The 288,358-nt window shown below is 42.1% G+C and overlaps 3 protein-coding genes and 2 pseudogenes across 13 annotated transcripts; 4 read left to right on the top strand and 1 right to left on the bottom strand.

The window, feature by feature from the left end:
• Positions 1–37,470: 37,470 nt before the first annotated feature.
• Positions 37,471–38,047, top strand: LOC114692568 (annotated as a pseudogene).
• Positions 38,048–62,284: 24,237 nt separating this feature from the next.
• Positions 62,285–196,225, top strand: Fam184a (family with sequence similarity 184 member A). Of its 10 annotated transcripts, XR_005090249.1 has the most exons (20): positions 62,285–62,754; positions 130,619–131,473; positions 132,944–133,079; positions 135,316–135,497; positions 138,055–138,252; positions 143,794–143,916; positions 149,797–149,958; positions 152,546–152,667; positions 153,102–153,252; positions 160,541–160,582; positions 168,489–168,701; positions 173,632–173,785; positions 179,512–179,639; positions 181,194–181,378; positions 181,810–181,956; positions 188,294–188,411; positions 191,013–191,117; positions 194,225–194,427; positions 195,188–195,281; positions 195,875–195,962. XR_005090249.1 is itself a non-coding variant. In XM_028868372.2 (19 exons), exons 1-19 carry the CDS (start codon positions 62,587–62,589, stop codon positions 195,954–195,956), a joined length of 3,306 nt encoding a protein of 1,101 aa, XP_028724205.1. In that variant the 5' UTR covers positions 62,285–62,586; the 3' UTR covers positions 195,957–196,225. The 10 variants fall into 10 exon arrangements, 9 of the variants coding, with proteins under 9 accessions (XP_028724205.1, XP_028724201.1, XP_028724202.1 ...); XM_028868372.2 differs by lacking the exon at positions 195,188–195,281 and having other exon boundaries at positions 194,225–194,259; positions 195,875–196,225; XM_028868368.2 differs by lacking the exon at positions 195,188–195,281 and having other exon boundaries at positions 195,875–196,225.
• Positions 196,226–203,487: 7,262 nt separating this feature from the next.
• Positions 203,488–275,767, top strand: Mcm9 (minichromosome maintenance 9 homologous recombination repair factor). Its single transcript, XM_028868378.2, is given in 14 exon segments — positions 203,488–203,756; positions 207,147–207,457; positions 208,904–209,220; positions 211,816–211,897; positions 214,249–214,449; positions 217,891–218,016; positions 219,431–219,550; positions 248,623–248,797; positions 261,725–261,927; positions 262,708–262,911; positions 269,523–269,605; positions 270,067–270,212; positions 273,316–274,562; positions 274,565–275,767. Coding segments are annotated over 13 exon segments (3,405 nt in total). The 5' UTR covers positions 203,488–203,756; positions 207,147–207,153; the 3' UTR covers positions 274,762–275,767.
• On the bottom strand, positions 221,945–235,158 carry Asf1a (anti-silencing function 1A histone chaperone). Of its 2 annotated transcripts, XM_037200473.1 has the most exons (5): positions 234,617–234,676; positions 229,376–229,445; positions 229,152–229,267; positions 224,743–224,919; positions 221,945–223,326 (listed from the first exon to the last, which is right to left on the bottom strand). In XM_037200473.1, exons 2-5 carry the CDS (start codon positions 229,383–229,385, stop codon positions 223,111–223,113), a joined length of 519 nt encoding a protein of 172 aa, XP_037056368.1. In that variant the 5' UTR covers positions 229,386–229,445; positions 234,617–234,676; the 3' UTR covers positions 221,945–223,110. The 2 variants fall into 2 exon arrangements, with proteins under 2 accessions (XP_037056368.1, XP_028724212.1); XM_028868379.2 differs by lacking the exon at positions 229,376–229,445 and having other exon boundaries at positions 234,617–235,158.
• Positions 275,768–284,888: 9,121 nt separating the features above from the next.
• On the top strand, positions 284,889–285,472 carry LOC114692571 (annotated as a pseudogene).
• Positions 285,473–288,358: the final 2,886 nt, after the last annotated feature.

Genomic DNA, 288,358 nt, shown 5'->3' with positions numbered 1-288,358 from the left:
ACTATCTTAATAGATACAGAAAAGGGCATTGTCAAAATCCAGCATCCCTTCCTGTTAACATTCCTTGAGACTGGGGACTGGAGAGATGGCTCAGTGGTTAAGAGCTGCTCTTCCAGAGGACTCGGGTTCAATTCCCAGCACCTTTGTGGCAGTTCACAACTGTCTGTAATTCCAGTTACAGGGATGCCTTCACACAGACAAAACACCAATGCACATAAAAATAAATATCTTTTTATTTTTTAAAAAAAGAAAGGCATTCCTTGAGCCTGGGAATACAAGTGGCATGCTTCAACATGACAAAGATGATTTACAGCAAGCCCACAGCCAGCATCAATCTAAGTGGAAAGGAACAAGCATTTCTACTAAAATCAGAAACAAGAAAGGATGTCTATTCTCTCCATAACTATTCAAAACTGTACTTTAAATCTTAGCTAGAGCAATAAAACCACTGAAGGAGGTCAAAGGGATACGAATTGGAAAGGAAAACGTCAAAAGTATCTTCATTTTCAGATAATATGCTAGTATAAATAAGTGACCCTAAAAATTCCACCACGGAACTCCTACAGCTGATAAACATGTCAGCAAAGTAGCTGGATATAAAATTGACTCACAAAAATCAATAGCCATCCTATATACAAATGACAAATAGGCTGAGAAAAAAATCAGGGTAATGAGACCTTTCATAATAGCCTGAAATAATATAAAATATCTTGGAGTAACTCTAACCAAAAAAGTGAAAGACTTGTACAATAAAAACTTTAAGACACTGAAGAAAGAAATTGAAAACTATATCAGAATATGGAAAGATCTCACGTGCTCATGGATCAATATGGTTAATATAGTAAAAGTGGCCCTCCTACCAAAAACAATCTACAGATTCAATGCAATCCCCATCAAAATTCCAACACAATTCTTCACAGAACTTGAAAGGACAATTCTCAGATTCATATGGAAACACACACACATCACACAAGGATAACTTAAAGAGTCATCAATAATAAAAAAAAAACCTACTAGATGTATCACCCTCCCCAATTTCAAGTTATATTACACAGCTATCTGTAATAATAATAACAGCATGTTATGGGGGGGGGTGCGCGCACACACACACAAACAGACAAATTGATCAATGGGATCAAATTGATGACTCAGACATAGATAACATAAATCACCATACCTATGGACACATGATTTTTTTTTTATAAAGAAGCCAGAAATATGCACTGGAATAAAGACATCATCTTTAACAAATGGTGCTGGTCAAACTGGGTGGCTACAAGTAGAAGAATACAAATCGATCCATACTTATCACCCTGCACAAAACTCAGCTTCAGATCAATCAAAGATGTCAACATAAAGCAAGATACCCTGACTCTGAGTGAAGAAAAAGTGGGGGATGGTCTTGAACTCATTGGCACAGGAAAGGACTTTCTGAATAGGTCACCAATAGCACAGGCTCTAAGACCAATAATTAATAAATGGGACTTCATGAAACTGAAAGGCTTCCACGTAGCAAAGGACACCATCATCTAGACAAAGAGGCAGGTTACAGAATGGGAAAAGACTTTTTACCAATTACACATCTGATAGAGTGTCAATATCTAAAGTAGATTTTTAAAAACTACAAAAAAAAAAAAAACCAGATATCAAGAGAACAAATAACCAAATTTAAAATGGGGTACAGAATTAAACAGAATTCTCAAAAGATGAAACACAATGGCTGTGAAACACAGTTTCAACATCCTTAGTCATCAGGGAAATGCAATTCAAAAATACTTTGTGATTTCATCTTACACCAGTCAGAATGACAGATCGTGCTGGTGAGGATGTGGGGTAAGGGGAACATTCATCTCTTGTTTATGGGAGTGTAAACTTGTACAGTGACTATGGAAATCAGTGTTCCTCAGGAAGCTAGGAATAGATCTACCGAAAGAACCAGCTATATCACTTTTGGGCATATACCCAAAGGACTCTACATTGTACTTCAGAGATAATTGCTCAACCAGGTTCATTGCTGCTCTATTCATAACAGCCAGAAAGTGGAAATGGCCTAGATGTTCAACAGATTAATGGATAATGAAAATGTGTTACATTTACACAGTGGAATATTATTCAACTGTAACAAAAAAAAATGAAATTCCTCGGTAAATGGATAGCTAGAAAAAAATCATCCTGAGTGATGTAACATAGACATGAAAAAGACAAACATGGTATGTATTTTCTTGTATGTGGATGCTAGCTTGTAAGCCTTCAATAGGCATGCCATAATCTATATATATAACCACAAAGTTTAGGTATAGAATAAGGGACTTGGGGTAGGAAAGGATTTCTCAAGGGTATATAAGACATATAGTTATGGATAGTGATGGGAAGAGACTGGAGTGGGAGGATCAAGCAGAGAGGGAGAGGAAAGGGTGAGTAAGGGAAGGAATGTAGGGAGGGACAGCTAACACTAAGGGTCATCTGAGGGGTCTAGGGAAACCCACTACAGTCAAAACTCCTTAAAATATATACATGCATGAAAGAAATCTAAACGGAATCATCAGCTAATAGGTGAGATGAAGTCCAAACTAGACTTTTCTTACCATCAAGAGAAACCTCCAGTACCAGGATTGAGTAACTTCTTATTGAGTTGTTGGCCAAAGGGGCCCCGTGGAAACCCCCAAACAATTTAGGCTATTGCCAAGGATATTGGTTGCTCTCCACAAAATTATGGTAAGGCTGTATTTCTGAATACAACACCTACATATCTCATTGAACAAAAAAAGTCCAGCTGCGGCCAAAGTAGAGCCTTCACCTCAACTGACTACTGTTCATGACACTCGAGGGTACTCTGCACACTACTGGAGGAGAAAGGTAAACCCCAACCCAGCTACAAACCCTTCAGTCTACAGAGGTGACCTGCCTGCATGATGTGCTGGTGCATTAGGAACACAGAAGTGGTGAAGGCAGCCAACACTATCTGACTGGATTTAAATCCCACTCCACAAGATGGAACCCATGCCTGGCCAAGAATGGACCTAGAGGAAATCCAAACACAATTGTTATGGTAAAGCAACATAGCACTTAAGTGACTCCTAAGGACATTCTGCTAGATCCTTAGGATCTGTAGACCATTCCCATAGATCAGGATCTCACTCAACCATCATCAGAGAAGCTTCCTCCTGCAGTAGATGGAAACCAATACAGAGTCCCACAACTGGACAGTGTACAGAGAATGAGAGAATTTGGAACACCCAGTTTTAAACAGTGGATCTGTGTCAAACCCCTCCCCTCAGGGCTCAGGAATCTAGGTAGGAAAGGAGGTAGAAAGATTATAAGAGCCAGAGGGGATGTATGGCACCAAGAGAACAGTGTCTTTCAGACACAACAAGATTGATACACATATGAACTCACAGAGACTGTGGCAGCATGCACATGACCCTGTACAGGTCCAAGCCAAACTGGGTTCTACTGCTGAGATAGGGAATTAGTCCTAAGTTTCCATCCCCAACCAAAAGGCTATCTTCGGTGATAACTACTCACAAAGGAATACTTAGTTTCTCCAAGGAACTCACACTGGGTATACGAATCACACTTAAGGGCAGGCTGCTGTGGGATGTTCTGTATGTCCTGTGGGAGCCGGTTCTCGGGTTCCTCCTAGCTTTACCCAGCAGGTCCGCATAGAGGATGATTAGGACCCCAGGCCTGAGTGCAGGTGTCTGAGATGGTCTGCACTTGGCTGTGCTGGGGGATGGTCTGTATGTCAAGTTGCTCTGATTGGTCAATAAATAAAACCTGATTGGCGTGGCTAGGCAGGAAGTATAGGCGGGACTAACAGAGAAGAGAAATAAAAGAACAGGAAGGCAGAAGGAGACTGCCTGGAGCCACCGCCAAAACAAGGAAGATGTAAAGTACCAGTAAGCCACGAGCCACATGGCAGGGTATAGATTTATAGAAATGGATTAGTTTAAGATATAAGAACAGTTAGCAAGAAGCCTGCCACGGCCATACAGTTTGTAAGCAAAATAAATCTCTGTGTTTACTTGGTTGGGTCTGAGCAGCTGTGGGACTGGCCGGTGATAAAGATTTGTCCTGACTGTGGGCAAAGCAGGAAACCTCTAACTACAGCAGGTCCCACATCCACAGTAGATGACCAACACAAAACAAAGTCAAATGTATTTTTAGAGAGTTTTTTTGTCTCATAATTTTGGGTCATTTTTTTATATTACTTTTTTTGCTCAAATATTATGGCTTCTAAATTTTTTTTGTGTGGGTCTTGTTTGTGTCTCTGCATGTGTGTGCATTTCTTGTGCTTCCTTTCCTTCTTTTGTTTGTTTGTTTGAATGTTCCTTTTGTTTTAGTCTTTTTTATCTTTTTTATTTGTCTATTTGTTTTCTTCAGTGAGAGAGGAAGAAGGCTGAATTTGGAAGGGTGGGAGGTGGACAGGATCTGGGTGGAGATAAGGGAGGGGAAATTGTGATTAGAATATATTGAAAATATATATTTTCAACTTTAAAAAATGTGTAGAATATATATATATATGGCAGCCTCGTGGATGCCATCAGGAAGAGGCTGACAGGGATCAATCATGAATTACAAGCAAACTTCTAGCAGGAAGTCAAGGACCACTACACCCCGGCAGTAAACTAGGCATCAATACAGTCATTATCTCGAAGGGCAAGCCTTTGTGAGCCGCTCCAGCACCTGCCGGGAGCATGTAGCAGTGGAAGACTCGATCCTGCCTGTTGTTGGCTGCCCCTTTCCTGTCCGACTGAGGGCCTGAGGAGATCCCAGCACGGAGAGAGCAATCCTTTCACCCCAGCTGCCAATCTGCCCCACCCCCTGGGCCATCCTCCTGCCTCCATCCCTGATGGTTCGTTCGGGCCTTTCCAAACTGCTTTCCATCCTCTGATTCCTCTTGGCTTGAAGCTGACCAAGTCCCTCCCCAGGCATGCAGTTTGGGGAGGAGCCTGAATTTTATTATCATGCCCCCTCCTCCCCATCCCAATGTCTAACAACTTCTAACTGCGATGTCCACTCAGTGCTTGTCTGTTCAGTTGTGTGTGTGTAAAAGGAAGGTTGTGGAAATGACCCTCCCTGGGCCAGCTTCTCATCACTCCCCGTTTTCCCTTGATCTTGGCCAATCAGGAAAGCGAGAATAGTAAGAGATCATCAAATTTAAAAATAAAAGTTCGTGGAATCTGTGTGGCTTACCTTCTCCACCCCCTTAGCTTTCTCTCCTAAATGAGTGAGGCTTGTTTGGGTTTTTCCATTCCATTTCCTTGTCTATTTTTGCCGCACTATTTCTAGCCTTTTAATGGCAACCCAAGCTTTTTAACACACTTCTTTTAAAAACTCCTGTTAATCAATGTTGGTTCCTTCCTGCCCTAAATAAAAGCATTAGATAATATTAACTCTTCACCTCCACATACTATACAAGCTGTGTAGTATTTGATTTTACCTTACTTTTCATCCACAAATAAAATAGTTGTGTTTTAGCCAGTATATGTCTATACATGGCCCCATATTTAGCAATATTCTGCTTCCTATGCCTTGTATCATGGGCCTTCCAATTGAGGTCATTTTACCTTGCCTCGTTGTAAGTAGAAACTTCAAAGTTCCTCTTTATGAAGATCATTTAAGGAAAACTCTCCATTTTTATTGGTTTGAAGCCACTGGTATGCCCGTCACCCAGGGGTACCACCAACCTGGAAACACTTTAAATCATGCTTTACACACACACACACACACACACACACACACACACACACACACACAAGGTGATTTAGGCCACATGGGCATCTTGAGTTCAGAATATCATCCACAGGAAAAGTATCAGGCTGTGAAATCTCCAGAGAGTTCTTAGCTGGCCACTGGGTTCTTTGCAAGCATTGTCCCCTGAGACTCAGAGTCCAGCCCTTTGCACTCTTGCTTAGTGGAAATGCCTCGATAGATTCATATTCTAGTTCCTGCTTTTGGTTCATTTTGTGGAGCTTACCATCTCCTGTCTGAGAACCAATGCACTAGAAGAGAAATGTTTTAAGCCACTTATACAATGCCTCAGTGTGGCAAATAGGAAAGCTGTTGGGGGTGACTTACCTACATTGTTACCAGGAGCAGAAATGTACATCTTCCATTTTTAAAATCAATTAAGATCATCACAAACTAGTAAAACAACCTAGAAGAAATAAAACTTACTTGAAAAGGGCTGTGTGGAAATTGGACTGTGGGAGGCAATTGGCAACTCCCAATTAACAAAGGTTATTTGTGTGCCAAGTGCTTTACCAAGATTTTCCTTATAAAGGCATGCCTCCTCCAGGGAATTTACTAATTCTCAAACCTCTAATGAGACTATCGCTCACTGGCCACACGAAACACCCTCAATTGAGAACCAACGAGAAGGATCAAAGGAAATTTACTGTTCCCCGGTTTCTCAAATCAACAAGAAGTCCCAGGCCAGCCATGTTTATGAGTGACTTCTATTTTGACTGTGTTCAAGTTGGTTGGTTGTGCTGAGATATTTTCAACTCGAAGCATTGACTGAAACGGAAGCAGCATTCTAGGAACATGTGCGTCCCAGGGCAACCCACTCTTTAAATTCCTCTTCACCTAGGGAAAGGTTCATTGAAATCTAAGGCTCCCCAAAGACATAACTTAAATCAAGGTTAATAAAGAGATTTTGCCTCTAGTGCTAACTTCCAATGAAGTTACTTCAAACACTTAGGTCCATGTATTGGAAGGATGATGGTCCGGTGCCCCCATTTATCTCTAGCCATTAAAGGTTTCCCTCATGGGTAGTATAGGCAAAGCAAAGGCAGGAAGTGGCTAATGATGTAAGTAAACAGGAGGTTGAGTAGATAAGAGAAGAAAACAGAAGGAAATGAAAGTGATATAATTTTACCTTTCTCTTTAAAATCGGAAGTTTAGTGTGCAGGAATTATTGAGAGGGGGATCCGGGCATCTGCCACAGCACCAGAGGACAGCTGTAATAGTCTCATGGAGTTGGAGCCATATCCCAACCTTTAACAAAAGCACTTGCCCACTGGCCAAGTCCACTGAGCAGGGATTACCCCCATTTCCTGCAAATAGCATCTTCAACTGTATTACATCTGCAGCCACCAGCTAATAGGGGAGAAATGCCCAGAATTCTGGAGGGATGGGGGACCGAGTTATTTTACAATTTTTAGGACCTGTCTAACGATGTAGATTCATTCTTTATTATGAAAGCAATGACGTGTTCTGGTAATCAGCATCATTGAAGCCTATGTAGAATTTAGCATTTTTATTTCAAAGCAGAAATAAATGGCTAAAATGTTTGTGGGGACCAAATGCTAATTATTTTCATATCGATGATGATGTGTGATTATGTAAGAAAGGAAGCATCATCAAGTTAGCCAGAATTGTATTCATCTGCAGAGTTTACTTGGAAGATTTAAATATAGAAATATATATTGCTGCTCTCCATAATATAGCCTGTCTTCTAAATGCTGTCTCAATGGACTTTAAGGAACATCTTTATCCATTTAACTGTCTGTCCTAATTTGGTTTCTGACACTGTGATAAAATTGGACCAAAACCAAGCTGGGCACGAAGGGGTTTACTTCGCTTTCTGGTTACAGTGCAACGTGCCAAGCCAAAGCAGGAACCTGGGGGCAGGAACTGGGGCAGAGACTACAGAGGAACACAACTTCCTGGCTTGCTCCCCATGTCTTGCTCAGTTCGCTTTCTTATACAACCAATGACCATCTGTCAGGGGTGGCACCACCCACAGTGGGCTGCGCCCTCCATGAATCAATCACTCATCAATGAAACGTCCCACTGAATTGCCTGCAGGCCACTCTGATGGAGGAAATTCCTCAGTTTCCTCTTCCCAGATGGCTCTAGTTCGTGTCAAGTTAACAAAAACTGTCCAGCACACTGCCCTTGCCTTATCTTCTGACCCTCTACTGTTTTACCGAGTAAGATGTGTTCTAGCACAAAGCACAATTCAGAATTGCATGCTATGGCCCAGTGGATTTGCCTATCAAAGAGCTCTTCCCACATTGCAATCAAAGCTTTGGAGAAACAGTAAAGAAGGATGCTGATTTCTGTAAGTCTGCGAGCATTCCTTATGCAAAAGCCTGAAGGGGTAGCCTGGTACCCTCACTTAGCAGGGTCTGTTGAGACTTCTGAGCCTTACCACATTTTTTTAATCATTGTTTAATGTAATTAATTCAGAGTAATCTGTTGTTATAAATTCTTTAAGTCTGACTAGATCTGAATCTTTATGTCAGTCTTTAGTGAGTGAAGTAAATGCACTAGGCATTCCCTTCCATCTTTGATTTCTAAAATACAGTGGTATCAAGAAATATCATTCTGAGCATGAGATTTTCCAAATATGCAGTTGAGGTGGACATGGACTCTGGAGAGAGTGAAGAGCATTGTTTTGAGTTTTGTTTATTTATTGTTTCTTTAAGAACTCAGAAGAATATCTATTACCTGCTGCAAGTAGATAAAGGACAGGAGTGATTTCCAATGCCATCCTCAAACAAGGGAAGAATGGTGGTTTAATCTGGGGAACCTGTAAATACTCATATAGTAAAGCACTTTGGGGGAAAGCACACTCCTGAGCATGCTCAGTCAGGAAATATATTCTTAAGCATGCTCAGTTTAAGAGGGAAAGAAGACACCTGGACTTTGGGGCATGTTAGCCCAAGTCTATGGAGCACGTGAAAGACTATACCATGAACAAGAACCCATTTGGATATGTCCAGAGCTCATCAGAATGAAGACTAATTAGAGTGCTTTGAGGATACCCAGTTTGTATTATAAAAACAGTAGGCAGGAACACCTCTAGGTGTTCTAGGCATGGTTAGCTTTCTCTAAGAAATTTATGTTGGATAAAGGAAAGGACATTTGGAGGCTGCATCTGCTTAGGAGTCTGCTCACAAAGGTGCCTGTGTAGCTTAACAGCTAACGGATCCTGTTCATTTTCCACCTTCTGGAGGGAGGCAACTGCCATTAGCACCCCACAGCTTGTGGCTGTGCCAATCCAACCTCTGTGGCTATCTTCACACAGCCTTATCAATCCATCCATCCACATTCAAGCCATGGGTTCTGTTGAGACCTCTTACAAAGACTGGCTCATAGCATAGATTGTGGTGATATTTTGTGTGTGATCTAGCAAATAAAGTTTGCTTGAAGATCAGAGGGCAAAGCCAGCCACTAGTTAGCCATAGAAGCCAGGCAGTGGTGGTACATATCTTTAATTCCAGCCCTAGGGAGGCTGAGACAGGAAGTGATATGGCTGGGCAGAGAGAGGAATTTAAGGCGGGAGGAGACAGGAGCTCAGAGCCCCCTTGGCTGAGGATTTCTTAGAGGTAAGAACTAGTGGCTGGCTGCTCTGCTTCTCTAATCTTTCAGCTTTCACTCTGATATATGACTCCGGGTTTTTATTAGTAAGACTAATTAGAATTCGTGCTACAATAGATTTTGATTATTTGGTGTTTCTTTAAACAAATAAGTTCATAAGTTTCTACAGTGCTATGTTGGAAGACATTGCTGGCTAGTAGAGGTTGCAGTCTACCATAGCCTGGCAGCTTTCTCTAAGCTTGGCAATATGAAATCTGTCTCCTTCCCCAGCAAAGCTTCCTGATCTCTACCTGCCCTTATCTGGAAGATGCCTCTAGACTCAGGATGCCTGGCTTATCTCAAGGGTGACCCTTGACACAGTTACCTGCAAATGCTCTTCCCCTGATGACCCATAATTAGGCAAGTGTTTTAGCCATTTTGTTAGGACCTTACTGCCACAGACAAAGCCTTGAAATAGGAGCATGCCACTTAATGGAAATTAGGGTGTGTTCCCAGGCTCCTCAATTCTAGATATTCCTTATACTCTAGAATAAAGTTGAACTGATTCATTGAAGTCTGTCTCTGCTAATGCTCATGGGCTGAGTACAAAGCTCTCTGTCACTGCTACTGCCTCTTGCCCTGGTAGCCAGAAGGCGGAGAGGGAAAGAGGACGCCCCCACACACAGTGTTACATGTTTTATACATGGAGTTAGTCCGTTGTTTCTTAAATTAGATTAAGAACTAGTTTCTTCCTAACTAGATAGTATATATACACAAATAGTTACTTATTACACATTATATATAACACATAAATGCTCTCATTAAATTTTTATTATCAAACAAACTTTCCTACAAATCAGTATCTCCATTTTTTTCTGCCTTTTACAGGAGTTGGATGTGTTAAGTCTTACCATGTGACAATCCTGTGGCCTTTTTTCATCATGTAATTCCAGTGCTTGTCTCTGGGCCAGTTTGCCAGATGTATCTGACATGAAGGAAACATCTGTGTCCCATGGCAGCTGGATTGGGGGCATTTATTTCCATTCCCTGCATATGAAACTACAGAACTCACTGGACCTTTTGTGAAATGCTCATTTCAGAAATAACACCCTGTTTTCTGAGTTAGGGCTCCCTAAACTTTCATTTGTGGAGTCAGAACAGTTCCTCAAGAGATAGTTTTGGATTTTCCTCTGTCTGAGTAAATCACATGGATTCTATTTTATAGTTGGGGTTGCTCAATGGGAAAAACACATGACTCATATTCCAGATACTGACAGTCTCCAGGTGTTCCTGGTTACACTGAACCAGCGCGCATTTGTTCTCACATCCTGCTCCATGAAGTTAAAAGGCGCAGTTGATTCAATCCTTGTTGGGCTTCCCACTTACCTGGTAGGGTGGGTTTTTAGCAAGAGCAAAGAGCCAATGTTTACAATAGGGAGTGCCCCCCCCACACCGCTCACCCCCAAAGCTGTAGGTGTTACAGACCAAGATCACCTAGAAATCCATGTATTTTCACAACCCTTTCTGTTTAATTTTGTCTATAAACACAAAATGTCCCTAAAAATAGTTAACTTTTAATGAGAATATGTTATAAAACACAAAGTACTCCCCCAGTGTTTCTGGAGGTCAGCCCACTTTAAGAACCCCCTGGGAACTTCTCTGACAAACAAATCTTGCTGGCTACACTGTCTAGTCCCTCTGGCTCCCTCTAGTGGAGTAGAAAAAAAGGCACTTTCTATACTTTGAACCCTTCTGTGAGAAATCAGATTAAAACACAAAAACCAGGAGGCATTCCAAAAACAACATTGCGCCTTCCAGAAAAATCACTCTAGACCCGGAAATGGTGGGACAGCCTCACCTGTCTGCTTTCGAGGTAGGCACTAAGAATGTGAGCCAGAGACAGAACTGTCCTGACTGTCACAGCTCTGCAGATTGCTGTCTGCCCGGCCTCAGGTTCACACCAGTAATTGTACTTTCTGACCATGGTGCAAACAAGGTCTTAGAACACAGTGCATTTTATGTTAGACTCATATCATTGTCTGTACTCATTTCATCTTACACAGAGAGGAGAAATGGAAAAGAAATTGAATCTGGTTGCCTATTTCCTGTGTTCAGGTCAGATAACCTTATGTTGTGAAAATTCTAGCAATACCATGGTAGAGAGCTGAATTTATGGGAATTGTGGGAGCCCACAAAGGTTTTCTAGTGAGATCTGAGCTTGCTTTACACAGCAGGGCTGCCTTAGGGGATGGCTTGACCACGTGTGTGGTTACCGAGTGCTTGGTAGAGGTCTTTTGCTCCACCCCCTTGGCATTTCTTTAAAAGCCCTTTAGAAGCCGGGCGGTGGTGGCGCACGCCTTTAATCCCGGCACTCGGGAGGCAGAGCCAGGCGGATCTCTGTGAGTTCGAGGCCAGCCTGGGCTACCAAGTGAGTCCCAGGAAAGGCGCAAAGGTACACAGAGAAACCCTGTCTCGAAATCCCCCCCCCCAAAAAAAAAGCCCTTTAGTAGAGACAGAAGGGGCTGGTGGGTTTTGACCCAGGCCCTCCCGAGGATATCCTGTGTTTCTGTCTCTCTCCTCTATATTTCTATTTAACTCTCTTATCCCTCACTCCTCAAGAATCCATAGGATAAATAAATGTGGGGAACTGGTCTCCCACGGGGAATGACTGCCCATGTTTCTTGCCTGCCTTACACCTGGGCCTGAAATTGTTCAGCAATCTTCTGTCAGGGGAACCTTGGTCAGAACATGGAGTAAACTCAGGAGTCAGTGCCAACCCTTCTATCACAGAGGTTGGCAGCTCAGGGCTGCCTGAGGAGGAAGCATCAGCCTACTGCCCCGGAGTGATTTCCATGGGCTGTGGAAGGTCAGCCATGAGGGTTCCAGTTCAAGTCCTTCATTAGCAGAGAAGGAAACCAGACACTGGAATCCAGATCTGTTTTGTTTGAGGAGTTTATTCCCAGTGGGCCAATCCATCCCAGAGGAGTGAGTTTTCTAGTGTGATACAGTTGACAGACCCTGAGGATGGAGAAGCAGCGAACAGCACCAAGGGACAGCTGTGTATTCAAGCCGCGGCCACATTCAGTACTGCGCACCTGTAACGGGAGAGGTGTGTGTTGCCACCGGTGCCCACCGTCGATTCTAGTCTCAGCGTCTCTTTCTGGTCTGCCTGCCTTCTCTCTGTGACCACAGGCAACACTCTGGCTCTGGCCTTTGGACAGTTCCTTCGCCGCTAAAGCAAGCGCCTTCCTCACTATGGTTCCCAAACTACAGTGAGGGTAACAGTTCTAATCCCCGCAAGTCACTCAAACTTGAGATTTTTCAGGAGCCAGAGGGATGGCTCAGTTGGTAAAGTGCCACCCACACAAGTACAGGGACCTAAGTTTGGATCCCCAACACTCCAGTAAATACCAATAACGCCAGTACTGAGGGAGAAGGGCAGAGGCAGACAATTCCCTCAGGCTCATTGACCAGCCACTCTAGTCAATCCATGAGCTCCACAGTCAGTAAGAAACTCTGTCTCAATATCAAGATAGAGAACACTTGTGGAAGATACCTGACATCACCTTCCAGCCTACATACACATACATACATACACATGCACATACACACACATACATACACATATGCAAAAATACAGACACGCACACATATATGCATACACGTACACACATGCACATATATACATATACACACACACAAACATACACACATGCACACAAACACACACACGTGCACATACATACACACTCATACATACACACACACACACACACACACACACACACACACACACAAAGAAACCTCGAATATCTCCTGCCAGTTATGGGTACAAAATCATAGATCCATAGTTTATATGCATAGTGAAATACACACTATAGATTATATGTAAGATGAAAGTGAATGATTTCACTGGTATACCCTTCTGTACTTATAGCTTGATCTTCAATGAATGTAAGTAAATAAAGTCTAAAGGAAATGGTAATGTTTATATATTAATAACAATATAATAATAAATTATAATATTGTATGTCATTGTACTTGCTTTAAAAGCAGTAATTATTGCCAGGCGGTAGTGGCACACACCTTTAATCTTAGCACTTGAGTTGGAGGTGGGGGGCAGGTGAATCTCTGAGTTCAAGGCCAAACTGGTCAATAGAATGAATTCCAAGATGGCCAGGGCTACCCAGAGAAACCCTGTCTGGGAACAAACAAAAACAGTAATAATGCCTGTGTTGGTGACTGATTAGTGAACCCAGCTCATCATAGACTAGATTTGTAAGCAAATTTTCTGAAGACATAGCATAAGCAAGCTATTCATGTAGATGCAACTGCTTGGCATGAATTAAAATGTCTGAATGTCAAGATCCAGGAACATTTATGAATATAATTTATGGGGACAGAATGTAACAGTTGGTAGAGTGCCTGCTCAGAGTTTGTGAAGCCCTAGGTTTGACCCCCAGCACTTCTTAAACTACCAACGGTGCACACCCCTGCACTCCTAGCCCTTGGAAAATGGAGACAGGAAGATCAGAAGTCCAAGGTCACCTTCAGCTACATAGCAAGTTCAAGGGCACACTGGGATACATGAGACCTTACAAAATAAAATATAAATTATAAAAAGAATGGTTTACAAATTTTTTTTTTTTTTTTTTTTTTTGGTTTTTCGAGACAGGGTTTCTCTGTGTAGCTTTGCGCCTTTCCTGGAACTCACTTGATAGCCCAGGCTGGCCTCGAACTCACAGAGATCCGCCTGGCTCTGCCTCCCGAGTGCTGGGATTAAAGGCATGCGCCACCACCGCCCGGCGGTTTACAGATATTTTTAAAGAATAGGAAAATCTGCTTAATTACAATGAGTGTTTGTATTGTTTTGTTTTGTAATTAAACGGGATTTCTAAAGAGGTATGCACCACTGGAACTTTACGTAGCATTAGATAGGTACTCACATATGCCTCTTCCTGGAGCCACAGGCTTATCATTTTCATCAGATTCATAAACATAGAAAGCTAAATCCAATTGTTATGCTGTGAAGTTTCTCTGGCTGTAACCATTTGGAATATACATATTAAAAATTGGTCACCAAAATTACTTTTAAGACATAAAATAAAATGAACCATTAGGGGCACGGTTTACTTTAAGGTCTTAGTTGGGCTATTAGTTTGTTCATGACGTAACATCTCTTCAAATATTATTAGACTTGCCAGATGGGAAAAAAGCCCTCTGCCATGAATGTAACTTCTTTCTTATATCCATCATTGTTTAGATGAACCCTTGTAAGCAATGATTTCAGCATGGCTCATTTTACTTGCCCATAAAACCATCATCATTTTAGTAGAGTAGGAGAAGGCTTTCATACCCCCAGGTAAAAGTTTACAAATAAATGTAAGTTTTTAAATTATAGCCAGGTAGTGGTGGCACGTGCCTTTAATCCTAGCACTCAGGAAGCAGAGGCAGGTGGATCTTTGTGAGTTTGAGGCCAGCCTGGGCTACAGGGTGAGATCCAGAAAAGGCACAAAGCTACACAGAGAAACCCTGTCTTGAAAAAACCAATATATACATACATATATATATATATATATTTACACTGAGTGGCACAACATTAAAGCCAATGGGTTAGTTAGTTAGTTACAATCATTAGTAGGTTGATTTAAGTATTTCAAAGATGCCACCACAAGTTTTGACATAGCCTGATTTCTAAAAACTGCCTAAAATATTGCCAGTTGGTAGAAGCTGTTGAGTGTACGAGACAAACTTTGATGCTGTAAAGGTCTCTGCATAGTTCACATATGGAAGACATCTTTAACATGGCTGCTAATCACAGGAATGAGCTTGGTACTGCTGGGATTTAAGTGGTCCTGGGTCAGCAAATTAATCCAAATGAAGTGGGGGAGATAAAAAATCCTTTCAACTAAACAATTTCTTTGGCTATCAACTTCATTTTTATAAATTCCTATTAACAAACAGAGGGGTGATATTTCCCAGTTAAAAAGAGTTCATCATGAAAACCATCATTTCCAAGGCCAATGTCATGGCTAGAAATATGAGGTCGTATAACAGTGCCTAGGTAGGCAGTAGATACAAACTGTATTTTGAGGCCTCTATAGATCAGATCCTGGTGATTCCCCCAAGGCCACTGTGCTGGAGACCTGGCCCCTACTGTGGCTCTATGGGGAGGCACTGGAGTTTTTAAGAAGTAAGGGTGTAGGGAAGGCCTTAGGGAGGTTGGCAGCATAACTCTGTTCTACCTTGTGTTCCCAGAATGTGCTGCCATATGTCCAAGGTAACAGGGCCAACCTATTTCAGACATGATCTCAAAAACCATGGCCCAAGATAAACTTTCCACTACCTACACTCATTTTCTCAAGTATTGCCACAGAAACAGCAACACACACAGAGCTGTACTTTGTAAATGCTGGTTTCTGGAGATTGAGACGAATCTACATGTTACTGTGATGTGATTCCCCTGCAAGCACAAGCATGTAGATAATGAGATGGCATCAAAAATGGAGAGTTAGGTTACACCTGGAGCATAGAGCGTTTACCCGGCATTCACAGAGCACTAGCTCCATCCTAGAACATCAGTGAAAAGCATCTCTATTGTAGACGAATTTCTAAACGTCTTATTAAGTAAGAAACACAGAGCCAAATACAGAGGTAATGGCCGAAGAGAGCAATAGCCATGACTAGCCTTAGCTTACCACCATGCAGTAGCTTCCACAGAGAGAACTTCTTCCCGTCTAACCTGTGTTTTTATTGCCTTCCTGTTCTGCCTTCTCATTGGCTCTAAGCCCAGCCACATCACTTCCTCATCACTGCCTGTCTATACAGACCTCCAGGTCTCTATAGTTGGTACTGGGATTAAAGGCTCCTTGACCACACAAAGACTCTGCCTGCCATGTGATCAGATTAAGAGTGTGTGTTACTACCACCTGACTTCTGTTCCTGGCTCACTATGACCTCTGATCTCCAGGCAAACTTTATTTATTAACATACAAATAAAATCACATTTCAGCACAATTAAAATATCACCACACTCTACGGTTTAAACAGTGTGCATAGCAATCAAGCTGTTGGCATTAACAGCAGAATTCTGAAAGGTGAGCTCCCTCACACTGGCCATACAATAATTGAATTCCCAGCAACCCTTTTATGCAAGTCAGGCCCTTTGGAGTCTTTTTCAGGTTTCTGTGTGGCCAAGAAGACAGCAAGTCCAGGACCCTGGGGGATTGCGGCTCTGGTGGGTCTAGAAAGATGGCGAGACCAGACAGAAACAACAATAGACCCCTGGAATATGGTGTATTGCAGGGAACCATGGAGTTGGCTTGTCCTAGCTGCCTTGAGAGGCATGCACCATAGGTTTTTTCAAGTTAGAATGCACAGCTTCTGGGGCATAATGTGCCTTCCAGTTCCTGAGAGACTGATGCACTCCCTCAGGCATCGAAGCATTCAGGCCACTTTGTGTTTCTCTGTAAGTTCCCTTAATAGTCAAGGAAGCATGAAGGTTTGACAGGACAATTGGCCTTAGACATTAATCTTGTGTGCCCTGTGTGACTTGCAAGCTTCACTGTATCCTGGCAACTATGACTGTATTGATGCTGGCAATTGCCATTATAGTCTGTTTCTGAAACAGGTATAAAAAGTCGGATTGCTCTCAACAACATTGTCACAGCCTCGGTTGTGCTGTGGCCCCTCCAGCCTCGTCTGATTTCATTACTCTTGGCCGTATCAGGTGACCTTGGCTCAGTAAGTAAGTGCAGCGAGCTTATAGTATATAAGTTCATAACCAGAAAATAGCTACACTAAAATAGGCAAGTAGTCTACTTAGAAAGTATTGGAAATACAACGAGGCTTGTTGAATGCTACTTCACCGTTGTGAGCAAGGCAGGGTCCAGCACTCCATGCGGCAGCTGAGGTCTTCATGCCTTTTTGAGAAATCATTTTGCCTTAGTCTCAATCCACTTAGCCTTCCAATCCTTTAAGTGACACAGTGGATGGTTAATTTACACTTAAATACTGAAGAATCGCTTGACTGAAGGCCAATATCTCACAGGCCTGCACAAGAATGTTGGCACCACTAAAACAGTTACAAACTTCTACGTGCCACTCCAGATCGTCCCACATCACAGGGTTTTCTTAGTTTCCAGATCATGCACTTCCTAGGACTATTTCAAATGATTAGAGATGGCATTTGGACTGAAAATCACGTGCTAGTTGTATGTTTAAAACTATTTTTAAAGCCGGGCGGGGGTGGTGCATGCCTTTAATCCCAGCACTCGGGAGACAGAGGCAGGCGGATCTCTGTGAGTTCGAGGCCAGCCTGGGCTACCAAGTGAGTTCCAGGAAAGGCGCAAAGCTACACAGAGAAACCCTGTCTCAAAAAAACAAAAAACAAAAACAAAAAAAAAAAAAAACTATTTTTAAAAAATATTTTTCCATTAAAACTGCAGCATTTGGGGGCTGGAGAGATGATTCCACAGCTAAGAACATATATGGCCTCTCCAGACAACCCAAGTTTGGTTCCCAGCACTCACATCAAGTGGTTCACAACTGCCTGGAATTCCAGCTCCAGAGGATATGGTACCCTCTTTTGGTCTCACCAGGTACATGCGCATGGGTGCACACATCACACACACATACAATTAAAAATAAAATAAATTTAATGTAACACTTTCTCCACCCAAATAGCAACCACTCTGCAATAAGATACCACTTCACATACTAGGGTGGAAAAGATAGATAGAAAGGAAGATAGATAGATGATTGATGATAGATAGACAGACAGATAGATAGATAGATAGATAGATAGATAGATAGATAGATAGATAGATTGATAGATTGATAAAGATGATAGATAGATGATAAATAGATAGAGATACAGATATACATCTTGTGTGTGTGCACATGTACATGTGTGTTTGCCAGTATGATGGCTCATACCTATAATCTACAGTACTAAACAGGCTCAGGCAAGAAGATTGCCATGAATTTGAAGCCAGCCTGGGTTATATAGTGAGTGAGTTCTTGGAGAGAGAGAGAAAAGAAAAGAAGGAAGAGGAAGAAGAGGAGGAGGAGGAGGAAGAGAACAAGGAGGATGGGAGGAGGAGGAGGAGGAGGAGGAGGAGGAGGAGGAGGAGGAGGAAATCCAGATCCAGAGAACTTTGCATCCCCAGACGTTATCGGTGAGATTACAAATACTTCACCCACTTTGGAAAAGAGTTTGGAAACTCTTCAAAATGTTCCTACAGAGTTGCCATGTGACACACTGTTCTAGTCTCTGTCTGTTCTCAAGAGACTATCAAACATGCGTCCATTTGAAGATAGTATTGATAATAGCAATGTAATAGCCCCAAAGTAGAAACAACCCAAATGGAAATCAAACTGATGAACGAGTAAGCAAAGCACAGTATACCGACACAATAGAATGTTGTTTGACCAGGAAAAGAAATGAAGTATTGGCACATGATAAATCATGGATGAATCTTCCACAAATGTTACCTGAAGACATGACATACAAAAGACATATTATACAATCCTATTTCTATCAATTGTTTAGAATAGACAAATCCATAGAGAAAGAAATTAATGGCTGAAAGAGTACAGAGTGTCTTTCTGTGGTGCTGGTAGGAACTGGTAATGCTTACACAGCACTATGATTATACAAAAAAAAAGAAAGAAAGAAACACTAATTAATGAATTAAATTTTAGTATACATAATTACATTTACATGGTGGTTTATTCTTTTGTATTTGTACATAGCGTCTCCCCTAGATGGCCTGTAACTCCCTATGTAGACCAAGCTACCCTGGAACTCAGTGATCCACAAGCCTCTATCTCCTGAGTGCTGGGATTAAAGGTGTACACCACCATGCCTGACCTCACAAACTTATAGCATGTTGGAGAAATGCTGTAGTCTTTTTCAGTATCTTTTATAGCTGAGGTTATATTATGTTTATATATTTAAAGTTTTAAGATTGCGTAATCTTATTACAAATACCAAAACATAAACTAAAGGGCTGTGCAAATACTCTCTTAAGATCATTTATCACAATAAATTTTTCTACTGAGAACTCAATACGTGATGTGCATCGCTTTAAGCCCCTTATGTATATCATCAAATTTAATCTAACAACTTTATAAAGTAGATGATTTTAATTTCATCTTTCACCTATGTTAAATTAATTATCAAGGTTAAATTAATCTTATGGTTCTTGAGTAATGAAGTCAGTTTCCAGTTTGTTACTACTACAGAACGGATTGTCTTTGATTGATTGAAGACCACACTTTCTTTGCTTCTACAAAAGGTCTGGGCTTAATTAAGACCTTCAAGCTGTACCACCTGTGCTCCCAAAGATTGTCTGAAATGTGCAGAGAGCACAGTCTGCTGCAGGATCTGAGTCACCTTTGGTGCCACCTAATGTGCTCTGTGTGACCAACAATGTAGACACTGCCTGTCAACATGTTACACGCCATTTACTAACAGCAGAAGTTCCTGGGTTTCTAGAGATCCGGGTTAAATATTCCAAGATTCTTGCTCTCCTTTTCCCTTTTATACCAACTGATCCACAGCTGAATCTATCCCTCCCACCTCCTGGCCTTGGTTATGGTCTTTCGAGTCTCCTATCCAGACAATACCCACAGTAGTCTCCCATCTGATCATACTGGGTGATTCTACCTTGATGCCTTGCCCAATTTTCCTGCAGTCTATAAGAGCTGCCTGACACTTCTAATATGCAAATGTAATCGTATCTATGAGAATTTTCCTCTTTCCAAGGGATAAGTTGTAAATGTTTAGAATGGAATCTGGAACACTTCCGACCTCATGTAACTTTAGCTAGCCACCTGAAAACCCCATCTCCAAGTCCCATCACACCATGAGCAAGGCTTCAACATAGGAATTTGTCATTTTGAAGACACAGGAAGTTCACTTTCTCCTACCAAGCAACTCATTTCTGCTCTGGGCTGTGAGAGGCGTCAGTCAAGCACACCCCCACAGGAGGCTGTGAAAAGCAACAGCTGGTTAAGAAGCTCAGGGAGGGTAGAGGATACACACTGCCCTGTTTATGTTTTCTAGACCTGCGGGGTTTGATTGAAAAAGAGAAAAATGAATGCATAAACCATCTCCAAATGAAACAGCTTTACTAGCATCCAGAGAATGGAAGATTTCCCACAGTATCACTGGCCTCAGAATCTCTCTCTGTGTTCACATATTCCTCATCCCCAGTCTGAAGATAAAGATTGCTTTCTTCCTTTTGCTAGAACATCTTTCCCAGTGCTTCTGCTCACCAGTGTTTACACATAGACCAAGCACTTACGTGATGATTCCCATCACCGCCCTCCAAAAAAATGTGTTTATGTAAATGAAGGTAGCCATGCAGGCAGATGTTCAGGGAAGTTCTCAGCTAGTCCAGTTAGGAATTTGGCCACACAAGGAGTCTCCATGGGCAAAATGAACACAAAGGGCACAAACAGTGTTTGGTTTCTTAGTCTCGTATATACGGGCTCTTACGCAGCACATACAGAGGCCTTCTTCAGTTTTCAACCTATGATGGTATAAACTAACAGAAGGAAAACAGTCTTCTACCAGTCACACCAATGTACCTGTTTTCACCTTGCATGTCACTTTATTAGTCTTCAATCTTTATACATTTGAATTAAAATGATTACATCACTTCCCTCTTTCCTTTACTCCCTCCAATCCCTCTGGAGTCCCTTCCCTCCAGCTCCTTCCAAGCCTCCCTTCATTAATAGCCTCTTCTTCCCAGATTATTATTATTACGTATATACGCAAAAATATATAAATACAACTTGCTGAGCCCATTTCTGTTGTTTGTGTGTGTATGATTTCAGGGCTGAGCTCTTTGTACTGGATAACCAGTTAGGGAGCTCATCCCCAGGAGGGGTTGATCCCCCTACACTCAACAGTCCTCAGCTGCTGAAATCCCTTGTCTGAAGGACACTCCCCCTTCCCCATTAGCATGTCTGTTGATGGTGCCATTAAAAGACCCCCACCAAAGGCCCAGACACAGTTCCCCCAGAAACACAAAAGAGCTGAGGGAAGATATATCTTAAAGATAAACAAGACTGAGTCAGTTCCCCCTACCTGGAGATGGTGAAGTCAGGAGTTTTCACAAGAACAAAGTCAGGATGTCTGGTGGTGACCGATTAACCACAAGATGCCCCTCTCTGGAGATAACATGACCAGTCCCCGGAGATGGGTTGTAAAACTCCTGACAGGGCAAACAGATAAGATGAAATAAGACAAAGTCCAGGCCCGGGAAAAACTGGACCAATCAAGGATGGACCCTTAATGACCCCCTCCCCTCTAAGGAATTTTGTGGTTTTTTCCTATAAAAACTAACTTCCCCATCGTGGGGGACAAGGGTTCCTTGCTAGCTTGAACTACGCACACACGTGCACTGAGTCAAATAAAACTTGCTATTGCATTCTGGACATCTTCGGTCTCCAGTGGTCTCTTTGGGGATCCTAATCTGGGCAGAACAGCCATTATTCAGACCTTGTTTATACAGCTCTTTCATACTGCTTGGTATCCAGGCTCTTACAGTCTTCTACCCCCACTTCTACAGTCATGTTCCCTGAGCCATAGATGCGGTATCTGTGATGTGACTGTAACCATTGAAGCTGGGCTCCCTAGAATTTTGTTAATTTTTGCATTGTGTCCAGTTGTGTTTTTCTGTTATGGTCTCAATTTGCTATAAAGAGAAGCAACTTTGATTGTGGTGGTGGGGGGGGGTAATAGCTACACTTATCTGTAGGAATAAGGATAAGACTGAGCATGTGAGGAATTATTATAGTATAGCCCAGAGTCAGTGCTATGGGATGTTCTGTATGGCAAATGTGTTGCTCTGACTGGTTAGTAAATAAAACACTGATTGTCTAGTAGTCAGGCAGGAGGAAGTATAGGCGGGACAAGGAGGAGAAGAATTCTGGGAAGTGGAAGGCAGAGTCAGAGACACTGACAGTCGCCACCCTGACAAGCAGCATGAAAAGATGCCGGTAAGCCACAAGCCACGTGGCAAGGTATAGATTTGTGGAAATGGATTAATTTAAGATATAAGAACAGTTAGCAAGAAGCCTGCCACGGCCATACAGTTTGTATGCAATATAAGTCTCTGTGTTTACTTGGTTGGGTCTGAGTGGCTGTGGGACTGGCAGGTGACAGAGATTTGTCCTGACTGTGGGCAAGGCAGGAAAACTCTAGCTACAAGTCAGGGCAATAAACTCTCTTCTAAGGTCCATGACCTCATAGTCCCGGGAAGTACAAGGCATGATTTACCTCCTGCTGAGCAGGCCTTCTGTTCAATTAGACACCAATGAGTGAGAGCCAGTGACTGCTCCTTTATGTTTATCTTGTCCTGCTGTTCATTGCTGTGGTACATGGGTGTCACAGCTGGGTAGAACCATTAATTACCATCACCGCCCCTTTTGTAGCCTGAGTAGTATTTTCTGGTACCATGGAAGCTAAACCGTGGGAAGGAGGCATTTAAGTTAGATTCAGCTCGAATCATCCTAGTCCTGTGTGCTAAGCATGCTGTGTCTTCAACAAGAGCCACTTACCTTCAGTCTCTGAGAGACAACTAAAGACAGTAACCATTGTGTTTAGTTGTTGTTTCGAGAATCACTTGGACTATCCTGATCAACCATTCTAGAAGAGATTTCTCATGTCTAGTGCTGGGGGTCCTGTTAGTCTATGGATCCCAAAAGCCCCTTGGAGGGCGTGCCCTCTGGTATGCTGAGGTCAAGATGGGCAAGCAATTGCTTTATTGACTGTGGTAACTTCCCTGGCCCTATCTGGGTTTCGTTTATTCAATCATTGTTTACTAAGTACTTACACCAGATACTATCCGAGTCAGTAGAGATAAAAGAAGGAACAATATACACAGTGTGATGGTTAATCACAGCTGTCAACTTGATGGGTTTCAGAGCCACCTAGGAGACCGCCTCTGGGAATGTCTGTAGGGGAGTATCTATATTAAGTCAGCCTCTAGGCACGGCTGAGAGGGATATCTTCATTAGGTTAGTAGAGGTGAGAAGACTTGCCTTAACCATGGGCAGCATCATCCGTGGGCTGGAGTTCCTCCACCGAATAAAAGGGGGAAAGTGAGTTAGGCACAAAGATCAATACTCTGCCTCCTGACGGGGTGTGCCATGTGACCAGTAGCCTCCATGTTCCTACCACGACGCCTTGCCCTCCACTGTGGGCTTTCTCTCAAACTGCGAGCCAAAATCAGCCCTCCCTTCCATAAATTGCTCTCGTCAGGTGTTTCACGACTGCAATGAGACAGATAACTAATACTCATAGTGATTGTTCTTATGGATGTTTAATTTAAATAAACATCGAGACAAAATATAGAAAGCTTTATGAAGGCAATTCAAGGTGCTGTGGTGGATGATGGGGGGGGTGTATCTTTGGCTTCACTGAGAAAGTTATATTTCAGACAAGAGCTGAATAGAGGGAGCCAGCCATGCAGAGACCTAGAGAAAGGATGTGTCAGTCAGAGAAGACTGTCAGGGCAGAGGCAAGGGGGCTGCACAAGGAATTCTTGGCAGCAAGGGGGTTACAGCACAAGGCCAATCAGGAATCTAGGCTAAGGCAGAAGACGTAGTGGGGCCACACCGTCATCATCGGGGGTGATGGCAGACCTACAGAGCCAAGGTTCCGCTTCCTTGACCCTCGTTGCTCAGCATTCACGGTCTTGACACCTCTCAGCTTAAACACCCCATCCCGGCCCTTTCCTTTGTTTAGATCTGTCTATTCCCTCCACATTCAAACCACGCAAGGCTCCATGGGTCCCCTCCGCCAACCCTGTCATCCCTGCCCACTTCCTGCAATCTTACTTTTGTATTTCCTGCCATTCATGGTCCTTCATTAGTCAAATCTTCTAAATAGTCAATCAGTCTGGGATGTTTCTCCTTGTTTTCTCCCACTGATTGGAATTGGACCATCTCCCAAGCACACTGCTTTCTCTGCAACCCTTTAATTGGACCATTTTCTTCACACACTCCACAGACTGCAGGGCCTGGAGCAGAGGCAGGGGCTCTTTCTGGTTTTCAGGTTGCTTCTTTTTCTTCACCCACACACACCCATACTTCAAGCCGCTTATCATCAGCTCATACCATCCACGACCTGTCGTTATAACTGCATCTTTACCAATTCCAGCTCATCTGCCTGACTTCCCAGTGGGTTATAGATCCTTACCTTCTTCCCCATGCCCGCTACACCAGCCTTGTCCATCTCAGCCAATGATAACTCTTTCTGGATTCTCCAGGGAAAACCCTTGATGCTGTCCTTAATGTCCACTTCCGTATGCCTCATCCAGTCTATTGCTATGGCCATCACCCTCAGACGCATCCCCCAGAGTGTGCGCCTCTCTTCACTCCACAGTTGATTTCCTCTCTCCCTAAATTACCACAGCAGCCTCAGAACAGATTTTCCTACTTAGGTATTTGCTTCCTGGAACAGGGACCCTTAAAAACCACATTACATTATAACTAACTCATGGGCTGAAATCCTAGCACGGACTTTATTTCTGTTTTACTGAGCGGAAAAAGCTGAAGTCCCAGGGCTGGCCTACTTAACTTGAGACTTCCTGGCCCTGGGCTATTCACGGCAGCGTTCATTAGGCTCCCTCCACTACAGAGTCGCTTCTTGATTCTCCGAAACCAGATACGTCCCTGCCTCAGAGCATCCGAGCTGCCTGGAGGCTCTCCTCACAGATCTTCCCACAGCAAATCCTCTCTTCTTTAATGCACTAATCCAGCGTCAGCTCCTTCCAAACAGAAGCCCAAAACTGAAATGTAACCGCCCCCGCCCCCCCCCCCCCGCCCCTCGCCAGCATCGCCCGGCTGCTCCTACGCTGCTCCGCTTTTCATCATCTCTTCCACACGCCACTTCTGATGTCGTCGTTACTTTTACCGTTCATTACCTTCTGATATGCTTCAGGTCTGGAGCGTCCCCCAAAGACCCACATGTTAAATGCTTGGTCCCAGGGTGATATTCCTAAAAGATGATAGAACCTTCATTAGGTGGGGAATGGAAGAAGGAAGTTAGGCCATTGGGGTTTACCCTTGAGGGGGATGAGGGGACCCCAGTCCCTCCCTCCTTCTCTGATCCCCAGTTGCTGTGAGGTGAGTGGTCTTCCTCTGCCACATGTTTCTGTCATGAAGCGCCGTGGCTTCACGGGTCCAAAGCAGCAGGGCAAAGTGACCCTGGATGGACTCCTCTAAGACTCAGACTAAGGCAAACATCTCCTCCGTTGAAGTTGTTTCTCTCGGGTGTTTTGTTACCGGAACAAAAGGATGACTACACTATTGCCTTCCGTCAGCAGACTGTAAATCCCACAGGCAAAGATTATTTTTTGTTCTGTTTGCTTCTGTTGGCCTCTTCCCCCGTGAAGATCCATGTCTTTGGAATCACAGCTCAAGATGAAGCATTGGGGTTACGCATAGAGAAATTAAAGCCACCTAGAGTTTTAAGTAGGTACCTGATGAGATCCAATTAACTCTTTGAAAGGTGGCTTTGGTTGTGCTGTGGTTACAGGGTCAGCTCCAAGGGTCGTGGAAAATAGACTCAACGTGTAAGGTTTGGAGATACCGCTGACAGAACAGTACTAAATGAGCCATCTGAAAGGATGGAGACACTCAAGGGGACTCAAGGCCTGGTGTCTTCAGAGACAGTGTTTGAATGACTTGGAGACCGCCTGAGAAAAGGGGCAATTGGGATCATGCAGGGGGCCTTCATGCTGCCTCGCCTCGTAGGCTGCTGATACCCTTTCCTGACTCAGCCACCATTCTCTGCCACTGAGATGGCCAAGGAGCCACACGACCAAGGATTCTGGCTCCTCCTGTGATTTAGATGATGGGAAAAGGGAGCTGGGAGGGCCTGGGTAGACTATGTATCTTCCCAGTCTTCCACAGAATAACTTCTCCTTGCCATGATTTCCCCGTGCCCAGAGCTCCCCATGTTCCGGGCTCTCTTGATCGATTTTGGAAGTGTGTCTGCAAGGAGGCAGAAGGTCAGAGAAGATGGCAGGGCAAACAGTGGCCCAGGACAGAGTTGGGTTTCCCTTCGAAGCGATGCAGAGCAAAGATACTGAGCATCCGAAGTCTTGGGGGGTGGGGGGGAGCAAGCTTGGGCGTTGTGGGAGAGAATGGTGGTTAGAATTTTAACACCTCTGTGAAGGCATTTTAAAGGGAGGATCCAGGGCTGGGAAGGTGGCTCATTCGGTAAGGTAAGGTGCTCGCTATGCACGCCTGGGGGCCTGTTTTCAGATCCCTAGCATGCAGGCACCATGGCTGAGATTCCAGCACTGAGGGTGGGTTGTAGAGACAGGCAGAGCAATGGAGCTTGCTGTCCAGGCAGTCTAGTCAAAACGGGGAGCTCCAGGTTGAGTAAGAGACCCTTTCTCAAAGCCTAAAGTAGAGAGTGTTGGAGAAAGACTTGTACATGGACACATATGCACGTGTATCTCCACATAAACACGTACATACAAACACATACACCCCCCCCACCCCCCACCCCCCACCCCACACCCCACACACACACCCCCACCCCTCACCCCGCATGCGCACGCACACAAAGGAAGGAAAAGTCAAATACGATGATACTGGACATCTTATAGGAATTACCCATGACAACAGTGCCCATGCCACCAGAATGGCGGGACACTACACCCTTGCCATGCTGCCATTGGTGACGCAGCCCTCAGGCATTGTGGGTCCAGAGAGGTCACATTTGGCCGTCAACTTGACTTCCCTCAGTGGTAAGAAGCAAGAAATATCACTTCCTCCTCTTCTCTCTCACAGGGCTCCATGTAGCATCAGGCAGGAGACTAACTGATGGCGACTGCCCTTTGATGGAAGCTGGTACACACCTTTTGCTACTGTTCTTTGCAGAAACATCCTTTAGCTCACACAGCCAAGTCTTTTGTGGATGCCTTGGAGTCCATTTTCCACCTTTTGGGTTATTTTTCTCACTTTATTTTCCATCCTTCCCTTGTTTCTTTTCCCCACCAACTGTTATGAGAAATGATTGCAGTTAGTTTCCTAAATGCTAAAGCTCAGTTTCCCCTTAGAGTGACACCTGTCATCTGGATCCCTCTGCAGGGCAGAGACAGGCTGCAGCTGCCAACACCCACCTACCCCACCCCATCACAGTGCCGGAGTGAAATCCAATTAAATTTTAAACTGAACCGGTGAAAAAGAGAAAGAGAATGCTTTACTTGAAAACCCATTAAATTCTCAATGGCCAGAAAACTAAAAATATCACCTCAGGATTGCTCCTAAGAGGATTTAAACATATCTGGATAGAAGTCATTACACACAAGGTGTTCAACGTGAAGGAAGATCATTCAGCAGCCCTGTGTGATCGACCGTTTCATGGACACAGGAAGTCTCTGTCTGCCTTCTTTCCAAAATAAATAAAATGCATAGATCATAAAATCTTAGTTAAAATAACATATCCATATAAATGACCTTGTTATTGTACTCTGTTCTAAAACTACTAAGGGACCGTGGAAATTATTTCTTAAAGAATTTCTCTAGGGCTGTTAAACAATCCAAAAAAATATTTCTTTCGATGAAAATACTCATCTCCATCTACCAAGAAATTGCTTTTATAGAGAGAAATGTGAGTTTCCCAAATTGCCCATATTTGCCTCTTTCCTGCAGCTGAAAATGCTATGTGCTTTTGGGTAGCATATTGAATTCTTGTATCCTTTTAATACTGCCAAAAAAATTGCCATAGCAATTTAAACATGACAATCAGTTCACCCAAGGCATGGAATCCACTCTTTAGGGAGTTGGGAATCCCAAAAGAATTGGCAACAATTTATTGGTGCACAGTAATCTAAGAGTATATCCAGCTTCCACGGTCCACAGAATCAGCTTATTTCCCTGGAAATTCAATATCAAAAGCACTTTCATCGAGGTAAACATACATGCCACAAAATTTACCACCTTGACCATTGTTAACTGCCTGGTTCTATGACCCTGAGTACAGTCATATTTTATTATCATCAACCTTCTCCAGATTTTCATCATCTTCCCCAACAGAAACTCTGCAGCATTCTGCAGCATGCTAATTCTCCATCCCTTCCCATCGCCCTCCGATATCCCCTGACAATCACCATTGCACTTCCTGCCCCTGTGAATATGAATGTTGCAGGAACTCACAGAGGAGGAATCCTGCAGTCTCTGTCCTTTTACGACTGGTGTATTGGACGTAGCATGGTGTCTTCCTGATTCATCTGTCAGTAGTGTATGTCAAAACATGGTCTTTCAAGGTATAATAATACCCTAGTGCATGTCTACAGTATAGTTTATATATTCATGTACCTATCAGTGGATACTTCAGTAGCTTTCACATTTGGATGGTTGAGAATGATGCTGCTGTGAATGAGGATTCACAAGCAGAGAATTCAATTCTAGAAACTAAGAGGGGGAGGCTAAAGAGATGAATCCTCTCTCTGTGCAATCATGGGGGCTAGAGTTCAGATCCCAGTACCCATGTAACAAACTAGACAACACACGCACACACGCACACATGCACGCACGCACGCACGCACACGCATGCTTAGAATCTCCACTCTGAGGGAGGTGGAGGGGGACCAGAGACAGGATTGTCCGGGATTGCTGGCATGCAGTTTAGTTAAAAGAATACATACTCTGGATTGAGGGAGAGACCTTGCCACAAAGGCATAGGAGAAGAGCAATAGGGGAGAATAACAAACACCTCCTGACCTCTATGCAGGCCCAGGCACATGTACCCTCTCCCACACACATACACAGACAAATGTGCATATACTGCATGAATATACATACATACATACATACATACATATACATGCATATACATACATATACATACGTGTGTGTGTGTATGTGTGTGTGTGTGTGTGTGTGTGTATGTGTGTGTGTGTGTATGAGTACGTTCCTTATAAAGGTCATGAAAGGTAACAGTTATAAACACTCAACGCATTCTTCCATTTCCCTTCCTAGGTCATTTTGCTTAACTGCCAATGAGAGTAATACCACATTTAAGCTGCAGGTGGCAGCAAATATCCAATAAGCTAAATAAACTATTGGGCAACGGAATTGCAATTTTGTTTCTGTGCTCAGTTCTTTTCAATTGTGCTCAGTTCTGCCTCTTCGGGGTGGAGTTGGCATTCTTCTCCAGCTTCTGCTGTGATTTGATGGTTTATACGTTCCTCCCAAATGTTCATAGTTAAAATGTATCCTTATTGTGAGGTGTTAAAAGGGATGGGGACTTAACCCAGTGTCAGGTTAGAGGTGGGTGTTTGGAGGTGATTAGCACAAGGTACAGTCATTGGTGTAAATCCCGTGACCCAGTACTCTGACTATGAAAAGGAGGGGAGCCTCCAGGATGAACGTATTCCTAGTCTTTGTCATGTGTTGATCTACATTTGCTCTTGGCCTCTGCCAGCATTAGGATATCATTAGATAATGGTCATTTGGTTTTAGGCATCCAGACCAAGAGCCAATTTTTTGTTGTTGATTCTTTTGTTAGTTAGTTCCTGTTTGTTTGTTGTGAGACAGGATTTTACATCCACAATGTCGTGCAGGCTAGCCTTGAGCTCAGGATTCTTCTGACTTGTTTTTCTGGCTTGGGAGTTATAGGCATGTGCCAGCATGCCTTGCTTGAAAACTTTGCTTCATTAAAGTGTATCCAGTCTGTGGTTTGTTATTAGCCAGGAAAATTACTCATATCTCCCATGTTCAATGCAAGGAACACCTGAAATGAATGATAAGCGGCACTGTTGGCAGCGTGGAAAGGTCACGGTCACGACAGAACCCAGTAATAGTTTTAGAGCTTTATTAGGAGGAAGAGGGGTGGGGGAGGGACCAGGCCTGGAAAGAGCAGGGGGCAGAGAGAAAGATGGTGGGGAGGGGGGAGAGCAGAGCAAAGAGAGAGAGAGCGAGGTCTGTGTCCAGCTTTTTAAGGGCTCCCGGTGAAGCGGACTTACAGAGCTACACCACGCATGTACTGGTTGCATGACCACACCGCACACATAGCGCACACTGATGATGTAAGATGCAAGACCCTTTGCTTAACTCCTGAACTGTGCATGTGCGGTCATGTAGCTAGAGCAAGGGCAGAATTCTAACAGCACCTACACGTGAAGTCGGTTTTTTTCTTATTATTATTATGCTTCTTTCATATAATACATCCCAACCACAGCCTCCCTCCCCTCCACTCCTCCAAGCCCCCTGCTGCTTCCCCTCTCCCCAAAATCCACACTACTCCTCTGTTTCCCTTCAGAAAAAAGCAGGCTTCCCAGGGATATCAACCAAACACAACATAACAAGATGCAGTAAGACTAGACACACACCCTCATATCAAGGCTGGACGAGGCAACCCAATAGAAGGAAAAGGGTCCCAAGAGCAGGCAAAAGAGTCAGAGACACCCCAACCCTCACTGTTAGGAGTGCCACAAAATCCCAAGCTAAACAACCACAACATATACGCAAAGGACCCAGTGCAGACAAACCATGCAGGCTCCGTGATTGACACTGCAGTCTCTGTGAGTCCCTTTGAGCCCTGCTTAGTTGATTTTGTGAGGTGTGTTTTCCTGGTATCTTCGACTCCTTTGGCTCCTACAATCCTTCCTCCCTCTCTTCCACAGGGTTCTCTGAGCTCCGCTTAATGTTTGGCTGTGGGTCTCTGCATCTGCCCCCATCAGCTGCCATTGGAAGCTTCTCTGATAATGATTGGGCTAGACACCAATCTATGAATATAGCAGAATATAATTAGGAATCATTTCATTGACTTTTTTTTTAACCAGTTGTGTTTGGTTCTACCTTAGATCTCTAGGCCATCCAGCTTCCAATTTCTGGCCTTCCAGGCAGTGTCAGGCATGGGCTCCCTCTCATGGCTTAGGCCTCAAGTTAGACCAGTCATTGGTTGGCCACTCCCAAAAGCTCTGAGCCACCATTGCCCCAGCACATCTTGCTGGCAGGACAGGTTGTGGATGAAAGGCTTTGTGACTGAGTTGGTGCCCCACTCCCACCACTGGAAGCGTTGCCTGGTTACAGAAGGTGGCCAGTTCATGCTCCATATCCCACATTACTAGGAGTCCTCACTAGGGTCATCCTCATAGATTCCAGGAAGTTTCTAGTGCACTAGGTTTCAACATCACTCCCAAATGCCCCTAAAGCATTATTCGGGCTAAACTATTTGAATTTTAAAGGGCAGTAAATCCAAGAATTAGTGTCTGAGTGCTCGGAATTCTACTAAGACCTTTTCCAATCCCACTAAAATGTCTCAGGCAGCTGCAGGGTTTTACTCTTGCCACATCTTAAAGCTCTGAAAGTAAGTGTCTGTGACTCACAAGGCATTGCTTCTAGCATTTCTATGTGACAGACACTACTAGTTGCCTAGCCAATATTGTTCTCACCTCCTTCTCTCCTAAAAAAAAAAAAAAGCCCAATTTTTAATGAAGCTACAGTACACCCAACTAAAATTAACTGCATTTCTTCAGCTGCCTTGCAGCCAGCTATGACCACACAACACAGTCTCTTCTTGCAGTGAAAGCTCAATCGTGTAGGAAATGGAAATGTACTTGCGGAGTGGGCTCCAACCCACCTTGTTTCATGACGGTTTCTTTCGTTAGCTTTCTACCTAAAACTTGGGTGACCAAAAGGAGGGGCATCTATATTGAAACAGGGAGGAAACCAGGAGTATTAAAACCACTTATCAAGCGTTGTGAAGTAGAAAAGGGAGCATGGAGCAATGATGAGTAGATGAGGCACACCTCCATCCCTGAATCCCACTTTTAGCTGGGATCTTACTTCCGAGTACAACTTTCTACTTCCTGTTACATGAGAAAATTATACTATGTAGATTTACATTAGATGAATCAGAACCAAACTCTTTTTGGTTTTTTGAGACAGGGTTTCTTTGTGTAGCCCTGGCTGTCCTCAAACTCACTCTGTAGACCAGGCTGGCCTTGAACTCATGGAGGTCCACCTGCCTCTGGCTCCCAAGTGCCAGGACTAAAGATGTGCATCACTGCTGCCCAGCCAGAACCCAACTCTTAAGTGAGAAAAATGGATACTCTCTGAGATGGGTAGCCAAATTAAAATTGTGTTTAGAGAAAGAACCAATAAATATACTAGGATTTCTTTTAACTGAGGAAGGTATATAAAACACTATAAAACCATGGTTTTTAAAATCAGACATGAGTCTATAAATACAAAAACAGTGTATATACAATACTTAAAGTAATAAGTTAGGAGACTTTTAGATAATGGGAAAATAACATTTAGAAGTGGGATTAAACAGAATAGGATATAATTTTGCTTTATTTGTTACTTATATATTATTTAGTGTATCTATGTGAACGTACATGATCTTATGTGCACCATGTGAGGATGATTTTTTTTAAGATTTATTTGTTTATTATGTATACAGAAGAGAGTGCCAGATCTCATTACAGATGGTTGTGAGCCACCATGTGGTTGCTGGGAATTGAACTCGGAACCTCTGGAAAAACAGTCGGTGCTCTTAACCTCTGAGCCATCTCTCCAGCCCCCGAGGATGATTTTCTTTTTTTAAGTAACAAAGTGGATCTACAGTTCCTAAGATGTCTTGTAAAATCCTTATGAACAAAGGAGACATTATTCAGTAACAGGTCAGGGTTTACCATGATGCTACAATAACTCATCTCTGAAATGCCACAGTCAAAATAATCCATATCCTATTATATTTCATAAGAATTTTTGAAGGTCTATGAACACAATCAAAGTACTCATCTAGTGAAATGAACATGTGTCAACATCTGAGAGAGAGGATGGGGAGGAAGAAGGGAGAGAGAGGGGAGAGAGGGAAGGATTCATGGGAAAGAAGGGAGAGAGCTGGAGAAATTATTCAAGGATCCGAGCACCCAATTGAGCTAGGCAGGAGGAAAGTGAGGATGAGGGACGCTGAGGCTCATGTGCTCCAGCCAGTCTAAGCTTCTAGCCCTAATTTCTCTTCTATACTTAGAGCAGGTCTCTTATCACTTGTGAAGTGAGAGATGTGGAATGTCTCATGATGCTTATAATTTAGCAGCAGAATAGAAAACCAAGACACACTGGCACAAAGAAAATAGTGTGCTGCAGTATATAATTAATGGCTAAATTATACGGTTGGATTTTGAGAACCGCTACAGAAGCTGAGAGCACAGAGAGAGCTGTAAGACCAGGGAGAGCTGGGGAGAGCTTCGTGAAGGAGCTGGGAACAGGGAAAATTCACACAGAGAAAAGTGAGACAGAACTTTCTAAGTAGGAAGGAATGAGTCAAGAATGACTGCAGATTATTAGCTTGTTGGTGGGCAAGAAGGAAGGCTCACTTTGGGAAATAGTGGGAACAGATTTATATATGTAGTATTGGGCTAACACATAGATGCTCTCAAAACCTTGGAAGAAGCAGTTGGGAACAATGAGAAGTAAATTCTATTTCTTAGAGAATAGAGATAATTCACTATGACATTCCCAACTGCACTCAAATCCTCACTGATCAGACAACCCAGCTGCATCCCAAGGACCCAATTTGTACTAAGTATTGGCCCATGGGCCAGCATCTCTCTTCATTGTCCATCACACTCCATTATAAGGGAGGGAACTCAACTTCCAGAGGGAACTGGCACTTCTAAACCTTGGAGAGGAAGAAACTGTTTCTTGCAATGTGAGAAATACTACACAGTGTCAAAAGAAAGATAGTGGATCTTTTTAAAGGTTAAAAAAATGTTGTCTAGAGTAGGAGGCTGAGCTGAAGATGTATCATAGGTGCTGGAGTGTTTTCCTAACACACACAAGCCTTGGTTTCCACCCCCAGCACCACATAAATCAGCCATGGTAGCACACACCTCAGAAAGTACAAGAAGATTAGAAGTTCATCTTTGGCTACATAGTGAGTTTCAGCCCAACCTGTGATACACAAGATGGGAGGAATAAGGAAGAGGGAGAAGAGGGAGAGATGGAAGAGGGAGAGGAGGAATAGGAGAAAAAGGTGAGAGGGGGAAGGAGAGAGAAGGACAGAAGAGAGGAGGGGAGGGGAGAGGGGAGGAGAGAAAAGGGGAGGGGAGGGGAGGGGAGGGGAGGGGAGGGGAGGGGAGGGGAGGGGAACTTAGAATGCCAAAGAACTTTGGCAAAGGCAAATATAGCCACCAGGGTTTCCTGCTTCCTAGAGCTGCTAACCTGAAGGATGCAAACTCATCCTCAGGAGCCTGGTGCAGCTTGGATGGGTGGAGTGTGTTAAACGGTGATTCAGAGGACAGATGAGCTCTAATTCCTGCTCAACCTCCACTCTGCCCTGGGAAAACTCTCAGCATCCTCTTATTTCCATGACCCCATTTAACGCAAATGTAACTGTGAGTGAGGATGCTACAAGGAATTCGCTCAACCTAAATAAGGGCCCCAGAAGGTCTGGATCAATCACAAACAAGAAGAAAAGGAATTGAGTGGCAACCATGCAAGAACCCTACATACACAGCCTCAAAAATCCAACCATGAGACTGCTATATGTAATTATAACCAGTTCTCCTCAAAGCACAGGTTCTGACCCTCATCCCGAGAAATCCTGATTCTGTTCTCTAAAGAACCTGGTTAACCTTTTATTCCAATTCAGTGGGTATTTGTAAAGAATGTTGCTATGTAAGGAATATGTCTTTAGAAAATCAATGCCTATCAAAATAGACTGAACAGATTTTGAAGATTCTTTATTTCATAATCTTTCAATATATGACAGGTTTTTAAAATCTAATTTTAATTTTTTATTTCATACATGACTGCTGTATTTACATTATTTTCACACCTCCCTCTCTCCCTCTAATTCTGCCTCCTACTCCTTCTCAAATTCATGACCTCCTCTTTAATTATAATTGTTGTACACACACACACACACACAGATGCACACACAGACACACACACAGAGACACATAGAGACACACACACAGATGCACAGACAGACAGACAGACAGACACACACACACACACACTCCTAAGTCCATTTGGTGTTGCTTTTGTTTATTTGTGTTTAAGGCTGACCACTCAGAACGTGTAACCTATCAGAGTCTCATCCCTGGAGAAAACTGACTCTCCGTCTCTCAGCAGCCATTGATAGCCTACAGCTCTTCATCTAAGAGTGGGACCTTGTGAAACGTCCCCTGTCCACACTGGTGTATATAGCGTGGCTTTTAAAAATCTGTTTTAGGACAGATATAGTGGAGAACACATTTAATTTTGGAACTTAGGAGGCAGAAGCAAGTAGATCTCTATGAATTCAATGCCAGCTGGGTGTACATAGCAAATTCCCGGACACCCAGGGGTACATGAGACACCATCAAAAAAAATTATATTTATTCTCATAAACTGAAGGGATGGAGTGGCTACTGCTTTGTATTTCAGACCAGCGCATTCGAAGTAGTTTCAATAACTGTAAATGGCTTCTCCTCAGAAAGTATTTCTTTACATTTCAAAGTAAGAATCCAGGATCTTCTCCAGGGAACAAAGGTTCCTGTGCCCATCTCTCAGAAAAGAGGAAACACTGTCTTTCTTATGAGAAAACCCAGATGTGAATTCTCAAGGCTCTTTACTTAATTTGAACCAACCCAACTCATGGTTAAGTGCTGGAGTAAAGTGGAAATGAGGAAGTTACTTGCTGCTGCTCTGTTTCCAAAACTGTTCTCCCTCAGGGTAACTCTAGCTGAATGAAACATTAGAGACAATTCCATGTCAGCTTAGGAAGGGAGTGTCGATGGATCTATGTATACGTGAGAGAAGTTACTCCTTTTGGCAGGCTAAGAGCATGTAGAAATTATATCCAAATGCAGTTTATGCACTTAATGTTGACTACATGTTAAGTGGTATTTTCTACAGTTAACAACTACTAAAGCTTCAGAATAATAACATACAACTCCCAATTTGATATTTCCACAAAGGCAAGGAAAACCACTATCACCTACAGAAATATTTCAAAGAATAATTAACTCTGATAAATAAGTATGACAAAAAAATTGAAGGTTCTATCTCATTTTTCTCAATTCCCAATATCTCTTCCTACAGAATTTTTCCCATCTACTACAACTTCTCAGCATCTCTGTCTGGGAGGAGGGTGTATGTGTTTGTGTGAGTACAGACGTGTGTGCCTGTGTGCAAAGGCCAGAGGTTGGCGGTGGGGGTCTTCCTCATTGCTCTCTACCTTATTTATTTATCTGTTTATATTTCTATTTATTTATTATTGTTTTATTTATTTATTTATTCAGTGAGGCTTTCCAGCTAGCACACCGCAAGGATCTACTCTTTCCACTCCCTTCCTCAGTACTGAGGTCACAAGTATTTGGCATTTTTGTGGGTGTTGGTGATCAAAATGTATATCATCATGTGTATGTGGCAAGTTTTCCCCAACAGAGCCATACCCCCCAGCCTCAGATGGATTTGGTTTTTGATTTTTTTCAGCCAATGACGGTATTTTTCTTTAACACTCTGAAACATGCCTTACCTCCCCAAACACCTTTCATGTCTCCCATGGCCTAAGTATGATTTGTCCTCTCTAAAACTTGTGTCAAGATTTAATAGTGTTGGGTGGGGCTTCAAGAGGTCTCTCTAGGCCAGTGACGACTCTCAGCCTTCCTAACTTTGGTACAGTTCTGCGTGTTGTGGTGACCCCAACCATAAAACTGTTCAGTTGCTACTCCATAGCTGTAATTTTACTACCGTGATGAATCATAATGTAAATATCTGATATTCAGGAGAGATGATATGTGACCCCCCCAAGGGGGTCACAACCCACAGGTTGAGAACTGCCTCTCCAGAGGGAGGCCGAGGAAGAAGAAGGATAACTATAGGTGAGGGGTTCGGCATAAAGCGAAGCTGTCCCTCACTACCTCTCACTTTGCGCCTTCATCTTTTCCATCATCTTAGGATGGAACACGAGGTCCTGGGCACATGCACCCGCCAAACTTTGGACTCCCAGCCTCTGAAACCAGATTGTTTCCTTTATAAATGACCTAGTCTCAAGTGTTGTGGGGTAACCGTAGATAAGAGACAAGACAGGAGCCAGCCACAGCTGTTCCGAAGGATGGTGGCCGTGTTCCTGTGAGCGGGTCTGGGGTCCAGCCAGAGGCCAGAAGGTGAGGCGCCATGAAGCTGTACAGACTCAGTGTCCTTGACAAAAGCCAGCCCAAAGTGGTGCTGCTCAAAGTCCCATACGATGTGTCTTCCTTCAGTTTCTTCCAGAGGTCCAGTGTTCAGGAATTCATGACCTTTACAATTCAATTGTGGAACACTCTGTCAAGGACAGCAGAGTCTCTGTCAAGGAACAGGAGTGTCTTCGTCATGTCTACATCTGGAGTGACAGTCTTGCAGGTGTGGTCATTGCTGACAGCGAATACCCTGCCAGAGTGCTAGAGAAAGGTACTAGATGAATTCTCCAAGCAGATAGGACAGGCTGGCCAGTAGGATCTCCTGCTACAATCCAACACACAGCCCTGGATGGTCACCTTAGTAGATATCAGAACCCCCGAGAAGCTGATTCCATAAGTAAAGCAAGCTGAACTAGAGGAGACCAAAATCATTCTGCATAGCACCATGGAGTCTTTGTTTAGAGTGGGGTGAGAAGCCTGATGACTTGGTATCCAAATCAGAAGTGCTGGGAATACAGTCGAACGCCTTCTATAAAACTACCTGGAAACAATACTCATGCTGTGTAATCATGTGACGTAGCCCACAGAGGCAGGCACCGGACCACCATGTCACATCAGAACTACAGCCCCTGAAGATGAAGGGCTACCCTAGAAGAAGACCTGGAGTCAGGCTGACTGGCTGTTCTTATTTTGAAGTTCTCAGGAGAGGTGAAGGAATGACTTCAGGGTGGGAACACTGATGTTCATATGTGTGGTTATGACTTTGGGAAAGAATCTCAGGTCCTCAAATATGTAATGTTGGGGAAAGGAAACCATAAACTCTAAGTGGCTCTTGAGAGAGAGAGAGAGAGAGAGAGAGAGAGAGAGAGAGAGAGAGAGAGAGAGAGAGAGAGAGAGAGAGAGAGAACATAGTATTGTCCCACTTGCCATCATCATAACTTTATGCTTTTTGAAATACCAAAAGATACTGAGATGCCCGAGTCCATGCAGTTAATTACTTTCAATACTGAACTGAGAACAAAGCAATTAGGCAGGTACATTGAGGTTATTGTCAATAATTCATGTAACCTCTACTTTCATAAGTTAAATTAGTATCCTAAGAGAACAGCCAGTACTTATTTTATTTTTCAAAGCCATAAGACTTGAAAGCAGATAGAGGACCTGTAAGAGCTAAGGTCCTGATCTCAGTAATAGCTCTATAAATTATCATTTAATGTGTTCTCTTTTAAGAAATATCTGTTTGATTTTGTTATTGGTACTTCCCTCTTCATTAGTATCCAAAATTAAAGGCAAGATGTGGCCTTAGGTAATGGTATAATTTACTTAAATATAGAATTGGTAACGAATGTACTGACATTCAGGCATTTGTGACTAATGTCTTTTGTTATCCATAGCTAAATTACTTCATTAAAGTCAGTGTTGACGAACAAACTCATTGCATCTTTGCAATATATGTGTCTAATATGGGTGTCAAAGCACAGATTATAATTTATTTCTGTAACAAGAATATGCTTTTAGATATTTTTACTACTGAGGAAGCACGCCAAATTCATATTAGTTGGTGTGGTGATTTGAATAGGTATGGCGGCCATAGCCTCATGTGTTTGAATACTTTACCCATAAGGAGTGGCACTATTAGGAGGTGTGGCCTTGTTGGAGTAAGTGTGTCCTTGTTGAAGGAAGTGTGTCACTGTGAGGGTGGGCTTTGAGGTCTCATATATGCTCAAGCTATGCCCAGTACACAGTCTTTCCTTCTGCTGCCTGGGAACCAAGATGTAGGACTCTCAGCTCCTTCTCCAGCACCATGTCTGCCTGCAAGCCACCATGTCCTGTCATGATGATAATGGACTAAATCTCTGAAACTGTAAGCCACCCAATTAAATGTTTTCCTTTCTAAGAGTTACCATGATCATGATGTCTCTTCACAGTAAACCTTTTAATGCATCTGTTTTTAGTATCTGTATTTTTTAAATCACTCTATTTCAAGGGAATCAATCTCAGTTATATTGAAAAAATTATGAAGTTAATATAGAGGGTCTCTTTGGATCTCACACCTGGTTTCCAGTGTTATTAACTAGTATGATATACTATTATTTGCTAAAAGCCCATGTTTTCATTCAGTTTTGTTTTCCTCAGTTCTTATCTAATGTTCTTTTTCTGGTGCTGGACTCCACCTGAGATACCACGCCCACTCAGTTGTTGTAATCTCCTTGCTGTGTTTCTTAGGCTGTCTCTGTTTTGATGGCCTTGGTGGTTTCAAGTACTGGCCAGTATTTTGTAGAATATCTCTCTACTGAGATTTATCTTAACTTTTTCTCATCATTAGAGTGTGTTATGGGCACCTGTGACAGGTGAGGATCCCAGAGGCAAAGTGCCATTTTAATGCAATATCTCACAGGTAACTGGTATCAAAATGGCTTCTCGCTGTTGAAGTCAACCTTAATCACCTGACTGAGTTAGTGTTGGACAGTTTCATACTATAAAGCTACTATTTTTCTCTATTTCTACAGTAGTCTTTGGCCTCCAAAAAGGTCACTATTTTGGTTCTTGTGTAAGAAGAGAAGAGTTATTTACTTTTTAAAATGCAAACAAACTGTAACTTGGAGTTTTGAAAGCATGCACAATTAAATAAAATAAGGCCGGGTAAGTTGAGGCGTCATTAAGCAGTACAGTTGGGATACTGTTCTGAAAATCTTTGTAGAGAAATTCTCTGTATGATACATTTGGAATGCATCCCCATGCTTCAGATTTGGCAAGCCTTTATTCACCTGGCACTATACTGGATCCTGGTAACACACATGTTGAAATTCACTTTTGTCCCAAGAGGTTAAAATTACCACATAAAACTCATCCTCATTTCTCTTGCCATGGTATATGGAATATCTGCAGATTCAGACAAATCTTTTAGAACTATACTCATTATCAAATATGTGGAACAATACATGATTATTGAGGAAAGGAACGAACATTCTTTTAAAAATCACGCTTTTTGTTTCAGGAAAATATGGAGGTGGTTCCTTAGAGGCAGAATTTCCTTGGATCTTTTCTAGGAAGTAAAACAGACATGGGATATTATAAATGTCACCTGCTGGTTTTATCCTGACCTTCTTTTACTACTGAAAGGACCACAAATGCATGCAAGGATGGGAGGTCTAGCACTACCCTAACCCTTATACTGGCTAAAGCATCCTTGTCTGAAAGTGTTCAGAATCCTTTAGCCAAATGAACTTAAATAATACAAACTTATTAGCTCATCCATCAGAAAACCCTGATGTATTTAGTAATGGTGGTGTGTGGGTGCAGTTCTTTACCAATGTCACGTTTGCCACTCAGTCATCGTCAGTACCCCAAGATTTATGTTCAGACTTATAACATGTTAATAGCCATTCCAGGCACTGGGTACAGACACGGCCAAGTTCAGAGGCAGATGGGGGATGGGTTTGAACTCTAACAGCTTTTCCAAACCACCCCTTCTTCCCTTCATGGGTAATAACTAGGTTCCTAGACCTCATAATCAATTTCATAGATGGTAAAACTGTAATATCACAAATGACTCAGGCCAATTGTGGGGATTAGCTAGACTGCAGAGAAGATGAGAGGTATCTCAACAGAATGCGGTTCTTGATGAAGGAGAATAGATCTAACAGAGTGCTAGAAAAGTGAAAAGTATGTGTCCATGTGGTCTTATCCATGTGAGCCCTGGATCTCAAAACACCAGTGGTACCCTTTCTTCCATGCTATTATTTTCAGTTGATTCTACCAGACTAAGCCTTTCTTAGGGGAACACTTTAAAAAAAATCTTTCACTTCTAAGTTACTCCAACTATGTATGAATTTGTCATTATGTAGGCTATATTCATCCTATTTTTCACATGAAATAAAGCCAATACATTTTCACCACCTTGATAGAGCTGGCCTATGTAGCCAAGGATAACCTTGACCTCTTAATTCTCCTGCCTTAGCCTTCCAAGCGTTGGGATTACAAGCATGTGCCATCATGCCTGCCTGAAAATCCCACTATATTCACAGTGTTGATCAAGTATACCTTCCAATTAGATGGTCAGCTTGTTTCTAAGCACAGCTAAAAAAAAAACTGATTCTAAATGAGTTGACTTATTACTACTAGACTTTGAATGCTAAATTTTGTTTTAAATTCATAATCTTGTGCAAAGCAGAATTTTCTATCTTTATTGTAAACACTCATGATATGTCTGACCCAGGGGAGGGGAGGGGGGCGTGGCGGCAGGGGTCTCTAGAACTAAGGAAATGAAAACATGTAAGGTTTGAGCTGGAGAGATGGTTCAGCAGTTAAGAGCTTTTGCTGCTCTTCCAGAGGACCTGGGTTCAGTTCTCAGCACCCACATGGGTGGCTCACAACAGCTTCTAACTCAAGCTCCACAAGTTCTGATGTCCCCATCTGGTCTTGTTGAGCACTTTTATCTACATGGTGCACACACCTACCTATACTCAGGTAGATACAGATTCATGGTAAAATAAAATAAAATAAAATAATTAATTAAAATTTTAAATTAAATTTTAAAATTAAATAAATAAACTCATGGCATTTTTTACAAATGTAGGGTTTTTTTTATTTTATTCAAGACTTAGTGGAGTTAGGGGTGGAATTCAAGAACTCCTCAACTCTGATTTTTTTTTTTTTGACAGAAAAACATTGATAGTTTTGAAATGACTGGCCATTCCCCTTGACATCTTCCAAAGTAAACAGAAAACACAGCTGAAGAGAACCAGCATCCTCTGTCCCCTTGTTTTAAACTGTGTCTCCTGGTAAGCCACCAAGCTGGTCAACACTTAGCACCAGCCAGTAGCTTGGATACCCTGAGCAGGCAATGGCGGATGCAGGATTGCTGTGAAGGAAACACCAATGGCAATGCGGTAGGAGAGCCAGAGGTAATGAACCAGAACAGGGACAGACTTTTAGTAACTCTAGAGAGTTCCTGTGGGGCTGTTGATGAGAGGCAGAGAAAGTAAGTAAAGAGCAAATCTGTGGAGGAAACCAGGGCTTGCTTACAGTGTTCCTGGAAGACTGCTGGTTTAAACCCAGTTTACACTCCATACTGTTCTCCTCTGATTTTCTGCCTTTTTCTTAATGATGTTTGCAAAGTCTAGAGTTTCTCTGTTAGGAACAGCCCTCTGCCTTCCCGATACACAGTGAGGCTTATTTTTGCTCCCACTCAGTTTAGTTCATAAGCCTGATTCTGAGCAGAGATTATTTTAGGCCCAGGCTTCCTCTCTCGTGCTTCTTGGTGTTTGATTTAGGACAATTTCAGTAATCACGGAGGGAAATTAAGAATTACAGTAAATATTGATCTACCGCCAATCCTAAGAGACCAGTGTCTTACATTTATAATCGACTCCACTCTTTCTTGAAAATTACTTTACTAATAAGAGAAGGAGAGCATTCGGCTTGTCCCAGTGCCTCACCCTAAGCCCTAACCCATGTTGACCATTGCTCGATTTCTTCTAGTTACGTCTCCATTTGAAGAGTTAATATCCTTTATTCTTTCATTTTTTTTATTGAAACTTTTTTTCATAAAATATATTCTGATCACTGTTTCCCCTTCATCTGACTCCTCCCAGATCTACCCAACCCACCCAACTCCACGTGTCCTTTCTTCCTCTCTCTTTAGAAAACAGGCAACACACACACATAAGAATATCTCTCTCTCTCTCTCTTTCTCTCTCTCTCTCTCTCTCTCTCTCTCTCTCTCTCTCTCTCTCTCTCTCTCTCTCTCTCTCTCTCTCTCTCTCTCTCACACACACACACACACACACACACACACACACACACACACAAGCACTGAGTCAAACATCTACAAAAATGCCATTAAGTTCCTTTTGCTTTGTCTAATCACTCTGGGGCATGAGGCCCGCCCTGGAGTGCAGTTAATACATACCCAGAGAGACTCCATTGGAGACAACTAATTTTCCCTTTGTAAGTGGCTGTCAGTTGCTGATAGCTTCTTGGTATCATGGCAGGGCCAAATCCACATCCACGTTCCCTCTCAGCACTGGGACCTCAGCTGGCTTGAACTTGGGCAGGCCCTCTGCATGCTGCCACAGCCACTTTGGGTTCCTATATAAATCAGTTGTGTTGTGTAGGGCGCTGTTTCGTCTCTGTCTTCCTTACAATCTTCTGACTCTTACAATCTTTCCTCCTCTTCTGCATAGATCCCTGAGGCCTAAGAGGAGGACTGAGTGTTCCAAAATCTCTCATTCTCTGCATAGTCCAGTTGTGGGTCTCTGGGTTAGTTCCTATCTCCCACAAGAGGAATTTTATTCTTTTTTTTTTTAATCTGTATGATGGTTCCACTCTGTGTCCTACATGCTAGGGATATGGGGATAGACACGTCACATCATGAATGTTAACATGATCTGTATGTAACATTTAAGCAGCATTAGTCTATTACATCCCTTGCCCATACTCTAAGCATCTATACTGTTCTAGGAGACATGAGAACTGAATCACCAAGATCAGACCTAAGTTTATTAACTAAATTAATTAACTTTGATGGTTTTATGAGGGAATGTATAGATCAAATTCTAATTGGTCTTAATAATAAAAATCCAGAGTCAGATATCGGAGTAAATGCTGAAAGATCAGAGAAGTAAGGAATAGAGCCAATGCCACCCCTCACCTCCACAAATCCTCAGATCGAAAAGGGGCCAAGTTCCTGTCTCCACCTCCCTACTGCTAGGATTAAAGGTCTGAACTTCCACCATACTTTTCTCTTTTAGACTGATCAATCTTGTGTAGCCCAGGATGGCCCTGAACTCCTGATCTTCCTGCTTCTTCCTCCCAAGTGCTGGGATTAAAGGTGTTTGCTACCACTGCCTGGCCTCTATGGTTAACGTGTGGTTAGCTCTACCCTCTGATCTCCAGGCAAGCTTTATTTGTCAAAACACAAACAAAATATCATACAACAAGAATGCCTGAAGAAATTAAAGAGTAGGACAGGAAGAAGAGGAAAGAGGTGAAGAGCTGTACATTTGCTTCATAGTCAAGTTAGGTTATCAGTAGTCATCTCAAGAACTGTTTAGCTATCAAATGAGACAGTTGGCATAAAAGTGAACATTATTATTAACATAAAGTATAAAAAATATCATAAGAATAAGGGGAGTATTTGTGGTGTTTTATGGAACGCAAAACACACAGAAAAAATACAGCAAATTAATAGATGGCTTTATTCAGGCAGAAATATGCAACTGGTTGATGCCAGTTTCCAGCTCACATCCCCTCAGCCTAGATGCTGAATTCAGCTAGATATTTGCTCACTCTACTAGTTCTCCTATGCATGCTTGTCTGAGGGTTCTCGGGGAGTTAAGTTTTTCAGGAAGCAAGTCTCAAGTAAAGGACAGTTACTAATAATTAAAAATCACCTGTGTTTCCTATTGTCTTACTGGGACAGATTTGGAAATGCCTCTCACAGCATCCACCGTGACCCTGAACCCCAGCTACCACAGCAGTAACTGGAATGTCGACCTATCTCATGCTTCCTGGATCATCTCCCAGACAGACTGCTAACACTCAACTCCTTATCTCAGAACCTGCTTTTGAGCAAAACGCAAGACATTTCATTTTTTTAAAAAGATTTTTTATTTTATTTTTAGTGTGTGTGTGTGTGTGTGTGTGTGTGTGTGTGTGTGTGTGTGTGTGCACCTGAGTGCCAGAAGAGGGCTAGAAGATTCCCTGGAGCTGCCATTACAAACAAGTACCAGCTGCTGATAGGAATGCTGGGAATTGAACTCCAGTCCTCTGTAAGAGTACCACACCCTGCTGACCTCTGAGACATCTATCGCTCTGCCCCCCATTCTTTTTTTTTTTTTTCACTTTAAACTCTGCGGCAGTGATCTGTAAGATTTGCTTTTACAGATGTGTGTTAGTAATGGTTCACCTTCTGTTTCAGTCTTTGCTTCCATCCTTCTATTTTAAAATGTTTCTATTTGTAAAGTAGGAGAAATTAAAGAGTAGGACAGGAAGAAGAGGAAAGAGGTGAAGAGCTGAATGCTAAGCTCTTTCACACAAGTCAATTGAATAAGCATTTTTTTTTTTTGTAGAAGAAGTCACATTTTAAAGTGTGAATCAAGCCAGTCATGAGGCAGAGGTGAGAAAGAACAGTGTGATCCACCAGACAGAAAGAATGGAAGACACCAACGTCATCCTCCAACCCAATATGCCTTTAGATACATGTTTTTTTAAATTTAGCTTCTTCTTTATTGCCTCTTTGACCCCCCCAAACTTTGTAACTCTTTCTTAACCCATCTCTCATCCTTCAAGGTGACACATTGAATCTTCAAGTGAGAAAAGGGAGGCTGCTTCCTGACGGACTGTGCAGAGCGCAATGTTTCCTCTCTGCATTCTGAAATTGGATGGGCTGCCGAGAGACCAGCTCTATCTGCCAGTGGCAGAGTTGGAACCAGATCTGAGTGGAATGAGCAGGGGGAAAGGGCAGAAAAACGGGTAGCTGAGCATCTAGGACATGAGCAGTCATTCCCATACGGGATCGCAGCCTAGAGATGGGCAGCAGTACTAATAATGTGCCTTCTATTCTTTCTACTGTTTCTCTTGCCTCAGTTTCCAAACTGTGCAAAATAGTACCACACTGCAAAACTACACACCCCAGATGTGAATTGCTTGAAGACAACTCCCGCCCCCTCCCAGAGGTTGGGGGGGCAAGGGGGGGAGGAAACAGGGAAGAAGAAGGGGCCACAGGACAGAAAGTGTAAAGAAGCAAGCTGTTTTCAAGTCACTGGCTCAGAAAACACAGTAGATATCCCTCGCCCCTAGAACCCAAAGGCACAGCCTCAAAGGGGTGGTTTTCAGTCTGCACTCTAATGAACTGTGGCCACAGGACGCTAGTTACCTTGAGGAGAAGTGTGAAGAAACTGCCTCGAGTAGACTAAGACTCACTGTTGCATTTTAAAAATGGCGCAAAGGAGTCACACCGTACAACAGGCTCCACGTGGGAGGTTTATTGAAGGAAGAGGAGAGAAGAAGCAGAGAAGGGGGCACAGACCGGCCCCTGGGGATGAGAAAGGAACCGGAGGTGGGCAAGCTCCGTCTTTTATAGGGAAACATAGGGAATGCACACAGAGGGTGCTCTTAGTGGCTGCAGCTGAGGTATAGCCTGTCAGGACCCCAAGGGCAGGCCAGTACAGATGCCTAAATGCTAACACTCAGGGGACCGTGTAATGTCAGGGAAGACAACACAGTGAGAAGGAAACAGAGAGGATAAGCCTACTGCTGCAGACATCCCTCTCTGGACCCCAGAGGATGGAAAAGAGCTACACTATTTCTCCTCTAAACGGGGCCCATCCATACCACGCCATGAAGCCTGGAGCAACAGTTTTATCTCCTGAACACCAGATTTCGGATCCAGAAGCAAGGGTTTGACCAACCAATCTGAAAAAAAGCAAAACAAAACAAAACAAAAAAACCAACCAGTGTGTCACCAACTCCTACTGTGGGGATCTTCCCCAAGCTCAGCACTCGCTTTGTAGGTAGATTGTCTCTTCTTTCGGTCGTTGCTTTTTGAGGAGACAAAGATTATTCTGGGAAGAGTGCATTGGCCTGATGTATGGGTTGTCATCCTTTACAAAGAGATCAGCATGTTTGATTAAGGCAGCGGTGCCCCGCCCCCCCCCCACCCCACCCCCACCCCCCCCCCCCCCCCCCCCCCCCCCCCCCCCCCCCCCCCCCCCCGCAGCTCACGACTCCTTCGGCAACCTTCTATCTCTAAAAACATTTGCATTACGATTCCTAACAGTAGCAAAAAATTACAGTTACGAAGTAGCAATGAAAATAATTTTATGGTTTGGGAGTCACCACAATATTAAAGGGTCACATTAGGAAGGTTGAGAACCACTGGATTAAGGGAAACCAGGAACCTATTTACTATCAGGACTGGCTCCTGTGAGGAAGCAAAGCTTTATAATGGCTTGTGTGGTAGCTACAGGGGCCTAGGCACTGTGTTTTCAGAGTCCTACCACACATGCCCACTTTACCCCTCAAGAGTTTCTTTTCAAAGTCTTTCTCTGAAGCAGGAGGAACTTACACAGATGTGTGCAAGGCAAGCCCAAAGAATAGGTTCAAATAAATGTCTTCAGAGGAACGGTCAACCAAAGGGGCCAGGAAGCAACAGAGGATGGATGTTTCAGCCTTGCATTCTTTGTAAGGACACTTGTGACTTGTACCCCAGGTGGTCCTTCAGAGGCCCTTCAGAAGACCTAAATGCAGTTGCCCTAAGTGATAGCTCAGTACCCTGCTGTTTATTGACTTGTCCAGTTTCCTTTTCTTAAAAAAAAAAAAAAAAAAAAGGAATCTTCCTTCCTCCTTCATATCTTCTGTAGTCTTTGAAAATAAATACCTAGACTCGAGCCTTTATCTCAGACTCTGCCTTTGAGGTCCAAAAAAAAAACTATAATATCCAATGAACTGCAAGAAAGCAGGCCCTCAGGCCAGGACTGTGCAAATGCTTTATTTCCTAGTGAGACGGAAACAGAAGTCCATTCCACACAGAGTCAATTACCTCTGGCCTAACCATAGAATTCTCAGCTGCCCTAAATCAGATGTGGGTATGGGGAGCTTTGCTTATCCAGTGTCTCTAATACTTGATTTAAAGGTAACATTGATTATAAGACTATAAATCGACTGGTTTTCATGAAAAGACTTTATAGTCTTGAATGCCTCAACTGATTTTCATGACAAGACTTTATAGTCTTGAATGCCTCAATGAAAAAGACAACAAATGATTCAAGATTTTCTGGGAAAGTTGAAATTTCTCCCTGGGTACAAATAAAAAGACTGTAGGAAAAAAATAGAAATCTGGGCTAAAAATCAGTCTCAGAATTTAATTATGGGGGTGGTAGGAAGTAGGACTCCAAATGTGTAGGTCTCCTATGTCAAAGCTCTGTGTCAAAGACATGGCTATGACAGAAAGGAGCAGGAGCCCAAGACTTGGAAGGAAGACAAAAGGGAGGTATGGAGACAAATGGGAGGCTACCTTGATGTGGATATGGATGTGAATATGAGTGTGGCTACAGATGTGGATGGAAACATGGACAAGGTTATGAATGTGGATAATAAAGACCTTATCATCTGGGTGTTCTTCAGTCATGAAGACTGGAGAAAGCAGCCTCTTCCTCTTGCTAGTGGACTGCAGTCTTCTCCTGCCTGGGAAAAAAGGAAAACCTCCCTTAACTGAGTATCTTATAGTATCTTCCTTGGGATCCTATCTGCTGACTTCCTAATCACTCACACATTGATAATGTATAAGTTATGAGGTGGGAGGTTCAGAATCTGGATGCAAAGACGTAACTTACTGAAAGAGTTATAGAAAAATTCTGACAGAAAATAAGAAATGAGCTATAGCAATAGATATGAAGGTGATAAACTAAGTAGAGTGATGGAGATGGAAGACTAGACGTAGTTTATTGACTTGGAATCATTTCTCCCACAATTCAAGGTTTAATATCATGTTAAGGACACCTAGAGTTTGTTTCAACATGTTGTTCTAAATGTCTCCTGGAACAAAATGATGACATAGAGATGCCCAAGATGCCTTTGGATTTTAAGAACTATGCTGGAAGGCCCCAGGATGTAGGGATGGGGTTTTCAAGTGATATCCATTGCCTGTGTTTCCTAGGATAGTCCCTTCCCTGGGAAGACTAAGAAATGCATTAGCATGTTCTAAAAGGTCGGTGAAGTATTTCATATGAGTGAGTGTTTACAGAAGAAAGTTTGACTATAGAATACAGCTCCATAGGGCCTATGGGAAATTAAAAAACTATGATTTTAGAGTTCAGGTAGCTGGATTTAAATAGCAAAGGCCAGGTGGGCATAATCAGTACAACAGACAGAAAATGTAACCAGAGTTCTGGAGTCCTAGGGGTTTGGAGTAATGACTAATAGAACTTTTTATTCCTAAGTGTGAAGAAGGGAGGCATGGCAGCTTTCAACACAATTATTTAACTTGTGTCAACAACCAACCCTCCAAACCACCCCCTCCAAAATCAAATGCAGGTGAGCACTAGACAAGGATTGGAACCATAATTGCAAAGCACACTCTGGGTGAGTTTCCAAGTCACAGCCAGTTATCAGACCCAGAGCCCAGTGGCTAGAGAGGAAGCCTCCTCCCGTGTATATATGTACACTGAGATTCCAGCTCTCCTGCTAAAGAAATATGTTTACCCACACCTTGTAAAAGTTAAGGATCTGAGGTGCCACTAATAATAGGCAACCCCCAACACTATCATGGTTTTGTTAATAAAGTGAAGGATTGAAGAAGCCAGAATTAAAGCTGGGCAATGGTGGTGCATGCCTTTAATCCCAGTGCTTGGGAGGCAGGGGCAGGTGGATCTCTGTGAGTTCAAAGCCAGCCTGGTCTACAAAGCGAGTTCCAGGACAGCCAGAACTGTTGCACAGAGAAACTTGTCTCGAAAAACAAAAACAAAAACAAAAAAAATCAAAACAAAAACAAAAACAAACAAAAAAGCCAGGGAAGAAATGGAGACCATCCTATGTCATTCTCTTCAGCCTGGGTGTATAACAGGGATAGACGTACTTAACCATGGACTGCACATTTCTAATGCTTAGAATCATGGCACAAATTTGGTCTTTTTTAATTTTAGAGGCAGTAGCTCCCCACGGAAGATGCTGCTCCAACCCGTTTATTGAGTAACTCAATTTCCCCAGGGCCTCTTCAGATACGATGCAAAAAGAAGACTCTAGCAGGTTCAAACAATGAAGTAATTTTCCTTGGTACTCAGAGGCAGTCAGTAGAGGAGAGGTAAATCAGAACTCCTGCCAACTAAAGCACCTTCTTCAGTGAACCACTCTCTGCTTAAAGAACAGTTTCTGCTTTTCTGCTATGTCCCAGGGTCCCACTAGAGACTGAACACTTGGTCATGGGTGTAGCCTGAAGGTGTCTCAGGTCTCATCCGGCCCCAAGGTCCCACAGCCACTTATAAAATAATCATTCAGAGGCTTAATATTAATTACCAATTCCATGGCCTATGGCAGGCTTCTTGCTAGCTAGCTCTTATAACTTGACACATTTTTATTAATCTATAAGTTGCCATGTGGCCATGGCTTACCAATATTTTCATATCTTGCTTCTCCTGGCAGTGCTGGAGTCTCTCTCCCCTCTGCCTTTCTTCTTCTTGTCTCTCTCTTCAATTTTCCACCTAGCTATAACTTGACTGGCCATCGGCCAACCGGCTTTATTTATCAACCAATCAGAGCAACACATATTCACAGCATACAGAAAGACATCCCACAGCACACTGGACACCAAGAGGAGATGCCCACTCTGGGCTGTACATTATCAAATCCTCTAAGTTATAAGTTCACATACCACCATGCATCCTGTGAGGGGAATTATAGAGATAGGATCAGGCTTAAGCAATTCCTTGGAGTAAGAAAGTTTCATGAATGGGTGTCCAGATTGCCATTCCAATGACCGGATGTTGCATTGGTGATTTTCTACCATCCAACACATACAGTCTCATGAGATATTCCCTGTGCCCAAATGACAGAAGAAAATAAAAATACAATACCATTCACAAAATGAAGTAACTTTAAAAATGGACATGGTAATGCCTGCCTATAATGTCAACACTTAGGAGGTAGAGACAGGAAGTACAAGGTCACCCTCAGCTCTACAGTGAGTGGAAAGCCAGTCAGGGCTACATGAGACTGTGTGTGTGTGTGTGTGTGTGTGTGTGTGTGTGTGTGTGTGTGTGTGTGTATGCTGTCCTGTATAGTACTTGTCTTAGAGTTTCTATTGCTGTGAAGAGACACCCACAGCAACTCTTATAAAGGAAAACATTTAATCAAGTGCCTTACAGCTTCAGAGGTTTAGTCCAGTATAATTATGATTGGACATGGAGGCATGCAGGCAGATGTGGTGCTGGAGAAGGAGCTGAGAGTAAATACATCTTGATCCACAGGCAACAGGAAATGAACTGAGTGTCTCACTGAGAGAAGCTTGAGCAAAGGAGACCTCAAAGCCCACCCCCACAGTGACACACTTCATCCAATAAGGCCACATCTACTCCAACAAAGTTATACCTCCTAATAATGCTACTCCCTATGAGCTTATGGAGGATAATTACATTCAAACTGCAACTGTACTGAATTTAGTTGATTTATTAGGACAATGTGATAAAGATTACACTGCTGAGAATAAAGAGTCATATGGAAGTAGAATCAAATGTGCTTAACTTAATGTCTCACACTATTGCTCACTGGAGAGCATTCATCAGCAAGGAGGCTGGTAAGTGGCACCCTGTCTAGTTTAGTGTCAGCTGGTCTCTGTTCTTGGCTTTTCAGTGTGATAGACCCATAAACATAGTGCCCTTTTTGACAGGCAGGAGGGACATGTACACCCCAACAGTGTCGATTCCTCTCACCAAGCTGACGTAGCCACTATTTCTAGAGAAGTCCTGTTGTGCCAGCAGCAAACCCAATAACTAGCGTTTGATAGACTGCTGACTTGTAAAGACAGCAAGGCACTTAGTGATAAATTGTTTCCATCAGATCTCTCTCACATACACCCTCCTGAGAATGAAGGAATGAGTCATCCTTATTAGAAGTGCCTTTGGTTCTGAAGATGTGCTTGGCTGACTTGCCTATGAATGAATGTCACTTCTAGGATTATTATTTGATGACTCACAGAATGATTTATTTACAGACACTGCATCCTGGAATTCATCACTTTAGATGAAGGACCCATAGTGAAGGAGTCACATCAAAGCTATGGTCACAGCAACATGGAATCCACTGTTTCTACCGTCTACCTCATTATTCAAAAGTAGTTGCTTTGTTGGAATGCTAGAATGGATTACTAAAGGCTCAGTTCACCTGGGGAAAAGGCGCTGCATGGTTGGAACCTGTCCTACAGGGTGTGGTATATGCCTTGAGATAATGGCTACTATGTGGTCCAAACACTAGAACTAGGTCCGGAAACCAAGATGAGGTAGGAATGGCTATTCACACCACCCCACTCATTCACTTGCAGAATCTGCATGTTGTTCCCATATACCATTAGGCTCTGTTAGATTATAGGCCTTGCCAATTGTAGGGGGTAGAAGAAGACAATCACTGTTACAAGGGGTCACAGAAAAGATCCCACCGAACTATCTCCATGGCTACCACCTGCTCACTTTAGATCTTAATGACAAAGGTCTAGCAGATGAAGGCACTTTTCAATAATGGTATGTTAGTTGACCCTGATTACCATGAGCACCTAGGATTGTTGCTAAATGATAGAAGCAGAAGCAGATATTTCCAGATCTCAAGAGATTCAGTGGGGTTCCTTTGTCCTTCTTCTGTCCATTCCTCTGTCCTGATGAAAGACCTGAAAAAAAATCAATAACAACCCCAGCCTGACACAGGAAAGCTCATCAAGAGCTTGGGCTCCTCAAGAAAATGACTTACTTCAGCTGAAGTACTCATCAAAGGTGAGGAAAATCTAAAGTAGATAGTGAACATCTGGATTTGACAAATATCATTAGTGGAGTTTGAGATAGTTCCATCATGAGCACCTGGTTGCTATGTGGACCATCTTGTCTTGAGTCCTTTTGAGATTTGCAAATGGCTATGGCATTAAAATTTTGGAGAGGGATGGATTTTATAGAGGGTCAAATGAATCTGAAAAATCCGAGGGATAGATTGTGGGAGATATTTTTGGTATCCTACACCACTTCTTTTGATTCCATCTTCAAGTGATGGACAATTAAAGAGCATGCCACAGCTCTGGCTCTCTCTCAAGTGCTGCACCTCTCTACTCTTTCCAGTGCCTCAGACTTCCAGTAAATCTATGTTGAATGGCACATACTAGAGCAGTGATGCTCAACCTTCCTGTTGTGGTGACCCCCAACCATAAAATTGTTTTCATTGCTACTTCATACTGTAATTTTACTAGTGTTATAAATTGTAATGCGAATATCTGTGTTTTCTGATGGCCTTAGGCAGTCCCTGTTAAGGGGGCATTTGACCCCCAAAGGGGACATGACCCACAGGTTGAGAACTGCTGCACTAGAGTCTCACTAAAGAAGGAAAGAGAGTCAGTGGCTTAATTCTGAGATGCATTCTACAGGGTTCTTCTGAGGGGAGCTCCTAGAACTGAGTTCCAATGGACATGGTGGAGCCAATTCAGCGATGTATTCTTCAGTGGCTTTTCCTTTCTATGTTTCAGCTTGGTGCTTCCCTAAACCATCCACCAGGTAAAAGATCTGCTTCAGTTCCCACTTTCAGAGGAACCCAAAGTAGATGAATAAACTAGTTGGCTGCTGGTTGGTTACGACACTTCTGGAAAAGGTTGGCTTTGTTAGTAAAGAGAAGGGTTATACTAGTGAAGAGTAGGAAGTAAGCTAAAACCAGGAGCAAACATTTGTTGAATATTTATTATGAATTAACCATTCAGAAGGCACTAAATACATCCATCTAGATCAAACGACATCCCTAAGGAGACCTATAACTTTATGTAGGCTTACTGTATGTGCCAAGCGTTGGGTGGTTATGTTAAAAAGCAGAAGTGAGAGTACGAAGATGATTGATGTGTGGTACACCTGAGTAAGTATAATAAATTTTGCCCTAAAATGTGAGATAATTCAGCATGTGGTATGTGAGAAATATAAGGACCCCTCAAATTCCTTTTGTTCAATTTCCTTGTCTCACATAAGAAGAAACACTATCAGGCCCAAAATGTGAAGATTCTGGTAGTCTTTCCATCATCTTTAGACACTTATACCAAGAGAGGAGTTGCCATTGGAAAATATTTAGCTAAAAGTATTCAGCCAACTAAAATGGTTATTGATTCCATGTAGAATTGCATGTAGAATCTCTATTGATTTGGTGCCCATGTTACTAAATTTCATTGTATGGTCTAGGATTAAATCCCATTTAAGTACAGAATTTTCCTGAGAGTCAGAACACTGTTTTGTAAAAGAGAAAATACCTGGGATATCAGCTTGTTGCCCTCATAAAGGGCTATGTTAGAGATTCACTATGGGCTATCTCTCACAGCCCATACCAAGTTCAATCTCTATGACTCTTTTGGCTGAAATGGAAAGGACCAGGAGAGGAAAGCGGAGAAGAATATTTTCTCCACCTTTCTCTTTCTTCAAATATCCTCTTTTCTCAGGCAGGAAATGACTGTCTCACCTGGACTTGGGAAGCAGTCGATAAATGCTTATTGACTGATATAGAAACAGGCCATTTCTAGTCTGGAACAGGTTTCCCATTAGTATCTTTCACTGCAAAAATATGATGACTGATACAAGAGCCCAGATATATATATATATATATATATATATATATATATATTTATTATTAAATATATATATATATTTATTAAGGGGTGTAATGGGGAAACAGACTCACTAATACAAAGTGAGCTAGATGTGCTGCTGATCCAGCTTCTGTTCTCCTCAAGGCCGATGAGAACCAACCTCAAGCCACTTTCCACAGCCTGACCCGGTCTCCTCACCCCAAGAGACAGTGTGACCCTCTCTCTCCTCTTCAGTGGTCATATATGCAGACAAGAAGCCATACCCCAAGGCTTGTACCCCAAAGCTTGGGGAGGAATTCACACAACAGATGAACAATTTTATTCATTGTGGTAAAATACATCTATGATGACCAGTTTTATTCATTGTGATAAAATATTCCAACATGAAATTTTAGCCATTTTAAGTTCAGTCATCATTACCATCTGTCTCCAAAACTTTGTCTCTGTCCGCAGTTAAACTGCACGTATTAAATACTGCTCCATTCTTTCCCTCCATCCACCACTGTTCTATTGGTCTCTGTGAATCTGACCACTCAAGGTACCGCATGCTAGTAGAAACACACTCTATTTGTATCTTTTTGACTAGCTTAATTCACTTAGTGTAGTATTATCAGTATTCATAGCAGCCCCTTAAAGACTGGTTAAGATCTCATTGTGCTTACCACATCCTGTTTATCCAACCATCTGTGTACAGATACTTGCTACGATGAAGGAGAGTAGAACTGCAATGATATTAGTATACAGATATCTTTGAGTCTTTGCTTTCAATTAATCCAGAAATGCATTAGGAGGGGCCTGCTATTATGTAATATTGTATATTAGGGTGTGTGTGTGTGTGTGTGTGTGTGTGTGTGTGTGTCTGTTCTGAGGAACTACCATATTTTTTCAGTGTATCATCATTTTATATTCCAACTACTAATGCACAAATGTATTAAATCCTCCATATAATACTTACTACTTTTTCTGTGGTGGGTAGCCTTTCAAACCTTGACCTTGAAGTTCCAACCCCCATTGAGGCTTTGGTAACTGTCACGCCTACAAGGCGGGGCCAAGAGAGGACCCTGAAGACCTGCGATCTGGATGCACTGGCTCTCTTGGTGCCTGGACCCTGGACGCTGGAGGTAGACCGAGCAGAGTTCTCCAGAGAACACCGCCGGACTGCGACACACCTTTCCCAGACCCTGCAACCCACCTATCCCTTCACTTGTAAGTTAAGTCACTAAGTAAACCTCCCTTTTAACTACGTGGAGTGGCCTTAATAATTTCACCAGTAACTTTCTCTTTTTCTTGTCATTTGGTTTGGTTTTGATAACAGCCATCTCATTGGGTAGGAAATGGCATCTCATGGTGATTTGACATGAATTTCTCTGATGGTTAGAGATATTAAGCATTCAGTCTTTGCAGTTTCTCCCTGGTAATTTGTATACAGTTTAGAAAAATGACATTTCAAGCTTGTTGCCCATTTTTTTTTTTGAAATCAGGCTCTTTGTTTCTGAGTTTTGGGAATTCTTTATACATTCTTGATATTAATCCATTGCCAAGTATGTGGCCTGCAAATATTTCCTTACATTGCAAAGATTTCCTTTCCAATCTTGAGTGTCCCTTAATCTGCCAACATTTTTTTTTTAATCTTGATGAAGTCCAATTCGTCTCTTTTTCAACTTGTTGCCTGGGCTTTTATCTAGAATTGTGTTCTTCTGCATCTGTCTGTCTGTCTGTCTGTCTGTCTGTCTCTATCCCACTCTCTTTACCTCTTCCCTCTCTATCTTTCTCTCCCTGCCTCTGCCTCTTCCCCTCCCCTGTGTATCTTTCTGTCTCTGTCTGGCCCATTCTCTGTCCCTCCCTCCCTCCCTCCCCCTCCTCTCCCTCTTTTTGCCTTTTTTTCTCTCGCTGCTCTGGTCTCTCTGATAGGGTCTCTACATTGTGGCCCTCCTTCTCCTGAATCAGGGGCCCCAGTAGCTGCTGGCATGGAAGGCCGCACCAGCTGGTCCACTGACTTCCGAGCTTACATTTCAAACCTAATTTTGATTCTTCTGATCCTTAGTCAGATATGTTATCGATTGCATTCCTGGCTGTGATTTTCATTCCAAAGTGCTGCAGTCTGGAGTTTATCTAGGTTTTCTGAGCCTGAAATAAACACAATTTTGTAAGCTTAAGAAAAAATACGAAAACTGTTACTTTTTATAAATTTCTGATCTTGGTAGGTTAGTGCAAGCTTCATCTGGTTCATCATTAATTAACTATTGCAACCATGAACAAAATTTTCATCACTCCCCTATCAGTAAGCTTTTTTTTTTTTTTTTTGGTAGTTGGGGTGGGGGTGGGGGACAATAGGGTCTCTCTGTGTAGACTCACTATGTAGATAGACCAGGCTGGTCTCAAACTCATAGAGATCAGCCCACCTCTGCCTCCCAAGTGTTGGGATTAAAGGGGTGTGCCATCATACCTAGCTTGCCTAAGACTATTTTAAAATCATTCTGAATGTATACATATATCATAATTGAATGTTACCATACAGAAGAACTAGCCTAAGACATTGTTAGTGAAAGGATATCAGAAAATGATTTACCTATAAATGGTTTACAACTATTGTTTAGTGAATCAGAAAAAATCTGCCAGATGGGGTGGTCCATGCATAAGAAGAAGGCAGAGGAAGAAGGTTCATGAGTTTGAGGCCAGCCTGGACTAAATAGCAAATTCCAGACATGCCTGGGCTACATGATGAGATAGTTTCAATAATATCCAGAATCTGAGCTTTCGTGTTGGTTATAATTCTGCCTCTGCTATTGACAGGTTTAAGAATTTGGGAAATTCTACATTTCTGATCTTCAGTGTGTACAAAATTAAGAGATTAGGCTCTGCTGTGGAACAATCTTTTTGTACACAGGGTTTAATGAAGGGCTAAATGGCCAATAGCTAGGCAGGTGTAGGTTAGGCGGGACTTGTGGACAAAATGAGAGCAGGATGAAGAAGGGCAGAGTCACCAGCCAGACGCAGAGGATGCAGGAGATGAACAAGCTATGCTGAAAAAAGGTACCACCATGTGTGGTAGAGCATAGATAAGAAATATGGGTTAATTTAAGTTGAAAGAGCTAGTTAGTAACAAGCCTAAGCTATTGGCCAATCATTTATAGTTAATAAGAAGTCTCCATGGCAATTATTGGGGAGCTGGCAGTCCTGATGAAAAACCCTGCCTACAAGGCTCAAAATTCCCTTCTAGCTCTAATAGCTAATAATTATTTTTATTTAATGCTTATTCCTCTATCTGCGTTCAATCTCTACCCCTGCTGGGCCAAGCTTCTGCATTAGTATGAACCCACTTCTCCGGGACTGTTCTCACAGGCCTCATGCTTTCACCCATTGGTGCCGACTCCTCCTCAGAGAGAAATTCTAGAATGTACCAGATGATAACCCACCATTGTTTGCCTTCCACAGCTACACAAAATGCTTGAGACAGTAAGTGCACAAAGAGGGAATAATCCATTCTCATGGACAGTTTTGGAAGCTCTTCTCTAAGACTCACAGACCCATTGTCTGGGGGCTGGCTCTGGTGTGCCTGGCAGACAGTGATGGCAGGAAGTGTGTGGCAGAGCAAACGGCTTATGTCAGTGCCAACAAGCAAAGGCAGAGGCTGTGGTCTGACCTAAGAGCATCTTATAGTCTTCACCACTTTCCCATAGTGCCACTCCGGGACCAAGTCTTCAACATGCGGACATTAGGGAGATACTTATCCAAACTATAATGCCACCTACATTGATGCTTTCTTTTACACACTCTTGACTTCTGGTGTCCTCTTGAAAGCAATATATTTTATTTTTCTATTCTGGGTGCTGTACTATAGCTCCTCTTCTATGTTTAGCTGAACTGAACATCTCCCTATAAATGTCCTACAGGCCTCTCCAATGTTACCACGTTTCATGTTGAACATATCTGTCCCAGCTTGTCTCTCCTGTTCCTTTTCTGAGGTGGAGTCCTGTTTGATTCTTTTCCTCTAGATGCATAATTTCCATCCCTTCTTTTTTTGTATGATGAACATATTTAAGGTGTCAATTCCTCATGTCTCACCTAATAGGTACCATGGACTCCTCATCCACATTGTGGTCCATTTTCCTCACAACAATTATGAACCTGAAATGCAAATCCAATTATTTCATTTTTCCTGCCTAAGGCTTTTCAGGTGCTCATCCTTGTCTTCAAAATAATCTCCCCAAATCTCATTGTCAAGGCACATAAGTCTTCCCACCCATGAGTCATCTTGACACCTGCTCTACCACACTAGTATTCTGACACCCCATTCAAACTTAGCTCTAGCCATCTCACAGGACCTGATGTTTCCTAAATAGGCCATCCTCTCTCATCCTCAGGGCTTTGGCCTTGCTAATCCCAGAGCCTATTCTCTCTTCCCTCTTTATCTGAAACAAGTATCCTTCAAGAGGATACACCTTTTTATGTGCTGTGAAGCCTCCTCAGACACTCCAAGGCCTAAGTGTACCCCTGTAGTCTAAGTGTACTCCCTGAAGTCCCTTTAAAATGGCTTAATGATGTCTGTCTTCTCCACTAGACTGTTACTTCAGGACAGACACCGATGGGCAGCTTCAATACCTGGAACTCAATAACACTTGGTGACTGCTTTTGAATAAATCTCACGACAGAAGCTGGTATTGTACAAAGACTTCTTGTCTAACTACCATCCTTCCTTTCCTCTCCTTTTGTATGCCTTCTTTAAAAGTGAGCCTCTATGTTACAGGATCATGAGTGTGTTATAGCATACTTTACATTCCTGTGTATTATTTATAATACATATAATTCTACATAAAATGACCTAGTTTATTAACTGTTCATAGGGAAGGCACTAAACCCATAGAACACTGGATACCTTCTGAGCATAAAGTTTGGGGGCAGTTCTCTTGGCTTAAGGTAATGAGGGCAAACACTCATGTGCCACATCCTCTTACTTCCAGGTCAGAGCTGAAAGATGCAGGTCACTTTCTCCTTTCAGAGGAATTATGGGAAAGGAGAACAGGTGCAGGGAATAAGTGGATGCTACATATTACTCTGTATTTCTAGTCCTATGGTCCTTCCACTCGATTATAGGGACAGAACCCCTAAACACTTTTCTTGCCTCAGCAAGATATGGCTACAAAAATTTTAATGAGCATATTTTTATTGGAAATATGAAGGACAAGAGAAGTACCAAGCCTTCTCTGCCCCAAATTTAATGAAATAATACAAGTTTCTGTCGGGACCAAAGGAAACTCAATTTCTCAAACTCCAAAAGGCAGTCCATATATCCAGAAATAAGCTCAATTTGGACTAAAGGAGGTTTGGGGGGCAGTTAGATAAAAGTTACCATTCCTCAGGAACTTGTGAAGCTGGGTCCCCTCTAACAGAAGGGACAAAAGACTACTGGTGGCACCTATCAGCATATCAAAGCTCATACTGACCTCCAGGCTCCTTCAGTATCACAAGTATCTATTACACATGTCAAAGTCAATGCTAGCATTCTAGTCCTTCTTACCTCTTCCCCAACCTAAACTCCCTCCAGCTCATGGGCTTCCCTCCACTTAGCTGCTCATTCTCCTTATAACCCTGCTATTCTTGCTTTGTTTTTCTCTCTCTATGCTCTGGTCCCGCTTCTCTCACCATGTTTCCTCCATTCTCCATCACCTGCTGTTCTTCCCTCTCTTGCACAGTCTTAACCTTGTTCAGTTGGCTGGCCATGTTTAGTCTACTTTCTCTCCCTGGTCCGGACTCTTCTAGATGTCCTTGGCTCTCTCTCATATGTACAATAAAAACCTCCCCCAACCATAACATGGAGGGTCATGTCATCAGTTTACACAGTTCCTAATTCTCTTTTGTTAGGGCTTAAGAGGGCAGAATATGCACATGCATTTCTCATTACCTACCCCATTCAGAACATTGGAACTAAACTCATTTTCTGGAAGGTCTGCTACTGAGGTACTGAGTACCTCACATCTGGCAAAAGTCTTACCAGTTTCAATCTTTCTTTCCTTCTGGAATTCTAACAGATTTGAAATGTTTTAGGATCCTATTCAACTTCATTTAGTTTAGTTTAGTATTGTTTTTTGTCACATTCAGACACTTGGTTAGTTTAGCCCCCAATTTAATTTGCTAGCATTTTCAATATTTATGTGATGGCTGCTTGCATGTTAGGGAGGTCACATAAAGAGGAGGAACTCAGTTCTGCAAAACTACGCGTACTTCTATAAAGTGTGTTTTCCCATTAACCTAAAAGGACCTCTATTTCAACACAGAATACAAGTTTTTTTTAAAGTCATTTGACCTAAAGAGCAGAGGTACTAAGACAAGATCAGTACAAAATAATACATTTAGCATGGCCAAAAAAAAAAAAAAAAAAAAAAGTACATGGAATGCCAAATTGACGAGCCCCCAATCTTTAAGGGCTGACTCATTCCATTGTTCTGGCCTCCTCTCTCTATTCCAGTCCTATTCTAATTTCCAGCCAATTATATTTCATCCGCAATTGTTCCAGGCTCCATCCCACGGAGGAAAAAGTGGGGTGCAGCTGACTGTAGAGGTACACTCCCCCACACCTTAGGCACTTGGCATTGCTTCATTCAATGTGGTGTGGCACACAGTAGGTCATGGCGACCCTGAAATGGTCAAGCCTGGGTGAGTTTGAAAAGACCGGTCAAGTCTCGGATTACAGGTCTCCCTCTACTTCACACCCACTTCTCTGGAGTAGAGGTCCTTGGCCTTAGATTAAGTCCTGGATATGCCGTTTGCTGGGCCTGCACACAAGAGGCACATGCTCGGTCATGTTGCTAACCGAAGGTGACCATTAAAATCTCATCTTCTCTGGACTATTTAAAAACAAACAAACAAACAAACAAACAAACATACAAACAAACAAACAAAGAGAAGGCTGCCCACTCAGGCACAGGGCAGTAGCCAAAGCCTGTGGGTTGCTGGGACGGATTGTAAGCTACAGGATTGGGTGAGGTGTCCGTTAAGGAGGTGACAGCTGTGGGCTTGCATGGTGAGAGGGAGAGGTGATGCTGCGGGACTACCGGGCTGCAGGGGTGTAAGGCCGCCTGCGACTGTGATCTGGAGGCCTCCGTGGTGCCGGGCTGCACATCGCGGGGCTGAAGAGCTGTGGAGCTGTGGGCTGAAGGGATGCAGAGTGCGGGTCTGCATGCTGACGGCTGGAGGGTTGAGGGGTGCAGAGCGGCAGGTTTGCGGGCAGCAGAGCGGTTGCGGGGATGCTGGAGGGCTGATGGACGGAGCTTGGCTGCGGGCTCTGGGAGCTGCAGGTTGGAGGGTTGCGGGGTAGAGGGCTGCGGGGCGGAGCTTGGCTGCGGGCTGGAGAGCTGAAGGGTGGAGGGCTGAGGGGCGGAGAGCTGCGGGGCGGAGCTTGGCTGCGGGGAAATGACGTGGTCAGCCCCGCGCGCTCGCCCAGCCCTGAGCCGCGCGCCCTGGTAACGGCGCTCCGCGGCTCCCGCGTCCGCGGCCCCGCCTCCCGCCGCTGCAGCCCGCCCCGTCCCCGCCTCCCTCCGCAGCCCCGGCGGCGGCCGAGTCTCGGGGCCCGGTGGCCGCTGCTTGCGGGACGCCAGCCGCGCCGTCGCCAAGCCGGGGGGTTAGGGGGACGCGGTCGTCGCGGGCAGGAGGGAAGGCTCCGATCGCCCGGACTGGAGGGCGCGGGCCGGCGGGGCGGCAAGCGGCCACCCCCCCACCCTCGGCTGTCGCCTGCCCCGCGTCGTCGCTGCGCCAGCCTCGCCTAGCGCACGGGGACAGGTGCCCCGGCCGGGGTCTGCCGGGAAGATGGCGACCCCGGGCATGAGCTGGCAGCAGCACTATTACGGCGGCTCTGCGGCCGGGGCGGCCAAATTCGCGCCCTCGCCGGCCGCCGCGCAGATGGCCGGGCACAGCATGGACTACAGCCAGGACATGCACCTGAAAATGAGCAAGAAGATCGCCCAGCTCACCAAGGTACCGGGGGCGCGGGGGTTCGGGGCTCACCTGACGCCGGGCGGAGGCGGCTCCTAAGAGAAGCAACAAGCCAGAGTTGCCTCCTTGGCCCCGCCAAACTTGGGTGGAACGCTGGCCACCGAACTTGAGCTAGACCGCACCCCGCACCGCGAGGTTTCCAGGGCTTGCACCCGGTTGTCGACTTAGAGTAAACCAGCCTAGAGCACACGAGGGCTTACTTTCCGGGTTCCACGGTACTAAATGGACTTTCCTGTTGCTCCGGTGTCTCTTGCCAAGGGCTGCACGAGGTACCGCGCTCTGAGTACCCGGTGAAGTCCTGGACCGGTTTACCTAACATGACCCGGAATCCTTGGAGTTAATCAGTGTCTGCTCCTGGTTCCCACAGTTAACGGGAGAATAAACTTCCCGAGGTTATTCCGAGGACTGTAGGAGGGTGAAACATACCTTGCGTGCCATTTTAGAGATTTAATGAGTCATTCCTTACTTACCCTGACATAATGTCAAATAAGGTTTATTAGCTGAATCACACTGTGTTTGCATTTAGTAAATGGTTCATCTCATCAGAAGATAGTTTTCAAGAAGCCCATAGATACATCACCTGCACCGTTTTCCAACCGTAGTTGAGGGTGGTATGTCAGTTTGTGAGCTCTTTTTCTAATTTAGTAAATACTGATAATAAAGGGTGGGTCCGTGTAGATCTTACTAGCAATATAGCGCTGAGAGGAACTGATTTGTGGTTTCTGGAAGTCATTCGCTGTGAACACCTTCCATAAGACTGTTGCAGCTTTGAAGAGAGAAAGGTGGGGTCGCTGCTTGGTAATCTCCTGAGAACTGGCTCAACTCCAGAGCCCCATCATCTCATTTTACTAGAGTTTAAAGAGAGGAAAGGGAATGCTTGTGGAAAGGGAATAAAGACAGGGTAAAAACGGTAAAGCTATATGACTGAGGATACAAAGAAAGATACCATGAAAGGAATAAAAAATGGAGAGATGCATAGAAGCATAGATTAAAAAAAAATAACAAACAGAAAACACGTGATCATGACTTAAGCCAAGCCAAGCAACACTACCTTTTGTGGAGTTTCTTTTTTGCTTTTTGCATTGTTTGTCTCTGCTCTAAGCACCATCTCAGAGAAGCTGCTTGTGCAAAGCGTTACTATTTGCTTTTGTGAAGGGTCTCCAAACTCAGAACGGAAGGTGTAGGATGTAACTCTGGCTACATGTTATCAGAGCATTTACATGGTTGGAACTAAAAGCCAGGCCTCCCCAGTAGTTCCATCTTCAGAATGCTGGTGGCCATAGTGAGGCTCATGAATATTTGCTCTGACTTTTTTTTTTTAATGCTGTGTCCAAAACATCCCTTTTCTTATTTTAGATTGTAACTCTTGGGAGACTCTTGTAACAAACACTCGTTAAAAGTTAGAAGCAGGACTGTGCAGTATTTAATAAAAGCTGTTTTCTTGAGTAAACTTCTCCTCTTTCTACTCAGACTTAAATTTCCTGTTCTGTTATCAGTAAAAGCAATTCAGCCTGGCTGGCACAGGTGAGATATTAAGGAAATGATCATATCTCTCTCTCTGTCTCTCAGATGTAATGAACCAGGTGCTGCTGGCCCGGCGCTTCTGTGACTGCCGAGCCTTGCCTGCATTCTGATTTCTTGTTTGTAGTTACTGTTTCTAACACCCAGTCTGCTTGAAAGTGCTGCCGACATGTCATCCCTTGTACTAGGGTTTCTCAGTGTAACACAGTTGACGTTTTAGATCGGCGAGTTCCTTATTAGAGAGAGGGCTATCTTGTGTAGTACAGAGATGCTTAGCAGCATTCTTGCAAATTGTGGGTGCAAATTGCACGTGACTTTGCCCTGCATTTAGAAGTGACAATACACAAGTTTGCAGACATTACCAAGTGTTCCCTGTGCTGGGTAGGGTGGGAGTCGAGTTGGTAAGGGATGATTACCATGGAGTTGTACTGAAATGCCTAGGGGTTCCCGCCCCCCTCTACCCAAGGCTGACCTTTATATTTCCTAAGACGAAGCCTGTCTAATGCCAGTCGAGTACCAGGGCTCCATTACACTCAGTCTCACAAACCCTAAAAGGCAGTGCTTCCCTTGTTTATCACTTTAGAAATCGTCAAATTTTGTAGTCACATTGATAAATTTTGCATCCTGAAGACCTCTCTGCCGACTCAGCAAACCAAATCAGACTGAATTGGAAAAGCCCAGGTTTAATGGGTAAAGCGTTCCGGGCAATTCCCCGCCCTGCAGAGAGGAGACTGGGACGTGAGACCGGAAGAACCATGTGTCTGTTTTCTGGGATACAGCCTATATACCCTGCAGGAGTGGTCTTGAGCGTCTCCGTGGGAAGAGCTGTATTTGACAGGCTTTGAAGGGGCAGGTTTAGGGAACGAGATTGGGGAGGGGAGTTGAGGTGGATCTTCCACCAGAACATTCCAGACTCTTTGGGTATAGAGATGCCAGGGTACCAGGGGTTGAGGTGGAGCTCCCACCCAAACACACATATGCTTCATAAGCCAGGTGTCATGAATGTGTGTATAAAAGGATTGCTAGAAGTTTGACATTCCAGTGTATCTGCTGTCTGAGGTTGTTGTAAAGACTTGACTAATGAGTTCATGTCAGTCAGAGGTAAATTAAATAGAACTATGGTTGGAACTTGATTTTGGCTTGTGTTTCAAAATAGCATATTGTAGAGGTAACCATCAGAATAGGAACTTGGAATCAAAAAGGGAGCTCTGTTGATAAAGTACTTGCCCGTGCAAACATGGGTATCTGCATTTGATCCCCAGAACCCACATAAAAAAGCCAAGTGCTCGCCGGGCGTTGGTGGTGCATGCCTTTAATCCCAGCACTCAGGAGGCAGAGCCAGGTGGATCCATGTGAGTTCGAGGCCAGCTTGGGCTACAGAGTGAGTTCCAGGACAGGCACAAAGCTACACAGAGAAACCCTGTCTTGAAAAACAACAACAAGAAAAAAGCCAAGTGTTGCAGCATGCATTTCAAATCTCAGAGCTTGGGGAGCAGAACCAGGAGGACCCCTGTGGCTTTCTAGACAACTAGTCTAGGTGATGCTCAAGTTTCAGGTTCAGTGAGAGACCCTGTCTCAAAAAAAAAAAAAAAATGAAGAGTGATTGAGAAAGACACGTGATATCAGTCTCTGGACTCCATGCATATACATGTGAGTATAGAAATGCACGCGCCCCCCCCCCCCCCCACTGCCATCGCCATCACCACCAACAACCAAAAAGCTGAAATGGCCTCTTATCAGCATTACAGAAGCAGCATGATTAGGAATGTGTGTTATTGATCTCACACACTATCTTGAGTTAGAAAGCTAGCTCCACCACTTACTTAATAGTGTGTGACCTTAAGCAAGTCACTAACTCCGAGCCTCAGTTTCCTAGGTGTGACAGAAGGGGTAATGATACTCGAAGAGTTGTAATGGCACATAGTAGGCTCTTAATTCATGTCAGCACTGAAAATACTTCTTATATACCAACAAAGTATAAAGAAAATATGGGTAAGATATTTTTAAACACTTTTAAAGGAGTATTCTCAAGTTTAACTTAATTTTTTTTTAAAGACAAGGCCTCACTACATGATTGACTCACCTCAAAGGACCAGTGCTCATGAGTCCTGGGCTCACCCAAGGGCTCTGTTCTATGTTTGATAGCATTATTGATACTGTATTTATTTTGAGAGTTTTCTATTCAACTCTATTTAAAAAAAAACAAAACGTATAGCAGATCTTCTATAAAATAGCAAAAATTCAAGGCTTCACATTCTGCTTTGCTGTTTGGTTCTGTGAAGCGTGCTCCAGAGATTGGACTAGCTCTGATAGGATATAGAAGAAAATTAACTACTTTATAATGTTCCTGGCGAGGCTTCTCTTGTTTCTTTCCATTTGGTCCCAGGGATCACACCCAGAGCCTTGTGAGTGCTAGGCCAGCACTCTGCCTTTGAGCTGTATCCCCAGCCCTTCAGCCTATTTTTAACTAATGACAATACTCACTGTATGAATATTTGCTCAGATTCTGTTTCCTAAGAACCCAGCAGGGCAGCCTTTTCCTGGTGAGAATAGCGATTCTTAGAGCCTGTTTAATAGACGGGGATTTTACCAAGTATTAGAGCAAGCGAGAGTGAGAGAGAGAGAGAGAGAGAGAGAGAGAGAGAGAGAGAGAGAGAGAGAGGAACACAGTCTCTGCCGCGTAAGTCAGGAATATTTAGGTCGTTTGTGTCAAGTTTTGCAAATGAGTGCAGAATTGGTGGTGGATTCGCACGTTATGGCATGTTTCTGAAATTGTTAATGACTGGCTTCTATTTTGATGTGTGAAACCCCCTTTCTGTACTTCTGTATGTTGACTCTTTAGAGTCTTACGTAGAAAAGCAGAGCTTGGGAGCGGGAAGCATAAAACAGCCTTGCTGTCCCTTTCAACTCTGCCCCTCTCCCGCATCCATGCTTTAGTCCCTTTAAATTGACGTCTTAGGACGGGATCGTCTTCGGCCAGGGATGGACTTGATTTTTTCTAGTTGTCCTTAGATACTATATAGCTCACTCTCCAGCCACAGAAGTCTCAAATCTGATTGTTGAACTGTCCAGTGCCGAGCATACAATCTCGAGGGCAGATGCAGAGGTGAAGCCGCCTGTCCTCGCTCACCATCTTTCGCCCTTCCTCCTGCCAGAGGGGAGGTAGGTGACTGCGGAAGGGATTCCACGGGCTTCTTTGCTTCTGGCCTGGTTTCTGCTCTTGCCCGCCCTCGTCTCCGATCCCTGTGAAGTGGCCCCGAAGGAAGGGAACAGCTAAGTTCCGTGGCGTCTAACTCTGGTGCTTTCGTAGCCTTGGCAGGTGTTTCGAGCTCATCTTCATCTGTGGGTCCTCCGCCTCCTGCCTCCTCGGTGGCTTGAGATTTCCACTTTCGCCTCCCCAACCATAAAAAAATGCATCTAAGTTCTGACTGGTCCCCTGCTCAGCCTCTTGGGGCTGGATTACCTTCCTCTTCATTTTGTTATGGTCTGTTCAAGCTCCAGCTGTGCCTCTTGGCCAGACCCTTGCGGCTCCATCCCAGCTTGCCGTTGTGTCTCTTGTCCATATGACTCACATCTGGTCCATGGGAGAAGGTAACTCGAATGTTAAATGGTCTTTAAATAAAAGAGCCCGGGGCCAGATATCGGGGTAAATGATGGAAGATCAGAGAGACAAAGGAACAAGCCACTGCTGTGTCGCACCTCGCCAATTCCACGAATCCTCTGACTGAAATCCTCAGGAGTCCTCACATGAAAGGCTCCAGATGAAAAAGCCTCTAGCTGAAAGGGACGCTTCTGCCAAAAAGCCTTTAGCTCCTGTCTCCTCACACCTTATACACCTTTCTCTGCCCAGCCATCACTTGCCGAGATTAAAGGCATGTGTGCTTCCCGGTACTGGGATTAAAGGTGTGTGCCACCACCGCCTGGCTCTGTTCTCTCTCCTAGACTGAGTCAGTCTCATGTAGTCCAGGGTGGCTTTGAACTCACAGAGATGCAGACGAATCTCTGCCCCTGAGTGCTAGGATTAAAGGTGTGCACTACCACTGCCTGGCCTCTATGTGTAATCTAATGGCTTGTTCTTTTCTCTGCTCTTCAGGCAAATCTTATTAGGGTACACAATATATTACCACAGGGAAACACTGGTTTTGTTCACAGACTGGTGATGGGACCAGTTCATCCATCTCTCTTGGTCTCATGTTTCTCCACCCAGCTTCTCATCCTGCTGATTATTAGGGATAGATCGAGTGCCGGGTCAAATGTTCTTCACCGTGCTTGATGTTAAGTGTCAACCTCTCTAAGTGTTTTTCTCAAAGCCTTCTTCTCAGCTTTAGTGTGGGTCTTTCCACAGACCCTCTTCACTGTGGCTTCCCTAAGGAGATCACTAGACCCTCTGTGATCTCCATAAAGCTACTTGTTACAATGGTTCGCACAGGGATTAACCTGCCTCAGCCATGTTTAACCTTTAGACTTGTTCTTTTGGCATTTTAAAGAGTGCTTTGACCACCTGCTCTAGAATGCTATTTTATTGTCTTTAGCTCTGAGTAGAAACTTCTGTGATATTAGCTTACTATTTTAGCTCATGCCTCTTTAGGTAATTGAGCTTCTGGTACACCTCATTCCACTCATCACTTATAGTTACAACTCGCAGAAGGCAGAGAATAAGCTGAAGCTTATAATGAAAAGCTTTAGGTTTGGTTCTTAGCATCAAGTCCCTTTCTTTAAGTATGCAGCTGTGGCCTTCACACCTGGAGCTGCCCTGACCAGTCTGGTCCTTTGAAGACTTCCTTACTCTGAAGGTTTATAATATTTATTATCTCCATTTCTGATCTGATACTTAATGATGGAAATTCATTTCTAGTGGTCATTATGCTTATGACTATACCCATTCCCCTCATTTGGTTGTTAGTTTATCTGCCATAGGAACCATAACTTTTATTCCTATAACCTTAGTACGGAAACTTTCCGTATTACAATATAATATATATTACAATATAATACAATATAAAAGTTACTGAGTATTTATTGGGAAAGGGTGATGGTGGTGATATGAAAGTAATTTTATTGTGAATTAGAGAAAGTCAGTATTTTTGAGAAATTATATCTGGTTTTTCTGGGTTGGCCAAGTTAAAATATTCTCGACTATTTGGATGGGCACTGGCAGTTCATTAAACTATTGGTAAGAACTATATGAACTTAATTTTGATATAAAAATAAAAATACAAACTCTGTCTAAAATATGACATCATCATTCAGAATGCAATTGATGTTTTCCTAATCAGGTTTTTTTTTTTTTAAAGTCTTATGACTGTTTGAAGCGGTTTTTTCTATATTCCAAACCAGAATGTATTTATGTAATGCGAAAACCAGTAAAAATGTCAAGCAACCCCATTTCCTCTTCATTAAATAAAACTGATGTTATTTATTTTTGTTTTTGAGATTATAATGACGTCATTTCGCCCTTCCCCTCCTCGCTCTAACTCCTCCCACGTACCCTCTTGCTCTTTCGTGTTGAATAACCAGCCAGTTTGGGGGCTCTTCCGCCAGAAGATTATTGCCCCAACTCTCGACATTCCTTAATTGCCTGTAGTTCTTTGTCAAGGGTGGAGGCCTCCTGAGCTTTCCTGTTCCACGTTAGCATGTTTACTGGGGTCCTCTGGTTTAGGTCATATTTAGGCAGCCATGTTGGTGAGCCTTCATGGATGTAGCTTCTCTGGCCTTTGTAGAAGACACAATCCCACAGCAAACTTCCTGCTCCTCTGGCGCTTACAGTCTTCCCACCATCCGGCTACAAGGCTGGGCTCCACAAGTCTGCATTTGGATTCCTTGTGGCTTCCTGTTTGTTGCAAAGTTAAATTTCCTTATGAGGGGTGAAGACTGTACTTACCTGTGGGTATAAGGACAAATGCTTAGAATGCACTTAGGCATTATGCTGGTTAAATTCTCCTCTAAGATCCATGACTTCGCTAGCGTGGAGTCGTTGGCTACCTTTTCAGTACTTGGCATGACTTCCGTCTTGTTGAGTCACTCTGAAGTCTACTTAGAGAGTTGTTGGTTACCATCAAGGTATGTGTGACATTACTGCACCTTAAGACTTACTGTGCCATGCTGGTCATTGTTGTGGTTCATAGGTGCCATAGCTGGGTGGGGCTGTTGGGTGCTTCCCTCTTTGGGAAGCTTTCATGGAGCCTTCTGGTATCACGAAAGCTAGTCCTCGGGGAGGAGGCTTTAGGTCCGATCCAGCTCGGGTCCCCTGGGTGCTGTGTCCAAAGGACATGGTGTCTTTGGCAGTAGGGATGTACCTTCCACCTCTGGGGGGCAACTGAGGTGACAGCAGTAGCCTATAGTGTTTGGGGGGGTCTCCAATACAACCCTGCAAAAGAAGACTTCTCATGCCTGGTGTTGGGGCTTTTGTTAGATTGTCTCTGGCTCTTGGGGAAGGGTTGTCAGCCCAGATGGGAAAATTTCATTTCAACTATGTATGTATATGTATATGTATATGATATATATGTATATACAGACTCATGCATTATAGGTATTTTTAGGTAGATACACAATAATATGATCACTTACAACTTTTTCAGACATCCTTACTGTTGTTTTGCCCTCCTCCCCCTTCTGTATTTATCTCCCTCCCAAATTAACGCCCCACCCCCCACTTTCCCATTTCCCCCTTCAGATCACCTGTACCCTGCTCTTCCTCTCTCTGTTGCCCCCTCACCCACACACTGATCTCTTTTATTTTCCTGGAGTCTGCATTTCCTGTACTACTGGATTATATAGTTACTTTTACTATTTTTAAGAATTAGAACCCAAAAAAAAAAAAAAAAAAAAAAAACTACCGGCTCTCGGGAGGTAGAGGCAGGCGGATCTCTCTGAATTCGAGGCCAGCCTGGTTTACAGAGTGAGTTTCAGGATAGCCAGGACTGTTTCACAGAGAAACCCTGTCTCGAAAAAACAAAAACAAACGAGCACACAAACAAAACAAAACGAAACAACAACAACAACAAAAGAATTAGATACTGCTGCATAATAATGTCTACTTTGGGTTTCTGAGCTACTGCTGTAAGTGGCCTCGTGGCATAAACATCTGGCTGTTTCAGCTTAGCGCCAGCACACGCCAGATGCAGCCTCCTCCTTTATCCCATGCTCCCCTGCAGCTCTGCCATTGTCTTGAGCAGTAGCGTGGATATAATCTTCTAGTCACAGCTGAGTGGATTAATTTCTGTGATTTTACTAATGCACACAAAAGCATGATACACACACAGATAGGTGTAGTAGTGTGGCCCCGTAATCCTAGCATTTGGGAGCTGAGGCAGGAGGTTCATGATGAGCTTGAGACCAACTTTAGTTACATAGTGAGTTCCAGGCCAGTCTGGGCTCCATAGCAAGTCCCTGTTTCAAAATTAAAACAAATGAAAAGCCAAAATATCCTGTTAATTGTCCAAATTTAAGGGGATGGGGAAGGTAGAACTGCCTTTTACAGTTAAAGGAAACGCTAGACAGAAATTTTAGACTCTAGCTGGCTTTAACCACGCATTTACAGACACAGAAGTTGAGGATCCAAAATTATGGGACAGTTATGTGGCCTGTCAGGACTGAGCTCAGGTCTCCAGATTGCTCTGTGTGGGCAGCTGAATTTACAAGTCTTTTTTCTCAGTGTTTTCCATTCTCCCAGTTTTAGTTAAGAGGTCAGTTAGTGTTTTCTTCATTGGAACTATATTTTGTACACCATCCAAATCAACAGATATTTGTTAATATTGAGTCCAGTCCTCCTCTTACCTGTAGAAAATTTCAAGATTTAAGGCTGGGAAGAAAGTTAAGTTGGCGAAGCATTTGCTGCATAAACATCATACCTGAGTTCAGTGTCCTGAACCCATGTTAAAAAAAAAACAGCTAGGCATGGTATTATATGATATATATATATATATATATATATATATATATATATATATATATATATTATATTGTAATCCCAGAACCAGTGAGGCAAAGATAGGTGGATAGGTGGATCCCTGAGGTTCACTGGTCAGCCAGCCTAGCCTACTTGATGGGTTCTAGGCCAAGGAAAGACCCTGTCTCCTCTCTGCTCAGTAAATGTCATATTATTTTTGTGTTTTTATTGACAATGACTAAATACAGACTTACAAAACTGTTAATTGAAAACTAGAAAACTTCCAGGGTTTTTTTTTTTCATTTATCACTTTATTCTTTTATTCTGTTTGCTTACAAAAACCTCGTATCCTCTTCTCCTTACCAATTCCTTAAAAAGAGTTATGAACGATAAAGACTAAGTTGGTATATGTATTGAAGTAACCAGTTTAATTGGATTATGTTAGTTGCTATTCTCCAAGTCCTAAAATGATGGCTATTTCTGAAAATTTTTGGACCTCCTCCATTTGAGATGGGCATGAAGAGTGACTTGGGTCTGTAATACTAGTTAGTCGCTGGATGGCAATTTCCATGCCAGCCAGTCCTGTGAGATTCCAACAGCAAAACAAAAATCCCTCTGTGAACATCCAGATGAAGTTAGTCTGATGCTGTGAAACGAGACTGATGTGCACAATGGGAATTTGCCCCGCACGGCTGATTTTTCACTGAGGAAAGTCCCCATCCTGCAGATCCTTTGTGAATAAAAAGGACATTAAATATTGTCACAGTTGGTGCACAGTAGGCCTTTTTGGAGGTAGACACCTGCAGGGAACATTTGTTAACTGAATTTAGGGTTAAAAATGGAAAACGGTGTTATAAATGATAGCTTGATGGAGGGGGGGGGGGGGTGCTGCCATCTGGTTTATTTTCTGTTTCAAGCCTGTTCCAGCCACAGTAACTCTTAGATTTACCTAGTAACCAAGTGGCTCTTTGAAATATTACACATGCATTTCTCTTATCCAAAATGCTTGAATTAGAAGTATTTCAGTTTCTCACGGGTTTTATTTGTGTTTTTATTTGGCCATATTTGCATAGCCTTCCCTGGCCAAACATCCCAACCTTAAAAAGTCCAGAATGCTTCAAAATTCAAAATGTTTGAGTTACATGACAGTATTCAAGGAGTTCTTAAGAGTCGAACACAGTGACATGTGCCTGTAGGCCGAACTATGAGTGAAAGTTAGGCAGGAGGATTACTTGAGCTCATGAATTTCAAGTACATGTTGGAAAATGTGCTGAGATACCCCCTCCCTCCCCCTGGCCAGGGAGAAAAACAAACAAACAAAATGCTACTGGGATTTTGGAATAGTTCAGGTTTCACTGCTCAGATTAAAGATCTTTCTTTACCTTGTTCGCCAGTCACTTCATGTGTAACAGTGAATTTTGGAATCGTCAACTTTTGCAAGCGGGGCATTGCCAGTTGTGGTCAGTATTTTGGTGTGATTAACGTCTGAAACCGAAGCCCATATTGTAGAAAATATTTTCTTAGCTACTGCCAAGCTCCATCAACAAACAGTCGTCATCTGTAGACTTTGAGCGTCTGTCCTTGAATCCTTCAGCTTTCCCACTGAAACGTTATCAGAAAGATGTAGGAAGTCTGACTGAATGTGTCCGTGTGTGTCCCGTTTTTCCTGCCACTGTCACTTTGCTGAAGACACGGAATCTCAAAGCTCTGTAGTGCCTACAGAACTGGAAAAACAGGGGTCAGTGGTCAACTGTGGCCTGTGAGGTGGGCGTTTCAGATCTAGCCGCTGAGTGCTGCCTCCCATGTCTCAGAGCAGATAGCATTTCTAACCACCCTTTACAGTTGTCAGTCGGCACCTCATTATTTATGTCCACCATGTCTAGATTGAAATTTAGAGGTTTGAAACTAAAACATTTTTCCATAGTTAGGCTACCAAATATGTTTGATAATTTTAGTAAAATACTGGAATAATTTCTTATCTAATATTGGGGAGTAAGTTGTGTTTTAGTTAACTGGAACTTACCTAGAGATCAGTAATTTCCTACCTTCAAACATAATGTGTTTTAAAAACATTATATGTAAGTTAACTATGGTTGCTTGTCATCCCCAAGTATGACTCTTAGTACAGAATGTTAAGCCAAAGTTTTGCTAATGCCATTAAGCTAAGCCTATAAATCAGGAGTATCCAGACTGCTTGCAATCCAGGATAGCTGTGCATGTGCCCCAACAAAAAAATTGTAAACTCACTTAAAGCATGATGAGATTTTGTTGTTGTTGTTGTAATTTTCTTTTTTAATTCCTTTACATAGTCCTTGAGTGTGTGTGGTTACCGCTCTAAAGGTGGTAAGACCTGGGAGAATAGAATCTAGAAATGAGTCAGACTAAAGGCTCATACATTGGCATCTTTATTTGGAACATCAGACAATCTATAATCTGAGGGTTGAGAAATGTCATATGAGTAAAGTTCTCATGAGCTCAAGCTGTATATAATCACAAGGACAGACTGCACATGGCAAAACATGTTTTTCCATAGAGGCCTATAAACAAGTAACAATAGCAAATTGTAATGAACAATCTGAAGTAAACGCACTCCTGTCTGCTACACCTGGGAGGAGGAGCATGAAGACACATTCCAAGAACAATTCCTTGTTTTTGAAGAAATTAAAGTCACAAGACTCTCTTGTTTTCTCACAAGCACTCAGAATTTCCCCTCACAGGACTCCATTCTTGGACTGTATTCGGACAAGTGTGAGCCTCACAGATGATGACATCATGTTTCAGTGTCCAAAGGCTGGGCACTAAAACATATTTTGTTCATTCCCCTTTCATTTGGCATTTCTCACTTGCTTATCAATGAGGTACAAAATTGAATATGCACATTTCCTACCGTGGCCTTTCCAGTTGCACAGATGTTGCCTGCTGTGGAGAGTGGGTGTTTATAGGTGCAGATTGAGTATCTCAAACCTCACATACTGGAGGCCACAAGTCTCTCATGTTGAACTGCTTTAGAGTTTTGGAATATTTGCATATATGTAAAGATGGGACCCAAACTTTAACATGGAACTCACTTGTGTTTGATATGCACTCAGACTCAGAAGTGGTAAGTTTTTGAGATATTTTTGGTACATCTGCATTTTGACTGTGACCTGTCACATGAAGTCGGGTTTGGAAATGTAGCAGCATTGCTCAGTGTGCAGAAAGCGTCGTCATATTTTGGACTTTTGCACTGGAAACGCTTAGCCAACATTTGTGTTAGTCACCTTGCCTAAGCTTGATTTCTACAAGATTCCATTTTGTGATTAAATACAGCAGAGGATTCTTACTCTTAGATGTTAAATGTCAACCAAGTGTTGTGATGGATGGTGGAGTACACTTCAGAGTGAGTTTACGTGTGTTAATGATCTACTGAGAACATGAAAGGGGATAACAAGACAGAAGTGGAATTTAGAGGTACATGTGTTTATTTAATCTATTCAGTGTCTTCATAAACATTGAACTAAGCACTATTAATTACTTATTTCTGTTAATTTACTATCCCATATTGGATTATATGTTTTTTCTGATTTTTTTATTTGACAATGTAATAGGAATATGCTGATCATAGATATCATAACATTTATTAATAAATTATGACAAATCCTACATATACTACCATGGATAACCTTTTCTATTTGATTTGGTTCTTATTTGGTAGCAGTTATATATAGGTTCTCCTCAGGCAAAGAGTCTTTGCTTCTTACACACTTCCTTATTAGGGTTTTGATGCCCTAGTTAGTACATTCAGTGGTTACAAATCTCCGTGTGTGTTTGGCCAGGGAGTAGGAGGCGTGGAGGGAAGCCTCAGGACATCCAGGGGTTAGTGTTATCTGTGTGAGATCTGGATTTCCATGAGCAAGCCAGAGAACCCCCTAGGAAAGCCTCAGTGGTGTTCATCAGAGGGTCAGAGCCATAGTTGCCTCAGCTCTTCGTGAATATGACTTCCGTAGGTGCTGCCTTTCAGTAAACATTTTCACCTCTCCGAACCTCGTTATAAACTGGCGATAACAGAGCCCACAGCACACAGTTACCGCAAAGGTCAAATGAGATCATTTATGTAGGCGAGGGGCGGCCAGTAAATGTCAAACCCTGTGTGCTCCAGTCCTTTCCCCTCAGGCTGAGCCTCTGCCAACACGGTCTCTAACACAGAGTGTGTTTTTGCACAGGGTCTCTGGGATGCAGGGATGTTTTGCATTCCTGGGGACCAGGGCTAACCTCAAAGGCCGAGGAGTAATGAAAATCCGGTCAGTTCTCGTTATTCAAAGCAGTTCGCATTCCATGCTCTGTGTCCTCTGGCAAATTAGAACGAGGCTGGTGACAACCCTGTCATGTCCTCAGCAGGTCAGCACACGGTGCCTCTGTCTATGTTTGCCTGAAACACTGCGCATTGTTGGTTCGTTAACACTGAATTTGCTCTGTAATTCACGTCCAAATGGAGCTTATCTCACACACCGCAAGTGCTAGATTTGGAGTAACATACACAGCTTCACAAATAGGAAGTCCATGGGTACAAAAGATAGGCTGTATCTGAAGACAGGCAGGTTTTTCCATCTCCTCAGCCCCGGCCCTGGCTTTCAGCTGGTGTTATGGGCCTGTGTGACTGTGACAGTTATCACCACCCTAAACACACTGCTATTATAGCCACTGTGGCTCTTGTTATTTCCCCAAACAGTTGGAGTGAGGCGGATACAAGGACTCAAGGAGGCCAGAGTACTCATGTTTTCTGTGAGTTGCCAGTCAGCTGGGCCAGGCTACCGTCAGAAGTACACCACAGAATTACATTCAGATCTGCTACTTGCTCTTAATTGTATCTGTCACGCCCGCCCTGCTTCAGAAAAAGTGACACAATGTATAATTTATTTCAAAGCCCAGAATGAGGGTCAGTGAGATGGTTCAGAGGATAACAGCCTTGGCTACCAAGGCTGGCAACCTGAGTTTGATGCCTGGAACCCACGTGGTGGAAGAAGAGAACCAGGTCCCGCAAGCTGTCCACTCATCTCCACGTGTGCACCGTGGCGTGTGCCCTCGCTACACTCACACACATAAATAAATAACTTAAAAGACAAACGCAGAGACAACGCTTTAACTCTGTTCTGTCGCTTTAGCTTTATTTAAATAAAGCCATGTCTTCCGTGCTCGTCATTTGCTTAGAATATATCTGCGGTTGCTTCCTTCTCTGCGTGTGTGGGAGCTGGTTTTGTTAAAAGTCTTTGAAGGTATATAAAGATACCTAGAAATCTTGTAGTTTGAGTCTGTCACACATTTGATTGGGTGGGTTAGGGACTAAATTTATGCGGTATATAGGAAACTTAAAAAAAGACAATTCAAGTATAGACCATCTCAGGTTTGTGGTTTTAGTATCTCTCCATGTGGTTGTCTTCTTCAATGATCTAGGGCGGGCACCATTTTCTCTTGTCTAGGGATAGAACCCTGGGCCTCTTTCACAGTAGGTAGTGTTCTACCTCTGAACTCAGTTCCTGGTCAGCCCTTTTGATATTTTTAATAGTAGCATCTGTTTTTTCTTTCTGATTCCAATCACCTTGTGCTTTTAAAAATTACTGATGAGGGTGGGAAGACGGCTTCAGTGAGTAAAGGCATTGGCTGCCAACCCCGACACCCTGAGTTCAGTCTCAGAAACTGCACAGTCGACTGAGAGAACCGACTCCCATAAGTTGTCCTCTGATGTCCACACATATGCCATGGCATCTGTTCCCACACCCACATAGATCCACAAATGAAGTAAGTAAATAAATGTAGTCAAATTTTAAAAATCACTGATGAGGGACGGGGACATGTTATACTATCTGCGAACATGCACACATATACATTCAAAAATACTGATAAGAGACTTCAGATCAGAGTACTTTGTGCTAATTAAGGAGTTAAGAAAGTCAATAATAATTTGACTAGAAGCCAAGCCCCTTGTCTTAATGTTTACACTTTCTTTAGAAATATGTATACTCTGAACCTTTGACTGTAGCATGAATCTTAAAAGTTCTTATTAATAAAAACAAACCCAGAGCCAGGTATTGGAGTGAATGCTGAATGATCAGAGAAACAGAACAAGCCACAGCCACCTCACCTTGCCAGTTCCTCAGCTGATCCTGTTTCCTCAGACTGGAAGCCTCTGAGTCCTCATCCAAATGAGTCTCAGCTGAACTGTGCTGCTCAAAAACCTAAAAGCTTAACCAGGCTCTAGTTCCTGGTCCTCATACCTAATATACCTTTCTGCCTCCTGCCATCACTTCCTGGGATTAAAGGCATGTGTTACCAAGCCTGGCTGTTTCCAGTGTGGCTTTGAACTCAGAGAGATCCAGGCAGATCTCTGCCTCTAGAATGCTAGGATTAAAAGTGTGTGTGCCACCATTTTCTGGCCTCTGTATCTAGTGGCTGTTCTGTTCTCTGACCCCAGATAATTTATTAGGGTGCACGATATTTTGGGGAACACAATATCACCACACCCAACCCTACGCCACCATTGCTATTTGCTATCTTTATTTCTCTTTCTTATTTCTGTGGAGCATTTTACAGGAATCGATAACCAATGGCAGAATAGTGCCTCCCTACAAAAGAGACAATATCTCCATCCTCCTCACAGAAACTCAGATGTTGCTGGAGGGCTTCTCTCCAGGTTCCACCAAGCCCCGCAGTCCCACAATCCACATATAAAATAATCACTCAGACGCTTATATTACTTATAAACTGTATGGCCGTGGCAGGCTTCTTGCTAACTGTTCTTATATCTTAAATTAACCATATACCTTGCCACATGGCTGGTGGCTTACCGGCGTCTTTACATGCTGCTTGTCCTGGCAGTGGCTCTAGTGTCTCTCTCTCCTTCTTCCTGTTTCCCCAATTCTCCTCTCTCCTTGTCCTGCCTATACTTCCTGCCTGGTCACTGGCCATCAGTGTTTTATTTATATAGAACGATATCCACAGCACTTCCCCTTTTCTTCTTTTTTTTAAAAAGGAAGATTTTAACTTTAACATGGTAAAATTACATATAACAAAACAATTATCGAGCAAGAATTGCAGTTATAATATTAAAGAAGATGTCCTATCTTATATTTGTGAGTTTAAGGTTTTATATCTAACTTATCTTTTATCATAACTGAGGAAATTACAACTATCTAGTCTTCAGCCACATCAAAGACCTGAGAAGGAACATAATGGTACCTGAGAAAAGGTAGATGGATGCAAGCAACTTTCGGGAATCTTGCAAGAGTAGACCAAGACAGCTGGCAGCCTGAACAGTCACCTAAAGTTTCTCAGCATTGTTGGTGCATTCAAATTGGCTACGGGCCTAGTGTATCTGACAGACCATTTTCAGAAGCAGGAATTTTGAGAGACCATCTTACCCTGTCTTGGCAGAGTACAGTGGTCGCTTTCCTTGTGTCCCACTTGTCCAGAAAGGACAGCATTGCATTTGTACTGTCAGCCATCAAGGCAAGGGCAGTTCTTTGCCCAGTAGGCCAATTTGTGCCAAAAAGACAAACTTCCAAATGGAAATGTCTTAGAAGCCAAACATTCTCTCGGGATCAAATTGGTGCAGCCAGGAGCAATTGTGTCTCATGTCAACAGAATTCTAAGTTATTTAAATGCCATATTCTTTAGGTCTATGAAGTGTTTGAAGATTACCTATCTATCTGAAATATATCTATGTATACCTAGAAGACTTAACTAACATGGCTACAAATATGATTATCATAAATGACTAATTATTAATCTATTTTTAATTATCCATTACAACTTTAAATGAGTTACATAAACATACCTCAAACAAGAATAGAAATATATATATATATATATATATATATATATACAGTATAACAAAATTACCTTCAAGTTTGTATCAATAAACTAAAATCTATACCAATGTAAAACATTTTAAACAAGTTGTTCATTAAAAGTAGATTGATTAATCTATCCTTTTATCTTATCATCTCTATATCCTCCTATATATCTATATCACTCAGGAGTGTGCGATCATCATTTCCAGATGTGATTGAGAAACTTGAGATGGGTGATTACCCTTGATTGTTCTGCTGGGGAAGAATAATCTCAAGATGTTCTCTCAGTGAAGAGGGAGATGGAGGGGCAGCGGCAGGGTGAGAGTATGCAGAGAAGTTGACTAGCCTCTGCTGGGTTTGAAGCAGGAAGCAGGGGGCACAAACCAAGGACTGCAGGTGGCTTCTAAAATATGGAAAAGACAAGGAAAGACGCCCGTGTGAGCATCCATTTAGCCTCATAAAACTGCAGATTCCTGAACTCTAGAGTTGTAAGATGAGCAACTTTGGGTCGTGTTGAATCCACTGACTTTGTAATCATTACAGTAGTTGTAGGAAAGTAATGCCAGGACTTACAATTTTATTTGGTCAGTTGGTTTATCTGAATTCTCTGATGGTGCTGTGTTTGGATGTTTTTTTCCATTGTACTTTCTCTATGCTTATTGAGGGAGATGCAGCCTTCTACTCTATTGAAACTAGCATTGCTAGCACACTGAAGTTATTTGTCGTGTGTGTGTGTGTGTGTGTGTGTGTGTGCGTGCGTGCGTGCGTGCCTGCCTGCCTTCCTTCCTTCCTCTCTATTTTAAATTCTGTAATTTTTTTCCAACTTAACTTTTTATTGATTCTTTGTGGATTTCACATCATGCATCTTGATCCCACTAATCTCTCTGTCCCTTCCCATCTACCCTCTACCTTTGCAACCCCCACCCCCAGGATAAAACAAGATAAAATTTAAAAGAAAAGAAAAAAAAGAAAGGAATGAAAAATCTCGTTGTGGAAGCTGTAGTGTGACACAGTGAGTCACACCGTCCTTTAGTCCATGTATTGTTACTTGCCAGTGTTCGTTGCAATGAGTTGTTGGTCTGGTTTGAGGTCTCTGGTTTTTGCTACATCATCAATACTGGGCCCTCACTGGGACACCGCTTGGATGTCCTGTTGTTGTCCTGTGTCATAGAGATCCTGTAACTTTGGGTCTGAAGGACCAGACCCTTCACTTGCTCCAGCAGATCATAGATGGGGTGGATGATGGGATGGACAGACACTCATAGCTCTACTTCTGAGTCTGGGTGGTTGCTGGGTTAGTCCGCCCTCTAGCTTGCCTTCACCCTCAACACCAGGGTGAGCTCTCTAGTACTGCCCTGGCTAGTCCATCCTATGTAGTGAGCAGCAAGGGTCAGGGCTGATTCTCCTGCTCTCATGTCCTCAGGTTGGCTCACCCAAACCTACACCACCAGGGCCAGCTCTACTGTGTTGCCTAGGTGAGGTATAGGGGCCACACTCTTCCTAAGGCTGCAGCTGGTGAGAGGCAGAGCAGCTCTCTTGGTCCAGTTACCTCAGGGGTGGCTCTCTCACCTGTAGCAAGCTTTCTTGTTGGACTATATTTGGACCACCAGCCCACAAATAATGACCCAGAGACTTATTATTAATTATAGAAGCTTGGCCTTTAACTTAGGCTTGTTTCAACTAGCTCTTATAATTTAAATTGACCCATAGTTTAAATCTGTGTTCTGCCACGTGGTGTTACTTCTCTTCCATCTCGCACTTCCTGTCTTCTCTCCATCTCTGGCTGGTGATTCCTCCTTTCTTCCCAGAGTCCTCTCTGTCTCTGGAAGTCCCGCCTAGCCTCTTCCTGCCTAGCTATTGGCCATTTAGCTCTTTGTTAAACCAATAAAAATACATGTCTTTACAGGGTAAACAAATATTCCACAACACCCACCTACCACAGGTCCAGGGGTATTGAAGGGAGGGGTTCTCTCCTTGCCTGTACCACCATATGGTAGATGAGGGGCAGGGTCTGGTCTCACACTCATGTTCTCAGTCTGACTCACACATGCCTCCATCAATGGGGTCAGCTCTACTGTGTTGCTTAGGCGAAGTGAAGGGCCCACTCTCCCTAGTTCTGCATCTGGTGAGTGGCAAGGTGCGAGGGGGGAGGAGGTCATCTTTCCCTCTCTCTCTATCACATGGCAGACAAGTGGTTCGGGACTAGCTTTCCTACTCTGACGACCTCAGGGCAGGCTTACTTGTGCCCCCACCAGCAGGGTCGGCACTATTATGGTGCCTGGGTGAGGTGCAGGGCCTGCTCTCTTGAGTACTGTAGGCGATGAGGAGCAAGGGAGGGCAGGGCATCTCTTCACCACCCATCCAGCATGACAGGTGAGATATGGGGCTAGCTCTCCCACACTTACACCCTTGGGATCAGCTCAACGGTATTGTCACCAGCAGGGTCAGGTATCATTCTTTCTTTAGGAGAGCCTTCTCCTTAGCTCTCATGAATATGTTGTTGCTTCTCTGTCTCAAGTAGAAGATGCTCTTGATCACACATGGAAATCAAGGAAACTAATTGGAAAGCTGATAAAGTGATATTGGTGAGAAATTTTGAGACCTTAAATTAAAATAGTGGCAAAGAAAGAGAAGATTTGAGAAATGTTTCAGAGCTCAGCATGTCAGCACTTTGTGACAGTTCGTTGTAGGGGAAGATTGAGATGGACAGGTCTGTTGCATATTAGGTGCTTAAACATTTGATGAATGAAGGATAGAATGACTACATAGGTATTACTAATAGAGGTAACATTAAGAAGAATGTGTATTAGTTATCTATTGCTAGGCAACAAATTATCCCAGCAACTAAGCAGCTTAAAGTAACACACACTGAATATCTCACACCAATTCTAGGGTTTATTTCATAGATGGTATTTAGCTGGTTGGTTCTGGCTCAAGGCTTCTCATGAGGTTGGCCAGGCCTGTAGACACTGAAGAGCTGACTGTAGGAGAATTTCTTCCAGGTGAGTTAATTATATGGCTGTGCTCTGTGTAGTCCTGAGAATGACCTATGACCCATGATAGCCATGCGTTTGCATTCAAATGAGTGAGTTTATTAAGTTGAGGGGGCCCAAGCAGGGAAATAAGCCAAGCTGCACAAAGAGATAAGAATAGAAGCCTGGTGCAGATTGACCTTTTCAACCTGGATCAGACTTCAGATTAGTCTAATAAATCCCAGTTTATTCCCAATGTATTTAAGCCTTACATAACTTGGAAAAAAGTTCCTGGTGTAATACAATCCCCTTGCACAAGGAAATGTAATTACATTGAAACTCAACCCAACTCAGGGTATAAGTCATTTCCTCCAAGAAGATGGTTCCTGGAAATATACTACTGTGGAGGGGCCCCAAAACAGCTTGACCACACAGCAGCCATGACAGGCTTAGGGGCCTAGACACAGCTTCTGTGACAGGCTTACTGGCAGGCAACACCCAGATCCAGGAAAAACCTTAAGCTGATACCACCCAGGGATCCATCCAGGGATGAGGAGGTACCTGACATCCCAAACATTCCAACCATCAGATAAGGTGGCCAGGTGTCCTTGAGTCTAGCACACACCTATTTTTTTTTTTTTTTTTTTTTACAGATATCCCTAGACAATTGTCAGCCAATCAAGGTCCTGCACCCTGGAAATCTCCTCACCCCAACCACTGCTATGATATAAACTCCACCCTACCTGAGCTCGGGGCTCTGCTCTCACTGCTGTGTCAGACAGACAGAGGGACCAAGCTCCAGAGCTTGAAATAAAGGCTCTTTGCTTTTACACGTGGGATTCGGTCTCCGTGGTGGTCTTTTGGGGGTCCCCGAGACCTGGGCATAACACTACCTGTACTAGCTTAAAGGCCTAGCTGCCTGGCCTGGTCTTGATCACACGGTTAGCTTAGAAGTCATTTGGGCTATTAGCCACATCTGATCCTGGTTGTGGGAGTTTGGAGGAACCTCTGGCTATAAGGGTCATTTAGATTACTAGCTGTTGTGCCCAGATCAATGTGAGACCAAAATGAGCCATCTTAGAAATAAGACCAAAATGCTTTCACCCTAAAATTAAGGCCTAAGATTTCTCCTTTTGGGAATAGGCCATTAGTTACTGAAACCAGTCAGTTCAGATTCCAGAAACCAGGAAGTGTAAAAGTACAGAGTCACAAGATAGTCACGAGGTAATGCCTGCCAGACTATGGAATGTCCTCTCCCTGGTTTCCAGGGTAACTGATCACAGAAATGCCTCCACCTGAGGGCAGCCAATGAGAAATGGTGGTGGGCAACCACTCCCTTAGAAGTAATTTCTAGAAGTCCCTAGAAGCGAGCCAATCAGAATTGTATCCATACTAGCACCCCTAAATGATGTAACCTTGTGACTTTTCCCTTTAAAAACTGAGCTTGCAGACAGGTGGGCACTTCCTCCAGCCTCCACTGCGTTGGATGTATTGGACGAAGTCCCTGCCTAGGCTTGTATTGCATTTGGATATCCACGATTAAACCTTGCTTTTGCATTCCGGCATGCTCGTCTTTGGTAGTCTCTCTGGGGGTCACAATCTGGGCACAACACATGAACCCCAGAGAGACCACCAAAGACAAGCATGCCGGAATGCAAAAGCAAGGTTTAATTCTGCATATACAAGCCTAGGCAGGGACTTCATCCAATACATCCAACGCAGTGGAGGCTGGAGGAAGTGCCCACCTATCTGCAAGCTCAGCTTTTAAAGGGAAAAATCACAAGGTTACATCATTTAGGGGTACTAGTATGTATACAATTCTGATTGGCTCGCTTCTAGGGACTTCTAGAAATTACTTCTAAGGGAGTGGTTGCCCGCCACCATTTCTCATTGGCTGTCCTCAGGGGCATTTCTGTGGCCAGTTACCCTGGAAACCAGGGAGAGGACATTCCATAGTCTGGGCAGGCATTACCTCCTGACTATCTTGTGACTCTGTACTTTTAAACTTCCTGGTTTCTGGAATCTGAACTGACTGGTTTCAGTAACTAATGGCCTATTCCCAAAAGAAGAAATCTTAGGCCTTAGTTTTTGGGTGAAAGCATTTCTAAGATGGCTCATTTTGGTCTCACACTAGCCACCTGTGGTCTTGATTGTAAAAGCTTAATATGGCCTGGCCCAACAGATAAAATGACCATCAGGTTGTTAATAACTTCCAATTCTCAGTTTCTGGATGGAAAAACAGGTTGTTGATCTTTCCCATTGGAAAGACAATCCTGTGTGCTTAACATTCCTGGTTTCTCTGGAGCTCTATGGGCGCAAGGATCTTCATGCTATGCTCCCAACCTTAAGCATATCTTAAACAAGAGTAAAGGAATAAATAGCAAGTAGCAGGTAGAGAAAAGCAGCAGATAAATAGTTAAAAAACCATTAAAGCAGCAGTCTACAGTGATGATCCAGCAGAGATGACTGGAGTAGCCTGATTGAGACAGCCAACAGAAGTAATGTCATCATATTGAGGCTTGTAGACACCCAGCAGAAACGACTGGAGAAGGTGAGGCAGTCACCTGGAATTCCTGATTGAGTTTTCTCTTCATGGATGAGCTTCCCATGGCTGAACTTCTGGCTTCCCATTCCCATTGCAGACATTTTATATCATGGGATAAACATTAATAATTTCTGTTGGAAATGGTTTACCTTTTAGCTGTTCCCAAGGGCACATTGTTTTCAATATTGGACTGTTTTCTCTGTTCTCTTCCCTCCCTGTGACAGAATTAGGGAATCTAGCCCTGCACAAGGAGTCTTGGAGGACACTTTGAGATAAACATGTGTGGATCTGAAATGTGGGGATCAACCCTGTTTCCAGAGACAATTTTTTGTGATGAGCTTAAACAGCATGGAGCAGTTTACCAACATATTATATACTATAAACTGTAAGCAAGAAACTTTAAATCTTGAATGGGTCTCTCTAGGGCAGGAGTCAGGGGCAGACAAGATGAAAACAATAATCTCTTTACAACATAATGATAGAATGACATATCATTTCCTTCGGTGTGTTTCATGATTACAGGGACTAGCCATTTTACAATGGAGGAGGCAGTTACACAAATATTTTCATTTCTCTGCAATTTTGTGAAAAGGGCCGTTGTTTGTCATGTTGATGGAGAAGAGGGGTCAGGATTACTCCAGAACCTGAGTTCTGCTTGATAAGTGTAGCAATCGAACCGGTATAAAAAACATTAAAGAACTTTGGCAAGGAGTAATTCACTGTTCCACCATTAGACATGCTAAACAACTTTCCTTTGGGCATCCAGACTATAAATAATGAAACTGAGACTTCTTATTAATTATGAAAGCTTGGCCTTAGCTTAAGCTTATCCCACTATCTCTTAAAACTTAATTTATTTTAATCTGCATTCTGTCATGTGACGTGTTACCTCATCTCTCCATGTTGCCCATGCTGCTTCCTCAGTGCCTGGCTGGTGACTCCGCTCTCCTAGATTCTTCCTCCTCCTACTTCCTCCTACTTCCTCTCTCTGCCGGAAGTCCCACCCATACCTCCTGCCTTGTTGGCAGCAGTAAGTTTGCTGCTTTAAAATTAAGATTTTAAAGGCCCTTTTTTGTCCTGTCCCAGTTAAGTTGTTTGTGTGAAAAATGTGCAGTTGGGTTCCGGAGGGTGCTGGGGATCAGTTCCCCTGTGGTTTTTCCTGTTTGGAAAACAGTGTCAGCTTGCCTCTGGATACAGAGTAACCATTCCTTGACCCCTGCTGTTAGAGGGGTATATAAACCCATGTTGGTACAAATAAAGAGCTGCTTCCCTGACGAACTGTAACTGGGTGTCTAGAGTGCTGTTTAACCTCGGCGTCCCTCGCCAGATTTCGTGCTCCAGCTGCGCGGGTCACAGCACTGCCTAGCTATTGGCCATTCAGCTTTTTATTACACCAATCACAGCAATATACCTTCACACAGTGTACAAACATCCTACAACATTTGCCCCCTTTTGTCTAATTAGAGAGGGTTTAACTCTAACATAGTAAAACTATATACAATAAGAAAAAATATCAGGTAAGAATTATATTCACAATGTTTTGTCCATCATATGTATTTGGCAAATTCAGAGAAAGTATTGTGTAGCTGGAGTTTTCTTGCCTTGCCCACAGCCAGGACAAATCTTTGTCACCCGCCAGTCCCATAACGGCTCAGACCCAACCAAGTAAACACAGAGACTTACATTGCTTACAAACTGTATGGCCATGGCAGGCTTCTTGCTATCTGTTCTTATAGCTTAAATTAATCCATTTCCATAAATCTATACCTTGCCATGTGGCTCACCGGCTTACCGGCATCTTCACATGCTGCTTGTTAGGGCGGCGGCTGGCAGTGACTCCTTCTGCCTTCCTGTTCTTTCTTTTCTCCTCTCTGTTAGTCCCGCCTATACTTCCTGCCTAGCCACTGGCCAATCAGTGTTTTATTTATTGACCAGAGTAATTTGACATACAGACCATCCCACAGCAGTATTGTATTATCGTTTCAATCTTAGTGAGTCCAAAGTTTTATACTTAAACCATTTTCTATCATAACTTGTATTACCATCCTAAAAATATGTTTTTAGACCTTAAAACATCTTCTTACATAAACAATTTAAGCTTCTATGTTTCTCAACCTTATAACCTTTACATCTCTTATGTAAGTTTCTTTTCTGAATTTGGTAACAAGGAAAACTGTAAGTATAACTGTCTGGTCTTCAATCCCATCAAAGACTGAGAAGGATATAGTATTACCTGAGTAAACAGAAAATGCAGAGCAAACAACTTCCAAAGCTATCAAAATGGTAGAAGTAGCTGGCTGCCTGGACAGTCACCCATGTTTCCTCTGCAATATTGGGGCATTCATCTTTGGCCTACAGGCCTGGAATATCTGACAGACATTTCTGTGAGGCAGAAATTTTGAAGGACTCTCCTACCTTGTCTTGGCAAAGTTTGGCAGTCTTTTTCCTTTGTATCCTGCTTGTCCAATTTGCACAGTATACTGTTAGCAATCAAAGCAAGAGTAGTTTCTGGCCCAAATGTCTAGCTTTGCCATAATGAAAGCAGATTCCATATGGAGGTTCTTTGATGTTCTCATCCTTTTATGAAGTAGATTGGTGCTACCAGTAGCAGACACGTCTCACTGTCATGAAAAGCCTTAGGTTATTAAGCATCTTAAATGTCATATTCTGTAGGTCTCTAAAGATCACCTATCTATCTAAATGTGTCTGTTTAACCTTGCAGACATACCTAACGTGACTACAAGTTTGATTGTTATAGTTGACTAACTACTAACCTGCATTTATTAATTATCCTGAACAGTTTGTAATAATAGCTTTCAAAGACTAGAATTATGGACTAGAATTTCTAGGACTTTATATTATGTTTTTAAATGAGCTGCATTGGTACAATACCTTAAACAAGAGTAGGAACATATATGGTATAACAAAAGTAACCTTAAATTTGTGTCAATATATAAAAATCCATACCAATATAAAATTATCCTATATTCCTATATCTCCACTAAATGATGACAAACGTCCATAACCTACAGGCCTGGCTTGTGGTGAGAAGAGTCTAGGTCCTTGGCTGAAAGATGAGCTTCAGTAAGGAATGCAGCAGAAAGGGACCCTGAGTATGTAGGTTATTAGGTTTACCTTGTTTGGATTATTATTATTCAAATTCTGGATTTGATTGGATTCTCAAGACTATAATAAGGGCACGTGGGGCTGACAGTCTTAGGGGAAGAACCAGGTAATGGGGATGAACATTGGAATTTAACTTAACATATTCCGCAATCATTTGGCTACATAAAGTAGAATGTATGAAGTGCAAAATCTTAGATACTCAAGGGTTTTTAAAAACAACATTTCCTTTATTATTTTTAATTATGTGTGTGGGAGGGTCTGCTTTGCAATTTTCTTCCCTTTGTGCTAGTCAAGTATTCCTGACAAGGGGCCAACCCTGTTTGGAGAGACTGCTTTCTAGTGATCTAAACTTCTGTAGCCCACAGAGATCAGAATCACTGGCCGTCCTGAAACTGGACTTAAGATAATTAAGAGCTTCCTGACATGGATTCTGGGGATCAGGCTCAGGTCCTTTCCAAGCAGTACTTGTTCTTAAGCACCGGGCCATTTCTCCAGCCCTGTATGCTCGCTATTCTGTAAATGCTGGACGGCAGCTCAAAAATCATAGCTATTTGTCAAATGCCAATGAAGCACACTAAAGTTTGAAAGCAAGATCATGATGAATTTAAGTAAATTATCAGAGTAAACATCCTTCTAATTTGATGAAATTCTTCACATAAAATTTCTATAAATTTGGTCATCATAAAAATATTGAGTTCAGCATTTTGGGGGCATAGCTGTAGTTGGCACTGGGAATGCTGAGGTGGACTGTAATTTTGAGGTTAGCCTGAGCTACATTGTGAGTATGGAAGGTCTTTCCATTTTCTGTTTCCCTCTTCCCTTTCTTTCTTTGGTGTTTTAAAGTTTTCATCCTAGGATTCTTTTATCTTCTTGTTTAAAGTTTATCCGTAGCCTTTAAAAAAAAAGTTACTGTGAGTGAACTTGCTTTTGATTTTTCTCATTTTTGATGTATAAATACTGATTTTGTGGGTTGATTTCTATCTTGTCACTTTGCTGAATTTGTTTGTAAAAGCTAATGTAACACAAATTAATAAACAATCTTATTAATAAAAAACCCAGAGCCAGACATTGGGGTGAACAGGAAGCAGAGCAGACCACAGCCAACCTCACCTTGCCAATCCTGTTTCCTCAGACTGAGAGCCTCTGAGTCCTCACCCAAAAGGATCCTAGCTGAACTGCTGCTGCCATTAGCTCACTTCCAGGAAATCCTCAGTCTAAAGAGAGCAAGTTCCTGCTTCCTCACGCCTTCTATACACTTCTGTGTGTTCTTCCCAAGCAAAGACATGAGATCTCAAGTGTTGGGATTAAAGGCATGTGCCAAGACTCCTATCTCTGTTCCCTGTGTGGCCTTGAACTCACAGAGATCCAGATGGATCGCTGTCTCTCCCTCTCTCCCAGGTGATAGGATTAAGGGTGTGTGTCATCACTGCCTGACCTCTATGTCTAATCTAGTGGCTGGCTGTGTCCTCTGATCCCCAGATAAGTTTTGTTGGAGTGCCCAATATGTCACCACAAGCTAAAGGTCTTCTGGTGGCACTTTTAGGGTTTTCTAAGTAGGCTTGTGCCACCTGCAAATGACTTCTTCCTGTGAAGGTTATCTTCATTGTCAACTTGATGAGATTTAGAATCACCATGGCAACATCTTTGTGGGGGTGTCTGTGAGGATATTTCCAACTCAGTTTAACAGAGCAGGAAAGATGCTGAATGTAGGAGGCACTGTCTCATGGGTTGGGGTCCCAGACTGAATAAAAAGGAGAAAAAGAATGAGCAGCAGCATTCATCTCTCCCTGCCCCCTGAGCATAGAGGCTCTGTGACCAGCTGTCTCATGCCCCAGCTGCCAGTCAGGCCTCCCATGCTGTAATGAGTTATACCCTCAAACTGTGCCAAAATCTTTTGTTAAGTGGTGAGTGAACATCTTTCTTTTGGTCCTTATTTTAGATGAAGTCCTTTAAGTTACTTCCCAGTCAGTCTGGTGTTGGTACACATTTGTCACATCCAAGCCTTTCTTCTGTTGAGTTGTGATGCTTCAGGTCCTTGTTTCTTCAGAGATTTTTTTTTTTTCATGAAAGACATGATATTTGGGAAAGACTATTTCTGCGTCTAGTGAGATGACTGTGTGATTGTCCTTCCTTGCTTCCATTTCTGACCAGGATTACATTTATTGACTTGATTATGTTGATCCATCTCTGCAAGCAAGCATCCCTGGAACTGAAGCAGTTTAATCATACTGTGTGGTCTTTTAAATACGTCCTGAATTCAGTTTGCCAATGTTTTACTGGTGGTTTTACATCTATGTTTATCAAGGATATCTGTCTATATTTTTCCCTTTTTGTTGTGTCCTCATGGGGTTCTGATATTAGGATAATGCATCATGGAATGACCCTGGAACATTCTCTCACTTCTGTGGTATGGAACACTTGGAGGAGTATCAGTGCCTTGGACTTGACTTGGTAAAAGTTAACAGGAGAATTCATCAAGTCCTGTGCTCTTGTTTTGCTGGGAGACTTTTTATTACTCTGTCAATTTTATTGTTTATTATAGATTGTTTAAGCAGTTTATAACATCTTGGTTTAATTTAGGTAGATCATATGTGTCCAAAAGTCTATTTCTTCTATCTTCTCTGTACCACTAGAGTATGCATTTTCGAAACAAAAGGTCTGGGGGTCATTAGGACTGTTGTAATGTCTCCATTCTTGTCTCTAGTGCTATTAATTTGCATTTTCCTTTCCTTTGGTTAGTTTGGTAATAGTTTGCCAATCTTCTTTATCTTTTCAAAGAACCAATTTGTTTCAACAGTCCTTTATATTAATCTTTTAATCTCAATTCAAGTGGAGTACTAACATTTAGTATTTCTTTTCTTTTATATTGGTTTTGAGGTTCTTTGTTCTTGTTTTTCTAGTATCTTGACAACTGTCATTAAAGTAGTGATTATTTGAGGTCTGGTTTTTGAAATGTAGGAACTTGTAGTTTTGCAGTACCCTCTTTCTTTTAAAATGGCCTTCACTGTGTTTCTGGTATTTTATGTTTTCATTTTCATTTCATTCTAGGAATTTAAAAATTTCCCCCTAGATACTTCAGTCACCCATTGAGCATTGGAAAGAAAATTATTGTTCTATCTCTTTGTTCTGATTTCTTTTTCATTTCATTATGATGTGATAAAATTCATGAATTTTTTTCTTTCGCATTTCTTAAGACCTGCTTTGTGGTCTAATGTGTGATCTATTCTGGAGAAAATTCTATGAGCTGGTGAGAAAATGTTTCCTTTTCATTTGTTGGATTCTGTAGATGTCTGTTGAGCCCATTTGATTCAGAGTGTGGTTTAACTCTGATAGTTCTTTGATTTCTTGACTTGATATGTTGGTGAAGTATGGTAAAGGGCACCTACTATAACTGTATTAGGGCCATTGTGTCCCCATATGTCTAGTGTTATAGTGTTATTTATCTTCTTACTAAGATATGCCTAAGTTCAGTGCATTATATATAAAATTGTTACTTCTTAGGTAGATTGGTCCCCTAATTAATATGTGGTAGTTTTATTTGTCTCTTTTTATTTATGTTGTCTGGAGGTTTGCTTTGCCATTTATGAATATATTTTATCCTTTTTGCTTTCAGATTCAGTGCTTAAATATCATTTCCCATTATTTCTATTTCAGTCCATGTATGTCATGGATTGGTTGAGTTTCTTGTACATTAAGTAGTTGGGTTTGTTTTTTTACTTACTCACTCTGTTAGTCGCAGTTTTTTAAAGACCTCCTTATTTTTATTGTATGTGCATGGGTGTTTTGCCCATATGTATGTCTATATACCCTGTGTGAGTCTGGTGCCCTTGAAAGCCAGAAGAGGGTGTCCCATCCCCTGGAACTAGAGTTTCATGTGGTTATAAGCAGACACGTGGATGCTGGGAATTAAATCCGAGTCCCTCTGGAAGAGCAGCTAGTGCTTTTAGCAGCTGAGCCTCTCTCCAGCCCATCTGTTATTTTTAATGGAGACTTAAGACCGCTTACATTATTGGCAGATCTGCCCTAACTTTGTCCCTTTGTGGCTTTGAGTCCTCTCTCCTCTTCTCTTTCTCCTTTGCTCATCTTAAAGTTCTGTGGTTTCCTGCATGAATGCTGTCTCCTTCTCTCCTAAGGCTCATTTGCTTCTCTCCTCTCCTATGGAGATTTATTGTGTTTTGAGCTGCTATGACTTGGACTTTTCTTCTCCTCTTTGTACCGTCTTAAGTGCTGACTTAGTGGCCATGGATCCCTTTAGTTTATTCTTAGAATATCTTTATTACTCCGCTGCTTCTGATGGATACCTTGTCTGGATACAAAATTCTACTTTGGCAGTGATTTTTGAAATTTTTTTTTCAGTGCTTGAAATACATCGTCCCATGCCCTCTTGGCCTTATGGTTTCTGTTGCGATGCCTGCAGTAATTCTGCCGTGATTGCTTTGTTGAATACGTTGATGTCACCGTCTTTCAGCTTGTACTGTACCTCCTTTGTCTGCGGTGGAGTCCGCCTGGTCCTGGTCTCTTCTTTGTTGGGAGACTTTACCACTGCATTACCAAGCTCACTGCTCACTTTGAATCAACGCAGGTTGTTTGTATCTCGTTGGTTTCACTGAGGTCATATGAGTCTACGTCTAGACTTCTGAATGCGTTGAAGAATATTTCCGAACTAATATCTAGCGAGCTGCTGGATCCCAGTGGTGTCTGAAGCACCTGGCAGGTGTCTGTTTCCCCCTGCGTTTCTCCATGCTTTCTACTTCTCCATGCTTTCTAGCTCCCTAACCTCTCTGGTGCTCAGTGCCTTGTTCCTCCTCAGAATGTTTTCCCTTTGTGTCCCTCAGTCCCAGGGCTGTGTGGAGGACCATGTGGAATCTGCAGTCTCGTCCTTTCTCAATTCCCTCTTCTCATTGTAACTTTCACTGGGCAGGAAACTCCTGAGATGTTGAACTGTTTAAAATAACTTTCTCAACACTATACACAACACTATACACAATGCTACCTCTCTGAAGCATTTGAATCCTGTGTAAATGCCACAGTTTTCTGTGTTCAAAATGGTAAGAGCTGGCTATTTCCTGAAGGCTTCTTGTCTACTCAATTCTGTTTTCTTCCACTTTGCTGGGCACCAGCTCTAGGTGCAGATGCTGGGAGCTGGACCTGTACCTATTCTCATGTAGCTGTGTCTTGTGTTTTCTGAAGATTTGCCATGTTCTTTTCAGTATTTGTATGTAAGCATTTTTTTGCATATTTTTCATCCAAAATTTAAATTTTTGTTGGTTTAGTCACTATTGATACTGGCCAACTATTATTCAGAGTACTTTTACACTTCCAACTCTTGCAGCAACACATGACAATCTTATCAGGATTTTGAAACCATGTCCTAAAACTCTGACTTTATGTTACCACATGTATCTGCAGCCACATCTGAACACTCTTTAATTTGAAAGTACCCCTTGATTTCTCTACAGGCTACCATGTATTTCTTGCAGGTACCGCTTCCTTATTCTCATGCATTTCTTCAGTAGGCAGTCTCTTCTAGTTCTCGTCACAGCCTGCACACTAATACTCCTCCACCGCTTTGTCACTACAATTCCTGGGGGTCAGCCCCGGTGTCGCTTATATCCACACTCCGCTTCTTCCCATTCCCCCGAGCGCGGGTCCATCACGCATCCTCCCCTCAAGTTTCTTGACTGTCTCAGATTCTGTGAGCTTCATCTTTACTGGAACTACTCATACACGTTTTCCTCTGATTCTTAAACTATAATAACCATGTGCAAGGAATCTTGTAGACATTTGTTGATGATACAGATGTGGCTTTACATTTCAGTTCTTCATATTTCACATTATGTGCCTTATGGAGTTCCTTTGGTCTTTTTATTAAGCACCTCCAGGTTATCCTTATTCATCCCCTCCTTTTTCACCTCCTTCACTTTTTTCCCTCATTCTGACATATGATACTGATACAGTGAGGCATTCAAGACATGAATGAAACTCAGTTTCTACCCTCAAAAGGCTAACAGTCATGTCTGTATAAAGCATCATTCCCATGGAAAAGGTCTAAGTTGGCATAGGAATTCTCTGGGACAAAATTCTATCAGAACCAATTAAAGAAGGATTTTTTTTTTTTTTTATTTTTTTTTTTTTGGCTCATGGATTCAGGGAGTTCAGCCCGCAGTCTTTGGCCTCCTGATTCTGGGATCATCATGGCAGTGAGGCCATATGACAGAGACTACTGGCCTCCGGTCAGGCAGAAAATACAGTTCACTTCACCTCCAAGCTATCCCCATTATTATTTCATCCATTGTCTTGTCTTTTGCTCTCTTGCCTGGGATGTTTTTTTCAGTACAGAGCCATGGAGAGAAGTAATGTGATTATATTGCTAGCAATCCACGGAGCCTGCTTAATGATCAGAGGAATTTATTTGGGGGTTAACTCACAAGACAGAATAAAGGAATTTGTAGCAGGATCCTGGAAGGGTGAGGCATGGTCCAATGCAGTTCTTTGGAGAGCGCTGGTCCATACCAGCATCCAAAACCATAAGGTATCGAAAAGAACGAGTATGTGCATCCCAGGTCTTAAGGGTCCCCCAGCGGCCACGGCCCAGGGGCATATACCTCAAGATCATAAGCAGGTGTAACATTTACTTGCTACCTCCCTAGGGGCATGGCTCAAACAGCCACCCACTACAGAGATGGACACAGCAGGTGCTTTAAAATTTTGAGGAACAAGCTTTAATGATAAGTGTGATGCCCTCACTCAATTTTAACTGACTATCTTCTGAAAGGCCCAAGCTGTAATCTAGACAGCATCAGGTTTAAGGACTTTTTCCCTCTCTCACACCAAGAACTAACCAAGAACTAAGTTTGACCTGCCCAGTTTCTGAGCTAGAGGTGATTGGGTGCACTCAGGACGGTGTGGTGGTAGATGGAATTTTTTCCTAAGCCATTATATATCATTGCCCGGAGGACCAGTTTCCAGGCAGCACCCAGGGTAGCAAACAAATAAAATAAAATAAATAAAATAAAAATCCAGGAATGTGACGAGGGCTAGACTTTTCTGCCTGAGGGGTAATAAGGAAACACACGTGTTCGGATGAAGTAAATCTCTCTTTTACTTCATCTTGAAAAATCTCTTTCTGAAAATCTCTGTCTCCACACAGCTACATTCTCTACACAGCTACATTCTCCACATGCCTTTTCTACACAGCTCTCACTTCTAGCCACACATCTCTCCTCAACAGCTACATACTGTCTCTCCACACATCCTTCTTCAATCCACCCACACATTTCTGCACAGCCACACATCTCTATACAGCACATATCTCTACTACACAGCCACACATCTCTACACACAGTTTCATCTCTTTTCACATGACTGCACACCTCTCTCTCACAGCTCTCTCTTCTACCCCTCTCTCCCCTTACACATCTCTCTACATCTGTCTTCTACATCACTCACTCACTCCTCTCTTCTGCATACCTCTCTCTTCTCTACACACTCCTCTCTACTCTGCTACATTTCTTCACACCTTGAAAAATCTTCTTCCCAACAGAAAACTCTAGACAATATATGAATTACATATTCAGGGTCACATAGCATTTCTTAAAGAAACAGTATGAGACCGAGCCATTCTGATAACACGTAAGGAATCACATGGTTTCTCTCAGGCTTGGAAAGTCACACTGACCAGCCAGTGAGTAAGCAAGCATGTAGCTCTAAGTGGGCAGCATTCTCAGACAGAGAGTGACATTGAAATTCGGGACTTAATAAACAGTTAGTTGGCGGAACCTTGAGTTTTGTATAATAAACTTAGGTTAGGAGTACGTGCAGGAAGTCAGTTGCTTCAGGGAGTTATGTCTTACTGTTTATCAGCCTGACTTTGGTTCAACAGATAGACACCTGGGAACTTGCCCTTGTGCAATTCATCTCCAGGGGCAACTAGTCTATTTTGGATTTGCTCTAAAGTCTAAAATCAGCTAAATGTGCAAAAAGCTGTCTTTATAGCTGAGAATACTGTTACTTTTCTATGTTAATCTGAGTTATAAAAAAATCCTAGTATTATTTCTATTCATCAAAATTATACAGCATAAGAAGAGATCATCTTTCTGACTATGCTCAGATGTATGTGCCCAAAAAATACAAAACACACCACCAATGGGCTATGGAAAGAAGCCCACAGCTGTTCTTTTTAAGGAAGAATTATGACAGCCCATGAGAAAAATTACAGACAGAAGCAACCAGTCTTCACAGCCAGTAACCCCATGGTCTTTGCCTTGTGGGGCTCCCAATCAGAGAGTTATTCATCTGCTGGACTGATTTGTTGAATATTAGTTGTCATCTGCTGTAAATATGTCACAGCCCATGACAATTATAATGGTTAAAACAATATTCAAGAGAATCGAGCTTCAGTTTTAATTAAATATTTAATTAAAAATACTTATTTTTATTTTCATTTTTATGGATATGTATATGTTTGAGCATATATATGTGCACCACATGCGTGCAGGAGTGCACAGAGGCCAGAAGAAGGCATCAGATCTTCTGGAATTGGAGATACAGAGGGTTGTGGGCAGCCATGTGGGTGCTTGGAATTGGACCTGGGTCCTCTGCAAGAGCAACAATTGCTCTTAACTGCTGAGCCATCTCTCTAATCTCCAAGCTTCATTTTCTCACATTATGATTTGTGAATGACCAGCTTATATAGTAGCAAGCTAGCATAGATTATATTTATAAAAATAAAATGAGTTCATAGTAAATTATATATTAAATAACAGGTCTTGGGAAGCATTAAAATGTGCTTTTCTGATAAAATAGCAAACGGCGAGATGTGAGGATGAGAGCAGTAGATATATAGAATTCAGGAGAGCCAATGTGCACTACAAAAATATTCATAACAATAACATCTGAAGTAAGTGCTGAGTAATCCCTACGTCTGAAACTGCCATCACTTATCTTGGTGATAGTTGGGTGCACAAAATCTTTCTTGGGGTATTTATGTCTTTAGTCGTTACCCAGTTCAAACATAGATTGGATCAGAAGGGCGGAAAGACTAGAATGATTCTGGTAAGTAGATGGGATGTTGAGAGAAAAAGCTTTTTTAACACAAATAAGCTGAAAATTAAACTCTCTTGGACATGATTGTTTCTAAAGTTGAACTCAAAGATGTGGAAAATCACAGTGGATTTTTATTATTGGCAAAGAGAATGAGGAATGGAAGTTCTTATAAAGAAAACGTGTGGAGTATGGTTACTCGTAGCTTGCATATTACAGGCTACCTACACAATCCTGCTATGTGAACTCTGTTCCCACAGGACTTCATTCACTGCCCAAGGCATGCCACAGGCAAGATATTTTCTCACCATCTCCAGCAATGCAGCTCAGAGGATTCAAGCACATTATACAAACAGCCCCCGTAAACACCCTCCGTTTGGCCGTGAGTCTTTCTGCCCCCTGAGGATATTTGATGAGAGCTGCTCTGTGTGTTTATCTTTGCTTTTCTGTCCTTGCTCTGAGCCCTGAGATATCTCAGAATAAAAGATTCAGAGAAACCCAGGAAAGGACTTGGGAGCACTGATCACTTAGAGTGCCCTGGTTCTGTGGACTCTCAAATTCTACTTCAAGTCCTCAGCACTGCTCATTGGTGGTTACTAAAGCAGGTGACAGCCCTTTATCCAACATGCATTCAGTCATCTGTTGCTGCTCTGGTTATTTCTTGGTGTCTTTTATACCACATAAAAGATGTACCATTTCATTATGCCCACAAGTTTTTGGGTAAGGATTCAAAATGAGACAGTCAGCTGGCTGTATATGACTCAATCAGCTGGAGTTGAAACAGAATCCCTCCTTAGAGGACATTGTTACACATCTGACACTTGGACCAGGATGAATGAAAGACTGGGCTCCGCTGGAAGCATTGACTGAAGGCCTTCATTCTCCTGTATATGTAGCCTCATGTAGAATTTTCTCTTTTTGTCAGTCGGCTTCATTATATTACTGTGTAAATGCAGGGCAATGTGTTAATGCCACACTCTCATAGCCCTTTGGAAAGAAGGATCCTAGCAAAAGCAAATTAATGAGTTCCTAGTAAGTTATTGAATAATGATTCCTTCACTCCTTATTTTTAATGATGGAAACAAAAATACACCTAGCCTCTAAGTATCTAGAATACCATCTTGATCTTGCACATCTTGTCTTACTCTAAACTCAACCTTGGTTGACCATTTAGCCTTTCATTTCTGAGCTAGATCTTAAAAGGCATCCTGGTTGAAGACAGTTTTGTGCAAACGAATACCCACCGAGTACTTTGTGGGCATGAGGTGACTGTAGTTATACACTTTCTTGGGAGACTTGATCTTGGACTTCTTGGTGATTTTCCTCTTCTTGCTCATGACAGCTGTCACTTTGGGGAATAGCAATGAATAGTCAATTCCAGCTACCATGGTAAGATTATAGGGGCTTTCTGAGGTGTCATCAATCAATGTTTTTCATGGTGACAGCTTTGTGTCTGGAGTAGCATTCAGTTAGGACCAGCACGAACCAGTACCACTTTCCCAGGCTTCGTGAACTTACACATTTCTATATCAATCACCTGGGACACAAGAGAAAGGAAGGACGGAAGGGCACTGAATGGCTTTAATCTCTGGAGCCGTTTGAAGATTGTCGTTGTGGAGCTGAAAAATGTAGCTGTGTGAGAAGAACCATAATTTAGTAGACAGTTGACCTGGTGCCCAGTGCCGAGTGCTGTCCTTGGGTGAAATAAGACCTCTGTTCTGGTGACTTTGAAGTGTTGCTGTGGCATAGAACTCTAAATTACTTTGGGGAAGCGTCTTCCATTTCATCCTTTAAGACTGTCATCTGCACCTGGGTTCTGCCACAACCTCGGTTCCTATCACTTGCCAAAACTGAATTAATTAGCTTTATCAGAACCCCCCCCCCCCAGCATGGCAAAGATAAAGACATGAGCTACAATGCCTGGTTCCCTTTCACAACTCTAGCATTCCTGTCTAGCTCTATCTTAAATTTAGTCTTTAAAAGCAAAACTCTGGAATTAAGTTTACTTTTTCCTTTTTGTTTTAGATATTTTTATTTTTTCTGTTCAAATATCTTTTATATTTGTTCTCATTTTTATTAGCTCTTTGAGATTTTTTTTTTTTTTTTTTTTTTTTTTTTTGTTTCTTTGGGTTGTTTGTTTGTTTGAGCTAGGGTGTCTCTGTATAGCCTTGGCTGTCCTGGAACTTGCTTTGTATACCAGGGTGGGCTCGAACTCAGAGATCCACCTGCCTCTGCCTCTTGAGTACTGGGATTAAAGGCGTGCACTGCTAGGTCAATACTTAGTTTATTTTTCTATGTTCTCTGACTCACGTATGTGGTATCTTCAACAGTAGGGTTTCAATGTCAAGTTCTGGAGAGCAGCCCGGGACATTGGCAGTAGCCTGTAACATTTTATATTTTCCTTTCCTTTCCATTACTTGTGAAGGATTCAGTATTAGCCTTTGTTTTGCAACATTCTTGACTTTGATGTTCTTCTATTTTAGTTATCTTTCATAATGCTATGACTAGACCATCAATAATACAATCCCTGACACAGATTCATTTCAAATATGAGCTTCTCTAAACAAATATGTACGTACATATGTATATGGGATGGTTGAAAGAGGGATGTAGGCAGGATGTCACTGAATTAAATGTGAGTCTAGTCTAAGTCCTACAGACTTAGGATGCTTCTAACTTTAAACTTCCTTTCCAGAACTTCATTATGCGTCTTCAGATTCTTTCATGATGTTATGGAGATTATCTCAGTAGGGAGGGTATCATAATGTTTGTTTCATTAAACTATATGTAGTTCCTGCTGAGAAGCAGATTGAGTCCAAAAATGTTTATCACTGTAGCCAACAACAGAAAAAGGTATTTCAAAATGCACTTGCTTCCCTTAAAATTCAATTTGTTACACTGCTGTCATATTTGAAAACTTTTTGTTTTGTAAAATTCTAGGGTTTTTTTAAGTATTGAATTTTATCTTTGTGTTTATTAAAGCAGTAAGTGGCTCTTCACCTTTTCCCATTTAGTCACTCTGGTAGGTGTGACTGTGGCCGTCAGGGTGGAGGTGGGGGAATCAGTGTGTAGTTTCTCAACAGAGTGACTTAATGATTATTATACTACCCCCTGTCCTGGCACCAAATTAAGATCATCCTCTATAATGGTCAAAAGTTGCTAATGAATGTGGATTATCTCCTTGGTTATTAGACTAAAACATTGGTGAAGCACACAATTAGTTTTAGGTCCTCACATAAAGACCTCTTTGGGAAGTGCCTGTCGTTTTGGGAAGATATACACTAACAGAGCTATCGCCCTGGAAGTCAGAAGTGGAGGAGTTATAGCCCAACCTGGTTTATCTGTGGTAGCAGGTTACTGTCTAGGGGATGTGAATAATCTCAATTACTCAGTTTTATGTCAGTCTCTGTAAAACATAAAGAATCTTTGTTCATTTTGTATTGCTATGATAAAGAACTTGAGGCTGGGTGGTCTGAGTTAATAGATATGTTTTGCTAATAAATTCTGATGACTAGACTAACAGTCTTCTCTTTTCCTGACATAGGACTTCTAAGAAAAGAGGTAAAGCATTGGTTGATGAGTCATTAACCCATTGCCCAATACAAACTTATTTGTAAGATGCCATATCTAGTTGATTATTGAAAAGACACAAGAAAGGCACCAAATACAGAATAAGACATAGATATGTATGAGCACAGAGTTTATGTTAAATAGAAATTGTAAAGGAGATATATTGAAGTATTGTAGGAACCCACATACTGTGGGTCTCCCTGGGGTTCAAATGCTGTTTTGGAACAGAACTGATACTATAGTCAGTGTTAAAAATATTTTTACATGACTTTGCAGGCACAATTTTGACAGTATTGTCCAGTGTCACTATGTATTATGTATCTCTCTGATTTTCCTTTGCAAAGAAAGTAGAAATTGAGGGTTGTGATAATATAGGCTGGAAGTTAGATGGGCATAGTAAAAAGTACAGTGTATTTTTGGATAACTTTTATTTGATTGGCATTCAGTATAATTGTGATGAAGTTAGCTTTCCAAAGTAAACGTTTGTCATCACAAAACTAATTGTTTTCCCATCTTCTCAGATTGCAAATATTATGACTTTTCATTCTTCCTAGTACTTTTTTCTCATGTCTAATCTCTTTAGTTCATAAAAATAAAAACGTAGCATTCTCCCCTTCCTCCCTTATGTTCTAAATTTTCTTCAATGCACAGATTAGAAATCAGAAAATATATAACACAGGTAGTATTTCCCAAGTCTAGTTTTTAAATAATTAAACAAGACAAGAAGGGAACATTCTAGGGAAGCAGTGGTATTAGTAAAGATGTAGGAAGAATAAAACAGTTAATTTCAGGATATTTATAACATCTCTAATTAATATTTTATAATTTTTTTTAAAAGAAAACACTTGGTTTCGTGGTGTTCCAGAGGAACCTGGAAATCTCCGTTACACAGTTTGAATGTTTGCCATGGCCATTGCTAAATTTGTGGTAGTGCACTATTCTTCTTGCCTGAACACGGAGGGCAGCAGGCAGTCTGTGTCTGTAGCCCTGTCTACATCCCCTTTCCACCACTGTTCTGCCTTCTCCAGTCCCAAGGTGCAGTCAGCAAGACCTCCTGTCAAGTGACTGCACTGTGCTTCCTCGCTCATTCCTGTCCTTGAGAAGTACTGCGGGTGGTGACTGGCGTGGTCTGGAGAGTCTTCCGAAAGCCCTGCTGGTGAGCCAAGCCACAGTCAGGCTCAGGTGATGCGCCTTCAAGCAGCTCACCAGGCAGCAATGAGAGAGGACCAGAGGCCATACCTGCCTAAAAGAAAGGATCGGCTTCTTGTAGGCCCTTCTCCTTGTCACAGTTAGAACAACTATGAGCCCGAGATTCAGGGAAATGCTCCCAGTTGTAGTGTTTTATTTTGGCAGGTGAAGAAGAGAAGTAGCCTTCCTTTTCTCTTGAGGTTGCTTGGCTTCTTTGTAGTTAGGAGCTAACTTTGTTTAGATCTCTGAAATCATCACAGACATGATCTTGAGGCTTGGAGGAGGGAAGAAAGGCATCTGTGGCTTTATTTCCGTCTGCCCAGGAACATTAGCCGTCTTTGCATGGGGCAAGCACTGGCGGGAGAACCCGTTAGCAAGGCCTTAAGAATGGCCACAAGTTGTGTGTTATGCTATTCTAATAGAAGAAACTACTAAATTATTATTTTGTTTGTTTGTTTTGTTTTTCGAGACAGGGTTTCTCTGTGTAGCTTTGCACCTTTCCTGGAACTCACAATGTAGACCAGGCTGGCCTCAAACTCACAGAGTTCCGCCTGGCTCTGCCTCCCAGGTGCTGGGATTAAAGGTGTGCGCCACCACCGCCTGGTTTAAATTATTCTTCTTGTGAGCACTTTTCTTTCTATGCTTGCCTGCCTAAGAAAACATAATGACCTTGTTCAGATCAGCTTCGTAGAGCACTCATGGCAGTTAACTTTATTTACATTGTTGTGACCAAGTTAACTGAAAAGGAAATCACCTGAAAGAGGAAGGCTTTGCTTTGGCTCCTGTCTTCATGGTTGCTTGGTCCGTCCATGCGCTTGGGCTGAGCTTTATCGCAGTGGGAGTCTGTGGCAAAATAAATAAATACAAAAATGGTAGCTACATCATGGTGTCCAGGAAACAGATAGAGAGGATGAGGGAGGGAGGAGAGAGGAGGGAGGGAGGGAGGGAGGAAGGGAGGGAGAGAGAGAGAGAGAGAGAGAGAGAGAGAGAGAGAGAGAGAGAGAGAGAGAGAGAGAGAATGCTTGTGCTTGTGGGCTTTGTTCCTCTTCCACTTTTACTCCATCTGGCCCCCAGCCTTTGTAGCGACATTCCCTACATTCAGGGTGGGTCTTCCCCCTGTGGGAAATCCTCTTAAGAAACGTTCCCATGCACCCAGGGGTGGCTTTCTAACTCTAGGCATCTCTTAATCCAGCCAAGTTGATAGTCAAGATTAATTGTCACAGCACTGTGATTACTAATCACCACACATAATGCAGTGGTAAAGGTGACCTTTCTTGTCTTAATAAATTTAGTTGATTCTTTTAATATTTAAAAATTTTTATTTTATATATAAAGGATTTTTGTTTGTTTGTTTGTTTGCTTTGTCTGGATATATGTCTATGCACCACCTGCGTGCCATGCTCATGGAAACCAGAAGAAAGCATCAGATTTTCTAAGACTGGAGTCATAAATCAGGGTTGAGTGCCCATAACAGAACCCAGGTCCTCTGCAAGAACAACAAATGCTCTTAACCACGAGGCCAGCCCTTAGGCCCTTAGCTGATCCTTTACAAAGAAAACAAAACCAAAAAACAACTTTTCGTTTCATTGTTTTCTAGCCTCCATTTCATCTATTTCTAATTGTTTCCTTCCTTTTCATACTGTCAGGGAAAGTTTACTCCTTTTCTGGTTCTTTTTGAGGTGTGGTTTATTTTATTATCTAAAAGAAATGGACAATTTTCTGGATAAGTACCACATACCAAAATTAAATCAAGACCAGATAAACAATTTATATAGAACTTTAACCCCTAAGGAAATAGAAACAGTCATTAAAAGTCTCCCCCCCAAAAAAACAAAAAACCAAGACCAGATGGTTTCAGTGCAGAATTCTACCAGAATTTCAAAGAAGAGCTAATACCAGTACTTCCTCAAATTGTTCCACACAATAGAAACAGAAGAAACATTGCCAAATTCTTTTTATGAGGCTACAGTTACCCTGATAACCAAATCTCACAAAGATGCAACTAAAAGAGAGAATTACAGACCAATCTCCCTCATGACCATTGATGTAAAAATATTCACTAAAATACTGGCAAACCGAATCTAAGAACACATTTAAAAAAAAAAAAAAATCATTCACCATGATCAGGTAGACTTCATTCCAGAGATGCAGGGATGGTTCAACATATGAAAGTCTGTCAATGTAATCCACCATATAAACAAACCAAAAGAAAAAAAAAGAGAACACATGATTATCTCATTAGATACTGAAAAAGCCTTCAACAAAATCTAACACCCTTCACGATAAAGATCTCGGAGAGATCAGGGATACAAGGAACATACCTAAACTAATAAAAGCAATATACAGCAAGCCAACAGCCAACATCAAATTAAATACAGACAAACTGAAAGTGATTCCACTAAAATCAGGAACAAGACAAGGCTGTCCACTCTCCCCATATTTATTCAATATAGTACTCGAAGTTCTAGCTAGAGCAATAAGACAACAAAGGAGATCAAGGGGATACAGATTGGAAAGGAGGAAGTCAAACTTTCACTAATTGCAGATGATGTGATAAAGCTAGAGTTTTCCTGCCTTGCCTACAGTCAGGACAAATCTTTGTCACCCGCCAGTCCCACAGCTGATCAGACCCAACCAAGTAAACAGAGACTTATATTGCTTACAAACTGTATGGCCGTGGCAGGCTTCGTGCTAACTGTTCTTATAGCTTAAATTAATCCATTTCCATAAATCTATACCTTGCCACATGGCTCGTGGCTTACTGGCATCTTCACATTCTGCTTTTCCTGGTGGCGGCTGGCAGTGACTCTGACTCAGCCTTCCACTTCCCATAATTCTTCTCCTCCTTGTCCCGCCTATACTTCCTCCTGCCTGACTACTGACCAATCAGTGTTTTATTTACTAACCAATTAGAGCAACACATTTGGCATACAAAACATCCCACAGCAATGTGATAATATACATAAGTGACCCCAAAAATTCTACCAGGGAACCCTTACAGCTGATGAACACCTTCAGTAATGTGGCAGGATAGATACAAAATTAACTAAAAAAAAATCTAATATTCAAATGGTAAACAGGCTAAGAAAGAAATCAGAGAAACAACACCATTTACAATAGCCACAAATGATATAAAATACCTTGGGGTAACTCTAACCAAACAAGTGAAGGACCTATATGGCAAGAACTTTAAGTCTTTGAAGAAAGAAACTGAAGATATCAGAAAATGGGAAGATCTCCCATGGTCATGGATAAGTAAGATTAACATAGTAAAAATGGCAATCTTACCAAAAGCAATCTACAGATTCAATGCAATCCCCATCAAAATACCAACACAATTCTTCACAGACCTGGAAAGAACAATACTTAACTTCATATGGAAAAACAAAAAACCCATGATAGCCAAGAGATCCTGTACAATAAAAAAACCTCTGGAGGTATCACAATCCCTGACCTCAAGCTCTACTATAGAGCTATAGTAATAAAAACAGCTTGGTACTGGCATAAAAACCAACACGTGGACCAATGGAATGGAATGGAATTGAAGACCCTGACATTAATCCACATGCCTATGAACATACGATTTTCGACAAAGAAGCCAAAAATGTACAATGGAAAAAAGAAAGCATCTTCAACAAATGGTGCTGGCATAACTGGATGTCAACATGCAGAAGATTGCAAATAGATCTATATCTGTCACCAGGCACAAAACTCAAGTCCAAGTGGATCAAAGACCTCAACATAAATCCAGTTACACTGATCTTGATAGAAGAGAAAGTAGGAAATAGTCTTGAACACATTGGCACAGGTGACTACTTTCTGAATAGAACATCAGTAGCACAGACACTGAGATCAACAATAAATGGGACCTCCTGAAACTGAAAAGCTTCTGTAAGGCAAGGACATTGTCAATAAGACAAAATGGCAGCCTACCAAATGGGAAAAGATCTTCACCACCCCCACATTTGACAGAGGGCTAAAGATCTCCAAAATATCTGAAGAACTCAAGAAACTAGACATCAAAATACCAAATAATCCAATTAAAAAATGGGGTACAGATCTAAACAGAGAATTTTCAACAGAAGAATCTCAAATGGCCAAAATACAGTTAAAGAAATGTTCACCAACCTTAGTCATCAGGGAAATGGAAATCAAAATGACTCTGAGATACCAGTAATCTTACATATATCAGAATGGCTAAGATCAAAAACACTGATGGCAGCTTATGTTGGAGAGGATGTGGAGCAAGGGGAACACTCCTCCACTGTTGGTGGGAGTGCAAACTTGTGTAGCCACTTTGGAAATCAGTATGTGGTTTTTCAGAAAATTGGGAATCAATCTACCTCAAAACCCAGCTATACTACTTTTGGGTATATACTCAAAGGATGTTCAATCATACCACAAAGATACATGCTCAACTGTGTTCATAGCAGCATTATTAATAATAGCCAGAACCTGAAAACAACCTAAATAACCCTCAACCAAAGAATGGATAAGAAAATGTGGTACATTTACACAATGGAGTATTACTCAGCTCTAAAGTACAATGACCTCATGAAATTTGTAAGCAAATGGATGAAACTAGAAAAAAAAATTCTGAGTGGGTTTCTGAGTAACTCAGACCCAGAAAGACAAACATGGTATATACTCACTCATAAGTGGGTATTAGGAGTAAAGTAAAGGATAAGCAACCTACAATCCACAGCCCAGAGAGAGTAGATAACAAGGAGAGCCCAAAGAGGGATGCATTGATTTCCCTGAGAAGGGGAAATAGAAGAGTGTTGTTCCCGCCACCCAGCTCCCAAATAAATCACACATAGAGACTTATTCTTACTTATGAATGTCTGGCCTTAGCTTGGCTTATTTCTTGCCAGCTTTTCTTAACTTTAACCTGTCTGTCTTTTGCCTTTGAGCTTTTACCTTTCTCCATTTTTGTATACCTTTCTTTCTTACTCCGGTGCTGGTTTTGTAGCTGGGTGGCTGGTCCCTGATGTCCTCCTCCTTCTCTTCTCTCATTCTTCTGGAGCCTAGATTTCTCCTCCTATTTATTCTTTCTGCCTGCCAGCCCTACCTACCCCTCTCTCTGCTTAGTTAATGGCCATTCAGTTCTTTATTAGACCATCAGGTGTTTTACACAGGCACAGTAACACAGCTTCACAGAGTTAAACAAATGCAACATAAACACACCTTAAAATAATATTCTACAACAGAAGAGGTCCTTGTAAACTGGGGTCTAGGGGGGTGGGAGAATGGGAATTTGAGGGAGCAGGTTGGGCAGAGTTGGGCATGTGGGTTAGGGACAGATGGAATGGGAGAGTAAGGAAAGAGACGTTTTTTGAGAGTGGGAGCCATTTCTGGGTTATGGAGAAACCTGAAGCCAGGGAGACTTCCAGGAATCCACAAGGATGACTCCAGCTAAGACTCCTAGCAATAGTGAGAGTGTGCCTGAACTGGCCATCTACTATAATCAGATTGGTGACTATCCTAATTGTCATCAGAGAGCCTTTATCCAGTAACTGATGAAGCAAATGAAGAGATCCTCAGCGAAACACTTGACAAAGCTCTGAAAGTCCTTCTGAAGAAAGGGAGGGGGGATTGTATGAGCCAGGGGTTCAAGGTCATGATAGGGAAACTCAGAGTCAGCTGACCTGAGTTCATGGGAGCACATGGATTCTGGCCAACAACAGTTAGGGAGCCTCTTCACGTAGACGACAGTTGTGTAGCTTGGTCTGTTTGTAAGGCTCCTAGCAGTGAGATCTGGACCTTTCCCTGGAGCTTAGGTGGGTTTTGGGAACCTGTTCCCCATGCTGGATTACCTTGCGCAGCCTTGATGCAGGGGGAGAAGCTGTGTCCTGCCTCAACTTGATGTGCCATGTTTTGTTCAAGCCCATGGGAGGCCTGCCCCTTTCTGAATGGAGAACAAGGTGGAGTGGATGGGGAGGAGGGTAGATGGGAGTTGGGGGGACGACTCAAGGAGAGGAGGGAGGGGTAACTGTAGTTGGTATGTCAAATAAATGAAAAACATGTTAATAAAATAAAACAACTCTTCATTTTGTTGCTTTCTAATCTCCATTTCATTTATCTCTAATTATTTCGTACCTTTTTACACTATCAGGGAAAGTTTACTCCTCTTCTGGTTCTTTTTGAGGTGTGGTTCCTTTGATTGATTTGATACTTTTATCTTTTATGGTGGTTGATGATGACTCTGCAGCTGTATTGTTGCAGGAGGGAAACAGCCACCAGTGGCATGTAAATTAATGACCTTGGCTGTGATCTTGTATAAGAACCAGACGGAGACCTTGTTTGCTAACATCCGTTTAAGTTACATTACAAAAGTCTTGAAATAAGTTTTATTTTCACTTGTATTCATGACGTTCCTGCCCTTGGCCTAAAGGACCTTGGACTTTTCTCTTCTCCGGACCTCCACAGGTATCATGGGTTCATGGGACTAGAGGGGAGAGGACACACTGCCTTTCCTGGTTTCAGCTCTTAGGATCTGGATAGCCGTGTGCTCTTCTCCTCTCGTTGCAGCCTTGTCCACTGGGAGGCGTTCTCCATAGTCTTGATCCATCTGAAGTTTTTCTTGTAATCATCCACCAAACTTATGGAGGACACAGCTAAGAGTCGGCCCCTGACTGGACCTATTTCTTCAGGAGGTTTCAGATTCTGACACTTGCCCATGCCGTACCTCCAACAATTCATTGCAAAATTGCACCTAATTTTTAGGTGCTTGTACAATTCTACCTGCTTGTAGTCTAGCCTGTTTTCTCCCTCTGCTCCATACACCATAATGCTTATTCCCTGTCTGGCCTGGGAGGCTTTTCTGATATTGAAAGGCAGTTGACTGCTTGTGGTTGGTGATGTCTGAGAAGTTCAAGAAGATGATGATGACTTTGTAGGCTGACGTTTGTCAGGTGCATACAGTTCCCCTTTCCCCTTTCTACGTCTTAGGTGGGAATGGTAAGGCCGTCAGGTGATCTTCTTTTTGATTGAACACACCCAAATACCAGGACTGGTAGACCTTTTCTTTGGCTGCTTCATTTTCTCCAGGAAATTCTTTGATCCGTTGCAGGGACCAACTCTACTGTTAGCATTCAGAGGCTGCACACAGGAGGGGAACTACTAGGGAATTATGTTTCAGGAATGATTTTTAAAGTAGACTGTATTTTAGATTTGCAGCATTGCTGAATGAAAATTGCAAGTGTTTTGACACGCTCCCTTCAATACACAGGTTTTTGTACATTATAGAAGCTTCTTGTGCGGCAGGAAGACACAATTATTGGAACTGATGATTCCACAGTGACACATCATTACTGCCATAGTTTACATTAAGACTACACTCTTGGACCAATGTAAACAACGCACATCCCTGTTACTAGACTGAACTCGATCAGCACACTGCTCAAAGGCTAGTACCAGGGCAATAAGAGCTGAAGGGAAGGAAACCAGGTTTGTTCAAGGGCTAGCACCTACGGTGATAGAAGGGCATCATCGCTCCACATCATGCTGTTGGGGAGCTCACAAATGCAAAAGGGCTTAAATATGTATGAGGAGGAAGTGCAGGAAAAATGAGCAGGAAGACCACACTATGCTGTGTAGGGCCATGTTCACCTAGGGCATGGATCGATCTCTCTCTATTTCTCCCTTCCTCCCTCCTTCCCTCTCCTGACAGGACCATGCCAGTTGACATTGAAACATCACAGTAATTTATATGCCCTGCTTTACGTTAGTGGGTGCACAAAAGGAAAGAGGGGGCCACGTACATTCTGGTGTTATCTGAACGTGGCAATATGTTCTGCGCTCTGTAAACCAAAGGATTCTATTTAGCAGTTAGCGCTTTAATTATTCAGGTGCAGCACATCGTTTAGATTTAGGACAGGATGCAGCTGTTCTTTAGCACCTTTGCACCGAGGCAAAGGGAGGGGATGAACTGCCTCGGCAAAGGGGAACTTCCAAAGGAGCTACCATTATAGCACCATACTGCTTCACCGCAGTAAACATCTTCACATTCCCCACCTGCCTCTTGACCACTGGCAATGATATTTTCCTCTCTCCAGGCTCTTCCTGAATGTCACATAGTTGACATTGTATACAATGTAACTTTTTCAGATTGGCTTTTAAAGCAGACCTTAAGATTTAGGTTTGCAGCGGAACTGAACAGAAATAGTTGTGCACACACACAGGTTCTTGTTTATTATAGAAGCTTCCTGCAGCAGAGAGACTGTGGATTAGAATGGATGATTCCACAGTGACACATCCTTACCACCATAGTTTATAAGGACTTCATTCTTGGACCAGTGTAAATAACAGGTATCCCCATTACTAGACCCAATCAATCAATCAATCAATCAAAACATATTTTTAGTGAATTAGTTGGTAGGGTGCTGAAGGACGCCAACTTTGAATAAAGCTCTAAACAACTCCCTTTGGGTTTCTGTATAGGCATGCTTTCACTTGGTGAGTAGCATGGATTGAAATTGCTAGGCTATGTGGTAAGACTCTGCTAAGCTGGGAAAGGTCTATACCATTCCTTCTAGCTATCAAGGGGAGTCCCTTCCCTTCGTTATCAGCATGGATGTCACTGGTGAGGATTTGGGGCATTATTGTAACGAGTGTGTTGTGGTACCCAGTTCTTTGAAAATCCCCAAAGACACATGATTCTAAGCATCCTTCACTCATTTGCCACCACAAGCCTTCTTTGATGTTCTGTCTTTGGAGTTCTCTTGTGTGTTGTTCAATAAGACTTATTTTCTCATCAAGTCTGAGGAGCTACCGCCCATCATGGTGCCCGTCTTGTATCTCTTCTCATGTTTCCTCACTCTGAGGCACCTCAGGCTGTTCCACTGAATTCTGCTTTTCTTCCATATCTCACTCCTGGTTTGCTGTGCCCCCAGTCCCCCAACCTAGAGCTGTGGTGGCCCACTTTCTCTGTTTTCCTTTTACTTGCCCTTATTTTGAAAAATAATCATGGTAGGGGGTAATTGAAGAGGAAGGAGAAATACTTTGAGTGCCATGGCTTTGTTATTTGATTTTTTATTGAAAAATTTGATTTTTCAAATGTATTTTTGATGTTTGAAATTTATGGTATCAATTCCTTTTGCATTAAGCACAAATAAAATTGGCTTTATTAATGTTTTTGTATTATCGATATCAAATAATCTGTATTGCCATAATTAAACCATCTTCTCAATGTTTTGTTCTAAAACTTATTGTTTGAGAAAGAGGATTTTGAATTCAAGAAGACAGAACACAGTGTGGCTTTCCTCTTTTTATTTGAAGCGTGCAGGCGTTCCTGTTTGTGACATCACAAACGCACCCACGCTCACGGTGGTCAAACGCTGTGGCAAACTCTGCCAGCCTTGTGTCCCGCTGGCTTGTAGAAGAGATGACTTGAAGTGGCTTTTCCTTATTAATATGTGTTTTAATAAATCAAAACATCTTGTTAATGAATTTTAGGTGTGCCTGGTAAAGAAAGCATGTGCTTGTACACATAAAACATAGGTAAGCTAAGAGATGCTTTATTTCTAACTCCTTGTGAAACATCCTACATTGTTGTGATTTGATGGGCATTTGTGAGGCTGTCCACAGACAGACGACTTCTCTGTCATCACTGAAAGTTGATTGCATTTACAGAGACAAGATGTACGCACGTCACACAGTAGACAGACGTGATCATGAATGACACATTTAGGTTCCAGACTGGACTTCTAGAACAGAAGCTCTAGGGAGCTGGTGGCAGATTGTGTGGGTTTGGACTGAAGACTGAGGCTTCAAAGGGGAAGCAAGCCTCGGGATGCTTCTGAAGGAGGAGTCATGTAAAGTAGGGATAGCACTGGCTGTGATGGTCATCTCAACTGGGTAGAAAAACCACAGCTTTTCAAGAGAATGCCAGTCTCAGTAGAGCAGAGCACATGCATCAGTACTAATGTGTGCAGTTAGATTAGGAGATTAAACAGGACAGACAGTGTTAAGCACTGCTCTCCAAAGGTCTGTACCGGGCAGGAGCTGACGACGATGCTTTGACTACCTGACTTCAGGCATTTGCAGGTGCAGAAGCATGCATACACAGCGTTTGAATCCCTTTGACAGGTGGTATAGCAGTTCCACAGACTAAAGGCAGGTCTTAATGCTTTTTGCCATCATCACGCATGGGCTACTTGACTGTAGCCTATAGGATCTGGTTTTGCCATCCAGTGGTGTAACAATGCTGCGCTTTAAGATGATTAATCTAAAGGTGGTGGACAGGAGAGATGGGAGCAGAGAAAACTGAGGTCTGGAGAGATGGCAAGGGTCTTTCCAGGAACTCTGTCATTGAATATTAAGAACCAAAACAATGGTAGAGAATCCATATCTAGAGGACGAAGAGGAACTGGAAACACTGGTTCCTGAGAAATGAGTAGACTGCAGGGTGAGAGGATGGGGAGAATGGTATTGTCAAAAAGAAAAGACTCCTGAGTTTTCTTATTTGTATAAAGGGGCCACCTGACTCCTTAGTGTGTGTGTCTGTGTGTGTGTGTGTCCATGTCTGTCTGTCTGTCTCTGTGTGTGCATATTCATATGTGTATAGTGTGGGTGCATGTTTTTATGTGTGCAGGTATGGGGGGCGGTATTGAAGTTGATGTCAAGTGTCTTCCTTCACTCACTCAGACTCTTTTTACCGAGATAAGGTCTCTCCCTTGAAGCTGGAGCTTGCTGACTTGGTTAGTCAGCTTGCCGTAGGGGGTCACTCGTTTCTGCCTCCAGAGCCTCGGGACCATGAGGGAGCTGTCACACAGACCGTGTGGCTTTTTATGTGGGTGCTGGAGATCTGAACTCCAGTTCTCACTTACGTGACATGTTGTTCTTTAACTACTGAGCTTTCTGCTCAGCCTCTGTACTGCCTGTTTGACAGCTGTTAGAACACTCCCTGGTGTCCCAGATGCCTTGAGCAAAGATGTCAAGCAGCCAGCCAGATGTCCCTCCTGCTAGCATTGGCTGCTCCAAACACTCTGTGGTGCTGTGAGGGAACTACCTAGCAACCATAACTGCCTGCTGCCATGACAGGAAGTTCCAGAAGGTCCTACTACTTGGAAAACAGACTGCTCTGGGATTTTTTAAAATTTATTTATTTATTTTTGCCATTGGTGAACTCTTGACTGTCTTGTAGCCATTACATCCAGACTAGAGGGGAGCACTTCCCTTGGTCCAGGAAAAGGCTTGTGATTTTCACAGACACCGTCATTTGCATTGTGCACACAGTCCTTTGTTTGCATGAAGGTCTGCTCTGGTTTTTGTAGAAACCCCTTGCCACCAGGCGGTGGTGGCGCACGCCTTTAATCCCAGCACTCAGGAGGCAGAGGCAGGTGGATCTCTGTGAGTTCGAGGCCAGCCTGGTCTACAGAGCGAGATCCAGGAAAGGCGTAAAGTTACACAGAGAAACCCTGTCTCGAAAAACCAAAAAAAAAAAAAAAAAAGGTAGATCCGAAGACCAGGCATCCTCCCTATGGGCAGCAAGTTACAGGCTGGGGCTTGCTGGTTTCAACCCAGCTCCGTGGGATCCTGTCCTTTTCCTGGGTGGGGGGTTGTCAGCCCTGTTACTGCTGCCACTGGGACAGGGTCTCATGTCACCTCCAGTGCCGTGACTCTGCTACTGGCCCTGCTGTCTTCTCCTCATGTGAGCAGGTTAGCTTGTCCTACCAGCAGTAAGAACCAAGAGTGGGTGAGAAAAGACCCCTTTCTCATGGTCCTTAGATCTGTTTTGAGCAGCAGGTACCTGGCCTGGTCCTCAGGGTTGGAACTATAAAGCTTCCAGATCTGCCGGTCTGTCCCCTACCCTTGGGTTCACAAGAGCTGGAAAGTATCTCCCACGATTCCTCTCTGAGTGAAGCAAAAGCCAGTCACATGACAACGTTTTGATGTATTCACACATCCTGATAAAGATAGCAGTTGCTCAGGAACCCTCCATTGTTGCTTGCTTTTGCTCCTATCCAGTTCCTACCTGGCTCCTACCTTTTTGGGGGAGAGGGGGAAGTCATACTTTTATCTCTCTGTCTTGGAATCTTAACTTTCTGTAAGGGCTTAACTCAGACATGGTCCAGCCTGCTTCCCATGTTTTATATGTATGGATGTTTTGCCTGTATGTATATGTCTTAGATCCCTGGAGCTGGACTTACAGACAGCTGTGAGCTGCCATATGGGTGCTGAGAATTGGACCCAAGTCCTTTGGAAGAACAGCCAGTGCTCTTAACCACCAAGCTAACTCTCCAGCCTGTAAATTTATTAATTAAAAAAAATTAAGTATGTGGATGTTTGCCTGCATGTATGCATGTGCACCATGTGTGTACAGTACTCAGGGTCGCCAGGAGAGGGCATCATATCCCTTGAACTAGAGTTAAAGAAGGTTGGGAGCCGCAGGTGCTCAGAACAGGTGCTCAGAACCGAACCTGGGTCCTCTAGGAGAATGGCAAGTGCTCTTGACCTCAGAGCCATCTCTCAGCTCCATCCCTTCAGACCTGTTCCAGTTTCTTTCCATGTTCATCTAGTTGTTTCTACTGAGGACTTCATGCTGTGTCTTGCATTCTGCTCCCCACAGCTTAACACTTGATACAAATGTGTATTATCTGAAATGGCCATTATTTTGCACATGTTCCATTTTGAAAAGTTCTATTTAGGATTAAGAATGCATATACTTTTCTTTGCTGGAATTCATATAAAAATTCAGAGCACAGAGTAGAAATTCACACACACAAAAAAAATGTTGATTGTTTTATAAAGTATGGTACCTCAGATCCTGTAGAGGGGTCCTGAATGATAGCTGGATTTCTGAGCCTTTCTAAGACCATTGTGTTCAAAAGGACATTTGTGTTTCAAAATTCAGATTAACTTTCCCGAGGAGATAGATGCATTCTATATCACTGTGCAGAGAAAGAAAGCATTATTATACTTTATAAATATTTTCTGAAATATTTTTCCAACAGTAGTTATGGAAACACAGAGAACAAATGTATCTTTAAAAGTAATTATTTCCCAAAGCAATTAGGTTTTCAAATTATTTTAAAATCAAGGTTTTAGAGTGCCCTTGGCTTACATAAATCCAAATGAGCTTTTTTGCTAATTGCCTCCTAAACGTTTCATTTAGACACAAGTCTGTTGCTGGAATTAATTTGATTACATAATGTTCGAAAAGCAGCTTTTGTCTTTCTATTTAATTTAATACAAAAGAAGCTGGACCAGGAGGTAAAAAATGGAGACAGTTAACTTCCCGCCAGGGCAAAACAGCTGTGTGTGGTCCTGTGCTGCTCCCTCGGACATCGCTCTGGGCACAACTCTCCCGAACATCCTGTTGTACAATGAATGGCGGAAAATGAACTGAATATTCTGTGAGAATGTGGATTAGAAGGGTTTCTTCTTATACTGCTGAGGACTGTCAGATTCTCTTTACATGTCCAGTTTGTTAGTGCTTGTTCCTCTGTGGCTCTTGCTGCCTCTTTGAATTCCCTCCATATATGTGAACAGTTCCATTCTGGCCTTTGCTTGACACCTCCACCCAGGAAAGAAAGGACAGGATCCCACGGAGCTGGGTTGAAACCAGCAAGTCCCAACTTGTAACTTGCTGCTCATGGGGAGGATGCTTGGTCTTAGGATCTACCTTTTATAAGCAAAACTAAATTCTGTTCTATTTTCTTGTCTCTGTTTGTTTGTTTGTTTGTTTGTTTTGGGACAGAGTCACACATTGTGGTCCAGGGACTGAAAATGTGGTGGTCCTCCTGCCGCAGCCTGGGATTACACATGGGCCACTATACTTGGCTTTTCTCTTTTTCAGAAGTTTTATTTTTTAATGTGTGCATATGTGTGTGTGTGTGTGTGTGTGTGTGTGTGTGTGTGTGTGTGTGTTACATGTGTGCAGTTGCTGGAAGATGCCAGGAGAGTGTGTCATGTTGGATCCCCAGGAGCTGTAGTGACAAGCGATAATGAACCACCTGATACAGTTACTTCAAGCCGAACTCGGGTCCTCTAAAAGATCAGCAAGTGTGCTTAACTGTTGAGTCACCTCTCAGGGTCCAGCTTTCTTATTTCTTGATGGGTTTAAGCTGAGTAGTACATTACAAGAGAAGGAGACTACTTGAGAAGAGGGTTAGTGAAAGTAATATATTTCGTATACTTACCTGCAGATTTCTAATGTAATGATATTAATGTATGTAGTGACACTAATTAATATGATACTAATTAATTTTAGATACACAGATTGTTGGACTGAGAAGACACAACATCAAATTTCCTTAAATAATTTGATATTAAAAACCTTTGTAAAATAAAAATGTAAAAACCTATACACTTTACAACTAACATCCTGGTTCTTTAAAAACATGAATGTCATAACATTAAAAAAGAAAAAAAGAAAACAATAGCTTTTGTTTTCTCTCTCTCTTTCTGTGTGTGTGTGTGTGTGTGTATGTGTGTGTGTGTGTGTGTGTATGTGTGTGTGTGTATGTGTGTGTGTATGTGTGAGTGTGTGTGTGTGAGTGTGTATGTGTGTGTGTGTATGTTTCTGGTTAAAGAACACTAAAGTAATATGACAGTTTAGTGCAATGTGGAATTCTGAGTAGATCTACATTGATAAAGAAAAGATACTGCAAATTTCACTGCTGGAATAATTTGATTTTCTTTATTATGCTCTGGGAATTAGAAAATATTGTATTAGTCTAAATTTGGGATTATGATAATATGGCCTTTGATCTTAGAAAATATCATTTGAATGTATTTAGGAACAGTATGTACTGGTAGGTAAAATCCATTTTAAAATGGCTCAGAAAAAAGAAAATTGTGGGTGTGCTTATCCATGTGTGTGCCCATGTTTTTGTGTGCGTGTGTACACATGCTTGGTACTGCAACCTGGGAATGTCTTCTCACATTCCTTTTGTATTAGGTATGCTCCATAGCTCTTGGCACATCATTGTTCTTCGGCATGCATTCTCATCTGTGACGTAATCATTCTGTGTTTTTCTTTTGTCCACCTCATCTTGTTAGCATGAGTTACATGGGCTGAATTTGGTTTTATAAACCATTTTTTCCCCTTTCCATGCAGTGAGTAAAAGTGTCATTGAGGCAATATAGGCAACATAAATACATGCTACTTTTTATCCCCAGTAGAACTGTCAAGAAAATCAGGAAGTGTTTCTACAATTTCCTCACCTCCAAAGCTGAATGAACGGCTTTAAATATTTGATTAACATGCCTTTACTTGGGGCACAGGGCTAGCATTCAGGCTTCAAACTATAAACTGTGTCACTAATGAATAAGAGCCTAAGTAAGCTGTTTAGAGCTCATTGGAAATATTTTAAAATTCGAGAATTATCTTGGACAGTTTGTGAAATTTTACTTCTGAGGCTGTTCCGAGAGTATCACTGAACATAAATACAGGCAGAGCTTTCACGTGTGTTGTTCTAGAACAAATAGAATAGGTTCTAATGGCAAAAGTAAGAAACTATCTCGAGAATTTGAGTTTTGACAGTATTATTTAATTCTGATGTCTTATGACAAGTACTCTATTGACTGACCCCACCAGAAGAGTAGAAAGCTGAACTGTGGAAACAGAGCCGGGGTGCAGCTCAGTCAGCAGAGCGCCACCTGGTGTACACAAGACCCTGCCTCAGTCCGCAGCACTCTAGAAACCAGATGTGGTGTTCGCCTGCCTCCCACCAGGGAGGGAAGGTAGAGGTGGGATGATGAGGTCAAGGTCTTCTTTAGCTCTGTTGCCAGTTTGAGGCCAGCCCGGACTGTATGAAACCCTATCTATAAAAAACAAAAACCCAAACCAATTACCTCTGTACAAGATTTGTGAGATCTTAAAAACATTGGGAGGTAGTGGTGCACGCCTTTAATCCCGGCACTTGGGAGGCAGAGCCAGGCGGATCTCTGTGAGTTCGAGGCTAGCCTGGGCTACCGAGTGAGTTCCAGGACAGACACCAAAGGTACACAGAGAAACCCTGTCTCGAAAACACACACACACACACACACACACACACACACACACACACACACACACACAAAAAAAAAAAAAAAAAAAAAAAAACCTTCCAAAACACCCTACAAACTATGGCTTAATGAGATGGCTCAGTGGGTAAAGATGATTGCCACCAAGCCTGATGACCTGAGTTCAATCCCTAGGACCCCACCTGGTAGAAGGAGAGATTTGAACTGACTTCTCTACAAACTGCCTTCTGACCTCCGCATGCATGCTGTCACATGCCCTCCTCCCAAATACATAATGATTTATGTTTTTTTGAATACTGACTATGAGGCCAGGGAGGGGGTTCAGTGGATGAAGTGCCCGCTGTACAAACATGTCTGGGTCTCCAGGACCCACATAAAAGCCAAGTGTGATGTGATGGCCACTGATTGATTGTCACCGTGGCACGTGGGGAGGGCAGAGACAGGCAGATAGATAGTGGGCTCACTGAGCATCCAGTATACCTGCACTGGTGCGCGTCCCTTCAGTGGGAAGTCCTTTCTCCAACAACCTCTGGCCTCCGTACCCATATCCACAGGCACGAGCACCCCCCACCTGCCCAGGTGCACACACATGCATAGACCACACTCACGCTCCCCAAGCAATGAAACAAAACCATTAGTGAATATTACTTTGCAAGCCCACGCCTGCCTTTTGCATCTCTTTGGTACTCAGAGGGTGAGTTCCTTCTGCGTTGACCTGTTGCTAGCATCGACTAGAAAGAGAGAGTGCAGCTGCATCTATGATTGTCCTCTAGGTGTAAAATAAAAGATGGAGACTGCCCAGAAAGCTGTACCCTGTATGAGAAGGGTCTACTCCTGGCTGCTGGGTGGTTGAACCTTTTACTAGGTAGATAGAGGTAAATGGACTGGGAAGGCTCACAAGGTTGGCCTCACAAGAGTTAGGAGCATCACTGTGGCCAGAAGAGAGGGTACACCCCATATATAACCCACCTCCAAACCCACCCTGAACTTCTGCCTCTTGGACCTCCCTCCTCATCGTCTTTCTGTCGTAAGCCACTACTCGGATGTTCTTCTGTGCTGGCTTACTGCCTCTTCCCTCTAAACGCTGACTAATCTCTCTCTCTATTTGTCCCTTAGCTTCCGCTGTCAGCACGCCGTCAAATGTCCTCCCTAATTGTGAGCATAGAGTCTGAATACGGGACATTGTAGTCATCTGTCGGCATTTTTTTAGTGGCTTTTGGCATCACCTTAGGCCATCTGTCCTGTCTGGAGCTGTGACTCTCATCTTTGCTGCACTCCTGCCCCTCTGTCGCATCCACGGGTCCTCATACTCTTCCATCCCACGGACCACGCCCACGGTTTGTCCCAGGGCCATTTTCCTTTCTTTCAGAATGTTCTACCTCCTGAAACTTGATGGGCCCAGCAAATACAAGTACCCCTGTGGTACTGACAGTGTTTACCTAGTACCCTTGTGGTACTGACAATGTTTACCTAGTACCCCTGCGGTACTGACAATGTTTACCTAGTACCCTTGTGGTACTGACAATGTTTACCTAGTACCCTTGTGGTACTGACAATGTTTACCTAGTTCTGAAGTTCCCTTCATTTCACAGAGTGTGTGATTCCCCCTTTTTATCATTCTCCTGCTGTTTCTTTAGACTGGAATTCCCTCTGTGCTTTTTCCTCTGGCATTTTGAGGGAATTAAAAGATTGTTATGGTAAGAAATCATTTGAGGAGGGGTCATATGGGGGGCACACCAGAAGTCTAACCAAGGAAACAAAAGACCTCTACAACGAAAACTTTAAATGCGGAAGAAATACATGGAAGAAGTTGCTAGAAAAATGAAAGGCCTTCCTTGATTATGCATTGGCAGAATTAGCATTACAGGGATGGTCTCACTTCCCTAGCCATTCTTCAGGTTTCCTGTCATCGCCACCAAGATTCCGGTGTCATTCTTCACGGAAATAGAAAAAAAAAATCCAGTCTTAAAATTCATATGGAAACACAGGAGACCTTGAATAGTCAAAGGGACCCTAGACAAAAAGAATGCTGTCAGTACTGCTATGCCTAATGTCAGACTGTACTTCAGAGCATAATGACGAAGCCAGCAGGGGACGGTATAAAGACAGACACGTAGGTAAGTAGATTTAGAAAATAGATGTGAACCGTGTGTGTGGCTACAACCTCCTGATTTTTGACCTTGAAGAAGCAAACCTTTTTAACAAACAGCGCTGGGGAAATCCACGTGTAAAAGCACGAAGTTCACCCTGCACAAAAATCCACTCAAGATAGATCAAAGACCTTAACAGAAGATCAGGAACTCTGAACGTTTCAAGGAGAAAGTAAGCCGAGCAACTCAAGCATGTGGGCATGGGGAAGGACCTTCCGAATAGGAGTCCACCCCCTCAAGAAGTAAGGACAGCAGCTGCCAGAAAGAGCCTCGTGAATTAAAAGACTGCTGTAGAGCAAAAGAAACAGTTATCTGAGTTAACTGACCACCTGACGAGTATAAGGGAAATCTTTACTTGCTATACATCTGGCAGTATTAATACCCAGAATAAAGGAGCAACTACATAGTAAGAAATCCAACAGCACAATGAATGAGCTAATGATATTGTCTTCAGTCAGTGAAGGGACACCATGACCACAGCAACTTTCCTTTGTAAAAAGGAAAATTTAACTGGGACTTGCTTCCAGTTTGAGAAGTTTAGTCCATTACCCTCACGGCAGGGAGCATGGTAGTATGCAGGCAGACATGATGCTGGAGAGGCTGAGAGTTCTCATCTGGGTCCACAGGCAGCAGGAAGAGACCAACAGTGAGCCTGGGACTTGGACCCTTGAAACCCCAGAGCCCACCCTGGCAACACACTTCCTCCAGCAAGTCCATACCTCCTAACCCCCGTCAAGTAGTGCCGCTCCCTAAGCATTCAAATATATGAGCCTATGATGGGGGGGATTCTCATGCAAACCACCACAGAAATAAACAGGAGAAATGTCCAACCTCACTGTCCATGAGCGAAATGCAAGTTAGCCCTACACTGCGATCCCTTTTTACCCCAGTTAGAATGGTAGCTATGGAGAAGAAACACCCTGGGCGGGGGGGTTGAAAGAAGGACTCCTGCTCCTTTGCATAGTAAGTATTCATTAATTCTGCATCCTTGATAACAGTCCTTCTGGCTAGGGTGGATGGAATCTCCATGCCTCTAAAATTATTTTTTTACATCTCTGGGTATTTTGTCTGTGGAACATGTGTATGCATGTTTGTACACCATATGCATGCATCAGATGCATGTGGAGACCAGAAGAGGGTGTTAGATGCCCTGGAACCAGAGTTGCAGTTGGTTATGAGTGACTGTGTGGTTGCTAGGAATTGAACCCAGGTTCTCTGGAAGAGCAACCAGTGCTCTGAACCACTCAGCCATCTCTCCAGCCCCTTTAAAAATGTTAAAGTATTTGTTTAATATGGTATGTAATCACTCTTACGTGGATGTTAGTAGTTAAGTCTTTGATAAACAAGTTACAATCCATATCACTAGAGAATTTAGGTATAGAGTAAGGGACTGGGCAGGAGTGATGGATCACCTTAGGAAGGGAAAATGGAATAGTTATGGATGGGTGGAAAGGGGGTTTTTACTACAACAGGAGGATGAAATGGGGAGGAGGAGGGGGAAAGGGGGATGAAGGAGGGACAGCTAAAACTAAGGGATGTTTGAAGGATCATATGGAAACTTAATACAATAGAAGCTTCCTAATACACACACACACACACACACACACACACACACACACACACACACACACGAAGGTGATCTAAATGGAAACCCCACTGGACATTCCTTGTCACCAAATGAAACCTCCAGTTCTGAAACTGAATTACATATAATTGAGTTGTTAGCAAAGGGACCCCATGGAAACCCTCAAACAATCCGGGCTATTTCCAAGATTACTCACCACAGTCAGATGGTAATCCCCTGTTGCTGAAGACAGTACCTACACACTTATTGAATATGGAGAAGTCAAGATGGTGCCCACCTGGAACCTTTACCCCTGTTGACCAGCGTTCGTAGTGCTGGAAGATACTCTGCAGGCTACCAAGGAAGAAAGGTAAACATCATCAGTCCAGCTACAAGCCCTTCAATCTGCAGTGGTGACCTGTCTGGAGATTTGCTGCTACAGTAGTGACACAAAGCTTGTACAACTAACCAATCGATGTCTGATGGATGGATTTAAGGCCCACTCCATGAAATGGAGCCCATTCCTAACACTGCCTAAGTCAAGAACCGGAGACTAGATAAACTAGGGACTAGGGGAAACCAGCTACTACTGTTCTGCTTAAGGAATGTAGCAATAAAATGATTCCTAACAGCATCCTGCTGTACTCATAAATCAGTGCCTTGCTCAATCATCATCCGAGAAGCTTCCTCCTGCAGTAGATGGAAACAGATAGATACAGAGATCCACAGCTGGACAATGTGCAGAGAGTGAGAGACCTTGGAACACTCAGTCCTAAATGGGATGTCTCCCTCAAATCCCTCCCCTCAGAGCTCAGGGAATCCTGCTGAAGAGTAGGCTGGAAGAATGTAAGAGCCAAAGGAGATTGAGGACTCCAGGCAAAACAAAGCAAAGCAAACCACGAAGGCCACGCAAATCAATGTGAGCCACACATATTTGAACTCACAGAGACTGTGGCAGCATGCACAGAGCCTGCACAGGTCTGGGCCAGATGGGGTCCCAGCAGTGAGAGGGGAAGTGTATACAGGCTCCATCCCTAATAGAGGCTATCTACAATTGATAACCACTCACAAATGAAACATTTGTTCTCTCCAGCAGAGTCTCACTTCACTCTGAAGGCCAGGCCACATGCCCAGCAGTAGTTGGACAACACAAAACGAACTCAGTGGCATTTTAAGGGTTCTTTGTCTAATAATGTTTCATCAGGGATTCATTGTTTGTTTTGTTTTATTTTATTTTTTACCTTACAGGTTCTTTGCATTATGGTTTCCAATTTTATATTTCTATGGATTTTCTGTGTATGCAAACTGTGTCTATATGTGTTTCTTGAACATTTTTTTGGCTGTTTTTCTTCTCTTTGTTTGTTTTATATATTCTATTCTTGTTTGTTTGGTTTTATTTTATCTTGTTTTATTACTATTTTTTTAGATGCCTCTTTGTATCCTAATGAGAGAAAAAGAAAGGGTATAGATTTGGGTGGGTGGGAAAGAGGGGAGGAGGATCTGGGAGGAGATGGAAGAGAACAAACAGTGACGAGAATATATTATATGAAAAATCTATTTTCAATAAAAAATTTAAAAGTGTTAGAATAGTGTCATTATGTGGTGTTATGCATATTATATATAGCTTTTTAAAAATCAGAGTTTTTAGGCTATTTTGGAGATATAGTTTTACAGATCTTTCAGATGGCAAAATTTGCCTATTGGCATTAGGGATCAAGAATATTAATTTACTGAAGACAGAAAAACCCTTTTTAAATATTTGTTTACATGTTTATGTATTTGTTTATTGTGTGTGTGCTCGGGCCACTATGCATTCGTGGAGCTCAGGGGACAACTTGGGGGACTGGGTTTTCTCCTTCCACCGTGTGATTTCTAGGGTTTGAGCTCAGGGCTGTCAGACTCAGTGGCAAGCACCTTTACCTACTGAGCCATCTCACTGGTCCCCTCCCTGTCACTTACCTGAGGCCTGAGGATATTAAACACTTTTTCTGTATATTATACTTGTTGCCCACTTGAAGCTCAGGAAGTGTCTGTCCATATCCTTTGCCCATTTCTTATTGAGCCTTTTGCTGTTGCATATTCTGAGTTCTTTATATATTCTGGGTATGGAGCCCTCCTGGAAGGACAGCCGCCAAAGATTTCTTTCTCATTCTCTATGTCGTCTCTTTACTCTGCTGCTTCTTTTGCTGAGCAGAAGGTTTTCAGTTTGATGCAGTCCTGTTTGTTGATTCTTGCTACCATTTCTTGAGTTAATAGAGATCTGTTCAGAAATGTATCAGTTTGTGTGTGCTAAATTAATTATTCTTGCACCCCTGGAATGGGAGCATCCTGATCATGGTATATCATTTTTTAATGTGCAAATTTGCAGGTAATGTATTAAGTACTTTTTTTTCAGTCTCTGTTTAATTGGTCTGGTGGTGATATTGTGTCCTTACAGAGTTTGGGTATTGAGGTAATACTGCATTGTGAAATGGGCTTAGAAGCATTCTCTCCATTCCATTTTATGGAATAACTTGAGGAGCATCATTGTTATTTCTTTCTTAAAGGTCTGCTGAAATTCAGCAATGAATCTATCTGCCCTGGCCTTTTCTTTGTTAGAATACAAAGCTGTTTTAGGCCCTTTTTTAGAAGTATTTTTGATGGTTTTATGGTAGTATGTTGTATTAACTATACCCTCCCCGTACAGTGATAAATCACTTTAGCAGTGGTAAGTCAGTCGGTATAATATGCCACAGCAAAGCCTAAGTTATTTTTACTTAATAAGCTAATATAACACATTTTGCTTTAGTGGGTGGCCTTTATTACAAATGTGCTTTTTTCTTTTCTTCTTTTTTCTTTTTTTTGCAATGAATATACTTTATTTCTGGTTAGTTAGATTTTAATCAGGAACATATTAATACATTACCTGTGTAATAATAGGATCCAGCTGTCATAATAAAACACCATAAGTCTGTCTTAAACATCACGAATGAATTTTTTTGTGGTGTCGCATGACAGGCTTTTCCTAGGGACACACAACATACACATGTGTACTCACTTCAGAAAGGGATCCCATGACAGAGCAAAAGGATGGATACTGCCGAAGTCCAGCTTTGTGAACCGTTGCATTTCATTCGGGTCATTTAGAGAGATACGGGTGAGAGGTCATTTACAAGAGCTGTGACTCAAAGACAGCTGCATCACCAGATCCCACCCCATCATGGGTGACAGCTCAAACAAAACCTGGAAACCTGGAGCTCACTGCACAGCCTGCAGGCAGCTCAAAAGGTTGGAGAGTTTCTTTCCAGGTGGCTCAGTCGGTCTTTATTTCTTCTAGGAAGTTCATCTTGTCTTTGCTTCTTTTATGGTGTGTCTTAGTTACTGTTCTGTTGCCGTGAAGAGACCCCATGGCTGAGGCAACACTTAGAAAAGAGAGCATTTGACTGAGGGCTTGCTTACAGTGTTACGGGGTTAGTCCAAGATCATCACAATGGAAGAGTGTTGCAGCAGGCAGGCGCGGTGCAGGAGAAGTAGCTCAGAGCTGGAGAAGTAGCTCAGAGCTGGAGAAGTAGTTCAGAGCTGGAGAAGTAGCTCAGAGCTGGAGAAGTAGCTCAGAGCTGGAGAAGTAGCTCAGAGCTGGAGAAGTAGCTCAGAGCTGGAGAAGTAGCTCAGAGCTGGAGAAGTAGCTCAGAGCTTTATGTCCTGATCTGCAGGCAATGGGGTTGGGAAGGGAAGGTGGAGAGCCTGAGACTGGGACCGACTGTGTTTGGCTGGTCTCTGCTTCTTTCAGGCTTGTCTTGGGAGTTGGAAAGGAGGGATCTTGTAAAGCTGGCCAGTTTCAGGGACTTCCTGAAGCTATTTTTGTTGGGTCTGGGGTCACGCAATAATGGGGGGACAGACCACCAAAGTCAGTTAAAACAGAAGCAAACTAATTTATTACAGAAAAAAAAAGAGGAGGAAGAGGAGGAGGAGGAGGAGGAAGAAAATATCACCATAGGGCACAAAAGCTTATCAGCTAGCTGAGACTTTAGCCAGTGTTTAGGATTCTGAGACTGTGGCCTGGAGAGACGGGTTCTGGCCCCCTTTTTATAGTAAGGGGGAAAGCGTCAGACATGGGATGCATGCTAGAAGTCACATAGAAACATTTTTTTTTTTTTCATGAGACAGGGTTTCTCTGTGTAGCTTTGGAGCCTGTCTTGAAACTTGCTCTGTAGCCCAGGCTGGCCTCGAACTCAAAGATCCACCTGGCTCTGTCTCCCAAGTGCTGGGATTAAAGGCGTGTGCCACCACCGCCCGGCACATAGAAACATCTTTAAAAGTTAACTTTGGTCCAGGCAGTTGTTAGCTATAAGGGACAAGGGGAGGGGATTAAAAGTTCACCTGTAGAGCTGATGACTGTCAGCTTTCATTTCTTAGGTTTACAGTTTTATGTTTCTATATGCCTGGAGCCTTCATTTTGAGTTATTTCCTTTCTTAATGAGCCTCCCTGCAGGATGGAATGTTTCAGTCTCCGAGGAAACTGCTCTACAATATGTGGGTAGAGTAATGGCTCAGTAGGTAAGAGTGCTCGCTGGGAAAGCCTGAGGACTTGCGTTTGAATCCCCAGCACACATGTCAAGAGCCAGGCATGGCCACATACGCCTATAGCTACAGTACTGGAGCAGTGGCCAGGGGAGATCATAGGGCAGCCTAGCCACAATGACAGGTTCCAGTTCAATGAGAAGTATTGTCTCAAGACAGTAAGATAGAGAGCAATATTGGCAGATACTCAATGTTCACCTCAGGCCTTTGCATGCATGTATCTGAATGGACACCTGCATGCTTGCATGGATGCAACAACACAATTTAGTTCTGAGTTTGGAGGCTGGGAGTTCCACGCCCAGGATGCCAGGTAGATCAGTCCTGCGAGGCCTCTCTTTCTGGCTTACATGTGGTGGTCCTCGTGTGGTAGAGGTGGAAGGACTAAGTACAGATGAGGCCCTACCCTAGTGACCCATTGAAACCTACTTGCCTCCCAAATGCCATCATGTCCAGGGTTAGGGTTTCAAAATACAGATTTGGAAGAAATAGAATTCATCCCATAGCCGCCAGCGTTAGAAAACAGCTATTCAAGAAATGACTTGTTTTTACTTGGACTTGTAAGCTTATTTGTGTGTATGTGTATTCATCAATGGAAATATGTACAGCCATATGTTCAAATGCTTTTACACATGGGTGCATGTATGTGGAGGCTCAAAGTTGAAGCTGGGGTCTCTCCTTGATGGCAGGTCTTTCACTGAGCCTAGAGCTCATGGCTAGCCAATCAGCTTCAGGAATCCACCTGTCTCCTCACCCCTCTCCACTTGAATCTTCATATCTAAGATTCTTATTTTAAAATGACCATAACTATGGCTGATTGGTCAGTGGATAGGGGCACTTGCTAGTGAACCTGATTACCTGAGTTTGATCCCTGGGTCCTATAAGGTGGAAGCAGAGAACCAATTCTCCAGAGTTGCCCTCTGACCTCTACATGTGTACCATGGCATGTGCCTTCCCCCATACTAAAATAAATAAACGTAAAAATAATCTTTAGCCGGGCGGTGGTGGGGCATGCCTTTAATCCCAGCACTTGGGAGGCAGAGGCAGGCAGATCTCTCTGAGTTCGAGGCTAGCCTGGGCTACCAAGTGAGTTCCAGGAAAGGCGCAAAGCTACACAGAGAAACCCTGTCTCGAAAAACCAAAAAAAAAAAAAAAAAATCTTTAAAGACTGTAACTTAATAATGGCATGCCTCAAGTGGTAATTTATTGGAGTAGTATTGATTTATTGTATTTGGCATCCTTTTATTGTTCTTTTTAAGTTCTTAGAAATATATTTTAATATTTCCTCTGGAAGATACTGATATGCTCCATATGGGTGTGTACTTCTTTATGCACTGTACCTTCAGGTTAGACAATTGTTTTCTCACTGTATGAGTTTTAGTGGAAAGGAATGTGGAAGATTAAAAAAGGTAGCAGAACCTCAGACCTTTCTCTTTTTTGTTGCTGGTTTTGACTAAGATGCCTTGCCCGTGTGTAGCTTAGACTGGGAGGTCATAATGGGCTTTCCCCCTCCTTCTCAGGCCTCCTGTCGGGGTGGAATCACAGCACTTGAACAAATGGACACAGTTGTGCTGTACCCAGGTATTTACAGTGGCGAGCAGCAGCCATCTTTGGCCTGCAGTTATTGCTTGCTGACCTTTGGATTAGAGTTTAAACTGAGATGATGCTTACTACTGTAATGTTTTCCTGTTGTTTTCATGCATTTTGATAACTTAAATCCTATTCTCTGTAATTCATTGTTTTAATTCCAAGCTCCTGTCTACCATTTCGAATGCTATACTGCTTTTCTTTCTATAGCTTCTTCTCTAGGCTCTCTGACAGCCTCCTATATCTTTCCTGCCTTGTTATCGAGACTCCTCTATTTAACCAAACACTAACTGAGTTTCGGGAAACGATGATAGTAAATGATGGGTGTGCTGGATGTTCAGAGCATAGCCTTTCATCAGTGGTGTTCTAGAAAGATGTGTTAAAGGATCTGGGGCTTGACGTTACTCACCAAAGGCTGAATGGAAATTGTTAGAGAGAAGAGTATTTCAATAAATCATCTAAGAGGGGAAACTCGCATATTGCATCCCTCTCCTGTTTCATTCCTGAAATAGTGACTCCCTGAAAGGGGCTGGACCTTTTTAAGATCATCTCTTGGAACAAAGTACTAGAGGTGTGACTTACTTCTTAGAAGTCTGTATATTTCATTTCCACTTTTGTGGGGACCAGCTCCCACATTTATTTACCCCAGGAGTGAGGAATAAGAGATTTAGATAGAAATATAGAGGAGAGAGAGACAGAAACACAAGATAGCCTTGGGAGGGCCTGGGTCAAAACCCACCAGCCCCTTCTGTCTCTTCTAAAGGGCTTTTAAAGGAAAGGAATGCCAAGGGGTGGAACAAAAGACCTCCCCCAAGCACAGCCAAGTGCAGAACATTCCAAACACCTGGTGACCATGCATGTGATCAAGCCATCCCCTAATGTAGCCCTGCTGTGTAAAGCAAGCTCGGATCTCACTAGGAAACCTCTGTGGACCCCAACACATTTTCTTCCATGTCCTTAGTAAGATAAAATGGGGCTCAGAGCAGAACTTCCCTAGGAAGACTTGAAGCCCATAGTCCATTTTGCTCTAGGCATCCTGACCAGTGGGATTCTCTTTTCTTTCCTTTTTTTCCTTTCCTGTCCCTTTTCTCTTTCCTTCTTTATTTGTAGACAAAGCATTGCTATGTATCCCTGGCTGGTCTGGTACTCACTGTGTAGTCCAGTCTGGCCTTAAGGTCATGGCCATCTCTTAGCCTTTTGACTATCAGGGTGACTGGCGTGTGCCACCATACCCAGCCTGGTCATTCATTTTAATGGCTGTTTGCTATGGGATAAAGCAAATGTTTTTCCTCTTCTCACACTCCATGTGGTTTGCTATGGTCATCTTGGGTTACCACAATATATGTGGATTTCTCCAGCGTCAGTAATTCAGTTGAATTGGACCACTGTCCCCCTGGAGGTGACATTAAATCTCAAAGACTGAGAATTCAGTCCTACGTGATCATGTCCACTTCAGATGCCTCTGGGAGCTCTGAAACATACTACTGATCAGGGGAAAGGGGATTGACCCCATATTCTTTGAACCTGTAGTTCTGGAGCTCCCTCTGAGAACCTTAACCTGGGGTGCTGCTGCTCACTAGTGCCCTGTGGACTGCAGAGGCCCAGCTCAAGTCAGGTCTAAATTTACATTTACTCACTAGTGTAGAATATTGCAGATTTGTTCATTGTCAATAAAATAGTTCTGAACTTTCACAAAAGCAAGCGATAAGGGAACTAGAAAAGGGAATTTGTATGTTTAGATATTTAAATAGACTCTTGAACACATACAGAGAGCTCTGGGGTACCCCAATATGTAGAGCTCCATTCATGGGAATGTGACATAAGGCCATGGTGCAAGGTGGGTCTGCTGGCCTGGGTGTGCAGAGAACTACCATCTCTGGCCGACGGCCTCTGTTGTTCCTTTCTTCCTTTCATTTATAGGACATCATTCTTAATGTTGAATGCTTTTCTGAGAAAGAGATGGGAAGAGAGACAGAAACAGAGACAGAGAGACAGACAGACAGAGTTTATATATTCCAAGGCAGCCTGGAATTCACTGTGTGTAGTGACTTTCTGTCCTTCCTCCTTAGTCCCCTGAGTGTCAGGATTGTAATTGTGCACTTTTATAAATGAGCGAACTTGTATGTTTAAAAATAACAATTTAAATGTCTGTGCAAAGATAAGAATTTTCAAAGCAAATTGACCTGTGAGCACAAAAACAATTGCATGATGTTTCAGTATTTAATATTCGCCAGAAATAATATGGGCATAGAAAAAAGACCGATCCAGGTGAAAGAATTAACTTTAAGATGTAAAAGAGTATGCGCTGAATTCTCCTCCCTTCTTCCAAACTGTGTAGGTCATATACGCTTTGAATACTAAAAACGATGAGCACGAGTCTGCAATTCAGGCCCTCAAAGATGCTCATGAAGAAGAAATCCAACAGATCCTTGCAGAAACACGAGAAAAAATACTGCTCTACAAAAGCAAGGTAACAGAAGAGTTAGACCTTAGGAGAAAGATTCAGGTTTTGGAAGCCTCTTTGGAAGACCATGAGAAGATGAAGCAGCAGGCGCTGACGGAGTTTGAAGCCTATAAGCACAGAGTTGAGGACATGCAACTTTGTGCAGAGGCCCAGCACGTCCAACGCATAGTGACAATGTCACGGGAGGTCGAAGAGATCAGAAGGAAGTTTGAAGAAAGGTTGAGGAGCTTCGGACAGCTCCAGGTACAGTTTGAAAAGGACAAACGGTTGGCCCTGGAAGATTTGAGAACCGCCCACAGACGGGAAGTCCAAGAGCTGTTGAAGTCGCAGCAGGACCACAGTTTCTCGGTGAATAAGGGGCAGGAGAAAGCAGAGGAGATGCACAGGATGGAGGTGGAGGCCTTGAACAGCACCCTGGAAGAGCTGAGACTTGAAAAGAAAAAGCTCATTGAGGAATACGAAGGCAAGTTGAACAAAGCTCAGTCATTTTATGAGCGTGAGCTTGATAATCTGAAAAGGTCCCAGCTCTTCACAGCGGAAAGCCTACAGGCTAGCCGGGACAAGGAGGCCGATCTCCGCAAAGAGTTCCAGGGACAAGAAGCCATTCTGCGAAAAACCATAGGAAAACTGAAGACCGAGTTGCAGATGGTGCAGGATGAAGCCAGCAGTCTTCTTGACAAATGCCAAAAGCTGCAGGCGGCACTGGCCACCGCAGAGAGCAATGTACAGGTGAGTGGGCATGGGTCATTTAGTCTTTTCTGTCTTTACATGGGTTGGATATGTGTACGTGTGTGTGTGTGTGTGTGTGTGTGTGTGTGTGTGTGTGTGTGTGTGTGTGTAAATCTGAGGTTGACATGGGGTGTTTTCTCAGATTGCTCTCCACCTTCTGTGTTGAGGCAGAGTCTTTTGCTAAACCAGAGGACTCCATTTGCCATTTCAGATATTCAGGCTAGCCAGCTTGCTCCAGGGTGTCCCGGCCTCTGTGTCTCCCTGGCTCCAGCATTGCAAGCGGCCACCACGCTCACCTGGCTCTAGCTGGGTTCTAGGGAATCTGAACTCTGTCCGAACATCTGGATCATAGACAGTTTACCCACTGAGCAATCTACACACACACACACACACACACACACACACACACACACACACACACACACTTTAAAAAATTTTTATTTTTTATTTATTTATTTTATTTTGTGTGTATGAGTATTTTACCTGCATGTATCTGTTAATGGATGGTTATAAGCCACCATGTGGATACTTGGGAACTGAACTCAAGGTCTCTGCAAGAGCAGCAAGTACTCTTAACTGCTAAGCCATTGCTCAGTCTTCCCCACTTTATCATATGCATTACTTTATTGATTTGGAGAGCAACCTGGGTGGCTTTAGGATCAGCTGTTTATATTCATACCACTTTATAGTCCCACTTGTCCCACCCCATTTTTGTCTTTGCCTTTGTGAGGAAAAGAAGTGGAAAGGGTCATTTTTATTCCCTTTATCCATTATGTTAGCAGTTTAGACATCAAGCCCCCCCAAAAGATAAGTTTAAAATCTTACTGATACTATGCATAAGTTTCATTTAAACAGCTTACTAGTGTTTCCGTCAGAGTTAAAATATTGAGCTTAGGGGTTAATTGTGCTTTTCTTTTTCTCTTCAGTAAGGATGATCTGCCTCTATATTTGGTATTTAGACACTGAACAAAAAATGATTGCTTTTGGTGGTGACACCTTTAGCCCGAGTACTCAGGAAGCAGAGGCAGGCAGATCTCTGAGTTTGAGGTCAGCCTGGTCTACAAAGCGAGTTTGAGGAGAGCCAAGGCTGTTACTCAGAGAAACCCGGTCTCGAAAAAACAACCAAACAACCAAACACAAAGTAGAATTTAGTAAGAGGTAGCCCATGTGCAGAAAAGATGCCAAAAGCCTCCACAAGTCTTCTTGTGATGGCACAGAAATCTTCCTGGATGTGTTAGGATCTACAGAGCTTTAGAATTCATTAGGCAGGGTGGAAATAGACTTCCCTAATTGGGTCATATGACCCATTAAAATGTCATGTCGTGTTACCTCATCTAACGGATTTAAAACTAAGTAGTCCTAGTTACGCAGAACTTTCCAGTAAGAGAAAGGTGTTGCTTGTAATTTAAATAAATTATTTAGCTTAGTGTCATGTTTGCATTTTGATTATGGCTATTTGATCTTTCTCAGGTTCTTCAGAAACAGCTTGATGATGCCAAGGAGGGAGAAATGGCCTTGTTAAGCAAGCACAAAGAAGTGGAGAGTGAGCTAGCAGCTGCCCGGGAACGCTTACAGCAGCAAGCGTCAGACCTTGTCCTCAAAGCTAGTATGTCCACACATAGCTTGGTGCAGTACTCAGTGAAAACCGGCACTTTGCTGTCCATTCAAAACAGTGTCTGAGTGTTTTAAAAGTTCTTCTGATTTCATATTTACCATTCCTTCTAACATTTTGAAATTATTCAGACTGTTTTTTTTAAGTCTCTAATATCTCCTTGAGTAATTATAACAATGAAATGATGAGATTGTCAACAGTTGTGGGGGGCACAGTCCCTACCTCCCCCGCCTCCCCGCAGCAGCCTGCGAGGGTTCCTTTTAGGACTCCACTGAGGTTAAGTCTGGTCTTTGACCTCACTGCAGAAAGGATGCTCAGGATGAGCCAGTTTGAAGCAGAGTTGTTTGCCTGAAGGGATTGTTAACATGCATTTAAATCCCGGGTCAACAGAAAAGAGGTGAACGCTGAACAAATAAGACACGTGGGTGTGGGCTTCTCAAGGGAGAGCTGCACCTTGCTGTCTTTCCAGTAGCCATGTTTATGATGCTGGTGTGGTTCCAGTTGTCAGCTTTGGAGCTGTCAAGGAATCTGAGGTTGAAAGGGGGTTCCCGGGGTCTTCTAAGCTAGGATTTTAGTCAAGGTAACATCCTGAGATCACATGAAGCATTTATGGTCAATAAAAGTAAATAGCCTAGTCTATGGGATTCCCAGAAAATATTTGGGGAAGGCAGAAGACCAGATTCAAAGTTCTGTGTGCTCAAGCCTTAAGCAAAGTTTCTTGCTGTTTTTACTTTCTTATTTGGAGACATCTTTATGTAAAAGAAGCATTGTCTCCCTGGGAGCAGTTTTCACAACACGTGGTGATTGCACTGGGATGCTTAAGCCTCAGCGGGTGAGAGACCTCACCTGAGCTTTGAGCCTAGTGGCTCTTTTTCCTTCCCATGTCCCCATCTTGTCCCCTGTCTTTCTACCCTGCCGCAGCAGGCCTCATATGTTTGGTTTTAGGCGTATATTTTTATAGAATACACTCCAGAAAAATGAGCCATTATTCTTTACTATCCTCCCTCTTTCCTTCCATCCGTCTGTCTGCTTGTCTGACTCTGGAAGAATTTGTATGTAGGGAACAAAGGTGGGTTCACACAGGACAGCTGAGTCAGCCCTCCGGTGTGGCCGGCGTTCTTCATTGCATAGCCCTTCGTAGGAAGATGCTGGTCCAGGTCGTCTGAAGGTGCTTTTTGTTGAAGTGGACAGTGTATCCAGTAAAGCTGTTTCAGGACCCCCTTTCATTCTGATTGGCTCATAGTGACCTTTCTTGCCCATAAAGTAGTCATTTTTAATGACCTGCATGCAGCATGCAGCAGAAGAATGGGCATGCATTTAATGCTGCATGCAGCAGAAGAATGATGCAGGCAATTTGCGAGCCCGCAGATGCTTGGCCTATGTTAGGCTTTTCCACTGCCTGGGCTACCGTAGGTTCTTTCTGGCTGTTTGTCCGGGGTTCTTTGAAAATCTCAGCTTCAGTGATGCCTTCCAGGAGAACCTGTTCCACACTCTAGATTTCACATCCCTCCCTTTACCTGTGTCTTCTCCTCACCCATTTTTAAGTAGAGTATCTTCTATTTATCCTTCCCCAGTTTCAAACATGTAAACAGTATGTCTTCATCATATGTAAACAATGTGTCTTGATCATATTCATCCCTCCCACCACCCCTCACCCAGTTTCACTGTCATTTATTTTATTTTTTCATAAATGTGTTGTCCTCTGGTTTTTGATCTAGTCTTCATATAAAACAAATTCAATTGAAACTACACCGCTGTCTACAGCCTTTGTTCCCTGAATACAGAGAGAGAGAGAGAGAGAGAGAGAGTCAGAGACAGAGAGAGACAGAGCCTGAGAGGGGTGGGAGCAAAAGAGAGAACAGAAAAGAATAAACGACCCATTTTCGTATCATAGTATCACTCGGTGCATCCTTTCTTTCCCAAGAGACTCTCACATCAGCTATGGAGGAGTTTCTCCTACTTCAACTTATTCAGCTTGCATTCTTCTCCTTTTTTAAGAGGTGAAATGATACAAGGAAGCAGCACTAGGTGTGAAAATAGACTTTCTTTTTTAGAGGATTATAATTGGCTAAGACAGTCCCATGGTGAACATTTCCCTTTGTACCGCGAGGAAGCCAAAGAGAGCCGTGTGGCCACTAGGGCATGAAGTCCAGTTAATGTCACTGGAGACACTTTCATGTCAACGGACTTAAAAATTAAGGAGATTTTCTTTGTGGGGGACGGTTTCTAGGTCATATCGGAATGCTTCGAGCAACTCAGATGACCCAGGAAGTTGCAATTAAAGATTTAGAATCGGAAAAATCCCGAGCCAACGAGCGATTATGTCAGCTTGAAGAGGAAAGAGCTTTTCTGCAAAGTAGAACACAGAGTCTGGATGAAGAACAGAAGCTGCAGGTGCTGGAGCTGGAGAAGGTATGGTGATGGGTACCGGGAGGACGGGAAGGGAAGTTCAAATCCCGACTCTTACTGCACAGGAGCCATATGGTTCTTGTCTGCTTTGTGCTGGTTTGTTTTGAGGAGGGAGGTCTGAAGGGAGGCTATGCAATTTTATGTATGCATTCCAAATATTTGGGTAATAATGTATTTTCTAAAAGTCTAAGAATTTCAATTTATTTTAAGCCAGAAATTGAATTAACTCTTACTGCGTTGGGATTTGTATTTTATTAACTATCATATTAAACATACTGTTTTAAGAAAGATTTTTATTTATTTATTGTATATACAGTGTTCTGTCTGCATGTAGGCCTGCACACCAGAAGAGGGCACCAGATCTCATCACAGATGGTTGTGAGCCACCATGTGGTTGCTGGGGATTGAACTCAGGACCTCTGGAAGAGCAGCCAGTGCTCTTAACCACTGAGCCATCTCTCCAGCCCCCTAAACACACTTTTTTTTAAATTTAAACAAATGAAGTATGTTATTACATACACTCCCAGGAAGCTTCTTTGTCTTTTCTTTCTCTCCCTTCCCCCAACCCCGCTTCCTTCCTCTCTTTCTGGTCTGGGTTTTTGCTTTTTGGACTGGGAATAAACCCCAGGCCTTGAATGTGTTAGGGACATGCTGTGCATGTGAACTCTAGTCCCAGGTTCTTTCACTTTTTATTTTGAAACAGGGTCTGTAAGTCTCAGCTAACCTTTGCCCTGAACGTCTAATCCTCCATGGCAGCCTCCCCAGGAGCTAAGACTACAGGCCCATAACATGATGTCTGACTCTAGGAGGATTTTACAGAAGTAAAAAGAAGATGACAGATATCAAATTGTGAAAATTCGTAGAGCAGCACTGTGACTTTCTAGGTTAAACACTAATGTGTCCTCTAGACCACAGTTGCTGCCTATTTATTGGACCGTTTCATAGAAAGCCATTAATTATTTCTCCCACAAAACAAGCGTGGGTTTGGGCTATGTTCTCCCTTCTCCTCTCAGTATTTAAATACATTTAGAAGTATCTGTTGCTCACTCCAGTTCACTCCTCCATCTGATGCTACCTTCTCTTCCCACCATGCCATAGGATCTGGGTTTGCCTCAGTTTCCCCGTCTGTAGTTATCACCACATTGGTGAATCTTACATTGCACTGTTTGTACCTCCCCCCTCCCACACACAGTTAACCATGGTATTTCACATTCTCTCATTTCTCTTCTACCTCTTTAGCCTTCAAGTCTTACTTGTAAATTTTCCAGCTCTACCCACTCCATTTCCTTTGATTTTCCTAGCAGTAAAAACAACTATTGTGTGAGCATTTCACACATGATTGTGTTGTAATGTGTTTTGATCGAGTCTTTCCCCTCTCAACTCTTCCCACACCTCTCCCACTTTTTCCTCTCAAATTCATGAGCTCTTTCTAAACCCGAGTCCATGGAATGCTTCCATTGAGTATGTGAATTGTGTATGGGTGCAGGGCCATCCACTGGAACATGGCAGCCTGTTAAGAACTGCATCCCAAGCAAACTGTCTCTTTTCCCCTATCAGCCATCAATTGCCTGCAGCTCCTATCCAGAGGTGGGAGTGTGTGAGCCTCTTCCCCATTCATGCTGGGACTTTGGCTGGCTTGCTCTGGCGTAGGCCTTGTGCATCTGCCGTGACCCTGTAAGGGCATGTTTGCAGTGGTCCTATAATGGCCAGAAAACACTTCCAAAGGAGTCCTCCGCTACCCCTGGCTGATCTTTCTGACTCTTCCTCTGAGATGATCCCTGAGCCTTGGGGTTAGGGATTGTGGCGTCGATGTCCCATTTAGGGCCGAGCACTCCCCAGCCTCTTGCTCTCTGCACGTTGTGATGTGACTGTCTATAGTAATCCCTATCTACTGCAAAAAGCAGCTTCTCTGCTGAGAAGTGAGCTGCAGTGGCCTACAGGTATAAATATGTGGAAGACAGCTTAATACAATATTAGTTAACAGAGTAGTAGGAGTAGGTTTTCCACTAGGGCCCAGGCACCGGTTCTTGGCCCCGACGTGAGTTCTGTCTTGTGGAATGGGTCTTAAATCCACTCAGAAAGCAAATGGTTATTCCCAAAACATTCCTGCTATCGTCACTATTGTTCTTAGTTATGCCCCCAAACGTAATGGTAAGACCCTGCTGCTGAAGACACCCCGCAAGCTTGAGTCATAGGACATGCAGAAATCAAGCTGGTCCTCACTGGGAGGCCTCATCCCTGCTGGCTAGCTTTCATAGTACCAAAAAGTGCTCTGCTTGCCACCGGGGGAGAAATGTGCCCACTACTGTTACCCAGCTGTGAGCCTCGCGAGCTACAGTGATGGCCTTCCTGGCAGTTTCTTTTATTTCTTGATTTAACATATTTTATTTTGCCTCAGGCACCTTGCCACTCTCTGACAGCACCAGTTGTAAGGTTTCAAAGTCTCGATCCCAAAGCAGCTCGTTCATGCCAGTCCACATATGTCTAAGATGCTCAGACATTGATAGCGCTAAGCAAAGAAGGAGTGCTGCTTCCTAATCTCTTTGTGTTTTCATTCAAGAAAGTAAACGAAGCAAAGAGAACTCAGCAAGAATATTATGAGATGGAGCTTAAAAACCTGCAGAACAGATTGGAAGGCGAGGTGGCCCAATTAAACGAGGCCCATTCGAAGACTTTAGAAGAGTTAGCCTGGAAGCACCACATGGCGATGGAGGCTGTCCACAGCAACGCAAGCCGAGATAAGAAAAAGCTGCAAATGGTGAGTGGAAACTTCGTTCACCACTACGGTTGAAAGCGGTGAGGGTTTGGTGATGGTCCAACATGACCCATACTGTGGACGAACAATTGCTTGAATTTCAAGGCTCCTGTCTTGTCATCGTGCTTTAAATCATGGCTCCAGTGGTAACATCCATAAACGTGAAAGTTCTTCCCTGTCCTCCTCTTGAGACACGGCCTCACTGTGTAACTCAGCCTGGTCTCCTTGTCTTTCTCCTGTCGCCCCTTCCCAAGGGCGTGCACCACCATACCTGGTTTACATGAAGTTCTTGGTGGGCGCATGGTTTATTTTAGGGCAGAGTACTTTATACAAGCCGTAACAGAAACACTCTTTGATCGGGGGCTTTTTCATCATGCGATAACTGTACCAAGCAGGAAGCCTTAATTCACCACTGTATCTATTTCTAGTAGATAGCTTCCCTGGGAACATTATTCACGTATTTATGTTTTCCTTTTCCTTCCTTTCGTAAGTCATCACCTTGTGAATGGCACTGCATGGCAGCCAATAGCGCACGGTAGGGAATGCAAGTTGTCTGCCACCCCTGGGCCTTTGCACTTAGCGAGTTGCTTGTCAGCCGTGGTGGCGTGGACCCTACGCTGCGGCTCCGCCACCTTCTCTGACAGAGGAGGGTGTGATCGGTCCTATCACACCTGTAAGGAACCTGTAAGGACCACGGGAGAACAGCTGTTGAGTACTTAGCCATGTCCTGGCTGTGGGGATCAATAATGTTGCGGGTGTTTGGTGTCATGTCCCGAATTCTGCAGTTAGGCTTCACATGTTTTTTCCGATTTACCCTTCTTTTTTTTTTTTTTTTTGGTTTTTGGAGACAGGGTTTCTCTGTGTAGCTTTGCGCCTTTCCTGGAACTCACTTGGTAGCCCAGGCTGGCCTCGAACTCACAGAGATCCGCCTGGCTCTGCCTCCCGAGTGCTGGGATTAAAGGCGTGCGCCACCACCACCCGGCCCAATTTACCCTTCTGACAGCTGATTGGTTGCTGCCCCCTGCTTACTGATGAGGGGATGTACTCAGTCACATGCAGTTTGTAAGAATTGGTTGGCTCTCGGGTCTGTCAAATCGTGTGGCATTTAAATACCCCCACGCAGGTGTTTCTTCATAAGGGCGCTAACGATTTATATAGTAGCCCCTTATAGTTTGCAAGTGATTTTTCTGTGGCATATCCCTTCATACTCATGACTTGGAGATTAGTGTCATTTTATTAGGAAGTATACACTATATTTAATAAGCCTAGATGATTTTTGCAAAACCATGGACCTGATTAAGTAGAATAGATAAAATGCAAATTTAGATTTTTCTGCCTTAATACCCCTTCATTTTGTGGCATAAATACTGGAAGAAATATTTCAAGCTGTAAAAATTAAAAATTTAAGTAAGATTTTTCTGTTAGAATGTTATTTCTTTCAGACCTGATATGTGTCCATCTAGGCAGAGACAAAAATGATTGCACTCCTTCTCATGACTGATTGCCATTTTCTCTGTGCTGGTACAGGCGTCCCATCCCTGTGTGGTCCTGGGCCTGCTTAAGGAGGCAGCTGTGCCCTGCCCAGGGTTCCACACTAATGCATGCAGTGGGCACCTGCCTTAGCCCACGTGTGGTTGTTTACAAAATATGTTTATTTTTATCTTATGTGTGTGCATTTTGCCTGTACATGTATCTGTGTACCACATGTGTGCAATGACTTTTGAAACCAAAGGAGGACCTTGGAGCCTCTGGAATTGGAATTACAGAAGGTTGTGAGCCACTCGGTGCTGGGAATCAAATCTGGGTCTGCTGGAAGAGCAGTTGGTGCTCTTAACTGCTTAACCCCACTTACAGTTCTTAAAACCTGTTTCCGAACATGTTTGCCATTGGAAAGATGACTTGGACTTTCCTGTGTGTGAGCACTTCAGAAGCTCTGTGTTGTGTTGGAGGTTTCCTTGGGGAAGCAGTACACACACCCGCTCACCCCAGAAAGGGAGCCTGTCACAGACCAAAGTAACAATTATACCAGTGTCCAAGTTGAGGAAGCGATGCGTGATTATTGGGGTTCCTAGCAGGAGCATGGATGGGGTGTTACAGGGAGCAGGGATGACTCAGAAGCAGCTGTATCTACAAAAAGCCCCCTCCCGCCCCAAGCTGCAGCTGGAGCAGGCGCTCTCTCCATGGGCTGCAGGCAGCTGTACAGGTCTCAGAGACTCGGGCTGGTCAGAGCTCTGGCCCCAGCCATTTTTTCCTGTTTTTATGAAGCTGGGGAGGAGCCTTTGAGAATCCCAAAAGTTTTCCCTTCACCACACCTGTGACACTTTGCTTACCTCCTGCGGCTCCTGGGCTCCTGGAGAGAAAGTTTCTATTGGAAGGGATTTGCCAGAGAAACACTCTGGGCTGCCATAGCTGTACCACTTATCCAATTAGCTTGTTTCTTCCCAGCTGCCCGCTTCCCTTGTTGCTGCCCAGTTAACATACTAAGTGTGTAAGCCGCCAACACCAGCTTCCTTCCAGAACGGCCTCTCTCTAGTGTCAAAGTAATTTTTTTTAAAGAACATTGAGGGGAAACAGATCAGTGGCGGGCTCAACCATCATTCAAGAAGTTTCCCCCTGCAGCCGCTGGGGGCAAACACAGAGACCTACAGCTGGATATTATGCAGAGAGTGAGGAACCTTGGAACACTCAGCCCTAAATGGGATGCCTCCCTCAAATCCCTCCCCTCGGGGCTCAGGGAACTAACTCCTCAGAAGAGTCTGCAGAAAAAGTGTAAGAGCCAGAGGGGATGGAAGGTGCGGAGGTGGGGGTGGACTACCACAAGGTCTTCTCCATCAACATGGTCAATGCATATCTGAACTCCCGAGGGCTGAGGCAGCATGCACAGGGCAGCGGGGTTCTACACCAGGTCCTCTGCAGTACGTTATGCTTCCAGTGTTTGTATGGGATTCCTGAGTGTGCCAACAGCGGGTATCCTGGGCTCCTCTCCTTCTGTTTGTTTTGTCCAATTCTGACCTGTTAGTTTTTGTTTTATCTTGTTATGTTTTATTATCCCTTAGAAGTCTGGTGTTTTTTTTTTCTTGTCTTTTTTTTTTTTTTTCCGAGACAGGGTTTCTCTGTGTAGCTTTGCGCCTTTCCTGGAGCTCACTTGGTAGCCCAGGCTGGCCTCGAACTCACAGAGATCCGCCTGCCTCTGCCTCCCGAGTGCTGGGATTAAAGGCATGCGCCACCAATGCCCCTGTTTTTGTTTTTGTTTTTTTTTTTTTCTAATGAGAGACAAGGAGTGGATCTGGATGGAAGGGACTGGGAGGAGTAGAGGGAGGGGAAACACTCTTTTCAATAAAAGAAAAAAGGTAAGAATTATCTTAAAGGGCTTAGTGACTAATGAATATGCTTCTGAAAGTGAAAAAATAAAGAGTCTTTAGCTTAGACGACCTCTCTGTTCCTTACTTATTGCAAAAGGATTGCATTTCTTACCATAACTATAGTTCACCATCTTGACAAAAGTGCAGGGACCACCTGTACAGAAAAGATGACATCGAACCCAAGGCTCCTCTCCTCAGACAGGCTAGTCTTTGGCTGGCCCCTAGGAACTGGGGTTTCAGAAGGGTGTCATCATCCCCCAAGATGAAAAGCTTGCCTGCTTAAACTGTATGTACCAATAGTGTAAAAATGCAGACCACCTACATTCCTCCTGGAACACTGGAAGAGGGTGCCCTAGAGAAAAAGACCTGGGCTCCAAGTCTCTCGGGAGCCTCCCTGCAGATTTTATTTCCTGCTGTTGTCACGGCTTGCTAGAGGAGTCTCGGAGCATGCGCAGTGTGCAGGGCCCTTGGAAGTCAGTGTCTGTAGATTCCTCGTTCACGCCTTTCCCTCTGTAGATTGTGATTTAAATATTTTCACCATAATAAACCATAGCTAGGTGCCAGTTGTATATCCAAGCCTGTGGCTACTCCTAGAATATCATCCAACTCCAATGTGTCATGGAGGGCGCTAACACAACCTTCCCACAACTCTCCTCACCTACCTCACTGTAGAAAAGAGTGCTCTTACCAAGCTCTCTCTCTCTCTCTCTCTCTCTCTCTCTCTCTCTCTCTCTCTCTCTCTCTCTCTCTCTCTGTCTCTGTCTCTGTCTCTGTGTGTGTGTGTGTGTACCTCTGTGTGTTTAGACATTCCTTTTCCTCTGCCTGGAATGCTCTGTTCCCCTCTACTCTGCCATTATTTTTAACTGGTGTGCTCTCCAAACTCTACTTAGTGTCAGGTCCAAAGGAAACTCTATCCCCCAATCTCTGAAAGTCAGTACATCCAGAAATGAGCTCAGCCTGGACTCAAGGAAGATTTCTAGCAAAAGCTAGAAAAGCTAGCATTGCTCAGGAACTTGTGAAGCTGATTCCCCTCTTCCAAAAGGAGCATTTCCCTTACCTCTGGCAGAAGGGACACATGGCTACCTGTGGTGCCTAGAGCATATCCAACTTCATTCTGGCCCCCGGGCTCCTTCAGTATCACAAGGACCTGTTACACATTTCAGAGTCCAAGCTAGCATCCAAGCCCTTCTCACCTCCTCCCCTACCCTCAACTCCCTCCAGCTCGAGATTCTCTTCTCCCAGCTACTCCTTCTCCTTATAACCCTGCTATTCTGCTCCTGCATGTCTATTCACTCTCTCTGTTCCTCCTGCCCCTGCTTCTCTTACTATGTTTTCTCTATTCTCTCTCCCCTACTGTTCTCCCCGATCTCTCAGATAGCCCTGGCCACGCCCAGTCAGCTGGCCATATTCAGCCTACTTCTTTCTCTCTGTGTCCTGGACTCTAACAGATGCCTCTGGCTGTTCTCTCTCTTACAACTAAAATAAAAACCTTCTTCTTACCCATACTGTGGAGTGGTTATGGTGTCAGTTTATACACTTAGGAATTGCATTCTTTCTAAAGTTCTCTCTCAAAGTTTATCAGTTCCCTGCCTAGATCCCTCTTCTCTATATATCTAATTTTGATGAGTAGGTAGTTCCTTATTTAGTACTATGGGTTATTAAGACAGCCTTCATACCACATCTTGTTGTCTGTGAGGCCCAGGTTGTAAGTAGCATGCCTGGAAAATAGGTAAGTTCTTTAGTAGATATCATTGTAACTGATTTTACAATCCAGTTATCTTCATTTTGTTCTGGTTAATTCCCAACTACATTCCACGGTTGAATAGTGAATTCGCAAAAGTTATAGGAATTTTTGTATTTTAATATAAAAGAATGGAAAACTCAAGAGACTGTTTGCTTTATCATGCCAAATTATCATTTCTATCATGCTTTTCTGATTCTCTAGGATAGGTTGGCCAGTGACACACACTCATGATTAAAAGCATTATCTAATGGCTATATCAGAATAATTTGATCTACTCCATTTAGTTATTAAATGGTATCACAGTTAACTGTGATTTTTTTTAATAAGGGGAGATAATTTGAAAAGTAAAATATTTAACATGATTGCATTTCTTAGAATCTTAAAGTATATATAGTTCTTTAGTCATACTAATTTTTAATTTTTTTTTCTCTTTCTAAGGAATTGGAGGAACAATATAAAAAGGAGAAACTGAGTCTGGAAGAGGATAAAAATCAGCTTCAACTAGAACTAGAAAACCTAAAGCAAGTGCTGGAAGACAAGCTGGCTTCAGCCAATCAGGAGGCAAGAGCTCTTTAGGCCTATCGCCTACATTACGTATTCGCTTTGTAGTAACTTAATCTGGTGGCAGTGTGTAGGTAGGTCAGCAGATCTGGCCAAAGATCTTGACTCGGTGCTGACTTTTCCTAACACTGTGTCTATGTCCCATTAGTAAACATTTACTATCAAAAACATTAAATGCCAGTGTTTTTGTGGAGGATTGCAAAGCAGCGGAGACCTCACCAGGTGACCCAGAAGCAACTGTTAGCAATGTAGTCTTCTCTACACTGCACCTCATTTTAGAGAGAGAAAAACTTTGTAAGGTCCCAGATACTGGCTTCTAAACCAAATTGTTAAATTTATATGAAAATATTATTTAGCCCGAGAAAGAAAAGGCTAAGGATAGAATATTAAAAAAAAAGTTAGAAGTTGAAAAAAAATTGTAAGTAAATATATGCAAAGACCTTTGTAAATTGCAACATTAGTTCCTCCTCTGTCTCCATTGAGGCAATTGCTAAATGCTTCCCTAATATTTGCCTTTTTCTCTCCAGTTCATCCCTCTGTGGCTTCTTGGGTGAGCCCCCTCTAATTCTCTGACTCAGTTCTTGTCTTGGCCCTTCTCAAGAGCCTTGCCAGCTTTTCCTTCCTCACTGACCTCATCTCTCCCCACAGCCGGCTCACGCCACTTTTCTATTACTCCAAATGTGCCCACAGAAGCCACAGCAAAAGGTACATGTGCCCCTGAGCAGGCGGTAGATTGCACTCGGTGTTCTTGGATTGGTTTTAAATGTCTATCCAGAGAAAATACAGCACACTGCCTTGGAGAATGATAGAGGCGTATGGTCGATACTGATGGTAGCCCAGTCTGTCTTCTGTTGCCCTAGCTAATCCACACCGACTTCACCAATGCACTTGCTCATCAGAATCCACACAGTTACCAGCCTATATGCATTAGAAGGCTCTTTAGTGACCCTCTGTTTCTCAGGCAGGCTCCTCAGGCTTCCTCTCTCAATTCTAAATGGCTTGTCTTAGTGTTTTCCCAACCTACATCCTGGAACTTCTCTGAGAAGAGTTGCAGCAAATGTGTACCTTACTTTTCTCCTGGCTGCATTTTCAATCATGGTTCAGTATCCTGGCGATGCTCTGGTGCCACGTCATTATGGTTTCCCGAGTGTCTCTTCCCCATCTCTACTTTGGCATCCCTTCAGACCAGCAGCCTTTTTCCTGTCCTGTTGACTCAGATCTCCAGGGAGAGGATTGCTAGTCAGCTTAGGAACTTAAAATGAAGGATAGCCACGTTTCCCAGTTAACCAAGGTTTTCATAAAAACTATTCACAAATCATTAGTGAAAACAGATTATATGACCACGTTATTATGCATGTAACTGTATTAACTGGGAAGAAATGAAACACTGGCGATATTATGAATGTTCTAATATAAATAAGTGTATAAAACTATAAGGAGTAATTCTTAAGAATTTTAGCACCTATCCACCAGTGACTCTGGATGGCCCCCATTGCAGTGATGTGAAAGCAGAGTTAGGAACTCAGCCACAACTCTCTAAGTCATGGTAGCACATGCCTTGTTTGTCTCCTGCGGCCTGAATGTCAGTGCACCTCTATGGGGGCCACAGCAGGACCTGTTTGCTTTCTCAATTAAAGATAGAACTTCTGCCTAAGAAAGAAAGGAAGAAGGAAAATGTAAATGGTTGATAAATTGCACAAACAAATTCATGTCTTGTCTACCTTTAGAGTGTTTACAAAACAGTGAGGAAAACAGGCACCACTGTTTTGTTGGTACAAACTAAACAGAAACAAGAAAAATAATTTTAACCTCACTAAATTAAGAACTAGGAATCTGTAAAATGCCACTGCATGACCATAAAATGAACTGTGATAAAAAATTGAGGCCATGCAGTGTTGCCGAGTGTAGAGAGAGATAAACACCCGGAAGCCGCCGAGGGCGATATGAAATCACGTACTTTTTCTGGAAAGGGCTTAGCAGCTTGTGTGGGAGCCTCAGATGGACATGCCCTTTGACAGTAGCTTCAGTTCTGTGTTTACCATGTAAGTAAATAATAAAGGATTATTGAGAAAATGTCAGCACTGTTTATAGGAGAAATTCAGAAATAGCTTAGATTTCCATAGAACTCTTATTTCCCAAAAGAAAGGAAGTCCTTTTTCTAATTCACATAACATCATCTGTGTCTCTCCATGCTCTGGAGCTGTTTACATGCCTGTGGGGATTGTCTGTTTCTGCATGGAGGAACCACATGGCCTACTAGTGGCGTGGTAATAGTGTGAGGTCAAGAAAAGCTGAGGTACTGGTTTCTTTACAGGTTAAATGCTTACATACTGAGGTGTTAAAGCTATTTGATTCCTTAGTCAGTAAGTGTGTATGAAGTATTTTAGTAATTGGCTCATTCATTCATGTAGTAAATAATGGATGGTTGGTTACATACAAAGAGCTCTTACACACTGTGATTGCAGTGGCAATTAACGTGGTCCCGCAATGATGAGGGGTTTCACAGAATGAGGCATTTATAAGTCTAGCTAGGTGCATACTGCGAAAGGAAGATAAGGGATTGACTGGCTGGACAGGATGACAAATTGAGGAAATATTATGCAAAGGCTGTGGCGCATGGGATGTTTTAAGATACTGTAGGAATGCCAGTGTATATATGGTGCTACAACAACTATAGAGTAGTTTCCCAGGCACTGATTTTTATTCTTCTCTCCTCTATCTTTTATACAAGCCAGGGCAGTAGATCCTAGTTACTAAGTCACTGAAGAGTGATGGAATTTGTCTCTGCCACATACTAAGTGGGTAAAATCAAAATTCCAGTCCAAGTGATAACATTTTAGCTCAATTTAACCATCAGGACCACACAACTTTACCTTTCCAACAAATACAAAGACCAAAGAAAAAAGATTGCCAAGCTAGCTGGAGAGTTAGGCAGCCTCTGTGTCACAGAGGCCCCGTGAACTATTTTGACTGTTAGCATAGTAGAAGGCTGCTAGAAGATGCTGAGCACAAACATGTGGATGCTTACTTCAGGGACAAGGCTTACACTCATGTCCATAGTCATCATTTATAAAAGTTCACTCTGTACTTTCTAAGAGAAAGGGTAGGAGAAGAGCACACGTGCATAGATAGGGCCTCTAGGGGGGAGGTGTCTACCTTCTGTATTCCCTTAGAGGGGGTCATAATAATAAGAATCTAGCTTGTTCCATCTCGGTTGCAAAGAGCAGACGTTCCAGTGCAAACCAACAGAAGAACAAAGGAAATACACCAACCAAGTGATGTGAAGGTCCCAGGATAATGTCAGCTTCAAACAGAATAGATTCAGAACTAAAATTGGTTACCCTAGGAATGGGTTTCTTTGTCTCCTCTTGGATTTGCCTTCTTTGCGTTCTTCATGTGGACTTTATTCTTCAGTCATGCATTCCTTTGGGCATGGTATGGCTGATAAAAGAGCATCACTAGGAGACCCATTTTCCTTTCAACAGTCTAAGATCTCTATGAATGATGTGTTCATCCCCATGACTGCTCCTCAATCATCCCCAGTGGATATAGAATGAGACAACTGTGTTGGGTTAGTGTCTGATCAAGCTGAGTTCCTGCTGAGACCACAGGACACTAATGGGGAAGGAGAGTAGATCTTCCACATGCCAAAAGAGATTTTGACAGAGACAGACAACAGTTGTTGTATGTTCTCAAGGAACATGAGGGCTGGAGAACATAACTCTTTTTATTACACTCATAGAAAACTATCAGCTATTGTTGCTTACTTCAATTTTGTATTTTACTACATTTAACTATGCACAATTAAAAAGTTTTTGCTTATTTAAATATCTATTTCCTCTTTAATTAAATTCTTTATTTCTTTAACAATTTCTGTTTATTCTTCATGTGCTACTTATAATACTGCTCTTCATAAATTTTTAAATATGTTATAGTCATGTAATACTTAATCAACTGAAAACTTGCTAGATTGTGGACAAATATTTCCATATTATTAAACTTGGTTATTATTTTCCTTTTAAATTTTTTAAAATTTAATTTATGTATATATGGGTGTTCTGCCTACATGTATGTCTGTGTACCACATGTGTGCCTGTTACTGTGGAAGCCAGAAGAGGGTGTCAGGTCCCTTGGAACTGGAGTTATAGACAGTTGAGAGCTGCCTTGTGGATGCTGAGAATTGAAACTGGATTCTTGAGCAGCAAGTGCTTTTAACTGCTGAGCCATCTCTCCAGTGCTTCCTTAAAAAAAATTTTCAAGTCAGTATCTTACCGTAGTTCCCAAGCTAGCTTGACCTCACTATGTGGCCTGGGCTGGCCTTGAACCTCCCAGATGCTGTAATTGTAGGCATATACCCCTATGCCTGGCTCAGTTCTTTCCATATGGATTATCCCTTCTGTCTTTTCTGGTTAATATATTTCTCTGGATCCTTGAATGTCATTATTAAAGTAAGCCCACAAGATGGGGATTATTACTGCTGTTTCATATTGGCAGAGCCGGAACTTACGACTAGACTTCTGCTAAGCTCAGCCATCTCCCAGATGTTAGCACTGTCTTCCTTACAGTCAATCTGTTTACCACTGCATGCACAACTATTGACAAACTGGGTCAGCACCAAAAGTTGTGAGGACACAAGTAAGCAACAGAGAATACAGAGTATGGGTGTTAAAACAGTGATAGATGAAGTTTTAGACCACCGTAAATAGATGCTACATATGAACATATCATTAACCTTTAAGAATCAGGAAGGAGTATGTATTTTTATGACAATACATATTTTTAAAATGACTCAAAGAATTTAAACAACTTACCAGGCCAGTAATAAGCACAAAAGAAAATAGCCCACCGTGTGTCTAGACAGGCATTAGGTTCAGAGAATTTAATGGATGAAGTTTTGCTAAAATTTTTAATTCTTTGGCTATGAATATGTTAGAACACAGAAAAGGGGGGAAGTTCTTAAATCATTTTACAAAGTTGCTGACCATTTAGAGACACTAACAAGCTCGCAAGATCGCACACTACCACATCCAGATGCATTTATTATACACACATAGAGATTCCTGCACCGAACAGGGAGGTTGTGTGCCTAAACAGGAGTGTGTGTCACAGGGCGCTGAAGGACAGTTTTCATATTTTCCTTTGTGAAATGTATAGTTGTAAGAAAATATTTACCAGCAAAATATGCATGTATTTTTAAAAGAAATCTTGTCCATGTTCTTTTGAAATGCGTTTTGACTTCATAGCATTTTCTTAAAGTATTTCCTCCTATGATTTTGGCCCTTCTAATTAAAGGGTTTCTGTAATCCCAGTCAACAAATTGTCATTTGCTTCTAGTTCCAACTCAAAGGTTCTTTTCCGAGGCGACTTCTATATGGAAACACACACACACACACACACACAAAAAAAAAAAAAAACAGTTGATTCTCTAAGATATACTTAAGAGCTTGCCAGTATTGACCTAAATGCACTGCCTTTCTAAATAGCGCGGCGACTTGACTTGATATAGAAATGGTTAATTTTAAAGAAAGCTTTCAAACAGTTTATTTTTTATCTTTAATTTTCATCTTGCATCAGTTTCTTTTCATAGGTATCTCATTATCTGACATAACCAGGAATTTTCTTTACACCAAGAGCCCAAGGGAAGTTGTATCCATGTCCTTGCATTATGGTCCTGGAAAGGGGGAAGTGTAGTCATGGAAAAAAACATAGTATTTAAACAAAATAGCAAATGGTAAAGATTATCATGGCTAAGTGCTTCTTCCAAATTCATGAAGCAGGGATCCATTCAGTTAAGTCAACAATAACACAAAACTCTCAATCCGTGAGCTGGTACTGCTCTGCCACTGTATGGTTCATTAAAAATGCTCTGTTCACTCACAGATTGGCCGCCTTCAAGATCTGGTAAGGAAAAGTGAACAAGGTCTTGGATCTGCCGAAGGACTCATTGCTAGTCTTCAGGACTCCCAAGTGAGGCTTCAGAGTGAACTAGACCTGACAAAAGGCAAGCTGAAGGAGACCAAGGACGCCCTCTTAAATGTTGAGGTAATTGCTTATTTCTACTGTAATCTAAATGTCTGAATATGAAAATAGAACTTGACCACTTTGCTTAAAGCCTATGTAAGCATCGTTGTATGTTACTAGTGCATTAGTTTCTAGGAATCCCATTTGAAAGTAACACAAATGCTGTGACCTGAGCACAGCTGACATGGATCATCTCTTGATTCTAGAGCTAGAAGTCTAAGATGAATTCTATGTCTCTAAGAGGGAACCTTTCCCCTTTTTGCGGCTTACTTTAGCCCCAGAAATGGTTTTGCATTTAATCACATCATTTTGGTCTCCACATTATCATCTTACAAGTGTGCTAGTCATATTGGATTAAGGGTTCAGGTGCTCCCATATGGCCTCATGTCGAGTAAATAAAACTGCATGGGCGCTGTTTCCAAATAAGGTTGTATCTTGAGACAGACTGAGTGTAAGGGCTGAGATTTCAGGAAAGCTTTTTACGGAACATGTTTAAATCCAGGATAATTAGTATGTGCAAATTCTTTTCCCGGTAGAAGCTGGAGCTTTCATATATAGCAAACAAGAGTTCTCTTCTGAAACGAGAGTCTCAGAAGGCCTGACCTTTCCCCTCCGATTCTTGGGAACTATAGCAAAGTTTCAGAACCTGTAAAACTAGGCAGACGGCAGACAAGGAGTCTTCATATCCTCCTTGGTTGGTGATCTGGAGAGTGGGCTCCATAGTCAGGCAGGGCTGGTCCTGAGTGAATTCTGTATCCACCACCTACTGCATCATTTGGGACAGAGATGCATTTTCCTCCTTGACACTTTAATAAAGCAGAGCGCAGCATAATAATACTTTTCATAGCACAGTTATAATTAAAAGCGATAAGCTGTGCACAGTACATTGCTCAACAAACACTCAGTTGGTGTTGGTTTTAGTAACAATATTAGCTTTGAGTTTAGAATTGGTGACACTTGAAGTGTGTATACACTTGTTGCACTTCCTATGCTGTGTATATAAGATTCTATTCATATTTTACCTAGGGAATAACTGAGTGCATTTTGAATATCAATTGCATTTTATTTTTGAAATCTATGACAACATAAATAGTTGGCTTCTGCTTACCTTTCTCTAGTGGCTATATGATATAATAGTGCTAATATGACAAAGAATAAGTCTATTTAGAGTTACTGCATTATGCAACATATTTAAATGTATGTGATGCCAAACATTGCCTATAATATCAGTGATAGCAATTTTTCACATAAGGCTGAATGGAATGGCTAATTCATATTAAGAGGCATTTTTTTATAATGGCAAAAGTAAAAGGAAGAAGGTATTTTAAGTTGGTAAATCCATTTAGTTGAAAGTTGCACATGGAGGGAGGGGTGTGTGTGTGTGTGTGTGTGTGTGTGTGTGTGTGTGTGTGTTTATATGGTACCTCACTTTGGTATATACCCCATTTCTTTCTTTTTTTTCTTTCTTTCTTTTTTTTTTTTTTTTTTTTGGTTTTTTTGATACAGGGTTTCTCTGTGTAGCTTTGCACCCTTCCTGGAACTCACTTGGTAGCCCAGGCTGGCCTCGAACTCACAGAGATCCACCTGGCTACTTCTTGAGTGCTGGGATTAAAGGCGTGCGCCACCACCGCCCAGCCCCATTTCTGACTTTAGTATATTTCATCCTGTAACTCTAGCTTCAGGGGGGATCCAGTTCCTCTGAGGGTATCTGCATTCATGTGCACATACACATAATTAAAAATAAATCTTAATGCAGAATTTCCTTAAATAAGAAACACTTAAATTCTACTCTATTGAATGCTACTTGTTATGGAAAAAAAAATGGTTCCTAGAAGATGAATAGTATTCTAGAACAGGTGCCTGGGTTCAATTTTTAGTATTTACCTTTTGTTAGACAAGTGAACCGTATTGAATGGGAATTTCAATAGTGACTTCTTTTTCTTACCATTAATATGAATACAACAAAACTGCTCTATCCTGTGCTGTCAGCCAGAGAGCTATCTAGAAATGTCCATCATGGTGATCAAAGGCCTGACTGCTGCCTCCTTTTGCCTCGTACCCTTGAGCAGCCACAGCACTGACAGTCGTCTGTAGTTGGCAGGTTTTGTCCAGATAGTTACCTCTAGCCACCAGCTCCAGGGAATCACTTGATTTATGCTAATCTGCAAGGATTTCTAGCGTACTGTGTCATTACCATAACACATGGGCCTGTGACTTCAAGTGACATAAGGAAAAATCCAGTCAACTTGAATTCCTCAGAATTCCTTTTATCATATTGATGGTATACAGATGTAATGATTAGGCTTTGGACAAACGGCCTGATTTTAAATTGAATATGAATTAATTTGAGGAACATGGCTGTATGATACATGTTCATGATTTTAAAAAAGCTTTAATAAAGTAACTTTAAACCATTTAATATTTGATTTTTTAAAAAAAATGAAGGAAAGAACAATTAAAATATAGAATTTTTTCATGTGTTTTGTTGAAATATCTTGACTAATTCTCCTAGTTAGCATTATCAATGGCTGCTGTAAGGGTTTGCACGTTCTGTATTAGCATGCCGTTCTGTGTTAACAGTACCCGGACTTGTGTTTCTGGTCCTCAGGCTGAGCTAGAACAAGAGAGGCACCAGCATGAAGAAACCCTTGCTTCCATGAAGGAAGAAGAGAAGCTGAAGGCGGACAGGATGGCCCATGACCTAGAGATAAAGTGGACTGAAAATCTTAGGTACACTGGACTTTGCATTGCGGTCTTCCTGGTACAGAGGAGCAGGAATTGTTCCTGTTGTAGGCTCCTTATTAAAGATGTGCTAATGGGGTTTTAAGTTATTTTTTCTCATGATTAAATGCAGAGAATTTAGAGGTGGTTTTTTTTTTCTGTTTGAGTTCACATTCCTCTTTAAATTTATTTTTCTTGAATATATAAAAATGCAGAGAACTAACTTGAAACTAGAATGCTCATTTGTTCTCATGAATGTTCTTCCAATGGTTGATGGATAAGTGGCCTTGGTTAAGCTACCAGTTTCCTGAAAGTTAGCCTGCTGACACAGACCCACAGACGTGAGAATTAAATGAGCTTTTAGAAAACCTGTGAATCACCAGAGAACGTTCACTGAGGGAGACGACTCTCTTTCCAAAGCAAATGCCTCCGTTTTATTATAGGCAAGAGTGCTCTAAACTTCGCCAAGAGTTAAGGCTTCAACACGAAGAGGATAAAAAGTCCGCGATGTCTCAACTGTTGCAGCTGAAAGAGCGAGAGAAAAACGCCGCCAGGGACTCATGGCAGAAGAAGGTGGAAGACCTTTTAAACCAGGTAGAGTGTGTGTAGTCTGCACCCGGGGACATTCCGCTCCTTGGCACTCTCCAGTTCGACAAACACAACCTACTGCATGTCAACTCACTGTATTTTGTTTTCCATGGGGCAAACTTAGACATTTTAAATGTTTTAAACCATACAGACATGTTCATATGAAACATATTTGTGCTCAGTCAATGTGTTGCATATGTGATCCTAAATTCTGAGAAAATTTCATCATTTTTTAGTTTTGTATTTGAGCAGAACACATAGACTTTCCATGGGAAGGTTGGCTAGTTTTTGAAAATGTAAAGTCATTTTGCTTCTAGCCCTAAGTTGGCATCTGGGCAACAGAAGATGTTCATTAGCAATGTCCTGATTTCCTACAAACATTTACCCAAGTGAGCGATTTGTTCTCTTGTGAGTTTATGCCTTAAGTACTGGAAGAGTATAGCCTAAACAAAAAGTGGTGTTTCTACATCTATCTATCTTATTTCCAAGACATTTATAACTAATTAAAATAGTTTGCACATTCCACTTATTTAGACAACCTCATCACCAAACAAGGACAGATGGTAAACTCTGTAATTAAATAGACTTTACTGTGTATATCACCAAGCAAGGGTAGAACTTGGGCATGAAGCAACTCCTAATTTAGTGCTGAAAATACACCGATATATTAATCTTTTTCTTTCTGTTTATGATGGTGAAGAATTTCAAAATAGAATTCAAAACAGGCTTTCTGTAAGGTAATTGTTATATATGTAGAAACATTTTGCCCTCTTAGGAATGCTTTGAGGCCTGCCTATTTATGTCTGGTTTCTATAATTTATAATGAAGCTCTAAAAAGGTAGAGTGTGTGTGTGTGTGTGTGTGTGTGTGTGTGTGTGTGCGTGCACGTGTGCATGTGCGTGTGTGAGGTCAAATCATTTGAAACTTTTGAAATAAGAACAAGCAAACAACTCTTACTAGAGGTTGGCATCACATTTACACAGCTTACTAGTGACCTTCTGTATACCTTTTTTTACGTTCTTATTTAGGGACCAAAAAGGGCAGATTTTCTTAAGTAAACTACCCCATCCTTCTATTATGCTTTGCACCCAGCAAGATGTTGTCAGTTCAATTACATAATAAAATGGAAACTGTCCCTAAAGTCTTTCTGACATTTTTCAGCCAGAAAGTATTGAACACAGGCATTTTGGGGACTGAGCTTGTATTACAAAGCAATATCACCATCATTTTTAGTTAAATTTATTTTTATTCTTTTCTATTACATGCATACACCCATGTGCATTGTGCATGTGTGGAGGTCAGAGGACAGCTTTCAGAACCCAGTTCCCTTCTTGTACCACGTGGATTCCAGGGACTGAACGCATGTCATCAGACTCAGTGGCAGACACCTTTACCTGTTGAACCATCTTGCTAGCCCTGATTTGCTATTTTGTAATCTCATGCAGTAAGTTGTCAGAGGTCATCCTTCTTCTGTTTTACCTTTCTGTCCTCCTCTCACCCACCTTTCTTTTCTTCATCCTTTCTTCTTTGTGTTTCTTCAGTACTTATTCCTAAGACATTGACCCCTCTTTATATCCCATGACTATATTTTAACTTGTTGATGACGGTGATGATGATGATGGTAGTGGTGATGGTGGTGGTAGTGATGGTGGAGATGGTGGTGGTGGTGATGGTGGTGGTGATGGTGGAGATGGTGGAGATGATGGTGATGGTGGAGATGGTGATGGTGGTGGTGATGGTAGTGGTGATGGTGGAGATGGTGATGGTGGAGGTGGTGATGGTGGAGGTGGTTATGGTGGAGGTGGTGATGGTGGAGGTAGTGGTGATGATGATTGTGGACATGGAGATGGTGGAGGTAGTGATGGTGATTGATGGTGGTGGTGGTGGTGGTGGTGGTGATGGTGGAGATGATGGTGATGGTGGAGATGGTGATGGTGGTGGTGATGGTAGTGGTGATGGTGGAGATGGTGATGGTGGTGGTGATGGTGGAGGTGGTGATGGTGGAGGTGGTGATGGTGGAGGTGGTGGTGATGATGATTGTGGACATGGAGATGGTGGAGGTAGTGATGGTGATGGTGGTGGTGATGGTGATGGTGGTGGTACAGGGTCTCACTGTGTTGCCCAGGTTGATCTGAACTCTGGGCTCAAGTTCTCCTTCTCCCTCAGACTCCCAAGTGTCCAGGCCTACAGGTGTATGCTAGCAGGCCAGGTTTAAAGGGTTGCAGCATTGCCCAGTTCAGGCTGCACTTCTGGAATATTGTATATATCAGAATTTGCAAATCAAACAACTGGGTTCTCATTCTGCAATGATATCTAAAAAGTTGTAAAGAAAACACTTGACCACATTCTCTGTTTTTAATCCTAAAATACCACTATACAAATATATTCATTTATGTCCTTCTTAAGGCAGATTTTATTGTGGTTCCAAACTGATGATTCATTTATTTATCTTCATTTAGGACATTAGCTGAGAAATTAAGACACATACCTATGGATTATAGGCATGATCTAAATTCATCTCTCAGATAATGTGGATGGAATGGCTAGAACTGGAATCCACTGTTATGTGTAATTAGCCAGAGTCAGAAAGACAAATAGCACATTTTCTGACATGTGCAGAACCCAGATTTTAGGGTGTGTGTGCGTGCACGTGTCTGTGTGATGAACTGGCAAGGCGATCATGAGGAGGGACGAAGAGGTCTAGAGAGAAGGGAGTAGCAACAATAGAGCGTGCTAGAATACATGTGAAGTGAAAGCAGAAAGGCACATTGTAGGGAAGAAAAGGGACCAGGGACCACAAGAGAAGTGGACAGAGGGAGGGAGGGAGACAGGAGGGGAGTGGATCAGAACCAAGCAGTATTGTACAGATACATGAAAATGGCAAAATGAAATCTGTTACTTTAGATGCTAAGTTTAAAAATCACTTTTTAAAAATGAAGTCTGGGGAGATGACTCTGGGTGAGAGGGCTTATTATGCAAGCATGGGGACCTGAGTTCAGATCCCCAGAATCCACATAAAACCCAGAACATGGTCATCGTCTTTGTCCGTAACCACGGCCATGTGAGGGCTGCAGACAGACAGATGACTAAGGCTTGCTCGCTGTCATCTTAGCTCCAGGGTCAGTGGGAGACCTCGCCCCAAGCAAGCAGGCCCGGGGATGACAGAGCTGGACACCTGGTGTTCTCCTCTGACCTCTGTTTGCATGAGCACATCCACGCACACACGTACCAAAACAAAACCCCGCCAACAAAAATAAGCAGCAACAAAAAAACCTTGAAGGAGGAAAGGTTTATTTTGCCACACAGTTTTAGAGGGTTTTGTTCAAGGTCAGCTGGGTCCATTACTTTGGGCATGCTGCAGGGTGGAATATTATGTTGACGCGGGCATAAGGCAGCCACGAAATAGAGAGAGGCAAGATGTACACTGTTCAAGGCGTAGTGTACCTCTGAGTACTTCCCCAACTAGTCCCCACCTTCCAGAGTTTTCTTCCTCCTGTTTTTCTACGAACATCTCAGCCCATGGATAGATTTAGCTATTGATTGTTTTGGAGCCCCTGTAAACTCGGTTGTTTGTAAAAAATGCCCTCATAGACACACCCAGCAGTGTGCTTTTGTTCTCCCAGGCATCTCTCGGTCCAGTCAACTGTTGTGATTAATCATTACCCAGGGTCTCTCTCCTTAAAAGGCTACAAGTGAGGGGGTTTCAGAATGTACATAACACCGTGTTTCTAATTACGCACAGGAAAGCCTTGCCCTGCTTTAACAGTGAATAAACCAAGTTTCAGAAGAATGGCGACTGGCGGGATGGCCCAGTAGGTAAAGATGCCTGATGCCAAACTTGAGGACCTGGGTTTGATGCTATTACTCACATGGTGGTAGAAGATAGGTAACGGAATCCTGCAGGTTGTCCTCTGACTTCTGCCAGAGTGCTGTGGTGCCATGCCGCCTTGTCCTCCCAAAATAAATAAATAGGACGTTCAAAAGAAGTTATTTAAAAAAAAAAAAAAAAAAAACAAGAACCAGGAATCAATTCCTGAGAGCATTGCCTTTTATATACAATGGTCTAAATTTCTAATTAAATGCAGTATTAAAAAGATTGTTTTCACTTTTCCTCAATCATGTGAAAGTCTGATTTACACTCCTCCTCTGGGAGTAGAAATCCCGCAGGCACAATGCTCTCACCACAACCCAGCACTCCAGATGCTGAGGTGGAAATAGTGCTGTGAGTTCAAGACTGTCCTGGGCCGCCAAGTTCAAAACAAAACAAAAGAATGAAATTTTTGAAACACGTTACATATTTGGTAGGCTTTTGACACTGAAGCCTCTGAATCCATTCTGTGAGCTGGTGATGGCTCACTCCCCTCAAAACTTACAAAGAAACTTAAGACCCTTGAAAACAATGGCTCTGTAGGGCATCGGTTTTGTTGGAATGGATCTTATGTAGAATGCTTGACGGATATTTCTCATAGAAGCTCTTAGTCTGTACAGTATTCTTAGGTGGACACTTGTTTACAGTTTAGCTTGTATTCAGTAACAAATGACGACAGACCACATCCTTAATAGAGAACGGAGGTTGGTTTCTGGTAGCTTTGAAGGCCAGGAAGTCTGAAATTTAAGGTGTCTGCAGCAATGGCCTTGCCAGGGCCCACTAGAGAGCCTTTCCTCTCACTGAATCCTCACATAGTTGAAGGACCAAGGGGAGTCCCATTTACAAGGCAGCATCCTCTGACCTAAAGGCTAGACCAAAGGCTCCATTTCCTAATACTACTCCATGAAAGGTTAGGACTCCACCGTTCCTGCTTCCCAGTATTCATGCCGTTCTCACTTGGAGAATATACTCATTATATCCCAACATCCTCCCGAAATTCCATCTCATTCCAGCATCAACCCTAAAGTCAAAAACTGAAGTCTCATTCAAATCAGACTGGAGTTAGGTTCTATCATGACAGATCCTGGAGCAAACTGCTCTCCTGTCATAAATCTATGGACTTGATTAGTCAGCTTTCTCACACTATAACAAAATATCCAACATCATGATAAAGTGTAAAGTCCATTTTGACTCACAGTTTTACAGATTTCAGCCTATGTTTGCATAGACCCATTACTTGTAAGGCCTCTGGTGTGGTACCAGAATGTCAGTGGTTGAAAGCATGTCAGAGAGAAAACTTCAGGGCCAGGAAACAGAAAGGAAATGAGAAAGGAGTTGGAGTCCTATCCTCTCACCTTCACAGGCTTGTCCCCAGGGATATAAGGCTCTGTACTAGGCCACATCTCTCAAAAGCTCCACCACCTCCCAGGAGCACTACCCTAAGAGCCTAGTCATTATCGCATGAGTTTTCAGGAGACATTTATCATCTAAACCGTAGCACTAAGTAAGTTTTATGCATCCCACATACAAGGATGGCAAAGGAAGAAGATAGGCTTTCCATTTCCCAAAGTGAGAAGGAGGAAAGAAAAGAATGATTCCAAACTGCAAGGCACGTACAGTGAGACCCAAGACTTGACAGCTGCCTCTCTACTCCTCTGCCCTCTAGTGCCGCAGGAGCTGAAGTCCCAGCTTCCAGAGACAAGGAGACAGTGGGTTAGCCGCCCTGACCCTAAAGCTTTGCAACTCCACCACCAGCTTTAGGAGGAGTCCTGGCTTGCTAGCAGTGAGGCGTAGGGTATCTCCTTGAGAAACCAAAGATGGACAGATGATTCACATTCAGGGACACCCTTCCTTCTCCCTCCCTCCCTCCCTCCTTCCCTCCCTCCCTCTCTCCATCCATCCATCCATCCATCCATCCATCCATCCATCCTTCCTTCCCTCCCACCTTTCCTTCCTCCTTTATTTCTTTTCTCCTCCTCCTTCTCGTTCTTCTCCAGTTTCTTTGCTCAAGTTCAATTTTTCTCTAATAAGGACAGAAGCAACTGTCCGCAAAGATCATGACTCCTTTGTGAAAAGGATGACCTTTTCTTCAGTTCTCAGCACTGTGATCTTCTTATCCACCTGAGACCTTATCTAGATGGCTTTTACTGTCCATATGTCTACCAACCTTTTATTTCCTCAGCCTTCCTTGAGTGTTCTCTAGAATGATTGACACTTCCCTGCACCCGTGCCTTTTCCTTTCTGAGCCCTACAACTAGGTCCATTCATACTAACTCTCTGGCACCAGTAGCCCCGGCTTAGCCGTAAATGTTAGCTTTTGAACATCAACATTTCTCAAAGCTCTGAAAGCTGGAAAGTTCAACTTCAAGGGGCTAGCTTCTTGGTTTGTAGACAGCGCCACCTGCCTGTGCTCTCACATAGTGGAAGGTATGAGGAAGGTCTCTGGGGTACTTTTGTAAGGACAGTACCCACTCAGGCTCCTATGACCTAGGGGTAAAACTTTAATCCCTGCCCAAGTTTCTACCTTCTAATACCATGCCATTGAATGTCGGGGTGTCAACAGAGGAGTTTGTGGGTTGGGGACACAAACATCCAGTCCATGGTTTTTGAAGATCCCAGTTTGTCTTGTGATGTACATAGCTCTGTGTCAGTGACCTGCAATGTCAAATCCATAGGTGTGGTATCTTTCCCCATTCAAGTCTAATAAACCACATTCTGGAATATCTTAGTCTTCCAGGCATAGTCAACCTTGTGAAAATACGTTGTTTTCTGTGTATGAGTATTTTGCTTGGCATGTATGTATGTATACCATGTGTGGGCTTCTGCCATTAGAGTCCCAAAGAGGGTGAGCATCAGGTTCCCTAGAATTGGAGTTACAGATGGTTGTAAACCACTATGTGAGTTTTGGGAACTGAACCTGGGTCCTCTGTAAAAGCAGCAAGTGTGCTTACCCTCTGAGCCAGATCTCTAGCCTCGTAGTCACCCTTTGACATTAAAAAACAATGATTATCTCAAGGCAGTAGTGATACAAAAACATCCAGGTGGTTTTGTTGTTCTCATCTGCCCCCTGGAGAAACCTATGCCCTACAGCCATTTGTGTGCAGCACATGAACAGTTAGGTTGCAGCTGTCTGGAAGACTTTAGAACAGTTTAGCTCTCTGTGCATTTCTGTAACCATCTTCTTTTACATTGGACTCGGTTCTCATATTCTAACCTTAAGTATCCTGTATAGGTAAGTAGAGAATTTTAGGGACTGTGTGCGGATGATTTACACTATGTCTTAAAATTCTTGTAAATCAAATTTCTTCTCAGAACTGGTTTTTGTGAGCATGTTATAATTACTGTTGTATGTTTCACACTCCGTTTTTTAATCTTTCTTTGTCGGTTTCTGAATGTTCCCCTTTCTCCTGTGATCTTTTTTCATAGCGGCACTCTCTGGGTGAGGCTTTGCATAAATCTATCAACAATGTAAGTGAGCGACACTTACAATTTGTGCACAAGGCATGTTGCACTTTTGATTGTGCATAACAGCACTGCTTTGAAGCTTTAACTTATACAAAAATATACTTTGGCACACAATAAGATTTTTTTGCATTATGGGTACTAATAATATCTAACCTTCAGCCATTCATTTGTGTGTTATATGTGCATACATCTACCATCTTGTCTCATTAAGTGTATTTTATAATGAAACCAAGCTAGATTTTCATCTTATACATAAAATTTATTATTTAAATGTTAACCTTGAAAGGCATGGTAATATTCTTGAAAAATATTTACTAATTGAGTATCATAACATGGGAATAAATGCAAAATATTTTTCTTAAGTTAAAAGTTTATTTTTAGAAAAAGTATCAATAGACTTTACTGAAAAGGATTAAGTATTTGTGAAAGTTCATAAAATTTAAATATGTTTTAATGTCCTAATTTTTAACACATGAAAAGCAAAATATTGTAAATCCCTTCCCTAAGAATTGGCAAAAGTGTTGTTTTTTACTTGTGTGTGGACACACATGCAGAAATTATGCCTCAAAATAATATTCCCTATGTTTCTACTCAGTAAAGATTTATATATGAAGAAAAAGAATGAGATTTATCTTCACATCAAACTCATTACTACCTTGTCTTTCATGATAAGGCTACAGAGCTGAATGCCTTTGAATAAGTTCCTTGATATCTCAGGAAAGATCCCCACACTTCCACTGGAAAAGGCCTGCTGGTGGGTTTCTCTTTTCTCGGGTAGTAGAAAATGAAAATACTACAGCTGGGTTCTGCTGCTGTCCTGAGAGACACCTGGAGTGTCCCGTGTGCTGCAGCTGTCCTCCAGTCACTTAGAAACAGAGTGTCGCCTGCCTGTGCTTCCCCAGGCAGATCAAAGTTCAAATCTCAGTGTGTCCTGTGAAAACTTTACTTGCTTTTCATAGTCAACTCTTCTTTCAACATAAAAAGCAGTTGGAAGCCAGGCGGTGGTGGTGCATGCCTTTAATCCTAGCACTCGGGAGGCAGAGCCAGGTGGATCTCTGTGAGTTCGAGGCCAGCCTGGTCTACAGTGTGAGATTCAGGACAGGCACCAAAACTATGCAGAGAAATCCAAAAAAAAAAAAAAAAAAAAAAAAGCAGTTGGAAAATAAATATGATTAGCATAAAATTTCTTAATATATTTTAAAGTATATAGCAGATATGTTTATCTCAATTTTGATAAACAAGGCTACATTAAGATATTCTTGTTAACAATAAAATGCCATACAGTGGAATAAGAATTTTGACTTGATCGTTTCAGTTTTGGGCCTAATAATACCAATCCAATTTTTTTGACGTATTTATTGATTGATAGAAATAATAACCCAAATGTGATTGTTTACTAAATGAATCACATTGTACCTTAGAATTTCTATGATGACATAATTATTCCCCTTAGTGATTAAAAAGGTACCAGTTAAATAAAAACCAGTTCATTGACTTAATGTCATAAGTAAAAGTACATTATTTAGGTGTCTATCAGTACTGGATGGGAACATCTTTGTACATTCTCTAAGAAAAAAGTAGCATTAGATGTTATTAACACAATGAAATCACATTTAATAAAACCCCAATGTGATGTCATAGTTGTCATGTGGTCACCTTTCACCCTCATCATCCTGAGCCAAACTGAACTGTGAACATACAGCACTGGGCAGGCTGGCATTCCTCACCCACCGTACATTGGTCCAGCTTCCCAAGTAATAGTTCCTTTCTCAGCAAGACTTGGCTTCTATGTAGGTCATCCTTAAAAAAAAAAAATCAAGTGATTGTTGATGCATCTTATAGATGCTATCTAGTTTGCTAAGCTTAGTTTAGGATCTTCCAGGAAAACTCTTTCTTGGAATGGAATCGCCAAACAGAAGTTTTACAGAGTGACCATCATTTCATGACCTGAAATATATTCTTTTTTTAAAATATGTTTTTAACTGAAATATAATTTTATCACTTTCCCTTCTCCCTGTATTCTTTAGTAATAGCAAATTAGTAATCTTAAAAAAAGAATTAAAATGTCTCAGCCCCTTCCATCATTGTTCATGAAAAGGTATGTAAGTCATTGACATACTATCAATCATTCTTATTGTACTCTGCTAGGCCTCAGTTAGCCGTTTTTAGAGTTGCCTTCAATGTTTGAAAGTACCAGACTTTGTACCTTACAATTAGGCTCATCTGACTTTGAACAGTCCTACTTGTGTATTGGTAAAAGAAAGGCCTGTGTTCTTGAAGAGAGTGACATGATTTAACCCCAGCAGACTCTGACAGCTCTGTTAACTGACATCTGAGAAAGCAGGAAGGGCAGGGAACAGCGACTGCTGTGGGAAGGTCTCTGGCATGCCTGTAATCCCAGCACTTGAGAGTGGAGCCAGAAAGATTGGGAGTTCCAGGCCATTACCCGAGATATAGGAGACCCTGTTATAATAATAACAGTTTTTGAACATAAAAAAGAGTGGGGAGAGAAATTCTGTGTATGTCAGTCCTGTATCTGTAAGTCCAAGACTATCCTAGGTGATATGGCGAGACCCTGGTTCATAACCTACAGACCAACAAAACAAAAAATACCGAGTCATGTATCTGAATACCATGTATACCTTATGAATGCCATTTTGGAGGGAAGAAAAAAATAAAAATGTAAATTCACTATTCTCTCCAAAGAGAAAAAGTCATTAGCATCAACAAATGAAACCCAGAGTGCAACTGTTTTGAGGAGGCTACTCACAGCTGGCCCTGTGAATACCACTTTGTCAATACCCACAAGTTGGGGTACACCTTCATGACTTCATATCCAAAGTGGTGTTCTCTTTTCCTTCTGACACACTGGGATATGTGTCCCCATCAACAGCTTCAAACATTAAATACTAAGTTGTTGTTTAAGTATGTCCTGTGTCCACCTAGAAATTTTAGTATATAAAATATTAACCAGTATTTTATCAGATAAATTACCTATATTTGATGAAAACTATTCACTTATACTTAACATACTTTTCTACAAAACAAAATAGGTCATTATATTGAGACAGACCAGATCAAGCTCTATATCATTCAGCTACATCTCTAGCCTGAGACTCTTTATTTGATGTGCTCTAGAGTGTGTACCACACACATACAGTGCACACTTTTCACTTGGGTAACTAGAAACAAATATGTTGGTCTGCCTGGACTCAAGTCCGATGTGCTGAGCCAGAATCTCAGCGCACCAGGAGAGGTTACTGAAATATACAGCTAGGTTTGAGGGTCATTTACTATCTCGCAACAGGCTTTCTCTTGAGGACAGATTGTTTGTATGCTTTATGTGTTCCTTAATTTGGGTAATAAGACTGAAGGAGGAAAGAAAACCCAGTATCACATAAAAAAAAAACAAAAACAGAGAAGTTGGTAGGTTAATGTTGTGCCCGGTTGGTGTCTTGTCATATCTGGCACCCTCAATTTGAACTGTTTACTTTTAGAGACAGTGATACAATCGACATACATTTGAATACTAATAAGTTACTAAATGACTAGATTAGTTCCAGTGTTTATGTTGAGCAGCGTCAACACACATGTGGAAAAGGCCCAGGGCCTTTATGAAGGGCTCCACAGAGAGACAAGATGATTTCTCCTATATTAAAAAAAAAAAAAAGCGTATATTTTAATGTGTTTTCTTTTTGACATTTCTACAAAATTCTGTCTTTAATGCCATATTTTCTAAAAGAGAGTAAACTTTTATTTTCAAAAGGTATTGCTAAATTGTTGCAAGCTAGAGAGAGAGCCTGTTACTTAATTATACCCACATAGACTGGTAAGAATTTTTAAAATAAGGATTTACTTTTCTGAAATAAAAGTTCTCATATTTTTTAAATGGATTAAAATAGGCAAGATAGCTTAGCGGCTAAGATCCCTGGCTGTTCTTCCAGAGGACCTGGGTTCAGTTCCTAGCACCCACATGGCACCTCACAACCCTCTGTAATTCCAGTTCTGGGGGACTTCTCTGGCCTTTGCGACACTACATCATGTGATATACAGACATAATATGGGGGCCAAACACCCATACACATAAAAATAAGTCTTTTAAAAAGGTAAAGGGATAAATGTCCAAAAGTTTATGACACACAAAGACACAAATACCGTATGTACAGTACTTAATTTGAGTGTAGTATACAATTCAAAGCAACTCCTATTTCTCATTCACTATTCAACAAGTCTTTCTAGATATTCTCCACCTTTTATTGATCAAGGCTGTCCAAACCTTTCATGTAGACCCCTATCCTTGTTTTATTTTGAATTAATGCCACTTGATATCAATAAGTATTTATAGACTATATTAAGCTCAGGTGCTTAAATGATGTCTCTAAAACATTAGTTCATATTACACTGCTTTGCTCAAGATCTGTCCTGTTCATGGTATGCAATTTTCCCGCTAAATAAAGGCTGACTTACTTCCTGCTGCCCTACTAATGTGTTCTCTTGCAGTGCTGCGTGGCATGATAAGGCTTCCTGCATATAACTCACATCACTGCATTGAGCATGAATGCAAAGACTTTGGAGTCTGTGTGCCTCCAAAGTTAAGAATACACAACAAGTATATTTGACTACTAAATTGCATGGTGCTTTCTACATTTAGAGTCCGTTACTTTCTAGACTGTAGATTCAAATATTAATCATACATTCGAAGTCAGAACATTATGTTTTGGAGTTCTCTTAAGGTAAAGTATGTTATACTGTAAAATATTTAAGCTGGAAAAAATTTATAAACTGCTTATATTTTAAATGTATATTACTGTGAAAATTCTTTTATTTTAATGTTATTTCCTCATAAGCTTCACATTTAAATAGTTCAAATATAAGTTGATGTATAGACAGATTAATACAATTTGGTGCAGTTGTGATCCAGTTAACACCACGGGAGGCAATAAACATTTAAAGCAGGTGTTAGAAAAATAAAACATGTGCAAGGCCAAGTGAATGGGTGACTTCTTACTAACTTAAACACTTAGAGCAGCAGTTCTCAACCTGTGGGTCCAGACCCCCCACAGAGGTTGCATATCAGATAGCCTGCATATCAGATATTTACATTATGATTCATAGCATAACAGTTATGAAGTAACAACAAAAATGATTTTATGGTCGGGGTCACCACAACATGAGAAACTTATTAAATAAAGGGTAGCAATATTAGGAAGACTGAGAACCACTGATATAGAGAGGACAATCTGGGGCCACTGACAGCCCCGATGGTATCTCTGGGCAAAGCAAAACTTCATGTGTACTCTTTCTGAATGAACCCAGGCTGTGCCAGGGCGTACAGCTTGGAAAGGAAAATGCTAGTTAGATTTTAGTTCCTACGTGGTCAGGTGCCAAGGAAGAGCTTTGAGAATATGAGTTAAAATTGTACATGTGACACACACTGTCCTTACATTTCCCATATGTGTCTAACAAGTTAACAGCAGAGAAACATAAGGTAGTCGCCATGAGACCCATCCTGATGCTGAGACTAGTACTGAACCTGTAAGAGAGTGGATAGGTGCCTTTCTCTCTCATGACCCTGCTGACTGGGCAGAGAGTGACTACCAATTACAGATCAGTGTTCTCAGTCCTGATTACTACTGTTGCCTTTTATGACTTCCCTTTTCCTTCTGGATTCTCCTTAGTACTTATTTCATCCTGATGTTCCTTGCCTAAAACTGTGAGCACTAAACTATAATCCTGTTCCACGTCATGACCTTATCAGTTGCTGTGTCTTTTTCATGAAGTTAGCCACGTGTGTTGTTCACACCCACAATCTCTGAACTCAGGTGGATTACCGTAAATTCCAGGCTAGTCTTGGCTACAGAGCAAGACCCTGCCTGTCTCAGAAGACTTGTGAAAAGCTGAGTTGCCTGGAATCAGATTTACAGTTTCTCCCTTGGCCCCCACATCTGTAAAGTCTCTGATACATACCATTGTATAAAAAGTAATCATTCATAAAGTTTCAACAGGTAAAACAGCTCTTTTGAAAGTACATAATGACAGATCAAATGTCTGTGTCAGCTGCATCATTTCTCACCAGAGCTTGGCTATTTCCTTTACGACATGCACTGACTCTTCTAATCCGGGTTTGTAACTTTGTAACATGCACTGACTCTTCGAACTAATCCTGCTTTGTAACTTTGTCCCAAACCTTCTGTGTAGCTAATCTTGCAGCCAAGCTCCCTGCAGAGACTTCTTCCGGCTGCTTTTAGCCTTCTGTGTTTGCCAGTGAGTGATTCTCCCCTCTTGTTTTGCTTGGCATTGTGGGTGAGTCCCCAGTCTGGCCTCCTTCTCCTGTGCTTTCCTTGTGAGACAAGTTAAGTGGCCTGCTCCTGCCACCAACACATCAAAGGAAAATTGTAGCCAATAAAAAGAGAAAGGGCTCCTGCTCAGTGTAGGGTGCCCTCCTCCGTTGGCTTTGGAGGATACAGGGACTGTTTGCTTAGGTATGAGTGAATGATGTCTTAAGTTGTTTACAAGGCACATTTTACAACTTTTTATTAAGTTGTTTACAAGGTGCATTTTACGACTTTTTATCTGGACTCTAAGTTGCTCTTCTCTTTAGACTTCTTTCAGAGTAAGGTTGACCTACACTGTTTCAGGTTAGAATGACCTGTGGATAAGATTGGAAATAGGTAAAATAAACTGTTTCACCAGCTACATGTATTTATATGTACATAACACACACACTTATCTATACTCGGATGCTTTTTCTTCTTAGGAAAGACTTCATTTTAATTAAAACAGCCAGAGATGATGCTTGACATATTTAGGCTAATGTTTTTGGTTGACAAAAGGATGACAAATCACTTTCCACTTCAGTGGTTAAAGGGCGCTTACTCCTCTTCTGGATTTGGGGCTCCGCAGTCATGTCTGGTAGCCTACAACTGCCTATATCCTCAACTCCAGGGGATAGGATCAGATGCCCTCTCCCAGCCTCTGTGGGCACCCTCACAAATATGGTATACATAAACATAAACACATGCACATCAAATAAATAAATAAATAAATAACCTGACAAATCTTTTGAAAGAGAAGGTCTTCAGTCCTTAGATAATCTCAGCTAAAAATACATACATACGTACAAACATACATAAATTATAAGCTGACAAATCCTTCAAAGGAGCAGGTCTTCTGTCCTCAAGTGATCTCAGCTGAAAATTAATTAATTACAAACCAACAAGTCGTTCAAAAGAGCAGGTCTTCAGTCCTCAAATAATCTCAGCTAACAAATACTGCTCTTCCCTGTATTCCAGAAGTACTCTAAGTGAAGGTGTGTGGAAACACCAGTTCCCACACCGTGGTGAGAATAGATACTAATATCGGAGAAGGAGGCCCTTCATTCCAAACCCACAGTCTTCAGAGTGACTTCAACTTACAACAGTGTTTGTTGCCTCCTGTTTCCAGTTATATAAATGATAAATGTATTGCAGCAAAGATGTACACTGGATTTCTAGATATGCTCTACAAATTCTGTATTATTTTATAAGCAATAGAATTGGGCCATTTTCAAGGTACCTTCTGAAAACAGACTTAAACTAGTGATAACGCAAGATTAGATTAGGGGGCTGGAGAGATGGCTCAGCCCATAAAGTGTCTTCGATCAAGCCTGTCAACTTGAGTTCAGTTCCCAGAACCCACATAGAGGTAGAAGCAGAGAACCGAATCCATGCTGCTTGCCTGTGACCGCCACATGCACACACCATACACACATCCAATAATAATAAAGTTTTGGATTAGGTTTTTATTGTAGACCATTTTAACTCAACAAGGCTGTTTCATAAGATCTATTTGGCCTGCTCACTCCCTGTGGGTCGGTTGTCTGTAAAGCACACCTTGCGTTTAGTCTCTGCTGTGTGTCTTCCTGGCGTAGATCTCCCTGCTCAAGCAGAACCTGGAGCTGCAGCTTTGCCAGTCACAGACATCTCTGCAGCAGCTGCAAGCTCAGTTCACCCAGGAGCGCCAGCGACTCACGCAGGAGCTGGAGGAGCTGGAGGAGCAGCATCAGCAGAGACACAAGTCCCTCAAAGAAGCGCATGTCCTCGCCTTCCAGACCATGGAAGAAGAGAAGGAAAAGGAGCAAAGGGTAAGGTTCCTGGGATACGTGTTCAGAGATCATCCAAGAGCTTGGTGATAATTAGCCTTCAGATTCTTCTTTGTAACAGCCTGTGGTCCATATGCAGCACAGTGTGGGCCTGATGTCGGGAATAAAGTAGGAACAACCAGCCTTCAGATTCTTAAGATTTCCAGTTTTTCTCTTTCTCCTTTGCTTTTTCTTTTTGCTTGAAAACATACATATTGTTTTATTGAAATATTCTCCAGGATGTGACTTCTTGTAGGAGTCACAGTTCGTAATCACACACACTAATTGTACACAAATGTAGTCAGAAAGTTTTCCTGTGTCCCGCCTGGTCCTGCAGCCACTCAGACCCAAGTAAACACATATAGGCTTTAAACTATGGCCATGGCAGACTTCTTTTTATCTAGCTCTTATATCTTAAATTAGCCCATAACTATTAATCTATGTATCACCATATGTTCTATGGCTTTACCTGCATCCTATTACATGTTGTTCCTTGGGTGGCTTGCTGGCATCTCTCTCCTGACCCTTCTGCAATGTTGGGGCATCCGTTCTTTAGCCTACAGGACCAGGCAGGACACAGGAAATCTTTCTGACTACACACAGTATCAGACAAGCTAGAATAGAGATAACATTGTTTATTTATCATAACACCAAGCTAAGCACATCTTTGGCTCCTTAACAGTTAACAGTTGTGATACAAATTCAGTCACTGTTCTAGTCATAGTGTATTATCGTAATAATCTTTCATCAAAGTTTTTTACAACTGAGTCTCTTGTGCCCAGGCTAGCCTTGAGGTCACTATGTAGCCCAGGCTGACTTTGAACGCCTAATCTTCCTGACCCAACCTCCCCAGCTGGGTTTACAGATGTGTGTTACCACACTCAGACTTATATAAAATTCCAAATTTGTTTTCACTCTGGGCCCACAAAAAATAAATGGATTTGAGAGATGTGTAGTTTTTTTGTTTTCTAATCTTGGATTTTTCCCTTACATTCTATTTTCTCTTTGTGTAAAAAAAAAAATGATGAAATAAATTAAAAATGTTTTAAATATAATTTCCTTGTAACATAACCCCATAGCTAATATGAAAAATTATAACTACAATAACTTAAAAGGGATTTAAATCATGTTATTGGGTTATTATCATAGTCTTTACTTTGTGTGTAAGCACACGCACATGTGTACATCTGCACAAGCATGTGTAGAGACTGGATGCTGATGCCGGGTGACTTCCTTTATTGCTCTCCTATTTTGTTTTAAGGAGACAGGGCCTTTCACTGAGGCTGGTGCTCACTGATGAACTAAACTGCCCAGTGAGGTCCAGGGAACTTCCCGTGCCACCTCCCAGTGCTGGGATTACAGATGAGCACTGACCTGCCTGTCTTTTTACATGAATGCTGGGGATCTGAACTCAGGTCCAGGGCTAGGGACATGGCTCAGTGGGTAAAACATGTGCCACTCCACTATAAAGACCAGAGTTCAGATCCTCAGAAGTCATGTACAGTCATGCACAGTAGCTTGCATCTATAATCCGTGTTCTTATGGTGGGTAGTGACAGGAGAAACCCCAGAAGCTCATGGGTCAGCTAGCCTGCTGTATGTGTCAAAACACCAAGAAACTGCCTCAAACAAGATGGATGGCAAGGACCAACACCCTAAGTTGTCTTCTAACCAACACACACACACACACACACACACACACACACACACACACCGTGTATATCTGCAATCACACACATGCTTATATAGAAGCACATACACAGCAAAATTTATGCTCACTGAAACATCTTCCTAGCCCCCATATTATTATATTCTCTGCTAGGATCTCTGAATAGCTATCACTTTGCTTTATTTTCTAGGGGGTGGGGTGTGTGTATGTTTGTGTTCATATAGCTGTGTGCATTTGCATGTGAAGCAGGGGGTCAATGTCAGCTGTTTTCCTGGGGTTCTCCACACATGTTTTTTCCTTAGATTGAGTCTTTCAATACCTGGAGCTTATCCATTCAGATAGGCTATCTGGTCAGTGTGCTCCCAGAATCCATCTGTCCCTGTGCCCTCCCATCCTGGGGTTACAGACACGCACTGCTGCCCCTGGCTTTTTTATGTCAGTACTAGAGATCCACGTGTGAGTCATCAGGCTGGTGCCAGGCGCTTTACCTAAGCCATTTCCACAGCACGCATGGTTTAGTTGTAAACCCTTAGTGTGACACAATTAGAATATGGTTCATTTTTGTTTAGGTCATCTCTTTTTTCTGTTTTTTTCGAAACTGGGTTTCTCTGTGTAGTTTTGGTGTTTGTCCTGGATCTTGCTCTGTAGAACAGGCTGGCCTTGAACTCACAGAGATCTGCCTGGCTCTGCCTCCCGAGTGCTGGGCGCCCAGCTTGTTTAGCTCATTTCTTAACAATATATTTTTCACCTTCTTCCAATGACCTTAGTATAACAAAGATTCTGTAGATGATCCAGTCATACTCTCATTGTCAACAGATAAAGGCTGTTTAGTAGTTTTTTATTCAGGTGCAGGCACTAGTTTAAGAAATGATGTAAATAAATTAAGGTTGAATTCAACAGTGATTATAGCTTTTCACACTTTTTTTGTGTTGACAGCTGTTAACCTTAGAGTCTTTGATATGTACAAAATATTTTCGTTGTATACAAAAATAAATCATTTTAGAGAAATCTTACACTTCTAAAAACAAAGAAACACCTTACTTATATCGTAAGCTGTAATCTATAAATCGTGTCCAGAAAACCAAGGAGGTTCCTTTGGTTAGGAATTAAACTTGGCCAGGCGGTGGTGGTAGCGAATGCCTTTAATCCCAGCACTCGGGAGGCAGAGCCAGGCAGATCTCTGTAAGTTCGAGGCCAACCTGGTCTACAGGGTGAGATCCAGGACAGGCACCAAAACTACACAGAAAAACCCTGTCTCAAAAAAACCAAAAACCAAAAAAAAAAAAAAAAAAAAAAAAAAAAGTATTAAACCTGATAAGTTGGGCATGGTGCAGGAGGATCAGGGTCAGCTTTGAGAACAGGCTCAGCTACATGAAAACTTGTCTCAAAACAAACAGAAACAAGAGTCAGGAAAGGCTGGGCAGTGTTCTTTTTGAATTGAAGTAACACATGAATGCTTATCGGTAGATAAATGCTATACAGTTGCATTTTTAAAGTCATTGAACTTTTATCTTCAGAAGAAATCAGAACTTGAAATGTTTCCGCGTTGTCATTATTCCAACATGGGTGAAATGAAGGTTGTTTCACTGAGACAGAACCCACAGCTAGCTTCATTTCACCCATATTGGAAGACACTCTTGCTTCATTTCTAAAAAGCATTTTTCATATAGTGATAAGTAACCAAACACTAAATTTTAAAACACCACTTTTCTGTTAAAGAAATGTAGCCCTAGTTATAGGACATAGTCTCTCATAAACATTTCATTTTAGAACTTAGAGTAAAAGAAAAGCAACAAAAATTCTGTCGGGGGTCAGTTCATCTCTCACCCGTAAGGACCTGGGCTGGGGTATTTTCTCTTAACCGCGTGTAGACTGTTACATCCATGGAACCTTTTAAGCAACTTATCACATGCAATCTGTAATAGCTGCTCTTATGTCACTGTGACAGAATACTTGACAGAATGTCGTTTTAGCTTGTCCTTCAGGAGACATGGACTAATGTCCCCTCACTCCAGGTAGGACACTGACAGCAGACCAAAACAGCAAATCTAGCTTGATAAACCGACGAGATTAATTGGGATTATTGACAGGGACACATACCACCAAAGACAAATGCCCCAGATCCTTCCTCCAGGAGCCTTTAACCCTCGGGGAGGGGTCTCGTGGCCTGGTGAGCTCTTCTCCCCTTCATGAGAGAATGCTTGTAGACTCAGCTGTGAGGGTCTTCTGCTTGTAGACTCAGCTCTGAGGGTCTCCTGCTTGTAGACTCAGCTCTGAGGGTCTTCTGCTTGTAGACTCAGCTCTGAGGGTCTTCTGCTTGTAGACTCAGCTCTGAGGGTCTTCTGCTTGTAGACTCAGCTCTGAGGGTCTTCTGCAGGACAGCACCGCTGCTCTGACTTCAAGACCATGGCCATACCACACCCAGAGGGAAGGGCTCCACAGCACAGGAAACTCGGGGAGAAAGCGTTTACTTTGGCACAGAGTTTCAAGTTGGGGGAAGCACAGTGGAGCTTGTAGTGATGGGAGCTCCATACGTCACCATAGTCCAGGAAGCAGAGAGGAAGCCAGAACCGGGCCTGAGCTGCATCTTTCAAAGTCTTGTTGGTGGTGACTTTCTGCTTCCAGGTAGTCCCGCTTCCTAAAGGTTCCACACAGTTGCTCCAAAAAGCACCATGAGCCAGGGAGCAGGTGATCAACACATTAGTGTAGAGGAATAAACAAGAAGCACTTCTGGCTACTTACTCTCAGGGAATTGCTTCTTCACACAAATATTTTATAAAAATTAGCTGTGAAAGATTTAATTAGAGTGACGTTTCCTAAACACCCTCAGTGTGCATAGGCAGACCTAATGAGGAATGGGCTTGGTGTTGTTTTCTTTCTTTTTTGTTTTTGTTTTTGTTTTGTGTTGGTTTCTTAATGACATCTCCCTTCTCCTCTCCTTTCTGGATACACAGGATTTTTTCCTTAGTTTTCAGTAGTTTGTATCCTTGGTAACTTTAGAAAATGATTTCATTTGAAAACCGCCTGAAGTTAAAGGTCTGTATTTCCAAATTCAACAAAACACACTGAGCCAAACTGGTTTCATAATTAGTTTTCTACTGAACGGACCCAATGAATTTGTTTTCCAGTTACAGTTACTTTATATCTCATTTTCATGAGGGGGAACTAAGGCAGCTGAATCTCCTTGAACACCAGGCTCCCGAGCTGTTTTCTGTTTCGTTGCCTATATTCTAGCAAAATAATTTGATTTGCTTCTCCTGTCTAGGCTCTGGAGAGTCACTTACAGCAGAAACATTCTGCAGAGCTGCAGTCCCTGAAAGACGCCCACCGAGAGTCCATGGAGGGCTTCCGCATGGAGATGGAGCAGGAGCTCCAGACGCTCCGGTTTGAACTAGAAGACGAAGGAAAAGCTATGCTTGGTATTGTGGGGAGGATTATAATCTTGTCATACTTATTTGTATGTTCCTCCATTGGAACCCTCAACAGAAAGCATCAAGTTGTAAATTTCAGTCTGGGAACATCAAAATGATGTTACAGTGTGAAGAGGCAAGGAGGAAGGCTAAAATGGCGCCAGCTTCCTCTGCCCTCTGAGAAGGTGGTGTTCATAAGTGGTTTGTCTGTCTTCATGGACCTAAATGAAGGCAGGACACTTAGGGATCCCAAAAATCAGTCACTGTCCAATAGCCCCATGCACCTACACATGCACTTCCAAACATACACCAATGCATGCATTCCCACATCCACCCTCACACATGCACCCACAGGTGTATTCATACCCTTGCACTCATGCAATCACCCACACACAAAAACCAAACACATATCCACTCAACGCATTCACATGTGCACCCCACACATGGCTCATGGCTTGGACTTTGCAGTCATGTGTTTTTACTTCAGGATTTTGGTTTGGTAAGAAAGGGGGGGGCACGACAGCCTTTTTATAGAAGTCTGTGTCATATGGTATTCTTTCCTATGAGATGGTTCTTTGTAAAATGAGATACATTTTGAAGAAAAAGTTAGATTGTATTTACAAATTTGTTTATGGTTTTGTTTTTTGATGTTATCAGATAATTCATTCCTGCCATCTCATTTTCCTTCTGTTTGTTTTAATTCCAAATTCTCTTGGTATTTTTTCCTGTGTGTTTGGCATACTGCAGTGCACACTCTTTCCAGGTGGAACTTGGGAGCAAAGAGGACTAGCAGGGTGTGAGTGACTGTCCGGAACTTAAAGGGAGCCATGTGTCCTGTCCGTCACCCATTGGACTGATGCTGAATTCCTAGGCCATGTTGTTACAGATCTCACTTCTCTTTGAGAAGCCGCTGTGACACCTGGTGTGAAAGTCACAGCAATGGTGAATAGTGTGAAAATCATAGCAACAATGAACATGTATCAAAGATTTGTGAAATATCCACTTGTGTGCTAGAGGCTGCACTGTGCGGCTTCATTAAAAATGAACTCCTGCTCTGCCTTTGCACAGAGCTGAGAGTTAAGATCAGAGGTGGCCTTTGTAGCATTATGACCAGAGAGGGATGCAATTTCCACAGTTGTGTGAGGTGGGGTTGAAAGAGCCAAGAGTTAGAACTGTTCCTGTGCAGCCCACTGAAATGTGATTTAAATACCATCTTGTTGAAAGAAGACCTTGGCATCTCTGAAAAGTTTTCTTTTTAAGATAACCATAGATTCACATACCTTCTCTTAAGTTTAATTTTTTTGAGAATTTCATGCATGAGTATTTACATCGTTTCCACCACTCTCCCCTAGTTCCTTCCATGTCCCTTGTTTCTTCCTAAGTTCATGACCTTTTCTTCCTTAATTATTATTCCATATATGTATATATGTATTTGTATATAAGTGCAGCCTGCTGAGTCCAAGGCCTCCGTTGTTGCTTATACATACAAATATTTAGGGCAGACCCCTTGGCATTGAGTAAACTTCTCCCTGGAGAAGACTGATTGTCCCTCCTCTGAAGCTGTCAATTACCCCTAGTTCTTATCTAGGGGGAGGGCCTATGAGATCTCCCATCCACGGGGCCATGTCTGCTGATGCTGTCATTGCCCGGGTCTAGTTTAGAGGACCATATCCTTGAGATTCCATGGATGCAGCTTCCCTGTCATATACAGAAGAAATGATACAAAAAGATGCTCTCGTGCCTTTTCCCATTTCCCAGTGATTGCATCCTATAAAAGTGTATTCAAGCCGGGCGGTGGTGGCGCACGCCTTTAATCCCAGCACTCGGGAAGCAGAGGCAGGCGGATCTCTGTGAGTTCGAGGCCAGCCTGGGCTACCAAGTGAGTTCCAGGAAAGGCACAAAGCTACACGGAGAAACCCTGTCTCGAAAAACCAAAAAAAAAAAAAAAAAGTGTATTAAAATGTCACAGCTAGAATATTGATATGGATACTGGTAAGATGCAGAACTTTTAGATCATGGGGGAACACACCTTCTTCCCGCCTTTCCTGCCTGGGATTCCTGGTGAACCTCAGGCTGGTCTCCATTTCTACAGCATTGACAGTTTGAGAATGCCATCATTTTTATATGTGCAATCTACAGTGTTTTGTTGCACGAATCCTAATTGGTCTTATAATAAAAACCCGGAGCCAGATATGGAGGTCAATGATGAAAGATCAGAGAGACAAAGGAGCAAGCCACTAGAGAACTTCTCAAGGTCACCGAATCCTTGGGCAGAATGGAAGGCAAGATCCTATCTCCACAAATCCTCAGACTGAATGCCCGAGTCCTCAGCCTAAAGGCTCTCATTCCTGTCTCCTCACGCCTTATATCTCTTTCTCCACCCAGCCATTTCACTTCCTGTCTCAACTTTCCTAGTGCTGGGATTAATGGCGTGTGTGATTCCCAAATACTGGGGTTAAAGATGTGTGCCACCACTGCCTGGCTCTGTTTCTCACCTAGACTGGATCTGTCTCATGTAGCCCAGTGTGGCCTTGAACTCACAGAGATCCAGATGGATATTTGCCTCCTAAGTGCTAGGATTAAAGGTGTGTGCCACCACTGCCTGGCCTCTATGTTTAACTCTGTGACTGGCTCTGACCTCTGATCTTCAGGCAAGTTTTATTAGAGTACAACAAAATATCACCACAAGGTTTCTACAGAAATTGCCTTTTTTCACTCATTACAACATTCCAGCGTTACCTAGTTGTCGTGGGCATCTCTAGTTTGTTCCTTTTCTTTTCTTCCTAGTCATAGCTAATGCATCACCATATTCCTGTCTGTCCTTCAGTCATCGAAGATGCTCTGGGCTTCAGTTTGCTGTCATTTATGCATACAAACGTTCATGTGTTTGTTGTTTGTATAAATACAAGGTTCTGGTTGTCTGGAAGAAAAGCCAAGAGAAAAGTGTCATATAGTAGTTACGCATTTATTTAGTTTTTAAAGGCCCTGCCAGAATGCTCATCAGACTGCCTCTGCCATTTCGCAATCCCCTAGTATTGGATGAATGACCCCACTTCCCTTGCATCCCGCCAATCTTTGATATTGTGACTGTGTGTCATAATGTCTCATTATAGTTTTACTTTACATTTCCATAGTGGCTAGAGATGTTGAATATTTTTCATGTTCTCATCAACTTCATGCCTTCCTTTTTGGTTGGATTCTTCATTGTTACTGTTGAGTTTTAAGTATTCTACTTACATATTCTAGATACTAGTCCTTCGTCAGGATCCTTCAGGTCTGTTTACTCTATCACTCCCATGAACACACTCTCCCTGAGGTCACCACCGGCTTTTGGGCTATCATCCCTGACGGGTTCTCATCTTATTTTCTCTGTGCGCACATCTGGCCACTTTGGCCTTCTTGGGTCTTTCTTCTCTTAGTTTCTATGTTACTACATATTCTCACTGTACTGATTTTCTGATCTGTACCCTTTACTCTCATTTGCCAGACTTGTTTCCACATGTAATACTAAATACTGCTTTTCTCTTGTAATTCAGTTCTACGTGTGTGTGTGTGTGTGTGTGTGTGTGTGTGTGTGTGTGTGTGTGTGTGTGTCTTTAGTCTCTTCTTTTTTATCTACTTTCATGGCTTCGGCTATCACCTCTGTGCTGGGGACTTCAGATGGGTATTTCCACATTAAACCTCTTGTTTGTGTACATTAAATTGGTATTTATTGCTACATGTTAAGAAGTTGATTTTTAAACAGACTTTGAAATATGACCTTATCATTTCTGTGAGGTCCAGTGTCCTTATCTATCCCTGCACTTCTCACCCTGGTTAATGCTATCACTGTTCAGTTGTCAAAACTGGGAAAGTGGGAGCCATGTTGTTTCCCTTTCACTACATTCTGTCAGCCACTTCTTAAATCCTTTTACTGTGTGTTTCCTCTCATTTACTCCTCCTGCCACACTTACCTCAAGGCCAGGTGACTTCTCTCTTTTTTTAGATTTCATTTATTCTACTGTATGTGTGCGCGTGAGTGTGTTGCTCGTGTGTGTATATCTGTGCAGCACATACGTGCCTGGTGCCTTCAGAGGTCAGAAAAGGATATTGGAGCCCCTGGAACCGGAGTCCCAGACAATTGTGAGCAGCCGTGGGGGTGCTGGGAGTCAAGCCTGGCTCCACTGCAAGAACAAGTTCTCGTCACTGCTGAGCCATCTCTCCAGCCCCTTCTATCACTCTTTAAAATAAATCATCCTTGTCATAGCCTTCCTCCTGACTTGCCTTCTCACAGATCATTTTCTAGTTTTCTGGCAGAGAAAACTTTGAGATGCTTACACCTCACCCAAGACTCCCCACTTTAAATCCTCCCATGGTTCTTCAGGACAGGGTTGGCAAGTTTTTCTACTGAGGAAGCCCTTAGCACCAGGAGAAACTGAACTGAAGTTCTCCAGGAAGGCCTCAGGAGGAGCTTAAGTCGGCCAGCTGCAAGCAAGGGCGGCATCTCTTCAGCTAGATCTCGTGTTATAGCTTTAAAATCCACAATTTGCATTTTGCTCACACATACCTCCACATTAACACTTAAAAATGTTCGAGTAGCGTTCATGCTTCAGGAAGTACCATGGGTGAGCTCTGAGTTCTGTGAGAAGTGCGGCCACCCACAGCTCAGTTTGAGGACCAGGGGCCCGGAGTTTAAAGTAAAATCCACGTGGGTTCCATTTCCCTTTGTGCCGCCGTGTACCCTGTGACCTCCTGCCACACAGACTTCACAGCGTGGTGGACAGCCCAGACTCTGGCTTCTTTCGTCTGTTCTGCCTTCGTGATGTGAGCACCTGCTTCTCTCCTCAGGAGCCCCAGTTCAGTCCTGCTGTACCGCAGACCCGGTCACCGTAACGGTCTCTCTCCGATTGATGCCCAATCTGACTCTCAGAAAGTTGGGTACTTTTCACCACTGACTTTTCGTTATACTTCATATCAGCCTTCTGATATGCCAGTTAATTCCCTGGGGTAATGTCTTCACCTCTGGCTTGTGAAGTTATAAAGACAGTGTCAGATTTTACTTTCTCTTAGGATACTGGTGTCATTCAATAAATGTTGTGCACTGTATGAAATAATTAATTCCAGGGCCAGGCAAACCGCATGCCTGTAGTCCCAGTACATGGTAGATACACGAAGGAGAATCAAGATTTCAAGGCTCCAGTTGCATAGTGAGTTCCAAACCAGCCTTGGCTACATGAGACCCTGTCTCAAAAAAAAAAAAAAATTAAAATTGAAAATCAATTTCAAACTCTAATGAATGTGATGACTGACTGACCTCCAGATCATTAAGAGTGTTTATCAGCAAGTACTTTGTATATTCTAGGGATATTGTAATATAATTCCTACTGGGAGGAAAATTGCCTTTTAACCATTTGTCAAGGTACAACTCGAAAATCCATATTATTTTAATAATATAAAACAGCTGAAGCATTTCATCTCCACTACCACTTTATCGTCAAACTGAATTCACACACACACACACACACACACACACACACACACACACACACAAACCCTTTGTCATTTAAGTTCTTGACATTTTTTTACCCTCATCAAAGCTAAGTAGACTTCAAATCCACGTGTGATCATCTAGTTAATGCACATTTACAAGTGTCCTCATTGTAAAAGTTGCATTCTGGATCGATCGCTTACAGTTTCTTTCCCTGAGGTCTTAGCCGTGTTTTGAAGTTGTCTCACCCTTTTTCTTTGCATGCCAGCTTCCTTGCGGTCCGAACTCAACCATCAGCACGCAGCCTCAATTGATTTATTACGGCACAGTCACCATCAAGAACTGGCAGCCGCGAAAATGGAACTAGAGCGAAGTGTAGACATCAGCCGAAGGCAGGTAAGCATGAACACGCCGTGCCGATTCCTTCCATCTGGGTCCACGGAACCCTCATGCCAGGAGAGGGGCTTGTAATAACTGTTAATCGTACTAGTTATTATCAGTGTGATGAGGAGTGCTTTTTTACAACCTTATACATTATAATTACAATTATTTAAGTGTGTTTTTATCTTTTTATTTTTATCTATCTATCTATCTATCTATTTATTTATTTTGGTTTTTTTATTCAAGACAGGGTTTCTCTGTAGTATTTTGTGCCTGTCCTGGATCTTGCTTTGTAGACCAGGCTAGCCTTGAACTCAGAGATCCACCTGGCTCTGCCTCCCAAGTGCTGGGATTAAAGGCATGCACCACCACCGTCCGGCCAATTATTTATTTATTACAGTTATACAATTACATTTAATTTATGACCTTTTGACTAGATATTTTGCATTTTGTTTGCATCTTAGGAAAATAAACAATAAAATATGAAAAAAAATGTAAGAACAACTCTATTCCATAGAACTAGCCATGACAACATACCGTTCTGTGTCTGGGAGGACCATTGTGGTAGTTGATAGCCATACAGCCCAGGTTTGTCTAGTACAACCAAGAAATGACATTTTCAATTGTATGTATTTGAATTTAACTTAAACAGCCACATTGTATGACACAACTGTATAGAAGGAGTAGATCCTTCAAAAAGAAGAGGGATAATTCATATTCCCAAAGTATTAATTAGCCATTACTGCTTACACTTTTTAGACTTTGCTCTTTGGCCCAGTATACTTTTTTTTTAATTTGATAATCTATGATTGTGATGATACATATGTATGGAAGGATGTGGCATTGGGCACTGCAGAGAAAGTTGCTGTTAGCTTATTACACTTGCAAGTTTTATTTTGTTGGTCAACCATGTTAAGTGGTCAGCCTGGATTTGCTCTTCATGATATTTTAAATGAGCCACCTTGCAATCATAGAGGGAAGTTACTCTTCGACTATGTCTACAGTAAAGTTGACAAAGTCTACTTTAGAGAACTTGTAGAAAACATTGACTTGTAGGGAAATTCTTTCTAGACAGATAACTATTAGGACAGCAGTGAAAACAGGCAAAGTCTGCCTTTCTAAGGAATGGATTGTGTGTGTTGGGTAGTGAGCTCCCTAGAGGAAAACACTTTGAGAGTAAAGGACAGTGTTACCAGCAGTTTACTATAAGATCTGAACAACTTTACTCAAAGACCCGTGTTCTCCTCTTGACTCTGCCGTTGATCATGATTATCTTTTTAAAAAATCAGCTCGTAAGTAATGGTTTCCTCGTTCTAAAATGAGTGAGCGATGATTTCATCATCTTTTAGTCCCTTACAGCCCTGATAGTGCAACTGTATCCATGCAATTCTTCTTAGCCATGTGGAAGAGAAAGGGCCTTAAGGTTTTCTCATTTTGAGCAGTTTATTTTGAAGCCTTGTGAGAATGATTGATTATACTTACTATTCAAAATTGTCATTTTTCTCTCCCTCACATCAACCCAGAAAACAAATCTGTAGAAAACATTACAGCATTCTTTGGTTTTCGCAGAGTAAGGAGCACATGTGTAGAATAAGTGATCTCCAAGAGGAGCTACGGCACCGAGAGCACCACATCTCAGACTTAGACAAGGAGGTCCAGCACCTCCAGGAAAACCTAAGTACCCTAACGAAGGAACTGGAATTTAAGGGGAAGGAAATCCTCAGAATACGAAGTGAATCCAACCAGCAGATGAGGTATGCAGTAACTAAATCGGAACATGCATTGGACTGAAATACTGTAGGAGACATGCTTAGCAATATGTCCCTAGTTTTGTGACTAGAGTACTCTCCCAATACTACATTGAAGGCCACTTTTGACTATATGTGGTGGGTATGATATTATCTAGAAAATGTAATGTCTGCATTTTGATGATATATTTATTATTCATTAACTTTGGGAAATGACCATGATTAAAGTTTTTTTTTTAATTTTTATTAGAAAAAGCATTAAAGGAGACAAAATTTAACAGACGGTTATAACAAACTACATAGCTTAACTTAACCTGTGTACATTACTTTTCCAAATATTATACCAAAAAGGGGGCATTTCAAATCTGGTAGAACATAGAAGTTTTGAACACTTGACTTCAGAATAACATTTTCTTAACTACAAATAAATTAAACAGGTTGCATGAACAAGATTTAAACAAGAGACTTGAGAAAGAGCTGGATGTCATGACAGCAGATCACCTCAGAGAGAAAAATATCATGCGGGCAGATTTTAATAAGACTAATGAGCTACTCAAGGAAATAAATGCAGCTTTACAAGTGTCGTAAGTCATATTGCATTAAAGAAAGTTCGTGTGTGGATAATAAACTGAGGAGCATTGTGTCTAAACTCAGCCTACCTGTTTGAATCTAAGAAAAAAAATGATACTTATTGAGGAAGACTTAAGTACTATATTGTAGATGTAATACGTTATGTATGTTCTTTAATTAGGATAAGGCCATTGAATGATTTTGTTTCATTTGCTGCTATTGCCACAGGTCTGCTAAAGTAATACATATCTTAAGAGTGGCTGCCATGGCACATCACTTCTGTGGTGACGTCTCAAAGTGTATTCACTATGTAATGTGACGTTTTAGTACATTGTGAACAATAGAAATTTTATAAAGCCATGCATAAGTTAACCATACATATTTTACAAAAAAATCAAATGCCCTTCAAAGCAAACATAGACTTTTAACAATGTGGTTCCATTTAGCCAGTACATTGGTAGGTCCCAGGGAAAGAAAGGGGCAGAGACTTCATTTCCTATACTCAGGTACTACTGGAATTTCTACAATTAGCATTTAAGTGTTTTTTTCTTAATTTAAGAAATCTTAAAGTAAAATTACAAATAAAGTTATTACTCAAATTTAGTAAGCCTATTATTCAAGTCAAAATCTGTACATCTTTCCTAATGTTCATTAAGATTAACAGCCCCTGTCTTTCCAGGATCCTTACAAACTGCTGCAGAAAACCCACTTTGAATTCAGTCTGTCTCCCTGACCTAACCCCTGGTCACTTTAGGTTATCTTAGGTTTAACCTACTCTAAGCTGCTGCTAATGGCTTAGTCACTGATAGTCCTTCTTTTTCCAATTATCCAGCTACTTCAATAAAGTAAGAGTTAAGTCACCACTAACTACCCAGAGGGTCAGATTCTTGGCCTTATTGGACCACCTTCTGCATTTGGATTATTAATACCTAGTTACCTACCTCAAATATAGATACCATCTTCACATCTTCTATCAACGTAACCACTCAGTCTCAGCAAATACTGCAGGCGTAGGTACAGACACACATAGACACACTCAAGCAGAAAGAGGCCCCCAGCTGCTGGTTTTACTGGAGTGTCCACTGAGATGAAGCACTCTTTCAGATACCCTCACTTGCCCTCTTCACATAGTGTTCATATGTGAATCTATCATGAATAAATTTCATGAGAGTTCCCACTTCGTGAAATTATCCATAAAATGGAGAAGAAACTCACTGTTTCCACAAACTCAGTGATTTGTTGTTTGTCCTTATTACAGTCAATTTGTAAGTTTCTCTTCAGCCACCATGACCTCACATGTCTGCAATGCAGCAGAGCATACATATAACATGTTTGGTAGAAATCGCATAAAATCAGCCTCAGTGGCTTGGCTCTGACTTTTCCTGGCCTTTGTGTATACTGGGCAGACACTGATACCCTGGTGCCCCTCTTCACATTCTGAAACAGCACACTCACACCAAGAACAGCCTGTGTTTGTCTGTGTGTCCTGACATCTCCTTAGAAATAGTAATTCACAAAAAGGAAAGGTTGTGTCTGTTTTGACGTCATTCTTTTCTGTGGTTTTGCTCCTTATGAAATTTTAATAGATAGCAAACATTAACTTAATGTCTCTATATTTTGACCTCTTGATAATTGAAGAATTAGTATTACTGATAAGTAAAATATCTTTTTTAGAAGAAGCATTCTTTTTATACTTTGCCTTGGGTCCACACTAGCCAACCACATTTCTCTTTTTACCTGCTATCACCATGTAACTATCCTTTAGCTTTAGGTAATCATTTGTTTAATTAAAGTCAAATCATGTACACTTATTTTTGACTTACACTGTCCCACAGACTTTTCCGTGATAACAAAAATGTTCTGTATTGACTCTTCCCAGTCTAGTAGCTGTTAGCCATGAATGGTTATGGAACACTTGAACTGTAGCCAGTGTGACTGAGAACTTCAACTCTAATTCACCGTAATTAATTTAAATACAAATAACAGCTCATGGACTAGAAGCTAGCGTATTGGAAAGTAGTACTGGATGTTTCTGGCCGCTTCCTTACATGAAGACTGTAGATCTGCTGAGTGGTTAAGATTTAGACAGTTTACAGATGGGGCATGGGTTCATGTGAACTGTTCACATCCTATTGCAAGGGTTACCCTATAGTGTTATGAACACCTGAACCTCAGCTCTGATGCTTCAGATTCAGGAAATCCTGGTAAATTATCAGAGGGATGAGAGGGGGGCTATAAAGGTCCATACTTCAGTCGGCAGCCCAAAGTATGGTGCTGAGGAAATACTGGAGCAGCTGGAAGCTTTTCTCTTCTTGCTTCTTCTGCAAATACAAATAACAAAATACTGAACTCCTGAGATAAATGGAGTGTAGAAACAGTGCAGGAATCTCTATCTTTGAAATGACTTTTAGAAACTGTGCTAAGTATTCAGACCCACTTAGAGTTTCATGGAAATTTGATTGTCTTGACTATTATCCTAACAAGAACCTTGCATCTAATTTTAAAATGTATTGAGTTTCTTTCTTTCTTTCTTTCTTTCTTTCTTTCTTTCTTTCTTTCTTTCTTTCTTTCTTTCTTTCTTTCTTTCTTCTTTCTTTCTTTCTTTCTTTCTTTTTTTATTTTATTTTATTTTTTTTTTTTTTTTTTTTTTTTTTTTTTTTTTTTTTTTTGGTTTTTCGAGACAGGGTTTCTCTGTGTAGCTTTGCGCCTTTCCTGGAACTCACTTGGTAGTCCAGGCTGGCCTCGAACTCACAGAGATCCGCCTGGCTCTGCCTCCCGAGTGCTGGGATTAAAGGCGTGCGCCACCACCGCCCGGCGTTCTTTCTTTTTTTAAAGAAGGAGCTAGGACATAGCTCAGTGGTAGAATGCTTGCTTAGCATGCACAAGACATTGTTTTAATTCCCAACACCTACAAAGGGAGAAAAAAACATAATAGCAAAGGAGAGGCTAGGCTACTCAATTTTACCTAATTGACGTGTTCCATGGGTGAAGAAAGTTTAAGCTACTTTAAAAACTGCCCCAGTACCTTGGGGTTCAGAAGTGTTTGCTGTATGAATAGTGGTTAGGGTTGGTCGTTTTAGCTTTTGTGTTTGTTGTTAGTTGGTTTGTTCTCTGAAACAGGATTTCATGTCGTCCTTGAATGGCCTTGAACTCTTGCTTTCCCTGTCCCTACCTCCCAAGGGTTGGGATTATACAGATGTGGACTATCACATCTGGCCAGAGATTGTTTTTAATTGTTTAGGTTTACTTTAAATTAGCACCTCACTGTACTGGAACAAAAAGATCATTTCTTTATGAGAGAACTGTCAATTCTGTACACAGACATTAGGCAGGCCAGTCATTTCTAACTCTGCCATGTCAGAATTTCTTTTTTTTGAGTCTTTAATCTCTAAGACTCCAATGATTTTCTAGCTGTTTGGTTCTTTAATTTCCCACTCACGCTATTTTATGAGCTTTGAGGATGGCTGGGAGTTGTAGTGGTCTTGTTAACACAGATAAAAGTCTGCTTGGCAATTATGGGAAAAGTCCAACAGTGAAGTGCTCCAGTCTCCTGTTTCATTTATTGATAACAGAATTCATAAAATGGAATTTCTGGGCTTCGTGTGTTCCTGGTAATGCTGTTGTTCAGCTCAACAGTCTCTAGTCGCTGATTTCCTTGTCAGTTGGGTCTTAGAAAGCAACATGAGGTGGACGATAACTTGGAAGATGTCTTTGTTCAGTTTAATACAGGACTGTGTTGTTCATGAGCTGTGGAAAATTGACCTCTACACTCTGAGACACATACACCAAGAAATACGCTTAGCTAGAGACTAGCAGTGACCCTGGTTAGTATTTCCATGTGCTCGGATTCTCCTTTCTGTATTCAGTCTTTGTATTACTTTTAACGGTAATCTGAAAACTCACTGAAAATAAAAAGGGATTCTACCTACCATATTCATGTTCAGAGACCTGACTTTTATGAATTAGGGTCAGAAGCATATTTCATAAAGGCCACTTAAGAACTATGGGACCAAACAGACTCCTTGTGATAAGGGTTAGAGCTCAGCTGGCATAGTAGTACATGTCTGTAATCCTTGCACTTGGGAGGCCAAAGTAGGGGCATCTCTGAGTTTACCTCAAATCCAAGATTTAAACTGAGGTCTTATGTCAAAGAAAGAAAGAAAGGATGAAAAAAAAAAAAAAGCAAAAGAGACTTAAAAAAATCAAACTTAGAACTCCCCTCCCCTTAAATCTCCTTATTCTTAGTCATCCTTTGCACTTGGCCTTTTAGGTGCACTGTTAGTCTAGTCTAGCCCAGATGGCTGTGGAAAGGGAAAACCTTGGCTAGTGTGGCCTTGAAGTGGATATTGGAATGATCCTAAGTTCCTTCCCATTAGAATGCTGGATAGGATTTTTTGTATATCTATAAGTTACAGCTGGTTCATAATAGTTTCTCGTCTTCTCCTTTAATGCTTTTCTGTTTGCATTTATAGACTGTTTCCTGTCAATCCTTTGTCTTCTTATTATGTAGTTTTTATTAAAATTTTTGCTGATGTAAAGATATGTTGTTGTGGGTAGAATGAGCTGATAGTAATTGTGTAGTTTAAAATGTCAGCTAAACTAGGTATGGTGGTGTACACTTTTAATCCCAGCACTTGGGAGGCAGAGGCAGGTGGATCTCTGAGAGTTAGAGACCAGCCTGGTCTACATAATGGGTTCCAGGCAAGCCAGGGCAACATAGTAAGACCTTTTCTAAAAATAATAATAACAACAACAGGATATTTCAGCTAAATTAAAACACACACTTGAACAAAGGAGGTCTTTACAACAAGAAGAAGTTCAAAGCTGTAAAGGGTTGTTTTAGATTCACTTTACTTCTTCTCATTCAACAGAAATGGCATGGGGCAGGAGGCTTAGCTCCCTTTTTTCCCAGCTCTTCTCCCAGCTGTGGGAAGGGCCTCCACATAGGCTTTGCTTCCAACCACAAAGGCAGCACTCCAGTGACATCTTGTGACTGCTCCCGCACACACCCCAAATACCTTTTTTTCTTCTTGAATAGATAGTATTTATGAACCTGCATAAAAAACTGAAAAGCAAATAATAATAATAATAATAATAATAATAATAATAATAATAATAATTTAAAATTTAAAAAAATAAAATAGAAGAAAAGAAAACTGAAACACTTGGCTTATAAGATGTAGACAGGTAATTCCTCTCATATTGTAATCAAAATGCAAGACGATGCTGTGACCTCAAAGGATCTCATTTATTTTGAGAAGGGGAAAAGGTACTGAACTGTGCTGTGTGACTGACTGCCACACTGTCTCAGCCAAGTCCCAGGAGAGCCAGGAACAGTCACTGTCTAGCTCCTTACTTCCCTATTAACCCTGCAGAGCAGGAGTCAGGGGCAGGGTGGGAAGCCAGATGCTTTTTCTCCAAATCATTTGTTTGAGTCAGACTAGCTTTTATGGCAGTACAATTCAGAGGTTGTCTACTCTGTAGGATTGGCCCGATGGGACAGTGAGAGATCACTGGTATCTACATGATAGGTCGTCTAGAAGTTTCTCAGTGCTTGCTAAGTAAATTTTTTCAAGACTCCTCATTAACCACAGCTTAGTAAGTTTTCATTCTACCCTGTCTATTCAGAAAATAATAAAAATTAATTGATCCAGTTATTTATAATCTCTGAAACGGTTCTTTTCCCCCCAAACTAAGCCAGCAGGTCGCACTCTTTTTTGCCGGCCCTGCCTTCACCCTTGGACTCTGCGTGGTTCATGCCACCTCTGCTCGAACAGAACGGCCTCTGTTCTAGTCTTCGGTGGCATTCACTCCTGTTAACAGTCTCGTACCATTCAGGAAAGGGTAGGGCCTTCAAGGAAATGTAATTCTTCTCTTCCCCGATGATAATGGAGAGCTTTAAAGCTGCATTCCCCACAAACCACACCAAGAGGATGTCATTCACGTGTGTCTTTTGTTCCCCATTGTCTCTTTTCTTGTGCCTTGTATATATATGTTACAAGCCTCCTCACACAATATTGTATAGATGGTAATCACTCCCAAGAGTCACTGCACTGAGTTTGTGAAGTTTGTGTCATTCAGCTTCTCAGCTCCTTCACAGAGCCTACCTCACCTCATTTACATACGACTTAAAGTGGATAAGTCCTTCCAAAAGTAACCCGTGGAGCCCTTAATGTCTTTTATTCCTGCAAAGCCTTTAACAACTGTAGCTCTTGAGGCAATCATGTTACGCTTGCAAGTATTATGTTGAATTTTTGTATATTTAACTGGACTAATTGAAAAATGTAGGTGTTTATTAGAACAGGATGTGTCTGAGTTCTATCAGTGAGATAAAGGTTTTCTCGTTTATAGACTAGAAGAAATGGAAGAAAAGTACCTAATGAGAGAATCGAAGCCAGAAGATATACAGATGATTGCAGAATTAAAATCCTTGCTTTCAGAAAGAGACCAGGTCATAAAGAAACTAATTGTAAGATATTTTGTTTTTAGTATAACCATATTAGCAATCAATAGACTTTTGGTTGGGAAGGCATGGGGAAATATTTTTGAATAATGCTAAATGAAGAATGTAAAATCTGTGCATTGTGATCAAGTTTATTAAAATGTAATTTCAAATTTAAATTGAGTATTGGAATAAGGTAATTTTATGCTTTTCTTCAATGTTTTTATTGAAATACATAGTTTTATATATATTAAATGTTTAATAATCTCATTATCACTTAATAGTTAATATCCTATATATAGAGATGCATATTGTACATATAGAATTAGAACTAAGAAAAATCTGTTAAGAAAGCCATGCATTAATTTACATTGTCAACTTACAGATCAGTCTCTTTTTATGTTGTTGTTGTTTATTTATTTATTTTTTTTTTGAGATAGTTATGCTATGGAACCCTTAAAACTCACAGCAATCCTCCTGCCTCAGTATCTGAAGCTGTGGAATTACAGGCATGTTGATTTCCTAAAGTGTATTCCACCAAACACTGATCAGGAGAGCTACTAAGCCATCTAAGTACTCAGGAGACTGGGGTAGGAGGATCTTAAGTTTGACGCCAACCTGAGCATCACATCAAATTTATGAGTATCTTGGTACACTCAAGAACCTGTCTCCAAAAAAAAAAAAAAAAAAAAAACTGAATAAACAAAAAGAAAAGTTTCACAGTCTAGCCTAGGAAGAACTGTGCTCAGGATGTTCAGTGTGAAGGGCATTCAGAAGTCCATTTGAGAAAATATAAGATTTTTAACATTAAATATACTGTCTTCATTAAGACCATTATTACTTGGGAATAAAAAATATACAGATGTTTGAAAATTTATAAAATATTTCAGAATTTTCTAAAATGCTCTATCCTGGTCATTAATTAAAACGTTGCTGTTTATTGCCACTAATAGATGAAAGTCTTTCACAGTAAAAGTGGAAACAACACTGATCATCTATATGTTCCTTGATTGCTTTAATTATACACTCTGAATACTAGCATGTAACAGCACAAGACCAATATTCTGGCATCCTTTAAAAATTACTTTATGAGTTAGAAAACTCCATCTGTTTTCAAGACTGGGAAGTTCCTTTTTTAACCCGCAGGAATGATTAGGGTCCATAGAGGGAGCCCAAGAGTAGGCTGTGAAGAGAGTGTTTCCTGGGGCTGCAGCTTGCCAAGCACCCAGTTTTCCAAGTGTGGTACATAGGAGCGTAGTTCTAGCCAACGAGAGCAGACTCATGAACAACTGCTGTTCATCTATGAAGTGGGCAAGCGTAGCAAGTGTACTATTCACCTGTGGCCCCCAAAGTGGCTATTTATTTTTCCAGTTATTACTTGAAATGTTACAGATAAATTGTATTTAGCCTCACCAGAGGGCAGATCCAGGATTGTAACCAAGGGCGTTTCCACTGTGTTTCTACAACACAGTCATGCCCTGAACCTCAAGGCATGTGGGCTAAGATCTGTAATGTAAGTGATGGTGAGTGGTGACTAAGATGAAGAGTCTAGTGGTGCTGGAGTTTGAACATAGCCCACATTCTCACCCTGCTGCTCTGTCAGCTGTATTAACACATCGTCCTCATGACTCCAAAATGAAAGATTCATCTCTGTAGAGGCCACTCACTTTTATATTACCACTGCTATACTACATTACCATGTCAAGGACTGGATGAGATCAAATCCATTTTCAGGTGTTGAAGAATACATATGGTAGTATCATCTTTATAGATGGAAACCACTCAGCCATGTATGGTGTTAACAGAAATTCTTAGGGTCAGCATCCAGCCCTGGCAGCCCGAACACAGGAGGCTTGGCCACCCATTCTCAATAGGCCAATTAAACAGAAAACAGTGAAAAGCAGAAAAAGGAAATGTATTACATGAGGCCACATGAGAAGAGGTAAAAACAAGTCTCACGACCCTCTCCCCTGAACCCCAGTGTCCATCTTTGGGGTCTTGACATGAAACTGAGGTTTGAATGCCGGACAAGAGGTATGCATAACTTAATAGTCCTGGCCCAGATGTGGTCTTGTCCATCACCATTGTCTTGGCTCCAGTCTCTCCAACAAGGTGATCTGACAACCTGTCAGAACTGTTTGAAGTCCTATTTGGGGACAAGTTCTCCCTCTGCCTGGCATCTCTGCCCTTTTTACCTCTGAGCATGAGATTCGTGGGGAAATTGCAATTTGTTGGGGACCATTGTTACTATGCTCTGGTAGGTGTCTCTTCAGTATCACCTTAATGCCTGTCAGGACAGCTGTGTGTACACACCTCAAGTACAAGTTAGACCCACTCAGATGCCACAGTCAGTACCACAAAGAGATATGGGACCTTAGTAGATCCTGTCTTGAATGAAAGGGTGTTAAACTGTATGGTTAAATCCCTAGGCCTAGGTTTTTAAAAGGTGCTAAAAGCTGACCTGCTAGCAATCTCGAAGACACTGGCAATCAAGCCTAGACATGTTTAAACAAAATATATAACCCTTCATAGTGTATTAAATTTTTAATGAAATGGCAGTCATACAGTTTAAGTTTGTAAATCTATACTAGAAAATGTTGAAAGGCTGTTTATAATTCTTTTGCATAGGAGGATAATAAATTTTATCAACTGGAATTAGTCAATCGAGAAACTAACTTCAACAAAATATTTAACACAAGTCCTACTGTTGGTGTTATTAACCCATTGGCTAAGGTATGTGCCATAGACACTGTAAAGTAGGGATGTACTTAAGACCCAGAGGGAAATGGGTTAAGTTATGTGAAGCAAGCAGCGTAAGGGTAAAGCTTCCAAAATGGTTTCTTAAGTGTAATAACCTCCTACTAAAGTTCATTAGTTCTTTATTTGTTCATTTTCAGAATGAACTACTCATTTATTGGTAATTTATACTCCTTAAAATACTTTATTAATATCCAAGCACTTTGGCTCTATCTTTGTTTTTTCATATTTCTAAAGAAAAGCAAACTTCTGACACAAATTAATTTATTGTCATTTCCTTATTGATCACAATCCTCTGTGGAGTTGAGAAAGACTCCAGCCCCAAATGCCACACAGTTCTTCCTAGCCCCAGGCCTTCCGTCATAAGGGAACTACAGCTGAACTTGTGAACCCACTTTTCAGTCTCTGTATTATTCCCTTAGAGCAAATGGAAGAACCTTGAATTAGATCTGGCTAACTTATACATCATTTGCTCCCCTCCCCCCACAGCCCTAGTGTTTGGACACAGCGGGTATTCAGTAAATGTGTCAGACTGCAAAAACTTATCACACTTTGTTAAAGCCAACACAAATTATTCTACAAAATAAAGCAAGTAATGAATAAATAATTGCATATGCTGATTTCACATGGATTGTGAATCTGTTAGGAGAAATCAATAATAAAATAAAGCTTACATTAAAGCTGGTTTTTAATCCATATTTTATTGCTTCACATTGTGCTGATTTCTGCTAGACCCTTACCCAGAAATGTTATTTTCAAAGCTCATACAATTTCTCTGTTTAGAATACCAAATTTACTCTTTCTTCAGGAGTGTTCCAAACTTTGAACTTCAGTGTTTTGCAAACTAAAAATGATAGCTGTCTTTAGAACTTCACATAGAAAGCTCTCAATAAATAATTGGATGAGTGAACAGAATACATTTTATGCTCAGTTTTTGTTTTGGTTTGATTTTTGAAACAGTCTCATGTGACCTAGGTTGCCCTTAAACTCACTTTACATTGGAGGCTGGCCTTAAACTCACCCTGTAGCCAAGGCTGGCTTTGAACTCGCCCTGTAGCCAAGGCTGGCTTTGAACTCGCCCTGTAGCCAAGGCTGGCCTTGAACTCACCCTGTAGCCAAGGCTGGCTTTGAACTCGCCCTGTAGCCAAGGCTGGCTTTGAACTCGCCCTGTAGCCAAGGCTGGCTTTGAACTCGCCCTGTAGCCAAGGCTGGCTTTGAACTCGCCCTGTAGCCAAGGCTGGCTTTGAACTCACCCTGTAGCCAAGGCTGGCTTTGAACTCGCCCTGTAGCCAAGGCTGGCTTTGAACTCGCCTTGTAGCCAAGGCTGGCTTTGAACTCACCCTGTAGCCAAGACTGGCTTTGAACTCGCCCTGTAGCCAAGGCCAGTCCTGAAACACTGTAGCCAGGGCAGACCTTGAACTGCTGATCCTCCTTCCTCTACCTCCTAATTGCTTGGATTATAGCTGTGTGACATCTACCTGGCTTTAACTTTATTTTTAAAATTAATGATTTGGGTTAACGTAGCTTTTAAGTAGAAAACATTTTAAGGTTTATGTAAACAAAGCATACTAGAGAATTTTATGCATTTATTTTTATCAGAATTGATCTTTTTAGCTTTAGAACCACTACTACTTTAGAATTTTACCAGAAGTTTATTTTTTTTTGTTTTGGTTTATGTTTTTTAGACATGGTCATACTATATAGCCCTGGCTGATCTCACTGTGTAGACCAGATTGGCCTTGAACTCAGAGTGCCGGTATTAAAGGCATGGCCACCACACCTGGCTATCAACTGTCTGATTTCCTAAAGAAAAAGAGAAAAAACAAAAAACAAAAAAAACACCTGAAATCTTTCAAATGTTAAGATATCTCCAGATTAGAGTAAGAAAAGGCAAAAGATAGAGCGTTGAGAGACCTTCCCAGCTGCTGTTGACTCCAAGTAGCTTCCCAGTGTTGGCACATGGTGCTCCGCAGCTGGAGTTACAGCAGCTGGAGTTACAGCAGCTGAAGTTACACTCTATCGTAGGCTCTGTCAGTCACCAGGCATGGCATGCTGAACGTCCACGGGACTGGATTATGTTAAGTAAAGGAAAAGTCTAAACGTCTTTTTTTATATATATATATATATAATTTCCATTTCTTAAAGCTAATTTTGCAAGAAAAAAATCAGCATACATCCAATTGAAAAACATGTGAGGATATTCTAAATCAAGTATAACATACTAGTTTTTATTTTTCATAAAGGTTGATGCTCATCAATTCTAGAACTAGGGATCAAATTCTTTGAGACTAAAGTTAAAAACTTGCAAGCTGATAAATTTTGAGGCTGCATTTGTGTTCCTCTTATTTCTGTTCGCTTTAAGTACTGATTGGACATTAAAAATTGAATACTCTTGACTTTAGCCATTAAGTTGTGAGCCAATTCATGATATTGCCCATTAATTAAGTTAATTAATTAATTAAATAAATGCAGATTTAATTATACAGATTTAATTTTCTTTCTTCAGAAAGATGGCACAGAGAATTTAAATCATATTATTTAAGTCAGTTTTAAGTCTTCAGTAAAAAATGTAAGATTTGTTTCAAACTACTATGCCAAGAATTTTCTTATTCCTTTTTTTCCAGGCAAGAACAGCCTCTCTTTGACAGATGGATAAAGTTCATGGACCTCTCTTTTAATATTGTGTTTAACTTCATGCCTTCTAATTTTAGCGTAAACCCACTTACCCTGTGGTATTTGGAACTTCTCCTACCTCACCTGTTCCTTGTACCCCACACCCCAACCTATTCTCTTCCCAGTCCACTCAGTGGTTAGGGAATAGAGGTGAACCACACCTAAGCGTCCCTTGCCCTGTGTTTCTGTCCTGGGAGCATGTCTGTCATGGAGGATTCCATGTAGATGAACACTTTCAAGGATCCCCAGACCACACTTTGGGTAACACTGGTTAATTGAAACATGATAATTTGACACAGAGGTTCCAAAATTTTTCAATGCCAAATTTATAGTCTCCTACTATTTTCCTGTTTTCTTGTTGGTTCTTCGGCAGCAAATGAGTATTCTCACGTGTGTTATTTTTAATGCAGCAAAAGAAGAAGAATGATAAGTCACCAACAAACAGGTTTGTGAGTGTTCCCAATCTAAGTGCTCTGGAATCCAGTGGAGTGGGCAATGGACACCCTACCCGCTTGGAACCCATTCCCAATTCTCCAATCCATGAGGTTGAGTTCAACAGCAACAAGCCACTTCCACACTCACTACCGCCCAAAGAGCCCAAGACATTTTTGAGGTGAGCCCCGTCTCACCAGTAGTTGTTTTTTTTTCCCTTCTTCTTCACATTTTTAACTTGAGAAATTTTCCTTTTTGCCACTCCAGAGAATTCTGTTTTGACACTGTCCAAAGATTTTTTTTTAATTTATCATTAGTGAATTTTCTAAATCCTAGCAGAGGTGTTCACATAATTCATGTGCTCAGAATTTTAATATTTATAAGCTTACTGAGGTTTTATTAGTGCTAACTTTTATTTATTAAAATTTTCATTTCTTATAGTTTACATATTTATTTCCTTTTACCATGCTTATTAAGATATATATGCATATTGCCAAATTAAAGAAATAAGCTCTGAGAATGTAATGATATAGTTAAATACAAATAAATTTAGAAACAAATCAGTTTTAAAATTATTCTAGTTTGAAGTTGCCTCAGAGCTGATTAAATATATTAAGTAAATTCTGAATGAAATGAAATTATTAAGCCATTAAAGGATTAAAATGTTAAAAAAATACTGCTTTGTGTTCACTTTAATACAACCTTATTTTTCTTGTTGTTGATTCAAGTTTAGTTTTTCTTTTTACTAAATCCTAATAACTCCACTAGTAAATTTTACAAGTGGAGTTAGTATTTCTGCTTGTAAGCTAAGTGATTTCTAACATAGTCAATGACTAGCTCTTTTAAAGAGTAAGAAACGAGTAAGAATGAATCTAGTCGAAGCTGTCTCTGAACGTGTCTAAACACTTTGTATTGCTTGTTTCCCGCGTGGGTGCGCTCAGGTATCAGTAAGGTGCATGTGCATGTGCTCAAGGAACTTGACCGCTGGAGCTTCCATTACCCATTGTTGCGTGCCTTGTAATTCCCCCAAAGACGGTAGGGATGCTTTTGTTTTCTTAAGTAGCCCAAAGAGTCTGAGTTAGAATTAAGACATACTACTTGGAGAATAGAAGAAAGCCCGCTTTCTAATGCACTCTTTAGCGTATCTGCTTACAGATGATGGAAGCTTAATGTAAATGTGCAAATAGTAAGAAGAACTATATGTTGGTTTAGTTACAACCGTAGTTCTAGTGAGGGATGCAAATGGGAGAATCCGTGCTTGTGTTGAAGTATGGTAATTCAAAGGGAGAAGTTGCCCAAAGGGGGAACACTATTTGTTCTCTCTCTTTTCCCACAAATACTCACTTTTTAAAACTTCCAAGACAATAATATTGTTTCTGCCAGTTGCTTACTTTCGGGCCCTATGGAGTAATAATTGCGATGTGGCTTCTCTGTCACCGAGTTCATCTGAGCTGCCACTCTGACTCCTGTTCTCAGAGGACCCACTCTGCTGCAGAAGAGTAGCCAGTCCTTACAGTTCTGACGAGGGTTGCCAGTTGTGGAAATCAATGCTTACTGTTTAATCGCTTTCCCGTTACTTTGCAAACCGTTTAATCCTGGGTTACGTGTCTCTCTTTTTATGAATTCAGTCCTCCTCAGAGTGAAGCTTCCCCGGTGGCTTCTCCAGATCCCCAGCGCCAGGAGTGGTTTGCCCGGTACTTCACATTCTGAATGAATTGTGCTGGCACAGCTCTGGTGGACTGTTACAGGAGCATGACTGTATCCGAGTCATTCCGCGGACAGGCCTTCCTGTGTAAAGCACTGTGAATGAAAAAGTGTTTGTCTGTCCAATTTGAAAATGCACTGTTTTTCCTGTGATATTTATTGTAATCACTCTCTGAGGGTACTAAACTCTATGTGTAATTATAACAATTATTTTTATTTGAGATGGAAGTCTTTAATCTTTGTAATTACTGCATAATAAATTTTGTTAGAACAAATGTTTTTTGTTGTTGTTTTCTATTAAGTGTGCTTTAAACACTTTTTAATACCAGGTGTAAGATTTGTCAATACGTTTTACTGCAGTAATGATCATTAATTGTTACTTCAGTAGTCTTAAAAAACCAATATAGGGAAATATATTCTATTAATACCTTTCATTGTTGTGTATAATTTTAACTCAATTGTCAACATTTATAAATCCAGAATAAAAGAATTTATGTAAATTGTGTACTTTCATGTATATGAATTCTTGCTGGTTTATAGCTTTTTTCTTTTATTAATTCAATAGATGAGATATAAACCCTCAATACAGCTAGTATCTATCTGTCTGTCTATCTATCTATCTATCTATCTATCTATCTATTTGCTTGCTTGTTTGTTTGTTTGTTTTTGGTGTTTCTAGGGTTTCTCTGTGTAGTTTTCTCTGTGCCTGTCCTGGATCTCACTCTGTAGACCAGGCTGGTTTTGAACTCTCAGAGATCTGCCTGGCCCTGCCTCCAGAGTGCTAGGATTAAAGGCGTGGCACCACCACCACCCAGCAAGCTAGTATTTATGATTAATATTATTTAGAGTCAAAGTTACAATGTAAAAAGAGTATGTAAAAAACCTCTACTATAATTTGTCTTAAAAGGTAGTTTATACTGGATGTGCTGGCACATGCCTTCAATCTCAACACTTCCAATCTCTGTGCATTAGAAGCTAGCCTGCTTTATATAGGACCAGCCAGGGCTGTATAGTGAGACACTGTCTTAAAAAAAAAAAATGACAGATTGTCAGTTTTCATAGTAGTCTGGTTCATGTTGACATCTGAACATGAATCCAAAAATATCATATATGGGGTTTGGGGTTTTTGTATTTTTTTTTTTTGCTTTTTTGTCCACTTTTTATGACTGTGTGTGTAAATATGTACATATACATTTGTATGCACGTATGTGCACATAGGTACGTGTGGAGGTCCAAAGTCAGGAGTCATCATGGATCCCCTTTTACAGTATTCACTGAGGTGACCAGTCTCGTTAGCTCTCCTGTTTCCACCTTCCAGGACTGAAATTCCAGGTGGACGACCATGCTGGCCTAGCAAATATGTGAGTTCCTGGAGACCTAGACTCCTCCAGTCCTTACATCTGTGCAGCAAGTGTTTTAGCCCCCGAGCAAGCTTTCCTGCCCCACATTCGACGTAAGTTTTAGTCCATCTCAGCAAAATTTTTCCTGCTGCGACTCTAAAGAACGCACCTAGAGTAACAAGTGTTGGCTACAGACATTTTTAAGTCTGCTCTTCACGTCTGTTTTTGTGTATACAGCTAGCCGTGGGGTTACAGGGTACTTTGGTAATTCTGTTTGGAATTATGGGCTGGAACGTCTCCAAAATGGATGTCAGTGCCACTGTCCTCTCCTAAGAATAGCCTGAGTTGACATAAAGCATTGGTTAGACTTCTTCAAAAAGTTATGTGGCCAATACTTTTCATACTACAGAAAAGTCACTGATTTTATCTTTAATAACTAAATAGAATAATTATTACCTACTAGTTGCTGGCCCAAATACATTCGACGCTGATGCTGTCACTTTTCGCTGCTAGTAAGGAGTTTCCAAGAACACTGTAAGCAAGAGGGGGCATGGCCTTTCTAATGGCCACCTTAGCTCTGCATGATCTTCATCCACAAAGAGCAGGGTAGCAGTCATGGGCTTGTCTCGGGACTTTCTGAGAGACATCAATGTCTGTTCACCCCAAAAGGGAAGGAGCCAACAGGCCAAAGATTCCAAGCCCAGCTTCACAAATAAATGAGTTTATTTGGAGTTGTTCACAGGAGATGGTTGGTACAGGGGCAGCTCGTACCACTGAAAGTCCCATGCAACAGCCACTGCATGTGGCTCAGTGGTAAGAGCACTTGTTGAACCTGAGTTCAGTCCTGGGACTCTCCCAGGTTGTTCTCTAACCTTCCTAAGTTTGAGCCCCAGGACCGGCCACAATAAATAAATAAAAATAGATGTCATTCTCAATTTTAAAAAAAGTACTACCTTAAGTCAGTTTTGTTTTGTTTTGTTTTAACATCTTACCTACTTCCACACAGCTGGGCAGGAGGGAGTGGTGATTTTAATGTGAGGGGAAGGTCTATGGGTCTTTAAACCTTCCTCTCCCCAAGAGGGAATGTTCACAACTCAATTGCCATTACCCTAGACCCAGCTATCAGTTGTATTGTTCGGCTTATTTTGTAGTCCTCACTCTAGGTCATGGTCTTTGGCAGGCTAGTAGTTCTGCTTCTAGAGGTGACTCTGTGTGTGTGTGTGTGTGTGTGTGTGTGTGTGTGTGTAAAGGTTATACTACAAGGCTTGAGAGTGCTCTGTTAGCCATTTATGGTCATTAATACCTAAAATCCTAACATTTGGGAGGCAGGAGGATCACAAATTGGAGGCTAGTATGAGCTACATAACAAGACCCTGTCTCAAAATAATAATAATAATAATAATAATAATACTTTTAGTAATTGTAGTCTCAAAAACAACTCTCACCTCAAAGGAGATAACAGTTTATTCTGGAGTAAAATGTGTGTGCCATGGCCCAGGGACACAGATTCATGTTCCTCCAGTTCCATGGTCCAATGTGCTAACAGTTTCATGAAGTTTTTATAGTAATAGAAAAAAATAAGACACTTTTCAAATACATTGATGGAATCACGAGTAATGAGGTGTGTTGGTGAATTTTAAATGTCAACTTGCCTCAACCTAGAATTTCCTGGGATGCGAATCATAACTGAGGAATTGCCTCTATCAGATGGTCTATATGCAAGTCTGTGGGGGACTGTATCCTTAACTGATGTAAGAGGGCCCAGCCCCCTCTAGGAAGTTCCAGCCTTCGGCACGTAGTCCTGAACCGAATAAGAAAGCTAGCTGAAACGCACCCAGCAAGCGGTGTCTTCCATGGTTCCTGCCACACTTCTTTGGCTGTAAAGTTAACTCTTTGGTCAGAGTTAATTCTGACCAAAGCATGTGATACTGTCAAGTTGCTGCCTTGGCTTTCCTCAGTGATGGCCCAGGAGCTGGAATTTTAAGTCAAACAACCCTGTTCTCCCTCGAGGTTTGTCTTTGGTCAGGGTACTTTTCACAGCAGCAGAAATGGCACTAAAACAGGAAGCAGCAGCAAAGCTTGGCAATCTCTAGGATGCTGTATGACGACATTCTTAACATTCAAGCTGCTGGAAGCCTTTGCACAAGTCCTAATTGGTCTTATAATAAAAACCCAGAGCCAGATATAGGGATAAATGCTGAGATGAAAGGAAACAGGCCACAGCCACTTCTCACCTCGCCAACTCCTCAGCTGAAAGGGGAGAATCCAGGAATCCTCAGACTGAATGCTCCTGAGTCCTCAGTCAAAAGGACAGAGCTCCTGTTTCCTCCCGCGTTATATTCCTTTCTCTGCCCAGCCATATCACTTCCTGTCTCAACCTCCCCAGTGCTGGGATTAATGGCGTGTGTGCTTCCCAAATACTGGGAGCAAAGGCTTGAGATCCCAAGTGCTGGGATTAAAGGTGTGTGCCACCACTGCCTGGCTCTGTTTCTCTTTTAAACTGGATTATTCTCATGTAGTCCAGGGTGGCCTTTAAACTCACATCTCTGCCTCCCTAGTGCTAGGATTAAAGGTGTGTGCCACCACTGCCTGGCATCTATGTTTAATTTAGTGGCTGGCTCTGTCCTGTGATCTTCAGGCCAATTTTATTTGTCAGAGTACAAACAAAATGTCACCACAGGAAGCATGTGGTCTGAAACCTTAATACATTCCCAAAGGTGCTGGAGAGATGGCTCAGCTGCTAACGGCATGGACTGCTCTTCCGGAGGACCCACGTTGAATTCCCAGAACCTACATTACGGAACTTACTGTTACTCCAGCTGCAGCAGACCCAACATCATCTTCTCTAGCCTCTATGGACCTGCACTCTTGTGCAAATACCCACACGGAGAGACACACATATATACCTAATTAAAAATGTCTTTAAAAAAATACATTCAAAAATGTTTCACCAGCTATTCACAAGACTTTCCAGTCAGACAAAAAGCTTGGCAAGAACTATCTTTTAAGGAGTTTAAAGATAACCTAAGGCGAACTAGGTTGTGGACTGTCCCATTTCAATCTCCACAATCACAGAAGTTCTAATCAGTTAATCCAGCTTTTAGTAGGCTCACTGTAAGGTGTGGATTCTTTCCAGGTACTTTTGGTTATTTGTTTTTATTTGTTTTAAGACAGTCTCGCTATACACCCTAGCTAGCCTGGAATGAACTCTGTAGACCAGGCTACCCCTGAACTCACAAAGATCTACCTGTGCCTGCCTCTGCCTCTCCTATGATTAAAGTCTAATGCCATCAAGTTTGACTGCAGATACCTGTGATGTGGGTTCTTGGAGTACAGTAGAACCTTCCTTGGTTTTCTTAGCTTTACCTCAGGGAGCTAGGACACAGGAGGATCAAGGTCACCTGAGCTAGCCCAAGACAGTGGCATCTGATTTCATTGTCTCATGCCCAAGAAAAATAAAACATGAACAAAAAGTGAGAAGAATGGATGTAGATTATAAGTTAAGGAAAGAACAGAGAGTGAGTAGAACACAGAGCATAGTGTAAACAAGAGAGTTCATTACACCCTCAAGGTATGAGAGTGGCCAATAATACAGGGACACTACAGAAGAAAAAACACTCCTGAAATGAGAGTGGACAATGGTCAAACAAACTACTTATGCTGACCTCCATGTTTAGGTCAGGTAAATACTATTTTCTAAAATCTCTAAATAGACAACTTTGCTGAAGAATGTTTTTTCTATTCAGGTAATTGACAGACTAACTTGGATTAGCTTGTTTTTGAGACTGTGTCTCAAGTAGCCCAGACTGACCTTGAACTGGCTATGGAGCTGAGGATAACCTTGAGGTCCTAGTCTTTCTGCCATCCTTCCCAAGTGCTGGGGTTACAGGCATGGGCCATCAAGCCTGCCAATTTGGATGAACACTTACACGTGAGGACAATTATATGTCTTTTATTTTCCAGAAATCCTCCAGATGTAATGTGATCTTACTGGCATTCAGAATGTCATGTCTCTATACCCAGGGCCAGAGACTCATGAGTACAAGTCAGATCTTTTTCTTTTCTTCAAACCATAACATATTTAACAAGATAGGTGAAAGTAATTTTTAAAATAAAAATAGCCATGCTGTACTGGGAGAAAGTAGCCATACCTTAGTGGTCCCCAACAAAGCCCTGCCTCCATCTTCCTCCCTTTCAAGGCAAAAACTCCGTAAACTGCAAATTAAATACTTCTTAAACTTATCCGCTCAGAATTTGGAGACATGGACTTGCTGGAGAATTGGCTCAAAGATGAAGAGCACTTGTTTGTAGCCGAATTTCTTTTTTTTTTTGGTTTTTTGAGACAGGTTTCTCTGTGTAGCTTTGCACCTTTCCTGAAACTCGCTTTGGAGACCAGGCTGGCCTTGAACTCACATAGATCCGCCTGGCTCTGCCTCCCGAGTGCTGGGATTAAAGGCGTGCGCCACCACCGCCCGGCTTGTAGCCGAATTTCTAAACGGTCTTATTTAAGAAACACAGAGCCAAATATAGGGGTGAACACCTTAGCGATCAGGGAAATAGTGATAGCCACCAACCTTACCTCTCCAGCTCTGCAGCTATCAAAAGGTGAGTTACTTCCTGTCTATCCGCGGCTTTATTGCCTTGTTGTTCCATCCTCTTATTGACTCTTAGCCCAGCTACCTCACTTCCTCGTCACTGCCTGTCTATACAGACCTCCAGGTCTCTATGGTTGGTACTGGGATTAAAGGCGTGTGTCACCACGCTTGGCTGTTACTTAGTGTGTCCTTGAACACACAGAGACCCTGCCTGCCATGTGATCAGATTAAGGGCGTATGCTACCACTGCCTGACTTCTATTTTTACTTAAAAATGGCTGGCCCTTTCCCCTTGATCTCCAGGCATGCTTTATTTATTAACATACACATAAAATATCACCACATTTCAGCACAAATAAATATCACAACACTTGTTGCTCTTCAAGAGGACCAGAGTTCCGGTTCCCAGCATCCCAGAGTGCCTCCAGCTCCAGACAATCGGACACCCTCTTTTAACTTCCTCTGGCACTAGACACCTATACATGTAGGCAAAACACCCAAACACATAAAATAAAACTTAAATCTAAAGCAAACACTACTGAACCATCACCTAAATCAACACGAACCTTATTTTAAGAGTCATAAGAAGCACAAGTTACTAAGTAGGTTCTTATCATAGACCTATTGATTTGATGTAACAAGAACTAAAAATTCAGCTATTGTTTCAAGATTCCTGCAGAATCTCAGAGCCAGTTCTCCATCCCCTCAATAGTTTTTTATTTTTATTTTTCTAGGTTTGTTTCACTTTTCTCCAAAACAAAGGATATGGGAAAAAACCTGTAATTTTTTATCCTTATGCAAGTTATTTTAAATTTTCAATTTCTTGGTGTTTCTTAATGTATTGGAATACAACTGATTTTTCAGTAAAAACCACTTCTGTGTTTTAGTAGGATTTTACTATTTTCTACATAGTTTTAGTCTCTCTGAATACAGTCAGTTTACTTCCTTCTCTTTTGGACACCTTTTTCTTGCCTTCTTGATCCAAGTTGACTACACGTAAGGAGGAAAAACATCTTATTGGTTTTGATTTCACATGGAGAGCATTCAGTCTTTGACATGAAAACCCAGACAGTGGGTATTTTTGTAAAGGCAGATGATAAGCACATTCCTGGAACAGAATATGAAGTTTAATAATAACTCCATACAGATTTTTAAGAACCGATTTTTTTTTTCTTTTACGTCAACGCGCACAAGGCTTTTATGGGACAAAAGCTAATACATAATCGTACACCACCTATAAAATTTCGGTCGCAATGGATCAGAGATCTATACTGAACGAAAAATTCCACCTTTACCAGAAAACATAAAAATACACACACACACACACACACACACACACACACACACACACATTTGATGCTAACTTCTCAACCTTAGTCCCAGATTGCCCACCCCCAGCCCCGCCCTAGCCCCGCCCCTCTCTAGCCTAGCCACGCCCCGCCTGAGTTTCCCCCATCACCCAGCCCTGGAATTCCAACGCGCCCTAACCCCGCCCTCAACCCCCTTTGCTCCACCCAAACCCCGCCCCAGTCCCCAAAGCCCCGCCCCCTCGCCGGATCCCCGCGCTGATAGGGGCGCGCGCGCCCCCGCCCGCCCGCCGGCGTCCGCACCCGGAAGAGCCGCAGCTGCCGTAAAGTTGAGACGGTGCGCGGCTCGGGGATCGCGGGAAAAGCACAGGCTCCGCCGAGGCCGGGCGAAAGCGGCGGGGACGAAGCCTGCGCGCCCCCGCGTAAGGCGAGCACCCTCCCCCCCCCCCCACGCCTCGAGCGAGCGGCCGCGCGCACGCCCCGCCCCCTCCCACGCCGCGCGAGCCCGGGTCAGCACCGGCGGGAAGCAGCGCGTCCCCGGCGACCAGACAGTGCGTGTCAGTCAGTAAGTGAGCGCCGCAGCCGCGCGTCCCGGGGATGGTGGCCCTCCAACCCGCATCTTTTCGTTTCCGAACTCCCCGCGGAGCTGGGAGGCCCCAGCTAGACACCTGTGGCTGCGGAGCCATTTGGAAAGCATCCCTCCGCTCGGCCCGGATCGCTTGCCCCAGGCGGCGAAGCCCCCGGCCGGGAGGCGCGCAAGGAGCGCGCGCCCGCGAGTGGAGCGCCACGCGGGGCTGAGACGCGCGCCCCGGCAGGGCGTGGCCCCAGCACCCGAGGGGCGGGGCTGCGCCAGCCTCCGGGACCCGCGCCAGGCTTTTCCTAGCTGCGCTTTTTGGCGCCACCTTGCCTTCCACAATATGAAATAAAATAAAGCCGTTTTATTTGTTTGGACGCCGGATACTCAGCAAGACAAAAGGAGAGGCAACTGGATAGTTGTACGGTCGTCGTGCTCCAGGCAATAAATGGCTTAAATCTGTATGAGGATGCCCGTGTTTATGGGTTGGCAAACCTACGTAATTGCACGGATGTTGGAAAAAAAAAAAAAAAGCTGTGTTTAAAACAACTGGCACACTTAACAGTGTAATCTGCCGGTTTAACCAGGCAAAATATTAACCTGCCCGTATTATGAACTTAAAATTATTCAGCTGCCCTCTTTATGCGCCGTTAAAGTTGTTTATCTAAATTGCTTAATTTGCTGCTCTACATTTACTTTATATTTGTAAAATCTTAAAGATTGTCATTTAGTCACTCTTAAGAGTAGTGCTGGGTTTTTTTTGTTTTGTTTTGTTTTGTTTTTTCAGCAAAGACCACATAGTGGTCTTTTACTCTTGGTTGAATATGCTATTACCTAAACAAAAACAAGTTGCTTAGTGTTTTAGTGTTGAGTTACCTTCTCTGATTCTCTGAAAAAAATAATTTATCTCTTACACTTGATCGTAGCCAAAAAGCCGAGAAGCGATGTCTCTTATTCTCATATTAGCTTCCCGTAATTGCCAGTATTCTTGTCTTAACTGTGATGTCACGTTGTACCTTTCACACATTCCAGCTAAGCAAATGTTCACAGAAGGGAGAAGGCGGGACACCTCTCTCTAATAAGTAGCCAGTGTGATCCAGCTAGGGGACGCTAAAACACACCTTTACTAAGGTACTTGCTCTGTTTCCAAACTAAGACTCATTCACAGAATGAGTGCAGTTAACAGTTTCTCCCCTGGGACTTGTCGCCTCATTTAAATTAAATCCCTCCCCTCTGTTCTTCCTTTCTCTCTTTTATGACTATGTGTGTGCCTGAATGTTATGTACCACATGTGTGTAGGCACCATCAGATCCCCTGGAAGTGGAGTTCCAGGCCGCTGGGATCCCTTCCTATATTGGTGATAGCCTCCAAATCCAGGTCCTCTAGAAGAGCAGCAAGTACTCTTAACCACTGAGCCATCTAGAATCCCTCCCCCTCCTTTTTTTGCTCTCACTCATATTGTGTAGAGCGGTTTTGTTTACATCTGTCACTTGGTTCTCTGGGGGCGTAGTACCTTTTACTGTGCTGCTTTCCCTTGTGAGGATAGTGACTTGTGCATGGCAGATATTAGGAAATTGATGCTGCAGTGGGTTTGGAATCCTAAATCGGTGATACAGTTATGTATGTGGAAATGGGGTAGTCTCCTTATGTTTGTAAACACATGTTTGAGAGAGATTAGGTGAAGCCCAGTGTATATTTCTTTTCAGTCTTAGTTATTGTCTGAAAATTAATACTCCTTTCCGTTTGTCAGTTTGGCTAGCTTTTCTCCATCTTTAATGACTGCTTTTGCTGACACCCATCATTTTCCTGTGCTAATAAGAGAAAACAGGAAACAAATTCACCTCTGATGTACAGCCCTAAAGCAAACCACTGGTGCTGTTAGAGCTGTCAATTTGATTAATTGTATGCTTCGTTTATGCAGTAGTGTGTGTGTGTGTGTGTGTGTGTGTGTGTGTGTGTGTGTGTGATGTGCATGCTCGTAATCCTAGCATTTGAAAGACTGAGGCAGGAGGATTGATGCAAATTCAAAGCCAGCCTGAGTTATATAATAAGTTCCCTCCCAGCAGACAGAGAGCTCGTCAAGAAACCAATAAAGGCAGGGAGGAGGGAAGGGAGGCCCAGAACTTTCTACATATGGTGTGTACATTGTAATGTGTTAATAAAAGGCTAAAGAGGAGAAAGATTTAGGGAAAATATATGAGAACTACTTTGTGCCATTAATACTTCACTGATCAGCATCGTCCAGTTCTATGAATTAAATTAACTTTACTACTTTTTGCTAAGAAAATATGTTGACAGTCTAGGTCCGAAATTTCTTTTTGAACATGAAGCCATGAATTCTCAGGGATCAGGTTTTAGCAGCATAGACTCCTTCCCATGGCCTCACACAGTGAGCTCCTCTGGGTGCAGCAGGCTGGTGCTCCAGGTGAACCCAGGTACCTCTCTCATCCCTCCCCCCCAAAACAATCATTTTCCTTCACTATTTCAGGAATCTGTCCTGACTCTTACAGTGCTCAGGATGCTCAGAATGCACGGTAATGCTGGAAAGAACCTTACCTTTAGCTTTTTAACACAATGCCATCAGCATGCTAAAACGGTAGACTCTTCCAGTTTTGCCATGGTGACATTTATGGGGCATTCATTTGAACAGTACCCAGTCCCTTGATGTCTGCAACCTGTCTTGTAGATTTGCATGTATGTGGCCAACAGAACACTTCCATGTTTTCTAAAGGGCTCAGAGAACATAGAGCAGAGTCTCTCCTCTTATATTTGTCATTTTACCAAATTACTGGATGATGGAGGCTGCATCAGAACTTCACTATCCTTTTTATTTGCATGTATGTGTGAGAGAGAAGGGGGGGTGCCTGTATGCTGTAGCATGCATGTGGAGGTCAGAGGACAACTTTGGGGGAGTTGGTTCTTGCTTTCCACCTTGAGGCAGGGTCTCTCTTGTTTCTGCAGTTGCACTGTATAGCCTAGCATAGCTGGCCCTTGAGCTCCTGGGCAATATTCCCATCTTGACCACCCATCTCACAGTCGTCATGCTGGAATTACGTGTGTGATGTGTGTGTGCTACTGCATCCCGCCTGTGGAGTAGGTTCCAGCCATCCAAACCGGGGTCATAAGACTCCTGCTGAAAGCACCTTCCCCGGCCCAGCCTCCTCTCTAGCCCCAATGTCGCTGGTTTTTGAAGCACACGTTTTACGTAACTGTAATGGCTGACTCATCTACAGGTAAGATTGGATTCAGATACTATTTTGTGAGTGCCGTGTAACCGAAAGCAGGGATGGTTTATAAGCCAAGGGTCTTTTTGTTAAATTGTGTGCACAGCTTGAGTAGCAAAGGTATAATACCATCCTTTTCTTCTCTTTTATAACCTAGATTCAAGATGAATAGTGACCAGGTCACACTGGTGGGTCAAGTGTTCGAGTCCTATGTTTCAGAGTACCATAAGAACGATATTCTTCTGATCCTGAGGGAAGGAGATGAGGATGCACACTATCCAGTGGTGGTTAATGCTATGACCCTTTTTGAGACCAACATGGAAATTGGAGAGTATTTCACGGTGTTCCCCAACGAAGTCCTAACGGTTTTTGACAGCGCGCTTCGAAGGTCAGCCTTGGCAATTCTGCAGTCCCTTCCTGAGCCTGAGGGGTATTCTATGAAGCAGAATCTTCATGCCAGGATATCAGGTAAATCATGAGGAGATGTTGTTGGCATGTAATATTTGGGGAAGATGTGAATAAAATGAAGCACATATGGGACTCAGAACATTAAGAAATAATTGTTATTTGGGGGCCAGGCAAGATGGCTGAGCAGGTAAATGTGCTTGCTGCCAAGGTTGACACCCTGACTTTGATGCCTGAAACTCAGATGATAGGAGAGAACTGAATCCCCAAATTTGTCCTCTTATATCCACAGGCACACTGGCATGTGTACCCACACATGCACACACACATACACCACAAATAAATAAATCTAAAAAGAATTTAAAAACTAACTGGTGTTTTTTTTAAAGTGCATCTCTTCTGTACGGCACATAACGATGATTGTCATCTGTGCATGAGACACTTGCCCTGCCAACAACAGGGAGGGAGAGACTATGGAGACGTCAGTGTACTGTGTCTGTGTATTTTTTTGTTTGTATAAAGTTATCTAAAGCAGATTGAGGAGCTTTTGTGACGACTAACAATAAAACATTGGTAATGTGTGAATTAGAAAAGATCCTGCCCAGTGATCTCCAGAACTCTTTTATAAAACTTTTTATATCTGATAATGAGCATTGTGTATTAGGAACTCAGTACATGGTTGTTGAGTACATGCTTTTGATTTATTTAGTGAAGACTAAATTGATTACATGTGCTACAGGTAACAGCATTTTGTCCACTAAGCGTGGTTAGTTGTATATTTAGAGGCTACTGAGAGCTCTTTTGTGAGAGCCCAATTCTTTCTTAGTCCTGCTTGTAGCCCCTAGAGATGTGTTTTCAAAAAGAGTCCATTGATTTCTGTTGTCTGAAATTCTTAATTGGGTTGATGGTCTGATTTTCCAAAGTAAGACACAAACATGGCCAAGTGTGTGCCATACAACCCTGAAGACCTGAGTTTGGATCCTTAGCATTCACGTATAATGCCAGGTGTGGTGATGAGCACCTGTCATCCCAGCACCCCAGAAGCAGAGGCAGAGGCAGGAGAGTCACTGGGGCCTGCTGGCCAGCCATTCTCACGGAACTGGTGAATTCCAAGTTCCGTGAGAGGCACAGTCACAAAATCCGATGTGGAGAAATAATTCAGGCACACACTGAACATCTGGTTTCCACACGTGTGTACCTACACACCCACACACAGTAAAGTTAAAAATAAGACATAAGGCTGGACAGTGGTGGCGCATGCCTTTAATCCCAGCACTCGGGAGGCAGAGCCAGGTGGATCTTTGTGAGTTCGAGGCCAGCCAGGGCTAGAGAGTGAGTTCCAGGAAAGGCGCAAAACTACACAGAGAAACCCTGTCTCAAGAAACCAAAAAAAAAAGACATAAATATTTCCCCCTGAAATTATGTTATTTTCAGATTTTCTGGGAAAGACATAACATTCTGCAGAGTCAGTTATCAAAGTCTAAGTTGATGATGTTCTTTTTCCATTAGGTTTACCTGTTTGTCCTGAACTGGTAAGGGAACACATCCCTAAAACCAAGGATGTGGGACACTTTTTGTCCGTCACTGGGACAGTGATTCGAACAAGTCTGGTGAAGGTCCTGGAGTACGAGCGGGATTACATGTGTAACAAATGCAAGCATGTGTTTGTGGTGCAGGCGGACTTCGAGCAGTATTACACGTTCTGTCGCCCATCTTCATGTCCAAGCGCAGAGAGCTGTGATTCCTCAAAGTTCACTTGTCTCTCAGACCTGTCTTCATCTCCAGCCAGATGTCGGGATTACCAGGAAATCAAAATTCAGGAGCAGGTAAATGATCAATGAGAAAAAGTAACAAGGTGGAGATGTTGTTTTCTACCAGAGTCAAATGGCTGTGATTGGAGAATACAGGATGGAAACAGATTACCCTGCGCCTTCACTTTGGGGAAGATCAAAGTCGAAATTGTCTAACATGTATTAGAATGTATGTTTTAGAAACCATGAAATAACCATTGTTTCAGAGCATGGATGAGATTTTAGAACCACTTGATAATGTTAAAATTTAAAAGTAAATATCGGGGCTAGAGAGATGGCTCTGTGGTTAAGAGCACTGGTTGCTGCTCTTGCAGAGAGGACCTGGGTTCCGTTAGCAGCACCCACATAGTGGCTGTGTGCATCTCCACTTCCAGATGATCCCACGCCCTCTTCTGGCCTCTGCAGGCATTGCAAAACACCCATACACTCAAAGTAAAAGTAAATAAAATAAATGAACAAAAAGTTTATATTGGAGTTGGGGATTTAGCTCAGTGGTAGAGCGCTTGGCTAGCAAGCGCAAGGCCCTGGGTTCAGTCCTCAGCTCCAAAAAAAAAAGAAAGAAGGAAAGAAGGAAGGAAGAAAGAAAGAAAGATTATATCAAGTATTCTAAACTAGCTGTCCTTAAAAATATGAGACAATTCAGTCAGTTTAACTGGTTGCCAAGCATCAGTAAGCGCAGAGTTTGGGGTTTGGTTCAATTTTAAGAAAGCATGTATGGTCACTGTTTAACAAATAAACTTAATTTTCCCTTCCTTGAATACAGAGGTTTGTTTTCCCATGTAAATAAGGAGACAGGCAGCTCAAGGCCAGCATGTAGGCTCCTCTGTATGGAGTCCTTACACTTCACTTTTCTTAGCCTTCCATTGTTCCATTTCGATAGGTCTCACTCGGTAGCCTGTGCTGACCTGGAACTCACCATGTGTGGGAATAAATTCTGAGAAATGCTGTTTCAAGCTGGCCCTTACAAATCAAACTTCTGCCCCTCCTGTGACCATTCTCTACTCATTCTGCTTATACGCTGTATGTTCAGTCTCTTTACAATGAACTGACCTTTAAGAAACGGTGTCGTCAACCTTACTATGCTGTGGACTCCCAGTGTACCTGCTCCCTGCTTCTCCTTCCTGACCCGTTCATGCCTCCGACTCGGAACAGTGTGTGTGGTGACGAGACCCAAGAGCAGTCACTGCAAATAGTGAGGCATTGAAAGCTGTGCCAGCCCCACAGAGAATGTTGAAAGTAACATGTGGCCATAAATTGATAGTATCCGGCTGTGGCTCTGTGTGCTGTTCTGAGACAGCCGGGCCAGAAGAACAGTCTCCTCCCTCATGAGATTCCCATACAAGGTGAAGACAAGAGTGCCTCATGCCTTTTGGAGACCATGTTTGCTGTGCTGTTCAGTAACTAGAGAGGGTAGCCTTTGTTCAGTAGACATGAGAATGCTTCAGAGCAAATGAGGCCCACTCTTGGGGAAATGATAGCAAAGGTCAGTTTCTTTTCTTTTACTTCATACCACACTGCCACAGGCTGGCCTCAAACTCGTGATAACCCCCCTGCCTCAGTTTACCAAGTGCTAAGATTGAGATTACAGGAATGTGCCACCATGCCTAGCTTTTCCCACCAATCTTGATACATGGCCTCTACTCCTGTGGTGCTTTATGGTCTAGGATGGTGGCTACAATTTCACGACACGTATCTCAGTGTTCCAGCCAGAAAACTGAAAAAGGATGGTCGGATACACATACCACCTAATCAAGTCTTGTCAGCCTGTGATTGTCTGTATTTCATTGGTCAGGACTTAGTCCTATGACCACACCCAGGTACAAGGGAGCTTGGGAAACAGCCATTTACAAGGTCATGTCTCCGTGGAATAAAGCCAGGGTTCTGTTACTAAGGAGCAGTCAAGGGACCGGTTGATTTTCCAGGTGTTCAGGCTAGAAATCATGAAAGAAATGTCTCTCTAATGCTAAATAAGTAACTTTGTCACTCAGTTTAAGTTGGTTTGAATATTTATTTTGACTGTCTACAATGTAGGTTATCGCTAGAGAGGTTTTTCCATATTTGGTGTTCTAGCTATACTCTAGTGAAATCTTATTTTTTAAGTTTTCTTTTTGTGTATGTGGATGGGTGCCCACAGAGGCCTGAGGGTTGTGGATCCGATGGAGCTGGAGTAGCAGGTGACTGTGACACTGGTCGTGTGGAAGTGCAGGAAGAGCTGGTAACTGTTGAGACATCCCTCCAGCCCCTAGTGTTAGTGAATTCTTTTTTGGTTGGTTGGTTGGTTTCCAAGACAGGGTCTCACTATGTAGCCCCAGCTGTCCTGGAACTCACTATGTAGACAAGCTTGCCTTGAACTCACAGAGATCTGCCTGCCTCGTCTTCCAGATGCTGGAATTAAAGGAGCGCGCCACCATGCCCAGCTAGTATTAGTGAATTCTTAAACTGGTATTAGTCATAATTTTCCAGAAAAAATGCCTTAAGTCCTATCAGAATCAAATCATATGATACTATCAGAGAAATGGAACCAATTTCAAGTAGTGCTGCTGCAGTTTGGATACGGAGCACATGGTTAAACACACTCATGTGTTGTCTTTCTGTGTTTTCTTTGGCTAGGTCCAGAGGCTATCTGTTGGAAGTATTCCGCGATCTATGAAGGTTATCCTGGAAGATGACTTGGTAGACAGTTGTAAATCCGGTAAGGAATGACTTTGTAGTGTTTGAGACAGTATATTTGTGTTGCTTTGGTTAGTCTTTAACTTTTGGGCTTGAGTGGTCTTCAGCCTCCCCCTCCCCCACTAATTGCTGGGACTGTACGTAGCCAGCAAGAACAAACTTTTGGTAGTGTGTGTAGGAGGTTCTAGATAGTCATTTATTTTTATTTTCCACAAGATGAGGGCTTTAGTGTTCCTCGTGTGAAGAGTTGGGCTTGGGGAGAGAGGAGGGAGGTACAAGCTGAACTGGGGCTTAGCAGTCTGCGGCTGCTGCTTGATGACTTGACAACTTCTTACCTAGCATCGTTCAAAGAATGAAGCAGCAGAACCCGAGCATAGGTCCAGATCACCGACTTCTGACCCGGTGCGCTCTTCAATGGAGCATGCTTAAATGTCATCTTCCAAAGGGAGCTTGTGGTTGGTGGATGAAGGACGCAGGATGCTACTGTCACATACTACAAAATCTTACTGGTACCTAACAAAAGGAGTAACTGTTTCTCTCTTTTGGTACTGGTGACATCACAACAGGGTGATGCTGATTTTGAAAAAGAATATTCTTTAGTAGAGAACAATGTTTCCATGTAGTTCATTGAAACCGAATTACTATAAAGCTATATTTCTTTCCAGTGTCGTCAATAATGATAAAGATGAAAGCAATCTGTTGATAGTTGTTGGTTTCGTGACCCACAGCTAATTTCTAAAACCTTAGAAATCGGAAGTTAGAAATAATGTAATCCTTGCCCTTCGGGATTCACACTCAGAGCAGCGAGGTTGATCGCTATGCTGACAGTTGTGCTACATATCAAAGGAATGGATCTGACTGGGATGTCTGCAGGACTAAAGCTGCCGGAGAAGGGAGGGGTACACAGAGGGCTTGCAGTGTTTACATCGAAGAACTGTAGCTTCATGAATATTAACTATAGGAAAATACGAGAACTTTGAATGAATGTTTTGTTACCGTGAACTTCACAGTTGCAATGACCATATGAATCTGCTATTTGATAAATCCTGGTGTGTATGAAAACACTTATGTATTTTTAAGTGCTCTGCAAATGCAAGGTAATTTTAGTATAATAATAGCTAATACTTAAGTTGAGATTGCATTAATTTATATATATATATATTATATATATAATATATATATATAATATGATCTAATTTTCATTGAAAACTCAGATACTTTGCCCAAGAATAGTGGCACTAAGATCTACATCCAATCGAACAGTAATGAGATTGTTACTCTTGGCTACTCTTTATTACTCTGCATTTTTCACATAATCACTGTTTATTAAAGTCTGATTCAATAATGGGTACTATATCTAAAGTTAAAGTTCTTCATTTCATGAATGTGGGAAAACCTCAATAAATGAAGAAAATAAGGGGATGTTTCAGATAAATGTTCATGTAAACGTATTCCAGTTATTTTCATCTAAAAATTTAATAGGAAATACAGTAAAATGCCATTATTCCAGATTTACTTTGAAAGGCATCAAGCATTCACTTATGAAAACTCTCAGAAACACATATGTAAAAGACGCATTTACTGTGTTTGTCCGCATTTGGCAGGAAGTTGCATTTAGCTAGAAATGTGCCTGGTTGTATGGGCACTAACACCACCATTTTTATGCAGTTAACACTAAGGCGCCCTTTTCCAGGAAATCAAAAGCTCTGCAGATTACATATTACTCAGAGATTTAGAATGAAAGGCATTTTGTATCATAAAAACACGTGTGATAATCTGCCTACCAGGAATAGGTTTTCCTCGGGTAGGAAGGAGCAAGTTGATTGTTATTTTCTGAAGTTAGAATCAGTATCCATTGATTTATTATTGTCCATTCCTTCACTGAAAAAAGCAGGAGACTGAGTAAAAATATTAACAAAGTGAAAGTGAACACATGAGAAAGTACACGCCAAACAGCACAAGGCTGTCTCCTTCCCCAATTCCAAGCTAATGCAGTTTTACTTCAGACTGATTAGTCTCTAAGAGAATTGAGAACGACGCCCACCCAACGAACAGTGATAAATAAATCATCCAGTACACTATTCCCAGTAAGCGCTAATAATTGTGTGGTTATTATATAGCAAATTTCAAAACATAAAGATGCTGACTTTTGACTTTATTCAGAAACAATTACTTGTTGCGGGGTTGAGAATCTGGGGTATTTTGTCCTAAACTTGCTAATTGCTTTCTGAATGAGTGTACGTACTTGGGGTGGGGAAAAAGGAGTGTGTGGGTAACTTACTTCTAAGTTCTGGTCTTTTGTCAAATGATCCAGTGCCAAGCCACCATGCATGCATGACATGACCACTGCACTCATGTGGTGCTTTTCCTTAGGGGACGACCTCACTATCTATGGGGTGGTAATGCAACGGTGGAAGCCCTTTCAGCGAGATGTACGCTGTGAAGTGGAGATTGTCTTGAAATCCAACTATGTCCAAGTGAATAACGAGCAGTCCTCGGGGATGGTCATGGATGAGGAAGTCCGAAAAGAATTTGAAGACTTTTGGGAACACTATAAGAGTGATCCCTTTGCAGGTTTGTGACTAAGGGCATAAGGCTCGTCATAATTGATGGCACTCAACTCGGTAGTTAAATGTGGTATGATCTGCAGACAGCTTATGTGTTGTGCAGGTCAGTGGCTTTATTCACAGGGTGTCACTAGTCAGTATCTCTAACAGCTGTCTTCCACTCAAGCCCATTTCTGGCATTGAGATTTTATTTGTTGTGCGTGGTGTTGTCTCTGCAATTCTGTGAGCACGGCTGTGTATGCCTGTGAAAGCCAGAGGTCAATCTGTGTTATTCCTCAAGAACCATCACCTGTGTGTCTGCCGGCCTCCTCCACCAAGTTCCCTAACTCAGGTAGAAGGCTCATAGACTCGCTGGTCAGTGAGCCCCAGTCACCACTTGCTCTGCATCCCCTCTACTGGGATCACAAGCATCTGTCACCATGCCCAGCTTTTTATGTGGATGCTGGGGATTCAACTAAGGTCAGTCTTCATATTTTTATGTATTAAATATATTGATTTCTAGCATATTCTGAAATAACTCACTGAACTCACTGTGTTAGCTTAGGAGTTAGCTTTTACTTTTAAATATTTGGGGATACTTTTTGTATTAAATTTTTTTATTTTACATACCAGCCAGTTTCCCTTCCCTCCTCTCCTCCTATTACTTTCCTCCCTCCCCCATCCACTCTTCAGAAAGAGTAGGGCCTCCCATGGGAGTCAACAAAGCATGGCCTATCAAGTTGAGGCAGGACCAAGCCTCTCCCTGCTGAATCAAGGCTGAGCGAGGTATCCTTTCATAGGAAATGGGCTAAAAAAAAAAAAAAAAAAGCCAGCTCACGCACCAGGAGCAGATCCTGGTCCTCCTGCCAGTGGCCCCACAAATAGACCAAGCTACACAACTGTCACGCATATACAAGGCCTAGGTCAGTCCCATGCAGGCTCCCTAGCTGTCAGTCTAGACGGTGAGCTCCCACATGTTTAGGTCTAGCTTAGGATTTTAAAATAGGGAGTTAAGTGTAAAAGACTGACGGAGATAATGCACAGAACACATTTATCATCATAGCAGTAATTCTGACCGAGCTTACATGAGTATTACATGAAATAACACATCACAGCCTTGGGTTTGTAGAACATGCTTTTTATTAGAAAAAAAAAACCACATGTATAAAACATGAATTAAATCTTGTTTTCATTCTTCTTTGGAGGTATCCTGAGAAAAATATTTACCTCCCATCTAATGTATATTATTCTCAAGTCACAAGCTGAACCACACTTATTTGGAAAAATAAGGCTTCCATTTGTCTAGAGGGGCAGTTTGCCTCTATTTTGTAGGATCTTTTTTAATCTTCCATGTGTAATCTTTGTGATGAGGATAGAAAAGGGCCCAAAGGTCTCTACATTGTGGCTTTACTAAGCAAGCACTTAAGTGCCGTCTTTGACTGAACAGGTCCTTATAGAATGTGTAATGCTTCTTTGGACCATGTTCATTCCTGTGCCAGAGCTCATCTGCCTTCATTACATCATGTTCCTCCCTAGATATTCCCTAGATATTGAAGATCTGTCTTGTAATTAGGAATCTGTAGCTGTGTAACCCATTTCATTTGTCCAATAAAGGACAAAGTACGTATAAGTAGTTAGGAAGACACTGAAAATCAGGCCACACTTCCTAGTATGAGTGAGCCCTTCTTACTTCCCTAGATATTGGTGTGCTGTATTTGACCATTGTGAAGTCGTATGTCTGTGTTTTACTGGAGTGGAGAGGAGAAGCTATATCCAAAGGGCATCCTTCCTCTGCAGCCCAGTGCTGCTCCTCTTGGGCTTGACTTGCTTCTTGAAACTGTGGGCACTGACTAGGCTGCCCCAAGTGGCTTTGTTCTGATCTGCAGGGAGCCTAGTACTTAGGTGCTAGACAGAGCCCCAAACATAGTACTTGGTTCCGTAGGGCCATTTGAAGTCATACTGTGCTGGTTCAATTATATCAAAAAGGTTTTCTGTAAGGTAACTGAGGGCCATGACATTTAAGTAGGAAACTTGGCCAGAGACACCCTAAGAACATGGTCTACAACTAGAAATTTAGAAGGGACTGAATGCATTGTGTTCCACGATAAAGCTGTAGAAATGGAGGCAGCAAAGTTGAGGCTCTCACCCAAGACAAGTGCTGGGACCTGTGTGTAGGCTAGGTAATGTGGTATTTACTATTGGGGTGTCCCTACAGTCAACACTGAGACCTTTGTCCAGGCTGAAAGAGCCTGTACCCATTACCATTGTGGTTATGACTTCTGCTGGCATGTGAGTTTTGGCTTAGCTTACCTACTCTTAAACATGTTTCTTGGGTCCCTTCTGTTTTGATGTGTAACCCCTGGATTTTAGTCAGAATCTCAAGTCTCCTTGCCTTAGAGCCCTGACCTTTTTTTTCTAGGTTTTCTATCCAGAAGGAAAAGATTTCCTCTGGTAGTTAATGTGCTTCCTAGACTTACTGCATCTTCCTTCTTTTTCATTGAAGGACTCCTTTTCTTTGCTATTCCTGTTGTTCTGGGCTCATCACCATTGATTACTTACCACTGAGTCAATATTGAGCCATTACCGGATGGGTTCCCCAAACCAAAAGCTCTTCTGATTCATTTCAAACAGTAGCCTTTGTATATGGGACTATCAATCATGGCAAGGCTTGGGGAAGACTCATTAGAATTTTGTAGTCTGATCAGACCAGCAACTGGATGAAATTCTTTATCAATATGCTAAAATGATTCCCAGATGTCTTTAAGACTTCAAGTCTTCAACTTGGATTACTGACTGGGGATACAGTTTGCAATGATTGTATTATGCTATTATTCCAAATAAAACAATTTTCCAAACAATCAGAACAAATGCCAAGTCAACTTGCAGGGTGGATTAGCTTTCCTTCTTTCTCTTGTACTTTCACAAGCCCCACAAGCTCCAGCTTACCTCTTTAAGTTACTGGTTATTATAATGCCCCATTTCTGAGACTGAATATTTTCCTTCTAAGTAGTGGGATAATTTTAGTGACATTACCAGAGAACACATGACTGTGTTAGGTTAAAAGATAAGGCTTGGTAGCTAAAAGTTGAAAGAGAAAAGGAAACTTTTTTATGACAAATTTATAGAAACTTGAGTAGGTAGCACTGGGGGAGGGGTGGAGGTGACACAATCTTTTCATGGCACTAAATTTAGAACCTAAACAAGGTTAGTGAGATATGGCAGCATATACCTATAATCCTAACACTTGGGAGACTGAGGCAGGAGGATTGTGCATTTGAAATCAGCTTTGGCTACTTTGCAGGACCATCTCAAAAAAAAAGCCAAAGCTACTCATGCTCTTTACTCATTTGACTTGGCCTCCTTTGTCAGTTGAAAATGGCACAAAGAGTATGTTTATATGAAAATGACCACAGGATAGGGAGATTTCAGTTCGAGTTTCTGGGTAACTTCTGGTCTTTTTCACTCCCAGGGAGGAATGAAATACTGGCCAGCTTGTGTCCTCAAGTGTTTGGGATGTATCTAGTAAAGCTCGCTGTGGCCATGGTGCTGGCTGGTGGAATTCAAAGAACTGATGCCACAGGAACAAGGGTCAGAGGTCAGTACCTACTGGCACATTTTGAGAAATACTAACACAGAGGGGAAGACAGACCCTTTCGTTCTTGAACAAAAACTGCTTGTTGGAGGGTAGGGGCATGAGTTATAAATGACGCATATGTTTAAAAATACCAAAGTGAAGTACATTACTTTGTATGATAACTTAAAGAATTAATTTTAAAAACTGCTTGTAGTTCCTCATAACTGGATTTTTCATATAGTCTATATTTTTATGAGAAGCTACACTCTCTAATTCCAGAAAGATGAAAGAAATCACTAAATTTTTCAGTGGTTATATACTACAAGCCTGTAAAGGTACACAAAATTATTTCCCTTGTCTCAGAGAGAGAGAGAGAGAGAGAGAGAGAGAATTAGAAATGGTGTGTCTTAACGTCTCCAGGTTGGCTTCCATCTGTGACTGTCGACTGCTCCAGCCCTGCCTGCTGACTCTCCTGCTGGTAGACAGCAGATGAGCCTGCTGACTCTCCTGCTGGTAGACAGCAGATGAGCCATCTGCCAGGAGTTGCTGCTGTAGGTCACATTCAAGCAGAGACTCCTCCAAGTGTGCAACACTGACGGCAGAAAGCTCCTGTGCAGCAGGCACAGCACACACAGGGCTGTCAGTGACCAGAGTTAACCAAAGACTAAGCCAGGTCGTCAGCGGAACTCCACGACTGCAGAGCACAGGAGCGAAGAAGCAGAAGCATTTTAGAAATTGCATATTCTGACCATCTGTTATCTGCAAGGCACTTTGCTAAATGTTGAGCTGAAATAATGGTTTCTTATTAATATATTTAGAAAATACTTATTACTAAAGAAACTTGTTTGTCCAGGAAAAGTATCTACCATAGGACAGGCATGTCCATTTATGTTAAATGTGAAAATTGAGTGCTTACTCATTTTAAGGTAGATACTTCACTAAGCTATGAAAACTTACAAAAAGGAAAATGTTTTTATTTAGTTAATATAATCATAATGATTTGATACATAGAAAGGCACTTATAAAATCCCCAACACTTAGAAGTACTTAAAAATAGAAAACCTTGTATGACTTATATGGATAGCTTTAATCACAGTAGTTTGGATTTAAAAATAGGTAAAACTCAGAAAGTTGTTCTAAGTCAAGGATTTTAAAAATGTTAAACATGGGCCTAAGCATCTGGAAATAGCACACACTGTTAAAATATTTAAATTTTTCAGTGTCACATTCAGTAATCAAAAATTGCTGTATTTGTGACAGCTAACTTTTCTAAGGATTTTCTCATTAACTCCTTCCTGAAGAGCTTGGCATAAAGTTGATCAAAATGCCATATAAAATGTGTTGGCATTTCATATGGGCCACTTTCTTTTTTATTAGTTATATGGCGTTCGTAGATCTTTTAAGAATTTTGACCTTTACACATTATTTTTTCTAGGTGAATCTCATCTTTTATTGGTTGGGGATCCTGGCACAGGTAAATCACAATTCCTCAAATATGCAGCAAAGATTACACCAAGGTCCGTACTGACCACAGGAATTGGATCTACTAGTGCAGGTACTGTATGTGACAGTGTTAACTAAATTAACAGACCATTAACCCAGAACCTAACACAATTCTTTTCTTATGACAAAGTACCTGTTGTAAGATTCGCTTCAAGTAGTTAAGTTACTGCCAAAAACGGAAGGGAATGTAACTCCCTTTTGTACTATGAAGAAAATATTTCAAGAAGGCCCAGGTCCCCTAAAATTCAGTTTTATATAGGAAAATGTAAAGATGTCATTTTATAAAGATCTACCAAGCAGAACATCAAAGTAGGGCAATTTATTTTACAAATTAAGTAGATAACATCTAGCAACAGTGGCTCCTAACGACACCTCTTAGGAGATTTGTGTGTTTAGAAAGCATATGTTCATATGTGTTCTAAGAGATTTCGTCCATATATGGTAATGATACTTCAAGTACATTTAAGAGCGTTTACAGATAGACTGTCAAGATCTGGTTATAAAGTCAGGAAATTTAGGAGAAATTATTTTTAAAATGTGTCGATGTTTTCTATTTTTATAACTTTGATTGTTTTTCTTGTTCTTCTAAAAATAGGGCTTTGGTTTCACATACTTTATAGATGTTGTTTTGTTACATGTTAAGATAGCCTCATTTCTGTAGTCTCTTCAAGAGTTCTTATGAGACACATACAAAGTTTATCATAAAAGAAAGCACCCAGTTGTCCCATCTAAAGACTTTAAACACTGTATTAATAACTGCTGGTAAGATGGGATCTATGAATGGAGAATACCACAGAGGAGGAGTGGGTATCCAGAGCACTGCTATACATTTTGAAATCCTTCTGGCCTAGTGTGTTCTACATGCTAAAATCAACAAGATACTGTGTGAGTAATTACATGAAATGATTCCTAAGCAATTATGAGGAGTGTCAAGAAACAAGCCCATGCTATCTTGCAGGCAACTATTAATGTCAGACTGTTAACACTGAGGAAGTAGTACAGTCAATGGCTATGGCTTTACAGTGTTAATGATAATGTAAAGTGAATTAGTACTTTTCCCATGTTTTAAATGTCAATATCATAATCCAAATGTGAGAAAAAAGATTAGTAAAGACTTTACAATTGTAGAAACTTATTGCTACTTTTTGCACACTCCAAAGATGTCAATAGCCTTTCATCATTCTTTTGCAATCCATTAGAATCAGGCTGCACATAGTAACATAAATGTATGCATGTGTTACAGGGTCATACTATATCACTATGGATTGTGGTATAAAACCATGCCATAGTCTTTTGTTTCTTTAAATTTTGTATTAGCTTTCATTTCTTTATTTTGTGTGTGTGCATATATGCAGGTTAGAGAACAACTTGTGGGAGGGAGTTAGTTTTCTCCTTTCACCATGTGAATCCTGGGTATTGAATTCAAGTAGTCAGGCTTGACAGCAAGCACCTTTACCTGCTGAGCCATGTTGACAGCACCCCATAGACTTTCTTAGTAAAACTAGACCCTAAAACTATAAATAGAGTAAAATAGTAACAGAAAGTTAAGGATCAGACAAGGTTATGAATGAGCAAATGCATGCATGCCTCCTCAGTTCCTGGAGTGTTTCCTTAACTCAAATGATACCTTCACAACCTACTCAGCTAGCTCTTGAGTGTGTGTGTGTCTATTCACTAGACATTTATTTACTCAAATAAAAAAGAGTAAACGGTACTGGGTGTGGTGGCATACATCTTTAATCCTTACACTCAGATCTCGGAGTTGAAGGCCAGCCTGATCTACAAAGTAGGTTTAGGACATCCAGGGCAGATGCTATCTCAAAAAACAAAAAAATAAAAAAGGAGGTAGAGGGACAGTATCTAAGCCTTTTAGCTATATTTCAGACATAATGTCTGTAAATGAGGATAAACAGGAGGGAAATCCCTGCATGCTCATTTCTTAATTCTTAATTTAAATAGTTCTGTTATTAATCATTTTTTATCTTTAAATTCTATGTAGTAGTAGCATTTAAAATAATAAAAGGCAACAGTTTTATGTCTCAAACTTTTCTGACAATGGGCTCAACATTTAAAAATTGGTACAAAAACCTAAACATAAAAGTCATTGCAAAGTGGTTTTTATAATCAGAATAAATACTCCAGTGAATTGCTTTCCTTGATTTTAGTTTATATGTTTTATTTCTAACAAACTTACTCCTCTGTGTTGATCACTGAACTCTTGTTTTAACATTTTCTCCTAATTGCAGTTAGACAAAAATGAGATTTTTCTTTTCAAATACTTTTAGTTGTCAGAAGTATTTTATTTTTTAAAATCTATCAACTGGGTTATGGACAATACTGAAATAATCTGGAGTATTAAATTTCAAAGTTCAACATTTAACAAGACTTTGTTTCACAAATTCACCTTTTAAAATAGCAAGAAATATATACAACTTAAGAATCTGTATTTAAACAAATGCCTTTTCCTTTCCTCAAAATGCTTTTAAAAGTGCAGTATAAAAGCTTAGATGTGAAGGCACTGCATAACTTGCATCCTATGGCTATCCTGCTTATCATCAGCAAGAGTCAAATGAAAATATTCTACTGTAAATTTAATGGAGCAAAACCTTGAGGAGGTACCTATTTCTCATTAAAGAAAATAAGCTTTTGGCCCATTTATTTGATAAATTTCTTTCTAAAATTGTTCTTCAAAAAAATTGTTTGGAAAAGCTGTCTAGAACATGTCAACTACAGATATACCCTGATCTTATCACTTTAATGAGAACCAGAGGAGATGGGGTATTGGGAAAGTAGCCAGCCTATAACCTTTCTAAATTACCTCCCTACAGCAGTAGTGCCAACAGCACAATCCGAGTTTCTGTAAACTGATTGGCAGATCTGAGCTATTGTGAGCTAACCCTACACTGTAGACCTTGCATTTGCTCTCGCCGTGTTGAGATCTCTGGACAACAATGATTTGTGATCGTGGTTTCTCAGTTTTAGAAGTAGGGAAGCATAACCCGTAGTCAGAGGGACCTCAAAGGCAGCCACATTTATTACATAGAAACCAGAAGTCCAGTGTAACACAAGCTGTGGTGGTAGCCACAAGATGCACTGGGATGGCCTAGAGAAACCTTCGAGGGATGTAGTTGATTTCAGATTCCCTTTTTAAAGACATCTTTTTCACTGCAGAATGGAAGTTTGCTCCTTAAATTAAAAGGACACTGTCTTCACAGGAAAAAGCATTTTAGTTGAAGTAAACTTTGTTCTTTTAAAGGCTAGTAAAAAGTATTATTGTCCAAGAGGCTAAAACACCTTCACAACCTGGTCTAATAATTGATAACTTTTTTTTATAAGTGCTTTAATTACATATAAAGGAGAAGAAAATAATATATATACTTTAACCAGATTAGTTTCATGAACAAATAAAATAACACATTAGAGAAAAAAAGTACTTAAAAATAGTTGTATTTATATTCCACAATTTGCTCAAATACTGGTTTTCTTATAAACTTTCTACAGGATGTTTTTAAACAAATTCTTCACATTTCACCTTGACTATGTACTTACGGAACTTCAGGGAAATAGTTCTGTTTTTAATAGCTTAATCTGTACTAATGGGATGGCACGTGGTCACATGCAGTCCATGTGGGATTCTAACATGACATTCAATGAGTTTTCTGACGTGGACCATCCCTTTGATGCTGAAGGTAATGCATCTGTTGAAAGAAGGGACTGTAGATTTGGGTTACTACTGCTCTCTGCATCTTCCAGTTTTTCTGTGTTATCTTCCCAGTTAATGTGGAACCTTGTGACTCTGGGATTAGATGCCAAAATATTTCTTTGAAGCTATAAAGAGAAACATTTAAATGGTGAGCACCAGGAAAGTTAGATTACCATATGCAAACTGACTGGTTCTGCTGGTCCTTTTAAAGGACTAAATTCATATAAATGTTTAAAGGACTAAATTCATATAAATTCATATGCAAAGGTATCAGCAAGTGAAACACTAAACATAATAAGCAAGGACTACAATAGCGAACAGCTAAAGAACTATTAGCCCTTGGAAATAAGGTAGGGGTAAAAACTCCACCTAGATCTTTCACCCTCCAAAAAGTACCTTGCTTTTATACTTCTGCTTCCTAAAGAATAAGGGGGTACTTCTGTATACCCTTTAGAGGATGTGTTTAGTTAAATAAGTATGTCTTCAGCCTAAAGTGTTTTCAGGCTGGGAACATAGCTCATTGCAAAGGAAGTACCCTGCCCAAGTCCCTAGGTTCAATCCTAAGCACCAAGAAATAAAACACAAAATCAAAGACTTGAACAGTTTTCCTCAAAAAGAACCTCTAATTACTGGGATCTTAACTGTGCTTTATTAAAACTCATTTTTAGAAACAGTATTCTAGTTTCTTTCACTGCTATACAAAGGTTCTACCAGAAGGAACCTTGGCTCAACAGGATGTCTCCAAACTATAGAAGGCATACATACCACCCCCACTGGCAGAAGGCAGAACTCTACTTTGTGGTAAGACTGCCATAGAGAGTACCACAGTAAGCTTATTTAAAAAAACAAAAAACCACCAAACTAAACCCATTAATTGTTCCCAGTGGGAAAAAACCCTAAGATACTATGTGTTTTTAAGACTACTGAATCAGATTTTGATTTCTCAGAATTTAAGTTGTCGTTATCAGAAATATTTGACACCTTTAATTTAGCCTCTAAGGATAGCAGGTAGCATCACATATACAGATATTTAAATATTAATAAAAACAAGCACACATTGGGCGTGGTGACAACTGTAATCCTAAAGCCTGGACAAGTGAGGAAGAGTGCCACAGTTCAAGGTCAGCTTGGGTTACAACAGAAAACCCTGTCTCAAAGCCATCACAAAGAAATGAACAACAAAACCACATCCATCTTTTTGCCACGATTTTAGGAATAGTTATAGGCAAAAAGATTTTAATCACTTCACTACAGAAATAGGACATTACATGTCCTCAAGGTTGAAATGAAATACCTAATGGTGATAAAGACCTGCTCTTTGCAGGAAGCTAAACCATCTGAGACTCAAGGTACCCACCCAACATTAGTACCTGGAGAGGAAGAACTGAGGTCATCCATGTAAATGGAACAGTGATTAGTTTGTTCAAGTGCTACAAAACTTCAAATTTGCTTTAAGGCCACGTTCATAGTGCAGAATGAAATAGCAACCCCCTAAAAACTAGATAGTACAAGTAATTAAAAAAGAATAGTGAGAAAATTACCTTAGAAAAATCTGGTTTTACTGGTGGATTTTCCCTTAATTCTGTTTCAGTATATTCATTATTTACATAGTAGCCAACTCTAATAAATTCTTGACCTCGATAGGTGCAAGTAATTAGCACAACTGTTACCCCCACTGCGTCTGCATCTGGAATGAGCCCTGGATTCGGTGCGTCAGCCTAGAATAATTTAATAAGAAACACATAAAAAGGCTGTTAGTGGCAGGTACAGTGAACGAGTTTCAATTACTTTAGCACTACTTGAAATCACATTAGTGGGAGAAATGGTTTTTATTAATTAATTAATTAATTAATTAATTTTTGGCTTTTAGAGGCAGAGTCCTGCTATATAGCCCTGGCTGGCCTGTTACTGTTCAACCCAAGCTGGCCTCAAATTTATGCAATTCTTTTGCTCTGCCTCCTGAGTGCTACAATTTCAGGTGAACACCACCACACTCACCATACCCACCAAATAACATTTGGTGGGAATTGGCTTATACCTAGGAAATAAGGTTCCCATTTCTCTGTATTAGTCCTGGTTACCCTCAGTACTTAGCAAGCATAATTATCGCTAAAAACCGAAATAATTGGGGCCAGGCAGTGGTGCACACGCCTTTAATCCCAGCACTCAGGAGGCAGAGGCAGGTGGATCTCTGTGAGTTCGAGGCCAGCCTGGTCTACAAAGCGAGATATGGGGGGGGGGTAATCCTGGTTTTACTGTATGGTGATTAATTACATAATATCCATTGTTTATAATCAATCATTGTAGTGATCCTAACCTTTTGCAGTCTTAATTTCAGTCCCAAGTTACTATGTGCCAAATTAGTTTCACAGAACTTATTCCAATAAATGTTTATGCTATCAGCTTCCATCTTCTATCTAAGACACCTAGGTTCTTTGCCACCTTTTGCAAGGACTTCAGTAGTAAACTATGTAAAACTGACAACTCAGTTCAATCCCTAGCACAGCTAAATAAGCAATAAATATAAATAGTGAATAAAACTGACCCTGGATCTTAAAAACTATACAGCAAGACTGAAAGAATGCAAAGCATATTGTAAATAGTCACTTTGTTGGACTCTAAATCTAGTGTACTGTTGGAGCCATGGACACTGCAAAGTCAGTGCAGGCCAAGACTGTTTAGGCAGACGATACCAAAGACCACATTTGAATCATGGTAAACCTTGAGGAATGAAAGGAAGTGAAACAATAGAACTAGAAGACTAAAAATATCAGGAAAGGCTGGGGCCATGTCCACAGTAGTGAGCAAGACCTGGGCTGAGACCGACTTGATGGAAAGAACCACAAACTAGTAAGACACAGTTATGGCTGAGGCCTCTGAGTACAACCTGACACAGCCATTCTGTGTGATGAACAGATGAAACTCTAGCATAATAGTTTACTGTTTTCCAGCACCGGGGACATCCTTTGTATGTGAACACTTCTGTAAATACTTTAGCTTGGAAACTTAAGACTGTTTATAATACACACACACACACACACACACACACACACACACACACACACACACACGTAGCCGACACTAGAAGCCATAAACATTCATGGAGACTAGAAATCTCAGTCACCTTCAGCTTCTCTTCCTCTCTTACCTTGTCACTCTCGGCCTCTCATTTCTAAAGTCTGGTGTTCACCTTCATCTCTTCTGCAGAACACCTCTAAGCTTTCTACCGTGTCTCAGCTCCAGCCTGTTGTTTATATTGCTGCCATTTAACCATGGAGCTGTTTCTATCCCTTAGATACTTGAAATCTTAGATGCTTTAGTTCCTCCTCTAAGAGATAAACATCTTTAATTCCATTTATAAGGCTCTTCACACTATGTAATTCTCACCTGTGTGTGTGTGTATGAGTTTACAAGTTCTGTAAGATGTGCTGGAAATCTTTCATGCCTCTGTGCCTCAAACAGTACCCTTGGCTGTAAAGTTCCTTCCTCCACAACCTCCTGAATTTATTTCTTGATATCTTCATCAAACCCATTTTCCAAGCAGAGTCCTTTCTGACTCAGAACATAGCAGCTTCCCTTTTTGTGTGTTTATGTTACTTGGCACAATCTCCCGATATATATGTCTTAACTATCTAAATGCAGCTACAAGAATTTTTCATTTAAGAATTTTCTCGCCGGGCGGTGGTGGCGCACGCCTTTAATCCCAGCACTCGGGAGGCAGAGGCAGGTGGATCTCTGTGAGTTCGAGGCCAGCCTGGGCTACCAAGTGAGTCCCAGGAAAGGCGCAAAGCTACACAGAGAAACCCTGTCTCGAAAAATCAAAAAAAAAAAAAGAATTTTCTCATTACTCAGTTCCCATCCTGATAGGGTTTATGATCCCTTTGGACAGACACCAAGGGTAGGGACATAAACCTCCTGTAGAATATACCCTTTGTCCTACAAATCTTATGCATCTCGGGGTTACTTTCAGAGTATCCAAAGGGATTCCTCATATACCTGGAAATGAGTGAATATAAATAAGAGTTCAGTAATGTTCCTACCACCCAGCAAATTAGTTGTAGCTGTGTCTGTGTTTAAAAACATGAATGCCAGAGGATTCAGCTTGAGCAAATTTGGGTCAAGAAATGTGCATACCTCTCAGGTCATTAAGGATAGAGAAGTGATGGGGACCACTTTTGTTGACCCAATCCTGCCAATAATGGGCAGATGTCTGGATATCTCCCTGCTGGTCTTAGACCCACTCAGAAGAAAACAGCAGGCCAAGAAAATAGGACAGTTTGCTCATAACACAAACAAAACGTGTAGCTTAGTTTCTTTTTGTTAATAATTGTCAGATTTTGGAAATTGCATAGGCTAACACATGACCTAAATCACAGTGCTTTCTGTTCCTTTTGGCAACATTCACACTGATACCAACAAAAGCTACATACTGCTATGAGATTTTCCTCACAGCACCATGGCAAGCCAAAAGCTTAGAAGTATTCTTAACATAAACACAAAAGATTCCCAAAGGCTCACTCTAAAACCAGCAATACAAAGGGAATATATGACTATACATTAAGCTGAGCTTCTTTTACTGACTACATCGTGAATTATCAGTACAGTATGTAGTCCCCATATGTGTCCAAAGAAATCCTGCCTCCTTATATAATGAGAATAAAATAGTCTTCATTAATTACAGGTGTAGCAAGTTTTGTCAGTAGTTTGCTAGTTGCCTTATTCCTTCTAGCATTCTTAGGAGGTGGGTCATCAGTGGGGTCACATGTCTGTGTAAGCAGAAGCATCAGGCCTGCCTGCAGGGCCTTCTTTAGGCCCTCTGTGTTGCTATGGCTTTGGCGAGGTTATGCACACACACAACCCAGTTTAATGGCACTTTAAATGAAAGTGTTACAGCCTTTCAATTATTGTAGTTGAGTCGTTCTTTGCCATTTGTTTATATACACTAAATTATTTGGGGTTTGCTAACAGCAAGCCATTACTTAGTCCCAGTTCCTCAGTTATGTGTCTAAGAGGCAACTTCTCTGCAGTGTGCTCTTAAGCAACTCCTTGTCCCTTTCTAATGGATTTCTTCAAAGCCAGTATTCATTGAAATTGTCCTGTCTGTGAAGGGAGAAATAGAGGTCAGGGAGAGGAAGTAGAATTTTCTCCTGGATTCTGCCTGCAGCGAGACTCGGTTAGGCGGAAATACTTCTAACAAAAATTAATAGTTATTTAAAAGCTAGCTCATTACTTCTTGCAGTATTATAAATAGCTTCCTCTAAGAAGCATGGATAATTGAAAAAAAAGTCACTAGTTTTATATAGCAATTGAATATGAAGTAGGAGAAATAACACTTACACAGGAGACATTTACACAGGAGCTTGAGCACAGACCTAAATATGTCAGAGGTGTCTGAGAACATGCTTTATACTAAGAGAATCCCTACTCCCAAGTTCGAACGGCGTATGGACTCATCACAACGGTCCTCTGTAAAACCCTAGAGAAGAAGCTTCAGTGAGGCACCAGACTCTGATCCCAATGGTTCAAGTCACACACCTCCATTTGCTAACTTGTCTTAGCCTTGTGCTTACTGACTGCCAAAGTGAGGTTGTTGACATTACATCAGCAGATGCATATTACTAACCAGCACACCATCTGAATACACGTTTGGGGATGCTTTCATCTTGAAAAACTGTTCCACAGGACAAAACCAAAACCAACCTTTTGTGTCATGATACAGTTAATGGTGTACTGTGCTCTGTCTAGTTCCCGAAAGTCAAGACACTACTACCTCTGTACACAGACTCAAGTACCACTCCTTTATGGCAAACAGACACTGCCTGAAATGGCAGATCAGACTACAAGTGGAAGGAGATGAAGTAAATTACCCAACACAAAAAGGATAAAAGCTCTGGGATCATTTAGTCCATTAGAAATATATTTGGCATGCATATTTTAAGATTAATCTTACCTGAAAAACAAACATATGCCTTCCTGCAGGAACGGGGCCCACTAAAACAGAGTCTAAAACTTGATCGTATTCTTCACTTTCTGCAGAGCCCACATAGATGATTTTCCACTCCAAGTCTAGGATTAAAAACCAAAAATATTATTTCATACCAGCAATTATATTAACAGATGATAAAGTCTTCCTTATCCAGAAAGATATGGAAATGTTCCTTATGAATTTCTTACCAGAATTCATATTTTATTCCAATAACCTCTCCAAATTCTTTCATGAAGTACTGGTCCCTGGAGAGTGCTCCTCACATATAAAACGTGAACAGAAAGTGGGGAAACACGAAAAGTTTGCCATAAGTATTCATAAAGCAAATGGTAAGGACTCAGAGACCTCCTTTAGTAAAGAACACCTGCAACTAATCCCACTGCCCAGGTGATTTACTCTGCAATCTCCCGGCCTCTTTGTGGCCATTTTTAGCCTCATTGCTGAGGAAAAGTTGCCCTGTGGAAAATCATTAGCAATTCTTCCTTGTGGTTCAGAAGTAAGGAGGGTCTTCAGATCATCTGATGTAAATCTGTCACTCTTCACTCTTGCTGGCTAAAAGAATAACTGATGCTGTTTGTACTAACTTGTAGTTACCACCGATGCATATTACCACTATATCAACTGTAGCTAAAGGCTACAGTCGGGCTGATTCCTCCTGTTACTCCTTTCTCAATTCACTCTTAAAACCAGAAGAAGAAACCAAGAGCCATACACCTCTTCATACAGCAGGGACACAATACACTCAAGTACAACCTAAGACTCACCTTGTAATTTGATCTAGATTTCATTAAGCATCTTTTTAGAAAAGTTTCTATGGAGAACAGAGAGGAGTCAAACCATTTCTGTTTGAAGGAATCTGCTCTTTAAACACAGCATGAAAACGACAGACCTCTCCTACAGTGTTGAGCAGGTGTGCTCATGCTTGGCTTCACTTACAATGAGACTATACTGAGCACCTCCTAAGGTTTGCTTCCCTGGTTCACTCTGGGGAATGTTAACAAAACCTTTTTTTGTGTGTGTATAATTAAGTTGGCATTCCTTAAATTTGTAAGCATATTGGTATTTCTTTGTATTTGTACTATATTGCAAACTGAAACTTTTAAAATTTCAACTTCTTTATTGTTTGTAATGTTTTAAAAGTTAACAGTTACTTTTTGAGGACCTTTTATATCATACCTCTACCACAGACTAAGGCTATTTGTATTTCCAGCTTTTAGTACATTTCCAGATTCAGGGTCCTGCATCTGGCACCTCATAAGATCACTTATTTCTTGATGGATCTAGGAAAAGACAATAAATTATCTGACCAGAAAGAACAGCAAGTACAGTTACAAATGAAAAGAGCCTGCTCAGTGTGTTCAAGAATAAGCAAAGAGCCAGGTGGTATTGGTGCACGCCTTTAATCCCAGCACTCAGGAGGCAGAGGTAGGGAATCTCTGTGAGTTCGAGGCCAGCCTGGGCTACAGAGTGAGTTCCAGGAAAAGCAACAAAGCTACACAGAGAAACCCTGTCTTGGAAAAAAAAAGAATAAGCAAAGATACAGAGACTTTGGAACAGAGAGGTGCCCAATCATATGGCTGGAATGTGAGGTCTGATGCCCATCATTAAGGACTTTGGTTTTATGCTGAGTGACATGGAAAACTACAAGTTTTCTTGTCGTGCTAAAGATCAAAACCCAGAGCTTTCCAAATTCTAAGCACCCACTTTCACCACTGAGCTACAGCCCCAGCCCCTCAAGGATTTGAGCACAGAAGTGGCAGGGATCCACCTTTCATCTTAAAGGATCTCTTTAACTGTTGTGTTCTGTGTCAATTGTATGAGGGCAAGGGGACAAGCGATGGTTTCAACAATTGAGGACAGATGTCATGGCGGTGTGGATCAGTTATCCCAGATAAAGTTCAGAGATGGAAGCAGCAGTGGCCACTTTTTTCTTTCAGCTATAAAGAAATAATCAGGAGTTAGTTTTATATATGTTTGGAATGTCTATTAGATGTTTAAGTATAGACACAACATAGGTCAGATCTTAAAAAATTGAAAATTGACAATAATACATCAAGACAAGGAAAGGGATGGGGTTCCTAGAGACTTGGGACTCAAATTTGACGGTCAGGAAGATGAAGAATTAATAAAGTAGTTCAGGAAGCTAGTGGCCAATGAGGGAAGGGATCTAAAAGCCAACCGAAGAAACTTTTAAGAAGGGTGAATGAGAAGCTACTAAGTTACCTAAGGTGAATGGGCTTTGTCACTTTATACAAATGCTTTATCAAAGGTATCAAGCACAATCATACTATGTATGTGTTAATTAAGTAAACAAGAAGGCTGAGACCTGGAGAAGCTAAGTCATCTACTAAAATTCACACAGCTTACAAATCAGAAGTAGAATTCAAGGCTGGCTGCTGCCACTCAAAATCCTTGACTTTAAAAATCAAAAATAAAACTGGGTAAATCTTGCTCTTTCTAGCTCTGAAGTAATGGAATTAAAGAACACAGAAGGTGGAAAAGGCAGGTAATGGGGAGCTAGATAATCCAGCCGCAATAAGCACAAGCAGTAACCTGAGGACTGGGCTGGCAGACACTGGGTTTTAATGCTATGGCATGCTTACTTATTAACTGGTTTATAGACCCCCTTTTCCTTTTCTAGTCCTCTGCATTTTAGAAAGCTAAAGGTAAGGCCTGTGTCACTATAAGTGAAAGTGACTAGCTGGAATTTATTCACTCATTTTAAAAAGCTCACTTTTCCATTTAATCATGGTAATCCCAGGCAGAAAGAATCTCCATGTGTGAAGGGAGGGATGTTACCAATTAATTTTAAGTTAATTACACTGTTGGGATCTGTGGTCTAGTAGAAAGTATAAAGCCTTTGCAATCAGAATAGGCCTGAACTTTCAAAGTATAAAGCCACAGGCTCAGTTTTGGTGCACTGCAAATATTAAGCCCTAGAAATTGCAGGAAGGCCAATCAAACTTGTACAGGCTTTGCGATCCAGCATGCTAAAGCCCCTACTTAAATCCCTTAAAAGTTTTTAAGCATTTATTGTTTATGTCTGTACACGGGCATTAATGTGGAGTCAGAAGACAGTGTTGGAGTCAGGTGCTCCCTCTGCTGTGTGGATGCTGGTGACTGACCTCAGTGTGGCTGGGTAGCTACTGGCTCAGCCAACTCACTGGCCTTTGCATCCCACTTTTTAATGGGCTCTACTCTTAGACATAAGCCCTATAAAAGAAATAACAGTATTATCTTTAGAGAAATACTACGTAAGGCTTCTTCTGAAACAAAGCTACGGGCAGCTTTCAAAGGAAAGTTAAAATATTTCAAGACAATTGATGAGTGTAAACGGTGGCTAACAGGTGGATTGGGGGTAGAAACAAATTATAAACTCGGAATTCCCTTCGAGGTATCTTGCAGTTTGATCTTAAGAATTTTAAAAAATAAAAATCACAGTACAACAAAAGTATGGAACCTAGAAAAAGAGCTTTTGCAAAATAACTCAACTCCATTCCCTTACTCCACTCAGCCTCTAGATGGAGTATACAGGAATGGCACCTTTTGAAAGATTCCTTTGCAGCTTTGGAATGACTCAGCTTAAAATACCCTAAAATAATGGTGCCCTGGTTTTGAAGTGTACTGGAGGCAGGCATATTCTTGACATGAGTGATACTATTGTGAAAGGATCCCAGTTTAAAATGGAACCTCATTTGGTTTCTGTGGATGGCTGGTTTCGAACTATCCAGTGTAGCAACCCCATAACAATATCCTACATCATGTCTTCCTCATACAAAGTTGACTCCTAAAATGGAAGCCACTGCTTAAGATACCTGTAATATGAAGAACTCTTAATGCCTAGAACACTGCTATTGAGTTAGAATGGACTCATCCAAGCTTTTTTCTTTATGTTTGCTCATTTGTATATAAATTGGCAGTTCAAAAAACCAATGTTGGGTTTGGAAATGGGTCTGGTGTGGAAATGCTTTCACTAATACTATGGGACAGTAAGTAAGTAACAAATGGAGTTTTAAGCAAAACACCCTTACCCTTACATCATCACAGCCTACTCGGAGACTACTATATTTTAACCACGAGTCATTCTTCAAAATATTTCTCACATATTAAATGTATGTGCATTTATACTTTATATACATAACAGAAACAACAGGAGGGTACATTTTAAAGAGATGGTTGTGGTTAGCTAAGAGTGGGGGAAAAGAGCTGTTACTTCCTTTTTACAACTTTTTAAAGTTTATTGCAATGGGTATATATATATATATAGGTATATATACCCATTAATTATAAGAACATACATATATATATATGTATGTTCTTATAATTAAAGTTAACATCCTACATAAAGAACATTGTAGAGATAAAAACTTTTAAATGAAAAAATTCTTTCTGTCATGATTAGGATAAGACTCTTAAAGGCATTTTGTCGAAATACTTCCAAGTCCCAAGATGTGCTCCTAACTAACTAAAATTAACACTGATGAAGTTAAACTTTTTGTTTCAAATTTTGAAAATTTGAAGCACTAGTTTTAATAAAACCTAAGAAAAGTGATAAGAAACCCACATTTTAGCTTTCTAAATTCTGCATTACTGCACTATTTCGCATTTTTTTTTTAAACCGTAAAACGTTCTTCAGCAAAGACTTAACCCTTTATTTCCTGGCCAACGTTCGTATTTTCTCCATCCACCTGGACGTGGAGTTGTTTCAATTGCATCTTCATACGTTCTGGGGGTGGAAAAGCTTTCAGACTTCATAGAAGCCAGCGATGAAGCGCCCTGCTTCTGCTCTCGGGCTGGATGGAACTTCCCAGCCCGGCACTGTTTCGGTGAGATCTCCCGTCCTCCGGGAGAGGCGTCCACACCGCTGGGGAGCCTGCGCGCCGCATCCCGGGCGCCCGCCGGGAGCACGGCGGGGAGGACGGCGGTCCCCGGGCGCCTAGGCGCCGAGAGGCCGAGTCCGCAGCGCCCGCCTCCCGCGCTGGTTGGTGGAGCGAGCCGGGGAAGCGGCGCGAGGACAGCCTCGGCGGGGCTCGGGCGGGAAGGCGCGGGCCCGCTCGCCCCGGGCGGCCCGGAGCAGGCGCCGTGCCGCCGGGTAAGATGGCTCCGCTCCCCGCCGGGGCCGCGGGGCCCCCGGGCCAACGAGGCCGGCGGCCCGCACGACCCCCGGGCGGGCGCCTCGCCTGGCGAGCCGGGGCCGCCCAGCGCCGCCCGCCGCAGACAAAGCTGACAAACATGGCTCCCCTCCGCCCGGGCAAGTTGGCTCGCAAGTTGCGGTGCGGCCGGCGGCCCCTCAACTTCAAGTTTCCCTCGCATGGCCGCCCGCCCGCCCGCCGCCCTCCCGACCGCGGCCCAGCCCGCGCGTGGCCCGGCCGGGAAACTTTAACGTCCGCCGCCGCACTCCCGCAACTGACAGCCCCGGCGCCCCTCACCTTCAGACAGGTCCTCGATGCACTCGAAGGTGATCTCGAACTGGAACGGGTTGTAGAAAGGCGACGGGTTATCCAGCACCACTACATTGTTCACCTGAACCTTTGCCATATTTTGTAGAAAACACAAACAATGGGGCCGGGGCTGGCGGCAGCACAGAGTCCCGCGCGCGGCCGCTCGGAGAGCGCAGACCCCCCGCCCCGGCGCGGCCCGACGTCGTGCAGCGGCGACTTGAGAAACTTTTTTTTTTTCCCTCTCTCTCTCTCTCTCGCTCTCTCTCCCTCTCTCTTCTCCTTCCTCCCCTTTTTATTTACACGGCGGCACTCCACTGTGTTTTGCAGCTTTCCGATTCCACTCAACTACAGCCCATTCTGCCCTGATAACTAGCAGCGTTGCGCGCGATTGGCTGCCCCCGAGCTCTGACCCTCCTCCTCCTCCTCCTCCAGCGAGGGCCGCGGCGGCGAGCAAGATGGGCTCCCGCTCGCGGAACGGACGGGAAACTTTCAGTGCGGCTCCACCTGCTGGTGTGGACCAGGACAAAGGCGCAGAACAAAGTGAGTGGAATAGGGGCTGGGAGGCCCGCGCGGAGGCCGCCGCCGGCGGGGAGGGGGCGGGGCGGCGCCAGGCCCCGCCCCGCGCCCCGGCCGCCCGCCCGCCCGCCGGGCCCGCGCCTCACTCACGTCGGGCGTGGCCGCGGCGGGACGGAGGGGGCGGGGCCCGGCCAGGGGGGGCGGGGCCCGGCGAGCCGTGGCGGGAGGGCGCGAGCCCGGGCCCCGCATGGGCGAAGCGTGGAGGTCGGGGGGCCGGCCTTTGGGTTTTGGGGTTTCTCCCCCCCCCTGCCTGGAACTGACGTCCGCCCCTCAGGGCCACGGCTTTGCGGGCTCCGCTGGCTTGAGCAGATAAAGATGCGGTTTTCTGCACTCGTCAGCCCCCCCCCCCCAAGCTGTCTGGTGTTGCTGGGGATGATGGTCGGGAGTAGGAAGAAGGCTTGGTGGCCATGGGAGTCAATCGCATCTCCTAGACCCCGTGTCAGCTCGAGAAGGAGCAAGCCATTTTGGAAGTCAAGTTCTTGGCCACTTACCGAGGTTTGGGCACGACCGTGTGGTTAAAGATATACAAAATGAGGGCGGGGTAATTTCACACACACACACGAGCCCGAAAAAAAAAAAAAATCTGACTATACGATTTTGGCTGCACCTTGGATTTTTCCCATTTCAGATCTGAAAAGACTAGAATGAAGGGGGAGATAAAAGGAGAAGATGTGATCAGTCAGGTTCCTGCCGTTTGGGGGAGCTGAGCAAGAAGTTAGAAGCCAAGAAAACGGAAGTGTCAGGAGACCAAAGGATAGCAAATTTAATAGTTTGAGAAAAGAGAAAACATAAAGGCAGACGATGACATTTGGTCTTCAAGAAATTTACAACAACCATTGGTAAATTAAAAAATGCAGCACCACAAATTCTGAGAAGCACTTGGATGCCTGTTGATGCCTGTGAAATCATTCCAAGGCTGAATTGAGAAAATGTTGCTTGTTTATGCTACTTAGCTACTATGGTGGGCGGGCAGAACGGAAGCTTTTAACACCATTGTGAAAGTGAACTGTTTCTTTTTACTAGGTTGAGGTGTTACTCATAAACTATTGGTTTTTTTTTTCCTTATAAATGAAACTACTCCTTAAACTCGGAGTGAAAATTATTTCTTAATATTAATCGACAGGTGAAGTTTTCTACTAATTTTCAGGGTTTTGGTTAGTCATACATGTTCAAGCTTTTTTTTCAGGGTTGCTAATGATAAAATGTCCTTGTCGATGGTCTTTTAAAGTTATGGTGGAACAGGCCGGGCGGTGGTGGCGCATGCCTTTAATCCCAGCACTCAGGAGGCAGAACCAGGTGAATCTCTGTGAGTTCGAGGCCAGCCTGGTCTACAGAGAGAGCTCCAGGACAGGCACCAAAATTACATAGAGAAACCCTGTCTCGAAAAAAAAAACAGCAACAACAAAAAGTTCTTGTGGAAGAGGCCCATCCACATTGGTTTAAGGAAATTAAAGTGGGGGAGAGAACCAGTTTTAATGTCAGTAGACTGAGCTGTCAAGAGGGCCTACCAGTTAGTTCAGTCACAGCTGTTTCTGTGCCTCAGAGGCAAAGAGTCACTGGCGGGAGAGGCGATTTACCGGGTGGTAAATAATACACATCCACACAGGACACGGGATACATGCATAAAGGCCCTGTGAGGCCAAAGCAAGAAGGCAGCATTCACAAGCCATGGGGCTGGCCCCTGAAGAAATAAATCAAAGCTATCAGTCTGGGAAGGTCTAGCCTCCAGTACAGTGTTTAAATTAGTCTATGCTATTTTGTTATGATAGCTCTAAAGGAAAAAAAAAATGAAACTATGATACATTTTTTTCTCATAGTGAATTAAGGTTGCTTGAGTATTTAAGCATGCTTAGTCCTAATAGTCATGGGTTATCAAGTACTTTATACACCATGAAATGCAATCGGGAAGGAATCGTGGTGTACATAGCCATTCTTCAGCGGAAGACTCTATTGTTGAGCATGTGCCTTGACATTTGAATAGATAAGCAAGCAGTGTGTTTCCTTGGATCCAAAACTCCTCTACAAAGGGCTTCTAAGACTGAAACATTTAGTTAAATTGAGGTTACACAGAGACCAATGAAAAAGGCAAGTTAAATTCAGTAGAATTAAAATGTGCTGAATGAGTTTTTCTTGGAATTGGGAAGGAAATGTAGTCCTGCCCGCTGCAAAGGTAAAACAGAAATGGCAGAGTAACTTTTAAAACGTGTATCATCGAGCCTGGCGATCCCGGCGCGCGCCTTTAATCCCAGCACTCGGGAGACAGGCGGATCTCTGTGAGTTCGAGGCCAGCCTGGTCTACAGAACAGAAGGTACACAGAGAAACCCTGTCTTGAACCCCCGCAAAAGTGTATTCATGGGTGTTGGGGGGGGGCAGCGTGTATGGAGGTCAGAGGACAGCTTTGTGTAGCAGGCTCTCCGCAGCCTGTGCTGGGTGCTGGGGTGGAGCTCCCGTCGCCGGGCTGGCCCTCCTAAGGCTGCTCTTGTTGCTCTTTTCTCGTTTTATTTACACAGTCATTGTGTTGCCTTTGAGGGTTATTTGTATCATGACCGCCATCTTGAAAAGCAAAACTCACGTGTGTGTTGCTTCTCTGTTTGCTGGCTTGTTTTTGTTGTTCGCAGTGCTAAGGACTGAATCCAGGTTCTCCCCATGATAAGCAAGTTATATCCCCGGCCAAGCTTGGTATCTCATTAGCTGAAAGGTCCCCTTTTCTTACAGTAACAGAGTGGCAACAGTTAGTGACCGTTGTAAACATTATTTCCCTGTAAAACTGTAGAATGTGCAGATTTGCTGGAGCTTTCCGATGCTTCTAACTGAAATCTCAGTGATTTTCATTTATTGCATACATACAGGGAGCATTTATTATGTTCCGTTTCAGTGTGAAGCGCTAACATAGTCAGACCATATAAAGGCCTTGGGGTCTAGTGTGATCAAAAAGTTATGACTGAAAGAGAAAGGTTTAGCTTCCACTATAACCAGTGGCGTTAAAATGAGCAAAAGAAATGTTCTTTACTCTTTGTAAAGAACGTTTAAATAGCATACATTTTGAGCAACCCAGTACCCTAGAATGGCTAAGAAGGCAAGGCATTACCATCCAGGATAGCAATTAAGGGCTGGTACTTAGGAACAACCAAGTAAACTGCTGTCATGGTTACCTCTCTGTCTTCACCGCAGCAGGTAAAATTCAAAATGTCCTTTATGTGTAGAAAAATAGAGGCATAAGATTTCCTAGGGAAAAAATCCCGAACAAACCGTAGGCTGGCCAGCACTGTGTTAATGACGTCACTAATGAATCCCTAAAGAACAAAATCTGAGTTTGGATGACCAAGGCAGGTGCTGGAGACGGGGCATGATCCAGCCAGGGCAAAACTGAGAGAATCTCCCCATGGAGGCCTTTCACGCGAACAGCCTATTTTGAAAAGACAGCTCTGAGAGGGGGCGGTGGGGGGGGATAAAACCACATCTCCTACCCTGCATCCTTACATGTTTTAGAACAGATGCCAAATTAGGAAGCCCGTCCTCTGCTTTTTCTTTGGGTTATCTCTTTCTGGAGAGGGGGGGTGGTGGTGGCTTGGAGGGTGTGTGTGTGTGTGTGTGTGTGTGTGTGTGTGTGTGTGTGTGTGTGTGTATAAACATACAGCATGACACATGTATGTGAGGACAGCCAGAGTGTGTTCTCTGCTGCCACCCTGGGTTCTGAGGTCAGTTTCAGGTGGTTGGGCTTGCATGGCCAGCCCTTTAAATTACATAAGGTTTCCATGTGTCACACACAGTGTGCCTTTTTCTCATTGTCTGCTCCATAGTATTAATACAAGTTCTACTGTTTGGTATTCATTGCTGTCCACCACTGTCAAAAATTTGTTAAAGATGCCTGCTATTTATCTGATACCTATTTGTAGTTGAACTACTGTAAAATACCCATTAGCTAGCAGCTATAAAAGAAAGCCTTCTGCTTTCCAAAGCAGCATCATAATGTGAATGCTGAAATTTGTTTTATTGTTATTAGTGCCTTAACCAGTGTATTAATGGAAATGTCTGAAAATTATTCTGTGTTTCTAATTTCTTACCCATTCCTTCCTCATCCTTTTTTAAATTGGGTCTTTCTAACCCCCTGAGTTCGGTCTTCCTTCATCATGCCTTCTTTATATTTTATTTCTTTGCCTCTCCCACTCATCACAGGTTTTCCTCTTTACCTGATACTGTTGGGTGGGCAGGGGTGGGGTGGGGGTGCTGGTGGGGGCATTGATGAATAGAGGATTCAGATCTTTAAACATCTCTAGGCTAGACCACTGCTTGTACAAAGTCACAGCTAAACAAAGCCGCTTTTTCTAGCTGGTTGCTATAGAGACAAATGACATTAAATGGAGTTACATTTGGCAGAGACTAAGTAAGTAGGCTTTGTAAGGCTGGGGGCCTCATATGCATAGCCTTTTAGAGGCAGAGACTAGAACGGCTGTGAAGGGGTCAGGTTTCACAAGTGAGCTAATGAGTTATTAGTTGGTAGATGTTGCCCGAGTACCCTTTGGTATGATTACACAGTATTTTTAAAAATACAGCTTAGTTGAGATGTACACATAACATACTCCCTCATAAGGTGTCTAACTTAATCGCTTTGAAAGGATATTCAGGACTGTGTAAGCATCACCGCAATTATGGAGTATTTTCATCATCTCAAGAAGGTACTTTGGGGCCTGCCATGAAAGTTTATACCTGTAATTCCAGCACTCAGAAGGCTGAGGCAGGAGGATGGCTAGTTCAAGTGCAGCCTGGTCTGCATAGCAAGATCTTGTCTCAAAAGACAAAAACAGCTAAGTGTGGTGGGGTATAGAGCTTTAATCCGGGCCCCAGAAGACCAGAAGACTGAGGCAGGCAGCGAGTGCAGTACCAACCAGATCTACAGAGTGTGCTGGGCGGCCAAGGCTTCAGAGTCAGCTCTGTCTTTAAAAAACTGTGTGTGTGTGTGTGTGTGTGTGTGTGTGTGTGTGTGTGTGTTTCTTTAACTATCACACCCAGTGTTGCACTTTATAGATTTTTCTATTCTGACCAGAATAGACATCTGACCAGAATCTGCATCTCTCAAATATGTCTTTGATATTTTCTTTCATGATGTAGCATTTATCCATACTTAAATCTGTTTGTGTTACCCAGTAACTTTTTATTTTATGGATGTAACTCATTTTATTCATTGTCAGTTAATAGACATTTGAGTTGCTTCCACTTTTGTCTAATATATATATATATATATATATATATATATATATATATATATATATATATATATATTGCTAGGAACATTTGTATGCAAAATTTTTGCATATGGCTGTTTTCATTTCTCTACATTTATACTTAGGGATGAACCTGGTCATGTATGGTAACTCCTGAGGAGCTACCAGATTGTTTCCAAAAATATCTTCACCGTTTTACATTCCTATTAGATACGAGTGTTCCAATCTCTCATTACATCGACACTTGCTGTAATGTGTTTTTGAGGGGTCTGCAGGGATGACTAAGCAGTTATGAGTACTGGTTGCTCTTCCAGAGGATCTGGGTTCAGTTCCCAGCATCCTCATGACAGTTCACAACCCTCCATAACTTCAGTCTCAGGGGAGCCAACAAAACCCTCCTCTGGCCCTGCATGGACATCAAGCACATATATGGTGCACATAATGCAAGTAGAACACTCATAAAATAATAAAAAAAGTAAATATGTTTTTGATTGTAGCCATGATGATATATATTGTAGCCATAAAGTATATTTCATTGGGATTTTGAATATTTCCCCAGTGTCTAAAGCTGTTGTCCTCAGTTATATGCTGGATATTTGTGTATCTTCTGAGGAGCTGTCTTCAGATCATTTTTGGTTGGTTCATTTGTTTTTTTTATTTTGGAGTTATGCTTTTCACATAATCTAAGTCAAGTCTCTTATCAAGACATGGATTTAATTATTTTCTGTGGTTTGATAATTTTGGTGGTGTCTTTCCCACAATAAAAGTGCTCCCCCTCCCCTTCTCTCTCTTCCTCTCTTCTCCTCTCTCTCTCTCTCTCTCTCTCTCTCTCTCTCTCTCTCTCTCTCTCTCTCTCTCTCTCTCGTGTGTGTGTGTGTGTGTGTGTGTGTGTGTGTGTGTGATCTATTTTATCTATTTCTATTTTTTTGGCTTATGTTTGTAATTTCTCAAAACTATTACCTATTCCAAGGTCATAAAGATTACAGTAGTGCTTTTTTTTTCCTACTGTGGTGTATTTTTAGCACTTTACAATTATGTCTTTGATTTCAGTTTGAATTATTTTTGTATACAGTGTAAAGCCTGGAATCCAAAATCTTATTTCTGCAGGGGGTGTCCAGTATCCAGGAGCATCTGTTGAATACATTTCCTAGTCAGTTGGCATAGAATTCTTTTTTTTTTCTTTTACATTTTTATTTCTGTGTCTGAGTGTCTGCCATGTGTGTGCACATGGAGGGCAGAAGAGGATTCCAGATCCTCTGCAACTGGAATTACATACAGACAGTTGTGAGGCGCCTGCTGTTGATGGTGGGAACCAAACTTAGACCCTCTGGAAAAGCAGCAAGCACTCTTAAATACAGAAGTATCTCTCCAGCCCCATCAGTTGAGAATTCTTACATAAAAAACGAATTCACTATAAATATATAGGCTTCTTTCTGGACCATTGTACTGCTGACCTGCTCCCACACTGCACTGATTCCTATAGCTTGCAGACAGTTTCGAAATAAGGAAATGGGAGTCTTTCAATTTGTTCTCTGTTTTTCAAGATTAGCTGTTTGGGTTCCTTAAGGATTTTAAGGACACTTGGTCAGTACTATGAAGCAGCCACCTTCAGTGTAGATAAAGACTGAATTCAACCTGTACATATTTTTGAGTACTTTCTAAAGTTTTACATCATGCGTGTATATTTGTGTGGCTTGTGGGGGATGGGGAGAACAGGTGTCCACAGAAGCCAGAGGTGTCAGGTTCGCGGGAACTGGAGCTACAGTTGGTTGTAAACCTCCTGATGTGGTTTCAGGGAGGTAAACTCGAGTCCTTCTGAAAAATCAGTATGTACTCTTAACTGCCAAGTCATCACTGCAGCCCCACTTGTGAGGAGTATTACCATTTTACCAATACTGCCTTCTAGTCAGCAAGGGTGGGTGGGATGTCTTCCTTTACCCATCACTTTAACTTTTCAGCAGTACCGTGTAGACTTCAGAGTCTTAACTTCTGTCCTGTCTGGTTGGATTTATTCCTGTAGTTTTAAGATATAATAAATGGAGAAATGGAGATAGTTTCTTAATTTGAATGATATAAGAAGAGCATCTACCCTTTCTCTTTTTTAATTAGTTTATTTTTTTCACATAATATATTTAGGTCATATTTTTTCATCTCTCCCAACTCCTCCCAGACCCTTCCTACCTCCCTACCCACATCTTTGCCAGCATGTGCTGTCCATTTATTTTATTGATCTTGGCCATTCTGATTGGTATAGGATGAAATCTCAAAGTAGCATTTTCCTGATGGTTAAGGATGAACATTTTTAAAAGTTTTTCTTAGTCATTTGTGTTTCATCTTTTGAGAAAACTATTTGGTTCTAGACCCAAATTTATATTGACTTGTTTGTTTTTTTGATGCGCAGGATTTTTTGGTTCTTTATATGGTCTGGATACCCACCCTCTATAATTGGTAGAGATTTTTTTTCACATTCTGTAGGCTGCTGCTTTGCTCAAATAATGGTGTCCTTTGCTCTACAGAGGCCTCTTCCTTTCATAAGACCCCCCATAGGAATTGTTGATATTAGTGCCTGTGCTATTGTTAAGAAAGTCATTTCTTGTGCCAGTGAATTCAAGCCTAATCCCCACTTTCTCTTCTGTTGGATTCAGGGTAACTGGTCTTATGAAGTCCTTGATCCATTTGAATTTTGATTTTGTGCAAGTGATAGATAGGGATCTATTTACATTCTTCTACATGAGGCTATCCAGTTTGACCAGCACCATTTGTTGAAGATACTGTCTTTTCTACAATGTATAGCTTTGACTTCTTTGTCAGAAATCAGGTGTAGAATTGGCTGAGTGTTCAATTAATACTATTCATCAATGTGTATTTTAATGCCAATACTATACTATTTTTAGTACAATAGCTCTGTAATACAGCAGGAAATCTGTATTATATTATTCATGATTATTTTAGATACCTTGTTTTTTTATGTTTTTCTGTGAACTTGAATATTGTGTTTTCAATTTCTGTGAAGAATGTGTTGGAGTCTTGATGAGGATTGCACTGAATCTGTAAGGAGATCTTTCCATCTCCTGATACATTCTTCAATTTCTTTTTTCCGTGTCTTAAAGTTTTTATCATACCAGCCTTTCCCTTGCTTATCACAAGTTATCACAAGGTTTGTTTTTCTTGATTTCTTCCTCAGTCTGTTTGCCATTCATATTTAAGAAAGCTGCTGTTTGGGGGCTGCTTTGCTGAAGGTGTTTGTCAGCTATAAAAGTTTCCTTGTGGAGTTTTTAGGATCATTCATATGTATAATCATATCACCTGTCCACAGGGTGCTTTGCCTTTTTCTTTTCCTATTTGAATCCCTTTGACCTTCTTCAGGGTCTCACTGCTCCAGTTACAACTTCAAGTACTAACGATATTGAATAAGTATGGAGAGAGTGGACATCCTTGTTTTGTTCCTGATTTTAATAGAAATGCTTTGAACTTCTCTGTTTAAGATGAAGTTGGCCATGGGCTTGCTGTGAATCATCTTTATTAGTTGAGGAATGTCCCTTGTATCCTTAGTTTCTCCAGGACTTTTATCATGAAGGGATACTGGGTTTTGTCAAAGGCCTTTTTGTGTCTAATGAGATCATCATGTGCTTTGTCTCTTTATGTGGTAGATTACATTTATTTATTTACTTATGTTATACCATCCCTGCACTATCTGGATGAAGCCAACTTACATCTATCCTTTCTGGTGAGATACATCCTTAAGAGCTGAGGTGTGAGCAGTAGTACTTTTTGGAACACATTTACCAGCTCGGAGCTTCCCTTTGAGTGTGTGTGTGTGTGTGTGTGTGTGTGTGTGTGTGTGTGTGTGTGTGAGGTGGTGTTGAGTTGGGAGAAGGAGGAAAGCATACAAGGGGAGGTTTGTCACACACTCGGAACAGCCACCCTCACAAAGTTTTAGGCACTTTTGCATAAATGTTTCTCGAGAACTTCTTTCTCGTTCCAGAGAGCGTAACTCTCGAGTTTGGAGAAATCGTTTCCATTAGTTATGCTTGTTTCACTGGGGAGCATGCCGGCCAGGCTCTTCACTCCCATTCCGGGAGTGAGGGCCCTGCCGTGACAGTTTTAATCCTGCTTGCATTACTGAGTTGTTTGTGCAGCTGTCATAAGTGGTTTACCAGGAGCCTCTGCTGCCGGTGACCCCCTTTCGTGTTTTCAAGGACTTTTCCTTACAGCGTCACTGGCTTTTTGTGTAGTAAATTTTCCCTCCGCTGTTACCTTAGGATGGAAACAACAGGAAAATGGGTGCCCTGTTATTGTTTGTTAACTCGTTGAAATTGCCAAACATTCCATTGAGCAACCTTATTTTTGTTTTGTGAAGGACAAAATTTTTCCAAGTATATGACTGCCTCTGACAGGTGACGTTTTATAAAAGACGACATAGCATGTAGGGACTAAAGATGCTGCTACTTGGGAAGTACCAAGGAGGAAGGAAATGTTCTTAGTAATCTGTTTCACAAAGAAAGCAGGATTGAAGTGTATGGTGAGAAATCCACAGAGTCTTTTTAAAGGGCAAAGCAATTTATTAAGGGAAAAACTCACTGGGCAGCACAGAATAGTCACAGGTTCCAGACTGCTGTTCTGGCCTTCCATATCCCAAACCGCTAAGGAGCGAGAGAACCAGCGTACATGCATCTCAGGTCTTAAGGGTTGCAGAGAGGCCACAACACAGGGACATGTACTTCAAGGTCATAGGCAGGTAGTGCAGTAATCTACTGCATCTCTAGGGGTAGTGCTTCAAGGTCATAGACAGAACAGCTATCTACTACAGAACTACCTCAAGGGAGTTAGAGAATATAATAACCATTATTATACCATTACATTAATCCTTGGCCAGCATGATATTTGAGCATACTATATGTTTAAACACGTGCTTTGATATTAGCTTGCTGAATTGATAAATACAAGCATCCTTAAAATACACACACACACACACACACACACACACACACACACACACGATGAGTTGGGATTCTCCCCTTGCTCATTGGTTGTTTTCTGCCTTCCTGTTCTTGCACTAAATTCTCAAAGTGTAAAAGTAACGCCATCCTGAATATAAGCATTTGGCATGCTAAATACTTAATATTTATACTATGTTTTCAGCATTAAAAACACCCCATTCCCCTTTGCCTCTCAAAATAGAAACTGTTTTCTTTGTGTATCTGGAATTCAACAAATTAAGAAATGTTGTTAAAAAAAATAAGTATGCATCTTAGGTTTTAACTGTTTGCCACAAATTTCAAGGAACACCAAAGGAGCCCTTCTGTACTAAGAGTCACAGGATTGGAAAGGACTTTGGGTTACTTCTGCATTGCATAAAATACCTTTGTATGCTTTCTTTGACAAATACCAATTCCTACTCTAAATGATAAGAATGGGGACTCTAGTGGGATTATAACCTTATTTGTGAATGCTGTAAATTTCTAGTCCTTGAAAGTTATTGCAAACTATTTAGGATAATAAAGAAATGCAGGTTAGTAGTTAGTCACCTATAACATGCAAACTTGTAGTCATGTTGGATATGTTTTCAAGGCCAAACAGATATGTTTTACATAGATAGATAGGCTTCAAACACTTCAGAGATCTACAGAATATGGCATTTAAAATGATTTAATAACAAAGTTTTTCATGACAGTGAGACACGTCTGCTCCTGGCAACACCAATTTACTTCAGAGATGATGATAGCCATCAAAGAAACTCCATATGGATTTTGCTTTCAATGTAGCAAAACTAGCCACTTTAGGAATGCTAAAGGTTTTCATACCACCCCTCAAGACACCCCTCATTTCTAGCTTTCTCTCTCTAAATCCCTCTCAAAACACCATCTCCCCTCCCCCCACCTGATCCTCCTGTTTCTGTCCCTACCCCACACCCAGTCTACCCATAAAATCTATTCTGTTTCCCCTTCCAGAGAGATCCATGTGTCCTCTCCTAGTCCCTTCCTCTAGAGCTAACCTCCCTGTCTATGGATTGTAGTTTGGTTATCATTATTTAATGGCTGATATCCACATATAAGCAAATGCATACCATATTTATCTTTCTGAGTCTGTGTTACTTCACTCAGGGTGATATTTTTTTCTAGTTTTATCCATTTGCCTGCAAATTTCATGATGTCATTTCTTTTAATGTTTGAATAATACTCTATTGTGTAAATGTACCACATTTTCTTTATCCATTCTTCTGTTGAGGGGCACCTACATTGTTTTCAATGTCCTTATAGGTGCCCTAACTAAGCAGTCTGATCTTTTAGGAGTACCCAATAGTATCTCATGCTCTTATAGAGTGGATGCAAAAATAGCAAACAGTTGTTAACACTGATGAAAATGAAAAGCATGTTTCCAGTCACAATATTGAGGAGGTAACAGCTCCTCCTGTGTATGGTTGGATTCTGACTCACCCTTTATGGACTCACTAGTCAATAAAGCAAAGTGGTTAAAAATGACCTGGGAGTCAGCTACACTTGATTTGAATCCTATATCACTCTGGCTACTAGATTGCAGGCAAGTTTCCTAGTACATATCAGCCTCAGTTTATTTTTCTGTAAAAGAGGATAACAACAGAAAACAGTGAGTCTAAGTATGTAAATGGAATGAATACATGGAAAGTTAACTAAAAGGAATATGACACATGATGAATACTTACAATGGCTACTGCTGATAAAAATGAATACATTTCTGGACAGACTGACCAAGGTGGGGAAAAAATAAAAAGAGAAGTCCTAAGTTGCAAGTATCAAGAAATAAGGAGAGGACATAATTGTATACCTTACAATGAACTAAGAAAAAAAAAAAGAAAAAGGAACTTACAATAGAAAAATGAAACTCTATTATCAGCTTTATACTATTTATAAAATTTTTTGGTGTTTATTACACAAAGCAATTCTGTATTAATCTAATATTCAAACGAAATAAAAAAAAAAAAAAAAAAAAAAAAAAATTTATATCAATTAACTAATATGTCACACGAAGTATAAAATTAATTCAAAACTGTTAGATATAAATATAAGATACATTATAACACTATAAAAATAAAAGGAGAAGACACAAGAAATGAGAAGTTTCTTTTTTTCTGTTTTCCAGTTCAACATGTAGGGAGAAAAGTCACTTACTTTATCTGATGAGTGTAAGGATGAGTAAACTGAAAAATAACCCTTTCTGATCCATCAAAGAAATGAGGACACGGGACAAAACACTGGGTAGAACTGGAGGCAGTCAAGGGGATGCTGAGAATCACACTTGCCTGGCTGAACCTCTGTCAAACAAATACCCAAAGAAACAAAACCGAAAAACCATCAAAGGAATACAAAGTCCTCAACCATAACTGAAGCTTGCTGGAAGCATAAAGTGACAAGTTGGAGTTAAAAGTCATCACAGGTCTTAGCCACAGGGGACACCACACTTCCGTAAGTTTTACCTCTAGAAGATATAATCTCACAGTGAAGACAGAAGCCGCTTTCTGCTTCCAGCAGCAGAGGAAAGGACTATTTAAAATATGCAAGATTTGCTGTTCTTAACAAGGCCTGTCCTCAGGAGAAATGATTTTACCACAGCTCACTCTACCTGGGAGGGGATCTCTGGTTTCAGCTTCCTTCAGCCATCCCATAGCACACAAGGTGGGAAAAGAGAAAAAGAAAAAGAAAACCCCAAGCTGAGAAGCACTTGTAAAATACACAGACAAGGTACACAGCTCAGTAAAGGGCTTCGGGATGCTCCAGCCATGCTCCAACTCAACACCACAAGACAAAAGGCCATTCCTTTTCTATTTACCTTTCAACAACAAACTCCGTCCGAAGTGTGACACAAGGCAGAACCATAATCTGAAGGGACAGAACAATTACCAGATTCAGATTCCTGTTTGGCAGAGATGTTGAAATGATCAGACAGGACTTAAAACAATTACATGATTACCATTTAATACAACTGAACAAACAAATGGAAGATTTTAGAGACTTAGTTGCCACAAAATACTAGCTAAGACATTGGATATTTACAGAACATAAGCACTTCTGAGGTCTTCTAGCACCTAGACACCTGGCTTAGCATCCTGGTGCTGTCCATTTTGAGTACAAATGAGAGCCTTGACTGTTTTTTCCGTTTCATTGATATGAGATACACTTTTGAAAATAAAAGTTAATGTAACTTCCTTGTTTTCTCAGGTCTGACAGTAACAGCTGTAAAAGACTCAGGAGAATGGAATTTGGAGGCTGGGGCCTTGGTGCTCGCAGATGCTGGTCTTTGCTGTATTGACGAATTTAACAGCCTCAAAGAGCATGACAGAACCAGTATCCATGAAGCAATGGAGCAACAAACCATAAGTGTCGCTAAGGCTGGGTAAGCATTTCTGTTCTTTAAAGTCTATGGAAGAAGAGAGATTATTCAGTATAAATTCAAGGAAAATGGGAAGCTTGTTGGTACATTAAAGGGGTTATCAATTATCACTCTCCAAGTACAAGGTTTTTCTTACTAGACTATAGAAGTGAATAAAATATAAAAGTAGACTTTCTTAGTATACTTTTTTCTATGTTAGAGACACAATGACCAGTGCAGCATTTAACTGAGGGCTTGCTTATAATTTCAGAGGGCTAGCCTGTTATACAGGGAAGCATGGTGCAAGGCAAACAGGCAGGCATGGCGCTGGAGCAGTAGCTAAGAGCTTACATCCTGATCCTCAGGCAGCAGGCAGAGAGAGAGAGCAAGACTGACTGGACCTGGAGTGGGCTTTTGAAACCTCAAAGCCCTCCCCTAGTGACACACCTCCCCTATCAAAGCCACATCTCCTACTCCTTCCTAAACAGTCTACCACCTGGCTTATGGGGCTGTCCTCATTCAAACCACCACATGGACTGACTTAGCTCAGTAGGAGCTATTTATAGCTCTCTTTCAACACAGAACTCAACTTATTCTTTCCATAAAAATGGTGTATGTTCTCAGGGCATATTAATTATTAGGGATTTTGAAAGATTCTTGGAGTGTAATAGAGATAAATGTAGTGAAGTATCTTCAAAGATGATACCTGAAAACCATAAAGCTTTAGAAGACCAGGGAGGCACACTTTGCTTCACCTATCAGAAGGTAATGCTGTTATGATGTATCTTCCCAAACCATTTTTTAGGCTCCATGCTGCTCCAGTTAGAATTCTAACTAGAAGTTTCTTTTTATAAGTTGATAAGCTGATTTTAAATTTTACAAAGAAAGACATAGAAACTATACATCAAAACAATTTGGAAAGGATAAATGTGGAAAAGTATATGATCCAGCTCTCCCTTTCTTGGGTATATACTTAGAAGAATCCTATACAGTGAAGATACTTACACACCCATATTTATTGCTATACTGCTCACAGTCTTTGGAAATGAAAGCCCATCAACAGATGAATGAATGAAGAAAATGTGCTGCCATATACACAATGGAATTTTATTTAGCCATCCATAATTTAAAAAAATGAATTATGACATCTACAGGAAAATGACTAGAACTGTAAATTGTTGTGTTAAGCAAAATAAGCCAGACTCAAAGTCCAGTACCACATGCTTTCACTTACGTGGGAAGGGAGGAAGAAATCTTACCAGAGTAGGAAGGGAAAAGCTGAGAAATGGAAACCATGGGACATGACAGCAGAGAGGACTATTGGAAAGAAGGAAGTAGACAGCAGAGGGACATGGCAGGGTGATGAGGGAAGGAGACATTTAGTGTAACTGATAGATATGGTTGAAAATAAAGAACCCAATGACTTTGTATGTCAACGTAGAACTAATTTTAAAAGAAATTTATGTAAATGAAATAAATATGCTAGACCAATTTGATACCCACATGCAAAAAAGCATTTGTACAAACACGGTTTATAGCAGTTTATATAAACATGATTCCATCCATATATGAAATTCTAGAAAAGGCAAAGTTGAGGAGAGAGCAGGTCAATGTTTGCTGGGGGTTAGGGAAGAGAAATGACCACAGAAAAACATCTTAAAGGGGTGACATTTTCATATTGTGTAAATTATACCACAGTAACCCTTATTTCTAAAAACATGGAAACTCAAGAATTTGCCCCCAAATCACTCTGTCAGGTTGCTGCTGAGGTTTCTGAACACTTCCTCTTCCTGATTGGTGTCCGTGTGTGAACAGAGTTCACAGCTTCTCTAGTAAACCTACCTAGAAAAGTACCACATAAGAAGAGATTGAAGGAGGTAGAAGGAAGTAACGCGATCTGAGACACTGGGAGACTTACCCACAGTTGCCCTGTTGTAACTGAAATAACGTCTCTGAAGGAAATACTTTGAAGGCTAATTTTCAGATTGGATTTCCTTGTCTGGGGAGAAGAAGAGGACTCCCCTTAGAGTATTAGAAACTTTCGCTGCTACTTCTGGGCAGTTTTTCATTGTTTCTCCTGTAAACTAGAACAGATATCTAACATGCATTACTCAGTTTGCCTAAGCAGCAGCTTGAACATTCTGTTTTAATCAATTGTTCACTGGGGCTACTGCGTAGATCACCACACCCTGGGCACAGTGAAGATGGTCATTACAAAAACATTTATTTGTATTATGGTTTAAGGTAAAATCCCCCATGTGTTTCTGACCTGTCTTGACTTCTGTCCGGTGTTAATACTTCCTTGAATGGAGGCACTCACCACAATTAGTATTTTAGCCTTCTGGTCTTTTTACATTTTCTAAAGAATTTTTACTTTTACAAAGCAAGTTAGCATATCTGTTTTGTTTAAAGAGTATTGTAGGGATCGGAGCAATGGCTCAGTGGTTAAGAACATCCGCTGCTCTTCCAGAGGACCTAGGTTTGATTTCCAGCATCCATGTGGTGGCTCACAACTGTCTGTAACTCCAGTCCCAGGGGATCCAAAGTCCTTTTCTGGCCTTCAAGGCATCAGGCACGCAGGTGGTGCAAGGTTGAACATGCAGGCAAAACACCTGTATACATAAAATAATAATGTAAACATTCACAGATTGATGGAGTTTACTATAGTCAAGGAGTAATAGTTCAAGGATCACTGTTCTCTAGTTATTACAGCTACATTGGGTCTTATTCACTCCTCTTGTGTTGATATTGTTTGCGCTCTCCCCCCCCCATAACTATACTTGGATTCATAAATGGGGGGGGGCTACCCATTTCTCTGTGGGAGGCCCAATCCCACTTTTTCCCCAGGGTACTCTTGAGGAGGAAGGAGGGAGAAATATATAGATAGAAGGATAGAGGGGAGAGAGACAGATAGAAACACAGGATAGCCTCGGGAGGACCTGGATCATTATCCACCGGTCCCTTCTGTTTATGCTAAAGGGCTTTTTCTAAGAATGCCAAGGAGTGGAGCAAAAGACCTCCCCCTAGCACAGCCAAGTGCAGACCCTTCCAATCACCTGGTAACCACACACGTGGTCAAACAATCCCCTAATGCAGCTCTGCTGGGTAAAAGCAAGCTCCAATTTCACTAAGAAACCTTGTGGGCCTCCACACATAAAGACATTTATACTATTTTACTGTTAGCATGTATTTTCAAAGACTCAATTCCTATCATTGCCTAGTATACAATTATGTGTTTTGTATATTTGATTTCTCTATATTGAAAAGGATTCTTTTTCTTTATTGATTTAGTGAAGATAATTGTAATCAAATTATGATAGCAAAGCTGGAATTACTGTGTTCTCTGAATTTAGTAACTTTTCCAGTCTATTTTCTGGGATGGAAGGATCCACATGTTAACATGCATCCAAGAGGTAACTGATTTTGATTCTGAGCATTGTGTTTATAGTGCATGATGACCTGGAATTCTCAGCTGGGCTTAATGTTTCTCATACCTCAAATTTTAAATTTCATTGAAAAAACAGAACAGTCATTACAGTAAGGGTTTAATCGCTTCACATTTTCCTTACAAAGGAATGGCTTGAAATTAAAACTCCCAAGCAGAACAGATGCTTCCAAGAGGCCAAACACCTTTCCTCCCATGTGATTTTTTTTCTTTAGTGATTTTCTGCAAAATCACTTCCTCTCTCATCACTCAGAAGCAAACAGTATTCAACACAGACAACAGCAGTGGGTAACCTTATTTAAAATAAAGCACACCTGAATTGTAGATACAGTATAGAAAGTCACAATGGTTATTGTAGAGAGTAAAATTTCCTATCTCAAAGTCAGCTGGCATCAATGGTAACCTAATGGATTTTTGACCTTGTGGGACAGGCCTGTCTGTCTTTAGTCTCTGTAAATAAATGCCACGGCCCTTACTTCCACGATCTTCTTTTGTTGTTTTTTTATTCTTTTTTTTTTTTTTCAAGATAGTTTTCTGTGTAGCCCTGGCTGTCCTGGAACTTGCTCCATAAACCAGGCTGGACTCGAGAACTCAGAGATCCACCTGCCTCTGCCTCCCGAGTGCTGGGGTTAAAGGTGTGCACCACTACTGTCGGCTGTTGTTATTTTTTTTAACATTTTGTGAATAATAGAATTATGACATTTCCCTCTCCCCTTTCTTTCCTGCAAACCCACTCATGTACGCCCACACTCCTGTTCTCTCCCAAATGCATGTCCTCATTTTTTTCATTAATTGTTGTTATACACACACACACATACCACCACCACACACCACACACACACACACACACACACACACACACACACACACCTAAATACATACATACAGTCTGCTTAATCTGTATGTTATTTCTGTGTATATGTTTTCAGGGCTGACTATTTGATATTAGATAACTAATCGTGTGCTGTTCCCTGGAGAAAAACTTACCTCCTGCTCTCAGCACTCCCTGATCGCCGACAGTGCTTTGTTGAGGGTTGAGGCCTCCTGAGCGTTTCCCTTTCCACGTTAGCAAGTCTGTTGATGCCATCCTTGTTCCTGTCATGTTTAGGCAGCCATGTTGGTGTAGCTGTTTCTGACACCAAGTTCTGCTGAACTTGAAGTATGCATGTGTCTACTTTCTGGCTCAGGGCCTGCCATACGGTCAATGGATAGAAGCAACAGCCACTGGGGTATCCTGTTTTATTCCTAAATATGACTACATACACGCAACACAAAACTTACCGTCTCAACCATCTTTAGGTGTATAGCTTATTCATGCTACGTGCCCTCCCATACTTAGACACTACTTTGACATCTAGCCAATATGCTCTTGTTCTAGAAGGGAGGCTACTTAAGGACTCTTCAAAATTATTTTAAGTGTATATGTGAAGGTGTTTACAGTATTCTCCATATTTCTGCACTCAGTTGAGTCTCCAAAATACCTTCATAGTAATTGCATCAACACCATTATACTAATACATGAAGAAAAATTATATTCAGGCTTTCTTTTAAGTACTTTTATACTTCAGATCGATTCTGCCCAGGGTATATATTGGTAGAGTTTGTATAGGCAGTGTGTCAGTTGCTGAGAAAATCCATTTACGGACTCACTTTGTCTAGAGGCTTCAGCTGTTTCTGGCCAGGTCAGCTGGCTCCACTGTTTCTGTGCCTGTGGTGGGACAGAACAGCCAGGCAAATGGTGGGGCAGAGCAGAGCTGGTAACCTCCTGGCACTCCACAGGCTCATAGTCACGCCTGAGGTTTCTACTCCAGTGTGGGCTATGGAGTTAGGTTAGCTGCTTTCCATTGTCTTTTGTTGTTGTTTTGGGGTTTTTGGTTTTTCGAGACAGGGTTTCTCTTTGTACCCCTGGCTGTCTTAGAACTCACTCTGTAGACCAGGCTGGCCTCAAAGTCAGAGATCTGCCTGCCTCTCCCTCCTGAATGCTAGGATTAATGGTGTGTTTGCATGTGCGTTGAAGTTCATAATATTTTATCTTTCTTAGTTTTAGTTTTAATTTTAGGGGTTTTGTTTCATAGATTTATTCTCCTTGATTATCTGTAATGTGTTTGGAGAATAATGTTGAAGCTTTGATACAAAAAGTTGTTATTATTCCATGGGAACATAGAAATCCAATGCTTTATTTTTTTGTAATTATTGTTTTTGTTGTTTGTCTTATATTATCAACTTTTGTTAAGTATTTTAACATATCATCCCTGCTTTTTCTGAACTATAGTCATAAAATAATTAGAAATAATTGAATAATTACTTTGAAGAGCTCAAATATAGAAACACCATTAGACTTGTTCCAGCCTCACACCCGTGCATGCAACTTTAATTAAACCTGGTGACTCATAAAAAGTAAAAATAAATTTTAAAAGATGTGAAAGTAGAACACCTTTTTGGAAACAAGTTTAGAGGGCGTGTGAGGGGTAAGAAGCAGTAATGAATGAAATTGATCAAAAAACATTATATGTATGGAATTATTAAAGAATTACAATTTTTTAAAATCTAAAACTTTCAGGTTATAAAAGACTGTGTATCCTTTAGTATCAAAGGCTAGGAAATTTAGAGGATATTTACAAACAGTACAGAAAAGACTTTCCAGTGGCTACAGCTGCCTGGAATGTTGGGTAGGTTGACTATAGGATTATGAAAGTCTTCAAGTTTAAAGAAGAAAAATATATGTAAGAAATTCAAGTATTTCCGGTCGGTGGTGGCGCACGCCTTTAATCCCAGAACTCGGGAGGCAGAGCCAGATGGATCTCTGTGAGTTCGAGGCCAGCCTGGGCTTCAGAGTGAGTTCCAGGAAAGGCGCAAAGCTACTCAGAGAAACCCTGTCTCGAAAAACAAACAAACAAACAAAAAAAGAAATTCAAGTATCTAATGAGATCACTTAGAACATAACCTTTAATGTACCGCCTATGAGGCATAATAAATTATGAACTAACCTACAGATTGAACTGTAGCTTATTCAGCTATTGGCTGGTTTTCTGTAGAATATAGACATAAAATGTGGTTTTACATATATGTAGAACATGATGTATTCTAGACAGAGCAAGTTCAGAAGCCAACATCAAATGCTCCCACTTTTAGTGATCACAAGAATGCAGTGGACATATTCAGAATTACTGTAACAATGGAGTAGAGAGTCCAGAGCTAGCCTGGCTGTATGAGGTGCCAGCTCCATGGTTTGCTATTTGGACATGTATCTTATTGGGCTTCTGTTGCGGTGATAAACACTATGAACAAAAGCAAGTTGTGGAGAAAGGGGTTATGTCAGCTTATAGTTGTAATCCGGTTAGCATAGAGGAGGGTCAGGGCAGGAATTCGAAGCAGGAACTGAAGCAGGGGCCATGGAGGAGTGCTGCTTTCTGCCTTGTTCTGCATGGCTTGCTCAGGCTGCTTTCTTATACACCCCAGGACCACCTGCCCAGGAAGGAGTGTTACCACCCACACTGGGCTGGGCCCTCCCACATCAATCATTAATCAAGAAAATCCCCTGCAGACATCCCAGTAGGCCAATCTACCTAATTGAGGGGAATTGAGGTTCCTTCTCAAATGACTCTAGCTTGTGTCAAGTTGAGAGAAAACCTAACTGTGAACACATACTACTGGACTTTTCTAATAGTGTACTGCCATTCTGTACCATGATTTGGGGTGGGATTTTGTTAAAGTAGATGTGAAATAGCAGCTGTATACCTCATTATTCACTATAGTCCCCAAAGTTTATTCATCCCCAGTTGACTCTCTCATTATCCTTAGTAGTGGAGCTTTCCTTCCTGGAACCACTGGATACCTTCAAGAGAGGTCCAGTTAGATACTGTCATTCTTAGTAAAAGGTGTATATCAGAACAGCCCCAGGGCCCCTAAGCAGCTTATGAGTTGGCATATCTTGGTCTGGTAGCAGTCTCTGATCGGTCGGCTCTTCCTCCAAAGCAGTCAACACAGAAGAGACTGGTGGTATGTGCTTGGTGAGTGGTCCAGCATGGGGCCTGTCCAGAAGGGTATTGAGGACAAAAGGTCACTTAAGGAATATACCAAGAATGGGTCATGAGGCAAGTTCTAGAAAATAGTAGCTGAGGTATGCAGACAAAATGGCCTGATGAGTTCTTCTTCACGGGACTTCAAAGGTTCTAAGGACATAGTTATGTGTGGCTAGTGCTTGCTGTCTAGACTCTCGGTTCAGCCTGCAGTAGGTTCTACAACTTCTCCAAAGATTATGAGTACTTCCCGATTGTGATCATACTATTCATGCCTTGATTCGTTGTAGTTTGTGCTTTCTTTGCGACAGTAGCACAGCAAGGTGCTTTTGAGTTAGCAGCTACGTGTGGCCCAGTCACTAGTGTTTTTCTGTCATCGATGTCGTGGTGAGAGCCCGGGAGGCACTCCTCAAATGCCACTGTAACTCACTTGTTCATTTTCATACTACTCATTCTGCATCACTGAATTATTTAAGGAAGTTGGATTTGTTCCAACAGTAGCTCATCTAGTATTTTTGGTTAACAGCTTTTAGAGTCTTAAATTCATTGCCTCTAACTAGAACCCTGCTAACCGTCCTGATGCAAAATGGCAAGGAAATGCCAAATGCAAAACTCTTTAGAAAAAAATTCTAAAGATCTATGGCATGACACAATAATTAATTAGCAACAGATAAGGTTAAGTGTGAAAAGGAATAATCACAAATTCTACTAAAAATTAAAGGTACAAACAACTACTTTGAATTTCATTCTTAGGAAAACACTTACCTTGTGTGATCCCATAGTACCCTATGGGTCTTTCAGCTACAACCATCATTTATATATTCTGGCCCTGTCTCTGGAACCATCACAGATTTTACCTTAAGATGGTCAATACCTTTCTTACAGCATCATTTTCTAGAACTCGTAAAGAATCTGTTTGCTTTCTCTCTCCCTTTCTCATCTCTCAAGTCACTTTAAGCTGTTAATTCGGAAAGGACTTTGATTTGGATCGTGATCTCCCTTAATGATGTTAGTGTAGACCTCTCTGAATCAATCTATCCTGCCTACTAAGACTATAGGGAATTTCTCTCAGATTTTTTTTTAATATATCACTTTGTACATACTAAAGAGTAATAATTCTTTTCAAAAAAAGAACTATAGACTTAGTTGTTCTATATTTCTATGCTTATTACCCAAGTTACCTTTTGCATTCAGGTTAAACATTATACACTCTTTTCACACGATGGGCACATAAGACATAGGATAGCTCATACATTTCCCATTATAATTGGGAATTGTTACAAAAGTGGGAAGGAACCAGGTGATTTCTGCAATGTAAAGGCTTATTAAAATGAGAATATAAACAGATAAAAATACCCAGGAAGTCTAGAGTTCACAAAAATGTAAATCATGTTGGTAACCAAAGAGAACCTTCTCAGTAGATGTTGAGGAAGACCAACCATTCATTCCTTGCTCATGTTGCTTAAACCTGCAACCTTTGGGTAAGGCAGTGCCATCTGGCCACATTACCCAGACTAACCTCAGGCTCTTGAAAGTAGGGCTCCTCCTGCTTCAGATTCTGAAGTAGCTGGGACAAGCACAGCATTGCTTGTAACACTGGAATACTTTGCATGTGTGTACATATGGTGTTGCAAGCATGCATGTGTCTTAATACCATCAATGTGTTTTTTATTTTGTGTAGTTTGATGGGATTTTTGGGAATCCTGCTTTGTGCTTTGCAGCTGTGGTTTTTCACTGGGGTTCTCTTAATAAAGGAATGTGAGACAGTCTAGAAATCTATATGTGAAGATTGCATCTCAAACTGGTTTTTTGAACTGATGCTTTTGCTGTTGTGGTTGCCATGCTGAAAGGGTCTGGACATACTAGAAAGGACTTTACTCTCTTTTAGTCAGAGTGAACTGACTTCTCCAGGAAACAGTAGTTAGCACACTAAAGAGTTATTTTTTGCTTACGTCAAACACTAATCCCTCATAACCTCGTCTTAACCTGAAACCTCCCAAGGGTCCCATCCCCCGTTGACATCATGCCCGATATTAGGAAATTAATATGTGACTCCATTCTCTCACTCCTGTGTTTCGAGGGTGTAAAATGCAAAACAAAACCTACTGACTTGTCTTACGGATATGATTCATTGTTAAATACAGTCATGATGTTATGCAGTCATCTCTTAACTCTTTGTCTTACGGACTGAAATCAGAACTCATTGACTTCATTTTGCTTCCTGCTAAATTCTACATTTGGTGTCTATGAGCTTGTTTACTCTCGATACTTCCTATAAATAGTCCTATCATTTTACTTCCCAGTGATGCCCTTGAGTCTGTCGGTATTGTAGCATGTGTCGGAGCTCCTTAAGGTTGAGTATCTGTTCTTTCTTCTGTGTATACTTGGGTTGTTTCTGTCTCTCAGCAGTTGTGTCCTGGCTACCAGAGAAGTAGGGTGGCATCAGCTGCTTGACTCTGGCTATCTTCACGTCATTTAAATAGAAGATTTCACAGTCTAAATCACTTTATACCGTTCAGGCAGTTGGCTGGATCTCTGTGCTTCAAAAGCTTCTCAGTCTTGCCTTCTGTCTGGGCTTTGGCATAAGTCTTCTAAACCTCAGTTTCTAAGCTGCCGCTATTGTTGTTCATTTCTCCTGGAAATCTGCTCAGTTCTTTCTTAGGGTCATCTCTTTCCTGTGAAAGGAAGTTTGTCTTGTTTGTGTCACTGTCTAACGCAGGGTGAAGGAGATGGCCCTGTTTGACCCAGCCCCTCAGCACAGTCTCCTTCCCACTGTGACTCTGACTCCGGGCTTTGTCCTTCCTAGTTAACAAAGAAAACCTAGGAGGATTGTGCAGGAAGGCCATTAGAAGCTAGAGCATACACCTAGAAGTGGTACATGCTCTGTGTTTGTTTTATTGGTATTCTAGCAGACTTGGTATTATATATAGCCCTTCTCAACTGTGAAAGGAGATGGAAAATACAGTCTTACTTCATTGCCAAGGGAAAGAAAACAAGATGTGGTGAGGATACAGGAATCACTCCATGGCTGGAGCTAATTTGGAAGAAGCAATATACGATAGTTATGAAGGCCATGAGTAAACATGGGGATTAATCTAGAAAGAGGTGTAGGGAAAGTGATGGGAGGCCATCACACACACACATTTCTTGAAGACCTGTGACAATAACATGTACAGTCTGCTCATGATTTGTAGAATATGTATTACTCTGTATGTAGGAAAATTAAACATATGGATGAAATAAGTGGAAAAGTAACTTTCTCGGAATCTGCAATGTTTTCTGTCCTTAAAGCTATTGCAGAAAAATGTGTATATCAGCGTCATGTTTCAAGACTGTGCAAGCTATGCATATAAAATAAATTGAGTTTTATAAATATTAAGCCAAGTGAAGCTTAATTGTTACTTTTTAAATAATGTCCATTTATTGAGCAGTGCCAGAGAATGTACGGACGATAGTACCAAATCAGTCCCTTGAGGGACATCAAATGTAGTACAGAAAATAGGACAAGTAAGGAGATACCTGAATGTGTCAGGCAGATCAGGACCACAGCAGTGGCATGTCTGAAATGAGTTGACTCACAAGGACACCGTCCAGAAACAAAAGAGCCCTGAGCTTTGGCACTCAGCAGATCTTGGTTTGAGTCTTAGAACAGCTGCTCTCGGGCAACTTCCAGAAGTTTGTGTCTCTGAACTCTGCTCTCTTTATTTCCAGGCTAATACTAACAGCTAACATCCCAGGCTTGTGATGATTAGAGAGGGTGCATAAAGTGTTGAATATTATAAATAGTGGTATTTTTATTACTATCACCGAAGAAGGTAGAGTTCTTCTAGGATGGCAGTGAACAAATGTAGCTCTCATCTTTGCTGTCATAGGGCTGTGACTTGTGAAAGGCAGGTATCCCACTCTAAAAATGGTCACAAGTGCAGAACACACACACACAGAGATACGCTTTTGCTCTTAGTAAATGTGGCACATTTTTGAGGATTAATTAGCTTCAAAGTGATACATAAATTAAGCTTCATCCATTCCTGTCACTCCACTGCTTTCCTTAGGACTGTGTGCCTTTTACTAGACCATGCATTATGCTGGCACCCCACCCATCTCTGTGCAGCCCTTTCCTGTCCAATCTACCCACCGAGTCCTTTCATAATTGCTCCTCAAAACTCCACGTCAGACTGCTTTTAGACCTCTTCCTGAGTTCTTTTTCCTCCTGCCCTCTTCTTCTTTCTTATCTAGAATAATGAAAGAAAGCCAAGCAAGGTAGTTCGTGTCTGTGGTCCCAGCACTACAGAAGCTAAAGCCAGAAGATCCTGAGCTTGAGTCTGGGCCTGGCGTGGGTTGCACAGTAACTTCAAGGTGGTGGGAGGTGGGTAGCTCCTGGTGTCAACTTCACCACATCTGGAATTAATTAAAACCCAAGTAGCTGGGCACACCTGTGAGGGATTTTTCTCCATTAAATCATTTAAAGTGGGAAGACCAACTTTTAATCTGTATCTTATGAGGTGGACGGTCCACCTTTATTCTGGGCCACACCTTCTGGTGGCAGCCTATAGAAAGGATGTGGGAGAAGGGAGCTCTTTGCTCTTTGCCTGCTGGCTCTCACTCTCAGTTCACTGGCGTTAGAACTGACTTCTTTGGGTTTCTGGTGTATAACAAAGAGCAGCTGAGACATCCAGCCTTGTGCACTGGACCACTACTGAATTCTTGGACTTTCTATTGGTAGACAGCCATTGTTGAACTAGCAGGACCACAGCCTATAAGTCACTCTAATAAATTATATATGTATATATTATATACATTCTATCAGTTCATTCCTCTAGAGAACTTTAATACAGATTTATTGATGGATGATTGATTGATAGATGGATGATAGATAGATAGATAGATAGATAGATAGATAGATAGATAAGAAGTCAAAACAATATGAACAAATACATAGGAAGTTTGTGCTTCAACCATTTCCCAGTATCATCCTCTCCTTCTACCCTCCAAAGCACATAGAGCCTTCCAATTAATAGTGTCCAGATGACTTGAAGGATCTGTTCAAAAGCTGCTTCCTCTCATTTTTCTGGTCATCTTTTTCGTCTAGAAAGGCACATACATGCTGCCTTATTTTCCCTGTAACTTTAACCATAGAGAACTTCCCTTATGCTTCCTGGAGTTGGATAATAGCCAGGAGACTCCGGTCTCCTTGAGCATCGTGGCCGGGCTTGGTTTAATTTCGCACACCTCCTAGTACTTAACATAGAGGGCTCTGCTTATCATAGGAGCACAGGACGTGTTTATGGGACAATTCTCCTCAAGGTACTCATTCCAGTTTATTTTGTTTGAACTTGGTGTTTGAGATGTCTTCTTCTGTCTCTCCATTTTCTTTCACAGAAGTTTCTCTAGCTTTTCAGCATACACGCACAGCCCAATTTTATAACAAGTGTTATCCTGCCTCTTGTTAGACTCTCAGTTAATGAACTCTTCCCTTTATCTTGGTAGCCTCGTTTGTAAGCTGAACACAAGGACCACCATCCTGGCAGCAACTAACCCCAAAGGCCAGTACGACCCCCAGGAGTCCGTGTCTGTGAACATTGCCCTCGGGAGCCCACTCTTAAGTCGATTTGACCTCATCCTGGTTTTGCTCGACACTAGGAATGAAGACTGGGATCGTATAATTTCTTCCTTCATCTTAGAAAATAAAGGTAGGTGAAGAGAAATGAAAGATGAGACCTAACCAAAGGACATTCCCTTAAATTAAATACTCAAGATGTCTGTGTTGACAGTAGTTGGTGGGCTTCAGAACCATGAACAGATGGGAAAGTGGCTTTCTCCACCTCTGTCATGAGAGCGCAGTTGTGCTATCTGTGCCTATAGGTAGGTGGGTAATGGGTGGAGAGAGAGGGAGTGGGAGATCCTTTATCATAAGAGCCATCCTTGTGGTGAAAAAAACTAATACTCTTGCACACAAAGAAAACTGGAGAGAATTATGAAATGGAAATCAATAAATGTTAGTTTTCCTTAAGTTAGACCTATTCAAGTTCTTATTACTGTAAATGAGACCAGAGTTATTCTAAACAATTTTCACTCTGGGGTAAGTTTCTTTTTAATTGATCTTACATCATAAGATAGTTTATTCTGGAACTGCATGCTACAAGAATAGGTCTGGATTTCAGTGGACATGAAACCTGAAGTTTACCTTTTTTAAATGTGTATAGGAGCCGGGTGCGATGGTGTGCACCTTAATCCCAACACTTGAGAGGCAGGCAGATCTCTGTGAGTTCTAGGTCATCCTGGTCTACATAGTGAGTTTCAGGACAGCCAGGGATATCTATACAGAGAGATTCTGTCTCAAAAAAAAATAAAAAATAAAAATAAATGAATAAATATTAAAATGCGTGTAGGAACGTTCTCAAATTCCTCAAAATATGATGTTTTCCAGGTGTTTTTAGTTTACTGATCCAATGTCTGGTGTACATACACAGGTTATCCAAGCAAATCAAAGAATCTGTGGAGCATGGAGAAGATGAAAACATACTTCTGCCTCATTAGGAATCTCCAGCCCACACTGTCTGATGTGAGCAATCAAGTACTCCTCCGGTACTATCAAAAGCAAAGACAGAGTGATTCCCGCAATGCAGCCCGGACCACCATCCGCCTATTGGAAAGCTTGATCCGATTAGCAGAAGGTTCATTTCATTTTACAGATATTTTTATTGAGTGCCTAGTTTGTACAAGGCATGCACCATGCATTCAAAGATGATAAGAGTAATCCCTGCTCAAAGATACTCATATGTCACTTAAAGGCTGAGAGAGTGTCAGGAGATGGGATAACTTAGCTGATGAAGATTCTTGCCCCAAGCCTGATGACTCATGTTCAATCCCTTCATGGCACATGGTGGAAAGAAAGAATTGACTCCCACGAGTTGTCCTCTGCCCTCCATACACACACATGCAAACATACAAGTTAATAAACGTAATTATAAAAATTAAAAATAAGAGCTGTAGAGATGGCTCAGCATTTAAGAGGACTTCCTCCTCCACCAGAGTTTCCAAGCTAGGTTCTCAGCACCCATGTCAGGATAACTCCAGCTCCTGGGGATCCAATGCTTTCTACTGGCTTCTGTGGTCACCAACATACCTGTAGTCCACATGTACATGAGTGTACATACACACACACCCACATACACACACACAAACACACACACACACACTTTTAAAATAACAAAAATTTTTAAAAAATGTATACATTAAAAGTGAAAGCTCTGAGCCCCAGACCACCATGCTCCTGAGAATAGATTGTGATTATAGAGTGAGTCTTTGTGCCATTTCTGGACCTTTCACAACTTAAGCTATTATTCGTTTAGAAAGCCTTGCTTGTGATGCTGTTTCTCAGGGGCAGACCCCCAGCATTTTAAATAGCATAGTTTCGTGTTCATTTGGAATTGTTTCCTATGCAGTGTTTCCCATTCCTATCCAGTAATTGCCACTTGGGACTCATGTCTATTCTTTTTTTAAATAGAAAATATTTTTTCATACACTATATTCTGAACACAGTTTCTTCTCCCTCATCTCCTCCCAGAGCCTTCTCAGCTCTGCACCTGTCCAACTCCATGCCTTCTTTCTCTCTCTCCCTCTCAAACAAACAAAAATGCAATCAAACAAGAATAAAGCAACAAAAAAGAAAAGGCATAAGAAACATATACACATAGAGAAACAATACACAGATACATAAAAACACAAAAGCAGAAATATATAAACAAAAGGTCAGTAAGATAAAAAATGCCCAAACAAAGCATTGTAAGACAAAACATATCCATTCACACTATTGAGTTTCTTTTGTGTTAGCTATTATTCACTACTAGACATGGAGTCTGCCCTTAATCATGTTTACCCAGTAAGACTCCGTTGGAGAAAACGGATTTTTCCTTTGCTAGTGGTTATCAATTGGAGATAGCATCTGTGTTAGGGATGGGAGCTTGTGTCTACTTCCTCTCTCAGAATTGGGACACCATCTAGCTTGGACATGTACAGGTCCTGTGCTTGCTGTCACAGCCTCTGTGAGGTCATATGCCTGCCAGTCCTGTTGTGTCTAGAAGACACTGTTTCCTTGGTGTCTTCCACCCCCCACCTGCTCTTTATCATCCTTCCACCTCCTCTTTCCCATAGTTCCTTGAGCCCTAAAGGGAGGAGTTTGATAAAGACATTCCATTGAAGACGAGATGTTTCAAAGTCTCTCACTCTCTACCTATTTTCCAGTTGTGGGTCTCTATATTTGTTCCCGTCTACTACAGTAGAAGCTTCTTTGATGATGGCTGAGCAAGTCACTGATCAATGAGTATAGTAGAATTCATTAGGAGTCGTTATATTGCTGTGTTTAATGACAGAGCAATATTATTTGGTTTTCCCCTAGGCCCATGGCTTCTCAAGTCACCTGAGGGATGTCAGGCATGAGTTCTGTCTCATGGAGCAGGCTTTAAAAGCAGTCAGATACTGGTTGGTCACTCTCAACTTTGTGCCACGATTGTAACAGTGTATTATTCAGTTAGGTCGCCATGTAGATTGAAGGTTTTGTAGATGGAGTTGTGTTTAGCTTTCTCCTCTGGTAGCATGCAGAGTACCTCCAGTATCACGAACACTCGTCAGTTGGGTTGAGGGCTCTAGTTAGGCAACAGTTGGACTTCTTCATGTTCAATGAGTATACAGGTGTTGTCTTCAGCAATAGGGCCTTGCCATCAGTTTGGGGAGAGTAACCTAGAGCCTTGATGATAGCCTGAGTTGTTTGGGGGTTTCCATAGGGTATCTTTGGCCAACAACTCAATTAGCTGTAGCCCATTCATGGCACTTAAGGTTTCACTTGATGGTGAGAGAAACCTAGTTGGGACCTGTCTCCTCCATTATTTGATGACTCTACGTAGGTTTCTTTCATAGAGGTGTATATTTTAAGAAGCTTCTATTGTAATAACTCTCAGTTTTAGCTGTCCCTCCTTGTATCTGGTGTTCCCTTTCTTACTCCCTTTTCCTTCCCTTTATCCATCTAATCCTCCCATTCCAGTGCCTGTCCATCATTACTGTATATTCTATTTCTTATTCCTTGGGAGATCCTTCCCTTCCTCCTAGCCCCTTACTCTATACCTAACCTCTATGGTTATACCAATTATAGAATGCCTACTAGATGCTTAAAAGTTAACATCACTTATAAGAAAGTACGTACCATATTTGTTCTTTGGGGTCTGAGTTAACTCAGAATGATTTTTTTTTTCTAGCTCCATCTATTTACCTGTGAATTTCATGATTTTTTTAAACAGATGGTTAATCATTGTGTAAATGTGCCATGTTTTCATTATCCATTCATCTGTTGATGGGCATCTAGGCTATTTCCAATTTCTAGCTATTATGAATAGAGCAATAATGAACAGAGACGAGCAAGTATCCAAGTGTTTCCCAGCCATTTGTGTTTCATCTTTTGTCTACTTTCTGTTTAGTTCTGTGCCCCATTTTTAATTGGGTTATTTTCTTCATGTCTAGGGGTTTTTTTTTTGTTGTTGTTGTTATTTTTATAGTTAGATAGTATCCCTCTGTTAGATGTGTAATTGGTAAAGATCTTTTCCCATTGTGTAACATCCCACTTTGTCCAAATGCTGGTGTCCTTTACCATGTAGAAGCTATTCAGTTTCATGAGGTCCCATTTATTAATTGTTGGTCTTAGTGCCTGTGCTATTGAAGTCACCCACTATAACTGTATAAGTATCAATATGTGATTTTAGCTGTAGTAGTATTTCTTTTATGAACTTGGGTGCCCTCATCTTTGGTGCATAAATATCTAGAATTCCAATATTCTCTTGGTGGATTTTCCCTTTGAGAGTTCTTTCCTATCTATTCTTATTACTTTGGGTTTGAATTCTGTTTTGTAGGATAATAAAATGACCACATCAGCTTCCTTCTTGGGTCCATTTGCTCGGGATATCTTTTGCATCCTTTTACCTGAAGTGATATCTATCTTTGATGATAAGGTGTATTTCTTTGATTTCTTTCTAGCAGAAAGGTGCATCCTGTTTTCTGTCTAATCTGTTAGTCTATGTCCTTTTGTTAGGGAATTGAGACCATTAATGTTGAGAGATATCAATGAGTAGCAGTTATTGATTCTTGTCTTTTTGTGATGGTGTGAGTTTTTTTCATCCTCTTTTGATTTGCTGGACTGTGGTTATTTATTCCTTGTGTTTTCTTGGGTGTGATTAACCTCTTCAGATTGAAGTTTTCCTTCTAGTGCCTTCTGGATTTGTAGATAGATGGTGCTTCGATTTGATTTGATCATGGAATGTTTTCCTTTCTCCATCGATTGTGATTGAAAAGTTTGCTGGGTACAGTTGTTTGGTGGTGTCTGTGAACTCTTAGAGTTGGTAACTATCCATCCAGGCCCTTCTGGCTTCTAGGGCCTCCTTTGAAAATGTAGGTGTTATTCTAATGGGTCTGCTGTAGATGTTATTTGGCCCTTGCAGCTTTTACTATCCTTTCTTTGTTTAAAACATTTAGTGTTTTGATTATTATGTGCTATGGGGAATTTCTTTTCTGGTCCTGTCTGTTTTGTATTCTGTATGCTTCTTGACCTCCTTCTTTGTCAAGATTTTCTTCTATAATTTCATTGAAAATACTTTCTGTACCTTTGGCCTGGGTTTTGTCTCCACCTATCTACAAACAATAGAAATTGTTTTGTAGATTTGGTCTTTTCAGTGTCCCACATTTCCTGGGAGTTTTGTACCTGGATTGTTTTAATTTAATTTAATTATTTTTTTAGATTTAACACTTTCTTTGAATGAGGTATCCATTACTTCCACCTTGTCTTCAACAACTGAGATTCTGTCTTCCATGTCTTATATTCTTTTGTTGCGGCTTACCTCCGAGACCTTTGTTTGACTTCCTAAATTTGTCATTTCCAGTTTTATCTCAGTTTGGGGTTTTGTTTTGTTTTTAGTGATTCTATTTCTTGTTTAAATTCTACTTTCACGTCATGAATTGTTTTCATTATATCATTCCATCATTTGTGTTTTCACCGACTTCATTAAGGGATTTGTTTGTATCCTCTTTAAGGTCCTTGAACATACTCACAATAGCTATTTTGAAGTCCTTGTCTTGAGCTTTAACTATATTACATTTCTCAGGACCTACTGTAGTAAGATTACTAGGTTCTAGTGGAGGCATATTGTCTTGGTGATTATTGATTGATTTTTGTGCTGATGTCTAGGCATCCAGGGTTCAGATGATTGTAATACTAGCTGTTGCTATCTACTCTTGTCTTTGATGGATAGCTATTCCTTTCCTTGTTTTCTGTTGGCCTCTCTGCATCTTAGGAAAGTGTGGTGCAGTAGGTTTGGATGGGAGGGAGTGCTTCTGCAGGTCAGTGGGTGGCACAGAGGAATGAGGGGGGCTAGGAGAAAAGGTTGGGAGTAAGTTCAGGAAAGATCTAAGGGGACCCTGTTCACACCTAGAGTTGGGGTCCACAGGGAGTTGGAGATGTTATGGAAAGAAGGGATCCTGCAAGTGTGTTGCAATAAAGTAAAGAATTTTCTGGAGAGACAGGGATACAAAGGTTATGGAGACCTAGGGTCTGAACCTAGAATTGGAATCTCTAGTAAATGAGGGTGAGGGGAAGCCAGTAGAGTTGGAGCCTCCAGTGAAGGGAGTTGAGAGGGAAGGAGGTGAGGGGAAGCCAGTAGAGTTGGAACCTCCAGTGAAGGGAGTTGTGTAGCTAGAGTTTTCCTGCCTTGCCCACAGTTAGGACAAATCTCTGTCACCCGCCAGTCCTATAGCTGCTCAGACCCAACCAAGTAAACACAGAGACTTACATTGCTTACAAACTGTATGGCCGTGGCAGGCTTCTTGCTAACTGCTCTTATAGCTTAAATTAATCCATTTCCATAAATCTATACCTTGCCACATGGCTGGTGGCTTACCGGCGTCTTCACATGCTGCTGGTCATGGCGGCGGCTGGCAGTGTCTCTCTGCCTCAGCCTTCCGCTTCCCAGAATTCTTCTCTCTCCTTGTCCCACCTACTTCCTGCCTGGCCACTGGCCAATCAGTGTTTTATTTATTGACCAATCAGAGCAATTTGACATACAGACCATCCCCCAGCAGAGTTGAGAGGGAAGGAGATGTGTCTGTAAGCAGATTGTTATGTGCTGACAGTGAGAATGGAGGGATTATAATTGATGACAGGAAGAATACTGTGATTTACCTACCCGAGTCCCTGCCAGATGTGGCCACTGGGGGCCTAGGGTAGAAAGTGTTTCTAGGTATTGTGGGCTAACAGGAAGGAATGGGTATGTACTAGAAAGGTGGGGTCTGAGAGGGTCTACAGGAAGGAGGAAGGCTGGGTCCACTCCTAAGTTTGCCAGAGTTCCGTGCAGGTAGGGTGGGAGGACAGGCCCCTGCACACAGTCTCCTCCAGGGCTGGGGAGATTGTAATGGAAGAAGGGCAAGAGGATGAAAATCACCTACATGACTCCCAGCCCGGTGTGGCCACTGGGTTCCCAGGTAGAGAGTATTGCCAGCTATAATATGTAGCTGATGCCAGGGGATGGGGTGAGGGGGAAGCTGAGTCCACAGCAAGGTTCTGGAGTTCCCAGGGGATGGCGGTGGAATGGGAACACAGGCTTTTGCAGCACGTCTGCTACATGGCCGGGGTGAGCCCAGCATCTCATGCCAGTCCTTCTAACCACAGCAGCAAAGCTGCACCCTACCCTACCCCAAAGGCTCAGGGTTACACATACACAAGCCACTAACGTCCATCTCAGATAGCATTTACACTTTACCTATGTTCAAATTAATAACATTCACATGAATTGAATGTATCCTCATGAAATCATGTAAACTTAATAAAAAATGCCATAAAACAAATGAACCTCATTTTATTCAAGGATTTATAGGTAATATTCTGGCAAGAAAAATCTAAAAATTCTTGCTTGCTAGTTTGGTGCTTTAGAAGGCTTGTAAATCATAGATAAAAGAGGTGCCAGAGATGAGAAATGAGTTTTAATTTTGTGTATTTAAATGAGAATAAAAATTGCTGAATATTAAATGGATGTTTTCACAGTACTCTCATATAAATACACAAAATTGTGTGCACTCTGACGGATTAGGCCTGTTATTGGAGAAACTATTTGAAGATAGTTGCCTGTTGTAGTAAAATTAACTGATGATTAATTTAGCTCATCCATAAAATGCAAGTTTAGAGGGTAGAGAAGTCAGTTAAAGGATTATATTTATCACCTCAGATATTCCTAAAAGTGTCTTGCTGTCTTAGCTCATGCCCGCCTGATGTTCCGAAATACTGTGACATTGGAAGATGCTATTACTGTGGTGTCGGTGATGGAGTCCTCGATGCAGGTGAGGACAGTTTGTGCCTAATGTTCATCTTAATTACGAGCTCTTTTTAAAAATGACACTTCAATAACATACGAAAAATTGTAAAGTGTAAAATGATCACGTTCTATATGTTATACTTGCTGGAAAAATCCAAAAGCCGTCATTGAAAAGAAGGGGAGCTGTTGCAGGTGGAGACCTTCACTCTGCCTTTACCTATACATGGGAAGTAGCAGGTCTCTATTATTCTTCCACAACAAACCTCGGACAGTTCATGCTCTCACTAGTGACCTGTAGCTTCCTGGCAGAGTGGTCACCCACTGCCCTGCAGGAGAAGGGATACAGAAAGGGTTCCATGATTGTGGGGTCCCCAAGAAGAGGATGTGGGGAGACGGTCTTTCCCACCTGAGACCAGTGGTCCCTGGTGTATCCTTATTCTTGTGCAAGTTGATCTGTGACTGTCCCTGGTGTGTTCTCGCCCTCAGGGAGGTGCACTGCTAGGAGGTGTGAATGCTCTTCACACTTCCTTCCCTGAAAACGCACAGGCACAATACCGGAGGCAGTGTGAGCTGATTCTGGAAAAGCTGGAACTTCAGAGTCTCTTGAGCGAAGAGCTTAGAAGACTTGAAAGGTAAAGGAGGGAAACAAAGGCAGGCATATAGAGAAAGGTGCTTCTTTGGCCTTTAGTGAAAGGGTAAGCATTGCAGCTGGATGGAAAGGCATCCTGGCAGCTGAAAGCCAAGGAATACCATAAATCCACACCGCACAACAAACTTCACACAAGAGATTTATTGGGAGGGAAAACCCAGGAGGATGGCTGCCTCTGCTCAAGCAAGAAACAGCAGCAAACTGAACAGGATTGAGGGCTGACAGAGAGCTTCTTGGGAAGGCAGTGGAACTTTTTAGGGTGGAGCTTTCCAGGGTGGAGATCGGTGGGATTTCATGTCCAGAGATTGGGCTTTTTTATTTGCAGGGTGGGGCAGGGTCCAGCAGTTAGGGCAGTTAGAGTATTCTGTGGGTGGAACCTGGCAGTTAGAGGTCCTCAGGGGAGGAGCCTGGCCACTCATGGCTCACGGGGCCTACAGAAACGGGAAGTATAAAGTTAGCAGAAAACTGCTGTATAATCAACCACTGCAAAACTCAGTGCCTTAAAAAAAAAAACAAACCAGAAAACAACCTCACTGTTGTAGTGCTTAATTTTTGGGGAGTCAGAACTTCAGACTGATACAGGGGAGATGGCTGTCTCTCTGCTCCATATCATGTTGGCTGGGTCAACCACTGGGGAATGGCAGAGCAGTGTTTCAAAACTCATATAATAGGCATGGAAGGAACATGGGAGTAATGTGTTAAGTGAATTAAAACATGTAATTTTACCTAAAGACATTTTGCCTGAACTTCAATGTTCCTTAAATGCATGGGTCTCTGTAAAGCTAGAAACCTCACCTCAGAAACAAGAAATGGCAAGAGTGTCTGTCTGTTCCAGAGTGGCTTCATAACTCACCTCCACTGGTAATCGGTGTTATCTCCAAGTCAGACAATGAATGGAGTGCATGTTGAAGCTGAGTGGCTGTCCACATTGGGATTGTTGACTGCATTAAGTCAGACCTTGAAAACCTTTTCCTGGCGTTTCTCCACTCTGGATGCTCTGACTTCTCCTAGAAGCATTTTCTTCTAATGTGTCAAACCTGAGCACGTTTCTCCTGGGGAATGGAGTGGAGTTGGCTTTACTCACTAGTAACAGGCATCAGGGTGCGGTAAACTTGCACTGTGTGAAATAATTATCCAGCCTCTCCTTTGGCCCTAGCCACTTTTATGACCCAGAGCCATGTATGGTTAGGTGTAGCTGATCCTTTCAAGTTGCAGCAGGGCTCAGCTCAGCTTTGCTTGGGAGAGTCTGCTCATTTTGACCAGTTCAAGGTACCAAAAGTGGTAAACGCTGGGTTCAAGAAAAGAAGACCGCAAGGCTCTCAGCCTTAGTCATCTTATATTCAGAAGTGACTCTCCTAGACTGGAGTGGGGAGAAGTGTATATGGCTATCCAGAACAAAAACCAAAACCAAAAACCCTGGATTCTGCCTCAATAGTCTTTCCTGCTGTTATTTCTTTATCATGCGGAAATGTTATGGTGTTGACCCCCAAAACAACAGAACCAGGTGCCTCACACTATGGGTAAATTGTCTTTGAGATTGTTTTTGCCTTTTAGGAAAGACTGCCTAATAGAGCTCGTGGTAAAACCACTCATGCTTTCCCCATACTTTCGTCCAGAAAATACCTGGCTAGTAACCACCTCACATGGGACCGTTCTGTCCACTCCAGTCAAACGGCACAGAAACCACTTGGGTTAAGGATGCTGTAGCACAACTGCAGACATTTTGTGTAGAAATTCAATTGCTAAGCAAGAATTAAACTAAAAAACGTAACAGGATCAGACCATTCTGCTCCTGAAATCTCTCCACTCTGAAGCCCTTCTTACACAAGCTTTAACAAGTGTGAGAATCCTGACATTTATCTGATGCTGAAATGTCTACCTCATGGTAGTGGTTCTGAAAGCTGCTTGCTTCTCTGGTTGCAACCCAAATTAGAAACAAGGAACATGACCTTATTGCCCTGTTGGTATTTCTAAACCTGTGAGTGATAAGTTAATAATCTTTTTACAATTTGTAATTACTTTTGTAAAAGTAATATACATTCTTTGTACGTTTTGAAATACATATATATATATACAAAAATTAAAAAGTCAAATATAATCTTATTTTCCAGAGCTATATATTAACTTCTTAATGTATTTAACTTTACATTTTTAATTCTTTTTTTCTGTTACTATGCATGAATTATAGAACAACTTCCTCATCTGCTTTTAAGTGTAATTTCCTTTCAGATTTAGCACATGGGAGAAGGGTCATATATTTCACCCCAGTGAACCAACATTTCTAAGTTAAGAAGGACCTTCTAAAGAACTCACTCTGGGGAACTGTAATTCCTGATGGAAAGTGGTTCTTCTGGCATGTGCTAGGCTTTTTAATAATGCCCAGTATTGAGAGCAGGTTTCCTGAGTAGATCCTTCACTCAGAGCTGATAAGCAGGTGCTAATTCTGGGTCAGACTGCTGGACAGCCACTCAGAGTCTGAGGAAACAGGATGGGTCTTTGCAGGAAAGGGTGGACAGTGCCCAGAAGGTCTCTGTGCTCAGGAAGATGGACAGTCACTGGCAGCAACGGCAGGCAGTTGTCCCAGACTCTTCACGCCTAAGGAAGGCAATTCTCACGCACATTAAAATTCAGTAACTCCTTTTGGTAAAGCTGTGAAATCCGCATCTCCAGGCTTTCACTTTTATTCTGATCCACAAACTGCCTGGGGAAACCACCAGAGCCATCACTTAGCAGTATAAACTTTAGTGCAAGGAGTCACAAGTATTTCTTGTATTTGAACTTTGCAGGTGACTCTGAGTTAGCATTTTACACTGATCTTCAAAAGGTCTCAAATGAAGTCAGTGGCTTCCAGAGAGATTTGAAAATGTAGACTAGCCTCTGGTTTCATTTTCTTTGTTTTACTGCAGTTTTAGGTTGAAAGAAAATACTTGTCAGAGTACTAAATTCAAATAAGACTGTACTTGTTATTGACTTGAAAATTATGTTGCACTTAAACCTTCCAGGTGGCATCTCAGAGACTAAAGAAAGAGAAGTCTGGCATAGAATTTCTTCCTTTCAGTATGTTTGCTTTATCTGTCTCTGCCCAGGTTACAGAACGAGAGTGTGCACCAGAGTCAACCACAGTCAGCAGAGGTAGAGGCAGACCCAGGTTCCTCGAGAGATGACCCAACCGACAAGCCGAGGCTCGGGACTTCATCACAGCTGGAACAGAGCTGTAGCTGGGACAACTCCTCCCCTGCCGGGGGTCCCACGGGACGTGCTAGTGTCGACTCCCCACCTGGTCTGGGGCTCGATGGACCGAGAAGTAGTAACCACTCGACAGGGCACAGTGGTGGCGGAGATGACGGGGGAGATTGGTTTGACCTCGTGGCGACTCCTGAGATTGAACCAGAAAGCGGTGCTGTGTCTCCTGAATTGAAAATCCCCAACAAAAAATCTCAGGCCAAGGGGAAACATGGGCCAGGGCTCAGGAGCAAATTATTAAAAACTGGACATCATCCATCATCAGAAGCCATGGACACGCCCTTAAGGTCGCACAGTGTCTCGAGTGCAAAGACTACAAAGGCTAAAAAGGCAGCAGTCGTATCTGAAGGAGGAGGACAGGGTGATGAACCAGACTCTGGACTGCCTCAGGTTCCCCATCGACTCCCCAAGCTGCAGAAAGAGGGGTCCCAGAGCTCGCGCAGAAGTACAACCCGGGTGCGACCACTGTCGCCCACAGTCCCTTTTCCCCCGTCCATCCCTTTGCCGGAACCAGAAAAAACAACAGGAACACCCAAAAGAAAGAGAGAGCAATCTCCTGCTCAGGTGGGAGAGCCTGAACTCGAAAGTGTTGAGACTCCGCGTACTCCGCTGGTGAAACTGGCCAAATTCACTTTCAAACGGAAGACAAAACTGAGCCACACCTCTGAAGGCCACAGCCCTGTGCCTCCCAGTTCTACTAAAATAGCAATCAACCGTTCTAAAATTCCCCAGCAGAGAACAAGAAGAGAAGCAGCTGTGCCCGTGGAGGGCCCAGGAAAGTTGACATCTACCTCAGGAGACAGATGCTCTGACCAGCTGCAGGGAAAGACAAAGGCGCTCTCAAGGCAGCTACCAGAGAGAAATCCACCAAGAGAGGAGCGGGAACAGGGGCCTGAAAGAAGGGTTGTTCAGCCCGAATTGGAGCTTGGGAACCAGGCTGGGCATTCTCATCTAGCCCGTGAGAAAGACCGAAAGGAAGGGGTTCCCTGCAGTAATAAAAGCAGCAAGGTTCATGCTGGCACATTAGCCAGACTGGCAAACTTCTCCTTCGCCTCCACACCAGAATCCAAATCAGAGCCCCTCCCTCCCGAAGGAAGGACCGTGGGGAGAGAAGCCAGGGCCCTCCTGCAGCCACAGCTCCAGGGCTGGGCCAGCAAAGGCGCTCTTTCCAGCTGCAGCCGTCCACCCAGAGAGCGAATGTTGCCACACACTCCCTCTTCGCTCTGTCAGAACTAGATGATGAAGCATTAGAGTTTGACTGGGATGAAGAGATGAGAAAAAAGCCGTGATTATGAAAAGCTGGTCAGAATTGTCTTCCCCAACTCAACCGAGGGCCTTCAAAGGACAGTGCAGTGTTTATAGGTGTACCTACAATGTGTACTAAGTGCCGTGAAGAAGTCCAGCCCCCCTTGGGCTTATAATTTCAGGTTTATCTTCATGATGTAAAATGCTAAATAATTAATTTCAGTCAGTGTGATACCAGCACTTGGAATTAATTAATTAATTAATTAATGCTTCATTTCACAGAAAGATGACTTGCCATCACAGGGCATTTTTGATTTTTCACCTTTTTTGTTGTTTGTTTGGTTGGTTGGTTCATTTTTGTTGTGTTGTTTGGTCTGGGGTATTGTTTTTTATTTTAATTCAGAAGTTCTTTTCTAAGTTGCCTCTTTGATTCATCCAGACCAGTGGCATGAAGGGAGCACTCATAACTCTAACAGGGCAGATGAGTGGTTTCTGTTTTCTGTGTCTGTTTTCCTATATATTTTCTACCCAGTATGTACTGAATGTCGTGAATATTTATTAACATTTGGAATGACTTGCCAAAATCATGTGGTTTTCTTATACTTCTGTGTTTATTCCCATGCATCGGATTAAATGTGGCTGGTGTTTGTCTGTCTTCGAGAAGCATGTTTTCACTCCGTGGCGTCCTCGAGGCAAGTCACATAGTAGCCTTCTGAGCACTGACCTGTTGGACTTCCCCTTTTCTCTGGAGCCAGCAGTCCAGGGTTCGATTCTCCTTTGCTCTCAGGAGCCTACCTTCACTACAACTTCAATCATGTGGTTATAAAAGAGTGAGAAGCAGAAGTCCAGCTGGAATGGGTCCCATCCGCACCACCATTAATATGTGATCCTGCTAGACTGTCATTCATGTCTCTTTAAAACCAAGGAAATTTGACTTAGGATATGGCTCAGAAGTAGAATGCTTATCTGGTGTGTATGAAGCCCCATATTAAATACCCTGCACTACAAAAACTAAATACATAAGCAGAAATAAAATCAAATGAAACCAAAGGAGTTTCTGTTTCTGGTGGGAATGGATGGCTCACACTGTTCTTCTGTGTGCTTCTAAAACCCTTTCTTTAGATTCCAGCAGGGGTTCTGGGGCTTCTGTCCTTACAGACTGCTTCAAAGGATACATTTATAGCAATGATTGATTCTTTGACTGACTGGAGGACTTCGGGACATGAAGAGCACTCCAAACTGTATGTGCTTCGCTGATGTTTACTTTGTGAAATGCACACAGGAAAAAAAAAAAACACAAAAGCTTATGAAACCTAGTTTTCTTGAGCATTTTAAAAATTAACATCCAAATTGACTATCTTTCTGAAACATTTTAAATTGTTACAACATGTTTATTACTTAGGAGTCTTCAGGCACCTTAAACAGCTCATAAAATATACAAGCAATAATTTTAAAATGTATTGCATATTCACTTAAACTTACTCAAAAACATTAAGACGATGGTTTAAGTAATATATTTCTGTGATTGTTTAATAACTTTCAAGCATAATATGATCCTGAATATATTCCTAATCCATCATTTTTTTTTTTCTTTCCTGGGTTTTAGTAGACTTCCAGAAGTAAAGAGGAAAAAAGGGTTTGGGACTTTTTTCCTGCGGAGGAGGGAGTGCCCACATGAGTGTGTGCAAGAGTGCACTCACCCATTCTTGTGCACGTGGAGGCAGAGGTCGATGTGGGGGTCTATCTCATGTTTTTCCACCTCATTTTTTCCAGACAAGGTCTCTCACTGAGCCTCAAGACCGTCATTTCAGCTAGACTGACAGGTCAGAGAGCTTCCTGGATCGACCTGTTCATACTGCCAAGGCTGGGGTTACAGACGATCCACCTCACTCGGCTTTTGCACGGGGGCTGGGGATCCAAACTCACGCTTGCGCAGAGAGCACTTTGCCCTTGAGTCGTCTCCCCAGCCCCACAGATAGGCCCCCAACCCCATGCTCTGCTCCTTTTTGGAGGGAAGTGGGGGCTGGGACAGGATCTCACTCCATAGTCCTGGCTGACCTGGAACTCACTGTCAACGGCCGCCTTGCTGTGCGTCCCAGTTGGGGTTACTACTGCCGTGATGAAGCACCATGACCAAAAGCAAGTTGGGGAGGAAACGGTTTTATTTGTCTTACGCTTCCACATCATAGTCCAACACTGAAGGAACTCAGGACAGTAAGTCAAACTGGAAAGGAACCTGGAGGCAGGAGCTGACGCAGAAGCCACGAAGGGGTGCTGCTTACTGGCTTGCTCCCCATGGCTTCTTGCTCAGCCTGCTTTCTGATAGAACCCAGAACCAGCAGCCCAGGGATGGCACCATGCACAATGTGCTGGGCCCTCTCCAATCACTAATTGAGAGAACGCCCTACAGGCTTGCCTACAGCCAGATCTTGTGGAGGCATTTTCTCAATTGAGGTTCTGTCCTTTGGATGACTCTAACCTGGGTCAAGTTGACTTAAAACTGGCCTGTATACTCTGCTTGTACTTTATGCTCAGAGTCTCCCGCCTTGGCCAGTGAAAAAGCCCCTTACTCCAGTACCCTGTTAGCACCCTGGAATTTCTGAAATGTTATTTGACAACAGTGGGCCTTCCAACCTGTCTGTCTGTCTGTCTGTCTGTGTTTGTTTATGTTACATTCCCTGGGTCGTAGAAGTAGCCATCCCGAGGTAACTCCATTTTCTTAGAGGTGAGAATTAGTAGAGAATAAATTCCAGCTCTTGAGATGCCCAGGACAATGACCGTGAACGAGGTTCCACTGCTGCTGTCCCTATCACTCTTAGTAATTTCAGAGCTGGAAATACTTTAACAATTTGACTTTTTGTATTATTTTAAGACACATTACCTTGTGTAGCCAAGGCTGACCTAAGACTTACTATGTAGCCAAGGCTGGCCTAGAGTTCCTGGTCCTCTTGCCTTGCCTCCCGAATGCTAGGGTTACAGGTACGTACATTGTTATGTTCCAGTTAGGGTTTTGTGCCACTGTTCATCTTACATGTGGCACAGCTCACTAGGTATAATCCTTTTCACTGTCGCTCTGGTGCACACAAAGCAGTAATAACTGCCATAGAGACACTCTCCACTGGCCTGTCAGTTCAACCTTTAAAGTGAATAGGTTAGGCCAGGTGTGGCCCTATAATCCCAGCCTTTGACAGGCTGAGTCAGGAGGGTTGCTGTGACTCAGATGTTATCCTTGGCTCCACAGTATGTACCAGACTAGCCAAGGTCAAACTGTGATTGAGACCCTGTCTCAAAAAAACAAGAGAAAATAAAAAAAAGACACATAATGGATGTTTGGGAGATTGCTCAGTCAGTAAAGTGCTCACCTTGAAAGGATGAGGACCTTGGTTCAAATCCCAGAACCCATGTAGAAAAGCCAGATATGGTGGCATGTGCTTGGAACCTCAGTTCTGGGGAGTACAAACAGTTGGACTCTTTGGCGCTTGCTGGCCAGCCATCCTGGCCGACTTGGTAAGCTTCAAGCTAGTTAGAGACCCTTTCCAAAACAAGGCAGATGGCTCCTGAGGAAGGACACCCATCGTTGACCACTGATTATCCCATGAATACCCGTACACGAACATATATCATGCGTGCTAGAACACACGAACAGAAGCAGAGAGGAAATTCCCCAGTGAATGAAAATTTTTTTAGGCCACTCTTTATGTTTGGTTGGGGCCTTGGTGTCATGGCGTGGTAGAGCCACTAGAAAGCAAGCATTTACAGCAACTGTGTTTTGATGTGGGAGCAACCTTGGTTTAATGGAGCTTTTTCCTAATGATGTTTAAAAATTGCTTGCTGTTGACTTCCCAGTGCCTGCTGACACTCAGGGAGGGGGTGCGATACCCAAATTGGGAACCAGGTGACTTTGTCATCACCAGTGATGATGACATCATCCACAAAAGCAGAATGCCAGGCACATCTGAGTCTTGTTGAGGGAAACAGATAGGGAACAAAAACAAGGTGGGCAGACCTCCAAGGCTGGCTGAAAGAAAACGGGCTTTGATGTAAGCCTCTCATGGAGGATGAGAAACAGGCTAACAGCCTGGCCTTCCGCGGACAGGCCCAAACATCAGCTCTTCCCTCAGCCTTTGCCAGGGCCTCTGGGTCCTTGTCCCTGCTTCTCGATGGGTGTGCTTGTCCTGCTCCTGCCCTAGCCCTCCTCAGTGTTGAAGACTGGTGTGCTCCAGCCCCCCACCCCCACCCATGTAGTTTCTGATACACTTTGGGTAGCCTGGTTCCAAATGTCACTTCGTTTCCCCTTTCCAGATGAGCACCCAACCTTCCACTCACTGGTGCTGGTCTGCTTTTTGCTTTTTATTTCAGATTCATGGTTCACAGAAAAGAAAGGGTGTAGGTAACCACGGGACACAACAAGCCCAGCAACCTGGGCTGAGGGTAGAGACAATCTGGCCAGCCTCCCACACCCCTGTCTCCCAATGGCTTTGAGGTTGTGGGGACTCTAAACCTCCAGTTTGTAATTCAGGAACTGGTTGGAGACAGTAGGTTTCGGAACGCACTTGATCCAGCTCTTCCTAGGAACCCTGTACGCTGCCTGACAACGCAAGGCAACCACAGACAACCGCAGACACCCAGCCAGACACACAGCCGTTGCTGACCGCGCTGATGTGCAGGTGAAGCTACAGAACGCCGAGGAGCGGCTGAGTCCCCGCGTCTCTTGCCCATGTATGTGTTGATCTCCAGAGCTGTTGGAAATACTGAGGTGAGAGCCAAACGGGCGGAAGTATGAGGAGCGTGTCAAAATACACTGTATGTTTTCCCAGATTTTTTAACTAACAGTACAGTTGCCAGCAAAGTAGAGACTAGATCCACTTTGAGGAGACAAAATACCTTTAATCCTTAGAACTGTACCGAAGTAGTAGTTCATAATAATTTTATACTGGAAGTACAAAGCTGATTTTTTTTTCCACTAACAAGAGTTTTATTAAGATAAGAAAGACACACAAATGTGCTCAGGCCTGCAGAAGAGACACATGTGTGGAGAAGAAAAAGAACTGAATATGCACTGACTTATAAAGGCTGGGTGGCACAGTGTACATAGTCATGTGGCTACTATATTAGAATAATTGCGTGAGTTTATAAATGTAAGATTTCTGGAAAAGTAACCAAATCAGCTGATTTTTTAATGATGTGTTTTATCATTGTTAGAAAATTATTTTTAAAGGTGGAGGATCTAGCGAAGAGTTGTGGCTATGTTCTGATAATCCCAGCACTCAGCATGTGGAGGCAGGAGGATTGTGAGTTTTAAGCCAACAAAAGATATATAATGAGTTAAAAAGAACCCTGGGCTATGAAGAGAAATCCTCTCTCTCTCTCTCTCTCTCTCTCTCTCTCTCTCTCTCTCTCTCTCTCTCTCTCTCTCTCTCTCTCTAAAGTTCAACCTCTAAGACAGGTGAGGGGGCTGGCATATCTGAGACTTGGCTTTGCCACCTTCAGAGGAGCCCCGAGTAGATGGGGGAGTGATCCAGCAGGTCCCTGGAGAGAACACTCCTCGTGTGCGGCTAGCCCTTAGAAGCATGTGAACCACACCCATCAGTGAATGGAGCACTTTTTACCCCAGTGCCATACTTCTTCAGGAAGGCCACAGAATCATGAACTTGTATTCATTGCAGTTTCATGTGTGTAGATAGTAGTTCTCTCCCAAAATGATCGTGCACTGACTTGAAAAAACAAACAAAAAAAAAAAAAACTTTGAGCAATTTAATTTAATTGCAAGTAAAATTTTCTAAATTTGTATTGAACGTTAATTTTCCCAAGTGAAACTTTACTATCAACATACTGATCATCATGCAGCTAATATGAAGTTTTCAAGGCATATTTATTACATGATTTCATTTGGTCGTTACAATAACCAGTACTATTCACTCAGGTAATATCTTATAAATGAAAATGCTCCAACATTTAAGTTTTGGGTTTTTTTTTTTTGGTTTTTTTTATACAATAAATATTTTATTTGCTCACTTCTTATTTCTTCATTAAAAATAGTGGCTATAAATACAGGGTGAAAACTATCTGTTGGTTGTTTACTATGGGCTAATGTTCAGCATTTTGAAAGTATTAACTCATTTAATGGTTTTGATTGTATAACTTAGTTCCTCCTCATCTCTTGGATGTTTAATGATTGCATATCCCAGGGCCCTTTTCTATGCTGGTGCATTCCTTGGTACTGGAATCTTAGGGCTCTCTGAACACATCTGTCACCCAGTGGTCCCCACCTAAGCTCTCGACTCTTGCCCACCTTGTAGGTGGTGTTTCTGTTTGAGTATTGGAAGGATATTGCAACCTCAACATATTTCATATTCTAAATTACAGAGATTGTCTATAGCCCCTTGAACTTAGTCCTGTCCTAGACTTCTCTACCTCAGAAAATTAGAGAGAGACTGCATCTCTCCAGTTGTTTAGACCAAATCTTCAACAATCCTTGAAATTTTATTTCCTTTTGTACCTCACATCCAGTCTGTTAGGGAAGCCTATGGACTATGTGCTTGGAGTGTATCCAGAATTTGAGCATTCCCACATTTGCTGTGAACACACCACTAGGCACTATTGTCTCTGACCCCCCCACCCCCTTCATGCTGCCCTCATAGCAAAGAGAGCTGATGATTCCCTCCCTAGTGAGGTCACCTTACTTCTTACGTCACACCCCCTACCCGCACCCGTGCTCATTCAAAGACAAAGTCTTCATAAAGATGATCTCTAAGGCCCATGAGTTGACCTCAGTGCCGTATCTCCTTGCTCGTCTCCTCGTGTCTGAATCTAATCCAGCCACAGAGCCTTGTGTTTGCTGTTCCATACTGTAGTAAAGGGTTGCAGCATTAGGAAGATTACAACCACTGCTCCAATTCCTTTTCCCAGGGTGTTATGGCTGAACACGAGCCCCATAGGTTCAGGTGTTGAATACGTTTTCCCCAGATGGTGGCACTATTTGGGGAGGCTGTGGAACCTGTAGGAGGTGGAGCCTAGTTGGTGGGAGTAGGTCCCTAGGGGTTGGCCTTTGAAGGCCATACTTAGCCCAGAGCACCGTCTCTGCTTTGCTGGTCCCCAGATGAGAAGAACTTCCACCATGGCTCCTGCCCCTGAACTGATCCTCTCTGCCCAGTCTTTTTGCCGTGGTTGAAGCAAAGCCTCTGAGGCCGTGAGCCAGGAGCAGCGACGGTTCCCCACCCGTGCCCTTGCGGAACGAACGACTTGTGTAATCACTGTCCTGCAGACTTGCTAAGGTGTGGAAGAATAGTCACTACTAAGGCCTATCTCTTGAGTCTGAGCACTGGGTCAGGTCCAGGAGCTAACCACAGGATTGTGACTCTCTTGGGACAGTTTCTATAAACCTCTTCATGGCGCTTTCTTTAGCTACACTGACCCATGCATCGGAATCTTCTGGGGCCTGGTTAAAATGCAGGGAGCTGGTCCCTACTCCCAGATTCTATTCAGTAAGTCTGAGCAGGACTCAGAACTGGCAGTTCTTCCTCATGGTTTCTAAGGTGACGCCTGTGCTGTTAGTGCAAGGCCACCTTTTGGAGGATCCCTGGTATAGATCGGGTAATATATCGTCACGTCTTGCCTCTAGGGACTCTGGTCATTTCCACTGTGCTCTGAGTCTGTTTCAGCACCAGCCATTCTGAATGACTGCTAGGTGAGGTGTCTGTTCTCACCTTGCTGTTGGCAGCCTTATCACCAGACTTTGATTATTCTAGGATCTCACTCTCCGCTTTGATTAGTAATTGGCTCGTGGCTTACCCCAAGGAAGGGACATGAGCCTGGGCTAGGGCTCTGCAACTGAGGCCCCAAAGGGTGGAGAACTCGACTGTGTGCTGTGAGCTGCCCACACTTGGAGCTGCAGAAAATAGGAGCATCCAGCAGAGCGGAATCTAGGCAGTGATTTCAACATCCACCAGACATCTACCATCATGTATCTGGAGCCAAGACACAAAATTTGAGATAACAACCAAATACAGTGACCAGGATAAATATTTGTAAAAACAAAGTTGTTTTTTTTTCCCTTCGAGGCAGGGTTTCTCTGTGTAGCTTTGGTGCCTGTCCTGGATCTCTCTCTCTGTAGACCAGGCTGGCCTTGAACTCACAGAGATCCATCTGGCTCTGCCTCCCGGGTGCTGGGATTAAAGGCATGCACCACTTCCACCCGGCTTATTGGTAAAGCAAAGTATTTTTAAATGATTAGCAGAATATCAAATTTTTAAAAAAGATTAATTATTTCTTCTTTGCCTCCAGTCCAAATATAGCTTAACACACATCATCCCTCACTGTAATGAGACTCTGTGAAGTCATGGGATGTCTCTTTTCTCATGGATGCACCCCATTAGTTAGAAGAGTGCCTCGCCCATAGTAGGTATTCAACAAATATTTCTCGAATGAAATATTTAAGGCCTTGGAAGGAGTTATTGCCGTTATCAGGAGTTCCCGCTTTCCTTCTCTTTTCCCACTATTTCTCTACCGTGTTTACTGTATATGATAGGTTGTCTCCCTCCATAAGACAGGAGACTTAGAGAAAGCTGTAGGTGGCTTGGGGAAAGCACCTGGGCAAACAGGATGCATCCTATCACAAAGGGCAAGTCTGAGGTGTGCGTGTTTACCCTGTTTTTATCACCAGACCTGAGAGGTGAGTAGAATGTTTCATTGTCCTAATACAAATGTCGGCTTCCAGAAATGTCTGCCTATCCTATGAATAAAAAAATAAAAATGAAAAAATAAAAATAAAGCCTACAAGTTGTTTTCGAATTCCAGAACCAAAAGTTAAATGGAAACTTTGATACAGTGGGGAGAGTGAAGAGAATGCTCAGCTCTGGGCTCCTGGAGCATTCTGGGTGGTCTCAGCAGGTGAAGAAAGTCTAGGCTGGACTACAGTTTAACTCATGATTCAGGAAGAGGGTGTCACCATGGCTGCCTGGCTCCAGGAGCCCCTCCCTCCTTCCTATATTTATGTACATACCTATACCAGCAGTTTTTTTAAGGAGATGATTCTTCGGCTCAGATAAGAATCTCTGTGGTTTAAGTGTCGTTCACTACAGAAAAATGAGACCATGTCCCACCAAAGTGCAGAAGGAATCCCAAGTATCAGATCCCCCATGCCATCTACAGAGTGAGTTCCAGGAAAGGCGCAAAGCTACACAGAGAAACCCTGTCTCGAAAAACCAAAACCAACCAACCAACCAAACAAACAAACAAAAACCCAAAGCCCATGACTTTAATCCCAGCACTCCCGAGGCAGAGGCAGGCAGATCTCTCTGTGTTCAAGGCTAACCTGATCTACAGAGCAAGTTCTAGGACAGCCAGCAGCTACACAGAGAAACCCTGTCTTGAAAAACTAAAAAAACAATGAAAAGCTCTCTCCTTTTTTAAACTCAAGCATGTTGTTAAAAGGAAAATGCAAACTCCCTGTATCATGCCAGAAGAAAAGAGCCATCTTCCAACATTCACCCAGATACTTGGCTCTGGGTTTGTTTTACTAACAAGACTCTTTAAGATTCATGCTACACGCCCCCTGCCTAATAAAAACCTTAAACACAAGAAACTTAGGAAGCAGGTGAGCTGTGTCTGGGTGTTGGCCCTCTTCAAGGCAAGGGAGATAGATGAAGATGGGATTGAAAGAGTCTTGTTCTGTGACACCTGTGGCACTCAGGGTCCTCTGGAGTGCAGAACCAATAGAATAAATATATCTTAAAACAGTTTATTAAACCAGCTTACGTCAAATAGTACCAACAGCTGAATCACACTTGAGAGGCTGAGAACCCCCAGGAGCTGCCCTGTCCTTGGGGCTGAGAGCCTCGGCCATCAGAGTAGTCCCACAGTGACAGTCTCACACTGGAACATGGGAGAGGCTGAAAACCCATTCTGCACTTGTTCAGTCCAAGTCCAAATCTGGTACTGAACACAGTGTTGTGGGTGGGGTGCACTGTTCCTAGAGAGCTGCTGGGCCTTGGTTCTAACAATGGAAACACTGGTCGTCTAGAATCAGTCAAGGAATCAGCAAGAAGAAAAATGAACTCAGTGGCCGAACATGCAAAAGGCGAGTAATCCTCCTTTGCCATGTCTCTTTTTTACCTGGACTGCCCCCAGAAAGTACTGCGTACTGCTCACATTTGGGGTAGGTTATCCTGCATCAATTAACAAAATTAAGAGAATTCCTCACTCTTTGCTGCAACTGCTTCAAAAATGAAGAACATTCTCAGCAATCAGACTGTCAGCCTTCTGGAAGATGTCAACATCACTCTGGAGGGGCACATAGTCACCGTGAAGGGCCCCAGAGGGCCCCTCTGCAGAGACTTCAACCACACCTATGCAAAGCTGAGTCTCCTTGGAAAGAAAATGAAGAGGCTCCAGGTTGACAAATGTTGAGGAAACAGAAAGGAACTGGCTACTGTCCGACCTCTCTGTAGTCATATTCGGAGCATGAGCAACAGTGTTTCCCTGGGCTTCTGTTACATGATGAGGTCTGTGAATTCCTGAATCATGTCATCATTAAGGAGAATGGGTCCTTGGTTGAAATCCAAATTTTCTTTGATCCACAGACTTCCAATGAGGACAGGTATTGCTTGGTCTGTCTCTCAAGCCCAGAAGGATGAGTTAATCCTCGAAGGAAACAATGCTGAACTTGTTTCAAATCCAGTGGCTTTGGTTCAATGGGCCACAACACTCAAAAAGGATAGCAGAAAGTTTCCAGATTCCAGATGGAAATGTGTGTGAAAATGGACCAGCGATGCAGGCTGATGAGTAAGACTTGAGTTACCCAGCTCCAGAAGCAAAATCCGAGATTATAAGTACGATTGGTGATGTCTTTGGGGACAATAAACTTCTATTTTAAAAAAATGCCTCGGTTGAAGCGCCCTACTCAGGTGATTCTAATTTGCAACAAGCTGACACTAAAACCAACTATCACGAGTGAGAATGCTCATGCTCCACGGCAAGGGGAGGCCTGAGGAGAATGTGGGAGGGTGAAGGTATGGACGGTGAGGAAGAGATGACCATTGTGACCAATAGTAAATTCACCATCATATTAGACATCATATATATATATACACACACACAAAATGTACATTATATAGACAATATATGGGTATATATAGATAATATATAGACAATACATAGGTAGATATTTAGTTTACACAGAATTATGTTAGAAAAGTATTGCCAACCATGCTTCATAGATGAGCACAAAACCCAAGAGGATGTTAATGTTTCAAGATCACAGGCCAAGAAATGGATTATGGTAGAGCTAGAATTTTTGATTCCAAAGTCAAGCTCCTGATGTAGATGTGAAGTACACCAGGACACCTTCCAAAGAAGTCACCCTCCACGACAGAGCACAACAGATTGGCCTAAGCCATAATGATTCCTAACCTCTCTCTCATTCAGTCATCACTCACTGTCAGAAAAAAGAAGGGGGGAGCAGCCTCCTGGTGACCAGGGTACCTCCTGGTGACCAGGCCAGGCTGAGGGTGCTTTTCTTGCCCACTGCATGCAGCCCTAGTCAGCTACTCATGTGATCCAAAGCAGAGAAGCCATTTTCTGCCAGACTTGGGCCCCACATCTAAGAAATGGTGCATTGAGGCTGCCGAGCAGGGCCATGCAGCCTCATTCATGGAGTATGAGGCCCCCTGGACACCAGCTACATGTGGAGAATATAGTACCCCTGGAAAACGGTCCTGCAAAAGACTGTTTCATTTTCCTTCAAATGCACACAAGGTCGATTTATAGGGAACTTTCCCTCCCCTTTCAGAACTATGCTCTGAACCACGGTCCTGCAGGGGGTTTTGTTTCCTGCCCTTGCTTGCTTTGAACACTGATTGTTCCCAGAAGCCGCTGGATGGGCAGCCTTGGAAACACAAGCTGGGCCAGCCCATTCACCACTAGGGGGCATGACGTCCCCGATAGAGGAACACAGAAGGCTGCAAATGCACAGCAGATTTCCTGGCACTCAACTCTCATCCTGAAAGTGTTTCTTCTGAAATCAGCCTCATTTGGACACCTGCAGAAGAAGTGTGCCATTTGATAATTCTGGAGACATTGCTTCATCTGAAAACGGGGAGTTGAGGGGAGCCTAGCCCACATAGGAAGGCTGCAACAGAGCTTCAAATTCCCTGAGCCAATGTCAGGCCTGTTCTGGAGAACCATCCTTTAATAATGTGACTCTTTTGGAGGTGTTAGGTACGAAGTCACACCCCACAGACACAATGTCCTCAGAGAGATGCTGTCCATCGGTCGCTAAAACAAAACAGAAAACAGAATCTCCATAAGCAATAGGCACTTTAACACCCAGACAAATCAGGGTGTGGGTGGGACTGACCACCAAATGGAGCTGTTATTCTCTAGCTCTGTGGTCTTCTGAACATCAACAAACAGCATTACTATATACCACACACTGCATACTATGCAGTGGGGAAATAATGGGTCTCTGCCTGCCCAACATTACTTTCTACAGAGAATTGTATACCCTTAGGGACAAATCTGATATTCCTACATAATAGGTAACATCATAGCTTGTGATCTTTTCAACTACACCTCCCCTCCTTACCTGTTCCACCTTAAAACTGCGGTTTCCAAGAGCCAGGTCAAGATTGCCCTTGGCAAACTTCAAGGTTTTCCTTCTGTTTTGCAATTCTGAGAATCGAACCTAGGGCCTTGTCCATACTAGGCAAGTGCTCTACTACTGATCTGCAGCCCCAGCTTCACACTGTAGGCTTTTGTTTGTTTCTTTCTTTCTGGGGGTGGGGTGGTTTCTAGACAGGGTTTCACTGTGTAGCCTTGGAACTCAATCTGTAGACCAGGCTGGGCTTGAACTCAAAAAGAGTCTCCTGCCTCACCTCCACATGTAGTGCTGGGTTGTTGTTGTTGTTGTTGTTTTTGTTGTTTTTTAAGACAGGTCTTAGCTTGTGCCCTAAACACTTGTAGCAGTGTCACACCGCCTGTTAGTTTTAATCTGCCTTTACTTCTATGTTATTGGGGTGTGGTAGGCTCAAGAGAACTACAATGATTTTTCTAAGTCCCATGATCTGATGCAGTGCCATTGTTTGAAGACGCTTCCCAGCCTCCCTGAGCAGGTTGTAAACATCACCTACTCACTAACTCAAGAGCCACTAGAACTTAGACTGGCTCTTTAGGGCTCAACATGCACACACAGTCGTCAGATGCACACACAGTCAGATGCACACACAGTCAGATGCACACACAGTCAGATGCACACACAGTCAGATGCACACACAGTCAGATGCACACACAGTCAGATGCACACACAGTCAGGTGCACACACAGTCAGACGCACACACAGTCAGATGCACACACTGTTGTCTGACTCATCCACAGAGGAGGGGCAGTCCACCCAGTGGAGACATCATGACAGAAACAGGCCTCTCACTTCCTGGGAAACAGTGCCCACTGCATTTAGTATCCCTTTGTCATATTCATTCTCTAGTCTAATTTTCTGACCCCCCCCCACTGACTCAGTGAGCTACCCTACTGCTTTCAGTAAAATTGTATTTAAAACCACAAAGATGAGTTTTGTTTCTTGTAGCTATAAAACTCTGATATACACAGGATGAAAAATTAATTAAGCCATTGACCCCATCCTTTAGC

Source organism: Peromyscus leucopus, chromosome 8a, assembly GCF_004664715.2.
Source record: "Peromyscus leucopus breed LL Stock chromosome 8a, UCI_PerLeu_2.1, whole genome shotgun sequence".
Lineage (NCBI taxonomy): Eukaryota > Metazoa > Chordata > Mammalia > Rodentia > Cricetidae > Peromyscus > Peromyscus leucopus.
Note: the sequence above shows the minus strand (reverse complement) of the source record. Positions and strands in the feature narration are given on the sequence as shown.

Excerpts from the sequence above, each read along its gene's own strand:
- Fam184a (XM_028868368.2), top strand. The coding sequence starts at position 62,587 with ATGGCGACCCCGGGCATGAGCTGGCAGCAGCACTATTACGGCGGCTCT. Across the intron at positions 62,755-130,618 it reads AGATCGCCCAGCTCACCAAG|GTCATATACGCTTTGAATAC; the intron begins GTACCGGGGGCG and ends CAAACTGTGTAG. Across the intron at positions 173,786-179,511 it reads CGAAGGAAAAGCTATGCTTG|CTTCCTTGCGGTCCGAACTC; the intron begins GTATTGTGGGGA and ends TTTGCATGCCAG.
- Asf1a (XM_028868379.2), bottom strand. The coding sequence starts at position 234,725 with ATGGCAAAGGTTCAGGTGAACAATGTAGTGGTGCTGGATAACCCGTCG. Across the intron at positions 229,268-234,616 it reads CATCGAGGACCTGTCTGAAG|ACTTGGAGTGGAAAATCATC; the intron begins GTGAGGGGCGCC and ends TTTTAATCCTAG. Across the intron at positions 224,920-229,151 it reads GGCATATGTTTGTTTTTCAG|GCTGACGCACCGAATCCAGG; the intron begins GTAAGATTAATC and ends AAATTATTCTAG.